The following is a 288,358-nucleotide window of genomic DNA, read 5'->3' as shown; positions in this document are numbered from 1 at the left end:
AAGGGAAATAATACAAGGGGTGTGAGGAAACTTTGGGAGGCAATAAGTATATTCAGTATGTTTTTGTAGTAATGGTGTCATGGGTATGTGTCTATGTCAAAACTTATATACTCTAAATATATATGATATATTATATGTTAATTATTCTGGAATAATTCTGTTAAAATATTTTAACTTTGGATGTACTAAGTTTGTGTTATTTTATAATATTTACACAAATGGAAAGTTTGTTTTTTTTTTTAAAGATTTTATTTATTTATTTGACAGAAAGATCACAAGTAGGCAGAGAGACAGGCACTAGGGGGAGCAGGCTTCTTGCCGAGCAGAGAGCTCGATGCAGGGCTCGATCCCAGGACCCTGAGATCATGACCTAAGCTGAAGGCAGAGGCTTAAACCACTGAGCCACCCAGGTGCCCCACAGATGGAAAGTTTTGGTTGCAGTTCCTAAAGCAGAAATTCTGGTGTTATGTAAAATTCTAAATGAATTCCTCCAACTGACACTGCAAAATAAATATTGGCGTGAAAAAAAACATGGATACAACCTGGGGATTTAATAATGGAAATTATTATTAACAATAAGTAAAATTATTTTAGTATTTACTCTCTCTCAATCCCCTTTTTAAGAACATTTCATATATATTACTAATATACAACAATCTTATTCACATTTTTTCTAGGAGAATCTTGGATAATCACTCTGATGGCCAGATAGACTTTTTTTTTCCATGCCATAATTTTGCTTTTACCTAGAAAGTGTCTGGATCAATAACCTCCCTTTATTTTTTCTAGTCTGGTCCTGGAGAGTCACTTTCTTCCAAGATAAATTTACATATGCTCTGATAGGTAAGTGAGCAAAATAATATATTTTTTGTCTCTGTTCTCTGTCTGGAAAATTCATTCATGCCACTTTTTAATATTTTTACAGATTACCGGAAAAAAAGATTGCTTTTGACTGTCACAGCAGATATGTGTGGTAGTAGATAGGTTCTAATTAGATATCATTACTGTCAATTATCTCAAATATGTATGAGGTTAAGGCAAGGCACATTTAACTCTTTGGAAACAATTCTTGCAAAAATTCAAAAAGCTTAACCATTTACAAATTTCTTCTTTTGTCTATTCAGCCTATGTTGTCTGAATCTCACAACTAGTGTTCCTGGAACCAAAGGTCATTTTTATTTTGAATACTTACTACGTAGGAAAGTAAATAACACATAGTGAGGGGTTAGTGTGTGCTCATTTAACTCAACTGAATGAAAATGAAATAGAAGTCTCAGCTTGCTCTAATAAGTCTTTGTTTTCATCATATCCACTTATCCCTCTGTTTACCCCATTTATTATCCAATATGAGAACTGTATGGTGGGGCACCTGGGTGGCTCAGTGGGTTAAAGCCTCTGCCTTCAGCTCAGGTCATGATCCCGGGTCTTGGGATGGAGCCCTGCATCAGGTTCTCTGCTCAGTGTGGAGTCTGCTTCCTCCTCTCTCTCTCTGCCTGCCTCTGTCTACTTGTGATCTCTGTCAGTCAAATAATAAATAAATAAATAAATAAATAAAATCTTAAAAAAAAAAGAACTGTATGGGATTTTATTATTAATAAAATCACATTAAGAAAGGAATATAGAGGGGTGCCTGGGTGGCTCAGTGGTTAAGCCACTGCCTTCGGCTCAGGTCATGATCTCAGGGTCCTGGGATCGAGCCCCACATCAGGCTCTCTGCTCAGCAGGGAGCCTGCTTCCTCCTCTCTCTCTGCCTGCCTCTCTGCCTGCTTGTGCTCTCTCTGTCAAATAAATAAATAAAAGCTTTAAAAAAAAAAAAAAAACAAAAAAAAAAGAAAGGAATATAGAATAAATTGTATTTCAATGTATACAATTTCAAATTGTCTTTCAATTGTGTTTCTTTTCTTTTTTTCTTTTAAGATTTTATTTATTTATTTGACAGAGAGAGATCCCAAGTAGGCAGAGAAGCAGGCAGGGAGAGAGAGTGAGGAAGCAGGCTCCCAGCTGATCAGAGAGCCCAATACGGGGCTAGATCCCAGGATCCTGAGACCATGACCTGAACCGAAGGCAGAGGCTTTAACCCACTGAGCCACCCAGGCTCCCTGCAGTTGTATTTCATATGCAGTGATTTCCATGACTTTTGTAATTTCTGCTTTAGCATTTTATATTATCTCATATTGCAAACATCATTCATCAAATAAAGAAGCTTTAATTTCCTGATTGAAGAGGTATCTTTTAGATCTTGTTCATACTTTCATATTTAACCAACACATAATTTACCCTAATTTGGGGGGGTAATTTAATCACTTTATATAAAATATTGTAATATCTTTAGTCTTTGATTTATATTTTATTTCTTTCAAATTTGTTATATAAATGAAGCTTAATTACATTTATATTGATTTATATATTAATTCTCTAGTACAGAATGTCAAATATCCAAACAACTCCATAATACTTATTTTGTCTACTCTTCCTCATGCATTCTACATCTTTAATATTCATATTACAGATTATGTGATAATCACATAAGCCCAGAAGTTAGACTTTTTCAAGCTACTTTTCTATTTTATATAAATTTTTTTAGCAGTAGTTAAAATAATTGAATAATTAGCAAAGGAAAATAGTGTAAAAAATGTGTTTTTTAAATGCTCAGAGCTCAACTTTAAAAAAACATAGGCAAATATGCAATATTGAACTTGTCATTTTTTTAAGGCTCAAAGTATTTGTAAATATCATTTATAAAACCCAGACCATCATTTTAAGTCATTTTTATGATGTAACTACTCAACCAATGTCAAAAAAGATGAAAGTCTTTTTATATGTTGTATATGTTGTATACTCGATATTAATTAAATATTACAAAATAGATAAAGAAAAATCAATAATTAATATTGTCCCAGTCTCAACAAAATTGAGAGCTCTGTTTCCTTTTCTCCTATAATATTGCCAAGATACTGGGTTCCACTATAGCGCACATGTATTACATTTTGGCCTGTCTATATTTTGACTTTTTAACATAAATCTTTAGCTGAAATTTACAAAAGTAAATTGGCTGATATTATTTGTGATTGTTTCCTAATAAAATGGAATCCAAATTTTAATACATTATAAAATTACAATGACTAGAGTAAAAACTTTGATTCCAGACCGTTCAGTTTGTTGGAAATTTTTTCATTGAGCTTCAAGGCAGGTAACTCTGACATTTTAGATTTCTGAAAACATTTAGTCCAAAACCAAATCTTAAAATATTTGGTGTCCATTTAATTCTATGTTGAGTTTTAAAATAGTTATTTAAGTGTAAATGCAGAAAATAATATTTTTGTTTCTTTGGTTAAATATCCAGGCAGGCAGGAGGAAACCAATGAAACTAATTCCTTTAAACTTCTTTGCCAAAAATAAATTTATCTGACTAATTCTGAGACAAAATTAAACATTGAGTCTAGGCATCAATTCTCAAGCTTATTATTATAATGAAACTAGTAAAACATCATTTGATACCATTTTCTAGATTAAAAAAAAAAATTGGGGGATCTACAACCAGAAAATAATTGTGTTCTTAAGAAAATCGACAAGGTCTGAGAGTTGTCATGTTTTTCTAAGAGTTGGTGAATATTTTCATTTTTTTTTATTAGACTAAAAACGAAAATTAAGCTAGAAAGAAAAAACAAGGTATGTCTGGGCGACTCAGTTGAGCGTCTGCCTTCAGCTCAGGTCATGATCTCCAGGTTTTGGGATTAAACCTTATGTCAAACTCTGCACTCAGAATGGAATCTGCTTGAGATTCTCCTTCTCCCTCTCCCTCGTCCCTCCTCCTTTCTCAAATAAATAAGTGAGATCTTAAAAAAAAAAAAAAAAAAAAAAGGTGTAAACAACAACAACAATGTCACCATGAAGTAGGTTGCAGGAAGCTAGTAGCGATCTGTGGGTATGCTATAGTGTCTTAAAAATAGACACCTTCTCTTATATTTTTAGGTTATATGATAAGAGGTGACTTTTTATAAATTAAACTTACAGTAAAGATTTTAACTTACTTGGAATTTATACTGACTCCTTTGTCAAAATATTCATTAATAAAAATGTAACTATTATGAATTTGGCAAAAAAAAAAGTTTTGTCAGTATAGCTATGAGAGGTAATATATTAGAATAGCCATGGGAGTTAATACAATTATATCCTTATCAATAATAATAAAATATCTGAATAACTATATTAAAATGAGTCTTGATTGTACATGGATGGATTTTTATTTCTAAATTTAAAAAACATAATTTAAATCTAAGAAGAACTTAAAATCTAAATTCTGTTCCTATCAATGTTAAATTGGATTAATTAAAAGTATTTCAAATGACACAAAATTTGAACTCTGTCCAAGTTTTGTCTTAATATAATATACTAATTATATTATTTATTTTACTGGAAATAAAATTCACATTTTCAGAAGCAAGCTGAGCTCTTTTGGGTAGATCCAGTTCAATAGTACAGAGGCTTCATGCACATCTCTTTCCTAGGTTTCTAACCTTATAAGCATCCATGCAATTGCTAATCTAATAATTTCAATTTTCTCTCAGTGGCGCGCGCACACACGCACACACCTGCACACACAGAGCACCCCTATCCCATTAGTTTTACATTTACTGTGAGTCAGGAAGATGTCCTCCCAGGCTGGAGCATAGTCCTGAAGGTATTGGTTGGTTCAGGAAGAATTCTTCAATTTAACATGAGTATTAATAGAAGGGCCCTGTAATATCAAGTATATAAAATTCTATAGGGGTTATATATGATCAATAAGACTGAATAGAGATTAAGATGCATGTGAAGATTTTTGCCATACATTGGATGAAATTCAGGTACAGGTTTGCTTTAGAAATTACAAAAATAATTAAAAATCTATAATGTCTAAGAATTCTTAAGGGAGAAATGTTTTAGAATTCTAAGAATATAGAATGTAAACTAAAAAAATAAAGAAGAAAAGAGAAGGATTGAAAAAGTTTTGCAGAAATGAAGATTTCTTTTTAAGATCTCAAACAAGAACAATTTCTGCTCCAAACAGAGTTAATGACAAAAAACATCAGCTCAAGTTGAAGTGAGTAAACTAAATGATGTAGAGGCCAAGAAAAACAAGGCTGTACCCACCTCGAGTACAGCCATCTTGACAAAGTAAAAGCTGGCACCTTGTACCCCATCTGTACCCGCTCCCCTCCCCTTGATAGTATGTGTGAACAAATAGTTAACTTGCCGAATTTACAATCCTGCCAGACAGGAGTCTCCCTCGGTTAACAAATGTCCCAGTGCTAAAGCTCACTAACAAGGATGCTTGATAGGAGGAATGTGACATTCCACCAGGAAACTCCCAACTGACTTCATGTTAGTGCCTCATTGGAGGGAAAAATGGCCTTGGCTTGATAATAACTAGGCCTCCAATATCCTGACAGTCTTCTTTACCCTGATAACCCTTCTGAACACCCACTTTGTCCTCACCCACCGCTGAGTCCACCCCTACTCTGCCTTTAAAAACCCTGACTGTAATATGGTTCGGGGTCCAAGTCCCTACTCTGCTGTGTCGGGTATACTTGGGCCCAAACTTAAGCTTGTCAAATAAACCCTCGTGTGAGTACATCAGTGTTGGCTCCTTGTTAGTCTCTCAGATGTGAAAACTCGGGCACAACAAATGAGAAATAAGTAAAAAAATAATTAAGTTGTTTAGAAAGATATATCACAGATGTGAATGATAGTTAAATATATCCCATATATTCAAATTCCCAATATATCCATAATTAGGATCCCTGAGGAAAAGAAACAAATAAAGCAGTTACAGAAATATATAAGAATTCAAGAAATTTTTGCAAAAATAACAGAAGACACAATTCTATAGCATATATGACATACTCTTCCAAGTGAGATAAGCTGTATACCAACCAAAACGGTGCCAGGTTTGTAAAATAAAGAATAAATCTGAGAAAGTAGAAAATAAAAGTAATTTCCTTACAAAAAGAAAAGAAAAAAGACAGAAAGAAAAAAGCTGACTGGCCTCACATATTACCTCTGCAATTTAGAGCTAGAAGAAAATGAACAGTGACTATAAAGGGTTTGGGAAAGAGACAGTGATCAAAGAATCTTAAACTGAGTAAAACCATCATTTACATATAAAAAAGCAGAAGAGGAACATTCTCAAACATGGTAAAACTTTTAGAGAATATTGTTCTCCATCTTGAGAAAACTGCTGGATAACTGGTTTCAGTCAACTGAGAAATAAAACAAGAAGCTTTGGAATGATGCCAGGACGATGGCCATATTGGAATTTCTAGTGCCTGTCCCCTCCCAGAAACATCAATTTGAACAACTTGTCCAGGCACAAAAATACCTTCATAAGAGAGGACTCCAGGCGAGGAGTTACAGCACGAGTGAAGCATAGAAAGAAGAAAGCTGCATTGAGGAATGAAGGAAATATAGATTAGTATATCTATCACTCTTCCCCCAAACCCCAGGCTACTCACCATGGAGAGAAATACCCACCCCACATGAAGCTGCCTACTTCAAGGCAGACTTCAGCACCAGCAAGCTCTAGCACCAGGCAGACCAGGCTCCTAGTGAGCTCCTGTAAACCCAGGATCACAGCCTACACCAGAACTGGCCAGCTCCCAAGCCACTGGGCTTCTGAGTACTCCTGTGAACCCAGGTTCCTGGCCTGGTCTGATACCAGGCTGGTCCCCACAACCTACTCTCCAAAGTAGAGAAATTAAATAATACACTCTTTAAAAATCAGTCAAAGAAGAAATAAAAAGGGGAACAAAACAGATCTTTAAGAAAATGAAAATGAAGTTTCAACATACAAAAATTGTAGAGTACAGAAAAAGCAGTTCTTTTTTTTTTTCTTTAAAGTTTTATTTATTTATTTGATACAGATTGAGAGAGATCACAAGTAGGCAGGCAGAGAGAGAGGAGGAAGCAGGCTCAGAGAGCCTGATGTGGGGCTTAATCCCAGGATCCTGAGATCATGACCTGAGCAGAAGGCAGAGGTTTAACCCACTGAGCCACCCAGGCACCCCAGAAAAAGTAGTTCTGAGAGAGAGAGTTGTAATGACAAATGCTTATAAAGGGGAAAAAAAAAAAAAAAAAAGTCATGGGCACCTGGGTGACTCAGTCAGTAGAGCATAAGCATCTGCCTTGAGCCCAGTCGGGATCAAGCCCCACATCGGGCTCCTTGCTCAGCAGGAAGCCTGCATCTCCCTCTTCCTGCCCCTCCTTCTGCTTTGCTCTTTCTCTCTGACAAGTGAATAAATAAAATCTTTTTAAAAAATTCATGAATAAGCAACCTAAATTTACAACTCAGAGAACTGGAAAAAGAATAAACTAAGCCTGAAGTTAGCAGAAGGAAGGACACAATAAAGATTAAGGTAGAAATAAATGAATGGTAGAACAGAAAAATACAGAAAAGATCAATGAAATTAAGAGCTGTTTTTTTGAAGTGATAAAGAAAGCCTTTAGTTTCCTTTCAGTTAGATTAACTAACAAGACAGATAACACTCAAATAAAATTTAAAAAGAAATTAAAGACACTATAACTGACACTATAGAAATACAAAAGAAAAAGGGAATGCCATGAACAATTATACACCAACAAATTGGGAAGCCTAGAATAAGTGGATAAATTTCTAGAAACATACAGTCATGATGAAATAGAAAAACTGACCACACCAAAAACAAGGAAGGAGATTGAATCAGCTTCCTTACTGATTCAATATCAACACATAAAAGTCCAGGATCAGGTGGCTTCACTGGTGAATTCTACAAAACATTTAAAGTCAAATTAATGCTGATCCTTCTTAAACTCTTCAAAAAACCTGAAGACAGGGAATACTCTCATACCCATTTTATGAGGTAAGCTTATCTTGATACTAAAGCCAGAAAAGGACACTGTAAGAAAAGAAAGCTATAGGCCAATATCCCTGGTGAATACAGATGCAAAAATTCTCAACATAGTAGCAAATTGAATAGTTGCAAATTGAATTTGTTAGCATGTTAAACGGATCATGCACCATGATCAAGTGGAAGTTACTCCTTGGATGAAAGGGTGGTTTGACATACGCAATCAGTGAGATACACCACATTAATAAAATGAAAGATAAAAATCATACAATAGTCTAAGTAAATTCATAATGACAATGCAAATCTTCCAAGGGCTTGGCAAGATGACTAGGAAGGGGCACTAGGGGACACCAAAAATAATCTAAATGTTCTGTGTCCTGATTTTGATGGTGGTTACATGGTTGTATCAATTAGATAAAATTCATTAAAATCATCATGTAAAAGATGTGCATTTTAGTGTGGATAAATTGTAAATTAATATAGTTGATTTTATCATATTAATGTATAAAAATTTTCAGCAAATTCCAATAAAATACAAATTGTGACACAATGGATATTTTTTTCCTGGCTACATTATTAAGACATTGTAAAGCTAGAGTAATTAAAATTTTTTTTTGTTACTATGCACATTTGTAGCTAGGTGGGAAAGTGGAAAAAAAAGAATAAAAAGCTTAGAAATATATCTAATTATATAACGGAAATAGAGCATTAAAGTAGAATTTTAAAACATTAGGGGAATAATTATAAAATAATATTGCTGGAACAAATGGTTGACAACTTATTGAATATATAGAATGATTGTTAATCTTTGCATCATCAAAAATTCTAGTTTCATCAAAGGTTTCCTAATAAAAATAAAATCATCAAATTATTGGAGAAAACATCAACACGTGGATGGCTGTATTTAGCAAAATACAAAACTATAAACTCCAAACAAAAGATTGGTATATACAGATATAAAAAGTAAAATTATTTGCATAGCAATAATATTACTGGAAAAAAGTCAATTTCAAAAACATATACTAGAAAAATTTTGCAACGTATACAATAGGTGACTAACATTCTGATTTTAAAAAGCAGTTATTCCAAATTATTAGAAAAATTCAATTCAATAGAATGATGGACAAAACATATTTCATAAAAAGTAAAATATATATGGCTATTAAAGATAAGGAAATGAGTATTTCCACATATATTTCATGTGTAATGGGAATAAATCATGAGAAATAAGTGAAAATTAAATAAGCTAAAAAGATCTGGATTAATCTATCTATCTATATTGATTTGTTCATGCAAAGAAAGGCACTGATTTGACCAATCCAAAAAAGTTTCAGGGAGACATAAAAAGACTACATAATGATGATGATTAAGTTATTTACTAAAATGGTGTTCTCATTGATACCTATACTGCCTCCTAATAAATAGTGCTATTAAATTAACTCACCTTTTAGGGGCGCCTGGGTGGCTCCATGGGTTAAGCCTCTGCTTTTGGCTGGCTCAGGTCATGATCTCAGGGTCCTGGGATTGAGCCCCACCTCCAGCCCTCTGCTCAGCAGGGAGACTGTTTCCCCCTCTCTCTCTGCCTGCCTCTCTGCCTACTTGTGGTCTCTCTCTCTCTCTCTGTCAAATATATAAATTTTAAAAAATCTAAATTAATTCACCTTTTAAAACATGCTTTTCAAATAAAAATTCTTTATAATTTACTAATTTTATGTGTATTTGTTTTCTTTTTTAAATTTTTTTTAATTTTATTTTTTCAGTGTTCCAAGATTCATTGTTTATGCACTACACCCAGTTCTCCATACACTATGTACCCTCCTTAATACCACCACCAGACTCATCCATCCCCCCACAGCCCTCCCCTCTAAAACCCTCAGTTTGTTTCTCAGAGTCCAGAGTCTCTCATAGTTCATCTCCCCCTCTGATTTTCCCCTCTCCACTTTTCCTTTCCTTCTCCTAATGTCCTCCATGTTATTCCTTATGTTCCACAACTAAGGAAAACCATATGATAATTGACTCTCTGCTTGATTTATTTCACTTAACATAATCCCCTGCAGTCCCATCCATGTTGATACAAAAGTTGGGTAGTCGTACTTTCTGATGGCTGTGTGATATTCCATTATAATTGTTTTCTTTCAATGACAGAATATTAACTACTTAAGGGCAAATATCTTTCTTTTGTTCCTTGATGCATTCCAAGTACCTATGAATGTGCCTCACCTATGATGAACTAAGTAAGTTTTAAAATTTTGTTGAATGAATGAGTGAATGAATATGGGAAGGTAGGAAGAAAAAATTATCACAATAATATATTTTGTATCAGTTGATTTTAATATGTAAGGTAATTATTAAGTCAAAATAAATATTAAGAAAATTTTAGAAAAAAAACTATTTCAAATGATGTATTTATGGACAAAAAGAACAAAAAAAAAATAGAAATAAAGAAATACTTATAGGGCTCCTGGGTGGCTCAGTGGGTTAAGCCACTGCCTTCGGCTCAGGTCATGATCTCAGGGTCCTGGGATCAAGTCCTGCATCGGGCTCTCTGCTCAGCAGGGAGCCTGCTTCCTCCTCCTCTCTCTCTCTGCCTGCCTCTCTGCCTACTTGTGATCTCTCTCTGTCAAATAAATAAATAAAAAATCTTAAAAAAAAATACTTATAGGGGTATTACCAATTACCAAAATTCTTAGTGTATACACATGTATTGCTATAATTCTGTTTTTCACAAATGTATGCGATCAGAGGGCTGCACTGACATTGGACCGACAAATCAAGATGTGGGAAGCTGGTATGAACTAACTGCACTTGGTTGATGAGTATGTTGAACCTGTGAAGTTCACATGAATAGGTCCCATGGCGAAAGTAAGGGTTGATTTAGTGATTTGAAACTAATTCCTGTGCTTGAGCTTGAAACTAAATTTAATTGCCATCTACCAGCTTTGAAAATGTGCAAGACCCATGAGATTTCAACAAATTATAACCATAAAAAATGAACACATAGAATTTGACTTGATAAGGACTTATGATGGGTTTCTGAGTTAGTTCAATTGTGGACCTTGTCATGATTCAGTAGTGAGATATATAAGCTTAGACATAAGGTGCCAACTAAAATTATATTTGAAATGTGAAACAAAAGAAAATATTAATTGGCTAAGAGATCCATTTTATTATACTGACAATTATATGTCATTCTATCCTTTTTTCTTTCTTTTTCACTCCACAAAAATGCATCATGAATACATTTACATGTGATAAAGAAAAGGATAATGTGAATTGCAATAATGTAGCCAGCTGAATTGTGCTCCTATCAAAAGTGAAAAATAACATCTTTAATCCCACAATGAGTCCACTTAATGAGAAAGATGGCAGGTAGACATTTCTTGTTTAAAGCCCTAAAGATTTTACCAGTGTGACATTTTGGAATATCTACTAACTACTCAACTTACAAAATAATTGAGAATGAGGAATCTGTCAAAATGGGGGTTTCTAGAGATTTAAAATAAAAAGAAAGGTATGGGTTTTTAATATGCTATTTCATGTTATCTGCTATGCCAACTAATCGAAGATATTATTATTCTTTCATTTGCATAGACTCCAAGACTGTTAAATATTTCAGAGTCAATTTGATAAGTTGATAATAGTCTGTGGCGTGTTTGGGTTCCATTTGTGTGTATCATATCATAACAGGACACTAGTGAAGTGGTCTTTTTTAGATCCTGACATGTCATTTGGGAGGTGACACTCTTATCCATCTGTCATAATGGCATAATGCCCAATCCTGGGTCAGTTGAAGTATTTCTCTGAAGTTTAAATAATGACTTTTCTTGCTTTCCAATTTTTAAAGTGATTTCAGTGCTCACAAATTTGACAACTACCCAGTCCAAAAATTCAAATATTCTGAAAATAAGTACATGTAGGGAACATTGTGTCAATGAGTACATGTTCTTTAAATATCATAAAATGGTCAGTGGATGTGAGTTCAACAGTGAATATTCTACAGTCTCTTTCTGTTGTTGTTATTGTTGTCACTATTGTTGAGATTACTCAAAACAGCAGCAGTAATGGCAGTGCGAGGGTGGGATTTTACCACCTATGACCTGTCAATGAAATGATACAAACAATTCAGGAGATGTTACTTGGTAGTGTTTTAACATATCACCATAAACAATAAGAAGCAGCTAAACCATGTAAGCAGAGCTGTTCTTATAATGTTCAAAGAAGCCACTTATTTTAAAATTATGAGGAAAAAAGTCACTTTACATATCTGTATTCATTGTTAGGTGGGTAATTTTGGTGAGGAAAATTTTAGTGAGGAGAAACAAAGGCAAAATATTTTGTTAAGTCCCTGAGTATTTAAAAATATGCTAAAATTTTAGTTTTCTATGTGAGTTGGTATGTCCTGTCTGACATTCATAGTCATTTTCCCAATCAATTAACAAATAGTTTTTTTTAATATAAACCGTGTCTTTTTAAAAAGATTTTTTTAGTTATTTGATAGAGAGAAAGAGACAGAGAGAGACAACGAGAGAGGGAATACAAGTAGGGGCAATGGGAGATGGAGAAGCAGTCCTCCTGCCAAGCAGGGAGCCTGACGCTGGGCTCCATCCCAGGAACCTGGGACCATGAAATGAGCCAAAGGCAGATGCTTAATGACTGAGCCACCCAGGGACCCCTAAACTGTGTATTTTTAATACAGCATGAATTATTTCAATATTTTGGATACCATTATTTACTACAAGGCAATGCATTATTATTTTATTGATAGTATTATTAAGGAGTACTGTTACTCCTTAATGAATGGGCTTAGTGTTATTCTACTCAGTGCTGCCCAACAGTGCCAAAGGAACTTGTAATCACACCCCTATGGCCAGTGGCACCAGAGAAGAACAAGAGAAAAGATAGACCCTCTGTGTTGAAATAAATGACCTTGTTCCGCTATTCATCAGGAAGTGGTGGGTGATCATCATTAATTTTAGTTGATATGTTTTTACTTCTACCTTAAGTCTCTTCGTGACACGTCTTGAGATTATATGAATTATTATATCAGCAGGTATGAGGTACTGAAGCATGCAATTTCATGCAGGGAGAAATCAAGCAGTTGAACCATTAAAATTAATGCAAATAGACTGTTTCTGTTTAGGAAAGAAAAGGGGGGTAATGTTGAAGAAGAATTATACATAGTATAGCAGAAATGTCTGTAAGCTACACTTAAAATTATGTAGTGTTTTAATTGAAAGTGGTTATATTATTTTGTAATATTAATTTTCTTTTTATGTATGTTAATTCATTATAAATTAGCTATAAAAAGATCAGTCCAAATGTCTAAATTTGCTTTTATCTCCATTTTCTATAAATACAAGATTTGTTTTCAACCTGTTTTCCAGCAGGCCAATAGGAAATTTTGAAATCTATTTCTTTATACTTACGATTCTGTACTTTAAATAATGTAACCCACACCAACCAGAGAGAAATAGATTAAGTGTTCCTTGAAGCATTACTCACCTCCTCTTGAAGCAGGTCTTGAAGGAGGATGTCTGCTACAATGTGATCTAACGCAGTGATAAAGGGCTTCTCCATACCTAACTTAAATCATTACTAAAGCTTTAGTTTCTGTATTGGGAATGGGGTAGAAGTTCTGTATTTAGCATAAAACATATTCAATCATCTTTTATATCACAGAATCTTCTCACAGAACATAATAATCTTTTGTAGAGTGTCACATAGTCTAACGTTCTTTGACTCTTACACTATATTTCCCAATTTCTTCTTTACTTAACATATAACATGGAAGTGTCCAAATTGTGTATTTGCTGTTTGTGTAAGCTGTTTATACATATTTGTTTTATACATACATGTTTTATGCATACATGTTTTACACAATTTGTGTAAGCTGTTTATACATATAGTTTGGTTAGGTGGATCTCATGCTTTATGTGGGTTCTAGTTTAGCTATGTGTCCCTCCAGTAATCTACTGCCTTTCTCACTCAGTATTTTCATATTAAAAGAAGGTAATAGCCTCTGTCCATTTCTTAAAATATATAAAGTAAACCACTTTATAAATTTCTTAGCACATTTTAAGTTTAGAGAATCATGATAAAGATTCTATAACGTAGACATAAGAATTCCACATTATTCTCATCAACATATGATTGACTTTTATCAACATCTGATTATAGAAACTAAAATCACTAAATCTTTTTCAAATGCTTATTTTTCACATTTGTAATCATTTTTATTGTGGTTTAGAGAATCCTTACTAGATAAATGAATCAGCTAGTATTATAGAGAGTTTCAAAATATATGACATCCAGATTGACTCTGACACTGAAACAACGCAAGGAGAATGGCTTATCATTATGAGTGCAGAGTACACAACCTTTTCCTAGCATGAAAAGTAGCTGATGTTATTGCTTACTGCTGGCTTTCCACTGCAAAATAATTATCTGGAGCAGATAAGATCACAAACTGGTTAATATCACAAGCCTGCCCCTGCTGCTAATATGATCTTATCACTCCCTGACTGATCACTTTCTAGGGATGAGTATCAGCTTGTGCTCCCCCCACCTTTTTCTTTTTTTTTTTTTAACTGATCCTAGGTGAAAAGCAAATACTATAAACACTATAATAGTAAAATGAGCTTTTACATTTTCTTTTTTCTTTGTTAAATATTTTGCTCACAGGGCTTGTGTTTACCTCGTGGGACTATTGCCAAAGGCAGAAGTTCAATTCCATGTGCTGAAATATATCATCATATTTTGGCATAATTGCATTTCTAATGGGCTCTCAGAGAAAGGAATGCATAAGTGCCAATTACAGCATGGTACAAATAAAGCATTATTATGTGCTCTGGAACAATCTGCATAATGGCAATATAGTCATACTATATTATGTTCAGTTACTTCTAGTTCCTCTATTTGAATCTCTCTGTCAACAAATGATTTTTTAAAGAATGCCCCAAATATGATTTCAATGCTATAAAGGCCATTTCTTTGTAAATGGTGTATGTAAAATAATTATATAAAATTATATATATGTATGTGTTTATGTGTATATATAGAGATGAGAGATGATGAGAGATAATTATATAAATATAATATACAGATATAGATATTTTTCTCACACACAGGTGCAGATATAGATATATTGATGATATATTTTGATGATCTAAGCTGCTGTATTACAAATCAGAAGATAACTAAACATAACAAGTTCCAGCCTAGTTGATAGGAGACATATGAAAAAGTGGTAACAACTAAACACCTGGAAAGCAAAACCCTAACATAATAATTGAAAAAGATTTAAGAATTTAACATGAGCACTGAAATGCAGTATAGATTGTTCCTAATGTTTGAAGTAAAATCTAATTTATTGTTGAAATAAATATCATGCTAAAAGTAAAAAAAATATAATACTTTCTTTCTTCAAGTCAAAATGCCTGAAAGGAGCATAATCTATTGAAAGTGATATGGTGAGTCAAGGGGATGCTCATTCTAATGTCAAGCCTTAGACACCTGCAGAACGTTTTCTGATCTTGATCGACATGACAAGTCAGAAAGAGTATTCTTTGCTTCAGATTTTGCCAAGTTGGAACCTATTTGAGAATAAGGTATCACAATTCAGGAAAGGACCTTATTGGCTTGGGCATCCAGTTTAAAGTGAGACAAACCATAACATGTTTGCACCAAATGACCTACATTCTTAGACTGTTGCCCTTGGGCAACAAATTTAAATCTGTCAGTGGGGAATAGATTGTTTTTTGTTTGTTTGTTTTGTTTTGTTTTTTTTTCAGAATAACAGGTTATTGATTTGGGGAGAAGTTTACTTAATAAAACTTTATTTCAAAATTTATACACTTTTACAACCACAGATTTATATTGAAAAGTGTTTAATAATTGTAAACACTGAACATGTAAACAATATTAAATATAAAAAGTAACAAGGAAGAATAAAGACATGTTTCATTAAGAAAGGTCAAATGGTGTATTGTGAGGAAAACATATGTAGTAAATATTGCAAAAAATCCCAGAGAAAATATTTAGAAGGAAATAGGATGGCAGTGTGGAGGAGAGGAAGGGATTGGAAATGAGATAAACCACCTTATACTAGGAGTGTATAGAGAAGACTTCCCTTGAATTAAGAAATTTTGGATTCTCTAATTGAAATTTTCTAGTAGAACAAGAAAAAAATAATTGTTCAGTGGCTTAAAAGGTCAATCATTCTACTGCCGGATTAGCAAACTTTAGAGGTCATCAAAAGCTCCAAATGTTAAACTCAAAATGGACTAAAGACTTGATTTTAAGACCTGAAGCCCTAAGACTTATACAAGAAAACACAGAAGATGAGTTCTCAATTGACATTATTATCTTGGAGATAAAATTTTTGGATTTGACAACAAAAGCAAAAACAACAAAAACAAATAAAAACAACTGGGACTACATCAAACTAAAAAGAACTTCAGCACAAAAAAAGAAACCATCAACAAAATGAAAAGGCAACTACCTAAAGGGAAGAAGATATTTGCAAATCATCTATCTGATAAGGGGTTAATATCCAAAATACATAAAGAACTCACAGAACTCAGTAACAACAATCTGATTTTAAAATGTTTAGAGATATTTTCCAAAGATGTACAAATGGTTAACAGGTGAAGGACAGCTGCTTGATATCACTAATCATCAGGGAAATGCAAATGAAAACCACAAAAAGATACTACTTCAAATCTGTTTGAATGGCTATTATTAAAGAGGGGACAAATAGCACATGTTGGAGAGAATGTGGAGAAAGGGAAATCTTTAAGCACTCTTTTTGGGAATGTACTTTGGGGCAACTGCTAGAGAAAGTACTATGTAAGTTCCTCAAAAAATTAAAAATAGATCTATTTTATGTATGATTCAGCAATTCCACTTCTGAGTATTTATCTGAAGAAAATGAAAACACTAACTCAAAAATATATATGTACTCCTATGTTGATTGCTGCATTAATGACAATAACCAAGATATGGAGCAACCCAAGAGTCCATCCATAGATTAATGGATAAAGAAAAGTGATACACACACACACACACACACACACACACACACTTGAATATTAGTCATGAAAAAGTATGAGATTTTATCATTTGCAATAACATGGATGGACCTAGAAGTTATAATACTTATTGAAATGAACCAAAAAAGACAAATGTCATATGATTTCACCAAAATGAGGTATTTAAGAAACAAAACAAATGAAGAAATGAATGGGGAAAAAAAAAGATGAAAAACCAAACTCTTAAAGAAAGAGAAGAAACTAGTAGTTGCCAGATAGGAGGAAAGTGGAAAGATGGGTGAAAAAGATAAAGGAGATTGAGATCACACTAATTTTAGCATTAATGTATTGAATTGTTGAATCATTGTACACCTAAAACAAACAACACTATAAAAAAAGGAAATATTGAAATTTGTGAGGACATACATGGATCTTGAAGGCATTATTCTAAGTGAAGTAAGTCAGAGAAAGAGTCTCACTTGTGGTATCGAAAAACAATAACTGTACTCATAGACACAGAGAGACCGAGATATAGAACTCTGGTTACTAGAGCGGGAGGGTAAGGGTTGAGGAAAATATGTGAAGGTGGTCAAAGGTACAAACTTCCAGTTATAAAGTAACTGAATCCTAAGGATGTAATGTATGCAGTGTGATGACTGTAGTTAATGGCATTGTATCATATATTTCAAAGTTGCTAAAAGTTCTCATCATAAGAAAAAAATTGCAACTATGTATGGTGATGTATGTTAACTGAATTTATTGTAGTGATCATTTGATGATATGTGCATATATCAAATCATTACATTGTATATCTGAAACCTATATTGTTATGTCAATTACTCCTCAATAAAAATGCTGCAAGTGAAATTTAGTGTTCAAGATCACCGAATACCTTTGCCTAGTCTACTAGATTTTATGTGGTTTCATTGCATTGTACTTAATTAATCAGATTTTATAATTGCATGTATATAAATGCTACTTGTGTACCCATGTAATAATCTCACGTTAGAAATTTCAAGCAAATATATTGTCAGTGGAGAGTCTTCATAATTGTATACATAATTTTATATACATGTAGAAACTATAGGTATAACAACATTTTAATTTAACATCAAATTCAATCAAATATGGTTTTGGTATAAAGTAAAGAATAATTGAAAAAAAAAAAAAAAACAGGGAGGAGTTAAGATGGAGGAGAAGTAGCAGGCTGAGACTACTTCAGCTACCAGGAGATCAGCTAGAAAACTTATCTAAAGATTGCAAACACCTGCAAATCCATCAGCAGATTGAACAGAAGAAGAACAGCAATTCTGGAAACAGAAAAACAACCACTTTCTGAAAGGTAGGACTGGCGGAGAAGTGAATCCAAAGCGACGGGAAGATAGACCCTGGGGGGAGGGGCCGGCTCCCGGCAAGCGGCGGAGCAACGGAGCACAAAATCAGGACTTGTAAAAGTCTGTTCCGCTGAGGGACATGCTCCAGAGGCTAAACTGGGGTGAAGCCCACGCGCGGTCAGCATGGCTTCAGGTCCCGCAGGGTCACAGAAGGATCGGGGGTGTCTGAGTGTCGCAGAGCTTGCGGGTATTGGAACAGTAAAGCCGGCTACAGAGACAGAGCCGACAGTAAGCTCACAGCTCGGGGTTACCTTGAACCGGTCGCAGGCTCCGTGAGCTCGGAGCGTGGCCAGAGGTCAGGCAGACGGAAGTTACTGGGTGCTGTTCACTGAGGGCGCACTGAGGAGTGGGGCCCCGGGCTCTTGACTCCTCCGGGCCGGAGACCAGGAGGCCGCCATTTGTATTCCCGTCCTCTGGAACTCTACGGAAAGCGCTCAGGGAACAAAAGTTCCTGAAAGCAAACCCCAGCGGATCACTCAGCCTGGCGCCTGGTAAGGGCGGTGCAATTCTGCCTGGGACAAAGACACTTGAGAATCAATACACCAGGCCCCTCCCCCAGAAGATCAATAAGAAATCCAGCCAAGACCAAGTTTACCTACCAAGGAGTGCAGTTTCAATACCAAGGAGAGCAGCAGAATTCCAGAGGAGGAGAAAGGAAAGCATGGAACTCATGGCTTTCTCCCTGTGATATTTTTTAGTCTTGCAGTGAATTTAATTTTTTTCTTTTTCATTTTTTTCTCTGCTTCTGCTAAAATTTTTTTCAACTTTTACCCTTTACTTTTTTAACGTTTTTTAACTAGTTTATCTAATATATATATATTTTCTTTTTTATATTTTTCTTTATTTGTTTTCTTTTTTTTTTAATTCTTTTCTTTTCTTATTTTTTTTTCTCTTTTTTTCTTTCTTTCTTTTTGAACCCCTTTTTATCCCCTTTCTCCCCCCTCACGATTTGGGATCTCTTCTGATTTGGTTAAAGCATATTTTCCTGGGGTTGTTGCCAACCTTTTAGTATTTTACTTGCTCCTTCATATACTCTTATCTGGACAAAATGACAAGGCGGAAAAATTCACCACAAAAAAAAAAAAAAGAACAAGAGGCAGTACCGAAGGCTAGGAACCTAATCAATACGGACATTGGTAATATGTCAGATCTAGAGTTCAGAATGACAATTCTCAAGGTTCTAGCGGGCTCGAAAAAGGCATGGAAGATATTAGAGAAACCCTCTCGGGAGATATAAAAGCCCTTTCTGGAGAAATAAAAGAACTAAAATCTAACCAAGTTGAAATCAAAAAAGCTATTAATGAGGTGCAATAAAAAATGGAGGCTCTCACTGCTAGGATAAATGAGGCAGAAGAAAGAACTAGCGATATAGAAGATCAAATGACAGAGAATAAAGAAGCTGAGCAAAAGAGGGACAAACAGCCACTGGACCACGAGGGGAGAATTCGAGAGTTAAGTGACACCATAAGATGAAACAACATTAGAATAATTGGGATTCCAGAAGAAGAAGAAAGAGAAAGGGGAGCCGTAGGTATACTGGAGAGTATTATTCGGGAGAATTTCCCCAATATGGCAAAGGGAACGAGCATCAAATTTCAGGAGGTTCAGAGAACGCCCCTCAAAATCAATAAGAATAGGCCCACACCCCGTCACCTAATAGTAAAATTTACAAGTCTTAGTGACAAAGAGAAAATCCTGAAAGCAGCCCAGGAAAAGAAGTCTGTAACATACAATGGTAAAAATATTAGATTGGCAGCTGACTTATCCTCAGAGACCTGGCAGGCCAGAAAGAGCTGGCATGATATTTTCAGAGCACTAAACAAGAAAAACATGCAGCTAAGAATACTATATCCAGCTAGGTTATCATTGAAAATAGAAGGAGAGATTAAAAGCTTCCAGGACAAACAAAAACTGAAAGAATTTGCAAACACCAAACCAGCTCTACAGGAAATATTGAAAGGGGTCCTCTAAGCAAAAAGAGAGCCTACAAGTGGTAGATCAGTAAGGAACAGAGACAATATACAGTCACAGTCACCTTACAGGCAAAACAATGGCACTAAATTCATATCTCTCAATAGTTACCCTGAATGTTAATGGGCTAAATGCCCCAATCAAAAGACACAGGGTATTAGAATGGATAAAAAAACAAAACCCATCTATATGTTGCCTCCAAGAAACTCATTTTAAGCCCGAAGACACCTCCAGATTTAAAGTGAGGGGGTGGAAAAGAATTTACCATGCTAATGGACATCAGAAGAAAGCAGGAGTGGCAATCCTTATATAAGATCAATTAGATTTTAAGCCAAAGACTGTAGTAAGAGATGAGAAAGGACACTATATCATACTCAAAGGGTCTGTCCAACAAGAAGATCTAACAATTTTAAATATCTATGCCCCCAACGTGGGCACAGCCAACTATATAAACCAATTAATAACAAAATCAAAGAAACACATCAACAATAATACAATAATAGTAGGGGACTTTAATACTCCCCTCACTGAAATGTACAGATCATCCAAGCAAAAGATCAGCAAGGAAATAAAGGCCTTAAATGACACACTGGACCAGATGGACATCACAGATATATTCAGAACATTTCATCCCAAAGCAACAGAATACACATTCTTCTCTAGTGCACATGGAACATTCTCCAGAATAGATCACATCCTCGGTCCTAAATCAGGACTCAGCTGGTATCAAAAGATTGGGATCATTCCCTGCATATTTTCAGACCACAATGCTCTGAAGCTAGAACTCAACCACAAGAGGAAGTTTGGAAAGAACCCAAATACATGGAGACTAAACAGCATCCTTCTAAAGAATGAATGGGTCAACCGGGAAATTAAAGAAAAATTGAATAAAATCATGGAAACAAATGATAATGAAAATACAACAGTTCAAAATCTGTGGGACACAACAAAGGCAGTCCTGAGAGGAAAATATATAGTGGTACAAGCCTTTCTCAAGAAACAAGAAAGGTCTCAGATACACAACCTAACCCTACACCTAAAGGAGCTGGAGAAAGAACAAGAAAGAAACCCTAAGCCCAGCAGGAGAAGAGAAATCATAAAGATCAGAGCAGAAATCAATGAAATAGAAACCAAAAAAAGAATAGAACAAATCAACGAAACTAGGAGCTGGTTCTTTGAAAGAATTAATAAAATTGATAAACCCCTGGCCAGACTTATCAAAAAGAAAAGAGAAAGGACTCAAATAATTAAAATCATGAATGAAAGAGGAGAGATCACAACTAACACCAAAGAAATACAAACTATTATAAGAACATACTATGAGCAACTCTACGCCAACAAATTTGACAATCTGGAAGAAATGCATGCATTCCTAGAAACATATAAACTACCACAACTGAACCAGAAAGAAATAGAAAGCCTGAACAGACCCATAACCAGTAAGGAGATTGAAACAGTCATTAAAAATCTCCAAACAAACAGAAGCCCAGGGCCAGACGGCTTCCCGGGGGAATTCTACCAAACATTTAAAAAAGAACTAATTCCTATTCTCCTGAAACTGTTCCAAAAAATAGAAATGAAAGGAAAACTTCCAAACTCATTTTATGAGGTCATCATCACCTTGATCCCAAAACCAGACAAGGATCCCATCAAAAAAGAGAGCTATAGACCAATATCCTTGATGAACACAGATGCGAAAACTCTCACCATAATACTAGCCAATAGGATTCAACAGTACATTAAAAGGATTATTCACCACGACCAAGTGGGATTTATTCCAGGGCTGCAAGGTTGGTTCAACATCCGCAAATCAGTCAATGTGATACAACACATCAATAAAAGAAAGAACAAGAACCATATGATACTCTCAATAGATGCTGAAAAAGCATTTGACAAAGTACAGCATCCCTTCCTGATCAAAACTCTTCAAAGTGTAGGGATAGAGGGCACATACCTCAATATCATCAAAGCCATCTATGAAAAACCCACTGCAAATATCATTCTCAATGATACAAGTCAGGAAATGACAGATGCTGGCGAGGATGCGGAGAAAGGGGAACCCTCCTACACTGTTGGTGGAATGCAAGCTGGTGCAACCACTCTGGAAAACAGCATAGAGGTTCCTCAAAATGCTGAAAATAGAACTGCCCTATGACCCAGCAATTGCACTACTGGGTATTTACCCTAAAGATACAAACATAGTGATCCAAAGGTGCACGTGGACCCGAATGTTTATAGCAGCAATGTCCACAATAGCCAAACTATGGAAAGAACCTAGATGTCCATCAACAGATGAATGGATCAAGAAGAGGTGGTATATATACACAATGGAATACTATGCAGCCATCAAAAGAAATGAAATCTTGCCATTTGCGACAATGTGGATGGAACTAGAGTGTATCATTCTTAGCGAAATAAGTCAAGCGGAGAAAGACAACTATCATATGATCTCCCTGATATGAGGGAGTGGTGATGCAACATGGGGGCTTAAGTGGGTAGGAGAAGAATAAATGAAACAAGATGGGTTTGGGAGGGAGACAAACCATAAGTGACTCTTAATCTCACAAAACAAACTGAGGGTTGCTGGGGTGGGGGGGTTGGGAGAAGGGGGGTGGGGTTATGGACATTGTGGAGAGTATGTGCTTTGGTGAGTGCTGTGAAGTGTGTAAACCTGTCGATTCACAGACCTGTACCCTTGGGGATAAAAATATATGTGTATAAAAAATATAAAATTTTAAAAAATTAAAAGAAAAAAAACAAGCTACTCCTTTTCCCCACACAGGTGAATGTTTCTTCTAGCTTTAACTATTTCTTATAAACTTAAATGCCTTTAATTTCTGATACTAAGAAGCAGAGAGTATCATACCATTATATGTATTTCTTTTTTTTTTAAGGTTTTATTTATTTATTTGACAGCACAAATAATGACAGTAGGCAGAGAGTCAGGCAGAGAGAGCAGAGGAAGCAGGCTCCCTGCTGAGCAGAGAGCCGGATGTGGGGCTTGATCTCAGGACCCTGCATCATGACCTGAGCCAAAGGCAGAGGCTTTAACACACTGAGCAACCCAGGTGTCACTATGTATTTTTTTATACTAATATATAAACATAATAATGTTTATATATATATTATATATTATATATATAATAATAATATAAAACATAATAATGAATTGTAAAATACCATTAGCATGAAAGTACTATGGGTTTTCTGTGAATGCTATTGTGTCAAAGTGTTATTTGTGCACTTTCCCAAAAACAGACAATCCATTTTGCTAGTTCTTTAACCATATTGTGAAAGCATAACTGTGTTCTGTGCATTCTTGGTTGACATTAAAATGATCTGTTAGTTGTGCCTAGCAGAATGTCATCCTTTCTGCATTATATACTTAGATTAACTCACCCAACAACTTCAGATCAACAGTGTGTTCCTTCCTACCCATCTGTTTAAGAGAGTGAAAACTAAGAGGTGGGTTTACTAATTTGTTAAAAACTTTTCTCCACATGTCTTAAACTATGAATAAAAAAGACAAATTGCACAAATGACTATGTTGCTTTTAAAGGCATATTTGAAACTCTTAGGTCCTAAAAATACAACCAAATTATAGTATCAGAATATGTAATCGGGAATTATGACCATCCACATGTCAAATATATTTGATGACTTGATCTGTTTACTTGTCTCCAGTTTCTCAATACTTAAATTCATATATATAAACATCTAATTTTCAAATAATTTATTTGTCAAAAACTTGCGTGGATTTCTTATTTCATTAGCATCTATTAGCTTGGACCTGGATTTACTCTCAAGACCTCTATAACCCAGGCTTCTTCCTGTTTAAACTGTTCCCTTGAGTTGGCTCCATTCATGCTTTTATACTTTTTACAAGCCATATTCATCCACAACTTTTTATGTGTTTCATTATGGCTGACATTTCTCTTTTATTCCTTCCCTTTGTTCATAATATTTTTATTTCTAAATGCTAAGACTAAATATTCTATTAGTTTTTTTCTGCTTCCTTCACTTAAAGATTATTTCTTCTGTCCCTTAAAGTTGACCAGTTCAAGAGCTAGTCTTTGTCAGTAAATTGATAACATGTCAATAGCAGTACTTTCCGCTTCCTTCCTTTTTCCTTCCTTCCTTAATATTGGAAGGTTATTGCTATTTAAAAAGTCCTATAATTTAAAAAAAGATACCAAAAGAAAAAAAAAAAAAAAGAAACATATGACAACTAGGACAAGCATGTTAAGTATTATGAATTCAAAGAGTTTTTACCAACATGAAAATAATAACATCTAACATGTAAATATTAAAGAATATGCACTAGTAATTTACATAATTAGAATTTTTAAGTAAGTATATTTATACTTTCCATCATGAAATACAAAATAATATTTAAAAATAAATGACAGGGGCACCTGAGTGGCTCAGTGGGTTAAAGCCTCTGCCTTCAGCTCAGGTCATGATCCCAGGGTCCTGGGATCGAGCCCCACATCGGGCTTTCTGCTCTGTGGGGAGCCTGCTTCCTCCTCTCTGCCTGCCTCTCTGCCTACTTGGGATCTCTGTCTGTCAGATAAATAAATAAAATCTTTTAAGAATAAATGACATATTAGCTTTTCAACAAGAAATTCTTATCTGTATCTGGTTATGAGGAGTGGTGAGAATAAATGGATATTGTGATATACTGCTGCTGTAAATAGAAATTGGAAAGCAATCTACCACTGAAGTAAAAGCTTTTAAAAATTCATATGTCTGTGGTGATAGTGCCACACATGTGCCTTTTTCCTAGAGAAATAATGAAAATAATTTGAAAGTTTATACATATGAAAATTCACCATAGCATTATTTACGATAATAAAAATTCAAAGAGTGTACAGCTATAGGTAGATGGTTAAAATGAATTCAGGAATATTTATTTGTAGAGATATTGGGTAGTAAATAAATTTATCCTGAAATGATGATAAATGTAATCAGATAATCCAACTTTACTGAAGCAGTTATCAGCAAATTCTTCTCAATCATTTCATGTAATTACACATATATTTAGCATTTTCTATTATTCTATTATTATTTCTGCTATTTCAGAATACATTTACTGATAATGATTTTTCTATTTCTTTTGATCTAGATTTGGGATCCAAGATGTCCTTTATCACAACTTCCCAGTCTATGAATGGTTTCTGTGTTATGTGTCTTAATTATTAACTGATTCTGAATCTTTCTGTTCACTCCTTCTTTTATTATCCTAGTTCAGATCTACATTATCTTTCCTCTAAGTCCCTTTTTTAACTTCTTATTATTGTATCTATCTCCACACTTGTTCAATTAAAATTCACACTTCAATTTCCTGCCTAGGGGATCTATGCATAATGTAAATCAGATTGTATCAATTTTCTTAAAATTTGGTTTTAGGATAAAATCTAAGTTCCTTGACCTTCCATGTCAAGTCTCACCTTTTATCTCCCCATGTCTCTCTGTTTAAGCTTCCTTAATACACACTGCGCACAGTTCCTCCATACTTTGATGTAGTGTTACCTTTGCTTATATTCTGCCTCCTGTATGGAAAATATTGTTTCCAGTTCCTTCCCAGCTAACTCTCCTGTTCACCCTTGATGATGCAAAATGTGAAGTTAAATACAATGGAAAATAATACTAACTGTAAATATAAAGGATCTTATTAAAATTTTTTTCTCTATTTCCTTCCAAAACACATTTTCTTTTTTCAATCTTATATTTTTAAATTAAACCTCTAAATAACTACTTAGAAATGTCAACCTGACCTCATCTGAATTTATTTTTGCCATAGTTTCTTTGCTAACTTATCAGCAATTATATGTCAAAAAATAATAACTAAGGGTCACTACTCCTTCTAAGTGGTCAATCTTCTGTCAACTGACACACTCTGATTCAAAGTTAAATGTCATATATCTGAGCCTATGATTTTTAAAAAACTTACTGACCCTAAGTTTTCACCTTTGAGATCTTTAAGGAAAAAGGGCACAAAAGATCTATTCATTAAAACATTGAAAGAATGAAATCCATCCAAAATATTATGTAAAATTATAACCTAACAATAAATAGTTAATATAAGACTATTGTCATACATCTTAAAAAATTAAAATCTCAGTCTCGAAAAAATATTTATACCCACCCCCATTTTCATTGCAGCATTATTAAAAATAAGGCATGAAAACAACCCAAGTGATTAAAAGATATGATATGCATATATAATAGACTATTGGTCAGCTCTTAAAAAGAAAAAACTTACTATTTATGGGAATGTGAATGGACATTGAGGCCATTATGCTAGGTGAACTATATCAGACACAGAAAGATAAATACTGTATGGTCTCACTTATATGTGGAATTTAAAAACACTGAACTCATGAAAGTAGGTAACATATTGATGATTGGTAGACTTTAGGGTAGGTGATGAAGAAAATGGGAAAATGTGTTCAAAAGATACAAACTTCTAGCTATAAGAGAATTAAGTTCTGGAGATATAATATACAGAATGGTGACTATAGTTAACAGTGCTGCATCAAATAACTGAAAGCTGATAAGATCTTAAAAGTTTTCTTCACAAGAAAAAATAATTATCTGAGGTCATGAATGTTAACTAAACTTATTGCAGTAATTACTTCACAATATATACATATATTGAAATCATTATGTCATACATCTAAAACTGATGCAGTATATGTCAATTGTATCTCAGTAAACCTGTAAAAGGAAAAAAGAAAGGACCATTGCCTAATATTCTAAAACTATAAATGCAGGGGTATACGTGGGTGGCTCAGTGGGTTAAGCCTCTGCCTTCAGCTCAGGTGATGATCCTGGGGTCCTGTGATGTAACTCTGCATCAGGCTGTCTGCTCAGTGGGGAGCCTTCTTCCCCCTCTCTCTCTGCCCACCTAATTGTGATCTCTCTGTCAAATAAATAAATAAAATCTTAAAAAAAAACTATAAATGCAAATTTTGAGAATTTAGGGCTGAAAAAGATATGTTGGGTATTACTGTCTTCTGACACTTGTATTATGGCAGATCCTAAAATTAAAACAGGGTTAAACTAACTAGCATTTTAAAAAATATAAAAACTAATATTCAAAATTAAAAATTATTTTCAATCTTTTACATTATATATCACCTATATCAGAGTTCAGCAAACTGTGACCCAAAGGTCACCTTTTTTATTTTTTATTTTTTTCTACAAATAAAATTTTCTAAGAGCACAGCCAGACCCATTCTTTTATTTATTGTCTTTAGCCACTTTCTAGCTCCAAGGGCTGTACTGTTGAGTATTTACAACAGAGCTTGGATGACACTCAACGCCTATTTACTGCTTCTTTACAAAATTGAACACTGACCCCTGACCCAACTTACATGTTTTGCTCAATTCTGACTCCACTTCAAAAAAAACATGGAGAGGGGCGCCTGGGTGGCTCAGTGGATTAAAGCCTCTGCCTTTCGGCTCAGGTCATGATCCCAGGGTCCTGGGATTGAGCCCCACATTGGGCTCTCTGCTCAGCCAGAAGCCTGCTTCTTCCTCTCTCTTTCTCTGCCTGCCTCTCTGCCTACTTGTGGTGTCTGTCAAATAAATAAATAATCTTTAAAAAAAAAAAAAATGGAGGAATCATGATTCATTCATTCTCTCTAACTTGCTTAAAGTTTCTATACTTCATGTATTAGTGTCATTTATTGATCCATTATTACCTTACAGATTTTGGGGAGTGAGAAGATGTTGTTTTTACCTGTTTTCTTTGTTTATTCTTAGTCTTTGTTTTATTTCCATAATTCATACACTTTACAAAGAAAAAATAGATTTTTAAATCATTGGTTCTTTGTGTATAGAACTTATTTCAGTTTTTAAATATCTTTAATTAAATTTATTATTTATATGTTTTCTTTTCAAATTTTTATTTAAATCTAATTAGTTAAATACAGTGTAATATTGTCTCAAGAGTAAACTGTTATACCCAAGTTTTCACGTCTGAGAGACCACCAAGGAGCCAACACTGACGCAATCACACAAGGGCCTATTTAACAACCTTAAGCTTGGGCCCAAATATACCTGACACAGGCAGAGTAGGGACTTGGACCCCGAGCTTAGTTAAGGCAGGGGTATTTATGGGTTCCTGTTACTAAAGCAGGGTGGGGAGGGTCTCTGGAACTAAAGCAGGGTGGGGATTCCTGTTACTAAAGCAGGGTGGGTGTTCTTAGAACTAAAGTAAAGTAGGGGAAAGTTCTGCCTTTGGGCACAAGCGTCTGAGATGGCTGTACTTATGCTAAGGCTAAGCCAGAGGTGGAATGGCCTTAATTTTTCTCCGCCTCCACAAGACTTTAATGGTTCATCAGTTACATATAACAGTTTGTCATCACAAGTGCCCTCCTTAAGGCCCATCCCCCATCTAGCCTATCCCCCACCCATGGCCCTCCATGGAGATTAAGCAAGTGAATGTACACATTGTGTACACATATATCGCACTACTAGGCCATCCAAGAGAGCTGATTATTTAGCTTCTGGACTTTAAATTAACCCTCTAATCTGACTAGTAAGAAAGCTTCAATTCTTGGAATATTACATCAAAAACTAACGATGTACTGTATGGTGACTAACTTGACACAATTAAAAAAAAATGAAAGTTTCAATACTTTTGGGAGATAATTACACTAATTTTTCCAAGTTAGATAGCACATTAAAAATGTTTTTATATACTACCTCCAGTTCATTTGACCCTAAGTATCTAACTGATAACATTTAGCATGATATTAAGAGATAAAATCTGTTTATTTTTAAAATGTTTATTATATTTTATATGAAAAAAGAAAAGGAAGGGTCTACCAATCACAAAATCAAAGCCAGAGATAATTCCATAGCAAAAAAAAAGCCTCAGTTATTTTCAGTTCAGTCTTTAATTGGGCCTTTAAAAAAACACATATTGCAGCTTTATAATGCTTCTAACCACAGGGACAAGGCAATCATTTATTTAATATGTCTTCCCAATAGAATGTTCATGATATCAGGGAAAGTGTCTTATTAACCCAGAATCTAAAGCATCACACATCAGGCATTCAGAAAACCATCTGCTAAATGAATGGACTGATTTTATTACACCAGATCACTCCTACAACACTGTGAGGTGCTAATGTTCCCAATTTCCAAAGCAGGTAAGCAAAACTCAGAAATATTACATGACTTACCCTAAGACATACAGCTTTTATAAAGAGACAGAATTAAAAAACAAACAAACAAACAAAAAGCAAAAAACTATGTTCTCTGTACCCCACGTGTGTCTTTTTTGCTTCTAGGATATTTCCTTTCTTTTGAAAAATATGGAAACTGGAATTGAGTGACTTAGGGAAATATTTTTATATGAAGAATTCTGTGAAGGGGAAGAAATAATTGCAACAAATGTTAAAAGTTTTGCTATTGTTTTTCATCTGTAGAGCCCAAGACACAAAAATACAACTGGGCTCAAACTGAAGAGGAGGTAATTCAGGTAGACATAGTAAATTTTTTCTTTATCTTTCATTGTCTTCTTGACTGGGACTCAGCACAGATACTCATCTGCTTACTTTTGCATTTTAATTATCACCACATGTTAACTGCATCAACTACCAGAAAAACAGGATGCAGAACCAAGTGTTGGAATGTAGTTACTCCACCCACAGAGAAGCAATGCAGACTTAGTAAAAGATGGTCCCCAGCTCTCCTTAACAAAGTGCATAAGGGAGAATGCAGAAACTTTTAAAAATCACTACTGTAAACTCTTTTGAGCATGGGTATTATATCTAAGATTCATTGATAATTTTCTTTGTGTCTTTTATGTAACTTCAGTGTTTTTAGCTGGAATATCACCTTAGTCATAACATGGCCCAAAGTGTATTGTACATGGAAGAATTTTTTTTTTTTTTTTTCCCCCAAAGCTACCACAAGCAGCTAGTGCCAAGGACCCAGCGTTGACTGAACGGAGAAACCTGAACTGGGGGTGGGAATGAGAAAGAAAAAGACACTAAGGATGGGATCAGGAGGGTCGCACCCAGTGCTGCTAAGACAACGTTTATTGGCTTACAGCTCTTTTATTTGATTCAAGCACAATACAATCACGGGGGAGTCACCTTGATCATTACATTTACAATTCAATGGAAAAATCAACATAACAAACAAACGGTAAGTAAGTTTTCTCTTTCAGCGCTGTTACACTACACTGGGGAAGATCAACTAGCTTAAAAGGCCAATCCACTTTTGTAGGCTACTTCCTGCTCCGTGGTTTGCCCGCGTCTGTCTGCAAGCTGCGGTTATGGCAGAGCTTTAGGCCTGAACCCTACTGGGTAGGGCTAGTCCCTGACCTGGCCCTAGGACCGCAAGGACCCTGTCAGCTTGCTGTCTGGTCACCACAGCTAAATGTTTGATATTTCAATAAGTAGAGTTAATTAAGATGAAAGGAATGAGAGGCAATATTGAATTTAAAAATTCTCCCTTTTTTTTCCCTTAAATGTTGTATTCATTTTTTTTTTTCAAAATGGATAATGGTGAAATCCTTCAACTTATTTTTTTTAAAAGGAAATGTGAAAATACTATGCTCAGTTTTATTACAAATTTTATGACAAATAATTAGAGGTAAAGAATTATATCTTAAAAAAGTTTTTTTAAAAGATACATAGATACGACCCCTTGCCCACATGGCTGATCTTACTCTTTAGTCCCTACAGAGGCTATGCTTCTACCATAAATCACATTACTAGAAGAGATTACCTAGCATGGCATGAGGTCCCCAAGTAACCAAAAACAGTCCTGTTGGACAGGATATTCCATAGGCTAAGTGGTTCCCTTCCAGGAGTTGGGGGCAAAGGGCCAAACTTTTCCTTGGTCACGGTCAATCTTTACTACATGTAGCCTTCCTCCCCTGGATCAGATTTTTTTCTGTTCTTTGGAATCCTTCCTATCAGCACACTAATAGAACATACAAGATAAATAAATATTAAAAAGCAGTAACAGCCATAATGCAAATTTTCTTTTGAGCCAATGTCTCTCTTTAACTACTAAGTTGTTTCTCTGTTGTGCCTTTTATGTAAAATATACTGAATTCTCCAGGCAAGGTATGCTATACCACTAGCAATCTCCAGGGCACTGGTAAAAAGATTTCGCAATTCAAAATCAATCTCTATACCACACTGTCTATATTGAAGCAGAGTCATTGTCAGACAATAACTCCCATGTTCTTCAGAGACTCTAGAGCTCCTTTGATCCATCCTAGGCATTGTTACTAGAGTCAGCAATATGAGGCAGTTTGTTGAAGTGTTTGCAGCTAAAAAATATGTGGAGGATATTTACAATAGTGATCAATTATTTTTATTTCATATAATTTCTGTTTTCTACTTTATTCAGTTCTTTCATGCAAGTTTATTCCATTTAGAGTTATAACTATTTATCTTATAAATAGCTGGGTATGTAATTTTCCTTTAAATTAGTTTTTAATTTGTAGCTGTTTCTCAGTATTTTTCGATATCAGTGAGGAGATTTTCATACCTTCCCATCACTGTTTTATGAATTTTAGAAAGCTAACAGAGTTGATGATTAGTACAGCTCCGGATTAATTTTGAACAATCAAGTCTCCAAACTAGAAAAAGAATCACAATACAAAAAGTAATAGCATATTATAGTACAGAAACCTAATTTCCTGTTGCTGTTACAGATTCACTCACTAAAAATATTGGGACAATCTTATTTCATAATTTTAACACAATAGTGAAGAGCTGCTGTAATAGAGCAAGTATTTATGATAATTAGGTTTTGCTGAATAATGTGGTTCTTCAAAGATGATAGTTGTGGATATTGATTTTCCAAATGGACTGAGTCATTGATTGAATGCAATTTGAAGAGGAACCGAATTAGTCTCTTGAATTTACCTGGGGCTGCTGCGAGTGGAATACATTATCTGAGGAAGCCCATAGCTTTGTTTAATAGGTCAAGGACTCCCCCTGTCTGTTGGTTCACTTGTGGAATCATTTCTTAATAATGTTTACCTGTAAAACCATAGGTGACTCCAAGGAGTTGTTCAATGATTGATTTTTTTTTCTTTGTTAAGATAAACAAATTCCAGAATTGAATTAAGAATGCTAAGCTTTTTGATTCATACAACAGAATTAGGAAGTAGGATTTTGATTACATTTTACAAGTATAATCTATTATTGGGACATAAGATAGAATTTATTCCTGCAGCGATGGCTGGCATAGCAGTGAAACAATCCTCAGGGAGCAGACCATGGAAAATACCTTTATGTGAAAAGCAGTAGATTGTTTTTTAATTCCTATTAAGCGAAAAAGCCAACATTCATTGGGTCTAGTGCAAATGCAGTCAAGTGAGTAACTATTATATTTCTAAGATTTTGAATATATTTTTTGTGTGTGGTTTAGTCTTTCTGAAATTGGATTATCAAACATTCAGTGTGCATATTAATATGAAATGCTTCAACTCTATTAAAAATTGATGATATACTTTACAATAAATAAGAAAAACAAATTCTGTAGAAATATTGTTCATTTAATTTTTCTATTATGCACTCTTTATAACATACAGCAAAGTTCAGGGATGAGATAGTGTCAACTACTAATACTTTGTTTTAATTGCACCTAAGAAAATCAATGAAAGATAAATTTGCATGTTTCTCTCTGCTATGTCTGTCAGACATATTTCAAGTATTTTTCTCCTCCATCTATTAGGGAAGACCAAAAATCTCCAATTTGACAGGTATCATTCATGTACATGTTTTTATATTATTATTTCATAATTATAAACCTACAGATGCTTGCTATAAACATACAATATACATTTTGAATATTGAATTGATTCAAACATACTTTTATATATTTATTATCCATAAAATTATAGGCAATGGGATCTTAAAACCACAAATTACAACATTTTGTTTTATTGTGGTAAATAATATGATATTTTATCTTCTCTATGTTTGGTATACTTTCTTATTTTATTTCTACTAGTTTTTATTGATGTTTATGAAACCATTCATTCATTTTAAGCAATATGTCTTTTATCTCTAGTAAATACTATATTTTATTTTACTTTATACTTCATATGGTGAAGTTTTCATATTACATGACTATAAAAAGACTCATATTTATTTATACTTCCTAGCACAATAGGCACACACACACACACACACATATAGAAACACACTTTTTTTAACCTAGGGACACATACTTCTTTTCAGTTTTGAAATGGTTCTTAAGTATTAAATAATCAAATACTATTCATGTGCCAAGTCCTTCATTTTAGGATTTTGTAACTGCTGTATGTTTGACCAAGTCATTTTATTACCTCTTTCACTCACTTGTTTACTCATTATTTCTCAGTGTAGCATTTTTTAATTTATTTTCCATTTTGAAAATGCTTTCTTTTACACTATCAACTAAAGGATTTATGCTGTTAACTGAGTCTTATTTTTACTCGAATATGTTTTAATTTATTTCCAGAATTTAGAATGAACATTTTTTCCTATAATTCCATTATGCCAGATCTTTCATTTTCTTTTATAGGTTCTGATTTATAATTACCTACTCATTTTTGTTATTCCTTCTTTTCTTAATAGTATCTTACACGCAGTTTCTATTAGGTGGTTACCCCGTTTATTATAAATGTTTAGACACACTACGGTAGTATAAGTGCTACTTCGCTCCATTCCTAAAAATACTAGAACTTTGGATAGCCTGCTGTATTATTGTTATCATGCATTTTGATTCCAAATATATTACATTATCATCAACATAACATGTAATGTTATGTACAAGCAATATCATGGCCCATGTGGTTATCCTTTCCTTGCTTTTTGTTCCTTCCTGTATTTCTGTATTCCCTTATGGTATCATTATTCTTATGCTTGAAAAATTCACACTGGGTTTCAAATAAAATTTTTAGTGCAGATATTCTTTGTATATTTATTGTATTAAAAATTTATATCACCTTTTTATCTGTTACAGAACTCTACATTGACGGTCATTGTCTTCTAACACTGTGGCAGCCAGCTGTCTTCAGGTTTGCATCATTTTATGAAGTTTGCAGCCAGTGTTATTGGTGTTTTCTAAAGGAAACATGTATTTTCCTCTAGCTGCTTTTAATATTTTCTCCTCCTATTTGATTTGCATCCGTTTAACTACAATAAACCTAGTTGTGCTTCCCTATGTGTCTTTTCCTCTTTGGAATTCATAGAGTTTCTTCAGTCATTGACTGATGACTTACACAGGTTTGGGGAAGTTTTCATTAATTGAGCATGCAGTACTGCTTGCTGCGTCCGTCCCCCCCCCCCCCGGTCAATATTCCTATCTTCTCTCTCTCTCTCTCTCTCTCTCTCTGAGAAACTCCATTTGCAGATGTGTGAAAATTTGTTCTGTGTACTGTGTGAGGATATCTTCATCATGGTTTCCTGGCAACTCTTCATGTCCCACACTAAACACAGAAGGAAGGCTCAAATCCAGTCTGACCCAAGCTCAGGCATAACACAAATTTCTGGAATAAAAGCAGCTTTGTGAGGCGCTACCACAAGGCCATTCCTCAACTATTTGCTGATTTCCAGAAGGTTTCTTAACTTGTAGGAGGCTATCACAGGGCAGTTAAACATCTACTTGCATCATTCCAATGAGGCAATAGATTTTTACATGTCTACCCATCTGGGTATAAGTGGAGACTATAAAGGCACTTACCTGAAGGTTAGAATCTATCCTCTGAGCAACCTGCTACTTGTGCCATCTGTGATATCCTCCCCATCCTCCACCACTTTTGGTCATTTTAAGGAACAAAGGTCAAGAGCTGTGGGCAACATGCTGATCTTGCCTATGCTATCCATTTAAGTAATAAACTATATAACACACATAGGTTCATTGTTTTCTCAGTGGCCAAATCTATGGAATTGTGACAAAACAACCTAGCAGTCAAGTAGTCACTATTGCTTGGAGATTGCTTGACTGCTTGGCATCTCCTTGGTTTCGTTTCTTTTCTCTTTCTTTCTTTCTTTTTTAAAGATTTTATTTATTTATTTGACAGAGAAAGAGATCACAAGTAGGGAGAGAGGTAGGCAGAGGGGGAGGGGAATGCAGGCCCCCCACTGAGCAGAAAGCCTGATGTGGTGCTTTGTGCAGGACCCTGAGTTTATGGCCTGAACTGAAGGCAGAGGCTTAACACACTGAGCCACCGAAGCACCCATCTCCTCAGTTTCTTATTCTCTATTCTACATTTTTAAAAATTATTTCTTCTACTCTGCTTTTAGTTTGTCTTTCTGTTCATCAGGGATCTTGTGCTATATGGAATCTACTGTTAAACATCTATCAAATTTTTATTTTAGTTAACACATTTATTTTAATTTCTAGAATGAACTTGATTCTTTTTCCAATCTATATCCTTCTCAATATCTGTTTTGTCCATCTTTTCTCTATCTTATTGAACATAGTGATTATAGGTATTTTAAGTTACTTATCTTATAACCTTACAATTTGGATCACCCATGCTCAGCTTCTACTGTCAGTTGCATTCCAAGCATATATATATATATATATATATATTTCCTCTTTTTGCAATGTTTAGTAATATTAATTACAATTAATATTGCAATTAAGACATTTGCATAAAAATGTAAATGACCCCTAGCATATTTAGCACTGTAGATAGGAATATTCTTTTCTCTGCTTTGTGTGTATGGGTTAAACTTACATATTTATATGATTTGAAGCTTCATTTTGTTTTATTATTTTCTCATATTTAGTAGTTAGATTGTTAATTTGACTTCATTTACTTGCTTCACACCCAGTCCAGACACACAGGTTATAATGATGTTTTATGATTCCTTCTCCTCAGCTATATTAGATAGCTTATCACTTAATTATGTAGCCATTGGTAGGTATAACCTAGTTCTTATCTACCACACTCCATCCTTGTGCATTTTTCTTCCCACTTTACAAAGTCATAATTCCCAGACATCTAGTTGTTGCGAAGATATTTCTTTGACTTCTTTGTGTGAGAGAGAAGACTTAAACTCACCTTAGTGATTGGATTTCAGGAATGAGCTGCAAGCTCCAGCAACCTCCCCACTATTCCATTATTGCCAAATGAGCGTTCAGTTCCACTCTCTAGTCTGAGTTTTTGTTTTTCAGTGGACATTGAGATTGCATCCAGTTGGGTAATCTCTTGAAATTGAAATACAATAAATATTGTATCTATTTCAAAAATAGAAGACATTTTAAAGTGAAGTTTAATATACCACTTAACCTGATGTCTCTTAATTTTTTATTTAATCTGAAACATATTAAAAATGTATGTGTGAAGATGTATCGATATCTTAAACTAAATACTTAAAACTTATTTTGAATATTTTATAGTGAACAAAAAATAAGTTGCAAAATTCTGTCAATATATAATTAGACATCACTTTCATATAAACTTCTAAATGGCTGAAAAATCATAGAGTGAAAATACTCATAGCAAATAGCCTAGCCAGTCAGCCCTCACAGACTTATAAGTGTGTTTTAAGTACTTACAAAGCTGTTTTTTATGAATGGATAGATATGTCATCCTTTTGCTTAGTTCCAGTGTGGTGTGATGGAGGGTAAATAATTTGGTTATTATCTCTGTAAACATGTATGAGAAGATCATCTTAATGAATTCAGGTGCTTTATTCTTCTACTAACCATATGTGATTTATCAAACATAAATGAAAACTACTGCTTAAACTATTAGAATATAAATCCTAAAACTGTTTGGCATTGATACATTTTACATACTTTCCCTATACCTAAATTTCCTTATTACTACTGTAAAATGGTTACTTTTTATTTATCTTTTTTTCTTTTCTCAAATTCATCTCTATTTTAACTTTCACTTGAAAAGACCAGAAGAGGTTTTTCTTTTTTCTTTTTTTTTAATTTAAATTAAAGTCAGAACATATAGTGTAGTGTTGGTTTAAGGAGAAGAATTTAATGATTCATCATTTACATATAACATCCAGTGCCCATCCTAAGAAGTGCCCTCCTTAATACCCATCACCCATTAACCCATCCCCCCACCAACCTGTCCTCCAACAACCCTGTTTGTTAGTTAGAAGTCTCTTATGGTTTGCCTCTCTCTCTGTTTTTATCTTATTTTATTTTTTCCTTTCCTTCTCCTATGTTCATCTGTTTTATTTCTTGAATTGCACATATGAGTGAAATCATATGTGGTATTTGTATTTCTCTGACTGATTTATTTTGCTTAGGGTAATACAGTCTAGTTCCATCCACATTGTTGCAAATGGCAAGATTTCTTTCTTTTCTTTTCTTTTTTTTTGATGGCTATATAATAGTCCTATACATCCCACCTCTTCTTTATCCATTCTTTTGTCAGTGGACATCTGGGATCCTTCTATAATTTTGCCATTGTTGATAGTGCTGCTATGAATATTGGGGTGCATGTGCCCCTTTGAATCACCATTTTTTAATCCTTTGGATAAATACCTAGGAGTGAAATTGCTGGGTCTTAGATAGTTCAATTTTTAACTCTTTGAGGAACCTCCATAATTTCTAGAGTGGCTATCATTTTGCACTCCTACCAACAGTGCAAAAGAGTTCCCCTTTTTCTGAGTTCTCACTAACATCTGTTGTTTCCTGAGTTTTCATTTTAGATATTCTAACAGCTGTGAGGTTGTATCTCATTGTCGTTTGACTTGTATTTCCCTGAGGATGAGTGATGTTGAGCATTTTTTCATGTGTCTGTTAGCCATTTGTATGTTTTCTTTGGAGAAATGCCTGTTCATGTCTTCTGCCCATTTCTTAACTGGATTACTTATTTTTGGGGTGTTGACTTAGATGAGTTCTTTATAGATTCTTGATATAATCCTTTATCAAACATGACATTTGAAAATATCTTCTCCCATTCCATAAGTTGCCTTTTAGTTGTGTTGATTGTTTCCTTAACTGTGCAGAAATTTTTATCTTGATGAGATCCCAGCACTTCATGTCTGCTTTTTTTTCTCTTGCTTCCAGAGACATGTGCAGTAAGAAGTTGCTGTGGCCAAGGTCAGAGAGGTTGTTGACTATTTTCTTCTCTAGGATTTTGATTATTTCCTGCCTTACATTTAGGTCTTCTATCCATTTAAAATTTATTTTTGTATATGGTGTACAAAAACCAAAAAACAAAAAATAAAAAACAGTTCAGTTTCATTCTTCTGCATATTGTTGCCCAGTTTCCCCAATGCCACTTATGGAAGAGATGGTCTTTTCTTCCATTGGATAGTATTTCCTGCTTGTTGACCATATAGCTGTGGGTACATTTCTGGGTTCTCTATTCTGTTCCATTGGTCCTTGTGTTTGTTTTTGTGCCAGTGCTATCTTGATGATTATAGGTTTGTAATAGAAGTCTGGGATTGTGCTGCCTCCAGCTTTGTTTTTATTTTCTCAACATCGCTTTAACTATTCTGGGTCTTTTTTGGTTCCATATAAACTTTAAGATTGTTTTTATAGCTTTGTGAAAAAAGGCTAGTGGTATTTTGATGGAGATTGCTGTGAATGTGTAGATTGCTTTGGGTAGTATAGACATTTTAGTAGTATTTATTCTTCCAATCTATGAACATAGAATGTTTTTCCACATCTTTAATTTCTTTTGTAAGTGTCCTATAATTTTCAGCATTCAGATCTCTTACCTCTTTGGTTAAGTTTATTCCTAGGTGTCTTCTTGTTTTTGGTGCAATTGTAAATGGGATCAATTCCTTGATTTCTCTCACTGCTGCTTCATTATTTGTGTGTAAAAATGTAAGAGATATCTGTATGTTGATTTTATGTCCTGTGACTTTGTAGAATCATGTGTCAATTCTAGCAATTTTTGGTGAAGTCTTTTAGGTTTTCTTTTTTTAAGATTTTTAAAATGTATTTATTTGTAAAAGAGAAAGAGAAAGCACAAGCAAGCAGAGAGAGGGGCAGAGAAAGAGAAAGAAAGACTCTCAAGCAGGCTTCATGCTAAGTGCAGAGTTTGACATGAAGCTTGATCCAATGATATTGAGATCCCAACCAAGCTGAAATCAAGAGCCAGGCGCTTAATCACCTGAGCCACCCGGGTGCCTTGTCTTTTGAGTTTTTATATAGAGTATCATGTTATCTGAGAAGGTGAAAGTTTGACTTCTTCCTTGCTTATTTGTATGTCTTTTATTTCTTTTTGTTGTCTTATTGCTGAGATAAGAACTTCCAGTGCTATATTGAATAGCAATGTTGAGAGTGGCCATCCCTGTCACGTTCCTGACCTTAGGGGAAAAGCTCTCAGCTTTTCCCCATTGACGATGATATTAGCTGTGGGTCATTCGCATATGGACGTTCCATTTTAAGTTAAATTAAATGGTTTTAGGTTCATTTTTGGTATAAAACTCAGCATTTAAAAAAATAAATAAAACAAGGGATAGTCACAAATATATAAAATTATCATTGATAAGCCAAAAACTGATTTTTTATTCCTCAGAGGAATATTATTTTTCCAATAGTATTAGAAAAAAAAATCATAGAACGTACTTATTACAGCTTATTTTTTAATCTGGATACAATATTTTACAGGAAAATATGGGTGAAGTACATTTCTTTTGTCAATATTTGTGTTTTCCTATATTGACGTACACTTTTCTATAAAAGTGAAATCATCATACTTTTTTTTTCCAAAACATTGGAGAGTAACAACTGAAATTGTGTGCGTTAAATATTTTATTCTTTCAATCATTATTTTCAAAGAGTTCAAAGAGTTTCAAAGAGTTATTTTGTTCACAACAATATAATTATATAAAAATTACAATACAAAATTATAATATAAACATATATGAAGAGGACTATGACATAAAGGATATAAGGATAATTGATAAAGACAAATAATCCCTTATTTCTACTGACAATAATGACATTCCAGGTAATTGATACCAAAATTCTTAAAAAGGATAAATATAAGAGATGAATAAAATGTCTTTAAAAATAAATCTACATGAACAAATACAAGAGATAACAAAATGTGAAGAGTTATATGACAATTTGGAACATTCTTCTTTTAATGTTTAATTTTGGAAAACTTTTCTGAAAGACTCATAAGTTGAGGAGAAAAATTGAAACTCAAATGGAAGCTACTGATAAAAAATTGAGTCTAGATTAGGGCAATAATATGCTACATATTTTTGGGTAAGACTAAATCAGAGGTAGTCCAGCTTTTATTATAACTGACACATTTTAAAATCATCTCCATAAACAAAACTGTATTAACTTTATCTTGGATTGCTTCTACCTAAAAGAACTTATGAAAGGCAAAATTACACTTTATCTGCAGCAAACTACTATCATTCCTTAGGCTCAAATTTTTCATATATAACATACAGAATTTTAAAAAATAGTAAGGTATAGGGGCACCTGGGTGGCTCAGTGGGTTAAAGCCTCTGCCTTTGGCTCAGGTCATGATCTCAGGGTCCTGGAATCCAGCCCCTGCATTGGGCTCTCTGCTCAGCAGGAAGCCTGCTTCTTCCTCTCTCTCTGTCTGCCTCTCTGACTACTTGTGATCTGTCTCTGTCAAGTAAATAAATAAAATCTTAAAAAAAATTGTAAGGTATAAGAGAAAATAAGGACACTTGACTAAAGATCTGGAGATCAACACATCATAAAACAGATTTAAAAAGAGTTAGATGAATGAGTTTTCAGACACATTTAAAATAAATTATTTTATTTGATTCTATATAAAAAAAAGAACCATATGGAAATCCTAGAAGAAAAAAAGTACAGAATCAAAAAAAATAAACATACAAAATTTGAAATTAAAAACATTAAAAATGTATATAAGTTTGTATACATTAGTGTCCCCAAAATTCTTGAAACACTAAAGTACAAATCAAAAAAAAAAATTACAAGATCTATATGAGAAAAGTTACAAAATTGATGAAATAAATAAAATAACTGAAATAAATGAAGAGACCTTCTGTGTTCAGAAATTGTCAAGATGTCAGTTATTCAACTGATTCAATGCAATCTCAGTCAAAACCCCAGGAAGTTATTTTGTGGGTCATCAACAAACTGAATCTAAACTTCATATGGGCAGACTAAAGACCCAGTAGAACCAATACAATATGTAAGGAGAAAAACAAAATCAGAGAACTGGCAGTACCTGACTTCAAAAGTTACTACAAAGCTACACTAATTAAGATAGTGTGATATTGGTGAAAGAATAGACAAATAGATAAATGCAATAGAATAAGGAGACCAGACATAGACCCACATAAATAGAGTCAACCAAACTTTGCCAAAGGAACAAAGGCAATACAATGAGGAAAAGATAGTCTTTTCAATAAATGGTGCTGGAAGAACAGGACATCCACATGTGAAAACAAACAAAACAAAACAAAAAACAAACAAAAACCCTTGCAGCTTCATAAAATTTATCTAAAATGGACCATAGTACTAAATATAAAAAGCAAAAATATGAAACTCCTAGAAGATAACATACAAAACCTCTATGGCATGGCAATGATTTTTAAAATACAATACCAAGAGCACAGTCCTTGAGAGAAATAATTGATAACCTAGACTTCATTAAAATTAAAAACCTCTGCTCTGCAGAAATCAATATGGAAAGAATGAGAAGACTGCCACAGATTGGTAAAAAAAAAAAAATTGCAAGAGACATTACTGATAAACAATTGTTACCCAAAATATATGAAGAATATTTAAAAGTCAGTAAGAAAATAAATAACCCAATTAAAAAGTGGTCAAAAGATCTGAACAAACAATTCACCAAAGAAGATATATAGATGGCAAGTAAGCATATGAGAAAATATTCATCATATGTCATCAAATAAATTCATATTAAAACAACAATGAAGTACCACTACATACTTATTAGAATCCCCAAACTCAATGAAACTTGACAAACCAAAGGCTGGCAAGAATGGGAAGCAACAGGAACTCTCTTTGCTGGTAGTGATGCAAAATGTTACAGCCAGGTTGAGAGACAATTAGAAAGTTCCTTTGAAAATAAACATACTCTTTTTGTATGATCAGACATACTCTTTTTGTATGATCAAGTGCATTACTGGCATTTACCACAAATAACTGAAAATCTACATCCACACAAAATCCTGCACATGGATATGTATAGCAGTTTTATTCATAATTGCCAAATCTTGGAAGTAACCAAGGTATCCTTCAGTAGGTGAATGGTTAAATAAATGATACTACATTCAGACAATTGAATATTATTTAACATTAAAAAGATCCTAGTTATCAAGCCATAAAAAGACCTGGAGGAAACTTAAATGGATATTACTACGTGAAAGAAGCTAATCTGATAAAGCTATATACTGTATGATTCCAACTATAAGACATTTGGAAGAAGGCAAAATTTTGGATGCAATGATATCAGTTGTTAATAGAGTTTAAGGAGGAGGCCTGGAGAAATAGATTGTAAACCTTTGAAAGAAAAATTATACTATGAAAAAAAGGAAAGTAAAGTTAATATAAAATATACAAAATTATATAAAATTACAGGAGAGAATGACTAATATTATATACTGTGCAATGATATGTGAGATTATTTCCATGACTTTTATGTCAGAAACAATATATTGAATAAGAAACAAAAAGGTCCAGTCTAAGGAAATAGTAATAAGTTGATTATTATCTTAAATTTAGCCATCCCATATACCACCAGACATTCATAAATTCATACAATTTGATGACTACCAAATATCAATCACTATCCAAAAACTGTGTGACTAATAGTTCAGAGGTCATTCACAAAAGAATGTCACATCCGTCCTACTGCTAATTTGCACAAAAAACAAGTAACAATCTCCAAGACAGCATTCTAAGTATTTCTACATAGTGATAAGTAGTAGAGGCAGTTTTGGTAGAAAAGAGAGATTATGGCCTGGGTCTTACTGAAAGCATCTACCTTATGTAAGTGGAATAAATAACTCATCATAGAAAGTTATAATAATCTGAGGAAAAATGAATGTATCCTGTTGGTTTTGCTTATGTTGATGTCCTTGTTTTCCATTTGTTGGGCAATGGTTCTCTGGTAAAAATGGAAGTTCCTTTGGAGGCTGTAGGCAGGTAATGGATTCCCATGACAATCCCAAGGAAAATTAAAAACAGTATCATGTATAATTAATGAGAACAGAAAGCATTCAGCAGCAGAATAAGAAGCCTGGAATTTATGATCATAGAAAAGCCATAAAAGACTTATCAGAAGTGAAATCATATGAACAAAAAAATGATTTGGGGGAAAGCATTGGGAAATAAGTTCTATGATTCTCCATTTATTATCTTAATAAGAAATAATAATATCTGCCTCACCCGGTAGTTCTTTTTGGAATTAAATACTGATTTTAATAATTAATGCCTATTGACTCACAAACACAAAAATGTAACAATAACTCCAATAATTTAAATTTGGGCAATAAAGAATAAATATGTTATTAATAGATAAAAGAAAAGAACAAAAAATGAGAAAAATAGGAAGATAGCAAGGGAAAAAGAAAAGGAAAAAGATCTGGAAAAGGAAAAATGACCACAAATAAATAAACAAAATAAGAGATGGTAAAGGAGTGAGAAGGATATAGAGGAAAGATATGTTTCAGGACAGGCCATTTCACATGGAAAAGATCAAATTTAATGTGATTTTGAGATGGTGGCAGGACATCTAACTAAATGTTTAGTAGATAATATTTTTTAAAGACTTAATGTATTTATTTGACATAGAGAGAGAGCACAAGTGGGGGAGTGGCAGGCAGAGGGAGAGGGAAAAGTAGACTCCTCACAGAGCAGGAGAGCAGGATGCTGGGAACCTGATGTGGGGACTCTGTCCCATGACCCTAGGATCATGACCTGAGCCAAAGGCAGATCCTCAACAGACTGAGCCACCCAGGTGTCCCTGTTTAATAGACATTTTAAGACAAGAAAGCAGATAATAAGCCAGCTCTGGACAGAAAATGTGAGTGTTTTCCTCATAGAAGATAAAAACCCCCAAAATAATAGGATTGTAGAGAGAAACCATAGAGTTAAAAGGAAAAGAACAGAGGGAGGGTGAGTGGGAGAACCACAGCTAAGGACTGAGGATTACCTGTAATCTACAAGTGTCTATTTTTAAGGATGTCCAAAACAAAAGAATAAAAATTGAAAATGCAATTGATTTTTTTTTTGCTTTTAAATACTGTGAAGTGAAGGAAAATAAGAGATTTTTGAGATGCATACAATCTACAGCAGTGTAGCTTTATAAGCATAGTGGATTCAGAAGCACAGTATAAGGAATTATAATTAAAATGGGAGAAATAGAGTGTGTGAACATTTTTTAAGGAATTAAGCAATAAAAGCAAAGAATAAGTTTGAATAAAAATATAACTTGAGGAGTATATGAATTTAAAAAATAAGTTCAAGAATAAGAACATGACATTTTGGGGCCAAAATAAATGGAAATGATAGAAACAAAATACAATAGATAAGTAGATAGAAAACAATACAAAGCAATTATGAGGGAGGGCTGGTGGGCAGATAACTGATGAAATTATTGTTTTGAAGGAGACAGGAAGGAATAAAAGAAGAATGGATAGAGAAAAACAATTGAAGTAGGATGAAAGGTGCTTCTAGGCCCAGAGTGGAACTTTAAAAGAAGAAAAATCACATTGTGCTTGCTCTAAGAGGCTCACCCAAGATCAGACAAGGTTAAGAGATGTTTTCTAGCATATAGCATGGTGTTTAAAAAAAAAAAAAGTGTTATTACTGAATTACTAAGGGAAAATACTTTGATTTTCTGTACCAGGTCTAAAGAGAACTACTTTATCAATTTTCCTGTCCAGCAGAAAGTACTCTTAATTCACCTTATAAAAAGGTGAGAAAACAAAAGATTTTAAAAGAATCCTCAATATTGTGACCTCCTATAATGATTTAATGCTTTAACAAAATAAAATAATTCAGAGTTAGATTATAAACTACTTCCTTCCAAAAAGAGGTCAAAGTGTCAAGAAGATTCTATCATACAGAAAACTAAGTCCCTGAGAATCTGTCTTCAAACTCTCTAGGAAGATAAAATCAATATAGCATACTTGCAAATATTCCTGGGGCGAGGGGGGAAGGATATTTTGAAATAAAGTATCTAAATTTCCCATTTACTGTCCAGTGTCACAGAAAATACATCAAGCTAGTTCAACCATAAAGCAAATAAATTTACCTAAACTGCTCATTCTCTTTTCTATTTCATACCATTTTGGAGAAGAAAGATATAAAACCATCTTTTAAAAGAAATAATATTCCTTCTGCAGCAAGCAATTCCCAATGACAATATTATACCATTTACTTGTACTATAAAAATGTTCATATTTTTTCCAAAAGACAATCATAAGATTGTCCTCTTCATGCTAGTCAATCACAGACTGGGCATATACTTGATAGTTACTTCATTGTATTTACCAACTAAAGAAGGGGAAGCATAGTTTAAAATATGCATCATATAAATATTTCAACCAGTATAAATTAGTCACTGAATAGCTGTGTATCCAAGATGAGAACAGATGCTTAACAAGGAAGAAACAAACATTAATAATATAACTCTTTCCCTAGTAAGTTTGAGTCTGAATTATAATCACTTCATAAGTATAAATTATTTGGATAAATTATTCAAATTTATGGTTGGTGTGTTTTTTTATTTTTTTTCAACTGGAAATAGGTAAGTGATAATAAAACAAACTCAGATGCCACAAGGACATGCAAATTGACAAATATAATTAATGACTTCATGGCTAAAATTTAATGGATTTTTTATGGCAAAGTATTTGGATTTGGGGGTGGGGGAAGACTAATATTTTATTAGCCTTTATATCTAATTCTCTAGAATTAGGGTAATCTATTTCAATACATATATTATACTTGGCCACTTGATAAATACAAATGGAAAAACACACTCATACATACATTATAATATTGTATTGTTTTAAACCTTATGCAAATTCTGTTTCCGCTGCCCACCACCGTATAGAGTATTAAAGCTCTTTTTGCTTTGTGCCTATAACTGTACCACTTCTTTCTGCTATACCTTTTTCTCATATAGGTTCCTTTATAAAAGGAGGAATAACCAGAGCTCATATTACCACATAGATATGAAAGAAAATGAAACTAATACAAAAGAATCCTAATAGAGCCAAAGAAGAAAGTTGTGAGAAAGATCCCAATAAACTATGTTCCTTCTAGTTCTGACCAATAAAAACATTATTTCTGAAACACATTCATATCATCTTACCTCCTTCCTACAAGTGGAATGGAGGTGTTAGGGTATATAGCAACAGGAATTGAATAGCTTGACATCCTATTAGAAAGATTGGGGCCTAAAATTGAACATTTAATGACATATCATTGAATGAAAAGATAAAAAATAAAAGCAAATTACACATTCAAAACATATTGTCAAAAATCTAAATCACAGAATCCAAGAAGTTAGCATTAATTCTGTGCTAATTACTTCACTGTGGCAAATTACCTTAAAGAGATTTTAAAACAATCTTATAATAGCAATAACTTTTATTCTAATATTAACTGAATGAATTTTATATTGAGCAATTTCTTGCAAAATTACTAAAAACAATGTTACACATTTTTTAGTAAGTGAACTATTCCCTTATTTTCTTATTCCTGATAACACTGTCTGTATATTTATTAGGATCTTTAGTCAGTGGCTTACTCTCATAATCAACATTATAATTTTGTATTATGTAATTTTACTTTATTTTTTTGTAAGGCAAACTTCCACATGCAGTGCCTCATTTAGATGAGTCTGGGTCTTGGAAACTTGACTACCTTACATTCTCCTACAAGAGGACCTTGAAAGGTTGTTAGGAGGTTCTAGCAGGGAAATGCAGCTACTTCTCTACCCTTGACTGAAGAATGGTCCTCCTCTATCTGGAAAGGTTGTCCTTTCCACCCCGTGCAGCTTCCAAAGGGATGCACAGGGAGTGGTGAAGGAGAAAGGGGACACCCGCCAAGCCAGCCAGATCAGCCTAATCAACCCTGGTGATCAAAGGGGTGATAGATGTTTCAGGCAGATCACCCTCACATCCTTTCTATTGTGCACTTCTAATTAAAATATCTTATTTAAATTAGAATTATGATCTAGTCTTTGATTATCAAATACAGATCAAAATCAGTGGAACAAAAGATTAAATATACAAGAGAAACACACAATATGTCACAGGTTTTCCTGCACAAAAATCTGTTAAAATGCAGATCCAGTTTAATTTTAAAAGACCCTTTTCCTTTCATCCCTATCAGTGTATTATTATATCACTGAAAATATTTAAATTAGCTTCAACATTACAAAATATTTGACAATGGTTCTCAAAATGAAAAAATAAAAACCAACAATTAAGGTAAGTCTAGATATGTATTTTCTTAACTACAGTTTAAGCAAGAAATATTATAAATCATTCCACTCAGTTAATGACTAACAAACATATTTTACAAGAAAATCTTTTATTTTCAAGGACATCTTCCTTAAAGTTGGTATATACTAGCTTTTTCTCTTGTTTGTACTTTTTTACTCTGTAATATCCCTTTACTTAGTTAATTAATTTGAAAATCTTAATTTAACAAACATGGTGAAGATTTTCTGACACAACAACTGTTTAAAATCTATTTTACTCATCTGACTTGTGGCCTCTGATCTTTGAGAATTAGTTAATCCTAATTAACTCAATGGGTGGGATCCCATGTGGATGAACTCAGAGTATAATTTATTTCATGTTCAAAAGGGGACATAAAGCCATTCATTTGTGTGACATGTAAGCTAAACATTTTGCTATTTTCTGCCTCACTAAATCTCAGACTGGCATTTCTCAGACCAACACTTTACACCAAAAAAGAAAAAAAAAAAAAAAATAACAGACTTGAGCTTCTTCACTACTGACCACTACATATTATCTAACATAAAAATATCTCCAAAGATATCTAAATATTACAGATTTTATGGGCACCTGGGTGGCTCAGTTGGTTAAGCAACTGCCTTCGGCTCAGGTCATGGTCCAGAGCCCTGGGATCGAGTCCCACATCGGGTTCCCATCTCCATGGGGAGTCTGCTTCTCCCTCTGACCTCCCCTCTCATGCTCTCTCTCACTCTGTCTCTCTCTCTATCAAAATAAACAAATAAAAAAAATTTAATAAATAAATAAATAAATATTACTGATTTTAGCGTATACTGATCTTTAGTCAGTCTTTATATCTATTTTAGGACAGGCTGTATATTACACTGTGTGACTAAACCCATTATGGTCAAGATGGTAGGGGGACCACAAAGTGCCTAACACTTGGTATTTGGCCAATAATATTTTTTGAATATGTACATAACAATTAGCATGGGGATTATATAGTAAATTCTGGGATTGAATCTCCTTATAGAAAGCTCTGGACATGTAACTGAAAATAGACTGAGGATATGTAGTAAAGAGTTTTAATCACCAATTGATTATTACTCTAAAGATAATAGAAAATAATTAAAAGATTTTACATAAAGAATAACATTTTCAAATTTATCTCTTCAGATACTAGATCCAGGTAAAGCAGTAGGATACTGTTTAAAAATGATAGGATTTAAAAAAAATTATTTATTGAGGGAGAGAGAATACATGCACAAGGGAGAAGGGAAGAGGGAGAAAGAGAGAAAGAGAATCTCAAGCAGTCTCCGTGCTGAACATGGAGCTTGACACAGGGCTCAATCCCATGACCTTGAGATCATAACCTGAGCTGAAGTCTGGAGTGGGACATTCAACCCACTGAGCTACCCAGATGCCCCCCAAATAATGGGATTTTAAATAAATCATAACTATTTACCTCATACGGATTTGTGAAAGATCTATATATATATTTTCAATATTTGGTTAAATATATGTTCATATGGAGTTTAAGGGACCAGTTATAGTTGGGAAAACAAATGTGTGAACTATTTGCATAGTAATACTTGAAATAATGAGTAGAAGACTTTTATAGAGATAACAATTAGGGTAAAGAGAAGAAAAAATGGGAACAAATTGGTAAGTTTTAAAGAGAAAAAGTAGGCAACAGAACCAATGAAAAAGAGATGTATAGAGGTAGAAGAGGAAATCTATCAGGGCCTGTGATGATGAATTTTATGTGCCAACTTGACTGGACTATGGTGATCAGTTGTTTACAGGTTGATGTGTAAATATTTTAGAGATAATATCCAAAAAATAACCAGATACTGTTAAAAGATAAACTGAGGCATAATATAGAATATAGGACTTTTTTTTTTTTTTTTGGAGCAAAAATCAATTTGATTCAGGCAGCACCTATCTAGAAGATAAAAAAGAGCTCCAAAGAACTGTATAAAATGAAATTTTATAGGTAGGAGAAAGTGGAAACAAAGAAGTTATACTGACAAAAAGTGAGGTGATTATTACAAGACTACTTTCCTTTAGAGGTTGACAACAGTTTAGCCAAAAGATTGCCTAACTAAACTAATGCTGATTAGGAGATTCTTCACTGACTGGTTAAGATTCCATTTCTGGGAAAGATGAAACTGTAACTAAGTTATGTTCATTTGGTGATGTAGGGCTTAGCATAAAGTAATCCATTTGGGGCCTGTTGTATTATTGTTTTTGTTTTTAATCAATACATAGAAAGTTTTCATGATGTATTAATAGTTCAATCAAAAACATTTCCTCCATTTTTCTGACTGTATAAAAAATGGACTGGAAAATTAGATTGACAAATGTTCAGAATACTTAGTTGTCATTGGCTTAATTTACTTTTCTTTTTTGTGTTTTCAATTCAAATTTTATAAGATGGCTAGAGTGTTAACAATGTTACTGATAATCAAATATTGGTTGGAATTTAGGTAAGAAATTTAAGATAAAATAATGGCATAAAAAGGTAAAATTATTCTTTAATACTTTGATTAAAATGTATAAAGAATAAAAATAAAGAAGAAATATAAAAAGAAGGATGGATAAGAAAATGTGTAGATGCTGGTGGATTTGCAGATCTGAGGGCATTCCATTTAGATGGTTTTCATTTTTTCCATGTGGTATGAAGTAAGTGAATAGTTAAAGAATATCAAGAAATTGAGGAGCTTAAAGGACTGATTTCAAATTCTCTATTGCTAGTGACTGGTGGGAAAAACAAAATAAAGCAAAACACAGGATGTGAGTTAATACTTAGTTGGCCTACTTGAATATTAGAGAATTATCACATGGTAATGAATCATGAGAAAAATGGGACAAAACTATACAATTTCAGGAAATAAAAGTTTTTGTAAAGAAAGTCCTCATGAACGTGGCATTTGATATATCCTATTCAGTAGGGGAAGATGTAGAAAAAGAAACAAGCTCCTCAAGGCAGAATATCATAAGGGCAAAAATGACATGACCCAAAGTGTGGAAGGTACAAGGACCATTCTGGATGATGAAACAATCAGAGTGGCTATAGTAACTGCACAAAAGTAGGAGATGAGAGTACTTTATAATCAGTTCTAGCTGCCTGTGTTTTTCACTGAAATTTATTTTCCTGTTTTCCATATACCACTGAAAATTACCCAGAAAAACAAAACTGTTTCAAGTAGACAGCATAGTAAGAAGTGAATATGCAAATGAAACAATGGTATTAGGTAATCCCAAAGGCTCTTTCAGTCATGTTCTAACCAGTATTTAACTGTATATAGTCTTCTTAACTAATATTACAAGGCAATAATAATGCTTATTTCATTCACACTACTGTTAGAACACAAACAAAAGAATAAAATACCATTACTGTTAGGCAAGATAAACATATTTAAGAAAGAATTTTAAAAAAATGTCTTCCAATCTCATATTACAACACTACTTTTTAGAATAAAATTTTGACCTAACAAGATTAAATCATTGTGCATAAATTATATAATTTGAAACTGTTTTGTTTAATGTGAGATGGAAGAAATAGTGAAAGGAGAAAGCCATATGTTTCTGTAAAATTTCCTCTTCTCACAATTGTTAAATAATGTTATATCTTAGTGCTACCAAGGATTGCTCTCATAGCGATTTTCCAATTAAATGTGACACTGAAATATATAAAAATGTAAGAGTTACTAGAAATAACTTTGTCCTTCCTTCTTAGAGCTGTTCTTATTCAATATCTAATGCAAAAACTTTTCCAATCTATGCCACTGAAATATCCATAGGAACATCATCAGTGTCAAACTTCCCTTCTCCTCTTTTTTACTCCTGTGTTCATGTGTTTTGGTTCTTAAATTCCACATTAGTGAAACATATGGTATTGTCTTTCTCTGACTTCCTTAGCATCATACTCTCCAGCTCCATCCATAATCATTACAAATACCAAGATTTCATTCTTTTTTTTATGGCTGAATAATATTCCTGTGTGTGTGTGTGTGTACCACCTTTTCTTTAGTATTCACCAGTCGATGGACACATTGGCTGCTTCCGTATCTTGGCTATTGCAAATAAAGTTGCTGTAAACACCAGGGTGCATATATCCTTTTGAATGATTGTGTTTGTATTCTTTAGGTATACTCAGTAGTGGGATTGCCAGATTATAGGGTAGTTCTATTTTTAACTTTTTGAGGAAACTTCTTTTACTTTTGAATTTTAGCTTAAGTAAGAAAGCATTTCTACATAACCAATGCAAATATCGGAGTTAAGAAATGAGGTAGTGTATTTGTAAATATCTTTTGGTAAGATGCACCTTTAAAATATTGTATCCTGATTAATAGAATAAAATTTAAAGTGTGCATGTTTCCAAATGCTTTATTTAAAAATGAAAAATATTATAACAGTATATTTAGCTATATGCTTTAATGTCACAGTAGCAACAACATGAGAATTATATTTAAACAATGATTTTATTTTTCTTTTTCACATAATGTATTTCAATAAATTACTTATCCTTATATAATTCAGACACACATGCACACACAGAGGCACCTTCTTTTTTGAATTAAGTACATATATGAAATATTGACATATAGAATGCATATTTTTCCATCAATTTATATATATTTTTAAATATCTGAGTTAAGTAGTATCTGAAAGTAATGTAACATACCTTTAAATGATTCCATTTTTGTCTTCAGGGACTTTATAACCCTTTAGATACCCATGGAATTCCCTGACAGATTTAAATGTGGTTTGCTTGTATAAAATAAGACTAATTTTTCACCAGTTAAAATGATTTAATAACTAATTAGTTAAATATTGGCAGAACTTACTAATTTGAATTACCAAAATAAGTTGGATTTTATTTGCATGTGTTCAATTAATTTTGTAGAACATATGACAAAAATGACATTTTCAGATTTATCTATAGGTGGAGCATAAGACTAAACTGTAGACAGAAGCAAGGTGGACAACCAGCTGTGCCAAGAGACATGGTTAATAATCAAAGTTCTTAGAGAGGGACTAAAGGGATGCTGGGGTTCATGGAAAAGCAGAGTGTGAGAATCCCAGGTTTTCATTTGTTTTGTTTTTTGATGGTAGAGAAACTGTATTGCTGAAGACAACTATTAAATCCAATGATAAGCTCTTTCTAAAGGTCAGAAAACAAGCTTTTAATATAAAGATATTTAATTTGTAATGAAAGGGTCTTAATGGGACATTAGATGAAATTGGTCTACCATTAAGTTCAAGAAAATGGTGTAGAAACATTACAGAAAAGGGAATTTGTAATATTCTGAGAAGAGTCACTGATTTATAGGTTGTATTATTCCTTGAGGTTGATTAAAACCCTTAATAGAATGATACATCCCAAGGGCTGTTGATACACATATTGGTGCTTGATCCATACCTAAATTACCATGAATGCTAATCTCATGTAACATGAGTGTTAAAAACATTTATAATTCTTAATCAGGGTATGACCTGGGTGAAAGTAAGGTAAAAAAATGAATCAGTGATTTAGCTCACATATCACAACTTCCATGGGGACTTTCCAGATTTCTCCCAGCCAGAAACATACACTCCTCTGTTTTGGCACTCATGTTTGTCATGGTCTAAATGTACCAATATGTATTTATTATTTGATTAATATTTCTATATTTAAAAAGTGATGGTGTTTTACTAATCCTTAACTTTCCCCATGCCAATCCCTAAGCCTTCTTATTATGTGCATGTTATAGTAAAATAAAATAAATTACAGATTTTTCATTGTTCTACATCCAATAAATAACTTTTAAATAACAAAATATTATATATACAAAAATATTATATTTTAAACTCTTGGAGATTTAACAATTGAAAATTAAACACATGCTATTAATAACCTGACATTTGACAAACATAGCCAACACAGATGATTGTACTTCTTCATATTTTTTAAAGATAGTTTCAAAAGTGGTATATGAAACGAAGTTTATATTTGATATTACTATGAAACAAATTCACTCTATGTTTCTAATATGTACCTCTTTTACTTGTTTCAATATTTTATAATTTCATAATCAATCAGAGTTTCATATTCTACTTAAAGGACATTGTCTTTTCAAAAATTGTTAAGTCCTGTGATATAGTCAAACAAGTGAGGCCTTGATCCTGACATTTCTTTCTTTTTTTTTTTTTTTACTTTTTAAAAAAAAATTTATTTCTTTTTTTTTTCAATTTATTTATTTTCAGAAAAACATTATTCATTATTTTTTCACCACACCCAGTGCTCCATGCAAGCCGTGCCCTCTATAATACCCACCACCTGGTACCCCACCCTCCCACCCCCCTGCCACTTCAAACCCCTCAGATTGTTTTTCAGAGTCCATAGTCTCTCATGGTTCACCTCCCCTTCCAATTTACCCAAATTCCCTACTCCTCTCTAATGCCCCTTGTCCTCCTGGGTATTTACCCCAAAGACACAGATGTCGTGAAAAGAAGGGCCATCTGTACCCCAATGTTTATAGCAGCAATGGCCACAGTCGCCAAACTATGGAAAGAACCAAGATGCCCTTCAACGGATGAATGGATAAGGAAGATGTGGTCCATATACACTATGGAGTATTATGCCTCCATCAGAAAGGATGAATACCCAACTTTTGTACAACATGGACGGGACTGGAAGAGATTATGCTGAGTGAAATAAGTCAAGCAGAGAGAGTCAATTATCATATGGTTTCACTTATTTGTGGAGCATTTATTTCTTTTAAAAAGAAAGCATCTGGGGCACCTGGGTGGCTCAGTCATTAAGTGGCTGCCTTTGGTTCAGGTCATGATCCCAGGGTCCCGGGATGGAACCCTGTATCAGGTCTTGCTCAGCAAGAGGCTGCTTCTCCCTTTTGTTCTGCCTACTGCTCTCTCTCTCTCTGTCAAATAAATAAATAAAAAATCTTGAAAGAAAGAGTCCTATGTCTGTGAAAAAAATTAAATAAAACACTAAAAATTATGAATCTTGAGAAGGATACATGAACCACTATCTCTACAGCCCCTAAATTTATCATTTTCAGGAATATTTTGTTAAAGGGAAAATACAAACAATAACCTGACAACAGACACACTGTGCTGATTTTGTCTTCTCCCAGGAAGAAATGAAAGGACAGGATGATTTAAGGGGAAAAGAAAGCATTCAGCTTTTTGTGGAAAGCAGTGAAACTCTATCATAACATATGTAGATTATGATTCAGTTCTAGGGCACAAAACATTGTTTTGAAATTATGATATAATCAAATGTTAATATATATTTTAAGGTTTTTTGGTCAAATTATACAATTGCTTAAAAATGATAAGGTTATCAGTAATCTAAAAAAAAATAAAATTAAGTCAATATTTGCTGTAGAATTCTGCATTCTGACAACTGGCAATTAGGTACTACATTACTCAAAAGAGTTATTCCCAGTCCTTGTGTCTACTTTTAAAAATTGGAAGTGATATTCTTGTAAATTCTGGGCTAACGCTCATGACATGTGATAGTATCAGCGCATCACTTATTGGCAAGACAGAACTCCCAGAAATAAATATTATAAACATATTTTCTTCTGCTCTATTTTATACGCTTCTAAAACTAAGTTATATGAAGTGATGTCCTTCTCCTGAGGAGCATCATTCATGCATCACTAATTGATGCAAGATTTTGTCTTGAATTTCTAAGGCAAGTTTGCCTTGGTGCTTTAGTAACTACAACTTGTTTTCATCTTACTGAAGATACCATTCAGTATGCTTGTTGCATTAGTAATTTTTCCTAGTGTCATTAGTTAAAAATTGCTTATTACAAGTTTCTGAATAGTCAAGAGAAATTAAAATCAGAGGATTTTAAAAGTAACTTGCTTCTCAGTTATAAATACAAAATAATAAATTAATGTGGAATGAGCTTACAAATGTAATTTGTCAATTAAAGCCTACTTTTAAAAATAAGAAAATTTAAAGAAGAAAAAGTGATTATCATTAAAGTATCAGCATTGATCCCTTCATTTTTCTATCCTAATCTTATCTATGTGTCTCTCTGTCTACTTCTCAATCTATTTGTGTCATTCTTCAAGAGCTCTTACTCTGTGAGCTGGCTTTATTTACAGATCTGGCAACCATCTAATTATATTGGGCAAAGTCTCTGTGTTTTAATCACCTAGTGTCCAACATCAAATTAGTATAACTTGAGTATAATTGAGAATCACTTCAGAAACATAATTTACTCAGTAGTGTTCACATTTTAGCAAAAAATTTAAAACAAGAAATTGTAATTAACATCCGCCTAATATACTTAAGTGTATCAGAGATCAAGTATATTGTCACTGATATTTCTAAAATTAAAATGCAGTTTGAGAAAAATGTTTCTGTAAACTTGGGAGTGAAATAATTAGCTTTCATGAGAAACAACTCATGCAGATTCAGTATTATAACTGTAAGTATATATCAGTATTCTAGGATGGAATTGTGAATAGGTCAAGAAAGGAAAGTTCTGCTTTTTTAATTTTAATGCATTATATGCATTTTACAATGGATATAAATTTATAGCAAATTGAACTAAACTTTTTTTAAAGATTTATTGATACAGAAATTTTAAAAATAGAAAGCTGACCAGGATTTGAAAGATATTTTCTCCTCATTTTTTATGGAATTGTTTCTAAATTATCTTAAATGGATATAATATAGTATAATATTAATAAATAATAAGTCAAATGGAAGGAAGAATCATAAATATCCAAAACATTTAAAAGGTAATAATAGTAATGTTTACATCAAATATAAAGCATTTAGGTAAAGAAGAAAAATGTATCAATTCCCAAAATGGGATATCTCTAATAACACACACACAAAAATAATATTTAACATATGTTGTTGATTTTAAAATGTGAAAGGGCATTTTTTGTAATAGGCAAGGATTGGGTTTGAATTAAACAATTATTAATACACAGTGAAAACAGTATATAATAAAATGGTGACAGTTGCAAAACTCTTGTACTATAAAATATGAAATGTCTCAGATAGAAAATAAAATATCAAAGTATTTCAGGATACAGCAAATTAAATGACAAGATACAACACTTTAAGAGGACCTACTTTATCAACACAAATCAGAATTAAGATGTGAATGAATTCACTCATGAAAGGAAGGACTGATGGAGAATTGATGAAAAAAGCAACACTGCAACTTAATCTCTCAGTGTAGAGGAAGTCTTAAGACTAGCAATTGAACAAACTCATCAAACAGGTATTATTGTCAGTCCAAAGCCAATAACAAGCCACATTCATTTATTCATTTACCTTTAAAAAAATCTGTGAAGCTAAAGAGGTTTAATTTGAAACAATATAGAAGTAGAATTGATTTTACCATTTTCTCTAATCTAGTAAAACCCTAGAGAAATATAAGGAACATAAAATTCTAATAGGTAAAGTATTTTTCCAGCATCATGAGCATACATCACAAGCCTCCTCAAAACTGTTTTAAGAAATATTTGAAATTAAGTGAAAATTATTAAATGCAATGTCTAAAGAAACATTGATTTGTTATTATTCTTAAAAAGAATGATATAAATGAATGAGAATTCTAATAAGTAATGTATCAGTGATCAAAGGAAGAAAAAAAGTTAGAACAATAATACAACAGATTAGCGTTGCAAATCTGAAAATTTGAGTTCTGGCATACATTAGATTTAGAGTTCAGGCTGCTATTTTCCTTTCTGTAATTTAAAACAAGAACTGTTTGACCAAATGCATAGATATATTTAATGTACTATTCTATTTTGAATCATGTTATTAAATATCACACATTGTGCTTACATTTTTCATATAATTATATAAGCATAATTCTAACATGGAAGTTTTTTTCTCCATAATATCATCATTTCTCCATGATAAAGGATAAACTAATTTAAAAGAAAAGCAATTAATACCGATGCAGTGAATGTTACCATTTTGTGTCTTGTTAAGTGCTCCTTCACAAAAAGTTACAAAAAGAAGTAGCTAATTTGAGGACTATACAACTTTCAGTGCTGTGACAAGAATGACAAACATCTGACTTCTTTTCCGGCTACTATTTTGATTTTCTGTGATTTATCACAATTTCCCAAGCTTGAGTATCTATTGATTAAATGTAAATTAACACCAGAGAGAAATACCTGCGAAGGGAGACTTTAGGATATACCAAAAGATTTGAGCACTAAATAGAGTCTTGTCTGAATGGCTTATATCATTCCTTCCAGTCTTGGAAGCTGATCACATTTCATTTTGTTATCCTCAACAAGGCATATCAGTGCAGTTCAATAATTAATATATTCTATATTCTAAGTGGAAAGAAAGCAAGTAACTGGTATAATCTGAGGAACACACTAGGACTGACCCTGGCAGGGATGAAATACAGGGATGGAAATTTTTGGAAGGGGTATATAGGAAGACAGCTAGAGAACTGCATGAGGGACACTCCAGGACAGAGATAAGGTAATGGAAAAAGAGAGTGTTATGATAAAGAACGAGTTTTACATTCTCCTCCAGCTTGACATGGGCCATCTCTGAATTTTGTTTCCCATACTGCTGAGTGTGTGAAATTGAGAACTAATAAAATCACTTAAATTTCCTAAGTGGTCGTTAAAAACATGAATTGAGAGCAACTTATACTTAGACAAATATATAGTAGCATTTATCAGTAATATATTTTCTTCTTTTTCTAAATTTTTATTGTGTTATTTTAGTCACCATACAATACATCATTAGTTTTTGATGCAGTGTTCCAAGATTCATTGTTTACACATAATACCCAGTGCTCCGTGCAATACGGGCCCTCCTTCATACCCACCACCAGGATCATCACCCCTCCACCTCCCCTTCAAATCCCTCAGTTTGTTTTTTGGAGTCCACAGTCTCTCCTTGTTTGTCTCCCTCTCCGATCCCCCCCCCCCACTTCACCTTCTTATCTTTATGTGCAAACTTCTAACTACTTCAAAGAAATTACTTCATTCAATACACCAAAATCACTTTGAAGTAAAGAAATTAAACATTTTAGAGAAGGAATTCAAGACACACAAAAAGTTGAGGAGCTTTTCTAGTATAAATCAGCTATCAAAGGGAAGAGGCTGGTATTTTAACCAGACTGTACATTCCAAGACCTTGGATATTTACTCTTATGCTACATAAATAAATTCCAAAACTGGTGGGAGCCTATTTAAAAACTGAACCAAGGATTTAGTCTTTTTAGTACTGAAATTTGCATGACACTGACAATTCCACCACAAACACCATCCCCATAAAAATCATTAAAATTTCTCGTTTATTAGGCAGGGTCTCATTCAATGGAATTTATTATTAGAAAATGAATTTTTAAAAATGTATACATACAAAGGATAAATTTTATTTTTTAATAATGGGAAATTGGAAATGACATGGTTCCTTCTTTAGAGAAATAGCATACCTGGGACTATCAAGTATACATAAGAAATGTGAAGGCTTTTTGGGAACATGGCAAATTGCATACAAACCAACAAAAAGTAAAACATAAAAAAGGTTAGATTCACAATTCTTTGTAAGCTATATTTTAACTGTATATAAAATTTACAGCTGAAGAAAAATGCATTCAGAAATACAAAAGAAACTAGATATTTTAGGATAGTGAAAACATGGATGTTTATTTTATCCTTTCTATGTTTCTTTTTCTAACATGCAATTTTACTTTTAATAGGATATTATTGAATGGAATTTCAGAGCCTTTTTCTCTGGAAGGTTATTAGGCAATATTTCTCTGCTCTTTGACCTTTAATTCCTAGGAATTAATCCTAGGAAATTCAAAGATTTCCAACATCTAGTTTCATAGTGCAATTATTTGCAACAATAAAACATTGGTAACAAAGTAGGTATCTGAAATAGGTATAAATTTTGTCTCAATCTTGCATCATCTATACAATAGAAATAATCAGGTCATGAGTATTTAGTAGAAAAATAGTTTATAACATAGGATCCTGTCAAGAAATAGTGCAATTAGTTTAACTGTCTTATCTCTGTGAGTTGAATTTATAGGTAATTTAACTTTTTAAAGACCTCCACTTGTCAAATTTTCAGTGATTAGCTTACATAGTATTATGCTTATTTTTGCAAGAAGCAAATATGTATGTCTATGTCTCAAGAGTCACTGTGAATGTTCATTCAAAAATTAGAAAAAACAACTTTTAGAAAAAACAAGTTTTTTTTAATGCTTCATCCTCTTTTTCCCTAGAAAATTATATAATATGAAAACCAAAAAATATTTTTATTTGATGGCAAGATCTATATACCGTATGAAATTAAATCATTTCCTTTGCTTTTGGTCAAGATACTCTCATTTTTTGTCAAATTTTTATTTAAATTCCAGTTAATTAACACATATGGAATATTGGTTCCAGGAATAGAATTTGGTAATTCAACACTTACATATAGTACCCAGTGCTCAATATAACAAATGCCCTTGTTAATACTTATTAATGATACCATCACTTATTCAGCCCATTCCCCTCCAGGAACCCTCAATTTCTTCTCTACAGTTAAGAGTCTCTCATGGTTTGCTTCTCTCTCTATTTTTTCCCTTCCCCTATGTTTATCTGTTTTGTTTCTTAAATTCCACATCTGAATGATATCATGTAGTATTTGTCTTTCTCTAACTGATTTATTTTGCTTAGCATGATACACTCTAGTTCCATCCATATCATTGCAAATGGCAAATTTCATTCCTTTTTTAATGGCTGAATAATATTCCACTGTGTAAGTATGTGTGTGTGTGTGTGTACACGCAAGCATGTGTTGTGTGTGCACTTTTATTTTTTTTTAAGGTTTTATTTATTTATTTGACAGAGAGAGATCACAAGTAGATGGAGAGGCAGGCAGAGAGAGAGAGAGGGAAGCAGACTCCCTGCTGAGCAGAAAGCCCGAGGCGGGACTCGATGCCAGGACCCGGAGATCATGACCTGAGCTGAAGGCAATGGCTCAACCCACTGAGCCACCCAGGTGCCCCTGGACATTTGGGTTCTTTCCATAATTTGGCTCTTGTTGATAATGTTACTATAAACATCGGGGTGTATGTGCCTCTTTAAATCAGCATTTTTTATCCTTGGGGTAAACACCTAGTAGTGCAATTGCTGGGTCAAGCTATTCTCATTTTGATTTAAGTTATGCTAAGTAAAACAACAGCCAAATATTCATATATGGAGTAAGATTTATGTTTGTTATATTTACCTCCATTTATTTAGACCCATTCCCTAACTCTTGCTCTACTTTAAAATATGAGTAGTAATTACAGCTTTGTAGGATGACCCTTCCAACAAAAAGCTGACATATATTTGTTCGATAAAAACCCATTATTATCTCTGCAACCTGTACCTTGTCGACTGTGGGCAAACAGAACAATTTAATCTCAAGTACTTTCAATTATTCTTTTAAGTAGTGCCTTAGATGACTTTTTAATAAAAGATTCTTTTAAAATTAGGACCTTCTGAATTATAGTGTGTCAAATTTTCAACACACAGAAAATTGGTACTGAAAAATTCATATAAATATAAAATAAACATGTCTATGTATATTCTAAATTTGTTTGCAGTGGCATCAGCAAGACCTACAGTAGGGATACTCTACCAATTTCAAGTAAATATATTTAGAATATGCTAAAATTAAATTTCTTTGTTTTTTTTTTTTAAAGGTCACTTTTATTTTTTGTATTATAGCTTTATCATAATATTATCTATGAACACTATTCAAAAGGCTATTTTATCTTTAAGAAAGTATTTTTTATTAGTCAAGATAAATGACATTTATATTATTATGTTTATGTAAGTTCTAAGTGATTGGAAGATTTTACTATTCAAAGATCATTTCTAGGGAGCGCCTGGGTGGCTCAGTGGGTTAAAGCCTCGGCCTTCGGCTCAGGTCATGGTCCCAGTGTCCTGGGATCAAGCCCCGCATCGGGCTCTCTGCTTGGCAGGGAGCCTGCTTCCTCCTCTCTCTCTGCCTGCCTCTCTGCCTACTTGTGATCTCTGTCTGTCAAATAAATAAATAAAATCTTAAAAAAAAAATCATTTCTATAAATAGTGTTATGAAGTGATATTACTTTATCACTTGACTAGCACTGTGGCATCATTTTCAAGGAATCTATCCTTGAAATCCAATGCATTTTAAGAAGGTTAATTAAGGTCAAATTTATAACAGGATGGGATAGAATTTAGAATCAAAGTAAAGTAACTTAATATTAGACTGTGAAATGGTTCCCAATAGAATACATTGATGTTTAGGAGAGGAGAAATAGAATGGGTAAATAATTGTACCGCACACATAAAGGAATGTCTGCATATTCAGAGATACTGATGCATCTGTAGCTCAGTGCCTCTAGCTGAAAAATTCTTTAGGTCATTATATTAGCTTCCTTGAGTTGCTGTAACATATACCACAAACCGTGGCTTAAGGCAATAGAAATTTATTGTCTCATAGTTTTGGAAGCTCAAGGACTGAAATAAGGTGTTGGTCAGGCGCCAAGCTTCCTCTGAAATCAATAAAGGGGATCCTCCTTTGCCTCTTCTTAGTATCTGGTGGTAGCAATCAATTCTTGGCATTTCTTGGCTTACAGCTGCATACTCGGCTCTGCCTTTGTCATCACGTAGATTGCTCCCCATATGTCTGTACTTTGGCCATCTATTTTTACAAAAACAGCACTCATAATGAATTAAGGGAGCACTTTATTCCAATACGAGCTCATCCTGACTTAACTGACATACATTAAATGGCCCTATTTCCAAATAAGGTCACTTTCTGAGGTACTTGTGTTTAGAACTCCAACGTATCTTTTGTAAGGGGAAGACTGGGGGACACAATTTTACCAATAACAGTCATGATAACTATTGTATGAGGTTCGTTAAAAAAAAAATAGTGACCTTTCTATATTAACTGTTGGCAGTGCTGTACAAGTCTAGAAATATTTAGAACTCAAAGCATAACAAACCATTCTACCATAACACATCTAGGGGTGTGCAGCATAAAAGAACAGCAGTGCCTCAGGAAGTCCTCTGTCACTGTGATAAGAATGCTACCTCTTCAAATGGAGGAAAGGGGTTTTTCCCACCACAAAAGGAGTTGTATAAGATTTAAGGTTTTCAACACACAGTGATTACTAGTAGTAGAGGTTCTACTGAGTAGGAACCTTCTCCATATGAAGCATTTGTCCTCCTACACTGCTCCTCCTAAATCTTCTGAAGCTTCTTTGTAATATTTAGATTATGTGGTCATACTAATTTATAGAAAAGTTAATAGTATGGATAAAAATATTACACAGAAGCACCTGGGTGTCTCAGTCAGATAAGCGCCTGATTCTTGATTTCTGCTCAGGTCATGATCTTAGGGTGATGAGATCTAGCCATGCTTCAGACTCCACACTGGAGGTGGAACCTGCTTAATATTCTCTCTTTCCCTCTACCTCTGCCCATGCTTGCCCTCTCCCTCTCTCTCCCTAAAACAATAAAATTTTTTAAAAAAAATGCACAGATTTCAATTTTTTCACTGTTTTCTTTCTGTTTTATCAGCTTTCCCATTTGCCAAGTTGTTATTTGCATCATTTTCTGTAGACATTGTACAAGAGTAAAATGTCCATATCTTTCTTTCTATTATAAACATATAATCAAGCAAGAGTTTACTTGGGGAAAATATAATTTAATTCACATTAAAAAAATTTTCCATGGATATAAGATGTTACAGTTCCAATATTTGCTTTCAGAGAGAATCTACAATCATAAGTTAAGATAGGCTACCTTGGAACCACACCAAAATATTAGCAAAAATTATTTTTTCAAAAGATTCTCTTTCAAAAAAATCCCCAACCCCATCATAATATTATAGGTCCAAATATTCATAGTTTTTGTGGTAAACATGGCAAGCTTAGTGCTATATGTCATCCAGTTATACATTTTTAACAAGCTAATTGTGTAGAGTACTTACAATGTGCTATTGTTTGAAGTATTTTATATATGACTCATTTAATGCTCACAATTATCAGCACATGTTTTATATATAGAAATTTATAGAGGGTGTATAAAATAGCTAGGTGATTTCAATTCCTTAAATGACAGTTTAAATACATGGAAAACAGTTAACATTATATTGTGTTGAATATTGGACCCCAAACACTGATGGGCTTATTTACAAGATTGCAATAAATATCAAGAAATGTTATAAATATATATGCAGGCCTAAGTCCATGGCCACATTTTCCTTTGTGTTAACATGTAATTTTAAGCTACCCAACACTGTTGTTAGTCCTAATAGAAAAAAAAAATTATCAATTCACCTCATAGATATCTCATGCATCAACATTGATTGCATGCTTAAATCAGAAAAAAAGTCTTGTTTATTCAATCCTCCAATTCTTCTTTGTACTGCCTGCTACAAATGGTATAGTAAGAATAATAATGTATACATACATTTATTCTCCTATAACTCTGGTTTACTATCATGGGCCAGATAATTAAATCTAACTTTTCTGCTATTGTTTTTAAGATAAAGCAATAGCAATGAGAGTATGCAACAGATTTTGAAAACTTGCAAATGTTTATCAAAAAGTTTATCAAGCTATCCTTCCAGTCCATATATTAAGGCCATTTTCTACTTCATACATATCTGCATATATTATTGAATATGTCCCTTTTAAAAGTATTTTTTTCATAATACCAGAGCATGTATGTTTCCTCAGAACAACTTAATAAAAATAAAACAGTTGCTTAAAATTTTACTATAAAGAGAACAACGCAATTGACCTTTTTTTTTTCTCCCCCCATATACTTTTGGTTACTCTGTTTATATCTATTAGGTTAGCTCAAAGTCAACTTGTAAAAATTGAACACCTTTCTCTACATATACCACTTTCCTCCAGTGGTCTCTGTGTTTGTACGTAATACTACATTTCACTAAAAACCTGGGAATTGAGTGGTGTAAAACATCTCTATTGCCCATTTATCCAATCAGTCTCTAAATGATCTTAATTCAGCTTGTAATCATACCTTTTAGATTCTTTCATCTTCTTTTATTCCAAGACAGTTTTGCTAAATTTCCATATAATATCAGTCCTCCCTGTAGTTAAACTGATCAAGTCATTCTCATTATTAAGGCCCTGTATTAATTTCTCATTGCTCTAAATAAAGTCCATACTCCTTCACACTCCCTAGAATGGTTTTTCCCAGTGTATATTTTGTTTCCCTTATCTTCTATCTAGAAATAGCACTGGTTAATGAAATTTTTGAGACATGAACCATGTCTCATTGAACCATGCTTATTTTTAATTCTTTCCCATTTGAGTGAGTCTCTTACCTATTGCCTTTAAGCTTATTCTTTCTTATATGTTCAGTTTGCTTCTCCCTCATCCTTCCTCCATCAACAGACTAAAATCTCTAGGACCTGTGCTACCTGCACTAATTCAGTGAAACATTTACTGATTCATAGAATAGATTGAATTCCCCTGTTCTAAGCCTATAAACTTTAATATTTCCCTTAGACCAGACCCCCCTTTTACCATAATTCTTGGTATAATATATTTCTCCCAAGAAAACTTGAAAATATTGAGAAGACAGGGGATGACTGATGTCTATCTTCTTTATTCCTATATCCCAGGAGAGTGCACAGTGTTGGTTTCTTCATGGGAAAAAAATGGAACATTTGTAGATCTGATGAATTAATCAAATAGTAATTTGTTCCTCTAATTTTCCACCTTCAACATTTAAGCGATTTATTGCTTTTCATTATTCAAATAGCATTGCATTGAATAAATCTTGCTTTTATATGTCTACATATATCTATAATTATTATATTTAAGTACATTCTATGAGAGCACTCTTTGGCTAAATATATATAATTTCTAACAGTTTTGTACAATATTAATTGTGTTCAAAAAGATTTATAGCCATACATAACTGTATTGTACATTTTTCCTGCTACTAAAGGTGTGTTGACAATTTTACATCTAAGGCAATTTATCTATAGTTGGTTGATCCATACATAACTGTATTGTACATTTTTCCTGCTACTAAAGGTGTGTTGACAATTTTACATCTAAGGCAATTTATCTATAGTTGGTTGATGTATTTAGGTAGCAGTTAATAAATTAAAAAATATATATATAACACAATTACAGATCACTATCCAAATACAACTAATGTGTGTATATATATACACACACATTTTATATATATATATATATATATACACACACACACATTTAAAATTTAGTAGTTAAAAATTGTTTTCCTTAATTATTGAATTTGATTACTTTAAAATATCGAATATTTATTAACGAGCATTTAATATTTACTTTTTATGTTAAAATATGAGAACAAGGAATGAATGTTTTTATTTATAATCTTACTTTCCAGAAAACTAATTTGTGTCTTTGGATCTTGATTATGATGATGATGGTGATCTCTGTCATTATTGCAATTATGAAGGCAGCACTTGCATAACCAAGACAGAATCTACTTTCCAACTTCCTTAATTCTGTGGTTACTAGAATGAGTTAGAGAAAAAAATCAAACATTTTCTGTTTATCTCTGAAAATCTATATCAGACTTCTCAGCAACACTTTTTAGCAAAGGTTTAGATTATATTTTTGTGATTCCAAAGCTTTATTTGGACATGTAATAATTCATAAAATGTCCCATTTCTAAATCTTCTTGTAGCTACCATACAGATATAACATCAAGATCAAGTGGTAAGATCTCCAGCAGCATCACCTAATATGTGAGGTTATATCCTATGCCAAACTTTGATTGTATCATAAAAACATTGAATTACCTCAGTAGTTACATGTCTGAGAAAAAAAAAAAGGCATTTAACTTTGCAGCACTGCAGTGCAAAGTATCAGCTGTCACTGACTTCAAGAACACCATCAACTTCTGCAAATGTTGTCTGAAAGAAATTCAACAAATACATTGCATGCCATCCCAAAATAATAAGAGTTCTCTTATACTTTTACTAAGTGTTATTGACCATAACAAATGACAATATCTATCGCAAAAGTAGATTATTGATTGTATCACTGCACCACACTAACCAATATTGTCAGAAAATTATCTGAATTTTTAAAAATCACATTTGTTTGAACTACAAAGTTATTAACACTATTTGGGTGCCATTGTTGCCCTAAATATAATAGTATTTTTTGTGGTTTTATTTATTATTTCAGCCTACATGTGTTTGTTTCAAAAGACAAAGGTTACTATTTCCACTTTACAGATGCAGAAAATGAGAGTTTCTAACATTAAGCAGTCAGTGGCAGTGTCAGGAGAAACACATACATCTCTATGCTGTAATTATGCTATATATATATAAGCATATATATATATATTTTAATTTATTAACAGCTACCTAAATACATCAACCAACTATAGTTAAATTGCCTTAGATGTAAAATTGTCAACACATCTTTAGTAGCAAGAAAAATCTTACAAACTTAAAATTGTAACATATAATTATCAAAATTTAAAGATCCCAGTTTAATCAATCTGCATTTAGTTTATAATTTATAGCACTACTAGTGATTGGCTAACTAATGTAATTGCTTCTCATGATTCATTTGACTTCTTGACTTACTTAAATCCTCCCTGTCTTATAGACCGCTTTTTAAAAATATCATGGCATTTTTTGTTTTCAGAACATGGAATTTTGGTAGACTTATCTACATCCAAAACAAAATAGCAAATGTATTTTAGAAGGGATTCAATAAATATTTTATTTAATGTTTAATGAATAAATAATAAGTGTGCCTAAGTGTATGTGCCTGTGTGTGTGTGCGTGCATGCGTGTGTGTGTGTATGTGTGTGACAGAGAGAGAGAGACAGAGAGAGAGAGGTACTGGACAGAGAATCTGTTGGCATAGGGAGTTGCATGAGAAAAGAAATAGAGGCAGAACAAGCCTTGTTGCAGTAGAAGACTTCCAAGTGTCATAGATTATGTAAGTTTTAGGTGGCAGTGCAACATGAGGTGGGATACAAAAGGAGAAAAGATATGAAACAGAATATTGCATTCAGTGGTAGGCTGGATTTGGCTTAATGTGCTTCTCTGTAGCATCTCTTCACTAGCCTGAGTTCAGTTATGGCACTGTTGGATGTCTGAAATCAGATATATTGAGAATACTTACATTCTAAAAATCAAGAAATGGTATAAATCAATTTTTTTCCTTTCAGAGTGACAGTAGTTAAACCTTTCCCAATACACTACTTCATGACATGAAAATAAATTTACACCTTATGCATTAAAATAATTTTGAAGTCTTTTTTTTTTCAAGATTTTTATTTATTTGACAGAGAGAGAGACAGATCACAAGCAGGCAGACAGACAGGAAGAGAGAGGGGAGGAAGTAAGCTCCCTCCTGAGCAGAGAGCCCGTCGCAGGGCTTGATCCCAAGACCCTGAGACCATGACCTGAGCCAAAGCAGAGGCTTAACCCACTGAGCCATCCAGGCACCCCAAATCTGAAGTATTTAAAAGAATGAAAAAAAACTTTACTTGACTTTTTAAAAGACAGAATGATTCCAAGGGGTAAAAGTTTTAAGGAAAGCCTCATAGTTAAACAAATATTTCTATATTCTATATAAGAAATTATGGAGGTAGCACTGAATATGAGGTGAGGAACAGAAAACAAAAATATATATGAATGGTGCTTTAATCTTCTAGTGATTATATCTTTTTATGCTCGGCATCCACACACAGTAGAGTATTGTGATGAAGGTCGGTTGTCCAAAAAATCCTTGGCAAATGACACTTTATTTATTTGAAGACAAGCAGAGAGATATTCCAGGTAATGGCAGTGAACCTATGCTCCCATATACCAGAATCAAACATGGAAACTTACATATATAATAAACTGCTGGGAGGCTAAAGACATCAGACACAATCACTAATTAAAAAAAAAACTACGCATAATGAATATCAACTTTCTATGTAGTATAAATGTAAATGATGATTCAAATGCCATTTTATATTTTTAGATAATTGTACCTATAGAAATAAATCTGGTTGTCCTGTATCTATTTATCTAACTTCTGTTCTTTCTCTCAGTTATCTTTCTTGCATACTTAAAACTATCATCAAAGTCACCTCTTCTAAAGAATTTTTATCAGACTGTGTTATTTAACCGTTGAGTCTGTTTCCACGTTTTACAACTGGTGAACCTTGAGACATCATTCACACTAGTGAAGGTTACCAGGACTTTGAATCCTAGATATACATTTATACTGGGAGATTTTCCCAATATGATACAGAGTAGTTGAATCTATACAAAACTGTAGTATTATGGGTTTAAGGAGCCTATCAGGAAGATTGGGTCCCTCTTAAAGTTTAAATTTTTAGGGGAAAAAACTTCCAAACCATTTTCAAAAGATATATTTGAAGTACTTTTTATACAAGATAAAATTATCTACCTTTATTATTTTTTAAAAATGAGAGAAAAAAGTATAAGAATGAATTAATGATTCTATACTATCTATGGACACAGCCTGATGCAATCAGCAGTACATTTGAAAGTAAAGTGCCTTTAAGTATAAGGAGTTTTAAAAACATTTTTTCTTTGCGTGAAAGTATTTTCTATATGTATAACTTCAAAATACATGTTCCAAAGTCTTGCTTATAGAAACTTATACTTAAGAATCTAAATATCTGTTTTAAGGAATTCTTCAAAATCTTTATAAAAATATAATAATAAATTATATCTAATGATTTTTCAGAATATAATTCATTACTTCTGAGTTGTAACTGAGTCTGATTTCATTTTGAATAATTTTTCATCATTTAGTCCCATAATATAGATTATAAAATACATGAAACAATAAAATCTCCATGGCACATAGAGTTTAATATAATTAAACTTAAATTTGTTTTATGTCTATTATATTCCCAAGTACTCTAGTAGTGAACAAGGCAGTGGTTCTATTAGATTTCTTTTGCATATATATATATTTCATTACATCATTTAAAAACTTGACATGTGCGATCACACCGTTATGTCTAGAAACAAACTATGTATTCGAGTAAGATTTTACATCTCTTAACTGTGTACATCCAAAAAGAACGAAATTCATTTTCCATGAATAAAAAATAAGATTACACAATGTTTGGGCAAAAGTATCTTTAAGGACATGTATAGTTACTTTATCCATTACTTTTGAGTACTTCCTTATTATTAATATTGTAAATATAAAAGATCAGCAGAATTTAGGGCATGAATTTATGACATTTTAAATTTGAGATGTTTCATAGTAGCAATAGCATATGTTAAATATGGTAATAGCTACAAATTTGAAATAATCTATATAAATTCAGAATATATTTGGCATGTCTTTTAGAGGTTTTTTTTTTTTTCAGAATATAATTCATTACTTCTGAGTTGTAACTGAAGCAGTTAAATATGGTAAGTCCAGTTAAAAGCATTCACATTGTCTATAAAACATGGAATGATGCTTAGTTATAATGATATAAATTCAAAGGCTTGTGAGTATGAATATAGCATAATTAAAATTACAAAACAGGGTCATTGATGGGGAAGAGGGTCATTTTTAAAACAAAGTTTTCTATTTCTCTCAGTTTATTCACTGGGATTATATTTCCTTTATTTTTACAATATTAATAATAAGGGAGTACTCACAAATAATGGATAAAGTAACTATACATGTTCTTAAAGATACTTTTGCCCAAACATTGTGTAATCTTATTCTTTATTCATGTAAAATGAATTTCTTTCTTTCTGGATGTACACAGTTAAGAGATGTAAAATCTTACTCAAATACATTGTTTTTAGACATAACGGTGTGATTGCACATGTCAAAGTTTTTAAATGATGTAATGAAATATATATATGCAAAAGAAATCTAATAGAACCACTGCCTTGTTCACTACTAGAGCACTTGGGAATATAATAGACATAATAGTTAATAGCTATTGGTTTGAAGTAATTTTTAACTTTTTTAAGATTTCTTTTAATCTTTTCAAATGTTACAGTGGAATGTATAACTTTTATTTTTAAATGCCTTTGTTACGTTTATTTAGATATTTGGGTTGAAGCCATATTATGTCATGTATAAGTAACCTCACATTTATGAGATAATACTTATTTGGTTATGATACTTTTTTTTTAATATACTTAGAATTTTGTGTCTTAACATTTCATTTGTCAGAATGGCATCAGTTTTGCTGGTTTCTCTGAGTCATTGAATGTAATGTATGAAAATTCAGTTGTAAGGCAGCCTGAGAGAATACAAAATTTATCATAGAAAGTGATACATCCTGGGAATTTGAACACCAGAACTGTCAGCTAGACCATATTACTACTCATTATAAGTGTCCATAATAAGGGCCTTTATTTTAAGACTGTTATGATACCACTTTATATCATATTTTGTACCTATAATTTTATTGTTGGATTTTGCTCCTTTTACTTTTTTGCCTACGTTAAGATTTATGTTTCCATTTTTCTAAAGATTTTATTTATTAATTTGAGAGAAAGGCAGACAGACAGTGTACAAGCAGAGGGAGAGGGAGAAACAGACTCTCTGCTAAGCTGGGAACCTGACATAGGGCTTAATCTCAGGATCTGGAGATCATGACCAAAGGCAGAAGCTTAACTTTCTGAGCCACTCAGATGCCCTAAGTTTACATTTTAAAATAAAATAAATGACAATTTATGACAACCATTTACTAACTAAAAGTCAGTTCTATATATGTTATTTTAAGGACTTTGACCATTACTCTATGTCATTTAAAAAGAAAGGATGAAGGACTTTGAGGCCAAGGAGCCACAGAATCACTATGGCTGCAGGCTTGGGAAAATAAAGTGTGGATTCAGGGCGGCCAGTTAGGGTGCTGATGCAGTACTTTGGGGGACAGATATTAACATTTTGGAGAGGTTGGAGTGAGTAGAATTGAGTAGAAATAATGAAAAGTAATTAGTTTCTCTATATATTTTGAAGATAGAATTAATAGGATTTATAGATTTATAGACAGATTATAAGAGTGTTTAAGAAAAAAAAAAGATGAATTTGGCATGTTGCCAAAATTATTCTTCTCAGCATCTGGAAGCATAGACTTTCCTAGGGTGGTCAAGCTGCAGATCAGGGGCACCTGGCTGGCTCAGTGGGTTAAAGCCTCTGCCTTTGGCTCAGGTCATGATCCCAGGATCCTGGGATCAAGCCCCGCATTGGGCTCTCTGCTCAGCAGGGAGCCTGCTTCCTCCTCTCTCTCTCTCTCTCTCTGCCTACTTGCAATCTCTGTCTGTCAAATAAATAAATACAATCTTAAAAAAAAAAAAAAAGACTGCAGATCAGCCGAATTTAGGGCACGAATTTATGACATTTTAAATTTGAGATGTCTCGTACTAGCAATAGCATATGTTAAATATGGTAATAGCTACAAATTTGAAATAATCTATACAAATTCAGAATATAATTGGCATGTCTTTCAGAGTTTTTTTTTTTTAATCAGGAACTGGTGATTTGTATTTTAATGAATGATAAAAAGAGAAGCATAGACTTTTTGCTCTTATTCAGATACAAACTGTTGGACTTGATTTCTCCTAAGTATGGAGTTATACATGTCCTTTGAGGTACAGTGTAGGACTCTGGGCTGAAGGCACAAATGTGGTAGTCATGTGCATATTTATAGATGGCATTTAAAGGCCAGAGCCTGTATAATATCATCAAATGAATGAATATGGATAGAATGAGGAGAAGCTCAAGAAATGAGTGTTAGAGCCTTTCAATGTGGAGAAATGAAAGAGAAGAGGAAAAACCTGGAAAGGATCCCCAGAAGGGATAATCAGTGAGTGGTAGGCAAACTGGTAAGATGTGGTGACCCTGATGCAAGTAATCTATTTCAAGAAAGAATAGTATTTATTTTTGTTAAATTCTCTTATAGGTAGGGTAAACTAAAGACTGGCAAGTTACTTATTCATTTGGCAGCATGTAGGTTGACAAGAATGGTTTTGAATTGAGGAGTTGAAGAGTGAATTCTACTGAAAAGGTTAATGAGAGAATTGGAGACAACATGTAGATAGCATCTTTTTAGGAATTTTTTACAAAAAAGATTAGAGAAAGTGGGTTTTACATGATGGGAAAGGGATGATCATGAGAACACTGTGGCTATTTTTCCACAGAAATCATGAACTTCTCTTCCAGAGCATAAAAACTTGGTGATATAGGAGAGAAAAGAAAAAGAACTCATTCAGGTATCTTTTTTTTTAAATTTTTTGAGTATGTAAGAAATGATGGGATTGGATTTAGATAAGAGCAAGATTAATACATCATGAGTAAAGATCAGAGTCTATAGACACAGGAAGAGTCAAGACTGACAATGACATGGGCCTAGTGTGTATCTTTTTTTTTTTTATCTTTTTTTTAAATTTTTTATTTTTTTATAAACATATAATGTATTTTTATCCCCAGGGGTACAGGTCTGTGAATCGCCAAGTTTACACACTTCACAGCACTCACCATAGCACATACACTACCTGATGTCCATAACCCCACCCCTCTTTCCCGAACCCCCTCCCCCCAGCACCCTCAGTTTGTTTTGTGAGATTAAGAGTCACTTAAGGTTTGTCTTCCTCCCGATCCCATCCTGTTTCATCTATTCTTCTCCTACCCCCCTAACCCCCAACGTTGCATCTCCACTTCCTCATATCAGGAAGATCATATGATAGCTGTCTTTCTCCAACTGACTTATTTTGCTCAGCATAATACCCTCTAGTTCCATCCATGTTGTCACAAATGGCAAGATTTCATTTCTTTTGATGGCTGCATAGTATTCCATTGTGTATATATAGCACATCTTCTTTATCCATTCATCTGTTGATGGACATCTAGATTCTTTCCATAGTTTGGCTATTGTAGACATTGCTGTTATAAACATTCGGGTGCACTTGCCCCTTCAGATCACTACATTTGTATCTTTAGGGTAAATAACCAGTAGTGCAATTGCTAGGTCAGAGGGTAGTTGTATTTTCAACTTTTTGAGGAACTGCCATGCTGTTTTCCAGAGTGGTTGCACCACCTTGCATTCCCACCAAGAGTGTAGGAGGGTTCCCCTTTCTCTGCATCCTTGCCAGCATCTGTCATTTCCTGACTTGTTAATTTTAGCCATTCTGACTGGTGTGAAGTGATATCTCATTGTGGTTTTGATTTGTATTTCGCTGATGCCGAGTGATATGGAGCACTTTTTCATGTGTCTGTTGGCCATCTGGATGTCTTCTTTGCAGAAATGTCTGCTCATGTCTTCTGCCCATTTCTTGATCGGGTTATTTGCTCTTTGGGTGTTGAGTTTGCTAAACTCTTTATAGATTTTGGATACTAGCCCTTTATCTGATATGTCGTTTGCAAATATCTTCTCCCATTCTCTCAGTTGTCTTTTGGTTTTGTTAACTTTACTGTGCAAAAGCTTTTCATCTTGATGAAATCCCAGTAGTTCATTTTTGCCCTTGCTTCCCTGTCCTTTGGCAATGTTTCTAGGAAGATGTTGCTGCGGCTGAGGTTGAAGAGGTTGCTGCCTGTGTTCTCCTCAAAGATTTTGATAGACTCCTTTCTCACATTGAGGTCCTTAATCCACTTTGAGTCTATTTTCATGTGTGGTGAAAGAAAATTGTCTAATTTCATTTTTCTGTATGTGGCTGTCCAATTTTCCCAACACCATTTATTGAAGAGGCTGTCTTTTTTCCACTGGACATTCTTTCCTGCTGTGTCGAATATTAGTTGACCCTAGAGTTGAGGATCTATTTCTGGGCTCTCTATTTGGTTCCATTGATCTATGTGTCTGTTTTTGTGCCAGTACCATACTGTCTTGATGATGACAGCTTTGTAATAGAGCTTGAAGTCCAGAATTGTGATGCCACCAATGGGCTTTCTTTTTCAATATTCCTTTGGCTATTTGAGGTCTTTTCTGGTTCCATATAAATTTTAGGATTATTTGTTCCATTTCTTTGAAAAAAATGGTGGGACTTTGATAGGGATGGCATTAAATGTGTAGATTGTTTTAGGCAGCATAGACATTTTCACAATATTTATTCTTCCAATCCAGGAGCATGGAACATTTTTCCACTTTTTTATGTCTTTCTCAATTTCTTTCATGAGTACTTTATAGTTTTCTGAGTATAGATTCTTAGCCTCTTTGGTTAGGTTTATTCCTAGGTATCTTATAGTTTTGGGTGTAATTATAAATGGGATTGACTCCTTAATTTCTCTTTCTTCTGTCTTGTTGCTGGTGTAGAGAAATGAAACTGATTTGGGTGCATTGATTTTATATCTGACACTTTACTGAATTCCTGTACGAGTTCTAGCAGTTTTGAAGTGTCTTTTGGGTTTTCCACATATAGTATCATATCATCTGTGAAGAGTGATACTTTGACTTCTTCTTTCCCGATTTGGATGCCTTCAATTTCTTTTTCTTGTCTGATTGCTGAGGCTAGGACTTCTAGTACTATGTTGAATAGCAGTGGTGATAATGGACATCCCTGCCGTGTTCCTGACCTTAGCGGAAAAGCTTTCAGTTTTTCCCCATTGAGAATGATATGTGCAGTGGGTTTTTTTATAGATGTCTTTGATAATATTGAGGTATGTGCCCTCTATCCCTACAATTTGAAGAGTTTTGATCATGAAGGGATGCTGTACTTTGTCAAATGCTTTTTTCAGCATCTATTGAGAGTATCATATGGTTCTTGTTCTTTCTTTTATTGATGTGTTGTATCACATTGATTGATTTGTGGATGTTGAACCAACCTTGTAGCCCTGGAATAAATCCCACTTGGTTGTGGTGAATAATCTTTTTAATGTACTGTTGAATCCTATTGGCTAGTATTTTGGTGAGAATTTTTGTATCTGTGTTCATTGAGGATATTGGTCTGTACTTCTCTTTTTTGATGGGATCCTTGTCTGGTTTTGGGATCAAGGTGATTCTTGCCTCATAAAATGAGTTTGGAAGTTTTCCTTTCATTTCTATTTTTTGGAACAGTTTCAGGAGAATGGAATTAGTTCTTTTTTAAATGTTTGGTCGAATTCCCCTGGGAAGCCATCTGGCCCTGGGCTTTAGTTTGTTTGGAGATTTTTGATGACTGTTTCAATCTCCTTACTGGTTATGGGTCTGTTCAGGTTTTCTATTTCTTCCTGGTTCAGTCGTGGTAGTTTATATGTCTCTAGGAATGCATGCATTTCTTCCAGATTGTCAAATTTGTTGGCGTAGAGTTGCTCATAGTATGTTCTTGTAATTTTTGTATTTCTTTGATGCTAGTTGTGTTCTCTCCCCTTTAATTCATGATTTTATTTATTTGGGTCCTTTTTTTTTTTTTTTTTTTGATAAGTCTGGCCAGGGCTTTATGAATTTTATTAATTCTTTCAAAGAACCAGCTCCTAGTTTCGTTGATTTGTTCTATTGTTTTTTTGGTTTCTATTTCATTGATTTCTGCTCTGATCTTTGTGATTTCTCTTCTCCTGCTGGGTTTAGGGTTTCTTTCTTGTTCTTTCTCCAGCTTCTTTAGGTGTAGGGTTAGGTTGTGTATTTGAGACCTTTCTTGTTTCTTGAGAAAGGGTTGTACCGCTATATATTTTCCTCTCAGGACTGCCTTTTCTGTGTCCCACAGATTTTGAACCATTGTGTTTTCATTATCATTTGTTTCCATGAATTTTTTCAATTCTTCTTTAATTTCCTGGTTGACCCATTCATTCTTTAGAAGGATGCTGTTTAGTCTCCATGTATTTGTGTTCTTTCCAAATTTCCTCCTGTGATTGAGTTCTAGCTTCAGAGCATTGTGGTCTGAAAATACACAGGAAATGATCCCAATCTTTTGATACCAGTTGAGACCTGATTTAGGACCTAGGATGTGATTTATTCTGGAGAATGTTTCAAGTGCACTAGAGAAGAATGTGTATTCTGTTGCTTTGGGATAAAATGTTCTGAATATATCTGTGATGTCCATCTGGTCCAGTGTGTCATTTAAGGCCTTTATTTCTTTGTTGATCTTTTGCTTGGATGATCTGTCCATTTCCTTGAGGGGAGTGTTGAAGTCCCCTACTATTATTGTGTTATTGTAGATGTGTTTCTTTGATTTTGTTATTGATTGGTTTATATAGTTGGCTGCTCACACGTTGGGGGCATAGATATTTAAAATTGTTAGATCTTCTTGTTGGATAGACCCTTTGAGCATGATATAGTGTCCTTCCTCATCTCTTATTATAGTCTTTGGCTTAAAATCTAATTGATCTGATAAAAGGATTGCCACCCCTGCTTTCTCCTGATGTCCATTAGCATGGTAAATTGTTTTCCACCCCCTCACTAAGTCTGGCGGTGCCTTTGGGTCTAAAATGAGTTTCTTGTAGGCAACATATAGATGGGTTTTGTTTTTTTATCCGTTCTGATATCCTGTGTCTTTTGATTGGGGTATTTATCCCATTAACATTCAGGGTAGCTATTGAGAGATATGAATTTAGTGCCATTGTATTGCCTGTAAGGTGACTGTTACTGTATATTGTCTCTATTCCTTTCTGATCTACTACTTTTAGGGTTTCTCTTTGCTGTAACGACCCTTTCAATATTTTCTGTAGAGCTGGTTTGGTGTTTGCAAATTCTTTCAGTTTTTGTTTGTCCTGGAAGCTTTTTATCTCTCCTTCTATTTATAATGATAGCCTAGCTGGATATAGTATTCTTAGGTGCACGTTTTTCTTGTGTAGTGCTCTGAATATATCATGCCAGTTCTTTCTGGCTTGCTAGGTCTCTGTGGATAAGTCCACTGCGAAACTAATATTTTTACCATTGTATGTTACAGACTTCTTTTCCCAGGCTGCTTTCAGGATTTTCTCTTTCTCAGTAAGACTTGTAAATTTTACTATCAGGTGACGGGGTGTGGACCTATTCTTTTTGATTTTGAGGGGGGTTTTCTGCACCTCCTAGATTTTGATGCTTGTTCCCTTTGCCATATTGGGGATATTCTCTCCAATAATTATCTCCAATATAACTTCTGTTCCCCTCTTTCTTTCTTCTTCTTCTGGAATCTCAATTATTCTAATGTTGTTTCATCGTATGGTGTCACTTATCTATCGAATTCTCCCCTCATGGTCCAGTAGTAGTTTGTCCCTCTTTTGCTCAGCTTCTTTATTCTCTGTCATTTGGTCTTCTATATCACTGATTCTTTCTTCTGCCTCATTTATCCTAGCAGTGAGAGCCTCCATTTTTTATTGCACCTCATTAATAGCTTTTTAAATTTCAGTTTGGTTAGATTTTAGTTCTTTTTTTTCTCCAGAAAGGGCTTTTATCTTTCCAGAGAGGGTTTCTCTAATATCTCCCATGCCTTTTTTGAGCCCGGCTAGAACCCTGTGAATTGTTGTTCTGAACTCTAGATCTGACATATTACCAATGTCTGTATTGAGTAGGTCCCTAGCCTTCGGTACTGCCTCCTGTTCTTAGTTTTTTGTGGTGATTTTCTGCCTTGTCATTTTATCCAGATAATAGTATATGAAGGAGCAAATAAAATACGGAAAGGGTGGCAAAGAACCCAGGAAAATGTGCTTTAACCAAATCAGAAGAGACCCCAAATCATGAGAGGGAGAAGGGGGATAAAAAGATGTTGAGAAAAAAAAAATTAAAAAAAGAAAACAAATAAGGAAAAATATAAAAAATAAAAAAATAAAAATAATAACATATATATATTAGAAAAACTAGTTTAAAAAACATTAAAAAAGAAAAGGGTAAAATTTAAAAAAAATTTAGCAGAAGAAAAAAAATTTAAAAAAATTAAATTAACTGCAAGCCGAAGAATCATGGGGAGAAAACCCTGAGTTCAGTGCTTTGCTTTCTCCTCCACTGGAATTCTGCTGCTCTCCTTGGTAGGTGAACTTGGTCTTGGCTAGATTTCTTGTTGATCTTCTGGGGGAGGGGCCTGTTGTAGTGATTCTCAAGTGTCTTTGCCCGAGGCGGAATTGCACCACCCTTACCAGGCGCTGGGCTAAGTAATCTGGAGCTTTTCGCTTTGGGGAGCTTTTGTCCCCTGAAAGCTTTCTGTAGATTTCCGAAGGATGGGAATAAAAATGGTGGCCTCCCAGTCTCTGGCCCAGAGGAGCCTAGAGCTAGAGGTCCCACTCATCAGGATGTCCTCAGAGAAAGGAGCCCAATCACTCCTGTCTCCCTGGCCTCTGGCCGCACTCTGAGCTCACTGAATCTGCGACTGGTTCAAGGTAACCCCAAGCTGAGAGCTCACTCCTCAGCTCTGTCTCTGTAGCCGGCTTCACTGGTCCAATACCTGTGAGCTCTGTGACACTCAGACACCCCCGATCCTTCTGTGACCCCCTGGCCCCACGTGGGCTTCACCCCGATTTAGCTTCTGGAGTGATGTCCCTCAGTGGAGCAGACTTTTAAAAGTACTGATTTGTGTTCCATTGCTCCACCGTTTGCAGGGAGCCGGTCCCTCCCCCTGCAGTCTATCTTTCCGTCCCTTTGGATTCACTTCTCTGCCCGTCCTATCTTTCAGAAAGTGGTCAGTTTTCTGTTTCTAGAATTGCTGTTCTTCTTATCTTCAATCTCCTGTTGGATTTGTAGTTGTTTGCAATGGTTAGATAAGCTATCTAGCTGATCTCCTGCTACCTGATGTCGTCTCAGCCTGCTACTTCTCTGCCATCTTGACTCCTCCCCTAGGGTGTATCTTTAACAGTATTTTCTGTTGGAGTTTTGTTCTATTAGGTAGCATTTACATTTAAAAAAAGGGAATTTTGGCTTTGAACTTATACAATGCAGAGTGATATTGGCATTTAGATGTTGTGATGGTGGAGGTCTGTGGAAATTCTTAGATGAATTTATCACCTGGAAGTGGGAGTGGATTATCAGTTGGAGGAGTGTGTGGAATACATGAAATGTTCACCTAGGAGGTTTGGGCATAGGATGTGTAGGATAATTGCAGTGAAACATTAATAACTTACTTGAAGCTAGTGAGCAGGAACTTAAGTAGTATCACCCAGTATTTTAGGGTACAACTTAAGATACATTCAATTGCATAAAGACCATAGGTTGTTTTTAATGGAGAAATGTGTGTCATTGAAAATAAATGATTGTGAAATGATAGCTTTAAAACAACCACTGGTAATTTGGAAATAGCCTATAAATTATTTTCCTTTGAAGAAATATCTATATTCTGAAAAATCATAAAGGACACTCCAGAATTAATGAAACATCTGGATACTATTAATCAGATGTAATTTTTTGGTATAAAAGTTCAGATATATCAACATTTTCCCTCAAGTTTTATACAAAACATATATTTAGGGGTGCCTGGGTGCTCAGTCATTAAGTATCTGCCTTCAGCTCAGGTCATGATTCTGGGGTCCTGGGATCAAGCCCCACATTGGATTCCCTGTTCCATGGGAAGTCTGCTTATCTCTATCCCACTCCCCCTACTTCTATCTCTTCTTTAGCTGTATCTCTCTATGTCAAATAAATAAATAAAACCTTTAAAAACAAACATATTTAGGATATAATATTAAAAATAACAAAGAATACCAGGTTTTGTATTTAAAGAATCAAAAATTTGGGGTGCCTGGGTGGCTCAGAGGGTTGGGCCTCTGTCTCAGCTCCAGTCGTGTTCTCAGGGTCCTGGGATTGGCCCCACATCGGCTTTCTCCTCCACTGCTCTCTGCTCAGCAGGGATCCTGCTTCCCCCCATCTCTCTCTGCCTGCCTATCTGCCTATTTGTGATCTCTGTCAAATAAATAAATTAAATCTTAAAAAAATTAAAAATTTAACTTACTCAACTGTAATTAAAATTGAATTTATTTGTGAAATCATGTCTTTGCCTGTGAAAAGTAATTAGTTTAATGAAATTTAGTATAGCCTTATGAGATTTTTAGTATAAATTTGAATGCAAACATTTTGTTATTTTCCAAGAATAAAAGTGATTAAAAGAAAAACTTAAGGAATTCATTACAGTAAACAGATCATATCAGGTTTTTGTTTGCTTGCTTGTTTTGTTTTCTCAAAATAATACCAAGCAAAACCTTTTGAGAAAGGAAATTTCTATAACACTATCAAAATGTATATTTCCACATCTTTGAATTTCTGTGTTTTACCTAGGAATAGAGCTAAAATGCCATTTCTCATATTGCTTTGACATCCTAAGCAGATACATGATCAGATGAATTCTACAGGCTTCTTACAAAATGGGAAGCTGATCCTATAGTTCTGAATTTAACCCCCTTTTATTTCCACACAGACAAACACATACTCAGACAAGTCAGTCCTATTATGTCTTGAGATATTTCTTTTAAAAAAGTGGTTTTATTCTTCTAATATATTGTTGGTTGACTATCTTTAAAATCTACTAGTAAATTTCTTATTAAATAAAATGTGTATATGATTTTTAAGAAAAATTTCTGCTATTTGATGAATAATTCAAATTGGATATTTTATACAATTTAGCCTTCTGCTCATTTTTTGACATGATTATCTGTTTTTTGAGTGTTGAGTTTAAGGAGTTCTTTATAGAGCATGGATATCAGCCCTTTGTAGGGTCGTTTGCGAATATCTTCTCCCATTCCATGGGTTGCCACTTTGTTTTGTTGACTGTTTCCTTTGGTGTGCAGAAGCTTCTTATCTTGATGAAGTCCCAAAAGTTCATTTTTGATTTTGTCTCCTTTGACTTTTGAGGTACATATTGAAAGAATTTGCTGTGGCTGATGTCGAAGAGGTTACTGCCTATGTTCTCCTCTAGGATTTTGATAGATTCCTGCCTCACGTTGAGGCCTTTTTGCCATTTCGAGTTTATTTTTGTTGTTTTTTTTTTTAAAGATTTTATTTATTTATTTGACAGACAGAGATCACAAGCAGACAGAGAGGCAGGCAGAGAGAGGGAGAGGAGGGAGCAGGCTCCCTGCAGAGCAGAGAGCCCGATGTGGGACTCGATCCCAGGACCCTGAGATCATGACCTGAGCCGAAGGCAGCGGCTTAACCCACTGAGCCACCCAGGCGCCCTCGAGTTTATTTTTGTGTATGGTGTAAGAGAATGGTCAAGTTTCATTCTTCTATACATCGCTGTCCAATTTTCCCAGCATCATTTCTTGAAGAGACTGTCTTTTTTCCACTGGATATTTTTTCCTGCTGTGTAGAAGATTATTTGACCATAGAGTTGAAGATCCATATTTGGACTCTTTACTCTGTTCCACTGGTCTCTGTGTTTGTTTTTATGTCAGTACCATGCTGTCTTGGTCATCACAGCTTTGTAGTAAAGCTTGAAATCAGGCAATATGCCCCAGTTTTGTTTTTCTTTTTCAACATTTCCTTAGCAATTTGGGGTCTCTTCTGGTTCCATACAAATTTTAAGATTGTTTGTTCCATCACTTTGAAAAATGCCATGGAATTTTGATTGGGATGGCATTGAAAATATACATTGCTCTGGGCAGTATAGACATTTTAACATTTTAACGATGACATTTTAACAATGTTTATAGACATTTTAACAACGTTCATTCTACTGATCCATGAGCTTGGAATGCTTTTCCATCTTTTTGCGTCTTCAATTTCTTTCATGACTTTTGTGTAGTTCCCCGAGTACACATCCTTTGCCTCTTTGATTAGGTTTATTCCCAGGTATCTTATGGTTTTTGGTAATATAGTAATTGGAACCGATTCTCTAATTTCCCTTTCTATTTTTCCATTGTTAGTGTATAAGAAAGCAACTGATTTCTCTGCATTGATTTTGTATCCTGCCACATTACTGAATTGCTGTATGAATTCTAGTAATTTGGGGGTGGAGTCTTTTGGGTTTTCCATATAAAGTATCATGCCATCTGTGAAGAGAGAGAGTTTGACTTCTTCTTTGCCAATTTGAATACCTTTCTTTTTGTTTTCTGATTGCTGCTGCTAGGACTTCTAGTACTATGAAGAACAATGGTGGCAAGAGTGGGCATCTTTGTTGTGTTCTTGATCTTAAAGGTAAGGCTGTCAGCTTTTCCCCATTGAGAATGATATTTGCTGTGGGTTTTTCATAGATAGATTTTATGAAATTGAGGAATGTTCCTTCTATCCCTATACTCTGAAGAGTTTTAATCAGGAATGGATGCTGTATTTTGTCAAATGCTTTTTCTGCATCAGTTGAGAGGACCGTGTGGTTCTTCCCTCTTCTCTTATAGATTTGTTCTGTCACATTGATTGATTTCTGAATGTTAAACCACCCTTGAATCCCATGGATAAATTCCACCTGGTCATGTGGATAATCTTTTTAATGTACTGTTGGATCTTATTAACTAGGATCTTTTTGGGTATCTTGGCATTCATATTCATCAGGAGTATATGTCTGAAATTCTTTTTGGTGGTGTCTTAGCCTGGTTTGAAGATCAGGGAAATGGAGGCTTCTTAAAAAGTGTCTGGAAGCTTTCCTTCTGTTTCTAATTTTTGAAACAGCTTCAGGAGAATAGGTGTTATTTCTTCTTTGAATGTTTGACAGAATTCCCCCAGAGAATCCCTCAGGTCCTGGGCTTTTGTTTTTTAGGAGGTTTTTGATCACTGCTTCAATCTCACCAAGATATTGGTGTATTCAGATTGTCAATTTCTTCCTGTTTCAGACTTGGAAGTTTATAGGTTTCCAGGACTGCATCTATTTCTTCTAGGTTGCTTAACTTATTGGCATATAAATGTTGACAATAATTTCCTTAGTTACAGTTTGATTAATAACTAATTAATCAAAATTCACCTCCACAAGTTTGCTATTAATTCTCTGTTCATATTAAATTCTCATGTTTTGCATTTAATAAGAAAATGTATTTTGATACTTTTCATAAGGAGAATAACAATAGCAGTGTTTTGAAGTAGATTTTACATGTCAAAATTAGTATTTTCACTGTGCTTTTTAATGCCTTGCAAACTACTCTGGCTTTTTTATGTGTGTGTGTGTGAAGTTTACTGTGTGCCATTAAATACATGAATAAATAGAAATTGTTTATAAAATAAGTGTCTGTCATCAGTATTTAAAGATGTTACTTAAAATAATTGTTCACTGGAAGTGCAGGCATGACAAAAATCTTTGAACCATGACAAGTTAAATTATTAACAAAGAAATTTATCATAAGATAAACTGTAATGGATATTACAGTAATGGCTAACAAGAAGTATTGGATTATGGGGATTAAATTCATAATTAGTGTGTCCAGTGGAATCTCATTGGAAATACAAAGAGAATGACTATTACATATCTGTTGAATCATTGTACCATTCATTTTACTCAGAGTTTTTAATGTATAAATTAAGGATATGTAAATTAGACCACGTGAACTTAGTTCATATTTAGTTTATTCTGTTAATTTTAAGTTTTTTGTGTCAGAAATATGGGTAACATAATAGACCCTTGTAATTAACAAAACAACAACAACAACAATAAAAAAAAAAAACTTGTCACCTTGATAAGCCCAGTCTTTGCAAGTGCAGTTACCTGTAGCTTTTTTTTAATATAAAAAATTCAAGGGATTTGTATAAAGGAAATATTTTAACAATTGAGGGACCAATGGGATACCCATTTATTGTAAGGAAGGAAAAACAAAATAAAACACCAAGGGTCTTGAAAGTTTAAATGACATAGAAGCTCACATAGTGGCAAAGTAAGTATTAGATCATGGGTGTCTTAACACAAACTCCAATTTCTCTCCAGTCTATGTAGATTTATGTAGAAATGTAAATCATGAATCCACCATACAAGCTTTGTTAATTATATCTATGCTATCCAAGAATAACATCTTCTCTGGGCCTTGGTTTTATCATTTTTAAATTGAAGATTTTTTACTTCATAACCATCAGATTTGGAAAGCATCTGATTCTTCATGCTTTGAACAGTTTAATTCCATATTTCAATTTTATTGATATTGACACAAAATTACTAATATAACTTAAAACTATGAAGGGATTTTTTTCAGTAAACAAGAAGAAAATTAGTAACAATATAGAATATATTTTAGAAAATAATTATAATGAAAATTATTAAATAAATGGCACTAGAACATTCTCAGAGAACTCAAAAGTGACAGGATAGAAACTACATAAAATAAGAAAAAATGTTTTTAGAATAATAATGAAAATTTATTAGCAAATGATATTTAAATGGCTGATATGGAAAGGAAAGTTTCTAAGCTGTAAGAGAGAGAATTTTCAAACTTTTGGTCATAAATTAGAGAAGAAACTGACAAAATGTTATTTCTAGGTACATGTCAGCTTACTAATTTAATTGGCCAAAGGAAACACTTATACATTGTGAGTATAAAAGAAGAATCTGAGGCAAACATTACTTTTATATTTTTAAGGAACATTTTGGTATTTTGATTTAATTTAGAATATTATTACAAATTTCAAAAAAATTATAACAAAATCAGATGAAGAGAAAGCTTGTAAAAACAAAAGAGCATAAATAGATCAGTGTTTCTCAGAAGCTGGAGTAGATGGGTTGTGGGGATTGACTACTAAGGGTATGAAGAAATTTGATAGAACAATGAAATTGCTCTCTATTTTGACTGTGTGCTGATTACATGCTAGACACCTTTATCAAAAAATAGAAATCAGACAAAATGGCTTAGCTAGGAGAGTGTTAGACTGAAGGCTCTTTAAATAGGAAATAGAAATACACAGTAAAAAGAATGAGTTTATAGTATATAAATTATTCCTTAAAAAATCTGAGCTAATATGAAAGCTTACAAAATTTTTTGATTATATATATATGTTTGTACATAAGTATATATGTTTATACACACATATGTAAATATCTTATTCCATTTCCATATAGGTATACCTTATGCAATGGAATTTTGGTATTTCTTAATTTCTAAATTACTGTATAAATTAAGCAAATATAATTTTTAAAGGACTTTTAATTGATTCATGTAATATCAAAATTAAACAATGACTTATGTCTACATGTTTGAATTGATTGTTTATTGAATTCAATTGCAAGGCTATTTTTTTAAAGATTTTATTTATTCATTTGACAGAGCAAGAGACAGTAAAGGAGGGAACACAAATGGGAGGAGTGGGAGAGTGAGAAGCAGACTTCCCGCTGAGCAGGGAGCCCAATGCAGGGCTCTATCCCAAGACCCTGGGATCGTGACCTGAGCTGAATGGTTAATAACTGAGCCACCCAGGCACCCTGAAAGACTATTTTAATTGTAGTTTTCCTTCTATCCTCCTCACTCTAAGAATTACTGTAGTTTTCCTTCTCTCTCTTAAAAAAAAAAATTGATGCATTTGGACTCTGAATTCTACATGCAAATTATATTTTTGTATTTATTTGTTAGGTTCTATTTGTGGATATGACACTATCATGTTTGACATTTGTAATCTTTACTTAGAAAAGTAGAAATTCTACCTTCTGTTAAAATTCTCTTTATATTAATTCTTATATTCCAAATACAAGTGAAAAAAAGTTGCTCAGGAAGTTGCTTAAGAGTCTGAAAACAAGGTAATATGCATGTTTTCATATTAACTGTTACAGATATATAACAATTCCTACTCAAAGACCACCATTAAATTTTAGCTGAGGTAATGTAAGGTTGAAGTACTTGTTTATGATGAAAGAAATTATAGTAAATTAAAGTGCCTAATTCATAAAAAATAGATCATCTTTAATTTTTGGTCCAACAAAACAAAATAAAGTATATAATTTGCAAAATTTACGTAAATTAGATGATGTAAGGATTTCCTGGTTAGTATATTACAATCTATTTCAAATCTATAATATAAATAAGGACTGGAGAAAAAAGAATGCTTGTTGTATCTGTTTGTAAGAAATGAATATACCAATACATATTTTAAAATAATAAAAAATATCAGTAGTTATGCAGCTAATAACTTACCTTCAGCTACCTCCAGGTACTTGGAATTTTATGTAAATACAATTTTTCAAGCTATCATTACTATCACAAGTATTTTGTAAACTAGAAGAGTAAGAAAATATTGAAAGGAACTTGCATATTAAGAAATAATTAAACAATTTGTTACCTTTCTTAATATGCACGTGAAAAACATAAATGTGTTATTTCAGTTAGGTATGGGAGAAAGCAGCAAACTGAACAAAAAATATTTTTTAAAGATTTTTATTTATTTGTTGAGAGACACACACACACACACACACACACAGAGCACAAGCAGAGGGAGCAGCAGGCTGAGGGAGGAGCAAACTCACTGGTGAGCAAGGAGCCCAATGAAGGACTTGATCCGAGTATCCCAGAATCATGATCTGAGCTGAACGTAGACACTTACCTGACAGAGCCACCTAGGCGTCCCTGCACAAAAAAATATTTGATAGGTAGAATTACTTATATTAACCCATAAGCAACCCTCTCATTGACAGAGCTTCCTGGTACTTATTTTCACAATTATCTTTCCTACTAAAGCACTTACCTAAGATAAATTAGCATATCAGATGTTAATGAAATATATATATTTATATGCATAATGTAAATATGACTATTTTATTAATACAATCTTACATTCACAATTCACCTTCACATTAAAAAAAAAAAAGTATGGGACCCATTAGGATATAGGAAACATAAACTAAGTAATTACAGGGAAGAGAAATGTGCTGATAAATTTTCCTGTGTTTATTTTGCATTTATATGTATTTTTTGTGTACTCATTTTTATCACTGAATATGAGAATGCTAAAGTATGTAACTGTTTTTTTAAGTATATATAAATGCTTCAAATTAGTTATTTCTATATTTTTAGTATACAATAAAAATGTATGGTTTTAAAACTAAACAAATAAAATTTTTGCTTGCAAGGAGAAAAAATATCTTTTGTCTTCAATTTTTGCCAACTAGCAGAGTTTCTGTTATTCTGTAAGACTTAATAAATTTTTGTTGATTCATAATTAGTTCAAAGAAAAAAAACAAGGAAAATGTTTAATCAATTCCAGGGAATAATTATATTGACTATTCTAGTGGAATAAACTCCTTGAAGCTAGAAAATGTCATATTCATCATGTATTCTGCAGCATCTAGCTCAGGACTAAACGTAAAACAAATGACAAAAATGGGTTTTAAGAACAATTGAGTCAGTAAACTATTTAAGAAAAATATTTTAATACAGGATACAACTGACACCAGAAAAGATTATGGGAGATATATGGACTCTCTACTCCTAAAAAGTTTAAACACAATCTATCTTAAGTAATGCAACATATAAGAATGAAATCACTTATGAGTTTAAAATGGGTATGTTATCCCTATAATGAATATTCATTGAAAAATATAAACACACAGAGGATCCTATCAACAATAGTTGTCCTTCACATCATAACTAGGTAAAATTCCTCTTTCTGAGGAAAGGTATGAGCTTTTGGGAGAAAGGAAGTTCTGAGAATGTAAACCATTATTTTCTTCTGTAAATGCAACACTTTCCAACAATTTCCAAGAACAGAACTGAATACACAATTCCCAATCTTAAAAATGCAGCAGCGCATTAATCAGAAAGGCTTGGCTGTTTGCACTGATGGCTTTAGCTATATAGGACAGAGCCGCCCAGGAGTTAACAAATACAAGAAACAGCTTCTCCATTTTACGAAAGTTGGCAGAGTATCAGGATAATTATCCGGTAAATGTAAAATCACAGTGGAAATTGACTTTTTCTTTTATTGGTGTGTTCTTTGTTTTGTTTATTGGTGTGTTCTTTGCCTAGACATCATTAAAAATTGAATTCACAAATAATAAAATCAATACAGTGTTTACTCAATAATATGGATTTAAGAAGGAAAAAAATAATTCAATCTATTTTGCCAAAATGTTTCTCTCTTTGTTCTTTTTCTTTTTAGTGTTATTCTATTCTTTATTTAGTTATGTAGTTTATCAGAAATTAGGGTAGCAGATTTAATTTTTTAAAAATAATGTCTCTACTCTTCTTCCTATGAAACTATATATTCTTAACACAGTGGAAAAGTATTTGAATAGTAATTCAAATTCAATAAAGTATTGAATAGTAATAAGAAGTAAAAAAGAAACAGTAAACAACACAGGGAGGATAAATAATTTAATGAATTTGATATCTGATAATATTATAGAAATTGAAACACTAAAAGAAGAATCATATATTGGTTAGTCAGCCTTACACTAATTTTTGGTTAATTATTAATTTTCATTTGTTTGGAATTATAAATGGGATTTAATTGCTACACCATGATTCTTTTAACCCTTTAACTTTGATGGAGATGGTCACCTCTGCTATGGAACTAACCTGAATAAAAGTGCTTTTATATCATTTATTACATAAGAAGGTCTTCATATTTTCTGTTTTGTACAATGGCTTCTTATTTCACTCATTATACACACACTTACACATATATGCATACCAAAAAACTGGTATTGTAAGTTAATTTTACAAATGAACATTGGCAATGTTATCCATTAATTAAAAAAAAAACCTAAAAATAAAAAGAGTGTAAGAATCATCTGAGGAAAAAATAAGTAAGTGCTATACCTGTCTTTTCCCAGAGAGATATTTTAAATTACAGTTGCCTCACAGTAGTTTACTCTATTTATCAGTAGAGAAAATACCTAAATGTCTAATGATTTTGTGGGATGGAATGGAATTGGGAGGATGGGAGAAGACTGTATCTATCTATCTCTAATTAGATTAGGTATAATTTAGTGTGAGCAAACATAGTAAAGCAAAAATCTAAAGAAAGAAATGAGATACAGAGGAGTATGTAGAGCTGTAAAGGAATTTCTTCCATTGTTAAAGAATCTTTTTCATATAACTAAGACTTTTCATGTCTTAAACTTTCTTTTTTATAAACCTTAATTTTAAATGCTAGTCTAATTATTTGACCTTTATGAAATTTGTTGTCACAGTTTTCAAAAGTAGTTCAGTTATAAAGAAGAAAGTATAGATAGTAATAGGAATAAAATATATTTTTTCAAAACTGTGTTGTATTTAATAAGAAAACTATTTATTAAACATAAATGTCACATTACTGTACAGAATATTATAGTTTTTAGATGTTATGTTCATACAGGCATTTCCTTAAATGAGATACAGCAGAAAGTTATCCCCTTGATGTGTTAAGCATTTGAACTTGATTTAGATTTCCTAAAAGTTTTACATCCTTTGATCATGTATGTCAAGATTTAAAATGAAAATCAATTTAATTTGATCAAAATTGAAATAAAAAATATCATATGACATCTGAAGTTTTACGAAAACATTTATATAATACATTTGGTGAAATCACAGCCCATATTTGTTTAATAATCACTTCTTAGTACTGCACTTTTTTTTTATTATTTTGGTTTACTAAGATACTTCTTTTAATTAAATTAATTTTTGTATTATCCACTTTGATTTTGTATGCATAAATTGACTCAAAGAATTTATATAAATAAGAAACTTGGAGGAATGCACAAAAAGCATTTGAAGACCTAAATGAGATCAAACATGATTAAAAAATAGAAGCCTGATCTCAGATTCTGTGAATTTATTTTTTAGCTATTAAATTGTGCCTTTAGTTGATCCTTAAGTCCTGCAGAGTACTAGATACTGCCTTTAGCTACTAACCATAGCACTTTAATCACAGAGGTTCCTGTTTCATTAGAGAGAAACAAAGTCCTGGATGTGGTCCTTTTGTTGTTGTTAATTTGTTTGTAATAATTGCAAGGAGTTTTAGGTTAATACTTATTTTCTTCATGGATTCATGCTCTCTGAATTTCCCCAGTTAATCTGCATATGCTATAAAGAAATAGAGAGATATATACATAACTGTATTTGGGGTTAAGGTGTGGAACTTAAAGCTTTCCTAAGAAATGAAAGTCAAGATATATATATATTCATGGAAAAACATCAGTAATTTTTATAGGTAATGCTTAATATGGCAAAAATACCAACACTTTCAAATTATTTTGAAATATTAATGCAATTTCAATTATATGCTATTGGAAAAGATCTTAATGTAGCCATTTTAAATTTATATACTATAAAAATTTATGTACATATAATATATAAAAAATAAATATATATGCATATATACATATATAAATTTTAAAATTAAAGACCAATATAGAAGTGAACTACTTGAGCAACTGAGAGACTTAAAATTAGCATTTAGCTTATAATAATGACATAGGCAAAACAGCATAATATAGAATAAAAATATGACAATTCAATATAAATATATAGAAAATTATGGGATAAAATTAATTGATTTAAATTAATGAGAAAGGGATAACTTACCAAATAAATAACACTAGTAAGACATATTTAGCACAAATAATGAAGCAAAGTCAGCTCTAAAAGAGCTAAAGAATTTGAAAGAAAAATAAAATTTAAATTTAAAAATCAAGGTAGATGTGTACTTCAATTATATCAATATGAGAAAGGGCTCTGTATAACATAAAGGAAGTAAGCAATTTGGCCAGGTAATATTTTAAGTTGATGCACACAAAATTTAAAGTAAATAGCAAACTGAAACAGAAATTTTAAATTCATAAGGTGCTCTTAAAAAGCCATGTCATAAATATGGAACACTTACAAAACAAACAAACAAACAAAAAATCTCCAGAACACAAAGTGAAACAAGTTTAGGGGTATATGTTAAATCTTACTAAATGGGAGAGGGGGACAAGATGGCGGGGGAGTAGGAAGATGCGCCTTTTCAGCCGGTACCCCAAAGTGAGCTGATTACCTACCAAAGAACTCCGATCACCCATGAAATCAGCCTGAGATCAGAATTATACACATCTGGATCTCTACAGGGGCAGAAGACGCCAGTGGGCAGGTAAAGTGGAGTGGGAAGACGGACTGATATCAGAAGATAAACAAAAGGGAGAGGGAGCCACCAGAGGCGACCGGTTGGAGAGTAATACCCCAATACGAGCGAGAGTGCCCTGCGTCTGGGGACCAGCATTAACTTGGAGACTGGTGGAAAGCACTCCAAAAGAGCAAAGGATCGCGGGGGGAAATTGTGGGAATCAGGGCGGCTAGGGACAGGGGCTTAAGTCCCCGGTAACAGACAGCCTCCCTGGCGCTGAGGCAGAGAGAGTGCGGTGGAGAAACTGCTCTTGGTCCCTAAGCCACCAGCGCGCCCAAGAATGCGTGGGTTCTAGTTCCTGTGAGGGGATGGGAGCCGCGCCGGTCTGCAGAACGCAGGAGCCCTACCACAAAGCTTGAGATACGCGCGCACCGTCCCTCTGCTCCCCTGAGTTACAAAGGCCCGGCCGGCGCTCTTTGACCCGCGGCCATTGTTTCAAAGCCTAAGCCCCGAGCCTGAAACTCTTTCCCTGTCAGAGGTGTGCAAAAGCCCAGCCTGGGGTTTACGGACCAGCGCCCCGTTCTCAGTGCCCGAGCCGCACGCCCGACCCATAGCCGTCTCTGAAAAGAGGTGCGCGCAAGCCGGGCACTCCCAGCCCGGGCCGGCGGCAAAATCTCAGCGTGCGATCGCTGCTTGGAACTTCTCTGGCGGTTGGGAGCTCCCAGACAGCCGCCACTGCCTTGGCTTTGGGGACGAGCAAAAGATCCTGAGCCCCCAGGGTCTGAAACTTGGAACCTGCTCTGCCAGCGGCTAAGGGGGAACTTATTGAGCTTCTGCACCCAGACTGAGGCTTCTCTCTGAGAGGGAGATCAGGGTGCGGTTTGATTTCTTCTAATACTACAAAAACCATCAAAAGCGGTCAAGGTGAGAGGAAAAAAGTGAACAAGCATAAAAACCGCCAGAGAACAAAAGCCTGAAAAAAACCAGTTTCCTCAGAGCCCACCCCCTTGAGGGGGGCAGGAGGACTCAACTCAGGAAACATCATTGACTGACAACCAACGTGGCAGGCCCCTCCCCCAGAAAACAAACCAAGAAAGAAAAAAAAAAGGACTACAAGAGAACAACCACTACTTCATAGGAAAACTTGTATTGTTCACTCGTTCCCACTATTCTGTTTCATATATTTTTTTTTTTACACATAGGTAATTTTTTTAACCTATTTACCATCACAGCGAGCTGTACAGTACATCAAATTCCATAATACCTTTCTAACCTGAACTTTTTGATACATACACCTATGTTTTTCTTTTGCATTTTTATTTTTTGAATTCCTTTTTTAAAATTTTAGTTTAGTTTATTCTAGTTTATTCCTTTTTATTTTTATCCTCTAATATTCATATAGAGTTAAACTTCAAAGTAATCCCCTTTCCCCAATCAATACTACCCCTATAGGTAAACCAATTTTTAATCCCCTTTATCTTAGGAAAGTTGAGTCCTTTAACAAAGATATCAAGATACATCCAGGAAGAATCAAAACAACCTTCCTGGCACACACTGAGAATTTATAAGAACTCTCTCATCTTCTTCCACCAGTGTTTCTGTTTTTTGTGTTTGTCCTGATAGCATATAAATTTTACACTTGTGGTTCTTTTTGACGAGGTTCTTTATTTGCATATATATATATTTTTTTCTCTTGCCATATACTTATATCAGTTTTTTTTATCTCTTTTTGTTTTCTACTTCATAAATCTTACCTTGGGGCCCATCTGGGCTGAACCTTCTTTTTCATCTTCCCTTTCTTTTCTGTCTCTCTCTCTTTTTCTTTTTCTTCTTTTCTTTTTTTCTTTTTTTTTTTTTTTCTTTTCTTTTGTCTCTTGTTTGGGTGGGGGATCCTGAATGCTCAGAAGTGTTCCAGGGTGCACCTTGACTGCACCAGAGTTGATACATCTAGCTACATCTGTTCAGTCATCTCCCACCAAAATGATGATGAGGAGGAATGCCCAACAGAAGAAAAATACATAGGATGGACCTTCTGCAACAGAGCTAACGGCTATCAACATAGACAATATGTCAGAAAGAGAATTCAGGCTAACAATTATCCAGGCAATAGCTGGGTTGGAGAAAGCCATGGATGACCAAACAGAATTGATTAGGGCCGAACTGAAAGCGACCAGACAGAATATTCACAATGTTAGGGCGGAGATTAAAGCTACCAGGGAGGAGGTCCACAATGCTCTCAATGAGTTCCAATCTAATCTAAACTCTCTCAAAGCTAGGGTAACTGAGACAGAAGATAGAATTAATGATCTGGAAGACAAACAGATAGAGAGAAAGGATCAGGAGGAAGCCTGGAACAAACAGCTTAGAAACCACGAAAACAGAATCAGGGAAATAAATGATGCCATGAAGCATTCCAACATCAGAATTATTGGAATCCCTGAAGGGGAGGAGAAAGAAAGAAGTCTAGAAGATGTACTGAAACAAGTCCTTCATGAAAATTTTCCTAATCTCGTGAATGGAACCAGCGTTCATGTACTAGAGGCTAAACGGTCTCCACCCAAGATTATACATTCCAAAAAAACATCACGACACTTGATAGTCAAATTGAGGAATTATAATTGTAGGTATAATCTCTTGAAAGCCGCCAGGGCAAAGAGGCTCCTTCCTTACAGAGGGAAGCCCATCAGAATAACGTCAGACCTGTCCACAGAGACCTGGCAAGCCAGAAGAGGCTGGCAAGATATATTCAGGGCACTAAATGAGAAGAACATGCAGCCAAGAATACTTTATCCAGCAAGACTGACATTCAAAATGGATGGAGAGATAAAGAGTTTTCAAGACTGGCAAGGCTTAAAAGACTATGCAACCACCAAGCTGACACTGCAGGAAATAAAAGGGGGAGGTTCTATAAAAGAGGAAAAATCCCAAGAATAGCATTGAACAGAAATATAGAGACAGTCTACAGAAAGAAAGACTTCAAAGGTAACTCGATGTCAATAAAAACGTATCTATCAATAATCACTCTCAATGTGAATGGCCTAAATGCACCCATAAAATGGCACAGGGTTGCAGATTGGATAAAACGACAGGACCCATCCATATGTTGTCTACAAGAGACCCATTTTGAACCTAAAGATACACGCAGACTGAAAGTGAAGGGATGGAGAAGCATCTTTCATGCCAATGGGCCTCAAATCCTCATATCAGATACATTAGACTTCAAACTAAGGACTGTAGTCAGAGATACAGAAGGACACTACATAATCCTTAAAGGGACTATCCACCAAGATGATCTAACAATTGTAAATATCTATGCTCCCAATATGGGAGCAGCCAATTACTTAAGAAAACTGTTAATCAAGATAAAGGGTCATATTGATATGAATACACTAATCGTAGGAGATCTTAACACGCCTCTTTCAGAATTAGACAGATCATCGAAGCAGAAAATCAATAAAGAAACAAGAGCATTGAATGACACATTGGACCAGATGGACCTGATAGATATATACAGAACATTCCACCCTAAAACAACAGAATACTCATTCTTCTCAAGTGCACACGGAACCTTCTCCAGAATAGACCATATACTGGGTCACAAATCGGGACTCAACCGATACCAAAAGACTGAGATGAATCCCTGCATATTCTCAGATCACAATGCTTTGAAACTGGAGGTCAATCACAAGGAAAAGTTCTGAAGGAACTCAAACACCTGGAAGCTAAAGACCACCTTGCTTAAGAATGCTTGGATCAACCAGGAGATCAAAGAAGAACTGAAACAATTCATGGAAACCAATGAGAATGAAGACACTTCGGTCCAAAACCTATGGGATACAGCAAAGGCTGTTCTAAGGGGAAAATACATAGCCATCCAAGCCTCCCTCAAAAAAACTGAAAAACTTAGAACACACTAGCTGTCTCTGCACCTTAAAGAACTGGAGAATCAACAACAAATCAAACCAACTCCACACATAAGAAGGGAAATCATCAAGATTAGAGCTGAGATCAATGAGGTAGAAACCAGAGATATAGTAGAACGTATCAATGAAACTAGAAGCTGGTTTTTTGAAAGAATCAATAAGATCAATAAGCCACTGGCCACACTAATCCAAAAGAAAAGAGAGAAAGCCCAAATTCATAAAATTATGAATGAAAAGGGAGAGATCACAACGAACACCAAGGAAGTAGAAACAATCAACAGAAGTTATTATCAACAGTTATATGTCAATAAGCTTAGCAACCTAGATGAAATGGATGCATTTCTGGAAAAATATAAACTACCAACATTGAACCTGGAAGAAATCGACAACCTGAATAGACCGATATCTAATAACGAGATTGAATCAGGGATCAAAAACCTCCCCCAAAAAAAGAGCCCAGGACCTGATGGATTCCCTGGGGAATTCTATCAAACCTTCAAAGAAGAAATAACACCTATTCTACTGAAGCTGTTTCAAAAAATTGAAGCAGAAGGAAAACTTCCAGACTCTTTCTATGAAGCCAGCATTACCCTGATCCCCAAACCAGGCAAGGACCCTACCAAAAAGGAGAATTTTAGACCAATATCACTGATGAATATGGATGCTAAGATTCTCAACAAGATCCTAGCCAAAGGATCCAAAAGCACATTAAAAAGATTATCCACCATGATCAGGTGGGATTCATCCCTGGGCTACAAGGATGGTTCAACATTTGCAAATCAATCAATGTGATACAACAAATTAATATGAGAAGAGAGAAGAGCCACATGGTCCTCTCAATCGATGCAGAAAAAGCATTTGACAAAATCCAGCATCCGTTCCTGATTAAAACGCTTCAAAGTATAGGGATAGAGGGAACATTCCTGAACCTCATCAAATCTATCTATGAAAGACCCACAGCAAATATCATCCTCAATGGGAAAAAGCTTGCAGCCTTCCCGTTAAGATCAGGAATAAGACAAGGATGCCCACTTTCAACTCTTGTTCAACATAGTATTAGAAGTCCTAGCAAAAGCAATCAGACAAAAGAGAGAAATAAAAGGTTTCCAAATTGGTAATGAAGAAGTCAAACTCTCTCTCTTCGCAGATGACATGATTCTTCATATGGAAAACCCAAAAGACTCCACCCCCAAACTACTAGAACTCATACAGCAATTCAGCAACGTGGAAGGATACAAAGTCAACTTGCAGAAATCAGTGGCTTTCTTATACACTAACAATGAAAATACAGAAAGGGAAATTAGAGAACCGATTCCATTTACTATAGCACCAAGAACCATAAGATACCTGGGAATAAACCTAACCAAAGAGGTAAAGGATCTGTACTTGAGGAACTACAGAACACTCATGAAAGAAATTGAAGAAGACACAAATAGATGGAAGACCACTCCATGCTCTTGGATCAGAAGAATAAACATTGTTAAAATGTCTATACTGCCTAGAGCAATCTATACTTTTAATCCCATTCCAATCAAAATTCCACCGGCATTCTTCAAAGAGCTGGAGCAAATAATCCAGAGATTTGTATGGAATCAGAAGAGACCCCGAATCGCAAAGGAAATGTTGAAAAACAAAAATAAAACTGGGGGCATCATATTACCTGATTTCAAGCTTTATTACAAAGCTGTGGTCACCAAGACAGCATGGTACTGGCATAAAAACAGACACATAGACCAGTGGAACAGAGTAGAGAGCCCAGATATGGACCCTCAACTCTATGGTCAATTAATCTTCAACAAAACAGGAAAAATATACAGTGGAAAAAAGACAGTCTCTTCAATAAATGGTGCTGGGAAAACTGGACAGCTATATGTAGAAGAATGAAACTCGACCATTCTCTTACACGGTACACAAAGATAAACTCAAAATGGATAAAAGACCTCAACATGAGACAGGAATCCATCAGAATCCTAGAGGAGAACATAGGCAGTAATCTCTTCGATATCAGCCACAGCAACTTCTTTCAAGATATGTCTCCAAAGGCAAAGGAAACAAAAGTGAAAATAAACTTTTGGGACTTCATTAAAATCAAAAGCTTCAGCACAGCAAAGGAAACAGTCAACAAACAAGGAGGCAACCCACGGAATGGGAGAAGATATTTGCAAATGACAGTAGAGACAAAAGATTGATATCCAGGATCTATAAAGAACTCCTCAAACTCAACCCACACGAAACAGACAAACACATCAAAAAATGCGCAGAAGATATGAACAGACACTTCTCCAATCAAGACATACAAATGGCTATCAGACACATGAAAAAATGTTCATCATCATTAGCCCTCAGGGAGATTCAAATTAAAACCACACTGAGATATCATCTTACACCAGTTAGAATGGCCAAAATTAACAAAACAGGAAACAACATGTGTTGGAGAGGATGTGGAGAAAGGGGAACCCTCTTACACTGTTGGTGGGAATGGAAGTTGGTGCAGCCTCTTTGGAGAACAGTGTGGAGATTCCTCAAGAAATTAAAAATAGAGCTTCCCTATGACCCTGCAATTGCAATCCTTTGGGGTATTTACCCCAAAGACACAGATGTCGTGAAAAGAAGGGCCATCTGTACCCCAATGTTTATAGCAGCAATGGCCACAGTCGCCAAACTATGGAAAGAACCAAGATGCCCTTCAACGGATGAATGGATAAGGAAGATGTGGTCCATATACACTATGGAGTATTATGCCTCCATCAGAAAGGATGAATACCCAACTTTTGTAGCAACATGGACGGGACTGGAAGAGATTATGCTGAGTGAAATAAGTCAAGCAGGGAGAGTCGATTATCATATGGTTTCACTTATTGTGGAGCATAACAAATAGCATGGAGGACAAGGGGCGTTAGAGAGGAGAAGGGAATTTGGGTAAATTGGAAGGGGAGGTGAACCATGAGAGACTATGGACTCTGAAAAACAATCTGAGGGGTTTGAAGTGGTGGGGGGGTGGGAGGTTGGGGTACCAGGTGGTGGGTATTATAGAGGGCACGGCTTGCATGGAGCACTGGGTGTGGTGAAAAAATAATGAATACTGTTTTTCTGAAAATAAATAAATTGAATAAAAAAACTTACTAAATGGACAAAGCTATAACTATAATGCATAGAAATTATTTAAATATTTTATTTATTTACTTTTAGAGAGAATGTGAGTGAGAGTGGAGGGAGGGATAGAAGGAAAGAGAGAGTCTCAAGCCGACTACCTACCAAACATGGAACCTGACCTAGGGCTTGGTCTCAGAATCCTAAAATCATGATCTCAGCAAAAACTAAGTCTGTTGCTTAACTGACTGATTCACCCAGATGCTCCTATACCAATTAACTAAAAAAATAATTTATTGTAAAAATAGGGAGAAATAATAGGTTTCAGAAGTGCATATATTGTAAAAGGATGAATACAAGAAAATCGTTTTAATAATTTTAGGGAGATTTATTAATAATCCTAAAATATGTTTTTGATCCAATAAATTCACATCTATAAATATGTCTCTCAAATAATGAGATCTTTGCATGAAGATGAAAGTAAAGCATATTTATTGTATTCTAACTTATAATAGCAACTAACTTGGAAACAAGTTAAATGAAAATAACAGAGTAAGAAGAAGTAGGATCACTTTAGTTCAGAAATGCTGTGTTTTTGTTTCCAGGACAACATGGCTTCTGTTCTTAATGAGGAGGTGGGCTGGTGAACAATGAGAGAAGGGCTCCACCTTGTATTCTGCTATGCCAGCAGTAAAAAAAATATTCCAAAAATAATCAGATTGACAAAAACCGTTTACAGTATAGTATCCTATGAAAAAAGAAAAATAAATCTGGATGTAGAGAAACTTTAATTAAATTAAAACATGTAGAAATGGAAATAAAAATATTGATATATAAACAGGGCTGAAGACTTATAGTTTTCTCAAATTGTAAGATATTTGGTGCTGGTTTTTGTCTCAACTTTAGATGTGGGAGCGTTTGCAGCATGCTAGTGACATTATCGAAGGACACAGTGACCTATTATACTAAGAGCATTATGAAGTTCAGAGAGAAACTAATAGTCTAAGGGCATAGAATGCACCCTGCTTAACAGGAACCAAGATAACTACTGTCAACTTCTGGTCTTTGCCAAGCAGCAAAAGGAAGAGAACTTGGTTCACATTTAGCTTCTCATAGTTTGCAGATGGTACTTCCTCTTCCTGTAGCTTAAAGTTTTGTTCCCATGGATGATTTCCTCCCCTCTCTCTTTCCCTTTCTCCTTCTCCCTCCTTGCTCCAATCCCTTTCTTTTTCTCTTGTCCAGTATTGAGGTAGCTCACCTTGCAATGACACTTTAACACTATGACTTTTTTCCCTTACACTTAAACTAATAAATTAGAAGTGTTTTAAACTATTTGCAACCTTTATTTTCTGATTCTATAGTGAATGAATTATTTGGGCTGCAATCAAAGTAAAATTGTAGCAAAGTGTGGAGAAAGACTTTAATAATTACAGATAGATGGAAAAAAGATATTTATATACATGCATATATGTGATTGAATATATATTATTTATATATATTTTGCATAAAAATATATAATATGTATGCATTATGTATTTTATCATGCGTATATATTGGAAAATCCATAAATGATAGACCCTTCTGGGAGCGGCATGCTGTAGACAAGCTTATGGCAATAAGATTGAATTCCAGTATATGGGGTTTGTCCTAACACAAAGCAATTCTCCTATAGTAGTTGTGTGTCCCACATTCTCACTCAGTTCTGAAACTCCCTATCCATAAATACCTGTATTTATGGATATTTATGGATATCCATAAATATCCATAAATACAGGTTAAGGTCTCAGTCCCACAATGCTGCCTGCTCTTCAGATGCCAGTCATTAGCCCAGGTTGTTATCTGTGCTTCTCAAAAACTGGGTAATTTACTGAAGTGCTCACATGACTGAGGAAGCAGGTTGACTCACTAGATTATTGTTTGTTTGTTGTTTTTTAATGAAAATTTTTAAAAGATTTTATTTATTTCTTTTACAGAGAGAGAGATCATAAGTAGGCAGAGAGGCAGGCAGAGAGAGGGGGGAAGCTAAGCAGAGAGCCAGATGCGGGGCTCAATCCTAGGGCCCTAGGATCATGACCTGAACTGAAGGCAGAGGCTTAACACACTGAGACACCCTGGTGCCCCTAGATGATGATGATGATGATGATGATGATGATGATTTATTTATTTATTTTTACAAAGGACAATGAAGGATACAAATCAATAGTCAGAGGAAAGATACATAGGGCAAAGTCATGAACAATGTAGGACCTGTCCCTGTGGAGTTTTGACCTGCCATAGTGGCATGTGGATACATTCTATTTCACCAACCTGGAAGCTCTCCAAACCCATCCCTTTGGATTTTTATGGAGACTTCATTATCTGGGCATGATTGACTAAATATTTGGCCATTGGTCGTGATTGATCAACTAATTGATCAATAATTGGACAATCTCCTGTCCTTTTCCGTTCTCTGAAAGTAAGGAGTGGAACTGAAAGTTTCAACCCTCTAATTTTAAGGCTGGTTCCACCAGCAACCAGCCAGATCCTTAGATACTTTCTAGAAGTTTTAATTAACACATCAAAAGACACCTAATTGCTCTCTCACCCCTGGAAATTCCAATGATTTTTAGAAGCTCTGTTCCAGGAATGAGAGGAAACCAAATAAGTATTTTTTATTATAAATGATAATATAATATATACCAAAACACCTAATGAACCTGGATATATATTAAAATAATATAGTAAGTAACAGAATGGAAAACCACATAATATTTTTAAAGACATATTTATTTATTTGAGAGAGAGAGAGAGAGAGAGAGCAAGGGGAGGGGCATAGGAAGAGAGAGAATCCTGAAGCAGATACCCCAATGAACATAGAGCTGGACTTGGGGTTCAGTCCCAGGACATGAGATCATGACCTGAGCCAAAATCAAGAGTCAGTTGCTTAACCAACTGAGCCACCCAGAGAGAGAACCTCAGAGAAGCACATAATTGTGACATAAATTAATATTCTTTACTTGGTCCTGGCTTGGTTCTTCTAGGACTAAAATTAAATTCATAATACTGAACCTGAGTGTCTTAGGCATCTAATACACTTAGATTCACTCGAAGTTTTTGGATTTTATTGGATCACTTAGATTCACTCTAAGTGTATTACTGAATCTATTATATTTTAGTTCTATAATTTTGAAATTGAAAAATAGGAAACACTGGGAGCTAAGACCTTCTTTTGCCTGGAACCTTAGCTAATTCCTCTTCTCAACTTATTAACTAGTTTAACAGTAAAACGGTGAAAGCAACTTTAAAGAGTCATACAATTTTTTTTTAATTTAATTTAATTTTTTCAGTGTTCCAAGATTCATTGTTTATGCACCACATCCAGTGTTCCATGCAATTCGTGCCCTCAATACTCACCACCAGGCTCACCCAACGCCCCACCTCCCTCCCCTCCAAAACCCTGTTTGTTTCTTAGAGTCCAGTCTCTCATAGTTCATCTCCCCCTCTTATTTCCCCCAACTCACTTTTCCTTTCCCTCTCCTAATGTCCTCCATGTTATTCCTTATGTTCCACAAGTAAGTGAAACCATATGATAATTAACTAAAGAGTCATACAATCTTTTAAAACTACCAGAATTAGTGTTGTAGCTAACTCTGTAGAAATACGAATGTCACTTGTTTTCTCTGAAAGTTAAAAATTTGTCCTGTAGGGGCGCCTGGGTGGCTCGGTGGGTTGAGCCGCTGCCTTTGGCTTCAGCTCGTGTCATGGTCTCAGGGTCCTGGGATCGAGTCCCGCATCGGGCTCTCTGCTCGGCAGGGAGCCTGCTTCCCTCTCTCTCTCTCTCTGCCTGCCTCTCCATCTACTTGTGATTTCTCTCTGTCAAATGAATAAATAAAATCTTAAAAAAAAATTTGTCCTGTAAAGATGCATTATATTTGCAACCAGTAAAAAAATATCCTCAAAATGAAATCAGTGTCACCAAGTACAATCTGACATTTTATTGGATCATCTTGTACAAATGCAATTTTTTTACAGATTTTATTTATTTGACAGACGGAGATCACAAGTAGGCAGAGAGACCCACAGAGAGAGAGGAAGGGAAGCAGTCTCCTTGCTGAGCAGAGAGCCTCATGCGGGGCTCCATCTCAGGACCCTGAGATCATGACCAGAGCTGAAGGCAGAGGCTTTAACCCACTGAGCCACCCAGGCACCCCATACAAATGCAATTTAAATGAAGAAATTAAATTTCTTTAGATAGGTTGAAGAGCCATGAACATTTAACTTAAGAAACCTATCTAAAAAAAAAAAAAAAAGAAAGAAAGAAAAAAGAAAAAGTAAAAAAGAAAGAAAGAAAGAAAAAGAGAGAAAGAAAATAAAAAAAGAAACCTATCTCTAATAGAATCTAGTAAAAAAAAAAAGCCATTATGGTAGGGGAAGCCATATGAATATCAGTTATTTGGTAGAAAATTTCTTCTCTGTTTATCTTCTAAACACTTCTACTAACTGTTACTTTCCTTAAAAGAAGTGTGACACAAGGGGCACTTGGGTCGCTCAATCATTTAAGTGTCCAACTCTTGGTTTTAGCTCAGGTCCGAGCTCAGGGTCCTGAGATCAAGCTCTCTATAGGGCTTTCAGCTCATCAGAGAGCCCACTTGAGATTCACTCTCCCTCTCCCCCTCCCCACTGCTTGCACTCTCTCTCTCTCACTCTCTCCTAAATACATACATACATACACACATACATACAAATTTAAAGATTAAAAAATCCAACACCAAATAATCCAACTTTCTTGGTATGTCATCTCAAGTTGCTTTTCACTGTAGATCCTAGTACTTGGCAATTACTCCCTAAAACTGTTGGGCAGTAAGTGCTACTGACATACTGAGTGACATGATTTCCAATGAGATTAAGTGAAAAAAAAAACATTATATTTATTCCAATACTTTAAATATTAAATTCAACATCATTAAAATGACATAATTTTTAATATGTCTTAAATGGTAAGTGTTCATTCCTTCTTTTTCATATAATTCAAATTAGCAACCTTTGATTTTGTTTTAGTTAGTTCTAAGTAGGACAAACAGGAATAAAAATAGCTAATTCTATTTACATTATCTCTCTCTCTCTCTCTCCCTATCTTGTGGAAATGGAGGCTTAAGATTATACATTTCCAGAAAGTTTATGTGATATTCATTTCAGTGTAAATTAGCACTGATACCAGGATTTTTCTTTCTTTCTTTTTTTTTAATTTTTAATTTTTAATTTTTTTAAACATATAATATATTTTTATCTCCAGGGGTACAGGTCTGTGAATCACTAGGTTTACACACTTCACAGCGCTCACCAAAGCACATACCCTCCCCAGTGACTATAACCCCACCACCCTTCTCCCAACTCCCCTCCCCCCAGCAATACTCAGTTTGTTTTGTGAGATTAAGAGTCACTTATAGTTTGTCTCCCTCCCAATCCCATCTTCTTTCATTTATTCTTCTCCTATCCCCTTAAGCCCCATGTTGCATCACCACTTCCTCATATCAGGGAGATCGTATGATAGTTGTCTTTCTCCACTTGACTTATTTCGCTAAACATGATACGCTCTAGTTCCATCCATGTTGTCGCAAATGGCAAGATTTCGTTTCTTTTGATGGCTGCATAGTATTCCATTGTGTATATCTACCACATCTTCTTTATCCATTCATGTTGATGGACATCTAGGTTCTTTCCATAGTTTGGCTATTGTGGACATTGCTGCTATAAACATTTGGGTGCACGTGCCCATTCAGATCACTACATTTGTATCTTTAGGGTAAATACCCAGTATTGTAATTGCTGGGTCATAGGGCAGTTCTATTTTCAACATTTTGAGGAACCTCCATGCTGTTTTCCAGAGTGGTTGCACCAGTTTGCATTCCCACGAACAGTGTAGGAGGGTTCCCCTTTCTCCACATCCTCACCAGCATCTGTCGTTTCCTGACCTGTTGATTTTAGCCATTCTGAATGGTGTGAGGTGATGTCTCATTGTGGTTTTGACTTGTATTACCCTGATGCCGAGTGATATGAAACACTTTTTCATGTCTGCTGGCCATCTGGATGTAATCTTTGCAGAAATGTCTGTTCATGTCCTCTGCCCATTTTTTGATTGGATTATTGTTCTTGGGGTGTTGAGTTTGCTAAGTTCTTTATAGATTTTGGACACTAGACCTTTATCTGAAATGTCGTTTGCAAATATCTTCTCCCATTCTGTCAGTTGTCTTTTGGTTTTGTTAACTGTTTCCTTTGCTGTGCAAAAGCTTTTGATCTTGATGAAATTCCAATAGTTCATTTTTGGCCTTGCTTCCCTTACCTTTGGCGATGTTCCTAGGAAGATGTTGCTGCGGCTGAGGTTGAAGAGGTTGCTGCCTGTGTTCTCCTCAAGGATTTTGATGGTTTCCTTTCTCACATTGAGGTCCTTCATCCATTTTGAGTCTATGTGTGGTGTAAGGAAATGGTCCAATTTCATTTTTCTGCACGTGGCTGTCCAATTTTCCCAAGACCATTTATTGAAGAGGCTGTCTTTTTTCCATTGGACATTCTTTCCTGCTTTGTCAAAGATTAGTTGACCATAGAGTTGAGGGTCTATTTCTGGGCTCTCTATTCTGTTCCATTGATCTATGTGGCTGTTTTTGTGCCAGTACCATGCTGTCTTGATGATGACAGCTTTGTAATAGAGCTTGAAGTCCGGAATTGTGATGCCACCAACTTTGGCTTTCTTTTTCAATATTCCTTTGGCTATTCAAGGTCTTTTCTGATTCCATATAAATTTCAGGATTATTTGTTCCATTTCTTTGAAAAAGATGGATGGTACTTTGATAGGAATTGCATTAAATGTGTAGATTGCTTTAGGTAGCATTGACATTTTCACAGTATTTATTCTTCCAATCCAGGAGCATGGAACATTTTTCCATTTCTTTGTGTCTTCCTCACTTTCTTTCATGAGTACTTTATAGTTTTCTGAGTATAGTTTCTGTGCCTCTTTGGTTAGGTTTATTCCTAGGTATCTTGTGGTTTTGGGTGCAATTGTAAATGGGATGGACTCCTTAATTTCTCTTTCTTCTGTCTTGTTGTTGGTGTAGAGAAATGAAACGGATTTCTGTGCATTGATTGTATATCCTGACACTTTACTGAATTCCTATATAAGTTCTAGCAGTTTTGGAGTGGAGTCTTTTGGGTTTTCCACATATAGTATCATATCATCTGTGAAGAGTGAGAGTTTGACTTCTTCTTTGCCAATTTGGATGGCTTTAATTTCCTTTTGTTGTCTGATTGCTGAGGCTAGGACTTCTAGTACTATGTTGAATAGCAGTGGTGATAACGGACATCCCTGCCGTGTTCCTGACCTTAGCGGAAAAGCTTTCAGTTTTTCTCCATTGAGAATGATATGTGTGGTGGGTTTTTCATAAATGGCTCTGATAATATTGAGGTATGTGCCCTCTATCCCTACACTTTGAGGAGTTTTGATCATGAAGGGATGCTGTACTTTGTCAAATGCTTTTTTCAGCATCTATTGAGAGTATCATACGGTTCTTGTTCTTTCTTTTATTGATGTGTTGTATCACATTGATGGATTTGCGGATGTTGAACCAATCTTGTAGCCCTGGAATAAATCCCACTTGGTTATGGTGAATAATCCTTTTAATGTACTGTTGAATCCTATTGGCTAGTATTTTGGTGAGAATTTTTGTATCTGTGTTCATCAAGGATATTGGTCTATAGCTCTCTTTTTTGATGGGATCCTTGTCTGGTTTTGGGATCAAGGTGATGCTTGCCTCATAAAATGAGTTTGGAAGTTTTCCTTTCATTTCTATTTTTTGAAACAGTTTCAGGAGAATAGGAATTAGTTCTTCTTTTAATGTTTGGTAGAATTCCCCCAGGAAGCCGTCTGGCCCTGGGCTTTTGTTTGTTTGGAGATTTTTAATGACTGTTTCAATCTCCTTACTGGTTATGGGTCTGTTCAGGCTTTCTATTTCTTCCTGGTTCAGTTGTGGTAGTTTATATGTTTCTAGGAATGCATCCATTTCTTCCAGATTGTCAAATTTGTTAGCGTAGAGTTGCTCATAGTATGTTCTTATAATAGTTCGTATTTCTTTGGTGTTTGTTGTGATCTCTCCTCTTTCATTCATGATTTTATTTATTTGGGTCCTTTCTCTTTTCTTTTTGATAAGTCTGGCCAGGGGTTTATCAATTTTATTAATTCTTTCAAAGAACCAGCTCCTAGTTTCGTTGATTTGTTCTATTGTTTTTTTTTTTTTTTTGGTTTCTATTTCATTGATTTCTGCTCTGATCTTTGTGATTTCTCTTCTCCTGCTGGGTTTAGGGTTTCTTTCTTGTTCTTTCTCCAGCTTAAGGTGTAGGGTTAGGTTGTGTACCTGAGACCTTTCTTGTTTCTTGAGAAAGGGTTGTACCACTATATATTCTCCTCTCAGGACTGCCTTTTCTGTGTCCCACAGATTTTATCCATTGTGTTTTCATTTTCATTTGTTTCCCTGATTTTATTCAATTCTTTAATTTCCCGGTTGACCCATTCATTCTTTAGAAGGATGCTGTTTAGTCTCCATGTATTTGGGTTCTTTCCAAACTTCTTCTTTTGGTTGAGTTCTAGCTTTAGAGCATCGTGGTCTGAAAATTTGCAGGGAATGATCCCAATCTTTTGATACCGGTTGAGTCCTGATTTAGGACCGAGGATGTGATCTATTCTGGAGAATGTTCCATGTACACTAGAGAAGAATGTGTATTCTGTTGCTTTGGGATGAAAAGTTCTGAATATATCTGTGATGTCCATCTGGTCCAGTTTTGTCGTTTAAGGCCTTTATTTCCTTGTTGATCATTTGCTTGGATGATCTGTCCATTTCAGTGAGGGGAGTATTAAAGTCCCCTACTATTATTGTATTATTGTTGATGTGTTTCTTTGATTTTGTTATTAATTGGTTTATATTGTTGGCTGCTCCCACGTTGGGGGCATAGATATTTAAAATTGTTAGATCTTCTTGTTGGACAGACCCTTTGAGTATGATATAGAGTCCTTCCTCATGTCTTATTATAGTCTTTGGCTTAACATCTAATTGATCTGATATAAGGATTGCCACTCCTGCTTTCTTCTGATGTCCATTAGCATGGTAAATTCTTTTCCACCCCCTCACTTTAAATCTGGAGGTGTCTTCAGGCTTAAAATGAGTTTCTTGGAGGCAACATATGATGGGTTTTGTTTTTTTATCCATTCTAATACCCTGTGTCTTTTGATTGGGGCATTTAGCCCATTCACATTCAGGGTAACTATTGAGAGATATGAATTTAGTGCCATTTTATTGCCTGTAAGGTGACTGTGACTGTATATTGTCTCTGTTCCTTTCTGATCTACCACTTGTAGGCTTTCTCTTTGCTTAGAGGACCCCTTTCAATATTTCCTGTAGAGCTGGTTTGGTGTTTGCAAATTCTTTCAGTTTTTGTTTGTCCTGGAAGCTTTTAACCTCTCCTTCTATTTTTGATGATAGCCTAGCTGGATATAGTATTCTTGGCTGCATGTTTTTCTCGTTGTTGCTCTGAATATATCATGCCAGCTCTTTCTGGCCTGCCAGGTCTCTGTGGATAAGTCCACTGCCAATCTAATATTTTTACCATTGTATGTTACAGACTTCTTTTCCCGGGCTGCTTTCAGGATTTTTCTCTTTGTCAGTAAGACTTGTAAATTTTACTATTAGGTGATGGGGTGTAGGCCTATTCTTATTGATTTTGAGGGGCTTTCTCTCCACCTCCTGAATTTTGATGCTTGTTCCCTTTGCCATATTAGGGATATTCTCTCCAATAATTCTCTCCAGTATACCTTCTGCTCCCCTCTCTTTCTTCTTCTTCTGGAATCCCAATTATTCTAATGTTGTTTCATCTTATGTTGTCACTTATCTCTCGAATTCTCCCCTCATGGTCCAGTAGCTGTTTATCCCTCTTTTGCTCAGCTTCTTTATTCTCTGTCATTTGGTCTTCTATATGGCTAATTCTTTCTTCTGCCTCATTTATCCTAGCAGTGAGAACCTCCATTTTTTATTGTACCTCATTAATAGCTTTTTTTTATTTCAACTTGGTTAAATTTTAGTTCTTTTATTTATCCAGAAAGGGCTTTTATATCTCCCGAGAGGGTTTCTCTAATATCTTCCATGCCTTTTTTGAGCCTGGCTAGATCCTTGAGAATTATCATTCTGAACTCTAGATCTGACATATTACCAATGTCTGTACTGATTAGGACCCTAGCCTTTGGTACTGCCTCTTTTTTTTTTTTTTTGTGGTGAATTTTTCCGCCTTGTCATTTTGTCCAGATAAAAGTATATGAAGGAGCAAGTAAAATACTAAAAGGGTGGCAACAACCCCAGGAAAATATGCTTTAATCAAATCAGAAGAGATCCCAAATCATGAGGGGGGAGAAAGGGGATAAGAAGAGGTTCAGAAAGAAGGAAAGAGAAAAAAAAAAAAAGAAAGAAAATAATTTAAAAAAGAAAACGAATAAAGAAAAGTATAAAAAAGAACTATATATATATATTAGATTAACTAGTTAAAAAACGTTAGAAAAGAAAAGGGTAAAAGTTAAAAAATTTTAGCAGAAGAAGAAAAAAAATGAAAAAGGAAAAAGAATTAAATTAACTGCAAGACTAAAGAATCCTAGGGAGAAAGCCATGAGTTCCGTGTTTTGCTTTCTCCTCCTCTGGAATTCTGGTGCTCTCCTTGGTATTGAAACTGCCCTCCTTGGTAGGTGAACTTGGTCTTGGCTGGATTTCTTGTTGATCTTCTGGGGGAGGGGCCTGGTGTAGTGATTCTCAAGTGTCTTTCCCCTAGGTGGAATTGTACTGCCCTTACCAGGGGCCAGGCTGAGTAATCCGCTTGAGTTTGCTTTCAGGAGCTTTTGTTCACTGAGAGCTCTCCGTAGAGTTCCAGAGGACCGGTATACAAATGGCGGCCTCCTGGTCTCCAGCCTGGAGGAGCCAAGAGCCCAGGGTCCCACTCTTCTGTGAGCCCTCAGAGAACAGTGCCCAGTAACTCCCGTCTGCCTGACCTCCGGCCGCGATCTGAGCTCACCGAGCCTGCGACTGGTTCAAGGTAACCCCAAGCTGTGAGCTTACTGTTGGCTCTGTCCCTGTTGCCGGCTTCTCTGTTCTAATACCTGTAAGCTCTGAGACACTCAGACACCCCTGATCCTTATGTGACCCTGTGGGACCTGACCCCGGTTTAGCCTCTGGAGTGATGTCCCTCAGTGGAACCGACTTTTAAAAGTCCTGATTTTGTGCTCTGTTGCTCCGTCGCTTGCTAGGAGCTGGCCCCTCCCCCTCCCCCCAGGTTCTATCTTCCCGTCGCATTGGATTCACTTCTCTGCGAGTCCTACCTTTCAGAAAGTGGTTGTTTTTTTGTTTCTAGAATTGCTGTTCTTCTCTTCGATCTGCCGATGGACTTGTAGGTGTTTGCAATCTTTAGATATGCTATCTAGCTGATCCCCTGCTAGCTGAAGTAGTCTAAGCCTGCTACTTCTCCGCCATCTTGACTTCTCCCCCCAAGGATTTTTCTTTCTTAACTTAAAGGTACCACAAAAACACTACAAAAAAATAATGTTTTATTTTTACAAAATTATGTTTTAAAAAACAAACTTTGCTAAGCCACTTACACCATTATTTATTAAATAAATGACAATTTTGTAAGCTAGAAAACATGAAATTATCTTTGGTGCTTCCTTTTTTCTTAACTTTTCCAATTTCTTGCCAAGCTCCGCCTAATCCACCTCGTAAATATCCATGCAATTTTAATTTCCTCCATTCAGTAGTATACTAATTTATTTTTTTACATGCTTTTCTGTTCCCTCAATTCTCTGTTGCATTGCATCTAGAGTAATAATTTAAAATTAAAATTTAATGTTGTAAAAACTTCTCTCTTGCAAGGTTACTTGAAAACCTTTGGTGATATCACATAAAAAAATCTGACTAAAAATCCCATGTTGCAATGTTAACCTATCATGTCATCTTGCATTCCAGCAGTTTTTTTCTCTGAATACAATGAACTTTCTCTGTTTTCTCCCACCCTAGGAATTTTCAGTATGGTGGAAAGAATGTTGTACTCTTTTCTTTATACACAATGCCCTACAATACACACACACACACACACACACACACACGGGAGAGGGAAAGAGAGAAAGACAGAGAGAGAGAGAGAGAAAGAGAGAGAGAGACGTCCTCCTTAACTTTTAGAGATCTTTTCAAAGATAAAAGGTTTCATGACTCACACATCCAACATCTACCACTCCACATCCATCCAGATCCTTCTGCTTTTCCTTTCCATGATTGCGTGTACTTTTCTTTTTCACTTGCAATTGCAATCTATTATTGAATATTTGATGTTGCCTCCCACTTAACATTTTGTCCCCTAGAGGAAGATATTTAGTTGAATAAGTATTGTGTTTACTGTAAATATACAGAAATAGTTAAAGTTTGATAAAGATTTATAAATGAAAGCAAAAGGCCATTTACTCTTTATTATACTCCTAAAATATAACGATTTACTACTACTAGCAATTTTAAATTATTTATAACCATATCTCATGACATTAAAAAAATAAATAACTAAAATGAATCACAGACTGAATTATAAACCCAGACACTCTAAACTTTTAGAAGAAAACATAAGGGAGGTTAAACAAATATTTCTTAGCTCTGACAACAAAAGTAAAATAAACTCAATTTCAAAGATGCTATTTATTTATTTATTTATTTATTTATGAGAGAACAGTGGGGGGTGAGGGAAAGGGACAAGCAGATTCTGAGCTAAACTGGGAGCCTGGCATGGGGCTTTATCTCAGGACCCTGAGATTATGACGTAAGCCAAAATCAAGAGTTGGACACTTAACTAATTAAGCCATCAGGTGCCTCAAATCAACTCAACTTAAAAATGATAAATTAGACCTAAGAAAAATTTAAAAAATTAAAAAAAAATTAAAACATTCATTCTCAAAAAGAAACTATGAAGGAATGAGGGGAAAATATTTGTAACTAAGGGAAAATATTTAAACTAAATCTTTTAAAATAGCTAAAATTAAAACTTCCAATATTACCCAGTGTTGGTGAGGATGTGGAGGAGCTGGAACTTTCACACACAGCTAGTGGAAATGTAAAATGATACAATTACTTTGGAAAACACTTTAACCATTTCCTAAAAGTTAGACATACACTTATGGCCCAATAATCCTACGTATTTAGTCACATTGCCCCAAAACCATCAACCCAAACTCAAATTCTTCTTAGTTAATTTATTTAAAATATACTACAATTAGATATATTTTTAGCCATTTAGAATGGAAGTACTTTCCATATCCTGTAAATTCCATCCAATATTTGCTAACCATAGATAAGCCAAACTCTATAGCTACAAAAGACTTCAAATTTCTGCTGCTCTTTGGAGTTATATTACTCAGAGAACTTCACACCTTGCCACTGTGACAAATTAGTTCCTTCTCTGATTTTATTTCTCCCCATAAAAGTTTTTTATTCCTCTTGTAGGAAGGGGCCTCGTGCAACTTCATGGAAGGTATTTTGCTAGGAGGGACGTCCCCTTTCATGCAACCTTGCTTAAGTGTTACCCAGTAAAGGTTGTTGTATATTACTGTCTCTCATGAATCTGCCTCTTCCTTGATTAAACTGAAGTCTTACTGATAGTAAGCTTTGGGCTAAGGGTCCTAGATTGTTGTACAAAAGGAATTAGCATGGGGCCCAACTTAGGTCAATACATAGGGGCTGATTTTGACCCATTTATGTAACAATGATAATCTGAGTGTGTGTCTGGTAAAAAAAAGAGCAACTTTGATGAAAAGTTAGGAATCTTGGCCAGATTTCCAAATATTTACATCTTATTGCTTTTTTTAAATTAATTTCTTTATCTTTTAAAGTAACTTTATCTTTTTTAACAAGTCAAATATAGTTTAAACAATAGAAATATATTTTCTATGTGATTTGATATTTATTAGCATCATATACTTTACCACACTGCCAATCATCACTTGTAAATAGGAGTGGCTATAGAACTAATTTCTAGCTAATGAAAGATGAAGGAGAATTTTTTAAAAATTCACATAAATAAGAAAGGTATCTATTAAACCACTGATATTTTGGTGTTTTTTTTCATTATAGTGGGTAATTTTGCCTTTTAAAAATCAATACTGAAGAGCAAAAAAAAATAATTTTATAATTTATTGGCCAATTCTTATACAACTCTGATGCATTCCATTTTAAAATCCTGTAAAAATTCATTGAACTTGTATACACTGATCTGTTATTTTCCATGTACTGGGTGATGAAATAATAAATTAGATTCAATTTCCAATAAAATTGAGATGTTTAGTAGTGTTATAAAATAGAAGAGGTTTATAGAGACTAGTCCTGAGCATGACTAGAGGACAAAAGTAAATTATTCAAGCATATGATCCACAATCCTATGGCATCTTCTCTTGTTAGACTTCCTCCTAAACCCAAAATTTATAGTACGTTTCCTCCTCCTTGAAAAATAAAAGTTGTCGTTCTGTTCATGGATAGACCTGAATAATATCATGGTATCAGGATACTTTGTACCTTATGAAAACTCACTTTCCAAAAGTCAATATGAGGCAATAAGTTTGGTTGTCAGTTTCTGCTGAAAGGAGAGATGGTCTAATATATGGATCTACATGGACTCATGTAGACAAATGGGCAAAATTTGGAAAGAGTTACATAGAGTAATATTGGCAAATTGCCCCAAGGAAATCTAAAATGTATTGATAGTTCTTAGAAGGATGTGAAAACATCTGTGTACCACAAAAAATGCCAACCAGAAAATTTCTGTATTAGAAGAAGCTTTCAATAATTGCTTGTTGAACAAAATCTCCATGGCAGGAGACGAAACAATATGGTCTTCTTTTCACTGTGATCTGGCTGTGAACATTACTGTTGACACAATCCTGACCCTGTGACATAGTATCAATTCCTGTGTATCCAGTCAGTAATATGGTGTCTTGCTAATTATATTGGATCCCTTTCCTCATGGATGCTCAGCACTTTATCCTCACAGGGCAAGTAAGTATTTCAGGTGTGGATATACCTTAATACCAGTTAGTGTTAACATGATTGGACTTCAGTATTCTTTATCCAGCACTATGATATCCCACACGACATCGACCGTTGTGTGTGCTGCTATTGCCATGCCAAATGAGACATGCCTTTACTGAGACATGCACACACACAGAACAGCTAATAAAATTGGATGCTAATAACTTACAGCTATGTAACTTACAGCTATGCCATTCTCTAAAAAACTGAACTAAGCAGCCAGTGTTAGATTGATATGGAGTAAAATGGAATATTTCCTTGTCTCAAGATGGAACAAACTATGCTTATGTTTTTACTTCAAATCTTCTCAGTGTAATCAACCTGAAGCTATATCTCAGCTGAGACAACTTTACTTGGTTTGTTTTCCCCCTCCTTTTCTGTCCTTTATCCTCTTGAATAATTTACTATACAAATTAACTTTACAAGAATCTACAACACAGGTTAAGTTTCTCAACATTTAAACAGGACCTATTTTATAGGACCTATTTTTGTCTATGAAAACATACATAGGGAACAATTATTTCCCACACTAAGAATTTACTATTTTTGTCACAGATCTCATCATTTGGAAGTAACTGATTTGACTACATGAGAGGACCAGCTAATAGATAAATTATTGTACCTGCTTGGAGAGCATACCTACATGGTTTGGGCATTTTTTTTTTAACAAAATTTGGCATATTATTGAAACCACAGACAAGAAATGGTACTGTCCTCTCTGTATACTAAGTGAAATGTGAATGAAAGATAGGAAGTGGAGCTCGCGCCTTGCATTATTATTATTACCTAAAAACCCATCTGAAGAATTTTTACTTCTTGGGACACTTGGGTGGCTCAGTGGGTTAAAGCCTCTGCCTTCAGCTCAGGTCATGATCCCAGGTTCCTGGAATGGAGCCCCACATCAGGCTCTCTGCTCAGCAGGGAGCCTGCCTCCTCTTCTCTCTCTCTCTGCCTACTTGTGATCTGTCTGTCAAATAATAAATAAATAAAATCTTTAAAAAAAAAAAGAATTTTTACTTCTTCTCTCTGATCCCTTATACTGGGTGGGTTTAGACTTCCTGAGAAAAGAGTTTTCAAACAGGAAAAAGGTCATGGATTTCCTTAATTATACACAGAAATTTTGCACTGACTATTTTGACTTTCTTGTGAAGCTAAACCAACAGGAAGAGAAAGAGGATCATTGTTCTGGTTGGTATGACTTATCTTTATAAATATGGTTGGTTTCGCCTCTCCTAAGATTAAAGAAATAGCAAGGCAATGCACTCTATGGTCTGACTGGATATCTCTGCTAGTGTTTTGCAAGCACAAACCTCAACAAATATTCATGCAGAGGAAGTTACTTTAAAACTGTTGAAATTAAATATGCTTCATTATTTTCTTCTCAATAACAAATAAAATGATCACAACTATATCTGGTAGATTAAAAAAACAAATTGATGTCATGAGTGTTCACATGTCTGTATAGTTTTTGACACTGCACATGATTTTTGTCTATGAAAACATGAACATATAAAATGTCTAAATTTAGTTTATGTATATACATGTACATGCCTGTGGTTCAATGAACATCAGCGAATGTCATTTTGTGATTTGGGGATTTGCACAAAATTCAGTATTTAAAAAAAAATTCCTACTATAAGTTAAATATCTATCAGCTCCATCCTAAAGGGCAATTCACATGTGCAGCTGCCACTAACTGATTTCCAATTCCTGTACTGAGTTTTCTACTACTTTGGTAAAATAATTTATGATTAGAATGAGAGAAATATCTTAAGTATGTTGGAGCCATGCCTACTATATAGAGAAATTAAAAGCATAGGTATCAAACAACATATATAGTGGAAAAGCAGGAGGTTGAGGTTCATAGCAGGTGAGTAAGACTCAGTCAACTCCCACAGATATGACGAGAGGATCATCAAAATTTGAGCAAGTCAATTAACCTATCTGGTATATTAAATTCAGAGATAATAAGCCTTAGAAGTGAGATAGGAGTAAATGGCTTCTTGGGTATTAAAAATGTAGGAACAGTGATTTTATTTCCATGTGTGCTACTAACTAGCAGTATGTCATTTTATTTCTTTATATGAAGAAATATAAGTGGGAGAGATATTTATTAAAATCCTCCTTCACTCTCAATTTTTTGAAATTTTGAATTTTTAACAATGTTTATGAATCACAAATTATATTGGCCTATTCCAAATTAATATGCAATATTTGTTTTTCATTTTGATGGTATTAAAACTTATCTTTAGCTTTATTTGCAATAAATCTATGACTTACTTATGTAAAACTTTGACTTAATATATGTATTTTTCTCACATATAAAATCATACCTGAACATAATAAACACTGAAATTTATATGAACACTAATGTGCTGATAAATTTTAGATGTTCTTTTGCTAAAATAGGTTCACATATAGCATATCTTGCTCAGAAAGTTAACATTATCCCACCATAATGAAACAACATATAATCAAATGCTTTTTGCTTCATTTTGAAAGAAATATATTCTGTAGATTTCTAATATTACTATCAATAGATATTTTCTTATAATGAGTTATGTTTAACTGGTGACAGATTCGAGTAATTTAAACCACTTTCATGAACAGACACTTTCTAAAAAGAAAAATACATCATACTATTTTTATTTCCTCTGTACTCTTCTCATCTTTCTGGCCTCTAATTTCTACAGAAACTAAAAGTAACAGAATTCTTCTGATCACTTTTCAAAGACTCAGTGTTTCTATAACTAAGGCAGAATCCCAGCAGTCATGTGGAAAGAGGGCTTGTTGATGTTGAAGAAATTTCAGAGAGGTGCAAATTAGCTTTGCTTTTCACTAGGCAACTGACAGATGGCAATATTTTAGAGAAGATAAAATAGCAAAGGGATTAGCTGTTTGTACCTCGTACTTTTTTCCATGCTGTATTTCCAGAAGCCAACATCAATGCCCTCTAATCCAGAGTGCTCTGAAAGAAACAAACCCAAATAATGATCACTTTTTCTATATGATCTGAGATCTCAGAATGTCTGGAAAATTCAGGTCACTCTGTTGAGAAGGCTCTGCTCAGGTAAATACTTAGGTAGAAGTCAGGGTAGGTCAATGGGGGAAGTTACCAGATTTGTGTTCTCTGACTTTCTTCATTAAAATAGACAAATAAACAGAAAGCATTTAAGAAAGGCAAGAATTCTCTAATTTGACATAGTCCTCTGGACTCATTGTTTTGTGTCTGACAATGTTGAGAACAGTGCCCAGTATATGGATGGTGGTCAATAAACATTTGTTGAAGAAATGATTGATGCTTCTTCTTTCAAGACATTTTTTTTTTTGTAGCCTATGAATTCTATTTTCCCCAAATTGGGTAGTGCTTTAACTACACAAGACATTTAACAAAGAAGTTCAGAAGTTCAATACATAATTTCAAATGAATGTTGAAGGAGGAAAATCATACCTCATACAATTAGACTTCAGAAAGGCCAATATGTAATTTTTATTTTTCACAGTTCTATTTCTGAAGCCAATCAAAACTGTTCTAAATTGATTTCATAGTTTTCCACAATGTAGTCTCTCTAGTCATCACACTCTAATTTTGGTTACTTTTAAGTATTAATCCAACTTTCTTATTCAGACTGTTAACTGTATTTGACAATGTTCATATCATAATCATCCCATCTTTGAAGTATCCTCATGAAGCGCTGTTCTCTCTCACATGACTCAGTTGATATCCAGTTAACCTTCAAAATATTATCTAATTTTTTTCTCCAAGAACTTTCCAATCAATCCAGCCTACTGACAGTGTATTCAGCAGTTAAACCCTGTACCTCACAATACATTAAATAAATATATTTTGTATTGTGGTGTACTTTTGGAAATTATTTCATTGTTTCAGCATTGTTTCTTTGTTAATGGTTCATTAACCAGAAATTAGGTTGGAAGATTAGACTGGGAAACTTAGCCATGGCCACTTGTAAACTCTTTCTCAGGGGTTTGTACGTTATTATGTGACCAGAGGTAGGCATGCAATTTTATAAATGTTGAATATTAGGGATGAAACAGGAATATCACGATGATGTTGGAAGACAAAATGGATATTCTTTATGTTCAAGAATTCTGTTAGAATTTTTTAGATCCTTGAGCTTTCATTTCCTCTCAGAATACTCAAAAGACACTGAACAGAACTGTAGTGACAGATTGGTGTTTGGAAGTGTTGCTTCTTTATGAAAGTGATTATGAAATCAATTTCTTTCATATAATGAGCTGCATATTTTTACAAAGCATTGAATTGGAAAGGTAAATATATGAATGGGAATATGAAGGATACACTTTGATTGTTAAGAAAAATGTCACTTCGGTTTAGTTAAATATATTTCAAAAAATCTTACTGTCTTATTAATCAATATAGAAACTTCATATTAGCAAATAGAAATAACCTTAATATTCTTTTAGGATTCTATGTAAAATTTTCAACTATTTCTTTGTTTTACTAATTATAGGTTAGGCCATATTTTACTCTTCAAAATTTTATTTTGAAGTTTTTAAATTTTTTTTTATTATTTTCTTAAAGAATTATTTATTTATTTTAGAAAGAATGAGAAAGTAGGGTAGCAAGGGGCAGAAGGAGAGGGAGAGACTCTTCAGCAGACTCTCAGCTCAGCAAGCCCTATGTAGGGCTTGATTCCAGAACCCTGAGATCATGACATGAATCAAAATCAAGAATCAAAATCAAAATCAGAAGCTTAATGGACTGAGCCATCCAGGGCCTCTTGTTTTGAAACTTTTTGGATCATTTTAAAAAATAACCTCTGCAATCAAAAAACATTTTAAGTTTTGGGGCAACTGAGAAGCATTCCTTATGCAGAAAGAAACAAATAAATTCAACTATATTTCCCTTTTGTGCATTATTATATTACAGTTTATTACTAAATTAATATTTTATTCATACCAAAAATTAACTCTAATGGAAATTAGCTTACTATTTATTATTTACTGGTAATAAAGAGATACATCAGAACATTTACTGAGCTTTACTGGTCATTAGATTTCTGTTTCATTACATTTTCTAAATTATCCAAATAGTCCAGACTTTATTTCAGTTACTGGAAGAAAATGACAGCAAACTGAAAATATATTTTTAGAAATGTGACTCATGTCTAGTACTTTTGCAGGAATGTTTAGAAATTAACAGTACAAAAGCTAAAATTGGTTGATATGACCAAGATCTTTGTTATGGCTCAAGACCCATCCCAAGATTTTTTTATATTCTTTTTTTTTTTTAAAGATTTTATTTATTTATTTGACAGAGAGAGATCACAAGTAGGCAGAGAGACAGGCAGAGAGAGAGGAGGAAGCAGGCTCCCTGCTGAGCAGAGAGCCTGATGCGGGACTCGATCCCAGGACCCTGAGATCATGACCTGAGCCGAAGGCAGCGGCTTAACCCACTGAGCCACCCAGGCACCCAAGATTTTTTTATATTCTAAACAAATTTACACATACTCATAATTTAGTCACAGAAAATATCCTATCTATATAACGATTCAGGTATATGTTGTTCTAAAGAAACTTATCGGCTTAAGAATTGAACCAAACTTTCAGTCAGGATGTATATAGCAAACATTTCTAATCCTTTCAAAATTACATAGTAGTATTTTTGAACATTTATAACCATCATTTTGAGCATGTCCTAAGATAAACCATTTTATCTTCACTGTACCTTGATTTTCATAAAATTATTTTTATATTATAATTTATGTAAAGTAATTAATAACCTATTTTTTTATTAAATGTGGGTTGGTTGGTGAGGCAGAGACAACTTGGGAGTTAGAAAGCTAACTGATCTATGTATACATGTTGTTATAGCATGTTTATGTGTGTGAGTAGAATAAATAGGATGAGTGAAATAAATAACCTGTTAGAAAAATTACTCCTCTTTCTTTGGTGCAGTGTTTGTATTCCAATGGTATCAGTGTAAGGACTTGAAAATGAGGATTAAAAAGTATGGGTTAAGATGAGTTCTCAATTTGATTTCCTTCTGTCCCTCTCTCTCTCTTTCCTTTTCTTATTTTTTTTCCTCCGTTCTTTCTTTTTTTTTTTTTTAAAGTTCTTTCGTTTTTTTCTTTTGTTCTTTTCTGAAGTTCTAAATCTCGTCTGACATTTTTAGAAGCCAAAAAAAAAAAAAACCCCAATATTACTACCCTACTAAAACATGAAAATTACTGAGAATACATTTTATAAAGTATTTTTGGTACTTGTTATATATTCAATATGGAGACGTTAAAGCTGTTCTAGCAGGGAAGTTATATGAGTAATACTATGCTGATAGTGCTATAGAAAGTCTGAACAAAATAAGACCTTCAAGGTATCTGTTAGTTTAGAAAGAGGAATAAAATGTAGAATATCACTGCCATTGATTAGGCATGCAATGATGAGGGTCTTGAACTTCAGTGAGAATGTAGAATTATATATAATTCATGGTATATTGTTGAATGAATTTGAAAGACAGTGTACATATATAGAATGGCTTATTAACTATAGTTGATGGGGTGTAATATTATGTCATTTATTTTATAGAGGATGTTAAGTTTTCAAAACTGGCAGAATGAGAAAATGGACATATTCTTAAAAATGTAGGGAGCTTATGAGAACATGATATTTTGCAAGATATAACTTACTCAGCATTTCATATTTAGTGAATATCTGAAAATAACCATTGTGGTGACTGTGTAGAATAGAATTAGCACTGGATCTGGGATGACTAAAGGCTGAATTGCCAAACACACCAATCACTTCATTTTATTTTTTTATTGCCAGGTTTACTAGCATCACCTTTTCCTCCAAATTATATTTGAGACACTCTTACATGAGGCAATAAGTTAACATTGTCATCTAAACTTCTTGTCCTTACTCCTGCTCTGAGAACACTGTTGTAAGTCAAATGAACATGTCTTTTTTTTTTTTTTAAGATTTTATTTATTTATTTGACAGAGAGAGAGATCACAAGCAGATGGAGAGGCAGGCAGAGAGAAGCAGAGAGCCCTATGTGGGGCTCGATCCCAGGACTCTGAGATCATGACCTGAGCCGAAGGCAGAGGCTTAACCCACTGATCCACCCAGGCACCACCAAATGAACATGTCTTAATTTGGGTCTAGGGCCTGGAGACCAGCTTTGATTTTAGAACTTACCAACTCCTCACCCTGGACACACCAACCATGGGGAATCTACTGACTTTGGGTTAATATTCTAAATTATAAAACCAAGCACAGTAATGGAAATCTCAGAATCTGCATTTTATATTTTATCTACTTGACATCTCTCTTTTTTTAAAATATTTATTTAAATTTCAGTTAGTTAACACACAGTGTAATATTAGCTTCAGGGGTACAATATAGTGATTCAACACTTCCATGTAACACTCTGTGTTCATCACAAGCGCACTCCTTAATCCCCATTACACATTTCATGCCCCTCCCCCCACCAAACTCCCCTCTGGTAACCATCAGTGTGCCGTCTATAGTTAAAAGTCTGTTTCTTGGTTTGCCTCCTTCTTTTTCTCTCTCATTTTTTCCCCTTTTCTAAATATGTTTTAATTAACTAACTTTATGTCTTCTTTCTATTGATTAAAAAAATTACTTATATAGATGAGAAATAGAAACTTCCTTGATGTTTGAACTTTGTATTACTTTATTCTGTTGGATATTTTTTTAGACATGCTTCAGATTCATAGATTCACAGATTCACAGCGTCTATAGTTAGCTGATACACCAGGATAAGCTTCCCTAGAAACTGCCCTGAAAATAAAACAAAACAAAACAAAATGTAATTAAGATCCCAAATAATTCCTTTTTCCTCCTCTCTGCCTATATTACCATGATTATACAATTACACATTTCTGTGGTAATTGAAATTATAACAGAGCTTAGGAAAGTGTCTTGAGTTTACCAAATCTCAATTTCCTCTCCCATAATTTAGACATGGTAATTCCTACTTTACAGAATAATATTAAGCATTAACATGAGATAATGTATGCAAACACGATTTAGAAAGTGTGAATTACTATTAGAATGTGAGAAGAAATTTTACAAGTCATAATAACAATTTTTCACAATTTGTACTTAACTAAAAATTCTCAAAAAGAAAACTGTATGTAAAACAAACAAGAAACGTCTTTATGGTTTGGCCACAAAGACTATGCCCAATCAAGTTATATCTTCATAGCATTTTTGTACAAAGCAGCTAATTCTATACTTGGTTACACAATATAATGTTATTTTTATTCTTAACAAAGATTCTTCCCCCAAAGAGTCTAATTCTTTGATTGACTCCAATGGTTTGCTTTTGCAATAAAATCTGACTATTGCTTAATGTAATACTGCTTTTTCCTTAAAGAATTATTTTTAATATAATGATTATAGTATATCTAGTGGTGAGAGGTAACCCACAGATTTTGTTGTTATTGGGTTTGTAGTTCACGTGGAAAGACAGAAAAACAAATAGTTATTTATATGACAAGATTCATTTAAATGTTTTAATAATGACAAACATTAAGTGGAATATGAGCAAAGAAAGATTATTGAATGCCAAGAAGGAAACTAGACCATTCGTCCTGAAGGAGATGAAAACTGAGTTTTTAAGAATGAATAGTGAGTAGAGTTGCGATACTAAAGAAAGTAAAATGATGAAAGATTTGACATTAGGGTTTGGCATTCACTTTTCCAGCAAATATATATTGATTGTCTACCTGCAACAGGTACTAAGTTATGAACTGGAGATGAAAATATAAATAATAAGCACTTCTTATCCAAAAGAAGGCAGAAAAATAGAACAGTAATTACAGTTCAGTGAATTAAGGGCTTTGATGAAGTCCATTACTGGAGTACGCTTGCATGCGCGCACACACACACACAATATCTACATGACAAATAGGGTGCATGGTGATCAAGCAAGAATTGAGGTACATTTCGAAATAAAAGCAAGTTTATAGTTAATTCAAAAAAGAGTGAAAAGATCAAATTAGCAGCATGTAAGCAATTGTACTGCTATAAAATAGATTGACAGTTTAAGTGAAAAACAATAATTTTGTATCGCCAGAGTGATAGAGTATATTAAAGGGTGATATATGACAAATTTGGAATGGCAAGCCTGTTTTTTGTTTGGTAGGTAGGCCAACATGCTTGAAGAATGTTTGTAAATCTGTTCGAAGTATGGAAATATTTTTGGTTTGGAAATTACATTTTTAAATTTCACTTTATTATTTCCTTCAACCGATACTTATGGAATACTTACCTTGTCCTAAATGCCATTCTGACACTGTGGTATATGAAAGAGGCAAGGCCTTGCTGTCGGAGACCTTATATTCCAGGATACTGACACAAATAGATACAGAAGAACAGATGGAAGAAGGACAGGGGCTGGAGATAGAGGGATCAGTTAGAAAAACCTCTACAGTAATATACGGTAAGTTACAAGGTTTGTGCCTACGATGACGAAATAATGAGAAAAGGGAGCTAAATCTGAGAGTCATAAGTGAAATATCAGTTATATGTCTTAGTGAATTATTTAGTGTTGGGGGGTCAGGGGAGGTGAGCAAGGACAAAAAGTAATCTAGTAAGTACCCCAGTTTTCTGTGATGAAAGTTATTTTAATAGTTGCAAGTGATGAAAGTTATTTTAATAGTTAATTTTATGTGTTTGTTGACTGAACCATGAGATGCCCAGATATTTGGCAAAACATTAATTCTCTGTTTCTCTGTGGTGATGTTTGAGATGAGATTAGCATTTGAATTAGTAGACTGTACATAACAGGTTGTGCTCTCCAATGTGGTTGGGTATCTTCTAATCCCTTGAGGGTGTGACTATAACAAAATGCAAGGTAAGGGAAAATTCACTTTGCCTGATGGCTAGAGCTGGGACATCAGTCTATTCTTGCCCTCGGACTCAAACTTATACGGTTGGCTTTCTAGTTCTCAGACCTCTGGACTTGGACAAGAGCTTAAACTGTAAGTTCTCCTAGGTTTTTAGCTCTAGGACTAAGACCAGAACTACATTACTGGCTTTCCTGGGTCTCCAGCTTCTAGATGATAGGTCAGTGAGCAAATTTACATTATGTGTCCCTGATATGTTGCACATTGAAGGGAAAAATAAATCATTTAATATTCCTGCCAAATGGTTTAACCTGCACTTAATCACTAGGAGACACTAGACAAGCTCACATGAGGGGCATTTTACAAAGTAAGAGCCTTGTGTTCTGCCACTGACAAAATTTCAGAGTCATAAAAGATAAGGTTGAGCAACTGAGTAAATGCTCTTGGGTTGGATATTATTCTTGCATATTTTCTATAACTTTGAATTAATAACAAACTAAAAAATAATTAAAGCAAATGAAAAAATTCAGCAGGAGAGAAAAACACTGAAAGGGATAAAAAGAAGCAAAACTCACAAGAAAGAATATATGAGTTATTTGATTGAAGAATGAGGGCTTAATGGGAGATCTGCCTGAATCTCCTTTCTGCACACATTAAAATTAAGAATTCAAATCCCAAAACTCTTTCATGATACAGCTAGTGATCTTTTAAATATATAATGTATGGCGAAAAAAAAAAAAAAAAGAGCTACCATGAGTAATGACAATATGGTACTTTGTGTGCTGGAAAGCTGATTTTGGGAATTGAGCCAGTTTCTCCAAAAGTAAATTGGACATTTTTCCTTTCTTGTCTGTAATCTATTTTTAAAGATTTCAAGATTTCAGCATAGTAACATAGACAGTATGTTAATAAGCATATACTAGTTAGTTTAAGCTTCAATTCTATCTAGGAGCAATCAGAAAAGCCTCCAACAAGCTGTTATTATTTCAGAAAGGTTATTATCCAAAGGTAATACTGAATTGTTCTTACTTTCCATAACTAGATTCATTGTTGAATATTTTCTCATCAGAAAATTTGAAAAATGGGTAAGTGAAAGAATTGTTTTGTTAAAGAACACAATCAATACTAGAAATAGGTCCTCAATTTTAAATTTACTACGCTTGGAAAAGTTGAATTTTTTTGAATACTCCACCATTTCCTTAAGAACAAAGATGAGCCAGAAACTTGATCCCTACACATACTTGTATCCATAAATTAGTTCGGAAAATTTTCTATTTTACTGATGGTAATCTTGAGGATAACAGAAGACTGCCTCTAGAATTCTATTCTCTGCTTTGCTTGGACTTTTCATGTGAAGTTATGAAGTTGGATTTTACCAAACTCCTAGAACAGACTTTATGAGATGTTTTCTATTTACTATCTAATAAATGTTTCTTGGCTGTCTGAATGTGAGACAATGTTTGTTCTGAGGTCTGCTTTTATTTTAACATAGCAGTGAATCTGTGGGGTAGTTAACTCTCATTTACATCAAACATCTTTGGAAACTATCAAAAATACTGTAGGAGATGAGCACTACTAAATGGACTTTGGTCAGTGAACAACATACATCTTGAGAGACGAACCCAAAATTTGTTGTGGTGCTGGGTGCGTGAGAGATCATTCCAGAATAGGATCTGAATCTATGACAAGGTGGCTGGAAAAGAAATGAGAGATATATTGAGAAATGACTTCTAAACTATATTTAAAAACAAACAAAATACAATCCCTTCAGTCCATTCTTAAGTTTCAACTGATCTAAGCAATTAGTTTCAGACAATTTAAAAAGCAGTATAAGATTGGAGAGAAGGCTCAAAAAGAAAACCTATAGATCTGTTTTTTTGTAAGATGTAGCTAACTTTTCCACAAGGCAAGGTAGAAAAGAAAAAACATGTGGCAATCACTGCTAAGGATATCTTGGTCAGATCCACAGAAGTAAATGTTAAATCACTGCAGGGTACAGGAACATTCGAAGCTTTAGGGCATTCTCTACTTATTTCCTTCTACACCACAGCAGAGAATTATCCTCAGAGAGAGTATTCATGAGAAAGATTTCAGAAAAAATGGGCCGAAGTCCATGTGGCCTACTGACCCAGGTCTTTAGTCTGGCCCCACACTCAAACCACACTTCAACAAATAGCCAGCTCAGAATAGTAACCTTACATTTCAAAGGTGAATACTCAAAAAAAAAAAAAAAATCACAAAGGAACAAGTATGGAATTTTAGAAAAGATATTAAAAGAGAAAAAAGGAACATTCAGAGGGAAAGGGGAGAGGGATATAAGATATACACCAGAAAATTACATATCATTAAAGCCATTTCACAGATGTGTGGCTAAACGCTATAAGTTATCAATCAAATTAAATAAAATATTTGTCTAAAATAAACATGCAAAGAAAATACACAAATATAAATATGAAAAAAGATGATAGAAGAGTTCAGAAAATAATGTAAGTGAAAATAAAATAATCATAGAAATGATCTTTACATAGATGCTGTAGAAAAGGAAAATGGGCAGTAATGGAATATAGTCCGAGAAAAACAAGGGAAGAAAAGTTTGAAATCAATAGAGTTACAAATGACTAAATAAAATATGTATTGATGACAGATAACCCAATGTCAATACAACTATAATTTGCAGTCTTCACAAGAAAGAGAAAAAACGATACAGAAACACATTTGAAAGCAAATAATGAAATTAACAATTTCCTGAAATGAGAAAACACTCCTCTGGCTCTTCATGTCCCAAAGCCAAAAAGGTCAAGATAACTTTAACAGGAGGTACAAGATAACTTTAGGTAATCTTTAGGTAATCTCACAGTGGGGGTGGTTCCCAGGACCACACTTGGATTCAGTGGTTCACTGGTAGGACTCAGAGAACTATGGAAAGATTGTTTTATTACAATGAAAGAATACAAGCTAAAATCAACAAAGGAAAGATACTCCTAGACTGGAATCCAGGAGATATCATTTAAAACTTCCAGTTGCAAAAGGAGTTTTTGCCAACAGTATTTTGCAAAAGTAGTTTTGCAAACGGTATTTACTTTTCCCCATAATACTCCATATGTATGGACATATGGTAACACATATGAAGTATGGCCAATCAGCAAAGATTACCTAAGCCTTGGTATCCAGGCCATTTGTTGGGGGGTCATTCACATTCGCATGGCTGGCCTTCAGACTCCTATCCCTCCAGAAGTCAAGCTGATGCCTCACCAGAAATCAAGCTGATGCCTCATCGACCAAGGACCCTATCATAAACCACATTCTTAGTATATTGTATGTATCCTGGGCTAAGGCCCTCACATAAACAGACAACACTCTCATGAGGCAGGACATTCCAAGAACTTAGAGGTTACTTCCCAAAAAAGGGCCAATTTTTCTTTAGGATGTATGGAGTGTGAATAACTCTGACTTTCTAAGTTAATTTTTTACTGTACAGAGAAAATAAGATTGATCTTAGATATCCAGATAGAGTGAGGGGATTGTGAATATATGTCTTAAAAATAGTGAAAAAAGGAAAACGGAGATTAAGAATTTCTATACAAGCCTAAATGTTTATCTTTAGACGTGAAAGAAAACATAAAACCCTTGAGTAAACATAAAACCCTTGAGTCTATCTCTAAACAATTATGGTAATTGTGGTTATAGAATTAAAAAAAAGAAGTTATAGAAATGATATTACAGAAAAGAAAATTAGGATAGTGAAAGGCTGAGTGATCAATTAGGCATGCCGATTTCATATTCTTTTAGAGCTGGTAATCAATGATTAGAATGAGAAAATCGACATTGTGCAACTAGTTAATACTGATAAATCCATTAATAGAGTGTAAGACTGTAACTTAAAAGTGTAGATGTTAACTTTGATCATAATATTTTCAAAAAAATAAAAACACAAAAATTTTAAATATGGGGACCTGGGTGGCTCACTGGGCTAAGCCTCTGCCTTCGACTCAGGTCACGATCTCTCAGAGTCCTGGGATGGAGCCCCACATCGGATTCTCTGCTCAGCAGAGAGCCTGCTTCCCCCTCTCTCTCTGCCTACTTGTGATCTCTCTCTCTCTCTTTCTTTCTGTCAAATAAATAAATAAATAAAATTTAAAAAAAGTTTTAGCTGTTTAGCAGGAAAGACTCACAAATACATGCATGTTCATTCACATACTCATGACAGTAGTGGAAGCTACAGTAAAAGATAAAAAGTAAAGAAGCATTTAAAGCAGAAAGTATAAGATTGAGTTAAATTAAATCTTATTATTAAATTACTTTTTAATTTTATTATAATTTTATTATAATTTTAAATAATTTTATTATAAAATTACTTAAATTTCAAAGTAATATGCAGTCTTAGAAAAAGATACAAAAAATGCAAATAAAAATAGTTTTGAAACCAAAGCAAAAATTTTCAACAAAATGAAAAAGAGAATTTCATAATGAAACAAATTATTTAAAAAAAAATGCAGTCAATAATAGAATCAAAATTTATCAAACACTATAGAAATTATATTGGAGAAATAAACAGAAACCTCATAATGATGTTAGAATTTTAGGTCATTACTAAAAATATATGAAGCAAGTGAATAACAAGAAATAAAGGCACAGTCTGAGAACCTAAATAAGTTGGTGTAAACTAATTAGTTACTATTAAACTCTTGTTCCTGAAATCAGAGACTACATCACATTTTCAAGTGTGTACAAAAAATTTATAAAAATCCAACATATATTAAGCAACAAATTGAATGTCAGTAGATTGCAAAACATTCGAAGTGGTACAGACTAAAATCTGCATGAAAAATGCAAAAAGGTAGTATTCATGATCTTGTTGTTTAGAAATTCTTTCTAAACTAAATGCAAATCCCAAAAGTTATACAGGAAAAGACATTTAATAGTTCCTATATAGTTCCTCTACAGAATTTTTTGGCAGAGAAACTATACCAAAAAAGCAGTAAAAATAAAAGCAACACACAGGAAATACACAATTACAACAAGTATATAGATTACAGTTCTAATAATGTTGATACAATAAGAGAATATAAAAATAAGAACTATGGATCGTTGATAAATACAAGTAAATACATTCAAATTCATTGACTATAAGCTGAAGAAGAAAATAATAAGACTTTTTATCATAGTAGCTCGAGAAATATTAAAAGAACAAAACTACACAACACAAATATCATAAATTGTCCCATAGTTATATATCAATTATCTCTGCAGTTGTAAAAATCTAGAAGTTTTATCTTTGTATTTCATTGCAGATATCTCACAGTTAGATGTTAAGTCAAAGGAACAGAGTGGTTCATGTATTTTATTTTTCACTTGGAATAAGTAATGGAGACAAACAGGTGTGTGTGTGTGTGTGTGTGTGTGTGTATGTAGACAATTTCTGGAAGGCCATACAAAAACTGTAAACAGTGATTATGTTGTCAGTTTGAAAATGCTCTCAGGAGTAGTATTTCTCATTGTAAACTTGTAAATGTTTTAGATTTTGTGCACTTTTTTTTTTAAGAAACAGTACAAAAATGAAAATAAAATATAGCATGATTTGTGATAATCAGATGACTAAAGTCAAAAAACGAAAAATTCGATGGACTTATCTCAAGGTGTTATATGTATCCTTTGAGGTGATGAGGGAAGCTTCTTGAGTGTAGTAGAAAGAGAAGCCAGGTGACTGTGTTATGAGATATGAGTGAGAGGTAAAAAAGCAATGACATCTGGTGTAGAATATTGTCTAAAAATTTACCTGGCTTTTTGCTATACACAATACCTTTTCTGTTTTCATTGTGTTTTTATCTCTGCCTGACTTTTAGTGTTTCCAACATCTAAAGGAGAAATGTTTTTGTTTTCATTTTTGTTTTTCTATAAAAACCTTAATCCCATTTTGTATCTTAATCTCATTGTGCAGGAAATAATTAACTCAGCAGGTCTGGGCAGGCACACTCTGTACATTAAAGGTTCGTCCCTTGCCTGATTTCTAGGAGGGAACATTTAAGTCCTTAGAATACCCTGTCTATTAAGAAAATCCTTGTTTGCCTCAGGGATTCGGGCAACACCGATTGTTCTTGATAATAATGTGACTTATGGTGACAAGCATAGGCCATGCTTCAACAAGTTGATCTCTGAAAGGGCTGGAGAGAAAAGACAAGCCACACAGCCCACTCTACGTCATGGAACCTCTATAAAAACCACATCAGACTCATTGGCTAGCAATACTCCATGCATGTTGTCATACATGGTACTTGGGAGAAGTAAATCCTGACTATCTATACAACCCACCAGGAGAAGACGCCTGGAAGCTTACACCAGGTGTCTCTCTTCAGGACTTTGCCCTGTGAAATTCTTTCTTTTGATATTTTACCTATATCTTGTCACTGTAACACACCATAACCATGATACATTTTTTTTTCCTGAGTTTTATGAGTTTTTTTTTTTTTTTTTTTAAGCAAATTGCCGACCAGAGGTCAGTATAGGTATGCCTAAATCAGACTCGTATGGACAAAAAAGTGTATAGATTACAAACTTCTAATTTAATAATGTGAAGAAGGGCTAAAATTTGAGTAGTATTTTAGTATTTAGTATTTAGTATTTTGTTTGCTGAATCCTTAAGTTATCAAAAACCTGGAAAAAAAAGAGCAAAAACTTAAGTCTTCTAAGAAAAATAAATATTTAGGAGGGATTATTTACAAAATTGAGATCTGCATAAAAATGAGAATAAATTTTGGACTATAAACTTATAAACATTTCGTTATAAACTTATAATGAAAAAGTCTTTAGAAGTTACTTCCAAAAATTCATATGTTGTATTTTGCCTCATTGAGATCTACACTTAGTGAATTGTCAATTTTCTACTTTTGTATATCATCAATAAGTATTCTTGAGTGATGATACTTTGCTGAGTCAAATTATTGAAACAATTTACAAAATAAATTTATTTAATATGTTATATAATTTCCTTAGTTTCTTCTAATTTCTTTTAACTGAGGGTCTTCTCACCATGACACAAAATAATTTGATAGGTTATGATTTTGAAAATCCAAATGGCATTTTCCTCACCACATTTAGGCCCCGTGACTTAGTCTGACCCCATATTCTAGAAGTCTTCCTCATCTTTGTCAAAGGTTTTCTATCAGGGCCCTAGCAGTTTGACTTCTGTTTGCTTTTTCCTTTACTCCATGTTTATTCAACATGACTATGTATAGCCAAAAGCTAATTGGGTGGCTGCGTTTTATTTATTTATTAATTGAATAGTTTGACATAAATTACCTGAGGCTTGGTGTTTCTACTAACTCCACAATGTTCAGCTTCTTAAACTTGTATTTTGCTTAAGGAGTAGTGCTCATTCAATATGATCCAAAAGTAATATGAAAGGTAGCATAATGAGAAGAGAACTGTTCTAGTAGCCAAAGAACAGGATTCATTTCTAATTTTGTTACTTGTCAGCATAATGGAAGGGAAGAAACTATTTTCTTATGTGCAACACACACACAAGGGCATGACACTGGCATCGATCTAAAAACAACATGTCTATACACGAGGAACTACTCCTCTTCTATGAAAAGATAAGTTAATAGGTTTTAACTTTATATTAATTTTTCACATGTTCAGCAAACTCCATATTTTCTTCCTTCTTAATGTCTTTCTTACTTTGAGTGTTGCCTGCTATCTATTATTTTCACTTGTTCATGTCATCCTGATTCTTCAAGACTCAGCTAAGGTGTGTCTCATTCCCTTATAATTAGGAATACCTTCCAATTTTACTCCCTCAAAACAAGAATATGTCTAGCTCATCTTTATAAGTTCCTTGGGAATTTAAAGCATAGATTTTTGCAAATTGTAAGTGTTCCATAAACATCTGTTGACTTGAGGTAAATGAAAGTTAGATTAATAAGATTTTTCCTGAAAATAGTTTTCTATATGGAAATAAATTATTTGCTGTCCATTTTATACTCTTCAGTGAGCAATAAGGGAATCACTTCTCTATGGGAAAAATACTTTTGTTTTGTTTTATTTTTTTATTTTTTTTCCAAAAACTTTAGATGAATGGCTACTCTCTATCTTTAAGAAAAAAGCTGCAGAGATTTAATCACTATATCCCCAAAGATTTCCAAACTTATATACCAAATATTCTTTTTTGACTTAGTCATTTATTGTCAACTCAAGGAGGCTCTAACAGAAGAATACTAAAAACTTAAATCTGTTTCTTTCCATGATATTTTGATAACTTAGTGATTTAATGTATTCTTTTTTCCAGACTACAGTCTCTTAGTGTTCAAAATATTGAAGAAATTAACCTTGGTTAGAATCCTATGATTTGAGGCCTTTAGTGGTTTATTACTTGTATTATTAGAGTTTGGGTGCTATGTTAATAGAAGGATTTATTTTTCTCATTTAATGAAGTCTGTTTTATTTTAAATGATTTCTCAAGGACATAATTTTAACTCATGGGATTGCTAAGCAATTCACTTTTCTATGAGTAATTTCTAAATTGCTTTTTAAAATTTATTATATGCAGGAAGAAATGGTTTGAAAACTTTATAATAAATTTAATATATGCCAAAAGTATACTCTTGTGAGAGTAGATATGTCTGTTTTGTGGCTGTGGTAGCAGTTCATTTTAAATCTTCATAAATTTGTAGGCATTATATCAGCTTCTATTATAACTACATAAAAATAGCTATGAAAAAACTTAAAAACCAGGGTATTAAATATGAAGACAAAATCTAGAAAAATGTGCTCCTCTAAATAAAGTAGGAAAGTAGGATCTCTCATTTTATAATTTTTATTATTGTTATTCATGGCCAGGATAAGAACATTGGAGTTGCTATGCCCCTTCCTATCCAGTTAACAGATTAGACAACTATAGTAGCTTTACTATGACTTGCTTTTTCTATAGTTATGCAGTGAATAAGAATACTATAATAGGGGCACCTTCTTTTATACCAGAGTCTAGTAGATGTACAGTGTGTCCCAGTTGTTAATATAAGGTTTGTGGCTACTTAGGGAGGTGAGTATGCTATGGCTTTCTGTTCAGCCTGGAAGAGGACAGAAAGAGCCTAGGAGCAAGGTAAATCAAGATACTGGGATGTCAGGGTGTTACCTGTAATCCCATTCTCACCTTGATTCTGTCATGTGGAAAATAAGTGACTTCCATTCATACTGAATAATGTCCCTGTTGAGCAACAATTACCTACCTCTGATTGTTACCTATAGAAATAAAATATTTCTGTTCACACAGGCATTTATTGAAACAGACAAGACTAACAATGTTTGAGAAACAGATTGGTTCTACACATGCCAAACATTTGCTGTTACCTCATTAGGCTGATATCTCACTGCTAAAGGCCAAGTAAATATCATCTAAGGCCATGTATTTTGAAAATTTAGTTTTTATGTTTTGTTTCAGAATCACTTAAAGTAACTGGAAATAACAAGACCCCAAAACAGATGCTAATGTCCTTGCTAGAATTCAAATCTTACAGGAAATTTCCTAAAAAGCTTTGAATAGATGTGTGTCAAGTTTGCATTTTTTACTTTCTTATACTTGATAAAACAGCTGTTTTAGCTGACTTGCTCTAACATGCAAATTGTTGGTTTGTACTTAAGTTTATATATTTTTTTATTTAACAATTTTTTTTATGTATTCTGATGCTTTCTCTCTGTTTTTAGGGTCACATATGCATTGCAATAAATGAATGACCCAGCATCTTTAATATTCCTCCAAAAAGAGAAAAAAATCCAAGTGCATTTACTTTGCCTCTTATGTTTTTGTGTATTTTCAGTTTTCTTGAGAACTGTTATTGGAGCAAATGAAAGATTAAAATGAAAAGATAGTCACAGTATGTCAATATATTCAACTTTGAAAATATAAATCTGTATAGGCTATCTAATAAGAATGCAAGAATGATTCATCTTGTAGAAAAAGAAAAGCAACTTGAAATATTTTGAGACTATATTAATGATGTTCCATAACATTGAGCATCTTTAGCCTGTTCATTCATTGGTTTGAAGTAACTCAAATGTTCAAGTACATGGAATATACATATAGGCAAATCGGAGTCTATGTATACTCACTCTGCACAAAAATACCCACAGCATATTAATTTCTATATGTGTATCCTTATTCAAGTTACGTAAACAACAGCAAAAATTCTAATAAATTCATAAATGTACTATAATACATGATACATATATTTCTCATATTTTAATAAAACTGAGAGAATAAGCCTTTAAAGATTGTTTGATCAAAACAGATGTTTTTAGAAAACATCATTCCAGACCAATGAAAAAATAGAACTCAGTTGAACAGACCTAGTTCTCTGTGTGATATCAGTTTTTACCATAGCAGAATGATTTAAAATTGATACCAGTTAGGATGTGTAAGGCCGTACTAAATGTTTGATGTAAGTTACCTCATTATATCCTTATTATGTGGCTGTTACTATGTGGATTTCTCCATGGCAGAAGTGATGCTTGAAGAGGTCACATGATTTGTCCAAAGAAATACTGTTAGAATGGGTCTGTTGACTAGGTTGGTTGTTCTGAAATCATTAGCTCTCTTTGTGTTATACTTATTTATTTCTTTGCATGAATCCCTAATGATATATTGATTTTAAAACAGTGTAAAATTAAGAAAAATATCTACTAACGGGATGTTGGCATTTTGTTACCACAACTAAGCAACAGCCCAAAAAAAACAAAATGTGAAATTCATTTATCTTGAAATATGATAGGTTCTGTTCTGAATCAGAGTAGGAAAGGTAATTTTTTTTTTGCTACTGCTGTATCATATGACCTAACATACTGTAATATAAACATATATTTGTTAATTGTTTAATAGATGATTAAGGATCCACATGAAACAAGAGACAGAGAGACTGAGAAATACTGAGAGAGAGGAGATAGAGGAAACCAGAATAACATGGGAGGTATAAAAAATAACTGGAGGAGTTATTTGCAAGTTGTTGAAAGATAAGCCAATTGAGTTCAAGGAATTAGAATTCACTCATCTATTTAATATATTTTTATTATGCATCTTCAGTTTCAAACACTGTGTTAAATAACAGAAATTCAAAAGTAAGATTTAAAAAAAGCCCTTTTCTCTCAGGGAAAAGAAGTAAAAGAATGAGGAGCAATGACTAACCATTAAGTGTGATGAGTGATGGAAACCAGGAAGTACGAAATTCTAAGAGAAAGCAACCACACTACTCTCTTTGGGAAACAGGTAAGCAGTAAATTTAAGACGTTCATGAGCAGTAAAATTTAAGACTAAACCTAAATATGGAGAAAAGTGAAGTTTTAAGCACTTTTTTGAAAGAAGAAGGGAATTGCTAAAAAAGAAAATCTGATTGTTTCAGGGTCTTCAAATATAAAGGTAAAAAAACAAACAAACAAACAAATAAGTTCCTGGATGGGTCTGTAGTAGTTTCCATTGCTCACATTATTTAATTCAAATGTTCATGCAAGGTTCAAAAAGAGCTGGGGGGCGGGGGAATCAATTATGACTACGCTGCTATATAGTCGATTTCTAGATTCTCTCCCATTTCTTTCTCTGTCTTTCCCACCAAACACACACAATGGTTATAACCTGTTTTGCTATTGATTGAACTCACTCTCTGACCTTGTAGTATAAAGCATGTTGTACTACACAGACAAATTATATTTAGGGAAATTATCTGTCTCCAGCTGTGAAACTGATTAATGTTACAGTATGCAGATAACATCTCTATTTGTAGTGGCATTTATTATTTCAATGCAAGATGAAAAATTGCATGCAAGAAAATTATGAAAAAAGACATATTTGATAATCTCAAAATAAGGAAGTGTGTAGTATTTATTTAAAAAAAATCTGCATATAAGTGAACCCATGCAGTTCAAAACTGTGTTGTTTAAGGGTCAATTGTCTGTTTTCTGGATACTTTTTTGTTATCTTTCATCCCAATAGACAATGATGTTTGAAGACAAATGCTGTCTTAACACAATTCTGTATCTGCTACAGTGTTTAGTCATAATGACCTGTTGTAAGAACTAACAAAATTGTAACAAAATTTTATTCTACTTTTAAAAAATTCTGTTATTTATGCAGATTTTGCAATACTTGAAAATTATAAAACAAGACAAAAAAAGAAACTGATCTTTCCAAAATAGATTTCATCAAAATGCCATTAGAAGTTAAAACTATCTGACCAATGTACCTCAGTGGCTCAGTGGGTTAAGAGTGTGCCTTGAGCTCAGGTCATGATCCTGGAATCTAGGGATCAAGTCCTGTATCAGGATCCCTGCTCATCAGGAAGTCTGCTTTTCCTCTGCTCCTTTCCCCTCTCATGCTCTCTCTCTTTTTCTCTTGCTCACTCTCTCTCAAAATAAATAAATAGAAAATCTTAAAAAAAAAAAAAAAAAAAAGCTGGGGCGCCTGGGTGGCTCAGTGGGTTAAGCTTCTGCCGTCTGCTCAGGTCATGACCTCAGGGTCCTGGGATAGAGCCCCACATCGGGCTCTGCTGAGCAGGGAGCCTGCTTCCCCCTCTTTCTCTGCCTGCCCCTGCCTACTTGTGATTGCTGTCTGTTAAATAAATAAAAAAATATTTTAAAAAAAAGCTGACAAAAGATATGTCGCATATAAAGCCAATACTTATGTAAATATACCCCAAGGAGAGATGAGATAAGTTCATATAACAAGAAACACAATGATCTATTCTACTGTGGTTAATCTCTCATGCCAGTATGGCTTGTTACGGTCTTTCAAAAAGACAAGCCAGAAGCCCATTAAACACAAATTTTGAGAAACTTACCTATAAAATGGCTCAGATATTAATCCTTATGCCCCACCCTTTTTTTTCTTTAAGATTCATTTACCTATTTTGGAGAAAGAGAGTAAGAGAGAGAGTGCAGAGGGGAGGGAGAGGGAGAATCTCAAGCAGACTCCCACTGAGCAAGGAGCCCTAGATGCAGAGCTTGGTCTCAGGAACCTGAGATCATGACATGAACAGAAAAGAAGAGTTGTACACTTAAATGACTGAGCCCCCCTGGCACTCCAAATGTTAGTCCTTATTTATAAAACTTACATCAATTACCTGATAAAACATATGAAAATATGGGGACCTGGATGGCTCAGTCAGTTAAGTGTGTACCTTTGGCTCAGGTTGCATGGGGCTCCCTGCTCAGTGGGGAGCCTGCTTCTCCCTCTCTCTCTGTCTGCTGCTCTTCCTGCTTGTATTCTGTCAAATAAATAAATAATACCTTTTTAAAAAATATGAAAATTGGCAAGTAAATATGAGTTATTCAGGTACAGAAATCAAGTAGCAGAGAATCTTAAATATTTCTATAATTCACTTTTAGGATGATATTAGAGTGTTCAGTGAGCTTCCAGTACTTCCAATGGAATTCTTCTTTGAGATATTTTGAGACAAATTACCACTTACTTCTCTTACACTAGTTTGGTGCTTTCATAATTTTTTTTTTCTGTTTTTGTTTCTTTGTTTGTTTGGTTTTTGTTTATTGTTCTTTGTTTTTTTGGCTGGGGGTTCATTTAAATTACACTGAGGTGGATAGAGACTCCTAGGCCCCAGCCCCTTCCTGTCCACTGCTCTCCATTGCTCCTGCTGAGGTGGAGGAAAAGACTAAATGGCGGTCCTGTTTGGTTAAGAGAAGAAAAACAAGTCCCTCAGGTTGATTTAGCCCTCTCCTGAGAGCTTCCCTGTAGATTATACTTCCACATAAAGGGGGCCAATCGGCTCTGAGAAACTGTGAAAACATCCCATTGTCATCCCCATCACCAGTGACCATAAAAACTCACCACTAATGCTGTTGGGTGCTCAGTCTTTGGGAACAATCCTGCTGAGCCCACTGGCGAAAACAAAGCTGTGTTTTTCCAGATTTCTGCATGCCGCTTGAGTTTCCTTAGTTGCTTCAGATTTTCCACAACATTTGGTTCCCTGACTGGGAAACCCAACCGTGCTAGTCCATTGTGCCACCATTGTGGGACCACAGACGGGCTGCAAATGGCAACGGAGTACCTACCCTAGGGTTTAAGCCCACCCTGCTGATTTCAGCAGACCCAAAGCTGGGTTCTCTTGGACAGCCCTGGCTGGCCTCTGCCAATGCTGGACCAAAAATAGGAGACTGAGGACAACTGGCTGGATCCACCTGTTGGACCAGGTAAGCTCCGGGGCCACTGCCTGAGTCAGACCCATCCATTGAGGATGGAAGGGGAGTCTGATTACCTCCCATTAGTCAGGGATACCTGGGGGGAGTGTCCAACCTGTTTGAATGCAAAGATTGACTGACTGTGTAAATCTGTCTGTATGGCTCCACCACTTTGGCTACAGAGTCTGAGTGGGCTGCACCTTGAGTCTTGCAAAGAGTCATATAACATAACAGTCATCTACTCCTCAGAGTAGCAAGGTCCGAGGCTTATATGGGTAGACCTTAGCTAAGATGCTCCTAAGTTCCCATGAGGGATGGGAGGAAGACAGCACCTGAAAGAATTCCCTCCCTTTGTCTGTGACATCGTTCACAATGGGAGGGAAACCCAGTAAACCCACTGTCTTAGAGCATGCTTAAAAACTTTAAAAAGGGCTTCAGTGGTGACTGTGGGGTTCATATGATCCCAGAAACTCAGGATCTTCTGCAAGCTATAATAGCCTGGTTTTGATGTTGGATGGCCCTCAGAAGGAACCTTAGATTTGCCCACCATCCAACGTGTTTATTGCATGGTCACGGAAAACCCAGGGCATCCAGATCAGTTTCTATATGTTGACTCCTGTTTAGAAATAGCTAGAAGCCTTCCACCATGGGTCTGCATTAATAGTAAGGGATAGTGCAGGATCCTCATCGCTCAACCAACCAGAAATACTCAGAATAAAGCCATACATCAGGGGGACCAAGAGGAAGAGCTTCCAACACCATATGGTCCTTCAGCTCCTCCACTGCTCCTGAAGTGGGATCTGGTAACCCTCCACCTTCAGTCTCTCTGCCACCTTTGGTTCCACCCCTGCCTTCTCCCCATTCCAATGCCAAATGCAGCCTCTATGACATCTCTGATTCTGCCAATGGCTGCAGTCTCCCCACTGCCTCTGGTTACCCAACCATCAGTGGTCTCACTACCAGCCTCCACACTGCCCCCAACTACTCGTGATGGGGACTCCTCTCCAGAACCAAAAGCCTGAAACAACACACACCATCTCTGAACATGGGAGATCCCAGCTTACCAAATGCCCTCTGTGAGACTCGAAGTCCCGATATGATTGCTGCAGATGCACCCCCCCAACTGGGTTGAACCATCATCTATTAACAGCCTTTCACCACTACTGACCTCCTAAACTAGAAACATCATACTCTCACTTATTCAGAGAAACCACAGGCAATGGTTGACCTCATGGAATCCATCTTCTAAACCCACTGATCAATGTGGAAAGATTGTCAACAGCTCCTTCGCACCTCATTCAACACCAAGGAGAATCATTCAGGAGGCACCTAAGTGGCTCGAGGAGGTGGCTCCAGCAGGCATTAAAATACTGAGGGATGGGCTCAGATGTCTGCACCAGACAATCAGCCTAACTGGGACTTCAACATGGAAGAAGGCTGTGATGCTTTCAAGCATTATCAGGAAGCCATCCGGCGGGGTCTCCAACAAGGTATCAAGAAACCTACCAAAATGTCAAAAACAGCTGATGGACTCAGAATGGGGAAAAAACTCCTGGCAGTCACTATGAGCAGCTTTGTGAGGCTTTCCACATATACACTCCATTTGATCCAGAAGCACCCAAGAACCAATGGACGGTAAACGCAGACTTTGTGGAACAGTCAGCTCCTGATATTCGTCACAAGCTCCAAAAACTTGAAGGTTTGCTGGGATGAACTCACCCAGCTACTAGAAATAGCCAATAAGGTCTATCAAAACCGAGAGACTACGGCAAAACATGAGGCTGAAAAGATGAAACAAAAGGTCACCCTGCTGGCCACAGCTCTTCAACAAAACTCTCAGCTCTGAGGACCATAAGAACAGTTAAGAGAACAGCCTCAACAATGCAGAGCCCTCAAAAAGGACCAATGTGCATACTGCAAGGAATTGAGGCAGTGGAAGAACAAATGCCCAAATCAAAGGCCAAAACCACTCAAATCCTCCACCCAACCTAAAACCCAGGCAGACCGGGATCCAGACTTTATTGGACTAGCCAACATAGACTCGGACTGATGGGAACCAGGCTCATTAATGTTATCCCCAGGAGCTCATGGTTGATGTAAATGTGGGGGGCCAAAAGATCACTTTTATGGTGGACACTGGGGCAGAACACTTGGTAGTAACTACATCAATGGCACTCCTTACAGGACAAACAATAACCACCATGGGTACCACAGGGGATCAAGCCACAGCCAACACTTTTGCCAATCCTGAGCTTGTAAGCTAGGTGGACACATTGTGTCCCATGAATTTCTATATGTTCCAGACTATCCAATCCCTTTACTGAGAAGAGATTTGTTTTCAAAATTAGGAACACAAATCTCCTTCGCATCTTCTGGACAGACCACTAGCAGTCTAAACCCTGCCAAACCTCAACTCCTCTTGTCCCTCAGCACACCCCAAAATGAAGAATGGACACTGTTCAAACAAGAACACCCTGAGACAAACCCCGAGGTCTACCAGACTGAAGTCCCCAATGTATGAGTGAAAGATAACCCTCCTGGACTTCCATTCAGCGAGCTCCAGTCATTATAGAACTAAAGAATGCAACAGCTGCAATAGTAAGGGCAGTACCCGATCTCACGGGAAGCCCAAATAGACAAACATGCCTACCTAGAGTGACTAAAAGAAGCAGGCATTCTAGTCAAATGCCAATCTCCCTGGAACACTCCACTGCTCCCAGTCAAAAAGCCTGGTGGTGACTATCGACCCCTCCAGGACTTGTGTGCCATAAACCGGGTTGCTCAGACTCTACACCCAGTGGTGCCAAACTCCTGTACCCTCTTAAGTCAGATTCGGCCAGACACTGCCTGGTTTACCTGCCTCCAACTAAAGGATGCCTTTTTCTTTATTTGCCTGACCCCTGTAAGTCAACCTCTCTTTGCCTTTGAATGGACTGAAGTCAGGTCAGGATGCCAGATGCAACTCACCTGGACCACACTTCTACAGTGGTTTAAAAACTCACTAACACTATTTAGTGAAGCCCTGGCCTCTGACTTGGCTGACTTCTCCAGGGAACAAACTGGCTGTATGGTATTCCAGGATGTTGACGACCTTCTCGTCACCAGCCCCACTAAGGAAAGCTGCCACCAAACAACACTTGACCACCTACACCACTTATCAAAAATAGGATATTGAAATCCTGGAAAAAGGCTCAATTATGTAGATAAGAAGTCAAATACTTAGGATTCATGATAACTCAAGGAAGACGGGCCCTCAGCACCGACTGAAAGCCTGTTATGACTAACCTCCTGCAGCCCACCACCAAATGAGCTTTGTGTGAGTTCCTGGGAGCTGCAGGATTCTGTTGAATCTGGATACCAGTGTTCTCAGTCGTAGCTAGGCCCCTGTATGATTCACTAACAGGACCAGATAATGAGTCTCTACAATGGGAAGACAGGCAAGAGAAGGCTTTCAAGGAACTCAAGAACTTACTTGGAAGGGCCCCAGCCCTACTTGATACCAGGAAACCCTTCTGCCTATATGTTCATGAAAAAAACAAAATTGCATTAGGACTTCTAACCCAACCAAAAGGCCCTTGGGAAAAGCCCACTGCATATCTGTCAAAGAAATTAGACCCTTTCGCCTCTGGAGGGCCCCCTTGCCTATGGGCCTTGGCAGCTGCCACACTTCTCTTCAAGGAGGCTGACAATCTCACTCTAGGACAACAGCTCACAGTAAAAGTTCCCCACTCAGTGATCACTTTTCTGAACAGTCAGTGTCAGAAATGGATATCAAACACCAGGTTAAATCAATATCAAGGGCTACTTCTAGAAATCCTCACATAAACCTACAGACAGTGCAGGCACTCAACCCGGCCACATACTTCTCAATGGCAGCTGGGGAACCAGAACATAACTGTATGGAAATCAGAACTAAAGTCTATGCCACCTGGCCAGACCTCCAGGAATCGCCTCTGACAAATGCTGACATTACCTTTTACACTAATGGTAACAGCTTCCTAAGCAATGGCCTAAGAAAAGTGGGTTATGCTATTACCATGGCTACAGAAGTCCAAAAAGCCAAAGCACTCCCTGCGGGATGGTCAGCTCAGAGAGCTGAACTCTGGGCCCTAATCTGGGCACTATTACTCTCTAAGGACAAAAAGGTCAACATATATCCTGACTCAAGATATGCCTTCTCCACTCTACATATACATGAGGTAATCTACAAAAAAAAGATGACTCTTCACATCCAATGGGAAAACCATCAAGAACAAAAATGAAATCCTCCAGTTGTTAGAAGTAGTATGGGTGCCCTGGAGCTTAGCCATCATCCACTGTTGGGGACACCAAAAAGGAGATGCTGAGCCAGCTACAGGGAACCGCTTAGCTGGCTAGGCAGCCAGGGAAGCTTCCCAAGATGGACAACCTGTCATTTTAGCACCCGTTACCCCCTCCTTAAATCCCACTTATATAGCAGCTGAAGATGATGGGGCCAAAACCGTGGGAACCTTTCACCATCCCCAAGGATGGTGGATCCTCCTGGATGGGTGCTTATTCTTTCCAGCAAACCTTGCCCCTTATGCCATCACTGAACAACATTCAACTTCATATTTGGGAAAAACAGGGCTTGAAAAACTGCTGGAAAAAATTTCTGCATTGAAAGATTTGCAGCCTTATGCAAGTCGATCACAGATCAATGTGCCACTTGTGCTAGACACAATCCAAAAACCGGACCTTCCCAGTCCTCCGGAGTACAGCACACAGGGACCTCTCCCTTCAAAGACCTGGAAGTGAACTTCACAGATATGACTCCTAACCAAGGTATAAAATGTCTGCTAGTTCTGGTCTAGATGCATATCCAACTGGGACCAAGAGGACCAGAGAAGTCATCAGAGTACTCCTCCAGGAGGTCATGCCTTGGTACAGGATCCTGCTTACCATACACAGTAACAATGGCCCGGCTTTTATTTCTGGAGTTCTAGGGGAGTTAATTTCAGCCCTCAATATCTCCTGGAAACTCCACACAGCCTACCAGCCTCAGAGTTCAGGGAAAGTAGAGTGTATGAACCGTACCCTCAAGGAAACCCTATACAAATTATATGCTGAGACCTCCTTAGGGTGGACAGATCTGCTTCTCTCAGCAGTACTCCACTTGCTGTACCCCTCAGAGAACTGGATTGTCCCCATTTAAAATACTGTATGGCAGGCCACCCCCCACTGTTATCTTCTTTTGGGGGCAACCCTAACATCTTAGGAGACACATACCTCCAGGACCAACTGTTATACCTAGGAAAAATCTTTGCAGAATTACATACCCACATATTGGAGAGGGCCCCTATATCCCTAGGAAGCCCTGTCCATTCCTTCTGCCCCAGAGATGAGGTCTGGGTAAAAGATTGGAAACATGAACTCCTTCACCCAGCCTAGACTGGCTACATACAATAATTCTCATAACTCCCACTGCCTCTAGGTTACCAACATCATGACATGGATCCACCATTCACAAGTGAAAAAGACAAACTCGGACCAAACTACCTGGATCCCTCATCCATCACCATCAAACCCTCTGAAGATAACTCTAAAGAAGGGCCCCTAAATTCTAAAATACATCCTCTCCTTTCTCAACCCAGCTAGAGCCTCATGTTATAGTTACTAAGTTTCTTTTGCCTCTTCCTGTGAGGGACCCCCACTAACTCAACAACATACAACTGAAAATTAACACAGACTTTGGGAGACCAGGACAAAGTCCTTCGTAACCAGACCACTGGCGAGTGTCCCACCTTCCAGATATCCCTATGTCAACTCCTGGCTCCATATAAGGAAAAAATGCTTGAAGGGAGACTACGTAAAGAACAGGGACACCAGATATAATTCTGCCCAGACCAGGAGTTAGAGGAGTGCGGGGAAACCTTTTGTGACCAATGGGGATATGAGATCAGGCAACCTTTGGATCTCTCAGGTTTACATGCCCCAGGCCAACCAAACACTCATAATTACCCCACAGAATTGCAGAGGCTCCTACTGGGACCAGTCACGATGCTGGGGACTGTGTTTGTATGTTTCTGGGAGGGAACCCAGAATGACATTTACTCTCTACAGAGACAGACCCCCTCTGTGGCCTAGGTTCTCTTCTACAAACCCCACTCCCTCAGAGCCAACCATTCAAAACTATACTTGTCAGCTCGTAAATACCTTCTACCACTTATGGCTCAACTTTACCCATTCCCCTACTGATTCTGCTGGGTCTGTCTCCCCTTGGCTTGATCAGCTTTCTTAACTGGCTATTGCCCAGTAATACAAGCCTTATGAGTTTTGGCCCCAACTCAGTCTTGCCGCTTCCAGCTAACAATCAAACCTGCTTTCTTCCCCCTGGCTGCATTAAGGCCCCCACCCTGGTTGCCAGAACTTCACAGTTCTTCTGCCTTACTGCACCCCCTGCCCAGGCATCTTCCTCTCCTGTGAAAACAACCTTCTCTTTATGTGCCACAAGAAAAGTAATGTCTCTTCTGGTTGCATACTTGTGTTTTTGTCTCCATCTGCCTCACTATATTCAGACTTCCAGTTCCCGTCCCGGGTCTCTCTTCACTACCTCTCTTCACTAAGTCGATGAGCAGTAATCTTACCATTCCTCCTGGGGGCTGGAATCTTTGCTGGCGTAGCTTCTGGCACATCAGGACTTGGGACTTCCCTTAACTTTTACTTCAGGCTTTCACAGGAGCTCAACAATAACATGGAACATATCGCAGATTTATTAACATCCCTCCAGACACAACTCTCCAGTCTGGTGGCCATAGCCCTCCAGAATTGGTGAGCCCTAGATCTCCTCACTGCTGGAAAGGGAGGAACCTGTCTCTTCTTACAGAAAGAATGCTGCTACTATATCAACCAGTCTGGGATGATCACTTCCAAGGTTCTCGAGCTCCAGGAATGCATCCAGCATCATCAAGAAGAACTCACATCTTAGGGTTTCAACCCACAATCATGGACATCCTGGTTATTACTCCTAGCTGCCCCTTTATTGTCCTTACTCCTCCTATTTACCCTTGGTCTTTGTCTCCCAACAGCTTCATCTGTTTCATCAGAAACATCATCTCTCAACATATGACAGCCTATATCCTCACCCTCCCTGGATACAGTTCCTTAAGACTAAATAATGATGATCTCTAGGGTACCCGGCTGATCATCAAGAGGAAGGACCTGAGGTGGATAGAGACCACTGAGTCCCAGCCCCTTCCTGTCTGTTGCTCTCCATTGTTCTTGCTGAGGCAGAAGAAAAGACCCAATGGCCATCCTGTTTGGTTAAGAAAAGAAAAACAAGTCCCCTAAGATGATTTAGCCCTCTCCTGAGATGCCTCTGTATAGATTATACTTCCACATAAAGGGGGCCAATGGGCCCTGAGAAACCGCAAAAATGTCCCGTTACCATCCCCATCACCCATAACCATAAAAACTCACCCCTACCCCTGTCGGGTGCTCAGTCTTTGGGAACGATCCCGCTGAGCCTACTGGCGAATATAAAGCTGTATTCTCCCAGATTTCCATGTGCCGCTTGAGTTGCCTCAATTGCTTCAGGTTTTCCTCAACAGCACAGCTGCTATCTGACAGTGACAGAAGAACCAGATCACCTCTTATTTGCCTGGGGTTCTATACTCACACATCTTTCAGGACTACTTCTAACATGTCCAGTGCTTTCTGATTAGGGAAATAATTTTCATGACATCATTTTGTTGGGGAGAAAATGAAAAAGGTAAGATAAAAACATGACCATTACTTCTACAACAGTTTCTCCTAACCATAGTTATATACAAATTAATGGACTCCTGTGGGTTTGGCCAAAAGAAATAAAGGGGGATTCCAGAAAATACATTTTGTTATGTATTGGCCTATCACTCCAATTAGACAAGTTTAGTTGAATGTAGTATTATTTTACATGTTAAGATCTCTGTATTTCAAGAATAGATTGCAAAGGACAAAAACAAATGGAATAAACCTTCATACTCTATGTAGAAACTCAAGATGAGCTCTGATGGAGAATAAAAATAATAAAACTAACAAACAAAAAAAGGCCCGTGCAAGAAAAGAAGAGCTTAAAAAGTCTCCTAATAGAATGTATTAATGAGCTGGCAGAGAAGACAAAAGCAAGATACAAATCCTCAAAATAGACATGGATGTATTAGAAAATAAGATCACTGCAGAAAATAGAATAAACTCAAGTTTACATAAAATATTAAGGGACTTTTCAACAAAGTGCTAGTTAAAGTAAATATAAATTTCCAATCCTAGAGAGTCAATGAAAGAGAAATAGATAGGAAGAAGAAAGCAAAGCAATTCTGGCTTTTGAAAGAATCCAAGAGGTGTTGTATAAAAATGTTGAATGACTAAATATTATGCTGTCTGTTAACTAACTGGAATTTAAATAAAAATTTGAAAAAGAAAATCAAATAAAAGAAAAAGAGAAGCTAGGAGAACAGAATATTTTATTTCAGTTATAATTTTAGGAAGAAAAAATACTACAGCTACAAAGAAATGTTATTTTTGAAAGGTATTCTGAATTATGATTAAAAACAATAGCCTTGCTTCAGTTTCTAGGATCTACTCACACTTTGATTTAGACAGAAAGACTTAAGCTTCTATGGCATCGTATTCTCATGTGACACTTAATATAGGTTTATTTTATTGGTCTCACAGCGACAAAGAGTGGAGATGGAACTATGGGGCAATAACCTGTAGAGAGAGGGCTGTGGTTACCATTGCAATCTAGGACCAGGGCACCAGGGACACTAAATGCACCATAGTGAGGAGGTTACAAGTGCACTTAAAGAATTATCCCCATCAAATGCCAATAGTACTTCTGAAAAGAAACTCGGAGCTGAATGATCCTTTAAAACTTGAACAGATCTAGCATTTGAAGATTTGAAAGTTCTGGGGTATTGTTAGAAAGAAAGAAAAAAATGGAGTGTGATGATTTCAGCAGAAATGCTGAGATAAATATAATTGTCAACAACTTAAGAGCATAAACCTGAAAGGAAATCCTGTTCTGAACAAAGGTAAAACTATGAGTTTACTGTGCATGTGATATTTGATGTCAGTTTGCTAGTATGGTGAGAATTGCATAAACTATACTATTGATCAGAGGAAAATAGAATTGTATGGCCATTAGGAGACATCTCATCCTCCTCAGTACAGATAAGATGAGAAATCTGAGGTTCAGAGAGTTTTTGTGACTTACCCCAAAACACCAATGATAATGTCCAATATTAATATCCTTTATTCTTCCTAATATAATGTTCTTTTTATCTTAGCAATAATACTTTACAGATGTGTGTCATTTAAAAATGATAATTAAGTGAAAACTTTGTTCTAGAAACATGCTGGTGAAGTTAAAGTGGCAAATGAGAGAAACCCTTTTATTTTACCAGCTAATAAAGGGATTATGCAGGGATTAAAGAATGGGTACATGATTCAGATCTTAGATATGTGAATGTCTCCTAAGGGGGTTCTGAATGCAGAAAAGCAATTGAAAATTGCTCTTTTAAAAATTTTGTTACAGATATTTCAGCCCAGACTGGTATTTTAAAGAAGGACTTGTTCAGTTCAAATCTCAGTTCTTCCATACAAGCCCCGCATCTCATATGTATGGAAAAGTTGCAGGCATCCCTGAGTTCATGACTCATTTAGGAGATAAGTGATTATGCAGAAGGCTTACACCATCAGAATTCACATTATTACTGATTGCCATAATAGTAATTCTATTCTGCATTCGGGCAAATATTTAGTTTACATTATAGTGAATACATTGTGGAAACTACTCTGTCTTCTTAAAGAAACAACAGCAGGATGTGTTATTGGTATTTGCAGTAATCTAATTAGTGAATTTACATACTGACTACCTCTTGAACAACTTCCTTCTGCAAAGGTTTTCTGCATACAAAGTGGGTATACATCTTGAAGACAGAATAGAACAGAACAAAACAGCCAGATGCCTTTTCATTTTGTGATTTAAAAGTTTAAAGGCAGTTTCAGGGGGTTCTAAGAACTTTACTTCCTGTTTCTACATGCATCGCATCTGAAGTATATTATTTCAGTTAATGAAGTAGAGTACATTATATATAATTATTAAAGGTCATTTACCTTTCACTACCATTTAAACTGTAAATATTTTGTTGACACCTTAAATTCTACCTTCAAATGTTAACATATGTTACTGGACATATTCATTTTTAAACTACACAGTGTTGAATTTTCTTTTTTTTTAAATTTTTTTTCTTTTTTAATTTAAATATAATGCATTATTTGTTTCAGGGGTACAGGTCTGTGATTCATCAGTCTTACACAATCACAGCACTCACATAGCACATACCCTTCCCAATGTCCATCACCCAGTAACCCCATCCCTTCCTCTCCCTTACCCCCAGCAACCCTGTTTGTTTCCTGAGATTAAGAGTTGAATTTTCTTTCCTAATGACAACATTCCTTTGTTTGGTACAAACTCAAATTACCTAAAATTTGGAGCACTCTTAACTTTCAATTGCCTACCATTAAAGAAATACGATTTTAAATGTGCAATGATTAAGTTATTTTATGTGTTCAATACCAATTTTGTATGTTATTGATATTTAAATGAAAAACAGTCTTGAAGATCTTTTTTAATATTCTTTTTTCAGGCTAGGCGTTAGGTCTGGTACCTCAATGAAAGTGTATGCTTTGCAGCTAAAACAATACACAGATGTTATAGTCAGGGACCACTGGCCTCAAATCCTACTCTGTTACTTAGTATCTGAAGGTTGCAGGCAAGTTATGATATGCGTTCGGGTCTCAGGTTCTACTTCTGTAGAAAAGGAATACCAGTCCCATGGCCAAGCATTGATGAACTGGTTATCCTCATTGTTAGCTTATAGCATCACTGTTGCCAGTTTCAAAGACCTCTTCTGCATTATTCCACAGATGTCAACAATTCTATTTGCCCTAATCTTTTTCCATTTACTTCTTGGTTTGCCCATGTCGGCCTCACCTTGGATCTCAGTGGAGAAGAGAAGGTAGGATTCTCTGCAGGGGATGCTGCTAGATGTATCGGTGGACCTGAGATGCAGAGAGGCAACCTCATGGGCTCTTTGAAGGTTCAGCATGAGATCTTCCCTGTTTTGTTTAGTTTTTGTTTGTTTTTTGGTTTTGGTTTGTTCTAAACTTGAGTGAGTATTTCTTTGATGTTTCCTTGACTTATCATTTGACAGTTGTGTAAGCCCCTACATCCTATTATAACCAATTCATTCTTAAGTTACAGAGAATGACTTATGTTTTCCAAGTAAAATATATTAATATGTAAGTAACATCATAAAATGAGACATAAATACCAAATAATATAAATAAACTGGGTAAACTATGAACATAAGTCATATTTTTATCAAGGTAAAAAAAAAGAAAATCTATCACTTATTATTCAAATAATAGTGATAATGATAAACATTTATTGAACACGTACTAAGTCTTAGAATCTCCTGAGTAGTTTAAACTACCTACCAACTTAATACTTAACAAGTAACCTAGGAAGAAGTTATTCCATTTAATGGAGGAGTAAACTGAAGAGAGGTTAAGCAAGTTGCCTCATGACATACAAGCTATGAGCAGAAGAGTGAAAACTTGAACTAAACAAGTTTGGCTGCAGAACTTAGACTTTTCACCACAATGAATAACAGACTATCTCAATGTCTAGATTTATCTTCATGCTCCATATTTTATACTTTGTGCCCATAATGACCAATGAGGTTGTCATATTAAATATTTCTCCATATTTTATACATTGTGTCTATGACAAGCAATGAGGTTATCATATCAAATATTTCCTCAAATACTTAGCATAGTGTGTCCTCCTGAATAGACATTAAACAAGAGGACATCTATTGAGAATATTACTAAAATTGTTATTTTTAATTTTAAGATTTCTTCTAATAATGACCATAGTATTTCCTCTGTGGGCAGAGACTTTGTTTTGTTCATTTCTCTACTGTAGAACACCAAACACCATGCCAGACATAAGCAGAATTGTTCTGGACCTTCCATTATCATTGTCAAAAATGAAATATTGCTGGTGAATTGTCATTTTTTATCAAGTGTAGGTCATAAAATTAAAAGTTATAATGTTTCATAAAATAGTATTATGAAATAATAATTGTACTGAATTAAGAGAAGAATATTAATAAAAAAGACATTTGCATTGTGGGAGACTTTAATTTGCAGAAGTACAGTTGAAATTTTTTTAAAGTCTGGTACAAAAATATCAGGTTTACAAGAAAAAAATTGACATTCTATAATGTCAGACGGTGATATATTTTTTTTTAAGATTTTATTTATTTGATAGAGAGAGACACAGCGAGAGAGGGCACATAAGCAGGATGAGTGGGAGAGGGAGACATAGGCCTCCTGCTCAGCAAGGAGCCCTATTTGGACCTAGAGCCCTGTACCCTGGAATCATGATCTGAGCTGAAGGCAGCTGCTTAACAACCGAGCCACCCAGGTGTCCCTATATAATATATTTCAAAAAGACATTGCTTAGAGGAGAGATTATATTTATAAAACGAAATTATGTTATTCAAATAATACTTTAAGAATCAAAACATTAGCATTATGATATTTTAAAAGTTTTATATAGAAAGATATTTTAGACATACAAACACACATTATGTTTATCACTTCTACTGTGTTATCACTTACACAATGTTGTAGAAAATGATTTATGAACTATACAGTTTAGGCAATATAACCATAGTAAACAACATTCTCTTATACTCATTAAATTTTAGACTTTATTAATGATAAATAAATACAATTTTGGAAGAAAATTAAATCTTACCTAAAATGGTTATATGTATCTAAAGACAATATATGCCTGAAATTATTTAATAAGTTAGGAACATAAAAGAGAGAGTTAGACCTTCAAAAACTTGCCAAGGTTTTCCTCCTTCACATCAAGATTTTGATTCTTTAACAAATGAACTTAAGATCATCCTCTTTGATTATTTCTGACATTTTATAAGACCAGCTATGCAAAGGTCCTTGGGTTGAGAACATTACATAGGTAGTAGTACATCATTTTTATCTGTATAAAAAATAGCTAAAATGGATCTGGGTTCTACAAACAGCTTTGATAGTATTAATCTGTTTTTTAATAAGGATCTTTTGGTAGTTTTTTGTTTGTTTTGTTTGTTTGTTTTTACTTCTTCCCTTTTATTTAATAAGTTTTCTTATTTGTTTTTCAAGGTTGTAAGGGGAAAATGCAGATCAAGGTCAAATATATAGGCTGTATGTTATATAGTTTATTTAGAAAATCTTCAGGCAGCTTCCACGGCAGCTTGAAACTAAGTATGTGATAAAATAAATTATTTAAAGTTTAACTTCTTTTTAAAGATATTAGAGTGCATATCTCTCAGAGACAGGAAAAATTTATGAAAGGCTATTTCAATGTGAATGTAGCTTATTAATAAGTATATTTTATGTATTTTAAAAAACTAGGCATACTTAAACTGAAAAGAAAAAATACTATACTATTTTACATTGGAGATTACAAACTTCAATTATAGGAGCTGTCAAGAAGAATATATATTTCATTTGCACCCAATATATTTTAAGTTCCACACTCCCCTGCATCTCTGAGATACCAGATTACCTGTGGTTGTTATATCTTATAGCTCACACCTGAGCACTTTAGTCACTATGGTAACCACACTGTGTCTTCCAGTAATGCAAAGTTTATCCATGACCATATAATATTGAACAAGGTTCATAAATAATCCATGTAGAAGTGAATCTTGCCATCACATTACTTTCTGGCTAATCTGGTTTGGGCAAGTGTATAATTACATTTATGAAATTAGTAGATTGCTTGTTCTGTCTTCACTACTGATGTAATATGTAGTGACAGAAACAGAGAAGCCTTATCGACCCACCAGAACTGCAAAATGGAAAGAAAAATAGTGCCTTCCGTTTATAACTAGATTTACTATTGAAGAAGCTAGGTAGTTAGATGGAAAGGCAGCTGACCTAATAAATCTATTGTATGACCTCTAGATTCCATATGGCAGACTCAAAGATTTTGGTATTTTTTTATTCTATTTCTCTAATCTTTAAAAATATTTATTTATATGTATATTTATTGCCTGTTTATATATTTATAAAGTATATTTTTATACTATATGCATAGATGTGTGTGTCTAAGTTCTCCCCCTGAAATGCTATTTATTATTTTGTTTACCATGAAACAAATTGTGCCTTTGCTGGTGACTTTTTATAGTCCATTACTATTTGGACACACTATGCATTTTTCCTACTTTTAATTAAAGTATAAATATATCATTAATACTATAAAGTTCAAAATTAGAGATGTAGTTTCCTTGTTTAATTATATTGTCATGTTTATCATTTTCTGTAATCTCTAATACATTTTATTAATTATGTAACTATTTTATCTTAAATATAGTATCATATGAAATAATGTCTATGTTAGCTGCAATGTGTTTCAGACAATTAGTTTAAGTTTGGAATTTTTCAGGAAATAAAATTGCCATAGATTTGTTTAAGTTGCACACAAATTTTCAAAAGTCAGGAAAAGAGAGAGTGAGGGACAGAGACAAATATGTGAAATTAAATTTAAATGGTAGACTAAAATATTTAAAAACAAAAGAAAGCCAAATTAACATCATTTCCAACAAAAAAAATAATCTCAATTTAGTTCCTTTCTTAACAGTCTAAATGTCAAAAAAATTTAATAGTAATTTGTTTCCTTATGTGAAAAAATGCATAGTTTTAAAAAATTTAACACTATTTTCAAAGTGGTGATTTTATTTAGAACCTAGTTAATGTTAGTTCACTTACCTTGATAATGCTGAATGCATTTTAATAGTTATCACATGAAAATTAAATAGGTGTTTCAAGGGATTCAAATAAAGAGACTGTGTTAAAGAGGTTTTAAAAAATTAAAAACCCACTAAGGAAAACACTTGCAACATCTGTTATTTGTACTATACAATATTTTAAAGTCTTTAAGCCCATATGCCAGGATTAAATTAGTAAAATCAAGTCCTAAGATAACCTTATTTAATAATGGAGTAGGGGTAAGTGAAATACATGTGAATGCATCTTTAAAGTGCAATTGTCTATTAATTCAAATGAAGATGTATCACAATGATTAAAGTTGCTTTTAAAAGGCAAAGTCAAATCTTCAATTTTTAGTTTATTTTGTAAATAAAGGTCCAAGAAGAAAAAAAAGGAGTAGTTTTGTAACAAATCTTTGTCATTGTGATATTCTCATTAACAAAAAAAAAAAAAAAATAGAACTCAATTGTCAAGCAGTGTATTATTTTGAGACTAAAGAGAGCACTGTAATAGTTGGATTAATGATGATTTCTTAAAAAGATTTTATTCATTCATTTGACAGAGAGACATAGCAAGAGAGGGAACACAAGCAGGGGGAGTAGGTGAGGGAGAAGCAGGCTTCCTGCTGATCAGGGAGCCAGACGCAGGGCTTGATCCCAGGACCCTGGGATCATGACTTGATCTGAAGGCAGTTAATGACTTAGCCACCCAGGCACCCCAATAGACAGATTAATAAAGAAACTTTATTCTAATGATCTATTTTGTCATCAGAAATTTTACTGATGGGGAAAAATGATTCAGTTATTAACAGGATTTTATAATTATTAAAAAATACTAAAGTAACTAAAACAGTATTAGATACGCTTGAAAATCAGTACTTGAATTTTGCTGATAAAAGGGAAAAGGAAAGGTTAGGAGAAGAAAGTCATTCAAGCCTTTTTTAGCCACAGACAGGAGGGAGAGGTTCTAGTTCAGGATTTAAAGGTGATTTATTCTCCAGGGCCTGCAAAAAATTATTGTGCTTTTACTGTGTATTTACTACATACTCTTGTTTTTGTTTTGTTTTCTTTCTTCTTCTCTCTCTCTCTCTCTCTCTCTCTCTTTTTAAGTGAGAAAACCTGGTAGCAGCCAGCTAGGCTTTGCTCTGTAACTGTGTAGGGGGTATGTAATTATCTTCAGGATTAATGGTTTGCTAGATCTGGCAGGACTCAGAAAAACTGTAATACTCATAAATATGATAAAAGAATACAGATTAAAATCAGCAAAAGCATGTAGCATCTATTTGAATGACCTCATCTACCTAGACTCCAGATCCACAAGAGCACAACTGGATGTTCACTCTAATTACAATGTTAGCATAAACTATGTGATCAGCTGGTACCATGAGGTCCACTGCCTCAGACTTCACACAAATACTCTTATCAGGTAGAACAACCCAAAGGCTCAGAGTTCACATCTTAGGGGCTGGGCAAGGGCCAGTCCGAAAGACAGGGCTTCTTTGGCAATGTGACAGGTTTAAGCAATCCAGGACTGCTGAATTAACTCTTTCTTGTGTAGTAACTAATTAACATACTCCAAAATTTAGTAGCTTGAAAGAACAACAGTTTTCCCAGAAGACACTGAGGAAAATAATACAGTGCAAATGAATATTCCAGAGCTGCTTCCTGAGTCTGAGGGACTGGGAGTCTGAGGAAATGAGAGAGAAGGAAGAACAGCAGTAAAGGGTGCTAGAAGATATTATTGTGAGCAAATGGAGCTCAAGGCTGCTGGAGAATTCCAGAAACAACTTAAAACGCAGATCCAAGACTCCTGAAAATGAGAAGCAGAATAGGGATTTTCTACCAACTCCCAACTTCTGTCTGTCCTTAGTTGAAGGTGGTTCTCGAAGGGCATTCATTCCCCAGCACTTCAGCCTGCACTTGTCTTTCAGTGTGTATAGGCAGAGTGTGCTTGGGAGGACATAAAAGTAAAGAACATGAAGTTTTGAGGCCCGCAGTTGGAATTTGGGGAAGTCATCATGGAAATGCTAAGTGTTAACAGGAAATGGTAGAATACTAATGACATCTACTGTTAAGGGTGAAGAAATTTAGGGATACCTGTGTTAGCTTACATTAATTTGTTGAAGTCAGGAGAAGTATGTGTGGAATGTAAATGTAATGATAAAAACAATAATACTAATAACTTTGAAGTACTCCACTTGATGAAAGACCTTGTTACCAGATCAAGAATTTTGAATGTGATGGCTGGAAAAAAAGGTATAAAATTGCAAATTATGATCCTTGTGTCTCCATTGCTTCATGTAAGATGGTCCTCTATTTTCATGTTATCTAAAGTGTGGTCTACAAAGTATGTTAATGGGTCACCATAATAAATGGAGCTGGAGTTCTATTTTAAACCAATAAGACTAATAACTCTTCTTAGGTCAGCTGAGATTTCAATTTACGTTCTGGCACAAGTTTCTTATCTTATGTAAGGTGGAACAAAGAATTTGTGGACCAGCTATTTTGAGAAGTATCAATTCACGAATCTATTTTGGTCCACTGTATAACTGCATGCATTTAAAAACATGCAAAATTCTTTTGCTCTGCTTACATGTTCCACAAGTGGCCCTTGAATTATAATTCAGTTTTCGATGTAAACTGATTAATAGAGAAAAATTGGATGAGCCAATTAAATTAAATTTTATGGTTAATTTATTGGTTATATTTTTGCTCTAGATTACTAAATCGCCCCTCTGATTTGTACACTTACACTGTTTGAATATTATTATTAGGTCAGACTCCCAAAATCCTTGTCATCTGCAGGTGTGTTGATTAAATTGAACTTCTGGATATTCAAAGCTTATTACCAGATCCTGAAATATAGTTGCCAGCTTGTGCAACAATGTCTGGGAAGTCAGTGTGCCTCCATCTGTGATAACTCTTACTCATCCTCTGTAACAGTAATAGACCTTAAGTGACAGTGTAGTATTTATTTCTTTTCATACTTCTAGACTCTAGCTTATAACAGGGATTCATAGAAGTTTATTGATTATGGATATACATGGTCAAATGCTTTTGAAAAGTTGTCCAAGTGTGCTAATTATCAAGTAAGGTAATTGAGACCCATAAAACTGACTTTAGCTCACCAAGACAATTTGGTTAATTTTAGAAGATAGAGCCAATATTTCTTCCCATTCCAATATTTTATCACCTTTATCAAACTAAATTCTCCAGGAAAAAAATAGTATATATATATTTTTCTGGAGAATATATATATATACACATATAAATTATATATAACATATTTATCTATTATAAAACTATACTAATATATTATAAATAAAATATAAATATTTATAAATATGAATATAATGTATAAAAATACATATATAAATAAATATAAATGTATATATATGACTTTGTTAATACTATTCAAATATAGATGCATGGATAAATATAAAAATTATATTATCAAATCTTTAGAACCTTTAGTTTTATGTTAAATGAAACCAAATACTTATATCTCTCTGATAGCTAATTCACCATCTATGTGTCAGATGCTAGGGATGTTATTATCATAACTGGTACCATGACTAGAAGATTAGCTAAAAAACAAAACAAAACAAAAAAACTAACTTAAATATACATAGGAATTTAGGTTCTTATTTCTCTACCCAGTAATGGGCTCAAAGACTTGAACAATTTATTATGTCCATCTTAATGAATAAACATTCAGTGAGCTTTCAGATAAAACTCAAAAATAGCACCTATTTCATCAGGAGTAATCTGTTTAAGAAGATGTTTTATTTAATAATAAGCTTTCACAAGTATTGAAATTAGCCTTTTATTCTTTTGTATATGTAAGACAGAAATAAATCTAGTGCTCATCATGCATTCCTTATTTGTAGCTTTCCTAAACATACTTGGAAATTCAGGTTTTGAACTCCAAGACCAAATCAGCCAGCTGATAGACTCTTTTGGAGAGCATGGGCATATGCTGTGAAATATGGAAAGCTAATTTAGAGTCCTAGAAAAATTAAGGTCTCTATTTCCTAATTTGGAAAATAAAGAGCTGAGCAAAATGATACTATCTTCCTGGATCTAAAGCTGTAATTCAGACTGAGTCTTCATTGATGTTGACATGACTACCAAGAGAGAGAATGTGTGTAGTGAAAAAATAACCTCGAAGAGTTCTGTGGTAAGTTCTATGATGCAAAGCTAATGGGATACGTGCTAATGGCTGAATACGAAGTAATGTAAAAAATGTCAAAATGGTGAAACTAAGTGAGTGTAACAGCTGTCCTCAATAATGGGAATCATTGAGTAGAACCATGCTCAACAAGACATATAGTGTACCAGTGTGTGGTTATTTCATTTGAAGAACATTTCCAAATGAAAGCTTTGGCTAAGTGAGAATGGGAAAAAGAATGATTGTTATCACAAGGAATTATCTGATCTCATTGGGTAAGGAAAAAAAAAATCAGTTTTTCTGTGTTGTTACTTAGCACATATTTGCCACTCCTTGCTATCACTTATTTGCTGTCTTATTTGATATATGTGTTGATTCCAACTTTTAATTTATTTTAAAGCTTTTATTTATTTATTTGACAGTGAAAGACAGAGAGAGAGAACACAAGCAGGTAAGTGGGAGAGGGAGATACAAGCTCCGCACCAAGCAGGGAGCCTGATGTGGGGCTTGATCCCAGGACGCTGGCATCATGACCTGAGCTGAAAGCAGACACTTAACGACTGAGCCACCCAGGATCCCCCTAACTTTTAATTTTTTAACTAGATTAGAAAGCTTCTGAGAAAGGTGGAATTGTTTTACTTATCTTCATTACAATACCACATACTGCAGTATTTCTCAAAGGGCTGTTGCTCAAAATATTTATGTAAATTAAATATTATGAGCCTCCTAAAGCCACTTTTAGCTCATGATTATTATCAATTATGGGTTAAAAAAACTTCGGAAAGAAACACACAAAACCATGTGAAGCAGAGATTGTGTTTTCTCATAATATAAGGCTTTGTTATTGAATCAAGTTATGGACATGGTATAGAAGTGACACTGAACTTTCCAGAAATATGACAACTAATGTTTACTTTACTCCAAGTTCTTGGATCTATAGCAGATTGAACAAATGAGGTGACCTTGAGAATAGAGGCCAAGAAAAGTGAACAAAAACCAAAATAAATCAAAACAAAAAATTCAAGGAAAATACCCAGGTCCATTAAGAATTTTATGAAAAAAAATTGTCTACATCTGATCTTTAATAAACAAAAAATGTTATTTTCTTTTTGTAAGCCACTAGCTAGTTGCTGACAGCTTATTCCTGAGTGAAGCACCAAGTACATAAAGTATTTATAATAAAGATAAACTTGCCTGAATTGTTAACTATGACAGTGGTCGAGCTTTAGTATTGCACATTTTCTGATTTATGAGTATTCTGAATGAAACTTTTGTATATTGTTGAAAACATATAGCTTATGCTGGTTTACTATCTTTGGATTTTGATGTCAGGCCATTAGATATAAACCTTGGTTATATGACTAACTCCTGTGTGACATGGATCAAGTTTTTAACACCTTACTATCTCAGTTTACTAATTTGTAAGTGAACAAACAAATACATTCTCTAATTAGAAGAATAAAGGATATATAAGCTTTACATAGTTACTTAATGTATATTGAGCAAGTCAATATGCAGCAACCGGTGTTATTTACTTTTCTTGGTTCATATGAACATGTTATATGCACATGTGATGTATACACAGGATGTGCACTCATTAAATTTCTTTAATGAAATGAAAGAATTTTTAAAAATTATAATACAGCAACCACTATAAAATTTTAAGCATATTGGATTATGGCTAGTTTTTATGACACCACAATCTCTTTCTCTGAAATGTGCTTTTCTTCTTCACATGGAACATGTGTCCACAGAATTTATCTAGGTATTATATATTAGGTTAAAATAACTTGATATGAAATGGTGGATTTAGATAACTAGCATCATCAACCACAAAATTTTAGGAAGTTTTCTAACTTCCTATACTGGCTATTGTCTTCACTAAATATAATTGCCAAAATCAAGTAAGTTGTCAATGTAATAGAGAAAAACTCTTCAGAGAATAGAAACAAAATACTTTCATTTCACACTATTTATTACAACCAACTTTTAACTTTCATTTTTGTAACATAAATAATGTGATATTAGCATATTGGACTTCATTTCCACAATATTGAAGATTTAGGGATCCTGATTATTAAAAGGAAAAAAAATACTAAAAAAAAAATGCCCTGAGTGTACTAGAAATAGTACATAATACAAGAGAAAGCAATATCTGGGTTTTCCAAGGCACAAAATCTGATGGATTAAACAATAAAGAAGCCACACAGTATAGAAAAGTGGACCAGGACTTCAAGAAGAAAAAGACATAAAGAGTCTCAATAACTACAAGAAGGGAAAAAAAAAAGGTATCACTTGAGAGAATCATAATAAAGTCAAGATATTAAAAATAAGGATGAAGACAGGCAAGCTAAGAAGAAAAATAGCAAAAGTATCGGGGAAGGTGATCTTAAATAATGAGAAGTAAAAAACAAGTCCAAACAATATTAATAAAGGAGGCATCTTTAGAAAGAAAAACATTTTACAGGCTGCAACTTAATATTTAAATAGACTCTCTGGATGCATTTTAAAGCATGTATCAAATTTACATGTAACATGCATTTTGTGAACTGATCTATATAATTAGCTAAGAATTCCTGTTTTTTTCTTAACAATCATAACTTAAGATAACACATGCAGCATATTATTAAATTCTTTAGGAAAAAATCAAAAGAGCATCAGATAGAATATGGCTAGTGAAATAATGTATTATAATTCTCCCATGCAAACAGGATGAGCCCCTCACCCCAAATTTGGCTTGAACGTTGAGACTGGTGATGCCACACAGGTACCAAGAGGGGGAAAGAAAAGGTTTCTTCCTCACACATTGGTACTTTTTGGGGAAAGCAGAGCAAGGTCCTAAGCAGACTGGAAAGTGATTTGAGAGAGCAAAGTAGTGACTGGTTTTGGAGTTTGAGATTTGGGGATGTGGTTGAGGTTTGCAATGTGTACCATTTGAACTCTCCAACAGGACAAAGCAGGGAGGCCCTGGGTTCTCTCACTGGCTTGCCTGGGTATGGAGAGAGAGGCAAAGGGTGAGGAATGAAACTTGAAACCTGTCAACAAACATCAAAATGGAGCCTGCCTCTGTATCACAGGATATTACATTAATAACATACTATGCCAAAGAAATTTAAAAACTCGAGTTCTCTGGGAACTTTTGATATAATTTGAAATGCATTATCACTCTTTAAATATGCATTTTTAATTGGAATATAAGCTATATAGATATATGTAATAAATTAATACATTTTTCTCCCTTAGTATAATCTTGGGGATAAAATATACTCTTAGCAGTAACAATACCTTACTCTACTGATACTTTGACAAAAGGGATGGTGACCTCCCCAAAATGGGAAAACATCAGAGTCTCTTTGGATGTGGTGAGATATATATATAAATATATATAATTTCTTTAAGATGCCCTCAAAATGATTATAATTTATTTCCAAAGACGAATGGTATCTCTCCTCTTCCCCTTAGGGTTTGAGAAAGCTACTGTTCATAAATATGATCATCTGGACAAAACCCTAGACTGGTTCTGTGGATTAAGATCATAACTTCAGCAACCTGTTTGCTTTCTCTGTGGGAGATGTATGTGTATATACGTTACACCCTCACCAAAAAGAGCACCACATAGAATTTCTAGGTTTTTGTTTTGTTTTTATCTGTGTTTTTGTTTTCTTCTCCAAGAGGATAGATAAGGAACATGCATGTTTCACACTCCCAGGTAGCTAGTTTTCTCCCCTCTCTACTTTCCATGATCTAAGGGCAATTTTTATTTGTTGGCAACTCTCAAAGGCAATTTGTGTGACTATAAGGGGACTTTATGTTGAAAGCTAGAACAACACAATAAAATTTAGTGCTCGTTTTCCTTTGATTGCATAAGGCTTTGCTAGAGCTAGACATAACTGTGTACAAGAATTGATTGACTTGAAAAGCTATCACTTGGTAGTGTGTTCAGTGTCTGATTGCTTTATTAACCTTATCTTGCTTATATGGCTTTGTTTTTGACACTTGAAAACTATGCACAATAACTTTTTATTCTTTCTAAAACTTTGCTTGCAATGGAAAATCCTCATGAGATGAAAACTCCCTGCATTGTCCACTGCCTCACCTATCCCTGGTCTGACCTATTCACCCATGTCCAACCTTGTCCTGCCTCAAAAACTCTTAGTTAAGGTGAAGCATGAGAGACTATGGACTCTGAAAAACAATCTGAGGGGTTTGAAGTGGCGGGGGGGTGGGAGGTTGGGGTACCAGGTGGTGGGTATTATAGAGGGCACGGCTTGCATGGAGCACTGGGTGTGGTGAAAAAATAATGAATACTGTTTTTCTGAAAATAAATACATTGGAAAAAAAATAAAATAAAACATGTTAGGAGTATAAAAAACAAAAACAAAAACAAAAACAAAAAAACCCTCTTAGTTAATCTGTCCAAGGCACACAGATTACTTTTTCTTTTCTCTGCTCTTTGCTGCCCTCACCTGACAGAGACTGTCCTGCTAGAGATTTTTCTTGTGAAAAGAGAATGGTTGGATGCAGAGGTATAATGATTTGAAAAATATAAGATGTGTTTTTTGTAAAGGCGTAAAGCAATAGAGAAACACACACAGACCATAAATAAATAAATAAACAAATAAACAAAGGAAAAAAGTAAGTCCTATAGTTGTAAAATCACTGCTAAGAGTTGTTGGTCAGATTCTAAGAGAATAGCTCAGCCCTATTTTGTGTAGATCCTATGAGACCTCATTGTTGACAGACAATGTTACATACTTCTCTCAGTGCTGTAATTACCAAAACTGTGTAATGGGATTTATCATTTTCAAGTATACTTTGGTGCATATTTGTTGTGTTTTCTTTCCTGGAATTATAGAAGAACAAATGACTATTTTAAGTAGTCCATATTGTGAAAAGAAAAAAAAATTGCTAACAATCCCATTAGACAGAGAAAATATTTGTTTGCATCTTTTTCACTGTCTTCTCTAAATTTAATCTTAAACATGCATGCACAATGGATTGTATTATTGCATATTTTTGAAAATGAGAAGGTGCAGAAATTTTGTTTCCATGCATTTTTGCCTAAGTTCAGGCCATTTTTATTTTACTTAGATTTAGATTGAAGCCATCCATTATTCAAATTTAGATATAAATGCATTACATAGTTTGGATATCTAGAGTTCCACAATCCTGTCTTATCTGCAGTGAATGTTAAGAACATCTGAGTTGGGGAACTACTAAAATCTGAATATCAAAAACCTTTCTCAATTAAAAAGTTTGCTATTTCATGAGGAAAAGCAGGGACAATAATGGTCCTAGTAGGGCGCCATAGAAGAGTGTTAATTAGTCCTTTGACAAAGTCACTGATGCTTCCAAGACTAACATTAGTGTTCAAAGGCAGATAAAAATAATTCTAACGTGGCTCACTTTTTGAATTTTATAAATTTACATTGGTATACTAGATATTATTTAATAATATAAAAATGGTGAATGTTTTGTAATACTCTTTTATTGTACTCAAAAAAAGTTTTCTCTATCATCCCAGGATTTGCACTAACGCCTCATTATGTGTGAATTAGAATGTGAAAAATGACCATTTTTAAACTAAACTGTCTATGGGAAAATAACGAAGACTATAGTTTTCAGTATTTCTCAGTCTTACGAAGAGACTCTGGACCATAATTTGTCCCTCTTATCTCAACAGATCATGGTTTTGTGCCACTTATTTCAAAACATGTTTGGAGTTCACAGTATTGGCAGATGCCCTCACTCAGGTGGTTGTGTTACCCGAGTGTAAAATCGTCAGTCTGTGCAAAATTAGAAAACACATTATGACATCTCTTACTGCCCAGGATTAGCATGAAGGTGCCAATGTATTATTAGCAAAGAACAGTGCATGCCAACACCTACAAAAGTCCAATTGTCAAGGCAAGCACCTGCATCTGTTCACTTGAAGCAATGATTCCTACCTCTCCAATTATTCACAGAAACTTGACGAAGTTCCATTTTACATACTGATATTCATACCTGGCTCATCTCTCCTCTCAAGCCAACAGTTCCTGGTATGGCATCGGTACTGCAGATCTTACCCAAATTACACTAAATGTGTGCTTTACCTGTCATATGCAATGTAAAGAATATGGCAAGCTATGATGAGGAGGAAGCAACATCAGAAAATGTCATTATCTTTTTGCAGAATTCTCCAGGCTGCATCTGATTTATAATGGGTTCCTAATTATACATAGCACAAATCTTAAAATGAAACAACAACAACAACAACAACAAAACTAGAGTATACAACCATGACTACAGTTAGTGGCTTGTTCACCTCTTACTCACATGTCTACAACTACAAGGACTATGAACTCCTTTAGGACTCAGTATGCGCCCTTGGCCAGAGAGTATGTACTCTTGACTGCATTTCCTACTAAGGCATTTGTGTTCACAGCCTTAGCCACCCACATTTCACTGTTTTTAAGGAGAGGGATACTTATAATAACTTCCTGTTTAAATAGAAGCTATGTGAGGAAAACTCTCATGCCCTCAATTTATTTTTAAAAGCTTTCTAACAAACCTTCAGTTAACGTGATCACCAAGAAACTGAGTTTATTCACCTTCATTCAAAGATTAGGAAAGTATTATCCAGAGATAAAGTGATCTTGTTAATGGTTCATAATTTGTGAATAGTCAAGCCGGCTCTGAAACCCAACTTCCTTCACATGGAAACCACTGTTTTTTTTTTTTTTTTAAATTAACATATAATGTATTATTTGTTTTAAGGGTACAGGTCTGTGATTCATCAGTCTTACACAATACATAGCACTCACCATAGTACCTACTTTCTTTTTACTACAACATGCTTCTTAATGAGTCAGAGAATATCTGCTTCATATATGTAAACGATCTTTAAATATATCTTATTTATATGCATTTTAAATTAAGGTCATCTTTTTTATCTAACATAAAGTACATACACCTTGGTGAAGGTCTCATTTAACAAACTGAAGGTTTTGGAGGGCAGACCGGTGGGGGGTTGGGTAAGCTTGGTGGTGAGTATTAAGAAGGGCACATATTGCATAGAGTACTGGGTGTTGTGCATAAACAATGAGTTTTGGAACACCGAAAAAAATACATTAAATTTAAAAAAATAAAGAGATTTTTCAGTCTTATGTTTTTATTCACTATTTTAGAACTATAGATTTAAGCTTATTGTCCAATGGAAGTATACAATGTATAATAAAATTTTGCATTAAAAATGAATGCAAGATAATATATCCTAATATATAAAAAAGCTATTTTTTAAATGTGAAAATTAAATAAATAGTATTAAATGCTCCAGGAAAAGCTAACTGATATTTTCTAGGCAGTTTCAAAGAAATGTCATAATACCTCCCCCAAACTCCTTCTTTCAGCATCTGAAGTGATGTTTTAGAGGAGGTTCACCCAGCTCTCTATAATACCTGTCAATTAGCATGGAAATTAAAGAACAAAGAGGAGTGCTGTCTGGGGCTGATCATAACAGTCACCAATTGATTCTCTTTCAAACTGAGGAAAAATATGCTTGCAGGAAAATCACTTTTACTGTGTTTAAGAACCTTGTTAAGTTTTCTTTTAAATGTTGATCAAATTGTTTGCTTTAGAGGAGATACAGACCCTTTGAGAAAAGGATTTCTCAAAGAGGCTCAGAATTTTGTATCTGAAACCTTTTCTTCTGAAATTGACAGAGAAAATTCTTATTGATTAATGGAACAATTAAATTCAAAATTCAGTTCTCAATAGACCCAACTGCTGAGATCAAAAAGAAGGAGAAACACTTGGGTTAAGTTACTATAGTAGCTGTGCAACTTTTTCAGATTGGTAGAAAGAAAACACAACAAAACAGAACAAAACAAAACAAAACACATGAAATTTCACATACTCAGCTACTCCATAATTCCTCTCCATTTTTTCCCAATGATTGCAATTTTTTTTAAAAAAGACGTAATTTAGGAAAACAAAAATTCAAAAGATATATCCTTTTATTGGAGGGTTTTTTTTAAAAGTCTCATACAGAAAAAAACTCTTATAACTGGAAAATCTGTCTTGTCTACTGCTGCATAAAAACATACACATAGGATCATCTGATTATCTCAGTCAATTAAGCAACCAGCTTTTCAGATCAGGTCATGATCTGAGTCCTGAGATCCAGCATAGTGGAATCCATGCTCAGGGGACAATGGACCTGAACAGACACCTTACCAAGAAGACATATCAGTGGCAAATAAGCATGTAAAAATATGTTCCACATTATATGTTATTAGGGAACTGAACATTAAAATAATAATGAGATATTATCACATTTCTGTAGAGTGCCCAACATCCAAAATACTGACAACACCAAATACTGGTGAGGATGTGAAGGAACAGGAATTGCCATACCATACTATATAGCAGTCATGTTCTTTGGCATTTACAACAAATGAGTAGAAAACTTAGGTCTATAAAAAAAAACTGCTCATAGGTATTTACAACAGCTTTATTCATAATTGCCAAAACTTCGAAGCAGCCAAGATGTCCTTCAGTAGGTGAATGGATAAATAACTTAGTGGGGAGTTTGCTTGGGATTCTCCCTCTCCTTCTGCCCCTACCCCTGCTCAAACACTTGTGAGCTCTCTCTCTCTCTCTCTTTCTCTCGACAATAAATAAATAAATATTTAGAATGCACATGCATCCAAAACTGAATGGCTTATGACAGTAAAACCTATTACTTCTTCTGGTATTGCCTAAGTTCATTGATGTGGTTGCATTCAGCCAGTATGCGCACTGATCCCTGGCTTGTTTGTGGAAGCTGAGAAAGCTTTCACCCTTCTTTTTTGTTTGTATTTTCATTTTGCTTAGGTCCCAGAAATTAGGTAGCCAGTCTTAGCAAGAGACAAAGAAACAAGGAAGCTGATGTGGGAATGAGATGATGGTGAGTCAGAAAAAGTAGAACAAAGTAATTTGGATTTTGAATATATTTGACTATAGAGTCAAGAGGAACTTCTGATGAAGTATATGTTATATATGAGAGAAGGAGAAGGGCTTCAATGCCAAGTTTTAACGCTATCCATATTTACTTCTGTCTTCAAGATAAATGTTCTACATGTCGGAATTCAAAGAAGTAAGTAGTCAATGTCATAGCTAAAGTTCATTCCAACTGTTGATCACGAATACAAATGTACTAGTGTTGTGACTAGTAGTAAGTTAATTAGTCTCCCCCATAATTTGATTGCTTCACCTATGAATTCATAATGAAGTGTTTTGTTGTAATATTTAATGAAATTATGTACTTGTACAATATTAAAAACAAAATAAAATTATTGTTATTCTCTTGATCCAGCAATGTTATTACAAGAGTTATTTACCTTACTACCAAAAAATGAGCAACAGTAAAGTTGTTTTCTACTTAAAAGAATTACTTCTTTTGTGGGCTGTATATCAAAGATAGGAACTGGGTCTTTTTTTTCCCCCCCAAATTGCTTCTATGTTAATGTTTGTCTTTACCACCCCATTTAGCCTTGTATTATTCTAATAAGAAAGAAAATTAACTACTATTCATTATATATTGAATAAATAATATATATTTTACTGGCCTACTTACCACGGAGATACAAAATCAATCTCTGAGTTTCCCAGTATAATAAGTTCTAGTTATTTGGTTTCCAAATTCAGTTCCCTGAAAAGGACAGGCTGCTATGTCAAATACACTTATTTTCCTCCTTCTAACTCATGTTTCTTTTATTAGATACCTTGCTCCACCTTCACTGGATTTTGAATCTCCTATCTTTGAAGTGTCTTCTGACTGACATTCTAATCCCTGATGGCCTGTATAACTGGATTGTGATTTCTCCCTTCTCTTAAACCCTCAGATATAGAGGACGGAGCTTTGGAAGTAACCAATTCCTACAATTTTACAGAATTACCATCTTTCCCCAAATATTCAGAGTATGTTTTGTATTGTTAAATGTCATGTTATAGTTTAAAAGGAAATTTGTGCTCAGTTCTTAATCAACAAGTAGAATTACTGAATAGTTAATATATCAGTTCTTCTATAATTATTATCCATGAGATTATTCCAAACAGGGTCAAATGATATCACTTTTGAAACATTGATTTTAATTTTTTATTAAAAAATTATAACCCTGTTTTGATCTTTCCCTTTCTCTTAAAATCAGTTAGAGGACTCTTGGGGTTGAGAATAAAGAGAAAATTTCAAGTATCTTGAAAGTATGTTCTGGAATCCTGATATAATCAGTTAGAGATTCTGACCAAGAATGCCTTAAGTTTTCCCTCAGCTTGATTACACTTTAGAACAACTTCTTCCTGACTAGATCCTGATCTTCCTTTTCTTAGAGCATTCATTTAAGAAAATTTGCAATTTAAAATTCTTTCTTTCCCATTTTGAGCTATAAATCGGCTCTCAGCCTTTGGCCAACTTTACAAACCAAGAATGGCTTTCTCAAGAATCTGGAAGCCATCCCTTTGAAATGCAATCAAGAAAAAAGATAGTGCTTCTATCTCCCAGTCTCCATGGAAGGCTAGGACCTAACTTGGATTGAGCACCATTAACAAACACAATGGCCAAATTTCACTGATCAACCTCCTTGTTAATGTTTTCTAGTACTTTTCCAGTAACTCAGTCCAGGCTTCAAGATCGCCCTCCTTCTGTTCCAGTGGAACCAGGTTGTCTTGACCCACATTCCATTGTCCTGAATAGTCTTTCTTACCTATATGACTTGCCCAGTGCAATTTTCTTTAGCACATCTCATGGACTTTCTGAGTTTAGAAACAGAATGAAAAAAGAAAGTGTCAGGCACCCACTGACTTAGATGGTTGGGGGGAAAAATATATATGTGTGTATATATATATATATATATATATATGATAGTGAAAATAAATTATATTTATGACTACATAATTTATATTTAAATGTTTGCCATATGAAACTTAAACAATGTAAAAAAGATATTCCTTTATTAGCCTGTTTCCCAAAAATTAAAAAAGAGTTTGAGTGTATTATCTATAAAGAATTTTAAAAGTGATTTTCCTCAGATTTACAAATATCACAAAGACATTAGAATATAAGCTCATTAGGACAGGGCCATTTAAATATTAATCATCATTCCCTAGGCATAGTCCTGGTACTGATATATAGAAAATATTCAAAAACTATTTTTTGAAATGTATCAATGAAGACCAATTAAAAAAAAAAAGAGGTCTATGGCAGGAGTGAGGATGGCTCATCAAGACAAATTTAAGAAGGTAATATGAGGATGACCTAGATGAATTTGAAGGAAAAACATATCTTTAATCTTCTTTTATCAGATTCTGAAATTATTAGTGCGAAATAAATCTCACATGTCAAAAAAGTTCAGAAAACATGAATAAATGGTGAATAAATGATCAAGAGTAGATACCTGTAGTCACTACCAAAATGTAATTATATATATATTTTCACAGTTGTCCATAATATTGAATATATTCTCACTCACTTTCAGGAAAATGGGTGATTCTTAAGCACATATTAAACTTTAAGTTTATATCAAATGATATATTTTTGGTACAGCAGAAGATAAAATAGAGCAATAGATTGACATTGTAAAAGATCTAAGTCAGTTTAAATGAATACATTTGTGTCAATTAATCTCTGGCATTTTTCACTGAAAAAACTTTTGGAGTGGATTCCTTTTAAGGAATTAAACTTCATTAGTTAACATTTTGGCAAAGATTAGTTATCTGAAATACTGCACTTTAACGTTGTGCATAAATAAAAATTTCCAATAAATAGCCATTTATTTGGAAATTTCTTAGTTTTGGATAGTTCAAGAAAAGTTAATTATATGCAAGTAACAGGAAACTTGTAAATACTATCTAAAGACTGGTTCATGTTGAACATACTCACATTATGGAAGGTATATTGTGCTCTGATGACATTTATTGATATAACACTTACTGATCTACTTATATGAAAAAGAGGAGAGAAAGTTAAATACCTAATTTATTAAAAATATTTGAAATAGCCAAAATAATTTATTTAAAGACATTTGCACTAAAGATCATGTACATAGTACAGCTTAAAGATATCAAGAAATACTGCTAATGCTCTTTATGATACTGGCATTTATCTGCAGTTGTCAAAAAAAAAAAAATTGGTAATTTGTACCTAGCAAATAAAGGAAACTCTTTGCATTTGTACCTAGCAAATAAAGGAAACTCTTTGCTGCTATCACAATAAATCAGTAAGTTGGAGCAGATTTCTATGCTTTCCTGAAAGAGTCCTAGTAATGTTTATGGTATATTTAAAACCCTTGAGATTCCCTTCTGCTGACTCCCCATTGATATAACTGAATAAAAGTCTCTCTGGTAGCTGTTAAAAGGTTGTGCTGATCAAAGGTCATTTTTTCCAGCATGTACATGTGTGTGTGTGTGTGTGTGTGTGTGTGTGTTATTTTTGGTCCATACCTCTAAATAAGGCATATTTTTCAAATGATTAAAGAAGAATTTGTCCTATAACTCCCAAAGCAAGAATAGTAATGACATTTACATACCATTTCCTATGAATCAGATGGAAACTATAACGCATATACCAAGAGATTGCAAATGCAGTGAGGATGCACCTTGTGTGGAGAGACTCCCTAATAAACCCAGGTGTGGGAACTCCCCTTCTTAGGGGCCTAGTGAGGTGGAAAGTCACCTTAGCAACTTGATGCAGGCATTCTGTGTAAGGATTCCCTGTGACTCCTGGGGCTTCTGTGGAAACCACTCACTAGGGAAGACCAGAAGGCCATCAGCAGCATATATCAAAGATGGGAACAACTGAAAATATTTTCTAGCAGTCATTCTCAAAAAAAAAAAAAAAATGCTCCCTTGTTTCCTGTGCTTTCTCTGCCCACATTTAAGACCTCTGAATCACTGCTAATAGCTCATAATAATTCTCAAATTCAGCAATCATACTGAATGCTTCCTGACTAGGTTGATGTATTGGTGAAGTCAGCTTGAGAGTTTCTACAAATATTAATATAACCGAGGGAACCTCCAAAAGCATATGAAATTATTGTTTATATATTACATAAAGGATCACCTGCACACTGTGCATAGTTTAAGGAAACATACTGTATGAGAGGCACAGTGTTATGTCCCATATATTTCATTTCTGACTGTGCGAAAAGTGTCTCTTGCTGGAAAATCCGTTACAGTATAATGCGTAACTATGAAGGCAAGGGAGCACGGAGATACATTTATTCCTATACCGTTCAAGTGGAACCATCATAAGAAAGCTAGGGGTCCTAACCTTACATGCAGTATAAATGATAAATATACCGTAAAGCTTCCTTCTTGTGTTTTCAGTGTCCCATTGCTTTGATATATATATTGGGATATAGGACCTGTATCTTAAGATCGCTGAAAAGATGTTTCAGATGGTACTTTCAATTTTTATGACTTATTGAACTATGATTTTAAATTTGTTCAGCACATCAACATGTTAAGTAAAGAGGCCAGAATTATATTTTGTTACATTTCACTGAGCTGTGTATCATTTCAGAATGGCTTCATGTACACAGGCATGAAAAGAGTTCTGGCTTTAAATCTGTACTCATCAGACCTGAAAACAAAACAATTAAAATTAAATTATTCCCCTAGTGCCTTAAAACTAAAGAGATGATTAAAAATAGCTGTTTGTGAGGCAAGTGAATGTGGGGAAATCTGTTTACTGCACCAAGAGAACCTCCAAGGAATTCTTGCTGCTGTGTGCCTGAAGTGAGTGATGCATTTGAGGGACCCATTTTCAATCTCTTTAGTTTAGATTAGCAAACAGAAACTGTAATAAAAAGAGGTTAAAGAAATATAGGGACTCAAGTGTATTTAGGGTTAGAACAGAGCTCAAAATATTTAGTTGATTTTTCCCTGTTCATCCTGAGTGTTTTTGTGGCTTACTCAAGATACTGTCCATAAAAACACTGTGACTGCTAATGATGCTACCAGAACAACCTTCACATATTCTACTATTTGACCCCTACTTATAATTATAGTGATCTTTCTGTGTAGGGAGGTAATCTGAAAAACTCCTCTTGCACTATAGTTTCAATATTCAAAGTGTGCTATCTGTCTCTTTGGGGATACCATTCACTGGGAAGAAAATACCAGAACTTTCAGTGGTATCATTAGTTTTACTTGACAAAATATACAGATAGGCTGTGAGATCTTTTAGTGCACATATTATTAAAATTATAATATTTAATGTTAACTGAATTAGGCACTATAAAGGAATTATTAAGTTTCTGGAAAGTAAACACATCAAATACAACAAAATAATGCAAACATGCAACGTGCACCATGGGGGAAAAATAGCAGAACCGAATGTAATTCTGCTCCTATGGTCCTGGTTTAAAATTTTGTTACATAAGCCATATTAAGTAGAAATCTTGATGAGTGAGTCAGATCTGATAACTCAGGTAAAACATCTACAAATATTATTATTCAAAATGTGAAAATACATCTGTTTTGACTAACAACGAAACATTCTAAGAGTATTTTGTTGTTTTCTATTCACACAAGGTTTTCCAAGTTTGCAAGTTTCCAAGTTTGACTTCTATGATAACAAGTGGTTATCATTAATATTCTTTCTAACGGATATTTAAAAGAAAAATAGGGAGAGAAAAAGGGAAGAAGAAAAGAAGGAAGGAAGGGAGGAGGAAAGGAAGGAAGGAAGGAAAAGAGAGAAAGAGAGACATGGAGGGAGGGAGGGACAGGGAGAAAGGAAGGAATGAATGAAGGGAAAAAGGGAGAAAGAGAAAAAGAGAGAGAGAGAGGGAGGGAGGAAGGAAGATGAATGTGATCTTACTTGAAAATAAGACCTTTGAAGATAACCAAGTTAAGATGAGGTCATTAGTGTGGGCCATGCTCCAATATGAATAGTATCCTTAGGAAAAGGGGAAATTTGCACACAGACACAGACAGAGGAAAGAGGGTGTGAAGACACAGAGAATACCATCTACACCTCAAGTAATGCCGCCTGGGGTTACCAGAAACTAAGAGAGTGATATGAAACAGATTCTTTCTCACAGACCTCAGAAGGAAACAACACTGCTGACACTTTGATCTTAGACTTCCAGCCTCCAGAGTTGTGTGACAATAAATTTCTGTTGTATAAGCCACTCAGTTTGTGGTACTTAGTTACACAGCCCTAGGAAGCTAATTTACATATGAAAACCATAGATGTATATGTTACAAAAAAAAAAAAAAACTAGGAGGCACAGCTTTCTAAGCTATTTAATTCCCTTGAAATAGAGTTTTGATAGATTTTGAATCATTTGTTAAACATGTGAAAACATAACACTTTTAGACTATTTTGCAAGAATATTTTACAATGTCAGAAAAATGGAAATTGAGTAGCTGATTTACAGTTAAGTATCTTGTGTGGAATAGAAATAGGAGACTCTTATTCCTGTAAGTGTAGACAGTAATGCACTTTTTCTCTTCAGACTTGCATATCACTGTGAGATACTTTTTCAATGAAAACAAATATGACCAAAAATTGAAAAGATTTCAAATTAACATCTTTGATTCTCTGACTCATGAAGGGTTAAATTAAAAATTAAATACTTAATGTTAACATAATTCTAAAGAACTTTTAAAATTATCTCATTTAGTGATTTAAACAATTCCATGAGGTTGATAATACCATTAATGCTCCCTTATAAACAAGGAAATGAAGATACAGAGAGTACAGGTGTGCCTGAGTGGCTCAGTGGGTTAAACATCTGACTTCTGCTCAGGTCATGATCTCAGGGTCAAGGGATCAAGCCCCAAGTTCTCTGGCTCTTCACTCAAGTGGAGAGTCTGCTTCTCCCTCTCCCTCTGCCCCTCCCTTGGCTTCTGCATTCTCTTTCTCTCTCATTTTTCTTCTCTCAAATTAATAATAATAATAAAAAAGGCACAGAGCATAGAGTAAGATAGGAAGACTACTTAGGTAGTACATGGTAGACTGGGATTCCTGCCGAGGCAGTCTTGCCCTGGGGCTCTGCTCTCAATCATGACACTATTCTATCAGCAGAGTAAGTTTTTAGTTATTTGGAGCTGAAAAAATTGTGTATATATTATATATACACATCCACACAAACATATGTATACACACATATATAGTTATATAGTTTTATATATATATATATACACACACACATATATATATATTACTAAATAAAATATTTTAAATTATTTTAATTTCATCTGTAGCTCATACTTTCAGTTTTTGTTTTGTCTTTTCATAATGTACATGTGTAACAGGGCAAAGACATATGTAAGCAACTTACATTTGGGAAACTAGATACTAAACCATCTGTGACTGCTAAAGGCAAACCTGTCATAGCACTTTAGTTCATAACACCTTCTTTTCCCCTTTTGTTTTCCTTTCCCATTCTTTTATATTTCTCCTAATTATCTAAAGGAAAATATGCATTTCAATATTTTTACCATGATAACATAAATTAAAATATCTGTGAAAATGCATAAAATGTAAATATGCATTATGATGTATTATATAAAAACAATTTAATATATACCTAAAGAAGACCAAATGCTCAGAGGGTTAGTAATATGCAATATTTTCACAGTAACATATAAAGAGAATGTTTGTTAAGAACCTTTCCTCACTCTTCTATCCCAAAACCAGAGGCAAAGTCGTATCTACTTTCTCATATTCTTTCAAACAATTTTCCTACTATACGGCCTGCGGTTTTATTTTATTCCTGGCTTTATTTATGTGAACACTTTACTATACAAAATATTGTATCTTTATTCTAAAACATTTTATGTTATGTAGCATTCACATAGGTAGGGATCTATTGCAGAAAAAAACAGTTTACATCTAATATGTAAACAAAAGAGGATGTCCTTAAAACCTACATTATTATTTTTGTTATTTTGATGTAGAGAAGTAAGGTCGAAAAAGAGATCCACAGTATTTAGCCAGCAAATACCTACTATTCAAGACAATGATACTGTTGTTATTGTTGTTCTTTCTTTCTTTTTAATAAATAAATGTTAAAATTTCATTACTCTCTTTTGTGAGATCTGCAATTACTGCCCGTTATATGACTTAGCGATCCTATTAGAACATAGGTACACATTATTTATGTAGGAAAGCAATAGAAATTGTGAAGAATTTTATGAACAGTATTTTTCTTTCCACTTCTTGTACCACAGTCTGTCTTTCTTCTTGTAACATTATGCTCCCCAGTCCTCAATCACATTTAAAAAACAAAGTCAATACTTGAATTCAAGACACATAAGAAACCATATCCTTTCTTGGCTTAGAAAGCAAGGAGGAGAGTAGACAAACTTCCCTGAGAATTTTTAGCTATGATAACAGTTTCTACTACTGATGTTTGATCGGTTTCATAGCAGTCAACAGTGAAATGGGAATATTAATTAGAAGGGAGATGGCAACAAGTCCCACAGCATCTTTGTACCTGTATTCCCTGGGCCTTTAATTTAGCTACTAGAAATGTCATTGCCAGTGAGCAAGCCACAGATACTATTGTAACTGCATTATTTACTGGTAACTGATACCTTTTATATTATTCAGACTATTTACTATTGTGTTCAAATTCTAGATGCTTTGATACTGGATGTTCTAAAGATTTTAGTAAAAAAAAAATGGATTAAAATCCATTAGTCAAGTAGAGAATCAGACTGAAAGAAATGGAGTTAATTCGAAGTATCAGATATAGAGTCAAAATTGATCTGTTTGTAATTCTTTTAATGCTTTGAGAAAAAGTTTAGTAAGGAACAGTATTTCTGTATTTTTCACAACTAATTGTATAATCCTCACATGATGTCTACTCTTAGCACTCAATAATCTATCTCTCCTAGTATCTTCTTATTCTTTGTTTCCTTTTTAATAATAGGCATCACCGGGGCACTTGGGTGGCTCAGTGGGTTAAAGCCTCTGCCTTCGGCTCAGGTCATGATCCCAGGGTTCTGGGATCAAGACCCGTGTTGGGCTCTCTGCTCCGCAGGGAACCTGCTTTCTCTCCTCTCTCTCTCTGCCTGCCTCTCTGCCTACTTGAGATTTCTCTCTGTCAAATAAATAAAATCTTAAAAAAAAAATAGGCATCACCTTCAAAAAAATCTAGATTAGATTATGTAACAATTTATCATGTACATAGTTTTGTGTGTGTCTTTCTCAGCTTGACTGTAAGCTGAGAAGATACGGATCTTTGTTTTGTCACTGATTCTAGCCAAGATCTAAAAGAGAACATAGCACTTACTATGAAGCACTCAGGGAATAGTTGCTGAATGCATCCCAGCTTACTTTTAACTTAGATTTTACAGTTTTTCTAAATAAGAGCTTACTGTATGTACATCAGTCACTATGCTACAACTTTCAAAGTACCAACTTATGTATCTAAAATTTCAAAAACATTGGAGGTAATTGTGTATTATTCACATTTTACAAATACAGAAACCAAGATAGAGAGAGAATTATCTGTTGATAAATGTTTAATGATTAGGGACATCTGGGTGGTGGCTCATTCTGTTAAGCCTCTGTCTTTGGCTCACGTCATAATCCTAGGGTCCTGGAATTGAGCTCTTCATTGGGTTCCTCCCTCCTTTGTTGGAAGCCTATCTCTCCCTCCACCTTTCTCTCTGTCTCTCTCTCATGAATAAATAAATAAAATATTTTTTAAAAAGTTCATTAATATATTGAAAAACAAATAGAAAAGATCTTGATTTGTCATCTTTGCCAATTTCTGTGGTACAAACATTCCTACCACAGCTGAATTCAAGTCACAAAAGTAACAATGGGCTCTCAAAATTCCAAATATCTTACCATCAGCTTTTGCATTCTGATACTAGCCCAGGAAGCACTTGACTAAAAAGTTTCATGTGAATTATCTAGGATTTCCTAGTTACAAGCGGTATATCTAGGCTATGGAGTCAGACAAATTATCTGTGTACAATTGGTTCAAAATCTGATTAAGATTTTGAGTAATCTTCTCAAATTTTATCAATTAACAAAATAATCTTTAATTATTTTTATGGATAGTTTTCTCCAAAATATTCACTTCCCCATTTTAGCTAGTTGTCATCTCTGATTATTGTAGTTATTAAAGATTCCTAGGGATGCCTGGGTAACTCAGTTGGTTAAGCAGCCAACTTTTGGTTTTGGCTCAGGTTATGATCTCAGTGTTCTAAGATGGGTCCCTATTTTGGGCTCTGCATGCTTAAGATTCTCTTTCTTCCTCTCTATCTGCCATTCCCTCCTTCCTGCCCTCTCTCCTACCCCCACTGCCCATTCTCTCTCTCTTAAAAAAAAAAGTAAAATTCCTACTTTAATTATTAATCTTCTATCAGTTTGCATTCACCTATAAATCACAACAATGTTTGATTAGCAAAGTCATTCAGTTACACAGATTATATTACTTTGAAAAATATTGCTCTACTTAGCACTAATATTTTGAGAGTCAGGGGAGCTATCTTTCTTGAAGGATGTATTGGATTTATCCATTTAAAATCCCTTAGTACATATTGTAGCAGAATAAAGTAGACATTTGAAAATTTGAATCAAAATATAAATAGCTGATAGTCATACTGAATCTCATGGGTGAGAAGATGGAGGACATTTGAATCATATTACCAGATGTTCAGTCTCTACTGTGAATTCAAAAACAAACAAAAAAATTGTTAATTAGAAATATTGAGGTCATCCTACATTTTAAAATACAATTCAGAACTTCATCTCATAAGAAAATGCAACTCAGAAATTAAAAATGTATGAAACCTAAAACACCAAAAGAAAAAAATAATAGAAATATCTTGATTTTCCTAACTTACAAAATAATTGTACCTGTATGGAATTAACTTTTTACTGTCTTTGATTTTACATAATAGATCTCCATCATTTCAAGTATAGGCACAATAACCAATTCAGGTATCAAAAATCCAATCATCTAATTTTGGTATGCTGTGGTCTCTACAATCCAGTGCATTAATGGTTATACAGAGAGAGGGTTCAACATTAAATCCTTCCTTTTGAATCAGTTTCAAGTGGTTCTATTTCCAAAACTGCTCAAGCGAAGGCATTAATTATACATTTCCATTATGACAAAGCCAATATCAGCAGTCACTAAGGCATAATTTCTTTAGGAGACAATGCAACCTGTTCTCCGATCAGGTTTTGTTTCCCACAAGGAGTTATCAGTCTTAAATTACACAGCAAGCAGGCAAGAGAAAGGAAGCAAACAATAACCACTTCCCGTGGGAAAAAAGAATGAGGCTGTGACTCAGGGTATCCTATTAAATTAATATTCTATACTTCTGTCAGTTATTTCCATTCATATGCACTTACATGCATACAAATACACAAATAAGATAATTCAGGATAATTATGAATTTGATTGTATTTCTATTTGTAATTTTACTTTAGATAGGAAATTTTTATTTGCTGTCTCAGTATCATGTTAAGGTTTCTTTTTATCTCTTCTGAAAAACAAAAAGTGTGGGAAGATGATTATTACACGATAAGGATAGTTTTCTCATCAAACAAAAACTCGTTTAATGAAAAGCAAGTGAAACAGTAGGTTGAGGTTTGTCTTACCCCCCAAAATTGTGTATCTTATTTCACTAATTAATAACATTACAGAAAATAAAGTAGCTCTGCTAATTCATCAAATTAAGGAAGAGGAAATAAAACTACAGGGAAAAATCCTAGAATAATATAGGAAAACATCTAGATGATCTTGAGTATGATGTTGACTTCTTAGATACAACAAAATCATGATCTATAAAAAAAGTAATTAATACGTTGCACTTCACTAAAATTTTTAAAACTTCTGCTCTGTGAAAGACACTGTCAAGAAAATGAGAAAACAGGCTACAGACCAGGAGAAAACATTTGCAAAAGACATAATAGATAAACAACTCTTCTCCAAAATATATATAATAAAATATATATACAAAACACTCAATAATAAAAAAATGAACCATTTAATCAAAAAAATGGACAATAGACCTGAATAGACACCTCACCAAGAAAACATATCAATGGCAAATAAGCATGTAAAAAGATGTTCCACATTTTATGTTATTAGGGAACTGAAAATTAAAATAACAATGAGATACTATCATATTTCTACAGAGTGGCCAAAAACCACCAAGTATTGGTGAGGATGTGAAGCAACAGGAATTGTCATAACCATACTATCTAGCAATCATGTTCTTTGGCATTTACAACAAATGAATGTAAAACTTGGGTCCATCAAAAACAAACAAACAAACAAACAAAAAACCAAAACTGCACATACATATTTACAAAAGCTTTATTCATATTTGCCAAAACATGGAAGCAACCGAGACGTCCTTCAGTAGGTGAATGGATAAATAACTTTGGTATATCCAGATAATTCAATGCTGGAAAAAAAAATTATGAGCTTCAAGTCATGAAAAGACACGGAAGAAAGTTAAATCTATATTTAAGTGAAAGGAAAGGCTCCATATTTTATGATCTAATTATATTGTGTGCTGGAAAATGCAAAATTATAGGTACAGTAAAAAGGTCAATGGTACCAGGGGTTTGGAAGAGGGAAGGATGAATAGGCAAAGCACAGGTGCTTTTTAGGATAGTGAAATTGCTCTATATAATACTAGAAGGGTAGATCTATGTCATTATACATATGCCCAAACTCATAGAACACAGAACACTAATAGTAAGCTGTAATTGTGAACTAGAGACATTTTGGGATGATGTATCTATGTAGGTACATCAATTATAACAAATGATGTTGATACAGGGTGCATATGGGTGTGTGCATGCACAGTATGTACTGGTGATAGAGGGCAGCTTTACATATCTTATGCTCAATTTTACTGTGAACCTAAAACTATTCTAAAAAATAAACCCTGTTTAAAATAGTACAGCACAGGGGCACCTGGGTGGCTCAGTGCCTTAAACCCTCTGCCTTCAGCTCGGGTCATGGTCTCAGGGTCCTGGGATCGAGCCCCGCATCGGGCTCTCTGCTTGGCGGGGAGCCTGCTTCCTCCTCTCTCTCTCTCCGCCTGCCTCTCTGCTTGCTTGTGATCTCTCTCTCTGTGTCAAATAAATGAAAATAAAATAAAATAAAATAAAATAAAATAAAATAAAATAGTACAGCACATGGTAGAACTTGCTCTAATTAACCAAGACAACACCACATCATGGCCATAACCACCAAGAAAGAAACTACCTGGAAACACTATCTGACACATCAGCAAAATAAAACCAGAAAAAGTATCTTAACTTTAACATATTTTTCACAAATACAACTTAACTGATGTGGGCATGCACTCTATTTACTCTGATATTAAGGAAAGCAGTTGAAGATGTGGATTTCTGGCCTCTAAGACCAAATTAGACTCCAAAGCATTGCAAACAGTTCCTAAAACAGGCAAAGAGAGTCTTAATTCATGAGGGATGGAATTCTAGATGTTCACTTTCGGTGGGATGTATCATTGTGCTGCCTTTGCAAATACGGCACTTTCAGTAGTAAAGCCTTCCTCAGTGTGACTGCAGGTCAGGTCAGCTGGATAAGTTATTCCCCAGGAGCCTCTGTCTCTCTTTCCACTCATCAATAAATCGTCAGAGAAGATATAAAACCATAAGATATGAACATAAGGATTCAAGTGGCAGATCATCTTAGGAGAGCCTTTCAGGCTGATTTTTGTGTTAGACTGTGAGTCTCACTATAAACTTATTTCCACTTGGTATTGTCCAAACCTACAGACCACAGCAAATAGCAAATCACCATTGCCAGGATGAAATTACAAAACACTTGAGGCGCCTGCATGGCTCAATCGGTTGAGCGTCTAACTCTTAATTTCAGCTCAGGTTATGATCTCGGGGTTTTGAGATCGAGCCCTGCGTGGGGCTCCATACTCAGTGCGGCATCTGCCTCAGATTCCCTCTCTCCATCTCCCTCTGCTCCTCCCTCCACTCACATGCTCTCTTTCTCTCTCTAAGTAAATAAATTTTAAAAATAAATAGATAAAATACTGAGGAAAATAAATACTCCCCACCCATTAGAACCTCTAGCACTATACCATTAGGACTTGGTAGGTAATACTACAGTGCAAAACAAACAAATAATAATGTCTAAAATTCCAGTGACTTCAAATAAAAAAGATGACTTTTCACCCGTGTTTTACCCATGTGCAAAGCTATTTATTTGCAAGAGGGATTTTGCTAACCCTAGTCACATGTAGTCAGACTGAAGGAGCATCTATTATGGTACATACTCTAGTATGGTACATACTGCCCAGGGAAAAGGGGAAGGTGGTACAGGTCTGACCTCTTGGTCTTCCTGCCCAATGGTGAGCCCAATCTCTTGTGCTCACATTGCATTAACTGAAACAAATCACAAGGGCATGAATAACATCAAAGTGGGTGGGCACCTGCAAATCTGCCAAGTAGGAGAAAGCAAGGGAATGAAAGTACTTGATAAATAGCACTAATGACTGCCACAGAGACCATCAGTGAAGTGACCTTCAAAACACACACAGCCTAAACTCAAAGGGCAACACCCACATTCAGGTCACCTTCATGGTTTCCCATGCTTTCTCTGCCCTGAGCTTATATTATCTCTTACCCTAGCTCTCACACTCCTCCAAAACCTCTCCAACATTTTGATTACACGATTAATCCTCTACAACCTCAGCATATCACCACTGTCGTTAGAAGTTTCCTTTCCTGCTTTCTTTCTCCCCTTCATTGGCCCCTATCTGAAACCTTGCCCTCCTGTGCAGACACAACCTTCTTTGAAGGCAACATTGAGGCAACTAAGAGTTAGTTAGTACGATTACAGTAGTGGTTTTTGCAGGGGAATAAACATGGCTATGAGGGGTTTGCCACTTCCCACATGAAGAGGGATAGTTGAATTTCCCTTCCTTTGCATATGGGCTATCTTTCATAGTTGCTTTGACCACGGTAATGCACAGAAATGACATTCTGGAGCTCCAAGCCCCCATGTTAAGAAAACTGTCAGTTTCTACTTCCACTCTGGAGAAGGCAGCCATCATACGACAAAGTTCAGCTAAGGCTCCCAAATGATGAGGCACTATATGGAGATAGTGAGGCCATCTGGAAAGCTCCATAAGCCCATCTATGTTGATGAAACCTTTCTGGGCCTTTCTTCATGTCTATTCTGCCTCCGGAATTCATCCAACTGGGGCACCTCAGCCCATATCATGTGGAACAGAATAGCCCAGAAGAACTTACTCAACTTCACAAAGAATTGGTGAAAAGTAATAAATCTTCGTCATTTTAAGTCACTGAATTTGGAGATTTTTTTGTATTTATGTAGCTGTATATAAGTGAAATAGTCCACTCTGGCTAAACATTTGAATCAACTGAATGACAATAGAACTTTTGGATGATTTGAGCCCATACCAGAAAAATGACCAGACATTTTGGGATGATGTATCTATTTCTAGGAGTAGGGCCCCAGCACCACTATTTTTAAAAGGCCCCAGGGTCATTCTGACACCCAGTCAATGTTGAGAACTAGGTATTAATTTTGCTTGCTCTCTGGTTTTGCTTGTAACTCATTTCTCCTGTAATTGTGAGAAAGTCTTCCTATAGTTTTGCCTCATGCTATCTAGCTCTACTGCTCTCTGTTCTTGTCTGAAAATCTCATTCTTCAGGAACACTTGGTTCCCAAGCATTCTGAAAATGACATTTCTGTTCAATGTGGGGTGTAGTTAATGGATCATTGATTCAGTGAATTGCTTTTTGTCTGTTTGTTTATTTTCTTTAACAATCTCTTTTGTGTATCTGGATACATCTCAGTAAGAAAGGCCTCAAAATAAGAACACTTAACTTCTCTATAACATATGAGTCACTGACCATATTTTTGAATCCTCAGGGATCATCTTGCCCTACCTTTTGGAGAGCTTTAGGATCTTATGTTGCTAATGTGAGAAGTTGTCATTAAACGATCTGGTTTTCCTGCGAGCAGCTACTTTCAGTAATGAAGATTTCTTTATGTGACTGGGAGATTCAAAAATCTTTTACATATTTTAAGTAAAGGTGTAAAGTTATATTCAATTGGCAGATGCATGAAACAGCCTATAAATCTAATAGATCTATAGTAAATATCTACTGAACATTAAATTTGCTGATTCTTCAACTTTTTAATCAAAATATACCTTGTTCAAAATTTTAGCATGTTTTCATTGAAGACTAGTGATACTGAGTTCCTGAAAGTATTGAGAATGAAAACACATCTTGCCAGGTCTAGCTCTGAATTGATTACTAAAGTGCTTACATTCAAGTACATTGGAAATGGACAAAGAATCATTGGAATCCAAGTTGTACCAAACTGCTTGTGTGAACTTAATGAATCTACTTAGACTCTCTAAGCTCAGTTCCTCATTTATACCAATAAAAGTATTTACATCTCAAAGCTATTTTGAAGCTTAAAATAAGATAATGTTTCAATTACAGTTCTCAGAAGAAAGTAGGCACTAAGTAAATATTATCAATTTTAATTATGTCTCAGTATCATAATAATGAGCTTGCTAAAATCAACTAAGGAACACCTCCTACACATCATCCCTCTCATCCTCCACTGTGCAGGGAACTAAAAGAAGTAGGAGATGTTTGAGAAGGGATTCAAGGATGGCATTCCAGATTAACAGCTTAACCTTTAAAATAAACAACAAAATATGTAAAAATACAAAAAGGGAGTGAACATTTACTGAATGGCTACTAATCATCATTCTTTGCTCGGGGCCAACCAAAAAGTTAATGATACCACTCAGGAAGAGAGACCGCTGCCAAATCTTACAGATTACACGTGGGATTGGCTCAGAATGTTTTTGGGGTGACCAAAAACTCCTGCTGAATGCTTTTGAGTAGCAGAGTCATTTTAACTGTAATCACCCCATTTACCCTAGCTTAGTGTATGAGAACTTAGCTTTGTTTCTAACTAAGGATAGAACCATGCAAAGAATCCAAGACTCCTGAGTCCCAGAGAGGTGCACTTTCCATTACATCTTGCAGCTGTAGGAATAAAAGAGACCGGTAAATGCTACTTGGGTTTCATGATTTCAAATATCCAGTAAAGATGAATTCACTTGCTGCACCTGCTTGTTGTTTTATCATTCCATTTCCCATTTCTCTTGTGAATTGGCCTACAGACACAACACCTATTTAGAATGATTGGATCTTGAAAAATGTAAATTGATATTTCATACCCCATAGGTTCTTCTGCAGTGGTAATATCTGTGGTATATGCACACTGCAAATTAAATCATTTTTTAAGCTAGCATAGGGTCTGTCTAATAAGAACCCTTATGAAATCCCACTGTGTCTGCTCAGTAGCAGCTTTTCACATTGAAACATTTAAGCTTTTAAAAAGCAACTGAACAAATGTGATTGATTATCAGTTCACTTGCCAGATTCTACACTGAAATTAAAGAAAGTAAAAGCTCTTTTATGAAAGTGATATAACCACCTGCAATATTAAGCCAATAAAATATGTGTGTGGCTGTTTGTGAACGGTCTTGACCCAGCTGTATAAAGTAGCCTTCTGGAATGTAGAAGCCTTATATAGTAACTGATCAATCTTTCCTAACTGTGGCAAAGCAGTAAAAAGCATTCCAAATTGACTAAAAGGTCAAAACACTCTGAAAGGATTCTGTGATTGAAGCAAATATGAAGTTAGCCACACTAATGATAGGCAGAACAAATGAAAAAATGCAACCTATTAGTATGTACTTGGGAGACATTCTAAGAATTATTAACTCATTAACACAAGTTCCCACTGCCTGACACATAACAAAATGAGATTTGGTTGAGCATTAATTTGTTTTTCTGCTTATCTAAGTGCTAACCAATGCCTGATAAGTTTGAATGAGCTGATGCACTTCTCTGCAAATAGCTGTGTAACCTATAAATATCCCACTTTTACCTAAAGTCTCCATAGAACCCATTTATATAGCTACAGATAATATTTGTGTATACTCCTTTGTTTAAGAAATGTAAACACAACCAAATAAATGCAGGATTCTCTATTAATAGTTACCTTGGGATTCAATTTACAGAGAAGCAAGCCTGAATTTGGATGGACCTGTTCAGTATATCTGTTCTCTTTGGCAGGAAAGATTTCAGCAGCAGCAAATACAAGGTAGTCCAGAGTAGCCTGCTATCAACATCAGTCTTCTATCTTCAGGTTACCAGGAATTTTCTGGGATGTTTTTTAAGTATTAAAAACAGCATGTAGCTGTGGGTTACTAGAACCTATATGAATGGGTAGCAGTTGAAAGGCATGACTTCACTGGTAGAAGGATCATGTTTTAAAAAGACAGGACAGAGGGATGGGATAGGGTTGGGACAAACTGAAATGTGGGAAGGAGTCAATAACTGGTTATGAAAAGTCAGGTGTAACTCAGAGAGTTGGTTACAAGGAACAAATATATTTCTTATTGTATGGGAAGCAGGGAACAAGTTTAAATCAGTAGCAAGAACAGCAGACAAATAAATCAATTGATTTACTTGGTCCCTGGGGCTGGGTAAGGTTTGGACCTTTGTTGTACTTTATGTAGCCTCGCTCATGTAGTATATAGACATTGTTGCAGGCATCAAGGTAAGCCTCTGCTGCGTGGAAAAAGTGAATTTATTCCATGTATGGTAGGATTCTTCATCTTTGTGTGCATGTGCAAATTTTCCCTCAGTATTATTTTACATAACTACTAGTCACTGATTGTTTGAAATGCCTAAATTAGGGCAAGAGTTTATGTCATGTAAATACATTTCATTTTCTAAGCAAACAACTTCCACCAACAACATGAATAATACAGCCAAATAACTTTCATTGTGAGCGAATATAAAACAAAACAAACAAACAAACAAACAAAAAAGAGATGGAATGACAGAGGTAAGTAAAAATAGGTAAGCCTAATATTCTGGGAGTATTCCTAAATTATTGCTTAGGGAAGTTCCAAAGCAAAAGTTTGAAAATGCTTTAATCAATGATTACATAATCATAAAATGGATAAAGTCACGAAGGTGGCAAATTTGACAACAAATTGTGGTGACAATGATAGAATAATTTTATGCCATATAATTGTACCATCGATATCCAGACTTTTATTCCAGATTTGTAGGAAACAAGCTTCAATTTTTGTCCTCTACCTCAAAACTTGGTATTATAGAAGGGTAAACACTCCATAAACACAAATATGGTGAAAATGAATTTAATAAATTAAAATCAAAGTTATCTTTCTTTAAGAATTATTTATTCACATATGAAATAAATATGCTAGAGTAAGTGCAAAATACTGTTTCCTATGGTTGCCATATTATCAGTCATAGGTTCTGCATTTTTCTTTAAGTGTGTATGTATTGACAGAATTGTTACTCCTGGTGTGTCCTTTCCCCAGTCAGATAGATGATGTTTGTGGAAGAAGCAGTGTTGCCCTATACAAGAGCACCCCCTGCTGACACATTCTGGAGACCCATTCCAATTATTTGAAGAACCATTGAATTGAAATACCCCCACTACATCTTAGAACGGTGCTTGTACGTGTGATGTGTACTGACACAGTATACATATACAGCCAGCAACATCATCCCAAGAACTCAGCTCAAGGCACTGTTGGTATTTTTCTCATCTTTCAAGACAGCAAGCAAAATGACAAAAACTCAATCTTTTCCTGTGTTTAACATTTTAAGTAATTTGTAACTGCGTTTTTTATTGCTCCTGCAATAAATTACTACAAATTAAGTAGAATTAAAAGATCACAAATTTATGACCTTAGAGTTCTGTAAGTCAGAAGTCGAACATGGTCCTTGCTATGCTAACATCAAGATGTGGACAAGGCTGCACTTTCTAGTGTCTCTAGGGGGGAGTCTGTTGCGTTGCTATTTCCTCTTCTAGAAGATGCCCACATTCCTTGGCTCATAGCCCCCTTCTTCCCTCTTCAAAACCAGCAAAGTTGCCTCTCTCTGTACCTTTCTCCCATAGTCACATCTCCTTCTGACTCTCGCCTCCAGTTTCCCTTACCATTTTTAAGGACTTTTGTGACTATATCTACCCAAATAATCTAGACAGTCTCCCTGTTTTAAGGTCAGCTAACTAGCAGTCTTTGCCATGTACCACACTATACTTACAAATGTTGGGGATTAGAATGCGGACAGCTTTATGGGAGGGTTGGAGACAGTCACAGCAACCAATAATTTCTTCCTTTTTTTTAAAATTTTCTTTCAATAATTTCTTCTTACATGAGAAAATAGCATCTGCTTAGAAATTTATAAAACTACATATCTTCATATTAATGTCTGATAAAAGGTTGCCAAGATTTTAGTATTTATTCAAATAACAGTAGCCAAATTTCTTAATATATGTATTCTCTTCTCTTTAGAATATGCAGTAGTAATGAAACTCTGATGGAAGATAGTTAGCAAAGCTGTAAAAGAAAGAAAAGTAAGACTGGAAACCCTATTTTATTACTGCTAAAATGTTCAGGACTTCTAGGATAAAAACATGCTTTGGGAAGTTCGCTTCACATGTAACACAAACCAAACACACCTGAAATAATTAGATAAGAGGGGCACCTGTGTGGCTCAGTTGGTTAAGCCTCTGCCTTCAGGTGGGGTCATGATCTTGGGGTCCTGGAATCAAGCCCCGCATCAGGCTCTCTACTCAGCAGGGAGCCTGCTTCCCCCACCCTCTCTGCCTGCTGCTCTGCCTACTTGTGATCTCTCTCTCTCTCTCTGTGTCAAATAAATAAAGAAAATCTTTTTAAAAATATAAAAAATAATTACATAAGAGTAAAACAATAATTTTTATCACTTTTCAAAATTTTGTAATTGGGATAATATGGAAGCCTGGAAGGCAATCTCTTAACCTCTCTTGGTGCTCAGATATTACATCTGTAAATAGTGAAAATGTCTATTTCAAAGGATTGGTGTGAAAATTAAATAAAAGAATCCATCAAAAGTAAATGCACTTCTGTGTAGCACTTAGGAAAAATTTGTGATCAAAAAGGTTATCATCTTCAACCCTAAATAATCTCTAGATATGAGAAAACAAAACCAATTTTCATTTTTAACAATGCATTAATATGAAGTTTGAAACATAAATGACATAAATATTTTCAAATCTGTTTGAAAGAAAGAACATGCAGTTTTACATTTTTAACATACTGATTGTGTTGGTAGACATCTACCAAGCAATTTCATTAAGTTTTCGAGATTGTTAGCCTTTCTTCTTTCCTAAAACATTAAAGTGAAAAATACATATATAAATATTTTTTGGATCAAAGCCAATTAATTTTATCCTGCTATGCACAGTTAAGGACAGAGTTGTTTTAGCTGAGTGGTCACACTCAGAAAATTTAATGTGAATTCTTTCTATTCCCAAAGAGCCATATCTTAAATGCAAATCCTTTCAGGAAACAGGAACACTACTATAAGATAGTGGTTGACTTATTTTCCTAAACTGCTGTTCTCCCATTTTTATTTATTTGATTGAAGGACCACATGAGGTAACATATTCTGACATTTTTAAGATTTAATTGAGTTCCTCTAAAAGACATTGTAAAAGATAAGAAATAAGCAAACAACAGATAATAACAAGGAATACAGTGATTCATGTCTAAAGCATCATTCTAAAGGAGTGAGAATACATTTAAATAAATAAATAAAATTACAAGGAAATAAAACGGCCTATGGCAAGTTTACTGAGAAAACATGGATAGAAGAATCTCTTAGAAAATAAGGATCAGGAGGCTTTTCCAGGGGACAAAACGTAGCTGCATGTCTCTAGGAATGAGTGAATATAATAAGTCAGATAACAACTATAGAAGAGGGACAGAAACTGTGAATACAGGGGAGAGTGGAAAACCATGTTGTGCTCAAGTGAAGAAGAGTAAGAACTCTGATGTGGATTGAACATATATGGTGAGTGGCATTGGAATGAGGCAAGATTTCAAGGAAATTGATGTCATTGAAGACTTTTGGTTTTAAGTTCAATGGATGAGAAGCTGAGAAATTGTCACTCCTCCTAATAACAAGTGAAAAGCTGAAGATACTGAAAAATCAACTCTTTTTAGGTCTGCCAGAGAAGTAAGTTCCCAGAGAAAACTGCCACAAAGTTTGAAGAAACAGATAGACAAATACAGAGAACCCACCTCCACTGGAACCAGTACCATGGTTAGGAAAACCTGAGCTGTGTGGTTCATGAATTGCAGGAGGCTCAATTTGGACACATCTCAGAGATAAATACTCCAGGGGACTCAGTCACAAAGAGGTCTCCACACTTTTATGACTTTTACTTTCAGGAGTTCTATCAATTTCTCATAGTGACCATTAGAAAAGAATCTCTTTGATCCTCTAGCAAAGGGAGAGAAAAATAACCATTTTGAAATTCACCAGAGCAATATCTTCTTAACAAGTCTGCTATCAAGAGAAACTATTTTAACCCCCATAGGTTAAGTTAAAGTCTCACTGACCTGGGGGAAGGGAAATACCCAATTCCAGCCCACTCTAACTTTCCTCAGAGAGGTAGAGAAATACCCAACTCCATCCTTGTCTTGCCATCCTGTACTACATAAGTGGATGAAAAAAAGAAAACTGCTGAGAAGCACTTGTGTTCACAGCCCAGGGGCAGAGACTCTCTAAAAGACTGAGACCTAATTATAGGACTAGAGAACTCTTCCTTTCCGCTGACACCTCACACCACATTACTAAAGGCCTATTGACAATAGTTCCTTTTCCTGGGCACAGCATGTCTACCTTTCAAGAGAAAATTATAAGGCACACTGAAAAGTGAAAAACATGTTTTGAACAGACAGAGCAAGCATTAGAACAAGATCCAGATCCAGCAGGGATGTCGAAATTATCAGACCATGAAGTTAAAACAACTATGATCAATATGGAAAGAGCTTGTGTTAAGGTTTTCCAGAGAAACAAAACTAATTCTCTATCTCTATTTCTGGCTATATCTAGAAAGAGACAGAGACAAAGTGATTCATGATATGAAGTAACTCACAAATTATGAATCCCCAAAAAGTCCCAAGACTTGCCATCAGCAAGCTGGAGCTGGAGAAACAAACCAAACCAAACCAAAAAGAAAACAGTGGTGTAATTCAGTTAAAGTCTAAAGGCCTGTGAACCATGGGAGTCGATGGTGTAAGTCCCAGTTTATCTCTAAAGGCCTGAGAATTAGGAGGCCAATGGTATAAGTTTTGGTCTGAATCCAAAGGCCTAAGAACCAAAACAGAAATATCCAAGGGCAAGAGATGATCTCAGCTCAAGCATACAGCAAATTCTTCTCTTCTCCTCCTTTTTTTTCTATTTAAGCTCTCTACTGATTGGATAATACCAAGCAACATTGGTGAAGTTGATCTTCTTTTCAATTTACCAATTCAAAAGCTTATCTCTTTTCAAAACAGCCTTTTAGACACACCCAGAAACAATGTTTTACCAAGTAACTGGATATTTCTAGTTCAGTCAATCTGAAAATTGAAACTTACGAAGCTCTAATGGAAGAAGTAGACACCATGAAAGAATTTTTCGAACAGCAGAGAGATAGAAGTTTGAAGAAGTAATCAAAAAGAAATACTTTTGATAAAAATATGACAGATACAAAGAATGCTTTTGATGGTTTCATGAAGATTAGATATGACTGAAGAAAGAATCTCTAGGCTTGGGAATATGTCATTTTAAATGTCCAAACCTGAAAAACAAACAGTAAAAGTAAAACAAACAAACAAACAAATGAACAAACAAACAAAAACAAAACAAAACAAGCCCAGAATATCCAAGGACTGTGGGACAACTTCAAAAGGCGTCATGTATGCATAATAATAATACCAGAATAAGACAAAAGAGAAAAAGGAACACAGGAATATTTGAAAATATAATGACAGTTTCCCCAAATTGATGTCAGACATCAAACCACAAATACAGGAAGCTCAGAGATCAGTGAGCAGGATATATGCAAACAATGACAACATCAACCAAATGATCTTGAAAGAAGCCCGGGTTGGGGTGGGGGGGATGCCTTACCTATAGAGGATAAATATAAGAATTCTATCTGACTTCTCAGAAAGTATTAAAACAAGAAGAAAGCAGAATGAAATATTTAAAACACTAAGAGAAAAAAACAAAAACAAAACCTTAGAAATCTGTATCCAGAAAAATTATTTTTTTCAAAAGTGTAGAAGAAATAAAAACATCCTCAGAGAAACAAAAATTGTTAGCATTTTTTTGCTAATATACATCTTGCAAGAAATGTTAAAAAAGATACTCAGAGAGAAGGAAAATGATGTAGTCAAACGCTCAGATCTACATAAAGAAAGGGAGAACATTACAGAAGGAATAAGTGAAAGTAAAACAAAAACTTGCATTGTTCTTACTCATTAATCAGATAACTGTTCAAAAAACTTTCATTGTTCTTATCCATAAACCAGGTAACTGTTCAGAATAACAATAGCAATAAATACACTCAAAGAAGCTATACAGATGGCAAATAAGCATATGAAAACATGGTCAACATCCTGTGTCATTAAGGAATTGCAAATTAAAACAACAATGAAATATCATTACACTCCCAATATAATGGTCAAAATGACACAGTCACTTGGGAAGATAGTTGGGAGTCTCTTAAAAAAACTAGTCATGGGGCACCTGGGTGGCTCAGTGGGTTAAAGTCTCTGCCTTTGGCTCAGGTCATGATCTCAGGGTCCTGGGATCGAGCCCCACATTGGGCTCTCTGCTCAGCGGGGAGCCTGCTTCCTCCTCTCTCTCTCTGCCTGCCTCTCTGCTTACTGGTGATCTCTATCAAATAAATAAATAAAATCTTAAAAAAAATATATAGCCCTTGCCTAGGTAAGAATGTTTACTTATCATGTCCCTTTAAAAACAAAACAAAATAAATAAAACAAAAAAAATCTAGTCATATTCCTACCAAACAATCCAGGCAACCACATTCCTTGGTATTTACACAAAGGAGTGAAATAGTAATGCTCACACACAAGTCTGCATGTGTATGTTTATGGCAGCTTTATTCATAATTGCCAAAACTTGGAAGCAACCAAGATGTCCTTCAGTAGATGAAGGGATAAAATGTGGACCATCCCAGTGATAGAATGGGATTCAGTACTATAAAGAAATGAGCTATTAAATCATGCAAAAACATAAAGGAATATTAAATGCATGAAACTAAGTGAAGAAAGTCAACCTGAACAGGCTACATGTTATATGATTTCAACTATATGACATTCTGGAAAAGTTATAACAACAGAACCAGTAAAATGTTCAGTGGTTTTAGGGAATAGGGGAGAAAGGGTAGAGGAGAGAGAGAGATAAAAGGGAGAACAGAGATTTTCAGGGTAGTGAAACTCTTCTGTATGAATATAATTGTGGATACATGTCATTGTATATTTGTCAAAGCCCATGGAATGTAAAAACATCAAGAGCGAATCCTAATGTAGACTATGGACTTTGGGTGAAAACATGTTAATATATGTCCATTGATTGTAACAATTGTATCACTCTGGAAGAGGATTTTGTTAGTGGAGGAGGTTGTACAAGCTTGGAAACAGGTAGTACGGGTAACTCTGTACTCACTAAGTTTTTTGTGAACCTAAATCTGCTCTAAAAAACAAAGTCTATTAAAAAAAATAATGTATATCAAAGTATTTGTTCAATGTTTATATAGTGCTTTCAGAAATCATTATTATCTATTTGTGTACAAAAAGCATCTATTCCTCTAAATCTATTGTAAAGAAAAAGCATGTAGTTTTCAAATTTTAACACACCAATTGGTTGGTCATAAGTCTTCCTGATTGTTTGCCTTTGTAACATTATAATATTGTGGTATTATGATGCAAACATTCTTTCAATAGGAAGAAAAGATCATGCCTTATTATACACATTATTTACTAATTTTTTTTAAAGATCCATTAATCTTGGTGCTATTTCTTGGCCAGATAACAATGTAATCTAAGTCCACTATTTAGATTAGTAGACTAGTTGACAAGAGAGTATTGTCAAAATAACTGAGGCCTTTTAGTATATAATGGAGAAACAGAGAAAATATATTTATATTTTATATTTTATATACTTTCATTGCTAAAAGTAGCACTTTCTCCTTGTAACTCTTGCTAGTTTCTACTCTTTGACTAAAAGAAAGATTTGACTAAATAGTAATCTTATAATTTTTCAACAATATTAAATCTTAGCTTTCAATGGAAAGAATAGTCTAACATTAATTATATCAATTCTCTTCTCTTCCAAACCTCCAAATAGAAAATATGTTCATTCATTTAATCCTGAAACATTTTAAGCACCAAGTATAAGTACGGCACATTTTAACTCCCACAGAAACTCCAAGACAAATATGGCATATTCAGGTATGCTTATTATATCAGGGGTACTGAGTAATTAGAGCAAATACTCAACCAATCAGAGCAAATCTGGTTGGTATGCTGCCTAGTTTTTCCCATAAGGAGTTTACAGTGCAATAGAGAAAGAAACGTAAATGGCTACAATACAAAGAAAAACCTTGGAATGTCCAAATCATGGCATATGTGAAAATAAGCAGGCAGCAGAGAAAGCAGTTAGGAAGTTTTTAGAGAAAAAGCAGCATTTGAGCTGAAAATTAGAAAGGGGGGGGAAGGAAAGAAAACATAACACAAATATTAAACATTTGTGGTGTTTAAATATTAAGGACAGGAAAAAAAATTCTGTTCATAGCTTGAAAATTGCTGATCATCACAGTACCTTAAAAGAAAAAAAAAGTGAAGAAAATATACCAGCCCGTTGGAAATGTGCCTTAAGAATGAAGGTAACTGCTTTTCATCATTTCAGGTTTAACATTTGAAAATCATTTTTTTAAATCTATAGTTTCAAGAAAAGATTGTTTATAAACACATACAGAGTGGATTCCCATAATACATATATTGGTCAGGATTAGCTCATGCTGCCATATTGAACACAATGAAATTTTCCATTTTACTAACTCAAAAATCTCCTGTGATCCTGAAGGATCCTCAGGGTAGCTCCATCCCAGGACCCAACCAAAGTCATTTGCTCAACTGACTGAGCTACACAGGCACCGCCAAAACAAAGTTTTTAATGTGCCTGATCCTGAGGAGACACACTCCACTAACACTCAGAATCCTTTGGTCAGCGTAGTAACAATTAGTCACATGATTGACCTTGATTTCCATGACCTGGTTGGGTAGGCAGGAAGGAGAGGGGAACCAGATAGTAGTGGTTACTAGTAATGTTTACCACAGAAACACATTCATCACCTCTGTTTCAGCAAGTAAACATGGAAAGTAAACCTATCTGTAACCGAATATACAGAAAATTTGAAAGCTCATGACTTAATCCATGGTCAGAAATGTGCATTCTCCCCTAAAGTTATCTATATTTGATTATAAAAGTGCCAGTTACACAAAAATTCTTCAGTTGTTTCGTTGGCCATGCAAGGGTATGAACCCTATGTGTCACTTGAAATTTAGGACTCTCTGGAATAAAAATCAAGACAAATAGAGGATATATTTATCGTATTATAAGTGAGGAGCTTTGTGATATTTTTTTCAGCTGTGCCACAAAGTCTTACAATTCTTGGGGAAAAAAAATTGGTTAACTTTTCTAGATCAGTTTTTTTAGTCTTATGAAACTTCAATGAAAGAATCACCAAAGTTTAATAATCTCAAACATAACAAAGTTTGGATGACATGATGTATTTTATATTTCCTTTTTTAATTTCTACTTAAGACAACATGCCAAAAAAGTGGTGATTAAAAGAATAAGTTGAACTTGACAAATACTAAAAATTATCCTTCAAGCTTCCCTTCTGATCTTTTTTACGTGACTTTTTTTAATGAAAGCACTTATTAAAGGAGATACTTCTTATACTGTGAAAATTAAGACAAGCTAGAGTTGGATCCTAGATGGAGTTACTTTATTCAAAATCAAGTTGTTTTGTTAAAAAAAATAATAATAACAACTAGTTGTTTCAGTAGTTATTCTTGAATATTTATATACATGGAGAAGTCATTGGTAATCTTTGGAAACCCTTTATTTCAAATAACAAGCATGTTATATTATTTCAGAGTATTGTAAGTTCTTTGAAAATTTAAAAGTCTTCATAAGAAATCTTTTTTTTACAAGTGCTAAATAATATGTTTATATGAATACATCATCTACAGATATATTTCAATACAGCATTTCAGAATCAGGTAGTTCATTTAACATAGCACACTTTTTTTTCAGACTAAGAATCGAAAGGAAGAAGTGCTAAGAGATACAAGCTTTCCTTATGTTATGGGGAGAAATAAGCCTGTGAAGCTAAAATGGTACCTAAGAAAGGATATTATTTATAGAAGCTAGAATATGAAAGGAAATGGCAGGAGATGTCAAAATTGATTGAAACACTCAACCTTGACAGCTCTGAAATTTGCAGGTTGAATACCTGCCACAATTTGTGAATGATCCTCTATATTCTTAAACTGCTTGGTTTAGTAGCATTGTGATAGAAATGGATGAGAGAAGTCAGGAAACTATAAGCCATATACAAGTTCTATTTCATTCCCAAGACTTATCACAATATATGTTATTCTATAATAATAAAAAAAAAAGACCTAAGTATATATTGATGTTGATCAGAAATTTCACTTTTGGAAGCTATTCGTTTTGTTACACATAAAGAATTTCAAAATGTAAACACTTCCAAAGAATTTTTTTTTTACACTGAGGTGTTCTCTTACAATGCAAGTCATATGTACATGAATATATATTTTTTTATTAAATGTATTTGTTTACCTGCTATTAGGGTAGTTGGATATTGTGTATATGTGTATGTCTGTGCATGTCTGTGTGTAACAGTTAAACTTTTTGCTCAACGTATGGTAATGAAGAATTTTTGGCTGCTTTATTAAATAAAATTGGCTAAATTGCAGAATGCTCTAAATAACCAAGCAAGAAAGTATAAACAAATATTGCCAAATGAAAATGCACAGACAATGGTTAGACTCTCTTGGCTAGTTGGGGGTAACATAGGCTAAATAAAGCCAGCCTGTTTTCAAGAGTCTGAATACAAATAGATCAGAAATAAAATTTCTTGATTTCAATGAAGTTAAAACAAGATAAATAGTAAACTAGCAAGAATCTTCCACTGATGTAAAAACATTCTTTTCAGTCTAGTAAAATCCAAATCCCACAATTCTCACCCAACGTTTGTATTTTTTAAACACACACAACCATGCACAGTATCTCAAGTACAGAAAAATCTAACTATAGTTATTTTAGTTAACACACTATTGTAAATATACATTTATATTGATAGTAGAGTTATTTAAATTTAGTTAGTATTTTCTCCTACGATAATGCCAAAAATTATGCATTTCAAGACACTGAACATCTGAACATGTTCTCTTTTTGTAAATATTAAGACCACAATGGTGACTTTGTAAAAAACATACATTTTGTTGAAATAGGTTGAGAAATTACTAGTCCCTAAACAATATTCCCAAAAGAAACTAACTCTAGGGATTCTGCATGGCTCAGTCAGTTAAGTGTCCAACTCTCGGTTTTCAGTTCAAATCATGATCTCACAGCTGTGGGATCAAGCCCCATGTCAGGCTCCATGTTCACTGGGGAATCGGCTTTACATTCTCTCTCCCTCTCTTTCTCATTCACTCTCTCTCTCAAATAAATAAATAAAATCTTTAAAAAATATAAAATAACTCTAAAGGAAATATACAAAATATTTACCATTAATATGAAAGAAAACAAACAATAATATTCTCCTTTTTTTTCTTTCCAGGTATTTTCCAGAATGGGAACAAAGAGGAATGTTGACTTAAAAAAAAAAAAAAAAATCTTGGGACGCCTGGGTGGCTCAGTTGGCTAAGCAGCTGCCTTTGGCTCAGGTCATGATCCCAGCGTCCTGGGATCGAGTCCCACATCGGGCTCCTTGCTCGGCAGGGAGCCTGCTTCTTCCTCTGCCTCTGCCAGCCATTGTGTCTGCCTATGCTCACTCTCTCTCTCTCTCTCTCTGACAAATAAATAAAGTCTTTAAAAAAAAAATCTTGAAAATATGGTGACTGTCTTATGACATTGAGAGACAGGAAAAAAAATGGGTTCCAATGTATATGTTTAATTGATAAAGAGTAAGTGTTAGTGAATAGCCCAATCTCATCTAAACACCAAGTTTAATTATTCTGAGAAATAAGTTTGATTCTCTCACCACCATCAGTACCACTACCATCAAAAACATGCCCTGATCTAATCACTACCCAAGAATAGAACTCATTGTTCCACTTAAATAGGAAACAGAGGAGGAAACCCTGGTAAGTTAAGAGAAATACTTCAGTACTTTCTTATAGGGAAAACATATACATTTTTTTTTTTATTCACATGGGATATGCATCCTTGTTTTGGTATCTGTTTATCAATCTTAATGTATTATAGTGTGCCACCCCAAACACTCCCAAATCACATACCCCAATACCTTGATTGTGCTTTGTCATTCTATTCTCTCTCTTATTATATTTCAACATCACCACTCCCTTTTCACAGAGAAACACAGGGCCTATATAACACAATAATTGTAACTGTATTTATATAGTTATATAAATATATAAGTTTATATTTATATATATATTTATATAGAGCCAAGTACAGTACTTGACAAATATCAAACTCTCCAAGGTCTTTTGAATAATTGGAAAAAAGAATGTATGAATGTGATAGCTCCAGATTATGTAGTGTTTGCTAAAAGTAATTTCTGACTGAAATAAACTCTCTATATACAAATTATATTGAAATATTGCAATGTGATCTAAGAGATATCCAAATTACTGGTATAAACTGTCAGAGTAGTGAAAGAAAAAATCATGAAAGTTATGTAAGACTAAATACACAGAATATATCAGAAATATCTTTGTGATCAGTACCAGTTTTTTGTTTTACATAAAAGTTAAACTGCAGTTCATTTTGTTTATTTATTTATTTATTTTTAAAATTTGTTTATCTTGAGAGAGAGAGTGTGAGTAAGTGGGTTGGGGGAGGTTCAGAGGGAGAGGGAGAGAGAGAAATTCAAGCAGACTCCCCTTTGAGAGTGGAGCCTAACAAAGTGCTTGATATCAAGACCCTGTGATAATGACCTGAGCCAAAACAATAATTGGAAGTTTAACTGACTGAGCCACCCAGGTGCCCCTGCATTTTTTTTTAAACCTAATGACCTAAATATGGAAGAATAATGGTATAGTAGAGAAAGGATATTATTTGCAACCAGGTGACCTGATTTTAAATTTCATATTTGCTGTTTTGTTGCTTTGTGACCATGGGGAAGTTAGATACACTCTCGAGCTCGATTACCTTGTAGTGAAAACTGGTATCTAATATTGCTATTTTAATGAAAAAATGTTTGAACACAGTGCTCACATTTGGAAGACACTGTCAATAGATGGTCTCTCTATTAAGTTGTTATACTCTACTTTCCTTCAGAGGACAATTAATTGATTTATTTAATTTCTTAATTCAAATGTGATATAATCAAAACCTGACAGAGGACTAAGTGTGCACTATTGAGAAAATATTTTAAAATTCAAAACTCTGTTTCATATAAACTAAGGACAAAGGGATTCAAATCTACCTATTTAATGAAGATAACATGAGGATCAAATTAAGGCAGATAAGTGAGTGACTTTGAATGTTATATTAGTATTAAATACAAATTAAGACTGAAACTGTGATTCAATATCAAACTAAATAAAGGTGCAAGGAAACTGGAAGAAGACAGTTTCACTGGGTGATCTTTCTGTTAAATTTGTTATATTACTCATTTATCAGATTAATTTACATTTGAAATAACAAATTCCTGTTTAAACCTATAAAATAAAATAAATATTTATTTAGATATTAATAAATGAACATTCAAATCATTCAGTAGTTTAAGGAGTGGAGATATAAATATTATAAGAATACAAGGCATAATGGATTATAAGAATTCTATATTAACAAAGGACAAATTATGAGCATGTCAATATAAATACAAAGAGTTAAGATAACAGGTAGAGGAATAAGTTGGAGTGAAGTACAGAAACTAGAAACTTTCAAAATGCTGCTAGTTCCAGACCCATAACATGTAGTTGACTTGTAAGTCTGTGGGAGAAGGTTTGTCTTAGACACAAGAAGTGTTCTCAAAATCAGTGACATTGCGGGGGACAGGATGTGAGGGAATAATGCTGTAGGTGGAACATACCATTAGTCATGGTCAGTAACTCTTGTGTGTGTAAAGAGTGAATTGGTGACCAATGTCTTCCTGTAGAGCAATGTTTTCATTAATGGAAAGAAATATGAGAAGCATAACCTAGCTTTGAAGAAGAAAGGATGGCAGGAAGCATCATCTTATAAATGAACTACAGAGAAACTGAAGAACAATATGTATCTATAGCTATATTTTCATATCAAATGGGTGCTGGATTTTAGATGCCTGGAGATTTTCATGTAAAAAAGAAAAATAATCATCAAGCATGTAAAAAGTGCATTTCTTATTACAAACAAAGTATGGAATGATCATGATACCCTTGTTAATAATTTCAATCATGAATTACAGCAATTCTAACAAGTTTGCATAGAGATTGTTCATCTTGCCATCATCTTGTTTTGCTGTGATTGTTCTTTTTTTATGGTGAAATTGTACTACAGCAAATTATTGGAAGATAGTAACTTTATTACATATGCATTAAAGAAATAAGCCATATACCTGAAATGAAGTTTGCCATGGAGATAGAAGCTCTCTTAATCTCTAAACATATAAAATCTCTCATTTATATAATTCTTTCACCAATTACTAAGTTATTACTTATTGATTCACTTTATTAAAGACACTGAAACTTTAAAATTACTCAAGATTCTGAAGACCATTAAAATCCCCATTTATTAGCAATGATAGGAGGAAGGAGGAAAGAGTTTGTCACTTTCTCCAAAAAATATTAATTTATGGCATCATTCTTCTTTCCCCCAAATAAGCATCCAGTTTCTAGAAGAATTCTAAACAATAAAGTTTTATTTTAACTTTTTTCTTTTTTTCTTTTATTTTTTAAAAAGATTTTATTTATTTATTTGACAGAGAAAGAGAAGGATCACAAGTAGGCAGAGAGGCAGGCAGAGAGAAAGGAGGAAGCAGGCTCCCTGCTGAGCAGACAGTCCAATGTGGGGCTTGATCCCAGGACCCTGATACCATGACCTGAGCTGAAGGCAGAGGCTTAAACCACTGAGCCACCCAGGTGCCCCTTTTTTTTTCCTTTTTTTTTTTTTTTTTAAGACATTTATTTTTCAGAGTGAGAGAGCAAGAGCACAAGCAGGACAGCAGCAGGCAGAAGAAGAAGCAGGCTCTCTGCCAAGCAAGCAGTCCAACATAGGACTCGATCGCACAGCCCCAAGATCATGACCTGAGCCGAAGGCAGATGCTTAACTGACTGAGCCACCCAGATGTCCCTGGACTCACTTTTTTTTCAAAAAAGAGACGGACTTTCCCTTTACATTCCCTATCCCAGTGTCCCTGCTTGGGAAAATGAGGAGGCAGTGATCTAAATCTTATCAACATTCCTTCTCCTGATTGGAAGCTTGCCCTAAAGATAATTTAGTCTGATTTTCCATCTTGCTAGAGACGAGGGAATGAAGCCCTCAAAATCTCAAGGAATTCTAAGTGTTTAATGAAGAAATGAGGGCAGAACATCAGTTTCCCTGCTAATCCAGCTTATTTTTATTGTATTTTCCTGCTTTTCTTTTCTTTTATTTTAATTTTTCAGTGTTCCAAAATTCATTGTGTATGCACCATACCCCAGCATGCAATACATGCCATCCATAATACCTAACACCAGGATCACCCATCCTCCCAAGCCCCTCCCTTCCAAAACCCTCAGTTTGTTTCTCAGAGTCCACAGCCTCTCATTGTTCTCGTCCCTCTCCAATTTCCCTCAATTCACTTTTCCTTTCCTTCTCCTAATGTCCTCCATGTTATTCCTTATGCTCCAAAAGTAAGTGAAACCATATGATAATTGACTTTCTCAGTTTGACTTATTTCACTCAGCATAATCTCCTCCAGTCCCATCCATGTTGATACAAAAGTTGGGTATTCATCCTTTCTTATGACTGAATAATATTTCATTGTATATATGACCACATCTTCTTTATTCATATGTCTGTTTAAGGGTATCTCATCTCTTTCCACAGTTTGGCAATTGTGGACCCTGCTGCTGTGAACATATGGCCCTTCTTTTCACTACATCTGTATCTTTGGTGTAAATACCCAGTAGTGCAATTGCAGGGTCATAGGGTAGCTCTATTTTTAATTTCTTAAGGAATCTTCACACTGTTTTCCAAAGTGGCTGTGCCAACTTGCATCCCCACCTACAGTGTAAGAGGGTTGCCCTTTCTCCACAACCTTTCCAACATTTGTTGTTTCATGTTTTCCAAAGTGGCTGCACCAACTTGCATTCCCACCAACAGTGCAAAAGTGTTCCTCTTTCTCCACATCCTCTCCATCATATGTTGTTTACTGTCTTGTTAATTTTGGCCATTCTAACTGGTGTAAGGTGGTATCTCTCTCTGTGTGGTTTTGATTTGAATCTCCCTGATGGCTAATGTTGATGAACATTTGTTCATGTGTCTGTTAGCCATTTGTATGTCTTCTTTGGAGAAGTGTTTGTTCATGTCTTCAACCCATTTTTTGATGTGATTATTTGTTTTGTGTGTGCTGTTTGAGGAGTTCTATTTAGATCTTGGAAATCAGCCCTTTGTCTGTAGTGTCAATTGCAAATATCTTCTCCCATTCCGAGGGTTGCCTCTTTGTTTTGTTGACTGCTTCTTTTGCTGTGCAGAAACTTTTGATCTTAATGAAGTCCCAAAAGTTCATTTTCACTTTTGATTCCTTTCCATTTGGAGACATGTCTTGAAAGAAGATGCTGTGGATGAAGTCGAAGAGGTTACTGCCTATTTTCTCCTCTAGGATTTTGATAGATTCCTGCCTCACAGTGAGGTCTTTTATCCATTTCAAATTTATTTTTGTGTATGGTGTAAGAAAATGGTAGAGTTTCATTCTTCTCTACATAGCTGTCCAATTTTCCCAGCACCATTTATTGAAGAGACTGTCTTTTCTCTGCTGGATATGTTTTTCCTGCTTTGTTGAAGATTATTTGACCATCAAGTTGAGGGTCCATATCTAGGCTCTCTACTCTGTTCCACTGGTCTATGTGTCTATTTTTGTCCCAGTACCATGCTGATTTAGTGATCACAGCTTTGTAGTAAAGCTTGAAATCAGGAAACATGATGCCCCCAGTTTTGTTTTACTTTCTCAGCAGTTCCTTAGCAATTCAGGGTCTCTTCTGGTTCCATCAAATTTTAGGATTGTTTGTTCCAGCTCTTTGAAAAATGACAGTGGAATTTTGATCTGGATGGCATTGAAAGTATACATTGCTCTGGGCAGTATAGACATTTTAACAATGTTTATTCTTCTAATCCATGAGCATGGAATGCTCTTCCATCTTTTTGTGTCTTCTTCAATTTCTTTCATGACTGTGTAGTTCTTCGAGTACAGATCCTTTACCTCTTTGGTTAGGTTTATTCCCAGTCATCTTATGGTTCTTGGTGCTATAGTAAATGGAATCAATTCTCTCATTTCCCTTTCTATATTTTCACTGTTAGTGTATAAGAAAGAAACTGATTTCTATACACTGATTTTCAATCCTGCCACATTACTGAATTGTTTGAGTTCTAGTAGTTTGGAAGTGGATTTTTTTTTTTTTTTTTTTTTTTTGGTTTTCCATATAAAGTATCATGCCATCTGCAAAGAGAGAGAGTTTGACTTCTTCTTTGCCAGTTTGAATGCATTTTATTTCTTTTTGTTTCCTGAATCCTATTGCTAGGACTTCTAGTACTATGTTGAACAACAGTGGTGAGAGTGGGCATCCTTGTTGTGTTCTGGATGTCAAAGGGAAGGCTGTCAGCTTTTCTCCATTGAGAATGATATTCACCTTGGGATTTTCATAGATAGAGTTTATTAAATTGAGGAATATTCCCTCTATCTCTATACTTCGAAGTGTTTTATTCAGGAACAGATGCTGTATTTTGTCAAATGCTTTTTCTGCATCAATTGAGAGGACCATGTTGTTCTTCTCTCTTCTCCTATTGATTTGTTCTTTCACATTGATTTATTTGCAAATGTTGAACCACCCTTGCATCCCGGGGATAAACCCCACCTGGTCATGGTGGATAATCTTTTTAATGAGCTGTTGGATCCTGTTTGCTAGGATCTTGTTGAGAATCTTGGCATCCATATTCATCAGGGATATTGGTTTGAAATTCTCCTTTTTGATGGGGCTTTTGCCTGGTTTGGGGATCAGGGTAATGTTGGCTTCATAGAAAGAGTCTGAAAGTTTTCCTTCTGTTTCTATTTATTTTTTTTTAAAACAACTTCAGAAGAATAAGTATTATTGCTTTTTTGAATGTTTGGTTGAATTCCCCAGGAAATCGCTCAGGTCCTGGGCTCTTGTTTTTTGGGGAGGTTTTTGATCACTGCTTCAGTCTCATTACTAGATGTTTGTCTACTCAGGTTGTCATTTTCTTCCTCTTTCAGTCATGGAAGTTCACAGGTTTCCAGGAATGCATCCATTTCTTCTAGGTTGCTTAACTTACTGGCATATAACTGTTGATAATAATTTCTGATGATTGTTTCTATTTTCTTGGTGTTAGTCATGATCTCTCTCCTCTCATTTATAATTTTATTAATTTAGGTCCTCTCTCTTTTCTTTTGGATTAGTTTGGCCAGTGGTTTATCGATCTTATTGATTCTTTCAAAGTACCAGCTTTTAGTTTTACTGATGTGTTCTACTGTATCTCTAATTTCTATCTCATTGATCTCTGCTTTAATTTTGATTATTTCCATTCTTGTGTGTGGGGTTGGCTTAATTTGTTGTTTGTTCTCTAGTTCTTTAAAGTGTAAAGAAAGCTGGTGTATTCTGGATTTTTCAATTTTTTTTTGAGGGAGGCTTCAATGGCTATGTATTCCCCCTTAGGACCGCCTTTGCTGTATCCCATAGGCTTTGGACCGATGTGTCTTCATTCACATTTGTTTCCATGAATTGTTTAAGTTCTTTGATTTCCTGGTTGATCCAAACATTCTTGAGCAGGATGGTCTTTAGCTTCCAAGTGTTTGAATTCCTTCCAAACTTTTTCTTGTGGTTGAATTCCAGTTTCAAAATATCGTGGTCTGAGGATATACAGGGAATAATCTCAATCTTTTGGTATTGGTTGAGCCCTGATTTGTGACCCAGTATGCAGTCTATTCTGGAGAATGTTCCATGTGCTCTCTAGAAGAATGAGTACTCTGTTGTTGTAGTGTGGAATGTTCTGTATATATCTATGAGATCCATCTGATCCAATGTGTCATTCAAAGCTCTTGTTTCTTTATTGATTTTCTGCTTGGATGATCTGTCTATTACTGAAAGTGGTGTATTAAGATCCCTAACATGTATTCATATAAATATGACTCTTTTTGATTAACATTTGGCTTATGTAGTTGGCTGCTCCTATATTGGGTGCATAAATATTTACAATTGTTAGGTCTTATTGTGGATAGACCCTCTAAGAATGATATAGTGTCCTTCTGTATCTCTGACTATAGTCTTTAGCTTAAAATATAATTTATTTGACATGAGAATAGCTACTCCAGCTTCCTTTGAGGCCCATTGGCATGAAAGATGGTTCTCCCTCCCTACACTTTCAGTCTAGATGTATCTTTAGGCCCAAATGTGTTTCTTGAAGACAGCATATGCACGGGTCCTGTTGTTTTATCAATTCTGTAACCCTGTGCCATTTTATGGGAGCATTTAGGCCATTCACATAGAGAGTGATTTTTTAAGATAAGTTTTTATTGGCCTCATATTGCCTGTTAAGTCCTTGTTTCTATAGACTGTCTCTGTACATTTCTGTTTTATGTCACTCTTGGGTTCTTTCTTCTTTTATAGAACCCCCCCTTAATATTTTCTGTAGTGCCGGCTTGGTGATCATGTACCCTTTAAAACCTTCCCAGTCTTGGAAGCTCTTTGTATCTCTATCCATTTTGAATGTTAGCCTTGCTGGACAAAGTATTGGCTGCATGTTCTTCTCATTTAGTGCCCTGAACGTGTCTTGCCAGCACTTTCTGGCTTGCCAGATTTCTGTGGATAGGTCTGACATTATTCTGATGGTCCTTCCTTTGTACATAAGGAATATCTTCCCCCTACCTGCCCTTAAGACCTCTTGCCTAGAATTATGATTTGTGAATTTCACAATTAAGTGTCTGGATGTCTTCCTGTACTCGTTGATCTTGGGATGGATCCTTTCTGCCTCTAGGACACAAACACTTGTTCCATTCTTTAGCGACATTTTCATCCAGAATTTGTTCAACTATATCTTCTAGTCTTCTCCTTTTCTCCACCCTGTCAGGGATCCCAATAATTCTGATGTTGAAATGGTTCATGGTATCATTTACTCCCTAATTCTGTTTTCATGGTTTCTAAACACTTTGTTCCAGGTCTCCTCCTGGTCCTTCTTTTCTATCAGTTTGTCTTCTAGATCACTAATTCTACCTTCTCCCTCAGTTACCCTAGCTGTTAGAGTATTTAGATTAGATCATATCTCATTTACAGCATTTTTAACTTCTGCCAGATCAGCTCTCACTTCTGTCCTTAGAGATTCTATGCTGTCACTAATGGTCTTCTCCAATCTAGCCATTGCCTGAATAATTGTTACCTTGAATTCCATTTCCAGCATACTGTTTATGTCCATATCCAATAGTTCTGTGGCAGAGGGCACAATCTCTGAATTTTTCCTCAGAAAATTGTTGGTTGTTCCTCTTCCTAGTCATTTTGGTGAGAGGTGGTTGAGGGAATGTATAGCTGAGTATATCAACCACAATCCAGGCAAGGTGCACTGAGGAAAGTTTCAGAGCAATCAGAAGTCACCACCAAGAAGAAAGAAAAAAGAAAAAAAAATAAGTGAGAGAGGAAAGGAAAAAAAAAGAGAGAGAGAGAGAGAATGTGAGAGAGAGAGAGAGAGAGAGAATGAAAACCCAGCCAAGATGAGCCCCCAAAGTAAGATTTATAGGGTACATAAATAAGAATTAACAAACAAAAAGACCGAAAAAAGTAAAAGATGAACAAAAGAGAAAAACCCAGCCAAAATGAACCCCAAGTATAAGATTTATATAGTACTAGAACAAAAACAAGTACACAGAAACATTAATAGAAGAATACGGTGGGAGGGTGGTTGTAAATCCTCAATGTGGGCAAGGAAGGTTATTTTGGTTCTTTCTGGGTGTATCTTGTTATATTTGTTAAAGGACTCAACTTTCCAGAGAAACAGGGAAATTAAAACTGGATTAATATTGAATAGGGAAAAAGGATCACCTTGAAGCTTTTATATATATGTATATTAAAAAAAAGAAAAAGAAAAAGAAACAGAGGTATATGTATGAAAAAAGTTCAAGTTAAAAAATTATTATGGAATATGTTGTATTAAACCTCTCATTGTAATGATAAGTAGGTTTAAAAATTTAAAAGAACAAGAATCATGAGAAAGGAAGAAAGAAAGAAAGGTAGGAAGGAAAAAAAAAGAAAGAAAGAATCAAAGAAAGAATCTATGAAATATACAGGTTTGGGGGCAATACTGGAAGCCTAATATATTGTTTTCCCCTGATGTTGGGGTTTTACAGTTTTATGGGGACCCTGTCTTGGTTGTCCTCTTGTTATTTTGGCTTGTGTTCTGGGAGAGGGGGCTGCCACATTGTTTTTTAGTTAATGTTGCTTGGGTTGAGTTGTTCTGCCACCTATCAAGGGGCTGAGCTCTGTGGAAACTGGTTTTTCAGGCTTTTGTTCTCTTGAGGTTTTGTTCTCTGCTGGCTTTTTGTGGTTTTTCAGAGTTTTAGTGGAAAGTAAACTGTCCATACCCAGACCTCTACCTCATAGAGAAGCCTCAGACTGCTCCTCTCTGGGTGGTCCAGAACACACAGACTCCCCCTCTGCAAACTCCGCTGAATACTGCAACCTCCCACAGGTGGTGCACACCCCCACACACCTCTCAGAGGTCTCCTTAGGTCCCCACTTGTCTCTGCACCCCCATGTCACTAAAACCACAAGTGATATTGGTCCAGGTGAGCCTGAACCCTGGTGACTGCTGTGGCCAGGACTCCTGTCTGGGGCTCATGCCCACGCTGGGTACACTGACACCTGGCAGAGGCACAAGCCATGGAAAGCTGAGGGCTGAAAGACTCTGACTGGATATTGTGCTGGCCTCTCTTAGGCGGGGTCGGTAGTGTACTCAGTCCAAGTGGTGGTGCAAGCAGGGGAAAACTGCAGGCTCAGGGGCCACAGACTGGAAGCCCCACTGGACTCTGTCTGTCATGGGTAGTCACCAGCAGTGACCATCCTAGGACTATGGGCTTAGGTCCATGCCCATGACCACCCAGTTCTGCCAGTGGTCCCTTAAGATCTTTTGCTCCTTTTGAGTGCTTTTAACCAGACTCCAAGTTAATGCTGGTCCCCTAACACAGGGCACTTTTGTATAGGAGTATTACTTTCTAGTGGGTCGCTTCTGGTTGCTCCCTCCTCCTTCTGTTTATCCTCCAATATCAGTCCCAGCATTCCCATTCCACTTTGCTTTTCCACTGATGTCTTTTGCCCCCATAGAGATCCATAAGTGTATAATCTTACATCTTAGGCTGATTTCATGGGTGTTCAGAGTGTTCTGGTAGATATTTAGCTCACATTAGGACGGGTTGAAACAGGATCTCCTACTTCTCTGCCATCTTGCCCCTCTTCTGTCATTTAACTTTTTAATGCAGATATTTTTATACAATGTTACAAAAACAATATATAAATTACTTATATTCACACAAACATCTGAATACCTACAAAGTTATTTTTTGTGAAGGTGATCATTTTAAAAATGAAGCACAGATGCTTACATAAATTGGTACCCATCTAAGAAAATCATTAGCCTTTTTAACCAGAATGAAAACAAAAATTGGTAGTCTGGTTTAAGGAAAAGATTTTTATCACTGTTGTCTCAGTAGAGAAAAATCAGAAAGATAAATAGGCAACAAAAATAACTTCTCTGTACATAAAGTAATAATTGATTCTAATTATTTTCATTGTTATTTAAAAAATGCCAAATTTCTTAATAGACAAGTAAAGCTATACTACAAATTATAGTTATGGTGAATATATTATTTATTATATTATTTAAGGTATGCAATCCTTGAAAGATACATTTTATTGAGTTATTTTAAATCACATTAACCCAGGGCACCTGGGTGGCTCAGTGGGTTAAGCCGCTGCCTTTGGTTCAGGTCATGATCTCAGAGTCCTGGGATCAAGTCCCGCATCGGGCTCTCTGCTCAGCAGGGAGCCTGCTTCCCCACTCTCTCTCTCTGCCTGCCTCTCTGCCTGCTTGTGATTTCTCTCTCTGTCTAATAAATAAATAAAATCTTTTAAAAAAAATCACATTAACCCAAAAGACTAAAAATGAATAATCTACTGCATTATAAGTTAGCCTCAAAAATCAAACTTAGAAACAAACCTTGTTGTTGTGGAAAGATGCAGGACAAGTGACTTTCATCTTAATGCCTTCTGTATTTGGTGGAAAGTAGAAAATTCAGCTTTCTAGTCTACACTCCTAAGATTTTACAATCATTCATTGTTTGAGGAATCTGATTCCATATTCTGAGATCTGACTGCTGACAGCTTTAGGTCTCACTCTCCCTCTTCCTCTCGTGTCCTAGAACTGATCAAGCTCATAAGAAGACCTGGGTGGTCCCTCCTTTGGTGCAAGTTAGGGATTCAAATCATGCAAGTTCCTTCATACTGTATACCCATGCTGACACCACTCTCTAAACCATAATAAAAATCCAGGCCTTCTTCTTTCCTTGCTTTCTCAAACCATTTTTGAAACTGCTTGGGAGACTTGTCTCTTCTTCCAGAGATCTCAATTACATTTATCACATTAATTTGTTTCTAGGACATAATTGTGATAGAAACTGAGGATTGAAAATGTGGTTTAGAATGGTCTTAATTCTTAAGGGTTCACAGTCTGTGAGATCAATGGTAGGTAAACATATAATTCAAATAGAGATACAAAAATCATGGTAGGGAGAAGCCCAAAGTAAGGTCTCAAATGTGAGAAAAAAATCTAGAAATAATTAAAATGAAACTTTGAGTTTGGAGAAGACTTCTTGGATGAATGACTTAAGTTTTAAAGGATAAATAAGAGTTGGCCACATAAAGAATTACTGCAGCATTACTTCAGGAAAATGGAATATTATACAAGAAAAATATGTTGGCTTTGTTTGAAGAAGCAAAATCTAGTAATTTATCATGGAAAAATAGAAAGTCTATTTTAAAGGAAATAATAGTAGTAAATAAAGTCACTTAATTAGTACCAAAATGAGTATCTTGTAAATTCATCTTTTAAGTTTAGATTTTATGACTATTGTTGTTATCATGGAAAAATAGAAAATCTATTTTAAAGGAAATAATAGTAGTAAATAAAGTCACTTAATTAGTACCAAAATGAGTATCTTGTAAATTCACCTTTTAAGTTTAGATTTTATGACTATTGTTGTTTTCAGTATTATCCCATAAACTACATAATTAGGACTCTGTTTACTCCACAGCTTGTCTTCTAGTACCCAAAACATTCTTAATAATTATGTTGCCTATAGTTCAGAAAAAAAAATACAACTAGCCCATTTTTACTCTATGTTGTGACTAAAAAAGCAATAATTATTGATCAGCCAAATTGACCAATTCAGATATACCTTAGCTTGTACATATTAAAATACCTTTAATTCTTATTTATAAGTACTGTCTTAATCTATAAAATAGATTCAGGATTATCTTTCCCATTCCCTAGTCAAAATAGTCGAAACTGTTGAGGTATAATTGAAGTATAAACTTGATTTGCCTCTCCCTATTGGGTCCTCTTCTACTAGTTATATACCTTTTTGCAGCTAATCATAGACATATCACTTGCTCTGTTCAGTGATATGTAAGCAGAAGTGATATGTGCCTTTTTAAATATGAGGCTTTTTTGATAAGCAGACCTAAAATGTGATAGACCTAAAAGGGAAAGTTAATGGATGGCTTAGACTCCCTCATTCTAGGTGCTAAATTGTTGCAATACAGATAATTGACCAGGAGATCCAGAAGGCTTACAGTGAGTGAGAAATATGTCTCACTCATTAAGCCATTTAGATTTCAATGTGAAGTCACTGGTATTTTAGAGTTTGTTATATTAGTACAATCTGTAGCTATCAGTGAATATAATTTGTAAAAATATCAAAATAATCACATATTAAATTTAATAACTAACAATAAGAAAACAATAATGATAAAGATATGATAACAATGCTGATATTAACTGGTGATAATATCTTCTTAAATGCATGCATATAAACACTCTTTATTCATACTTTCAAGAAACATTTAGTTTATTTCTAGCATAAGCATGATATTCAGTATATATTACCTATTGAAGTTTCTGTAGCAAATAATAAAGAAAAACCTTGTCTCTAGGTTGTTATGGTCTAGGTGATGAAGAAACCATAAGGGAGATTTTTTTTTTAAAGATGCAGGATTTAAAAGAATAGGAAACATTTGTATGTAATACTATTATGTAAAAGCTCATCAATAAAATGGCATTTGGTCTATGTCAGGTTTTTAATATTATGTTCATGTACCAAACTTCTGAACCCACTCTTTGAGAAATGACTGACCATATAAAATAGATCTAACTATTGAATACCTCTCTCTGGTCATCCTCTTACTCATCTTATTTGGACATAAACTCTTAGAGGCAAATTTTATTAAAATTAGATAGCAATAAATGGAAGCTTGTTATTCATTTTCCTTCAATATCTACATACATAGATCCTTCACTTTAAGTATCATCTCAAACGTCACCCCTTCATAAAAGACTAATTTCAGCACCTTTATTTTTCTTTTTCAAATTAATAACTGACATGATATCATATTATTTTTAAATATGTTTATTATTATTTATTTCTTCAATTTGAATGCAAACTCTATGAAGGTAGGTAGTTTGTTTTATATGATATCATACCTCTAGCTTTAGTTCAATCCTTGGCATGTAATATTTATTGAGTGAATTAATAAGTGAAAGAATAAGAAATATCTGTAAAGAATATTTTCTGAGTCTTTTTCTTGGAGGTTAAAATTATATCATTCCCTACCTTCAGTGACTAATACTGTAAATCTACAGGGTACATTTTACTTCTTTTTCAAACAGGAATAAACTAGAAGTGAAATATATGAAGATGTTTTTGGCTAACATATCTCAATAGGTATCACAATGTTTCTTTTCAATATCCTTCTATATTTCATATGAATGGCAAGATAGAAACGGACAAATCCGGCTTTCCTCCTCGCCCCCCCATCACGGACTCTGCAACCCTGAATCAAATAAAAGCAGTATTTTCTGGGTAGTTTGAAAACACAGCTGGAACTGTTTACTCTCCAGACGAGTTTTGATTACAAATACTAAAATTTGTTTCTCTTTTCCAATCTTCTTAAATAAAGCAGATGAGTGACATCAATGAAATGAGTCAGGGAAGTAAGTAGGAATAGAGCAGAAATAATAGCCCTGGAGTTACGCTCATTGTTTTACTTATTTTGGGACTAAATATAATATAAACTAAGAGGACAAATTTGAACAAGATAAACATTGAATAATAACCTTTTTTTCTTCACTTTTCTATTAGTTGTATGCATCATGTGACTTATGGGGGAAGATGAATTCTCTATCATTTAAGCCCCTTGGTTTGAACTCCAGAGGGACATATTTAGGTTATCTATGAGCTAACAAGTTCAGTTTATAGATACTTGAGGAACTAATGAAAAAATATAACTCTCTCAGCAGTTTTCATAGAGAATTGGGAAATCTAGACACCAACAAATTCTAGTAAGTCAATACTAGTTGTAACATACCATTTGGAATAGGCAATAATTTTCTCATCAAATATTCATTTTGCCTAGAATTTCCTACGCTAATGAATCATGATCTCTATTTGTCTTGATATCTATTATTTTCCTATTCCATTAATCACTAATTATATATTTTTTCTTCTACCTTCCTTCCACCTTTTTACTTTTCATAGCTTCTACATTTATGGATCCTTGACTTCTTACTTTCTGTATTTCAAACCATAGCCTCTCAGTATAAAGACAATAATTAGTTTGGCTGGCCAGCTACTAACCAGGTGTACTTCATGTATTGGTGAGGGACTCTATGTCCCACTGATGGCCGTCTAACATACATGTGACTATTTTTTTCTTTAACAGAATGCTGATCCCTGATATTCCCTCTGATGATGTAACCATCATCATCATAATAATAACCATACTAACCATAATCAGAAGTTGATTAAATAATACAAAGAAGACTAACTTACACAGAAGTAGCCCTACTGAAGAGAACTCAGTGGTTTCACAACTGTTTTCATGTCAGGATGTCAAATTGGTCACCAATAACTTTAAAACTAATCAAATCAGAAAACCAATTTCAGATTTCAGCCTTAAGACATCTTCCCTCACCCCATTCCTTAAACTACTTCTAGTATTATTATTGGTGTCTCAGTTTAATCAAGAAAATATAATCATTATAAGCAATTTAGGAATCATAGTCACATGGGAAGTACAACCTAAAGGAATTATGTAAAGGCCTAAGAAAATGTCTGGGAAGTTTAGTCACATATTTGGAGAAAATTTACTAAGGACTTCATACGGAAAAAACAAGAGTGATGAACCCAGAGATCATGAAGCCATCAGAAAAACCACCATATCTGGCTGCTAGGACCACAGGTCTAGAGATCATGGGGAAATCTGAAAAACTATCAGATCTGATCACTGCCACAACCTTCTTAGAATGACATTTGTTTCATTTCTGCTTTGCAAATTTTATACCCGTGTCCTCATTAGCAAACTCTAATCTAGAGCTTCACAGGAAAAACCATTCTAGAAATCTTAGGAAGGAATCAGTGGCAGTGCTAAGTTAACCACAGACTATCCAGCACAGATGACTTTGTTCTTCTGTGGATCTGCAGTATTTCTCTTGGGGTTAAGGGAAAATTAGGAATTAGTTTTCTAAAATAAACCAAAGTGAAGAGAAAGAGTATTAATTTCAGATGAGCAAGAAATCTAAAATATGCCTCTTAAAAATAATTATTTTTGTAATCTATCACTTTAACAGACTAAAAAAGAAAAATCACATGATCGTATTAATAGATGCTGAAAAAGCAATTGAAAAAGTCTAACACTAATTCATGATTAAAAAAAAAAAAATTCTTGGGGCACCTGGGTGGCTCACTATCTAAGCAATTGCTTTCAGCTCAAGTCATGATCCCAGGATCCTGGGATTGAGCCCCACATAAGGCTCCCTGATTGATGGGTAACTTTCTTCTCCCTTTCCTCCCTGCTCATTCTCTGTCTTTTGCTATCTCTCTCTCTAAAATAAAAATGAATTAAATATTTAAAAAAATTCTCAGTAAACTAGAAATAAAAAGAAATTTCCTTAACTTAATAAAAATATCTGCAATGAAACTACAGCTAACATTATACCTAATGGTAATAAACTCAAAACATTCCCACTAAGATCAGGTATAAGACAGGAACATTCCTTTTCACCATACCTTTTAACATTGTACTGGAAGTCCTTGCTAATGTAATAAGGCAAGAAAAGGAAATAACAGATATAAAGATTACAAAGAAGAAATAAATCTGTGTTTACAGATGGCATGATCATCTGCATAGAAAAATTTGAAAGAATCAAGAAAAATCTTCTGGACCTAATTAGCAATCATATCAAGTTTTCAGGAGACAAGGTTAAGATACAAAAATGCAACTGCTTTTCTATATACAAATAATGAACAAGTAGAATTTGAAGTATAAAAAAAACCACAAAGTCATTTTACATTTGCACCAAAAATATATAATATTTAGTCATAAATCTATCAAAATATATATAATATCTATATGAAGAAAATGACAAATTATGATTAATGAAATCAAAAAAGAACTAAATAAATGGTGAAATGGTCCATGTTCACTGATAAGAAGACACAATATTTTCAAACATCAGTTCTTCTATGGAGTCAATGCAATCCCAATCAAAATCCCAGCAAGTTATTTTGTGTATATTGACAAACCAACTCTAAAGTTTCAATGGAGATGCAAAAGACCCAGAATAGCCAACACAATACTGAAGAAGAACAACATCAGAGAAATGACACTACCCAAATTCAAGTCTTACTATAAACCTAAAGTGATCAAGAGTGCGGTATTGGTGAATAGACAAATAGATCAATTGAATAAAAAAAAGAGCTCACTAATAGGCCCACAGAAATATACTCAATTGTTCTTTGACAAAGAAATAAAGATGATCCAGTAAAACAAAGACAGTGTCTTCAATAAAATGTACTATAAAAACTGGATATCCAAATGAAACAAGGGTGAAAGGAGGGAAGGAAGACAGGGAGGGATGGAAGAAAAGAGGGAGGGAGTGAGGAAGAAAGGGGAAGAGAAGAGAAGAAAAGAAGAAGAACGGTCAATTACTTACCTTATACCTTTCACAGAAATTAACTCAAAATAGATCATAGATGCAATGTAAACTTCAAAACTATAAAACTATAATATAACATAGAAGAAAAACTAAATAACTTAGTATGGTAATGACATTTTAGTTATAACATCAAAGGCATGATCAATAATTAATAAATTAGACTTCTTTGAAATTAAAACTTCTACTCTACAAAGACAATGAGGGAATAAGAAGACAAGCCACAGAATGAAAAACAAATTTTTTTTTCTCTGTAACTTCCTCTCAGCTTTGTTGTGAATCTAAAACTGCTCAAAAAAGTCAAGTCTTAAAAAACAAAAAAACCTAAATCATATAGAACAATGTAAATTAAATATTTCTATGAATATTTAAGTAGCCAGAAAGCAAACATGGATAAATACATTCTCAACTTAACAAAATTACAATATAATTTATTAAATTTATTTTTACGGGTAACATTTTCATAACTAAATCAAATCTCAATAGGCATTTACTTTGAGCTAGCTAGAATTTTGGAGGCTACATATTGTTGTATTGAAATAAATATGCATATTGTAAGTTGAGTGAAGAATTTATGCATAATGAAAAATGATGCACTGAGAAAAATTTGAACTTCAAGTACCTTGAGTTTGTTTGTTTGTTTAATTTAAGAAAAATTTTTATAGAAGTGGCTGACATCATTAGAACAAAAATCCAAGAATATTATAAGGTTTTATTATTTTACATTAGATGCCATTTTTTAAATTCTTTCTTCTTTGTCCTACACATCATATATTTTACTTTATCACTTTCTTTCAATGGGACAAGGCATAAAACTTATCCCTACTTGAGAGTTTTCACCTAAAAAATGAGCAGCTAATGATTACAAAGCTTTAATGATTACAAATATGGTACATATTTGGATCTTAATTAGTGTTATTTATTATTAATATCATTATATAGCTATTATTATGACCTTTGTTTTTGGATTATGATAACACTAGATTTCATGTTTAAGAAATAACTAATTCACACAAATAAAATATACAAAATCCAAAAAAATAGTGAAGGGAAATAAGAAAATTTCCAAAAAGCTTCTCTGCAAGAAATATCTTTGAGAAGAGTTATTTGAGAAGAGTTAATAAACTACTCACAAAGGATCGGGCACTGTGTAGAAAACCATAGTAATAGGTTTCCATATCTAGACCTAAGAAGTGGAACAGTGAAAAAGAGTTGCAAAACTCGGGCAGAGAGAGAGAGCTGCATGGAGCTGTTGCTTGATAAGACCTGTAATTTTCTCACACAAAAGATTAAATGAAGTCCTCAGTGAATCCAAAAAGTGGAGGATGGGGGAATAAATAATGAGACTCATGCATATCCCTCCCTCTGATTTCTGATAGTATTCCTTAGTGATTGAATCCAAAATTGACCCAAAAGATAAGGGAATTTTTTTTTTAAGATTTTATTTATTTATTTGACAGAAAGAGATCACAAGTAGGCAGAGAGGCAGGCAGAGAGAAAGGGGAAGAAGACTCCCCGCTGATCAGAGAGCCAGACTTGGGGCTCAATCCCAGGACCCTGAGATCATGACTGGAGCAGAAGGCAGAGGCTCAATCCACTGAGCCACCCAGGTGCCACAAGATAAGGGAACTCTTAATTCAATAAGTATAGTTTCATTTTCTGGAACCTACAATGGGAGAAGGAAAGTATTGAGTTGATCTTGAGGGACAAATAAATATTATGCATACATGTTTTTTTTTAAAGTAATTATCTGATTAACACAGGTCTGAGATGGCATTTTTTAATTATGTAAAAATGTTAGCCAAATACTAATGGCTAAAATTGAGCACATTTAATAAATTAGACAAAACTAGGTAAATGTATTATATGTTGCTTCTCAATTTCAGTAGATGACTTTAAATAGAATTTTCACAGAGAATATAGAAGTTAATAAGTCCAAAGATCTTCAATGTGTATTTTCTCTCCATTCACTATTTAAAAATTAATGTTTTGAACCAAGAAAAACTCCAGATCTTTAGAAATTAGCTTCTTCAGTACATTTCAATCAATATTATAGACTATTCAAAAGTCACACCTATCACAAATCATGTATATAAAACAACAAATATCTTTTTAAGTGTTTTCAAAGAAATAAAGAAAATCCCCTGAGCCCCAAGCAGAGAAGGATACGCTACACAAGCTCACTGGTAGTCGAATTATTCTTTACAGAATGTTTTCAGCCTAAAAAGATGCAGAGGCTTTAATTCTAATGAGCAAGTTGTAGACAGAAGACAAAACCTTTAGTCCAAATAAATTAGGTAAGTAGAAATGAGATCCACATGTGAAGACAGGGTATCAGATGGCTACATGTTCAAACAATGAGATGGTTAGAAGAAATTTTTCTAACAATAACAACACTAACATTGCCTGCCTTTGGACTTTTGGACAAAAACAAAAACAAACAAACAGACAAAAAAACACAAAGCTTCCCATTAACTTAAATGTTGATATATTTTCTGTCCTCTGCTACTTTAAATTTTCAAATAAATATTTTTATGTGGTCCAGATCACTCAAAGTTGAGAAATAAGTTTAATTGGCCCTAGGTTGATAAAGAAGTAGGACATTAGAGAGAAGCAAAATGTGACACCTTTAGAGGAGCATATTCTCAAACTTACCCTTCCCAGAATAAGCATCAGATAGATCTCAGGTGAGCACGAGCATGCTCTCTAAAACATCATCACATGAGACCCCAGGAGCAAGAGTCACTGGAAATAATGTATAGCAGAATTAAAAACTCTAAGGACTCGACATATTAGAATTGTCATATTGGATGTTAAAACTTTTATAAAATTAAAAAAATAAGACAGAGCAAAGAACAAGCTACTATTTTAAAAAAATGACATAGTGGATTTAAAAGCAAAGCTAGAAATAAAATATTTTTAAAATATTTATTTACTTATTTTGCGGAGGAGGGCATTGGGAGAGGGGAAGAAGACATGCTGCTGAGCATGGGGCTCGACTCTGGGCTTGCTCTCCTGACCTGGACATCATGACATGAGCTGAAGCCAAGAGTCAGATGCTTAACTGACTGAACCTCTGACTCAGAACACACCCAGAAATAAATCCCAGAAATAAATTATTTTAATTGAAATTAAACCTAAGTAGATTGATTAACAATAGATTAAGTGTAAACTAGAAGATAGATGGAAGTATTAAAAAGGACAAAACTTAAAAGGCGAAAAGATGAAAATATTTATCTTTCTTTGCATTGATAAAGAGGAATAGGAATACAAGATCTGTCCTAAGGATGAGTACTGAGTAATGATGTGTGGAAGTATTGAATCACTATATTGTACACCTGAACTACTATAACACTATATGTTAACTATGCTGAAATTCAAATAAAAAAACTTAATTAAAAACAAACAAACAAACAAATAAAAAACAATTCTGTAAGAAGAGACCAGAATCATGAAAGAAGAGTTCATGATGACATAGTGGATGAAGATTTTCCAGAATATATCCGATGTATTAATCTCAGATTCAATAAAGTGTAAGGAAACCCAGTAAATTTTGATTGAATAAAAAACAACAGTAACTCATGTAGACACATTGTAGTGAAACTGTTGATCATCAATTCCAATAAACAAATCTGAGTTGAATGACTCTAAGAAGCAAAACAAAAATTGAAAAAAAAATACACAAATAAATGGTTTCAACATTCTGATAGACAATATATACTAACTTAGAATACTATACTATGGTTAAACATTGTTTAAGAAGCGGCACCTGGGTGCCTCAGTGAGTTAAATCCTCTGCCTTCCGCTCAGGTCATGATCCCAGGGTGCGGGGATCGAGCCCCGCAGCAGGCTTTCCATTCAGCAGGGAGCCTGCTTCCCTTCCTCTCTCTGCCTGCCTCTCTGCCTACCTGTGATCTCTGTCTGTCAAATAAATAAATAAAATCTTTTAAAAAAATTGTTTAAAAAGAAGTTCAAAGTCATGGCACCTGGGTGGTTCAGTCAGTTGGTTCAGTGTACAACTTTGATTTCAGCTCAGGTCATGATCTCAGGGTTGTGCGACTAAGCTCTGTGTTGAGCCTGGCAAAGGGCTCTGCACTGTGTGTGAAGCCTGCCAAAGATTATCTCTCTTTCTCTCCTTCTGCATCCTCCCCATCTCTCCTAAAAAACAAAACAAAACAAAACAAAACAAAGAGTCCAAAGACATTCTTAGATTAAAAAATGATATAGATTTCTACTAAAATAAATTCACTTCCGAATAATTTATTTCCAGAAGAAAAATAAGATGCTACAAGAGACTTCTGAAAATAGAAGTTAATTAATGGTAAACATTAGTGAAAATTAACTATATATTAACAATTATAAAAATGACAACTTTGGGAAATTAAATAAATTTGGATATAAATAGAGAAAAATATATAAGAAAACAGTGATGATTAAAATTAAAATTGTAAATTCACATAGTTAAGAAGGACAATATATTCCTTATCTCCTTGCATAGATCCATTAATGCTAGGGAGTGAATTGTGTCCCCCTCCAGATTCATATGGGGAAGCCCTAACCACCACCTTTTTAGAATTTGCAGATAGGTCCTTGAAAGGCGTAATTAAAGTTAATTGAAGTCATAAAGGTGCAGTCCTAGTCCCAAATGACTGGTGTCCATATAAGGCGAGGAAGACACCAGAAATGCATTCACACAGAGGAAAGGCCAGGAGAGGATACAGCAACAATCTAGACATTTGCATGTCAAGTCTAATTCTCCCAGAATAAACCAACACTGCCAACACCTTGATCATTTAAATTTATTGTTCATTTTTTAAACTATTTTCAATATACCATTTCACAGAGTTGAGCTAATTATTGACGGTTAATTCCACTAAATATAATTTACTTAATTTTGTGTTATTCAATTTATGTGATTATCATAAATTTTTTCATCAGTCTCCATGAGAAGACAGGAAATGCAATCTTTAATTACACATATATGTAGAAATATTTTAAGGGTTTTTATGAGACATTATAAAGTGATACACGTTTTTTACTTATTTAAAAATGTTGAATTAAGTGTCATGCACTTATTTTAAATGATTGCAACCTGCACAAATAACAAAATACTGACGTAAGCCAAATTTGATACTTGACTGAAGAGTATCCCATGAGAGCAGTCCACTGAATGTAGCATTCAAGACTGGGAAGACAAAGAAGAAAATAGTAACAAGTACTAAAACTGAATAATGTTAAAGAGTACTTATAGTTATATAGCACATTTTTAGCTATTATAATCAATGAAACAATGTATTGGTCATCACTGAACATGAAAATGGATTTCAATTTTTTCAGTCATTGGATTTTAAATAACACTCATTACCTCTTAAATAAATTTATAATAGTAAAACCAATACTTGTGGTGATGAGTGTAGAACAGTAGAAAGAACATTAAAAAAAGAATCAAACAAATATTCCTGTCACTTACTAGCCATGGGTAATAATGGTAAATAACTTTCTTAATCGTATTGAGTCTATTTATCTATAAAATTTATCTATAAAATTTGTGTAATGAACTTTAGTCTGCTTCTCAAAATTATGTCTGTTTAAAGTTGTAATGTATTCATTAGACTATTTTTAACTTGTATGTAAGTAGTATTTTAACACTTCATGAAAACTCCACAGGTGATTTATTATGGTGGTTTTCTAACCATATGAAGTATGGTTTGAAAGTATGCTTTCAAACACACACAAAAATAACATTGACAACTAAACCTAGCTTCAGAGATGGGAAGAAATTTCATTCCTTTCTTGCTTATTATAAGGGGGTAAAAGTTAGCTGTAAAATGGATTATAAAAACAACGATATTGTCATTCATATTAATTCATTAATTGATTTACTATTTCTTTCTAAAAAGTGTTACTGAGGGCCTATTGTGTACTGGTATTATTCTATTTGATGGCCATAAAACTCAGAAAACATAATCTTTCCTCCATGAAGTTTATATTCACTAGAGTGAGATTGGCAATAAGCACTTCAACAAGGAGATACGTATGTCATATAATGATAGGGCTAGGAAGAAAATTCAACAAGGAAATAAAGGATAGGGTTTGCCTTAGTCCAGCTGGACTGCTGTTATCAAATACCAGAGGCTGGGTAGCTTACAAAAACAGAAATTTATTTCTCACAGTTCTGGAGGCTGGAAGCCTGAGAGATGGTCAGGTGAATGCCTTTTTCCAGGGTTGCGGATCCTTTAATCTCATGTAGTGGAAATCTGGAACCTCTTTGATAAGGCACTAATCCCATCCATGAAGGTTCCATTCCCATAAATGAAGCATTTCCCAAAGGCCCCACCTCTTAATATCAACATCTTTGGAGGTTAGATTTCAATATGTGAATTGGGGGTTGGGGGCACTTCAGATCATGGCAAGGTTTGATGGTATGGATGAAGATCCAAAGTTGCAAATCTCACTGCTGAGACAACATCAAGTGAAAGTATTGAAGGAAGTGAAGGGGAAGTTATTTGACAATCTATATAATGAATGTTTAAAGATTTTATTTATTTATTTGACAGACAGAGATCACAAGTAGGCAGAGAGGCAGGCAGAGAGAGAGGGGGAAGCAGGCTCCCTGCTGAGCAGAGAGCCCGATGCAGGGCTCAATCCCAGGACCCTGGGATCATGATCTGAGCTAAAGGCAGAGGCTTTAACCCACTGAGCCACCCAGACACTCCTATATAATGAATGTTTAAAAACAGGAAACAACAGAGAAAAAAACCCTGAGGAGAGACCCTGTTCAAGGAAAATCAAAGTGGCCAGTGTGACTAAAGATCAAGAAGAAAGAGGGGGATTATCATGATGGGGGATTCATATCATGAAAGATCATAATCCTTTGTTGCCAATAAAAATGTTGTTAGTGCCCCCATTATATGCAAGTAACCTTAGTAATCACAGATTATTAGAAATGTGAATGAAATTCCTTTTTAAGAGTTCACAATCTACCAGTCAAAGGAATATCACAATCCATGTCATGAAATAAAACTAAGGCCCTTTTATCCACTATGGAGAGTAACTGAAGGAACAAGACATTCTGAGATGACTGATGAGTAGCTTCAGAAACAAGCTAATGTTTGATGTAGATTGTGGTTACAGCATAGGATATGATCAGCTAATGAAATGGAAAGAAAATATTTTTAACAGAAGAAATAGTGTGCATATGCAAATGATCAAGAAAATTATGGCAAGCAGGTTAAGAACAGTGAACTTCTTAGCACATTTGGAATGCAGAATGTATTTCAGACTAGTGAGAGATAGATAAGAAAGTAGACTAACTTCAGATTGTAAAGTGCTTTTTATTCCACAATGAAAAGTTGAGATTTTCCTATACTTTAATAAGCCAGTTCAGATTTTTAGAGAGAAAAATGACAAAATCATTATCACTTAGTTATAGCAATATATGTGTATAATGGCATTATAGTTTAAAAAGATAGGCTGGCAAGAGAGACCCTAAGGCTGTTTTGGTAATTCAAGCAAGCACTGAGGGAAAGTGAATTAAGGAAGTAACAGTGAGGACTAGAAAGTCACAGTGAATTTGAGAAACACTTTGGAGATGATAGAGGTACATTTGTTTGTATGTCCAAGGCCATGGAGGGTATTAGACAATTCAGACATTTTATACAAAGCTGTTTCTGATGTCAGTCATTTTGAGTTGGTGATAAAAATCACAGGCTGTATATAACTACAAGAAATGAATAGAAACATCAACATCACAGGTCTGTAGAGAAAGGATTATGCAAAGATTGTTTCATTTCTACTTTGACTAAATTAGATGATAAAGGGTTAAAGAATTATAAATTATTTTAATTTCAAAGAGAATGGTATTATTGTCTCACGAAATAACCATTAAATTATAAATTAAAATTGGCTCACGTATGAATGTTATTACCCAGGATATAATTGTAGTAAAGGAACATGAATCAAACATAACTGAATATATTTAGTTCTGGGGCAATGATTTAAGTTCTGGGTAAACATCAATGAAAAAGAAGTAAATGACTTGTTTTTACTAGAATATCCCAAATTAATGACAATATTATTTTTTAGAAGGTAATAAAAATAATGAATAGTGAACTGCCTGGGCAGCACAGATGGTTGTCTGTTAAAAACCAAGTGTCTGCTCTGGTTTCAGGTCAGATCTGATCTCAGGGTTGTGAGATTGAGCCCCAGTTGGGCTCTGTGTTGAGCACCAAGTCTGTTTGATTTTCTCTCTCTCTCTTCTTCTGCCCCTCCCCCCTGCACACTCTCTCTCACTGAAATAAATAAATCCTTAAAAAAAAAAGTGAAAAGAATAATGCATCACCTAGAATGTTGATGATAAAAATATATTCAATTTGTTTAAACATCAAAACTTGCAAATGAATATATTAAATGTGTACTATGTAACATTTTTCTGGTGTCAGACATATTTGCTATCTATTAATCCTAAAACCCCTTTCTAAAAAATTTTCCACTTTTTATAAATTATTCAAAGAAGAATGACATAGAAATTTGTGGAAAACTTTTCATACCTAAATATGTTTATAAATTTAAAAATTAAAACTTTTTAAATATAAAAAAAACATTAACTTAGAGGTAATTGTGACTAAAAGCAAAATTCCTGGAATATCAGATCTCCAAGTGCTTGAAGATCCCTGGTGACTGACAGAGAACAAAATGCACTGAAAAAGGGCAAAGCAAAGTTACAAGATGCAGGAAACATCTATATTCATTTTTTTTTCTTTATGTGGTATCTCAAAACATGAAACCTGATGAATGATTCCAAATATTTTGATATTTTTGTGACCAATCCCAGAAGGTTCTAAGGTGAGAATAGAAAAGGATTAGAAGAAAAAATATTGTGAAAATGTCTATGCTACCTAGAGCAATCTACACATTTAATGCAATCCCTATCAAATGACCATCAACTTTTTTCAAAGAAATGGAACAAATAATCCTAAAATTTATATGGAGCAATAAAAGACTCCAAATAGCCAGAGGAATCTTGAAAAGAAAACCAAAGCTGGTGGCATCATAATTCCAGACTTTAAGCTCCATTACAAAGCTGTAATCATTAAGACAGTACGGTACTGACACAAAAACAGACACATAGATCATTGGAACATAACACAGAGCCCAGAAATGGACTCTCAACTCTATGGTCAACTAATCTTTGACAAAAAAGGAAAGAATGTCCAATGGAAGAAAGAGAGTCTCTACAACAAATGGTGTGGGGAAAACTGGATAGCCAAATACAAAAGAATGAAACTGGACCATTTCCTTACATCACACACAAAATTAGACTCAAAATGGATGAAAGACCTCAATGTGAGACAGGAATCCATTAAAATACTTGAGGAGAATACAGGCAGCAACCTCTTTGACCTCAGCTGCAGCAACTTCTTCCTAGAAACATTGCCAAAGGCAAGGGAAGCAAAGACAAAAATGAACTATTGGGGCTTCACAAAGATAAAAAGTGTTTACACAGAAAAGGAAACAGTAAAAAAAAACAAAAACAAAAACAAAAAACAACCAACAGAATGGGAGACGATATTTGCAAATGATGTATCAGATAAAGGGCTAGTATCCAAAATCTATAAAGAACTTACAAATTCAACATCTAAAGAACAAATAATCCAATCAAAAAATGGGCAGAAGACATGAACAGACATTCCTGCAAAGACATCCAAATGGCCAACAGGCACAGGAAAAAGTGCCCAATATCACTTGGCATCAGGGAAATACAAATCAAACCCATAGTGAGATATTACCTCACACCAGTCAGAATGGCTAATGTTAATAACAGGTCAGGAAACCACAGGTGTTGGTGAGGTTGTGGAGAAAGGGAACTCTCCTACACTGTAGGTGGGAATGGAAGCTGGTGCAGCCACTCTGGAAAACAGTAAGGAAGTTCCTAAAAAGTTGAAAATAAAGCTGCTCTATGACCCAGCAATTGCACTATTGGGTATTTATCCTAAAGATACCAATGTAGTGATCTGAAGGGGGATGTGCACCACAATGCTGATAGCAGCAATGTCCACAATAGCCAAACTATGGAAAGAGCCTAGATGTCCATCAACAGATGAATGGATAAAGAAATGTGGTGTGTATACACACACACACACACACACACACACACACACACACTGGAATATTAAGCAACCATCAAAAAAACCAAAATCTTGCCATTTGCAACAATGTGGTTGAAACTAGAGGATGTTATGCTAAGCAAAATAAGTCGATCAAAGAAAGACAATTATCATATGATCTCAGTGATATGGCAATTTGAGAAACAAGACAGAGGATCATAAGGGAAGGGAGGGAAAAATGAAACAAGACAAAACCAGAGAGGGAGACAACCAAGAGACTCTTAATCTCAGGAAACAAGCAGAGGGTTGCTGGAGGGGAGGGGGTGTGAGAGATGGAGTGGCTGGGTGATGGACATTGGGGAGGGTATGTGCTATGGTGAGTGCTGTGAATTGTGTAAGACTGATGAATCACAGACCTGTACCCCTGAAACAAATAATACATTATATGTTAATTTAAAAAAATGAAGGGGAAAATATTTTTGGATTTGATGGTTTCCATTCGTACACCAAATAATACAATAAGATTTTGAACCCAATTTAAAACTCCACATCTTATCTTCAAGGTCTTGAAAAAGTTAAGTCCTTATTACCTTAGCAACTATATGATTACATTTACCCTCTGTCATCACATCTACTGACTCACAGTGTTATGTACTCCAAGATTGTTTTTAAAGAAACTATCTAAAGGAAATTTATTCATTGCAGTTAAAGGACAAAGCCTAAATGATAGACTTTTCTTCATTTCTAAATATTCCTTTGAAATTCACTTACATCTGTATCTATTTTTGTTTGTTTGTTTATTTGTTTTGTTTCCTGAGAAAAAGCAGGCTCATGTTCCTAGGCATTTGGTTAAAATGTTTAATGATTCAGATTTCCTTTGTTTAGTATTCTTCTGAACCTCATCTAGATTTTTTCAATGGAGAAGTTAAAGGATGAGAGACTCATCTATCAATGACTCATCCATCAGTGGATAACGATGATGGAATTAGAGCAGTCTGAAAGTCATCATTTGTTCACAATTTCAACATTTTAAAAAAGTCTTCTATAAGGATGCAAGAAATAGAGATTGACAATAAAGAGATCAAGAAGAATCATGTCCTGCCTCCAGTGGTAGAAATATATTAGCACTAGTAACATGAGTAATAATGGGATCACTGTTTGCCAATATGTTATTTTGTGTATAGATGTCACCATACAATATTATATATTTTATTTTGATATGGTAATTTGAAGCAATAACTAGAAGGTTCAAAGTCTAAAAACAAAGCAGCATTTTTTTTTTTTTTAATTTTATTTGCAGAATTCCCTGCTGAGCAGGGACACCGATGAGGGATTCAATACCAGGACCCTGGGATCATGACATGAGCCAAAGGCAGATGCTTAACCGACCATGCCACCTTTGTGCCCCAAAGCAACACTTTGTTTAATTAACTGTAGCCAAATCTTGTGTTAATCTGGCTCCTGTGAGATGCAGATACCAAATATATTAAACAATGTAGATTATTTTTATATTTTTTTGTTCTTTTGTTTTTTTGTTTTTTTGTTTGTTTGTTTTTGTTTTTGTTTTTGTTTTTTAAAGATTTAACCATGAGAGATTATGGACTCCCAGAAACAAACTGAGGGGTTGGGGGTGGGGGTTAGCCCAGTGATGGGCATTAAGGAGGGCATGCATTGCATGGAGCACTGGGTGTTCTACACAGACAATGAATGTCAGAACACTACATCAAAAACTAATGATGTACTGTATGGTGACTAGCATGCCATAATAAAAAAATAAATAAAAGATTTATTTATTTGTATGAGAGAGAGAGAGAGAGAGCAAATGTGGGAGGGGCAGAGGGAGAGAGAAACTAGTAGACTCCTCACTGAGTTCAGAGCCCAAGCAGGGGCTCAACTCAGGACCCTGAAATCAGTACCTGAGCCCAATCCAAGAGTTGTATGCTTAACTAACTGTGCCACCCAGGTGCCCCTTATAATTTTTATGTGTCACTAATAATGCACTTTTATTAAATATATACAGAAAGACACAAAAAAGAAACAATGAAACATCAGGAAGTTATAAAGTGTGTATAATATACATTAGAGTAAAGCCACAGGTTAACTTACCAAAATAGCCTAAAAGCACTGAATTTGATACTAATATACATGTTATATAAACAGGCCCTGAAAATGGTGAAGAGCAGATCGCACTGTAAAATGCAGTTACAATATATTCATGAGATGAAGCGACTGAAATAAAGTAACAAGAAAAATTGCAAATTACTTCCAACTCACACTTATCATGGCTTATTTCTAGTTCTCTTTACAAAGGCCACCAAATTGTTCCATTAACTGACATTCCAAGAGTTGGTGGAATTACACAGAATTACTGGAGATTTATATAGATAGAGTCAGAAAAAATATGGACTACTCTGTGTGACAAATATTTTTATGAATGTTCAGAGGTATACGATGTATGGTAACCATTAGAATCTATCTCATCAATCTCTGATCACAGGGAACATACATGAGCAAAGATAGAGCCATATAGGTATGAAATTTTCTATGAAATCCACCCTTCTAACTAGCTGTTCCCAGTCAGGGACTAAGCATAGCACGACTATTTAGGTTTGCCCATTCCTAGAAGATACAGTAATCACCTGATGCTTGTTGATGCTGCCTCAAATTTCCCCCCTCCTCCCCCCCCCACCCCCGCCAAAGACCATCCTGAAGTCTTAGGACCACACTACAATATTGTTAACTAAATTTAACACTCTGTATGTTCCTATACTTGAAAGTTGCTGAATATAGATCTTAAAAATTCTCAACGCACCCACACACACAGAAGGTAACTATGTGAAGGGATGGATGTGTTAACTGAGCTTACTGCAGTAAAAAATCATTTCATAAAATATATCAAATCATCACAATATCCACAATTTTCACATTATATATCAATTATATCTCAGGAAAGCTGTGGAGGGAAGTAGAACTGGGTTGCAGTGTAAGATGCTTCTACTTAAACTTTCTTTCCTCTTCCTTTTAAGTCAAATCAAAACTCCATCAAGGTCTGATGGTTCTCTTGTCTCCTCGGATTCCTTCATTATTGTATATGGTCTTTGTCCTTAATAAATCACTTGAAGGGTTATTTGTGCTTTGGATTCTGCTTTTCCCATGCCAACTCAGGATGTGACTGAACCTAATCAAAATAGAATTTTTTTTTTTCAGATTTCCAGCCTTCAAATCATTGCTTTGAATTATCATTTCAGAAGAGCAACATATGAAGAGGGAGCTACTACTTAAGGAATGAGTCAGTTTTGTGACATTATTACAAAGAAATTGTTAGCTTTGTATCAGTGTTGCTATTTTTATACTTCCTTATAGTTCTTTGTGTCCTTGTCTTTGGGTGCAGCACAGAAAATGAAAGCTAAGAAAATGGGTTATTACTTAGTCTGTAAGTGCTGAGAAAGATAAGACAAAATAAGAAAATAGAGTCACATAAAATACCTTTGGAAGGAGAACAAAACAGGATGAAACCCAGCAGAAGGAAGAAAGGAAAGTGCAGTGATTCCGCAGGGTCCTGAAGGAGTCTTGGACTCACATGTAAGAGGCCCACAAAGATTCTGCCAGCACTGCCAGGAAAACAGAATAGCACATATACATCTTGCCCAAACACAATGTAGTGATTATCAAATATATATTTACCCTAATGTTTTATTAAAACATTAATCTCAAAGTCAGCAGGGAACCAAAGAACTTTAATAGTAACATTTTCACGTTTTCTCTTACAAACTATTACACAGTAACATAAATTTAAGCCTTGTTACAGATAGAAATTGCCATATATAATCTTCAAAGTTTCTTTAGAATGTTTTTAATATAGTAATAATATTTATTATTTCATTTATTTATCAAGAAGCAAAGTATTATTAATAAAGTTTTGGTTTTAAGCAACTAATTAACACAGAAAATATATTAATTATTGGGACACCTGGATGGCTCAGTTGGTTGAGCGTCTGACTCTTGGTTTCACCTGGGGTCATGATCTCTGTGTTGTGTGAATGAACCCCCTCACTGGACTCTGCTCAGCACGAAGTCTGCTTGAGATTTTCTCTCTCACCTTCTCCCGACCCTTTTGCCCCTCTCTCTGCTTATACTCGCTCGTTCTCCCTGCCTAAAATAAATGGATGTTAAAATCTTAAAATATATATATTAACTACTGAAGATAAACTAAAAGCATAGTTGCTTATCTTTTATGTCATTAAAATGTAATAGATGAAAAGTGGAAAATTCAATCATGTACAGTAAAAAACTGAAACAGACAAATAAGAAACAGTACAATAACTTTATATATTGTTGTTTCTAAAGAAAAACAGTTAACATTGAATTGTTGACATAAAATAAATAATTTGAAAAGGAAAACTTTTATTTACACTGTGTTGTTTGTCCCCCATTGGAGATGTACCTAACATGTTAGAAAAGCCTTCTGTACAAGCTCCTTACAGAACATACACGTGCACATCTGACCTTGGTAGACTTGTTTTTTAACTCTTGCTCCCAAATATATTTGCTCAATGAACTTTTTAAAAAACGTGACACTCATTAATATATTATAAAATAGAATCCCACTTTTCTATCCTATTCATATATACCCTTTTATCAATCATAATGATAAACTGCTCTATATTTAATAACAAAGTTTTTTTAATAACAAGTATTTAATGCTAATGAAACTTAAACCTATTGTTTAGTATTATTTTAGAATATTTTGTATCAAGTTGGTAAACTTAAAAATCCTACAATAAGAGATTATGCAATTAACATGTCCTATGTCTGTTAAATATACACAAAGGAAAGAAGGGCAGGGAAAATTTCACTGCTCAATGTGAATATACATGAAGATATGAAGAAAAAGAGATTTGTAGAGAAAACAGGGAGAAAAGTAAATAATTCTCATTAGAAGCCTGGCTGTCTACATAGGGAAGGACGTGATGAGGAGAAGGATGGGAAATTGGTGCTTTTGAACATGTGGCGGTCAGTTGCTTCTTAGGGAGGCTATGTGCCCACCTCAAGCCTCATTAGGCTTGACTGCAAAGTCCCCAGACTGAACACGTACATTTGGACCTCCCTTGGAACAAGAAGGCATTTGAGAGCTGCATTTACTTATACTATTCTTATTCTCTATCCTTTGAATTACCCATTTCCTGTCTTGATAGAAAAAAAAAATAAAAACAACCTTAAACCAGTCACAGTCATCATTCTCATCCATCTTTCAACTGAAACTTGTGTGTGGTATGAGCTGGCTTATATGGTAGGTTAGCAAGGTTGCTGAGAATGGGTGTGTGGGCAAGGAGGGTCAGGTATTTCTGGGGTTGACTGATGTGGTACCATGCTCTTCTGTGCATTGAGGTTTTGTGTCCTAGTGAAAGAGGGAGGGCTTACTCACCTACGGGAGAGGGGTAGCTCTGCATCAGACTTGGGTTGGGTATCTGAGGTCCAAAAAGAATTTGTACTGACAACTGAGCTTCTCATTCTAATAGTCTCACCAAAGTCCATGTCTTGAGAAGGGTGCCAGTTTTATTCCTTCTGTTGCAGGTTTGTGAGCAGATAATTGGCCTGATCCTGAAAGCCAGTGTTGATTGAAATTTAATGTGGCCTCCATATTTATGTGGCCATCTTGGCTTCAAGAGTCAGTAAAAAGTAGCATTAGGCACAAGGAGGTTGCTATATGTAATACAACAACAGCATAAACACCTGCAGTATTACATCACTCTGTTGTGGTAGGCAGAATAATGTCCCCCCAAAGATGTTTGCATCCTAATCCCTGAAATCTGTGAATATGTTAGGTTACATGGCAAAAAGTACTAAGCTTGCAGACAGGAATTAAGGATCCTAATAAGCTGACTTTAAGAGAAAGAGAGTCAGCGGGGTTATCCAAGCGACTCCAATTTAATCACAGCTTCTCTAAATGTGGAAGAAGGAGGGAGAAGTGGGAGAGTCAGAGTGAGCAAGATGCTGGGAGGATCCAAGAGCCAGAAAATGTGGCTGCCTTAAGGTAGAAAAGGGAAGAAAATGGATTTTCCCCCAGAGCCACTAACGTCTTGATCATAACCCAGTGAGGCTCATTGAAATTTTACTACAAAAATGTAAGTCAATAATTTTGTGTTGTATTTAAGCTACTGGATTTGTAGTGATTTGTTATAGCAACAGTAAAAAACTCATATATGACTATAGTGCAGGCCTCGGTGATGCCAAACAGATTATCTACTTCTTATGTATTTAATGGAAGCCTTTTATAATTAATAGCAACCTCAACTCCATCAAAATTGAGCCTAGATCCCAAACTATACAGTCTCTAAATGCTCATCCATTCACTCATTCATTCTTTGTAAAGGACAATGGTAGAGGTTCTACTGGGTTGGTCTTTGCTGCCCTGGCTGTAAGAATGATTGGCTGTGAGCATACTACAAGCACCTCTTTTTTTTTTTTTTTTTTAAGATTTTATTTATTTATTTGACAGACAGAGATCACAAGTAGGCAGAGAGGCAGGCAGAGAGAAAGAGGAGGAAGCAGGCTCCCCGCTGAGTAGAGAGCCCGATGTGGGCTCGATCCCAGGACCCTGTGATCATGACCTGAGCCAAAGACAGAGGCTTTATTTAACCCACTGAGCCACCCGGGTGCCCCTACAAGCACCTCTTAAATTCAAATCACCTTATTCTTTTTTTGGATGGCTCAGATAAATCTTCCATTTTCTAATCTTGCTAGTAGAGGGAAGCGGCTATGGGGAAAATAATGTAATTGCAATATGGGAAAGGGTATGCAGGGCCTCTTTGGGTTCTTCCAAGAAAAAATGTGGTAACTTTGAATGTCCAGGAGACAGTGTATCAAGAGGAAAGCCAATTGATTCAAAGAGTTGCATAAATTAAATGACCTCCCTACAAAGTATCACTCACCAAAGTCTTAAATATAGCACATACTGAAAAGCACTAGGAACCACATTTTCCAAACAAGAAAGAACACTGAATGAGCATTTCATGCTCACGGACCTCCCTGGATTATAACCTTTCTAAGCCTACTGACTATAGCTTCTCTTTTTCTATATGAGTGTATACCTAAGTCGCTGCACATTGAAAATGTTCTATAATGATTTAATGATTTGCTAAATGCCTACCATCCAGGAAGGCCTCTTAAAAGATGTGCTCTGAAGTCTTAAAGTTTACTTACATTTATACTATGGAAGGGCCTAACACTGCTTCCTGTAATGTTTTTCATATCCTCATGCTCAGTTTGTGGATGAGAACTGTTCATGTAAGGAAAGACTTTCTTGAAGTATATATGGCAGTATGATAGACAGGACTGAGATCTGCTGGGATTCTAAACCTTGCAGAGAATAATAATAGATGACAGATTAGGAATAATTGACAACGTCGTTGTGAAAGTGTTTATATTAACAGAAGAAGGGGCTTTGACTGTAGCTGGGGGCGAAGGCAAGGGATGTCAGAGAGAAATAAATGAATTCAAGGCATTCGGCTTCAAATCTAGCTTCATAAGCTTCCAGGTCTTGTGGTAAGTGGAAAATAGTCTCTGGTATTCATACTAGACTTTTTCTCTTTTCTCACATCATGAGCCATATGATATGCTTTAATAAGATTCAAGAGAGTGGGCAGTTTGTACTCAGGTTATGACTAAAAGAGATCAAGAATCTAATTATAATTTGTATAGTTATCGCAAAGGTGTAAGTTATGCAGTTATTAGTGACATGTATATGTTACATTTAGGCATAGGTTGAGCTAGAGTCAAATACATTTACAAACACCTGCCTACACTCAAATTATTTTAGCCATTATTATGGAACACTTTTTTTTTTTTTAACAAATGGCATTATTCTAATTAGGATCTCTTAGAATGATTTTGGGGAAGTATTTTTTTTAAGAGATTTTATTTATTTGAGAGAGAGAGAGAGAGAGCATGAGCAGCAGAGGAGAGGGAGAAGCAGACTCCTCAGTGAGCAGGGAGCCTCACCTGGGGCTTGATCCCAGGACACTGAGGTCATGACCTGAGCTGAAGGGAGATGCTTAAAGACTGAGCCACACAGGCATCCCTGATTTTGGGGAAGTATTATTTAGCTTAAGTTTATTTTCTTTTAAACAGAAAACATTAGTGCATAAATGCACATTAATATATATTTGGAATTTGGGACTTGAACTATAAAAAATTATAGTTTAGATCAAGGATAGGCAAGGCCATGAAGAAGAATCAAGTTATTTCACAAGAATCTGATTGGATTAGGTTACATAAATATCTACTATAGAAAGAAAATATTGTGCATTAGAATGATATTTAGTTCCATCTCTAATCTACTAAATTTCTAACTCTATATCTGCTTCAATCTTATTTTAGAGACCAAAGGAAGCCATATCTATGAAATATTATGTACAGAATGAAACACTGTATAATTGTGCTGAGGACTGTCAGCCATTCACAAACATTTACAGTGTCACTTCCATAGTATGGAATCTTTTGTTCGTGGCCAGGCAGTGCGTCTCTTTCTTCCTTGCAAAATGAGGGGGCCTGATTATCAACGAAGGTGTCTGAGTGAGGTGTATAACATTTCCAAGTCTAGGAATGTCTGAAACAAGAGTGACTTTTCTATGATTTCTCTCTTTCTGCTTACTTAATCCAGGGAACATGGAAGATCTGAAGGAATCTAGGCCCCTGAGTTATCACATGGAAAGACATATTCTTTCCATTAATATGTTCACTGGACTATCATGTGACCGAGAAAAAACTTGGAATTTTGTTTGTTATAGAATCTAGCATTGTTACAGGATTGATGAACTCACATTCATGTGAGTATTTTGAACTATCCTTCATGTAGCAATGTATTAATACATTCATTTCTATGAAGCATATATATTTTTCAAAATCCTTTTTTTGGTAAAGAGATGCCAAGATTGCTGTATATCACGCAGAGGATCATTTTGAAAGATTTCTTACCTATTTTAATTTTCAAATCTGTGAAATAAAGGTGTTTGTAAGTATAAAGCAATGCATTTCAAATGACAGGCTTTAGGTAACCCCAAGTATAAATATGGTCACATTAATATGAACTCCTAATTGTAGCTCTTACTCCCTATTAGCCCTTGATATTAGACATTTACGAAGTTTTCATTTCCATGTAGTACTAGGGCTACCAAGGAGTAATCTGGTGCATTTGTTTAGCTGAAGTCTCCATTCCCACTTCTGCTGTCCTTTATTTTCCACTGCCATGCATCAGGCATGAATCTGTAGACATCCCTGGTAGTTTGAATGAGAATCTCCAAAAGCAGCTTTCAGAGTACAACAGGTATCATCCCACCGCAGACTGAGTTGCATCTAGGCTACACCCACAAGGGGAACTTCTGTATCCTTTGCCTTATTTAACAACATTACAAAGTAAGGGAAATGAGTTCCTTCCTTTTTGTATTGTAGTAAATGAAATGAAAAGTTGTCATCTTCCTGTCTAAGCGGGCATAGAAGTTTTGCTTAGAAACTGCAACACTACAAAAGTTAAAAAAAAATGCTGCAAACCAACACTTTTTTTTTTCTTTTAATTTCTCTTCCTTCCTTCTTTTTCTTCCTTCCTTCCTTCCTTTTTTTCTTTCCTTCCTTCCTTCCTTCCTTTCTTTTTATTTTATTTTATTTTAATTTTATTTTAATTATTTAACCTTTTTCCTGTATCCACATGCATTCCAGCCTGACCAGGTCTCCAAAGATACAAAGCAGAGCAACTTAGCAAACCCATACAGCGTGCTCCTTTTGAGCTCTATTGTCTGAATGCCGTATTTGAAGTGGAATTCATGTGTCTTCCCGCCTTTCATTCAACAAGGAGGGTTTATACAAAACTATCTTCACAGTTAGTCAGGGAAGGAATGCTCTATGTCTTCGCTTGACAGATAAATTCAGTCTTTGTTTCTGGCCCAACCTGTATGTGTTACACAAACGAACATTACTATCTGAATGGTTTGACTGTTCATTTGAAAATATTTAAGATTGTATTGATTTTTTTAAAAGATTAATTTTAAGCAAATATTATGAAAATAGTTCACCCATCCTTAATAGTAGCTCTTATTTCATGCAGGGTGAGGATGAAATATGCACATCTTATGTGGAAATAATCTTTTTCAGGAATGAAACCAAATCAAAAGGAAAAAAAAAAAAGCAACTACTCATGAGGGATAACACTTTAATACGTTACTTTAATACGTTAACTGGCTGACAATCACTTGTGAAACACATTTTCCAAGGTCTTTTTTTTTTTAAAGAGTATTTCCTGGGACGCCTGGGTGGCGCAGTTGGTTGGACGACTGCCTTCGGCTCAGGGCGTGATCCTGGAGTCCCCGAATCGAGTCCCACATCAGGCTCCCAGCTCCATGGGGAGTCTGCTTCGCTCTCTGACCTTCTCCTCGCTCATGCTCTCTCTCACTGTCTCTCTCAAATAAATAAATAAAATCTTTAAAAAAAAAAAGAAAAAAAAAAGTATTTCCTTATTTCTATATTCTTCTTTCATCTTCATCCCAAATTTCAATCTGTAGATGCTGATTTTAAAATTTACAAAGTCGCACCTGAAGTCCACAAGTAGAAGTTCCACATTTGAAATGTCATTTTTCCAATTATTAATGAACTGTGGTTGTTCTAAATACATGGGTGTAGAAGAAAATGGCAAAGAAGCAGAAAAGTAAGATGTATGCAGTTTTTAGTAGTATAATACTTTTAAGCACTTTGACATGCACAAAAAAATTCTCAGACTGTTTCAGGGAAAATGTAGCAGGTCATCCGAAGGCCAGTTTAAGTTATTCAGTCTTGCATTTCCAAAAACTCTTGACATTTATTTATTACCATAGTGGCAGCACAGTGAATATCTCCAAAGAGAGATAGCAGGTCTTGTGATGCAATCAGTGTTATAAAGGACAGTCATTTTGCAATTTTCAGATTAAGTCAATAAGTATATTACCACGTAAGTGGTTTTTATGGCAGAGACTTAATAATCACTTTTTTAGCCTGGATTATATACTGTGGGATTGTGCAAACCTTATTACCTATCTAGTAAGATGAGAAAGTTAGGATACGTATCTAGTAATCTTGTTTTTTATGAAAAATAATTCAAGCAGGAAATAATCCATATTTTATGCAATATATACATGTATATATGAGAATATACGAGAAAAAATAACTTGCAACCTTTTTATGAGAAATAATTCGGGTAAAATTTATTCTCCTTACTCATACACAGAAATAGTTGCTATAGTTTGCAAATTAGAAGGGGTAGTAGATATTCGGGAAACCGATAATTTTGTAAATAGCAAGCTGCAAGGAAATACTCAAGGAAGAAGCAGAATTTTGTCCTATTACCCATAATTTGACTCTCCAGGAAATAAACCTTCTATACAAGGTGTCCTTATCTTTTAGAAATATATATTGGTTATTAAGTACACATCTTTATACTACCTCATTTTTTTCTCAGAGAAACCCAGTGAGAACAGCACCTGGTTCTTTACAGGGGAGACTGCCAGATAAGGTGGTTGGGAAGTTGAATACTCTTGCCCAGGTCTGTTTTCCTCCAAAGGCAATAGAGGTTTCTTCTGATAGACTATTTTGCAGGAGTGAATACATACCCTAAATGTGGTCTGACAGGTGCATTAAAAGAAAATAAGAGTTTCTATCTTGTATTAGATCAAATGAAAATGTTCTGTGATTGCCAATAAACATATCAAAAGGCAGTTTTTCAGTAATGATAAATGAATCATTTCAATCTATACCAATTATCCTCTAGGGACAACAGAGATGTTATTACTGGAACATTATTATTTATTAAGAAAGAATATCTTCTCAGAAAATAATTATATGTTGGGAAATATTAAACATTTAATATTCAATATTTTTTCAAAGAAATATGAGACTATTTTGATAAAAACAAATACTTGAGATGTTGCAGAAAAAATTTGAAACTGGGTATTAGGATCAATAACTGGTTTATTTCTACATTTTATTCTGGTTGATTAGGACCAAGAAAATACTGTTTCAAGCACACAGAACTAAAAAATAATAGAAATTATTTTTAATAACTCATTTGTAAGATCTATAAAATGCTAAGTACTAATCAAAATATCTGAAAGAAGAATATTAGAATATGTTTGCTTCTAAATGAGTCATTTATAATATTTACTTTTATTTATCACAAAATCATTAAAGCGAGTCAACAAACTACTCAAATTATACGCAACTCTGAAATTGTATGTAATGTGATGTTGCTATTATAGGACATGCCGCTTGATGAACAATTGACACTCTGTGATGATATCAAGGAGAAAGAGTTATGTATAAACTCTATTTATTTGATTGAAGTATATAACCGTTGCACTAGGTGATTCAGTTGTCTAAACTTGGTTCTAAAACAAATTATAACTATTGAGGTTTAGATCAGTGATATTTATTTAAGAATTGGAAACATACAAAGAAAGGAGAAGACATATTATATTCTAAGAAATACAGAAAGAGACTATGGACTCTGAAAAACAATCTGAGGGGTTTGAAGTGGCGGGGGGTTGGGAGGTTGGGGTACCAGGTGGTGGGTATTATACAGGGCACGGCTTGCATGGAACACTGGGTGTGGTGAAAAAATAATGAATACTGGTTTTCTGAAAATAAATAAATTGGAAATAAAAAGAAATACAGAAAGAATGTTAATCTGATAACATTATCTGATAATCCATATATAATCTGATAATCTAATGCATTACGTATACAATTAATGTAGGTCACGTTGGGGTGCTATTGGTGCTAACAGCGTTAAGTAAATTATATTTAGATATTGAAATATGAATCAAATAACCTGTAACAAAAAATGAGAAAAAAACATATTTTAACACCTGAGAAAAATTTAATAATGTCCTAGAAATAAAGGAAAAAGCATACAGCAAAATGCATTCATTCATCCAGGTCACTACTAACAAAAATTAGTTTGAAAAAATTAGACACATTCCTAATCACATAATTTTTGACTGAAGAATGACTTAAATATGGGTGGAATAATGTCCATCATTAATTTTTTATTTCCTTCAAGCAAAGTGTGGATATTTAAATGATGTAAGTGCTAGTGATATAATTTTGGTGTCTTCTATACTGTAATAAAATTATAAAAATCAATATCTTTAAGATTGAGAGACCTCCATCTTAAAATTTTAGTGCCCATTAACCACTAATGTTTGCTTGTCAGTACACTTTAACATCTTGCCCTTGATCTCCTCTTTCATTTCTACCTATTTCCTTTCCTGTACACTCTGCTGCACACAAATTCACCTCTCGTGTGACCTCAATGCTTTTTCCTGCTTTTGTTCACAGCATTATTGTCCTCCATGACTTTGCTCACTTGAGAACATTTCTTCAACCGCCATAGCACTCTCTTTTGGGGTTAATGTGTTTTACTAGTGATAAATAATGGGTGAATGAGTTTCAACTATTTTAACAGACAGAGAAAGCATGATAAACAATAAGCCCTGAAACAAAATTTATAAACATCATTATAGTTTATCATTTGTCACCAAAATTAGTATTTATAGCTATACACTACCACTTTGTGACGACATCAAATATTATCCTCCTATCAGTTACTGTAGTTATTGATTTTTGAGTTATTTATTGCATGTAGGATATTGACCATTTAATAAATAAAACACTGAAAATCCCCTGCATGGAAAAAAAAATAGATTATAGAATTTGTATAAATCCAAAGTTTACTTTAGAAAAATGTTAACTTTTTCTAACTTTTTAGCGTTTTTTAATTTTTTTAAAGATTTTATTTGTTTATGTGACACAGAGAGAGAGATCACAAGTAGGCAGAGAGGTAGGCAGAGAGAGAGGAGGAAATAGGCTCCTTGCTGAGCAGAGAGCCCAACACATGGGGCTCTATCCCAGGACCCTGAGATCATAACCTGAGCAGAAGGCAAAAGCTTAACCCACCAAGCCACCCAGGTGCCCCAATTTTTTAGCTTTTAGACGTGTTTTGAAAACAGATATAATTTAGTTATTAACCATGTGTTCTTTGTTACAAAATTATATGCTTTATTCCTAGTGATACTGATCACTCAACACAACAGAACCACTATTTCTTAGGTTAACAACACTCACTATGCTATTTAGCACACACAGAGAATAACCCTACAGGCATTTTGAAGGGCTTTCCTTTCTTTTCAGATATTTTTTGTACTAGAAATTGGTTTCTATTTTTCACTCTCAGTGACCTATATCCTTAAAGAATGCATTTTTCTAAACCTTTTCTTTTCCTCCTTTTTCTACATACTCAGCCATAATTACTCAAAGTGAATAACGATTTTAAAATGTACATTTTGGAGGGAGAGTAGACTAAGTTCTAATGATTATAATCAATTATTTTTTATTTACTGTGAAATCAATGTCTAACCAGAAAGTATTACAGTGAAAACAGTAATCCCGGTTATTGTGCTGTTAATGATTGCAAATGCCTGAAGATCAAAGTTCTTTTCCATCACCAACATTCAGATATTCAATTTTGAGAATTATTAGATATTCTACATTCCTATTAAAATTTCAATCAGCTTCACTCTTGCTGTCTGCTTGTTTTTATTCTACAAAATCTCTCTTCTATTTTAAGAGGATATTTTAAAATCAGGGGGCTTGAATTCTTTATATTTCAAATTATTGGTGTTGCATGCACAGATTCCTAAGCCTTATCATTGGAAATGTCTCATGTTGTCACCAAAGCTCTCTTAAATTGTCTAAGACATACATAAAGAAAACCTACACTGACAAGATAAAGAAGCACATCATGTTCGTAGTTGGAGCTGCTCTGCAGAGCTGCAATCTATTATGCACCTGAGAGTCAGGAAAGTGCTGAGACAACTTTATCCTGCCATGCCCAGTAATTATGTAATAAAAAAGCCATGTTATTTCAGCCCATAAAACAGTTTAAAGTGATTAATTTTCTGAAAGCTTAAATTGAAAGTGCATGAGCATCATTAAGGCCATGCCTGATATGGGTTTCTGAAAATATATTATCATACTTCTCTGAAATGTCTCTTAAGATCTAGCTTTTTGTGTGTATACTCTTTTAAATTATTAAGAACCATACGTATATCTGTAATTTCATTATAAATATATTATCAAACTCATCACATGAAAGACCCTCTTTTGTATAAAATTTACTGGTACAATTTCATCTCTCTCTCTCTAAAATCTACTTAGACTTTTCTAAATATTTCCTTATTAGAAAATAGGAAGTAAGTTCTTCAAATGATATAATATTAAATCATCATTATTTACTTAAAATTACTGATGCCTCTAGAAACTCTCTCAGACATTGTAGGACTATACCTTCTATGTTTTTCATTCCTAGGATTTTTATATATTTAGGTGAAAGCATTTGCTAACCCTAAAATATAGGTGCTTCTCTCGATTCCTCAATAGTTAGTAGAGTAAATCACCACCCTCAGCATTGACAGTGGGTCTCTATTCACAATTTTGCTGAACATTAATAGAAACTTCTGGCTGCTTTCTCAATTCCTTCATTGTCCAAGCATCACTAAAAAGTATTTCTGACTGTGGTAGATTATTACCGCATTATGAGTGTAAAAGAAGTTAAGTATAACATATGTAAAAAAACAAGTTCACACAGAAATCTCTATGTCATTGGTTGCAAAGTCCCAATGGAAGCCATAATCGGAGAATGGAAGGAGGCTAAGGTGTCCTTCAGGAAGCCTACCTTCACTCACCCCAACCACACAACCTGCCTGACCCAACTTCACCTCAGTCTTCCTCCCATATTCTCTCCCAGGATACCTACTCCATTTTAAGGAATCACCTGTCAAACACAAAATCCCTTTTACATCATTTTTTAAGAGGAATTTAATTCTTATTTATCTAAATATCTCCCATGGAGAGAGTAACAAAGGTGCCTTGCTTGCCTTCATCACCAAGGAGGCCAATCGAGGTATGTTTTCTCCACCCAAAAAGATTAATTTTCTGTTAATTATTATGTTGCCTCTCAGAGCATGTCATTTCAACTGCAAGCAACTTTGAAAACTAACATTCTTTTCCTTCCTTTTTCAGCCACTTAATTGGCACAGAGCATTAGTCAAAACCTGATATATTCATTAACATTGCACTGTCATGATCATGTATCCCCTTTTCATAGAGTGAATTAATAATTTTGTATTAAAATGGCTGATTATGTTTTTCTCAATGGGAAATTAAAATGCTCTTTTTTTGGTATTTTTATAGAGAAAACAGTCAAACTAAATGAAATTTTTTCAACATTCAACTCCTAATACATTTAGTGATGTCATCACTTATGTTTGTATGTTTGTTTGTTACTTGACATATAACTAGATCTATCAGTGAACTACAACTGACTCTATGGGTACTTGGTTAATAATATGAAGTTACATTAAAATGAGAATATAAAGTCACACCTCTAACAGTACCTTAATAAATTAATATACAAAGTTAATTTTTCAAAAACCCAGATGCCTTTGTCTGCCTCCATATTTATTATGCAAATTTATATGTGGATTTTTTTTCTTGTTGACTTGGTCACAAATGACAAGCACTGTCTCCTTTTTTTATTTTTCTCCAGATGACCTATTAAAATGTTTGCCAAAATAGGAGGGTACTGTTAATGAGAATTCTGACAGCTCAACATAACATTAATCTTTCATCTGCAGTTGTTGATTTTTGACAATTTTTATAGTTTTGTTTTTTGATTTTTTTTTTTTTTTTGTCTAACACTCAACATAAACTTTACTGATTGACATCATCATATGCCAGGCATGTCTGAATTAAGATAAAAAAGAATTACCTATAACAAATATCACAGGGATCATTAATTAATCCTGTTTTTAGTAAACAACAAGGCAGACAAGCAAATTCATGGAAGACTGCATTAGTGGAGAGGTGTTAATTGAAAGATCACTCAAGTGATGGCAAGTTTTCAACATCAAAACTGAAAGAAGCAAGACGTGATAGAATTCCTGAAGAGAGTCATTATGGTTGAAGAGAAAAAGTATTAATACATCAGACCCAAGTCAAATAAATAGAAAAACAAAGAAATAGAAATGAGTCATATAAATAGACTATAAAACATGTCTTTATTCAGTTGCTACATGAAACTTTTCATACAGTAAAAATGTTTACTTGGAAGGACTCCAGTAAACTCACAACTTCATTCAATGTTCGAACTTTATATTGACACAATTCTATACCTACTATCATAGTTTGGTTTTAAAATAACTAATATTCAAAATAAGTAACTTATGTTATATTTTCCTGATTTCCCAGAAAATTAAAATAAACTGAAGAGTCCTGCTAATGCATTAAGATACAATGCACCTTCCGTTGGTCCAAGACAACTGTCATTGTCCAAGAATGGCATCTAAACTTTTACCTTTAATTAAAAAAAAAAAAAAAAAGATAACGGGTGATATCAGTGAAGGCTCCATGCTTCATTTAATTCTGTAAAGGATATTAGGCCTTCTAATTATCAAACACCCTGTCTCTCTGCTAAAGGTCTCTGTCAGTTGAGGAATCAACTTAAAACAATTAATATTCTGTTGGTGTTAGAACAAAGTGTGTAAAACAAAGTTGTTAACTAGAGATACATCAGCATGATTGGGACTCCTCAAAAGTAAGTGTACCCAGTATGGTCTGTTCAAATAATAATAACAGTTTTGTAGTTCAGTAATCCTGAAGTTCAAGTAATATTTCAGGTTAAATATAGTCTCAGGTTGCAAAATACCATTCTTCACTTTCTCTGTAAATGGCTACATTTTGTCACTCGACACTTTTTTAAAACTGTGATTAAGTTCTCAATCTCTTTCTTTTCTTTCTTTTTTTTTTTTAAACTTCATAATCTTTAGAGTAACCTGTAATTAGAGAATAGTTATGACCATTTCCTCTACTCAGGAAAGAAAAAGAAGTTTATTGAGTGCCAATTTTGGGTGAAATGATGTTTTGTGCCTTCATACATTATTCCTTTAACCTTGACAACAAATTCATGAGGTAGATAATGTTTTTATTTTAAATTTCATACTCTGTATATAAATATATCTTTCTTTGGTTAGTGATCTTGGCTGACATCTGTTTCATAATTCAGCGATCTTGAAACTAGACCACAATATATTATCCTTCGTTACCTGATGATTTTTCGTGAACATGACACATAAAATCCTGTTGAAAAAATGGAAGTTGTGGGGTGCCTGGGTGGCTCAGTGGTTTAAAGCCTCTGCCTTCAGCTCAGGTCATGATCTCAGAGTCCTGGGATAGAGCCCTACATCGGGCTCTCTGCTCAGCAGGGAGCCTGCTTCCTCCTCTCTCTCTGCCTGCCTCTCTGCCTACTTGTGATCTCTGTCTGTCAAATAAATAAATAAAATCTTTAAAAAAAAAAAATGGAAGTTGTGCCTTTCAAGGTCTGTTCTGCTTGCTCAGTATTACCATCAAGAATCCCACAGGACCAAATCAGATATAAATAATTCAGGATTCATTAACTCAACAAGTATTTGTCCAATTCCTATGTTTTAGGCACTATTATTAACTCTTGGGCTACATTAATAACCAAAAAGAAAACAAAAAATGTGGCCTTCATGGTTACTGGAAGTGTCCTCATTCATGCGTTTCCTCAGTTACCATATGCATTCCGTTGTACTACCAGCCAGACATTACTGGGAGTGGTAATGATCAAATGACAAGCACAGCAGGCAAGGTTTTTCTCTCAAATTCTAATCTAGTAAGATGAGACCGAACATAGACAAAAAATAATCAAATACTGAGGAACTATTTTCTGTTATTATGTATTTAGTGCCTAGGTTTTGTCGACATTGTTATTAGAGAACAAAGGAGTGATCTGCTGCAAACCGCAAAACAGAAAAAAAAAAGTCTTCCACCAAATGCATCCATCACTCTTGCTCTCCAAGAACTTTTATTTCATGTCCCTAAATTAGCATACCCATATCTTGAAAGGTAAACTTTTGACTATTACCTATTGTTACTCAGGTTGGACACATTAAGAGGAGAGGTAACAGGAATTTTAATTGTAGGACAAATACTTAGCAATTGTATTCACAATGAAACTTTCAGATTACTATTGAATTGGAAGAGGTGGTATTTTGGCTGAGGAAAAATCCTGTTGATGACGTAGAATGTAAAAGAGAAAAACTAAAATCATTGCAATTGGCACCAAAATCTCTTGATTCATAACACAACCTATTATAATCTCACATCAGTGTTTTAAAAATATTTGGCTTCAGGACCCATTCAGGGTCTTAAAAACAGTTAACCTCAATTTTTTTGTTTATTTGGTTATACCTATTGACATTTACAAAATTAAAAATTAAAATTAAGAAACTTTTAAAGAGGAACACACAGACATGTATTCCACTAACCTTCTGGTCAATTACATTCTTTCATGTCTTGCAGAATCTAAACTCACCACTATATGCTTGTAAGATAGCAGCTTTAATTACTAAAATTAATCTCGAAATCTGATATTTTTTCTGCATTGCACATCAAGACTTCCTTGGCTATTCTTGGTCTATTGCATTTCCATACATATTATCAAAACATCATACAAATTTCCACAAAGGAAAAAATCCTACTGAATTTAAAATTTAGTGTGTTTAATGTATAAATTGATCATTTAATAACAGAGTCTTCCAAGCCATAAACATGGTCTATCTATTTATTTAGGTTTTCTTTGGTTTCTCCTATTTATGCATTTTTGGTGTGGGATATTTGTACATATTTTATTAGATTATTTCTAGTTTTTTTACTGCTATAGTAAATAGCAACTTGCTAATATAATTTTTATTTTGTTACCTGTAATTGCTTTTATAAACTGATCTTATTTCCAGGAACTTTGCTAAATTCACTTATTAATTCTAATAGTCCATATAATTCTGTTTTTCATATAGTTATACAGTTATGTTGTTTTCTGGTAATAATATTTTTTTCTTCCCTTTTAGTCCTTTTTAATTTTATTTCTTTTTATTTCTTTAGTGCCCTGGCTCTATCACATTGTTTGCTCTTCTTTTTCTAACATCTTCAAGCTCAAATCATCAATTTTCACCTTTCAAAAGGTGTACATCCCTAAGAATATAGATTTCTCTCTCAGCACATGTGAGGTACATGTCAAAATGTTAATATGTTCTATTTTCAATTACTGCCCAGTGCTGTTTCAATCTTCTTCCTTTGAATCTAGTCTGCTTGTATATTTAACAGCACCTAACTTAAGTAGAATTTCCTTTGTAAAAGATTGGAAGAAGATTAAATCTTAATCTTAATTTAAGTGTAAAATAAAGAATATTTATGCTATTTCAATGTAATGTATTTGCATTATTTTCATCATCTTTTTGAGTACTATTTACTATACTCACATTTTATCCCTTTTCAGTCTTCATTCCTTTCTTGGAATTTGTTGAATTTTTAGTTTCCCTTTAGCTAGTTAGCTATCATCTATCTATCATCTATCTATTAAAGATATATATATTTATTTATTTATTTGAGAGAGAGAGAGAGAGCGAGACCATACAATGTAGAGGAACAGAAGGAGAGGGAAACTCAAGCAGACTCCATGCTGAATGCACTGCCTATGCAGGGCTCGATCTCACCAACCATGAGATCACAATCTGAGCCAAAATCATGAGTGAGATGCTTAACTGACTGAGCCACCTAGGCACCCCTTAATTTCCCTTTAAAAGTGGTATCTTTTCAATACATAAAGAGAATGTTTCAGAACTGCCTATTCTCTTTAACAAAAATCTAACATAAATACATACATCTATATTCTCTTCCTCTGGAAATACCACCTCAAAATGTTCAACTTACCAAACACTCCCTCATTTTACTTCTTTGTAATCTAGTATTTTAGTTTCTTTGTTATTTTAAGCCCCATAATATATAATTTCTATAATTATTGTTTCATATGTTTATTTAGGTAAGCATTATTTATGTTGTCTTTTATTATCCTATCTTCCTATTTCTTTCATATCTTCCTGAAATACATTTCTTAAAAGGTCTTTCAATAAGAGTCTGTTCTTAGTAAAATCTCTTAGCTTTTACATTTGAAATGTGATGGCATTCTTCCTCATCCTTAAATCTTAGCCCAGTGGACATAAATTGATAAAATCTATCACTTAGCCATTATTCCATTACATTTGGCTTAAGTTGTTGCTGTTGGTAAGTCAAAATAATTTTCATTTCTCTGAAGGTAGTAAACTGTCTATTCTCATTATGTTTGATAGTTGGAAGACTCACTATGGTGTTTCTAGATGTTGATTGATTTATCCATAGCCTATGTGGGACTAAGGGTACTTCCTGAACCTGAAGAAGGTTAGTTATCCATAAGTTCTCCAATGTCCTCAGGAAGCATCTTTTGAATATTGTTTCTCTCATTCTCTCCATTCCTTCACTTTAGAAACTTTATTAGGTGCATTTAGAGTTTCTTATTTTGGTTGCCTTGTATCTTAACATCTTTCTTTCATGATTCTTTTTTTTACTTCTCTTCCTATGCTCCATTATAAGTAATCTTTTACTTATAGCCCCTAAATTGTTATTTGTTCAGCTGTGTACAATCAGATGCTCAAAACTTCCACCAAGATTTAATTTAGATGCAAGATATTTTTACATATAGAAGTTCTACTTACTTTTGTATATTTAGCTTGTTACATATAAATAGTATTTCATATTTAAGTATTTATATTGTTTTAAATGTTTGTTAATGAAAAGTCTCAAATTTCTACTGATAATATTTAATTTTCTTTCTTAGTTCATCTTGTTGGTTTGTATTTTGAATTTATTGTAGAATAGAACTGAGTTAACCATGTTTCCAATCTAGAAGGCTTTGTTTTTGTCCCTGGTATGTTTAGAGCTCAGGTATGTCTCTGCTTTATCAAAGTAGCACCATTTTAAAGGCTCTTTTTATAAACCGAATTTACCTATGCTACAAAGTCAATACATGTTAGAAACCTAAGCCTCTGGGATACTAACCTGTGGATATAAATCTTTTGATAAAGTTTGCCTGTATAGACCCTAGGTTGGGATCAATTTTAGAAACTGGGCAACTATCTTAATTACTTGAGTGTGTGGCCCTTTCTTTGTCCTGCTTCTATTTGGATTTAACTCTAACTCCCTGCCTTGTGAGGTTGCAGACCTTATTTTTCTGAGCTTAGATGGCCTATATGCCAAAGTTCTCTGTTCCAGACAACTGAAGCATCAAGATGATAGGGAGATATTCAGTCTTTCTTCATTGAATATAATATTGGCTGTAGGAGTTCATTTATTTTGCATATGTTCTTTATCAAATTCAGGAAATTTACCTTTTTTATACTTTGCTGAAAGTTTTTATCACGCGTGAGTATTGGATTTTTTCCAACTTTTTTTTTTTTTTTTTTTTTTTTGGTGCATCCATTGATATGACCACTTAATTTCTTTTTCTTTAGCTTGCTGCTGTGATTATATTGATTGATTTTTTTAATGGAACTTTGTTTTTTATTTATTTATTTACTTTTATTTCCCTTGGATAAACAAATACCTAGAAGTAGAATTTCTGGATTTATTTTGTAAGAAACACCCAGATAGGTTTTTAAAGTGTTTGTAGCATTATGTATTCCTAACAGTAATGTATGAGTGTTTCAGTTATTTCTCTCTAGCACTGGTATTGTCAGTTTTTAAAACTTTAGCTATTCTATGGGTGTGAAATGGAATCATTCTGGTTTTATTTTGTATTTCTCTGATGACTAATAATGTTGAACATCTTCTTGTGTGCTTATGAACCTTTTGTAATCTTTTGTGAAGTGCCTATTCAAGTCTAGTTATTTATTTGATTTTTTTTCTTTGTTTTTGTCTTTTTTTATTGACTTATTTTTGAGTATTGAAGAGGCCTTGCATATCTGGACAAGGTCTTACTTGGTCATGTATATACTTCACAGTGATATAAAATTACACATGGTACATAATTCTTTATATATATATATATGCATATATTAAAGAGTTAGTGTACATGAGATGGAAAATCAACTTCCAGGTTTGCTAAGGTTCCATTCATGCTCTGGGTGTTTTTTCTTTGGTTTTTGGCTGAAGTAGGGAGGATATTGCTACCCAGGTTTTCCATTTTTAGGACATCCCTTTCCCAGGACTTTGCCTAGGAGAACAGAGTTCCCATGGATCTTTTTGTCACTGTATCTAGCTGCAGTTCCAGCTGGAGGCTTCTGCATCACATTGTTTAGGATACATGGGAGGCCATAGGAAAACTCAGGAAATTAACCTCTGTATTGTTCCTCTTGTCTCCAGGCTCCTTGGGAGCTTTTCTTCTTTTCACCTTTCAGAGGCCTTGTAATGTCATTTCCATGCATCTGCAATTAAATGCATCTTGCACTGAAATCTGATTTTTTCAAGGTAATCTACTACTAGTCTCATGTTACTCATGTCAGTAACTTTTTTCTTAATTACATTGTACACTTTATTTTTTAAATTATATTTTATTTTGGTAAGAACACAGTGTGAAATCTATTGTGCATTTCTGCTACAAGTCTGATTACCATCTTGACTCCTCCCTTTTCTCCCACACAACTTAAAATCAATAATTAACATACTTATATTTTGTCTCCTCTTTAACCACCCACTAGTGTCAATATCTCTCACCCGGATAATAGTAGTTTCCTGCTTGGGGTCTCCATTAACATTCTTAATTTCCTCCTCCCAATCTGTTTTCATTATTATTAATAAGATGACACTACCATCATGCTCAGAATCTCCACAATATCATTCACTTATTCCCAGAATATAGCATTTGAACGTATTCTATATGATATGAGACCTCGAATGATAAGGCCTTACCTACCTACCTCTTGGGTCTTTTGTGACTTCTCTTGGTTCTTAGAATGTGTCAAGCTTCTTCTTACTCAGAATTTCCACAGATTCTTTCTTTCACCTGAATTATTATTTTCTCATTTCTTTGCCTAGTAAATTCCTACTTTCATTGTTATTTATCTAAATGTCACTATGACCAAGTATTCTTCCTTGCTAGACTCTAGTTAACTATTCCTTTCCCCCATAATATACATTTAATACATCTTGTAACTTTATCTTTTATCACAATCACTGTTAAATAATTGATTTGTATATAATTTAAATATATACATATAATATATATGTATATACATATGTATATATTATATAATATAAAATTTTTGAAGATTTTATTTATTCATTTAACAGACAGAGATCACAAGCAGTCAGAGAGGCAGATGGGTTGAAGGGGAAGCAGGCTCCCCACTGAGCAGAGAGCCCGATGCCGGCTGAATCCCAGGACCCTGGGATCATGACCTAAGCCAAAGGCAGAGGCTCTCACCCACTGAGCCACCCAGGTGCCCCTGATTTGTATATGTTTAATGTTTATCTGTCCTGCAAGATTATAAAGCTTCATAAAGAAAGGAATAGATTTTGTGTAGTTCACAGCTGAAATCTCAGGTCTCAACTCAATGATTTTCTTTTTTTTTAATTAATAAACATACCTTTAATTGGATTTGGATTTAAAAATTTATATTTATCAAGTATATATTGAAGACTTGAGTCTCAGAAATTCATGTATCAAATATTTTAGTTTGAAATAGAAGACTAAATGTGGTGTATTTCATGAGCAAGTTAATCCATTGAAATAACAGCCTTCACTAGAATTATTTAACAAACAGATTTTAGCAACTTATTGTCACTTTTAGTATATCTACAAATTGGCTCTTTCAGTATGTTCACATAAATAAACACTAATTTTAACAATTTTCATTCCTTAGGGCTAAGCTTGAATTGGCTCCTTATTTGACAACCTTCACATTTTGGATTTTGTAGGGAGTTTTGATGGGAGAAAGACTCTTCTTTACTAGTAATTTTTGTTTTGTTTTGTTTTTCCTTGTTTCAATGACCAAAAACTAAAGGGAGACAATCACTAACCTCAAATGGAAGAAATCAAGTCTAATTCTAAAGTGCTGGTGTATGGTAGTTCTATGATTTTATTACTTATAATGAAATTATTTGGAATGTGTCCAGTGGGTAAGAGGTTTATGTACAGGAAATACACTAGGAGGAAAAATAAAAATGCTCAAAGCAGTTATATTTAAGTGCCTTTTTCTCAAGAATGACATGAAAATATCTTCAATTAAATGAATTTCCTTTATCCTGTTTCTCACTGGCAGTGCCAAATACAATATGTTGGGTATATCTATGTCTAGATAATTTCATAATACTGGCAATAAGTTTTAGTCTACTTATTAGCTGTTTTATTTTTAACTGTTAATTTGAGGTATGACTTTTAAAATAAAATTTAAAAATCAGAAAATTTCTAGTGTAAGAAAGTAGAAAATTTTGGATTTCCTCAATAATATATTAACTCCAACATTTTCAAGAGATATGCTAATGGCATAAGTACTCATCTTAATGAAAAGCAAAAGAAAAAAATAGCAAAATAACAGCTAATGGATAATGGGATAGAAAATACTCATACACTGAGACACATATACACATTTGAAAATAAAACAAGTCAGAAAGAAAATTTTGACCTATGACATAAGTTTGATAATATATATATTTTAGAATAATAAGCAAAAAGGTTGATAAGATAGAGAAGTTAAGATAGAGAAGAATTTTATTGGTACAAGCTATATGACTTAAAAAACAATCATACTTTACTGAGAAAAGTAGTGCCAACTGAAGATATGGCTGGGATTATAGTCTCTAAGATACAACATCGAAAAACTAAAATCGTTCATAATTTGCACTTTATTTATTAAGATGACTCTAAAATGACTTTAAGGAATAAATTATTCCTTTCTTGGTGTCTATGCTGTAGCAGGGGGGCAAAATCCCTTTTGCCACTACCTATTGTAAAAACCACAGACTACACATCTCCCAGTTAAAAATGATATGTGTTAAGGAATTTTGAGCTATAGCTGTATAAACATTTTATAAGGAAATTAAGGATGATCTGATTCAATTACCCACAAAAAAATATAAAAGATATAGGCAAAGTGAGTTTTTTTCTTGCTTAACTAGTTTAATGACTATTTGCAAATGCTTCTTTAAATATCTAAATAATTTTCCATATGCTTTCATAAAGTTCACTGTATTTGTATATATGTATCCATATATCTTTTAACCATTTAATCATCCTAAGATTAATTAAAATTTTAGAAAACAGAGCTTATAAAGTATTTTATAAAATATAGTCTCAGACTATCTCTTCTGTTAAAATTGAATCATAAGGATTTTTGAGAATTTCCAGCACATATTGAAAATACTATGTAAGGGATGCCTGGGTGGCTCAGTGGGTTAAGCCTCTGCCTTCAGCTCAGGTCATGATCTTGGGGTCCTGGAATCAAGTCCCACATCAGGCTCCCTGCTCAGTGGGGAGTCTCCTTCCCCCTGCCCCACCTGCCTCTCTGCCTACTTGTGATCTCTGTCTGTCAAATAAATAAATAAAATCTTTAAAAAAAAAAGAAAAGAAAAAAATACTATTTAAACCTTTTGTAGAAGTGTGAAAGGAAAATGAGATAAATTTAGGAATGAAGAGTCATACAAATGTATCTATTTCTAAGTAATAATAGTAATTACAATTATACCAGCATTTCCTACTATCTGCTGAAGCAGTATTATATATTCATTTATAAATAGTAAGATGATTATTCATATGAGTAGCTAAAAAATTATAGCAATTTGCAAAAGTATTTAGATCTCCCTGATATGAGGAAGTGGTGATGCCACATGGGGGCTTAAGTGGGTAGGAGAAGAATCCATGAAACAAGATGGGATAGGGAGGGAGACAAACCATAAGTGACTCTTAATCTCACGAAACAAACTGTGGGTTGCTGGGGGGAGGGGGGTTGGGAGAAGGGGGGTAGGGTTATGGACATTGGGGAGGGTATGTGCTTTTGGGTAAATTGGAAGGGGAGATGAACCATGGGAGACTATGGACTCTGAAAAACAATCTGAGGGGTTTGAAGTGGCGGGGTGGTGGGAGGTTGGGGTACCAGGTGGTGGGTATTATAGAGGGCACAGCTTGCATGGAGCACTGGGTGTGGTGAAAAAATAATGAATACTGTTTTTCTGAAAATAAATAAATTGGGAAAAAAAAATAGATGTGGATGTTAGTATTGAGGGTTCTGAAATGGTATCAGACGGTAACACTAAGTAGTAAACTCATGCACTGAAATACATTCCTTTATTTTTTTAATTTAATTTTAGTTTTTCAGAGTTCCCAGATTTCTTATTTATGTACCACACCCAGTACTCCATGCAATACATGCCCTCCTTAATACCAAAGACCAGGCTCACCCATACCCCCACCTTCTCTCCTCCAAAGCCCTCAGTTTGTTTCTTAGAGTCCACAATCTCTCTTGGTTCATTTTCCCTCAGATTTACCCTAATTCACTTTTTCTTTCCTTCTCCTAATATCCTCCATGATATTCTTTATGCTCCACAAGTAAATGAAATCATATGATAATTGACTTTCTCTGCTTGACTTACTTCACTCAGCATAATCTCCTCCAGTCCTGTCCATGTCGATACAAAAGTTCAGTGTTCTTCCTTTCTGATGGCTGAGTAATATTCCATTGTGTTTATGAGTCATATCTTCTTTATCCATTCATCTGTTGAAGGGCATCTTGGCTCTTTCCACAATTTGGTGATTATGGTCATTGCTGCTATGACCATTGGGGTACATATGGCCCTTCTTTTCACTCTATCTTTTTCCTTGGGGTAAATACCCAGTAGTGCAACTGCAAGATCATAGGGTAGCTCTATTTTTAATTTTTTGAGGAATCTCCACACTGTTTTCCAAAGTGGCTGCATCAACTTATATTCTCACCAACAATATAAGAGGGTTCCCCTTTCTCCATATCCTCTCCAAAACTTCTTGTTCCCTGTTCTGTTAATTTTGGCCATTCTAGCTGGTGTAAAATGGTATCTCAATGTGGTTTTGGTTTCCCAATTTTCCTGATGGCTAATGATGATGAACATTTTTTCATATGTCTGTTAGCCATTTGTATGTCTTCTTCGGAGAAGTGTCTGTTCATATCTTCTGCCCATTTTTTTGACCACATGATTATCTTTTTTTTGGGTGTTGAGTTTGATCTTTGATATCAGCCCTTTGTCTCTAGTGTCATTTGCAAATACATTCCTTGAGCAAATAAAAGATTATTTCACCATCCCTCATGTCCTGGTTTCTCAACAGGTTCATCCCCTCCAGTTCATTGACAAGACCAAGAAGCTTGAAAAGTCCCAATAAGCTTTCAGTTATAGCCACCTGGTTACTCTCCAATTGGCCACAACATCTTCTAGACTTCTGATCTCCTTGAAGGGGGAAAAAAAAAAAAAAAAATATATATATATATATATATATATATAGAGAGAGAGAGAGAGAGAGAGAGAGAGAGAACGCATACACTAGTAGTTAATAAAATGAAATAAAATAAAAATTCCCCAAATATTCTCATCACTTTGTCTTGGCTTCAAAAACTCCCAAAACAAGTCATCTTTAAAAATGTTTGTTAAACTACTAGAAACCATCTACACCTTATATTCTGCTTCATAAGGTCTGACAAATTTTATAAATTATTTTGCCTAATAATCTCTTACTACTACTATCTAAGGAGTGGGACTTTCCATGAAAATTTGATATGCCCATGTATATACCATAGAATAAATGCATACAAAAATATCAAAGAAAAGTACTTTAGTAAACTTCAGTTTTCTAGTTAATTTATTTTCTTTTAATCTTTGTTCATTTTAGTCATATTTTACTTCACTTTAACTAATATTTACATATGCTATTATACCTGCTATGTATTTTATGATCTATTAAAGGTACTAAGCAGTTTTTAAGCACCTATTTATAGAATCCAGTGCTCTTCAACCTCATAGAATGTTCTCTTAGGACACAGAAAGTTATCTTACTCAGAATGTGCTTGCTGGTTTACACACTGAGTAGAATATGCTGAAACTCTATGAATAACATATGAAGAAAGAAAAATGAAATAAATCCAAAATTGTGACCTAAATTGGATATTTCAATTTATTGTGCATGTTTTAAATTTTAGCTATAGCCCTACTCTTTAGATTTTCAAAAGAGGATAAAGATTTTTTTGGAATAAAGAATTTTATTTTTCAGATGTCATGAAGAAAATTCTAGATATATAGTTAATTAATTATTCCAAAATGTCTTAAAAATCAGGTATATGGAATACATAAGGAGCAGACCAAGTTTGGATGAAATTCTGTAACTTTCAAAACATTTTCATAATATGTTCTGTAAATAATATAATTAAGAGACTAAAATAATCTGTTGCAATAAAAAGAAAAATAGACAGCACTTCAGCCAGCACTTTAATAAATGAAAGTAAAATTTGAGTCTCAATTGGGAAATATTCTGGTACATTTAAAATAATAATCTTGAAAAAAAGCAATTAAAATAGCAAATTTCCATACCTGAAACAACAATTTTCTTTTAAAATCTCTACCTGGCATAACAGATATTAATAGTCTTCTGTTCATTCAGTACTAATTTCAACCTAATTGTGTAATTCCCATTATGTTTCAGATAATACTCTGGAGTCTGGGGGTAAAGCAGTGATCAAAATAATCTTCTTAAATTCTGGAGATTGTGTTCTAGACTGTTCACATCTTTAGAACATTTATTTATCTACCCATGTTTGCAAAAGCAAGTATACGTAGTTTTATTTTAATAAGAAGAATTTGGGTAAAATTTATTTATTTTCTATTGCAGAAAATTAAGGTTACACTTAAAGAATACTAGATAAATACACTTTAAAAATTACTCAGCTCAGACCTACAGTGTGGTATTTCAAAGCCCATACTGGAAGCTTGCAACTTTATCAACTCGATATTCAGGTTAAAAATGCTCTCTTTATCTAAATTGTGTCTTTATTTTCCTTTTCTTTTTCTTTTTCTTTTCTTTTTTCTTTCTTTTTTTTTTTTTTTAAGATTTTATTTTTTTATTTGACTGAGAGAGAGAAACCACACAAGCTGGGGGAATGGCAGAGAGAGAGGGAAAAGCAGACATCTCACCAAGCAGGAGACTGATGCAGGTCTCGATCCCAGAACCTGAGATCATGACCTGAGCTGAAGACAGACCCTCAAACCACTGAGCAACCCAGGCACACCTACCTATAATTCTGTTCTTCATAAATATGAGCTGGAGAGATAAAATAGAGCTCATTAGGTAAGTAGATAATTAGTAGATAGATAGATGATAAATACATAGACAATTGTATAGATTAAGTATATTGAAATATCATGCCACTGTAACTTTTGGTAGCTTTTGTGGATGTGCTTAACAAAAATATATAATTTATTTTCAATCTATGTTGACCTTACTATACATATTTCAAATCACTTACAGATACAACCTTTGTTATAAACCAATCCAATAATTACTTCAGTCATGCTTTAATCTTATTCACTTTAAAACGAATCACATTGTTTTTATTTCTGCAGTATCTAATCACTCCCCCACCCACTCCATCAAGTAAACCCTTTCTAAACCCTTTCTGGGTCTTTAGCTTTATCATATTCTTGCTTTTAAATATATATACATATATATATATATATATATATATATATATATATTTGTCCATATATTTTAAAATACGTGTGTTGCTAAATTTTTTTAACTTGTACTGAAAGAATCTGTATGTTTCCTAGGCTTCTTATTTTTTTAAATTTTTAAATTATTTTTATTATTTTTTAAAGGTTTTATTTATTTGTCAGAGAGAGAGGGATATAGAGCACAAGCAGGGGGATCAGCAGGCAGAAAGAGAAGCAGACACCCTACTGAGCTGAGGGCCCAGTGTGGAACTCCATCCCAGGACTCTGAGATCATGACCTGAGCTGAAGGCAAGTGCTCAACCAACTGAGCCACATAGGCGCCCCATTTTCTAGACTTTTTAAATTCAATATTATATTGGCAATGTTCATCTATATCTTGCAATTAGTTATAGTTCATTTGTAATAATATTCTATTGTGTGACTTTGGCACAATTTATTTTCATCCTCCATGTGCAGAAATAAAGTTGGTGGAGCGCCTGGGTGGTTCAGTGGGTTAAGCCTCTCCCTTTGGCTCAGGTCATGATCTCAAGGTCCTGGGATCAAGCCCCACATAGGGCTTTCTGCTCAGCAGGGAGCCTGCTTCCTCCTCTCTCTCTGCCTGCTTCTCTGCCTACTTGTGATCTCTCTCTGTCAAATAAACAAATTTAAAAAAAATAATAAAGTTGGCATCTTCTGGCATTTGAGTTAGCATTAGGTTTCCAGTATTAAGAATAGTGCTGCTATAAACTTTCTCAAACATATCTCTTGGTGAAGAGTTTCTTTTAGGTTTATATAAACATAAAAATCTGATGAGTCATATGGAATGGTAATGATTGACTCTATACAATATAAAGAACCAGCAAATTATTAATCAAAGAGAATGCAGAAGAAGAAAAGATCAATTCACCAGAGTGCCCAGATGTGAATTGAACACATAATAAATCTGTTTCAAGGGGTGCCTGGGTGGCTCAGTGGGTTAAGCCTCTGCCTTCGGCTCAGGTTATGATCTCAGGGTCCTGGGATCGAGTCCCGCATCCGGCTCTCTGCTCAGCAGGGAGCCTGCTTCCCTCTCTCTCTCTCTGCCTGCCTCTCTGTCTACTGTGATCTCTGTCTGTCAAATAAATAAATAAAATCTTTAAAAATATATATATCTGTTTCAAGCAAATACCTCCTGTAACTATCTAACAAAATATTTATTCCTTAAATCCTTTTGTCTTTCTCAGTATTGACAATTAGATTTTCCCCCATCATCTCACCATTGTGGTAAAGATCTAGAGGAGATGTCATTAGCTTCACTACATATTGAAAAACATATACATATAAGTGTGATTATATATGTACTTAAATATGTATTTAAATGAGTTAATTCATGATGAACAGTACTAGTCTCATCTTAGTAAAATAAACATCTAAACTGTGGTTTAAAAATAATTTAAACTTTGAAGTTGTCAGTTCTATTCTTCAAAAACAAAAATAATAAAATAATAGCTTGATGATAATGAAAAACTTAAAGATAATGAAAAAGATACTTTCTTTTTTAGAAAATTCTGAGATTACAAACTAATATTACCTATAAATTTAAACAAATTTATTAAGTGCCATTTCTATTAACTAAGATGGCATTTTAATTTGAAATTGAAAGAATCAGATTTTGTCAAACAAAAATGTGCTACAGAATTGAGAGAGATAACTGTGCTGTGTTCAAACAGAGTAGTTCCTTAATATCCATATATAAGATACTATTTTTTGAATCTGCTATAGGACTTTTTAATATATTTTATTATTATGAGTTATTATGAGGTGGAAATAAGGTAATATATGCAATCATAATTGATAGTATGGTTTTTAAATAGATATTTGTAGCTCTCATAAAATTTTATTAATAGTATTAAAGCAGTAACAAATTTTAATAAATCATTACAATTTCTTATAAAATTTTTATTATATCATTTCTGTTGCTCAAATTTGGACTACAATAGCCTCTTAATTGATGTGACAATAAAACTTTGGAAATGAAGCACATGGCAGGTTATATTTTACGAAACATTTCCAAGAATTATTTTCCTTTATGAAACTTAAGTAAATCCCAAGGAACACAAACAAACAAACAAACAAAAGTACATAAAGTATATTAAAAAATTCAACTAAAAATTTCAAGAATAATTTCTGACCTGCACATCAAAAATGCTAATATTAATTACAAAAATACTAATTATAAGAGTTGATACTGACATTGTGCAGAAAAAAACAAAACAAAACAAAATAAAACACCATATATCTATATCAGATTTCTAGTCCAAATCTATTTTAGAAATAATCATTGTTATGATTTATTTCTATTTTAAATATGAATGCTTTGAAATGTTGAATTTAAGTTATAGTTACTCTATCAGCCAGGGAGCAGACTACATGATAAATATTTAAACAGAAGGTATTTCATTTGAGAATGAGTTATGCAGCTGTTATAGACCTGAGACGAGAGCAAAAACATGGAGGTACTCTAGAGATAATTGCATGGAGTAGCTAATAATTCCAAGTCTGGAGGATATAAGGGGAAAAAGTTGAGCTGAACAGATTTTAGAAGGAAGAAGAAAAACCACTCTTCAGCTGGAGCTCAGGCTGCTGCTGGCCCTCTGAGGGAGCACAGTAAAGTTGGTTCTAGGAATGTTAAAAGAAGCCAGAGGCTAGGACCAACAGTAGCTGAGGAGATTTGTTGCGGGACAAGCAGCAAACAAATAAGAAAAAACCCTCCTCTGTTCTCCTTCCACCTTTCAATCACTAAATCCCCTGTGTTAACACATTCTAACCGGAAGTCAGTTGTCAAAGTAGACCTGTCATTTGCAGAATCTCAGCCTCCGCACTCACAGAGCAGAGGACGGAATTGTGATTTAGAAGCAATAGTTCCCTGAGCTCTCATTTCACGTAGGTTTCCATATACTTACAGTTTGTTTCCACCCAAATAAAGAAATGTTTATTTCTTCTTAAGATTTGACCCTGGTAGGTACTTGAATTTTTGACTCCTCCTGTCCTTATCTCTTGCCAACATTTCTTTTTCCTCTCCCCAACCCAGTCCCTTGACTATTTCCCAGGCATGGTAAGTTCCACAACTCATCATTCTATTTCTCACATTGGAACATTTGCACATTCTGGGTGCTCTGGGTGACATTCTCTTCCCTCCTCTTCAGCTGGGAAACTTTCACATGTCCTTCAGGAGTCAGCTAAGATATCATTGTCTTTGGCTTTGAGTGACAGGTGCCCTTCTTACTGACTAAGGTGGTACTATTTGCTTACCTCTGGAGGAATGAAAAACACAGTACACTAATGGTCTCACTTCTGGCAGTACCAATAAACCATAAACCACTTGAGTGGAGTGACTATTTTCCATTCATCCTCATTTTAGAAAATGAGAGGTATTCAACACATATTTGCTGGATTTTGATTCAGAAACCTATAGGCACACCATAAGGGCTGACATATTTGCTGTGTTTGAGCACTAACTTTGTTCATAGGCTTTGTAGAAGTGAAGGAGGGGAGGGGAAAGCAGCAAGATAAATTGAAGCAACACTTTTACCTTAATGAGAAAGGTGAAAAGAATGCCAGTTAATAAAGAGCCTTAAAAATGTGTTATATACCAATGAGCTAACTGATCTCTATGCAAAAGAGTATAGGAGTAAAAACTGGATCATAATTAAAATATATTATCCATGGTTGTTGTTGTTGTTGTTTCCTGTCTCATGGAACATAACTATCAGTTGAAACCAATAAAAACAAGAAAACATAAAAGGGGAATCAACCAAAGGAGTTTATGGAGAAAATAACCCCCTAATATTAAAGTATACTTCTAAGCTAATGGCAGTTAGTTTGTACTTGGTTAAAAGGATAAATACTAGAGGAAAGAATAAATAGTAGAATAAAGTAACCCACATTAGAAAGAAAAACATGAGAAAGCTTAAAAGAATAAAGAACATATGAAAAAAGGAATAAAATATCAAAAGAGAAAAAGAAGATGACTTGGCATGTTCTCTGATGGGCCATAGCTTGTAAGAATGCCAACTGGTGGTACCAAAGCCCATTTGTAGGAGACCCTGAGAAATTCTGGAGCATCTGAACAGATATGTTGTATCTGCTTTTATATAAATTCAACTTTATCTAGATCACCTTTATGGGCAATAGTATCTGTTAGAGTAATACTATTTCTTAAACAATTTCACTTATTTTTTTGCAAATGTCATATAGAGTTTAAACAGCTAATATTCTTTATTTTTTAAAGATTTTATTTATTTATTTGATAGAGGGAGAAAGAATGAGCCCAAGCAGGGACAGAGGCGGGGGAGAGGGAGAAACAGGCTCCCCACAGAGCATGGGAAGCCCGATATGGGACTGGATCCCTGGACTCCAGGATTATGACTGGAGCTGAAGGCAGTGGCTTAACCAACTGAGCCACCCAGGCACCCCTAAACAGCTAATATTCTTTTATCTCGATTTACAACATTCATTCCTGAAGTGAAAAGATTGGCTTTATAATTGAGGAAATATGTTATGCCTAAAGTTTATTGACATAAGTCAGGTCATAAAATAGTTCATTTTTTACTTCTTAAAAAAGACAAAGAAAAGTAAAATTTTGCATCTGGTGGAAACTAGGATGATAGGCAGGTCTTATTCCTTAGAGACTAAATCAGGATTGTTAGAGATAAGAACATTCTCAGGAACCTTGACCCTCTTTTTCTTTCTCTCACCTCTAATCCCAAACTGGCTATTTTACTTTCAAATATCCAGAGGCTAATTATTTCTGATTGATCTTCTTAAATGAGTTTTTCACTGCCTCATCTAAAGGATGTGTGCTCCTCCCTAAATCTTTTGTCAAACTTGCCTATGTAAAGATTATCCCCCAGAGGTGATTTTGTTTTTTTGTTAAATAGGTCAGCCTGAAACAAAATGGAGACAGAAAACTAAAATCTTTAATAAAATTAAAACCCAGTGAGCATTTATCTGTTATGATGATGCATATTTCTGAGAATGTGAATGAATATGGATTTAGATTCATATAACAGCAATGTCAGATTACCTTAGGAATCAGTCTTGACCACAATCTGGTTGTTCACAAATATCTAGTTTGAAAGTGAGCATATTTGCATTGGGATTTCTATAGTAGTCACTAAATTAATGCAATAAACTTCAGTGGTATAATGTACATTTGTCTCATGAATTTAAGCTTTGAAATTCTATCATTCATACTTAAAGCCTGGGTTTAAAGAAAAGTTTATAAAATTCTACTTTATACTGAATTCCATTATAGTTTTTCATAGTTTTAATTCTATACTCTGTTAAATACGGAAACTTTATTTATAAAAAAAGTGCTCCACCATATGTAGAACATCAAGCCAGCGTACATAGTTTTCTAGGCAAATACTATCCGAGTTACATTATGGAGATTCATTCCTCCTAAAAGTTAAGTAAAGTGAAGTATTTGCCCTGAGCCCATACACGTAGGGATCAGGGCTGTCTTCTTGAGCTTGTGTGAACAGCACAGATGCACGGGGCCCCTCAGTCAAAAGAGCCATGCTCATGATTAAATGCTTTCTGTTTGCTGTCTTGAAATTAATAATTTTGCCTCTGGATTTAAGTGACGCTCGGTGGGTTAATGAAACATACTGTAGAGTCTTAGAAATTGGGCTCACATTTTCCAATACTACACATTGCCTTCCCAGGATGTATTCATCATAGTTTTAATTTTTTTCCCACCCCCTGGTGTCCCAGGGTTTTCCTAATCTACCCTTCTCTTTTTCTGTCCCATCACTTCTGCTACCCTTCACCCCTGACTTATTTATGTAAGCAGAAGGGAAAAAAGAAGAACACCTGCATTATCTGTTTAAAAAAATGTTTTTAACCCCTCTGTTTTTCTTTTTTTAATTGAAGTGTAATTGACATACAAATCTTTTTAGTGTCAGGTGCACATCAGTGATTCAATATTTTTAGATATAACAAAATGTTACTGCCTTCTATTCCTTGCGGGGATCTGAGTACAAGTGTGAGGAGGGCACTGGGCCTGCACACACTGTGGCATCTCAAGGAGGAGGTGATGGGCATTCCCATCCTCACTGGCAGTGCCATAGTAGGTTTGGTGAACAACTTCGAACCTCTTGTCTACCTTTGATCTAGTTGTTAAGTATGAAGGTTGCAATCCCTCAGAGGTCACCCTTCCACTATGTATTGAGGTGGTGATTTGTTGGAAGTTGGGTCAAATGCATGCATGTGCACATGATCAGACCCTGTCTGCACTTGTCCCATGAGTACCCTGTGACTGAAGAAGTATAGCATTAATGGCAAATAAAAAACACTGACGAATGCTAAAAATAGGTGCTGAATGCCCTTGCTAATGACTAAACGCAGTAGAATTTAGAAGCCTATGTAAAAGACATATAAGATATAAATAGGTATTATTGATGTCAGATACATATCGTGGGGAAATTTGATAGTAGGTGTCCATAACTGTAAGAATTTGACTAGGAAAGTAGAATCAGTATGAGTCCTATGTAAGTTTTCACAATATGAAAATTATACATATTTCATATTTGAATTACTGTAAAGATTAGACTTGAACTAGTTGTGGGAGCTGGTAAAAAATTCTGTGACAGGCTTTTGCCTTTGTGCATGTTGGTGAGCCTGAAGTCACTGTCAGCAGGGCAGACAGTTGGGAAGAAAAGTTGAACATGAAATACTGGAAAATAAGAACCCACAGGACAATCGAAAACCTACAAAGACAAACTGAAACACTCAACTCTTTCTAACTGTATACAATATCAATGGCATGGTTTGACCTGCAGAAGAAGCTGGGGTCCTTTATACAGTGTTACACAAGTACCTGACCTAGAACTTGAATTACCTAAAAGAAAAGGGCAATTGTCTGTGGACCCAGCTATTATCTCCTACCAACAGAGTGAGCTGAACAATTATAGCAATGTGTTAGAGTCCAGTGACCCCTGGCATTATAACCTTTTCATATATAATGGCTGCTCCTTTGCTTTTAAATTAAAAATTTCCCACGAATTTCTCTTGTGACCACCCTGCATATGGAACCACAAAGTGAAAAGAAATTGTAATTATAGTATGACTTAGTAGACATAGTACAAAGCCATTATAGATCCCAATGTTATTCTGTATCAAGCATATCAATGTTTTGAAATATTGGTGATTGAGTGGATTTGATTTGAAAAATTTCTTTCAAAAATAATTGTGCTATAAATTTCACTTTCCTACCTTTTAAGAGGGAGATATAAGGAGTACTAACCTTTAAAACAATGTTTACTGAGAAAGACTTCAAAGGGACCACTCACTGACTATGATATATAATGGGGTGTGTGTGTGTGTGTGCTTGTGTGTGTGTGTGTATCTGGGTTAATCCAGGGGATAGTTGCATAGTTCACATTTTAGAAAGAAACGTGATTTGCATCGAAGAGTAAAAGCTGGTATCAGGGAAATAACTAAATTGCCTTAAGATAACAGGTCAAAGATGCATGAATCCTGGAGACCAGATGAGCAATCATAGTAGAAATAAAAAGAAATCCTGCCTAAGATGATGTCTTAGTTTTATATTACTGAGAAGAAAAATCTAAGGTGAAGATTCTTGTTCAAGTGATTTATCAGTGGAGTGCTTTCAATAAAGAAGGAGTTGTATTAGTGTCCTATGCTATGTAACAGGTTATTACAAAGTTAGAAGATTAAAACTACACCCATTTATTATCTCAGGTCTGTTAAGTCAGGAGTCTGGACATAGTTTAGTTAGGTTCTCTGCTCAAGGTTTCAGAGGACTGAAAACACATCCTGAATGATAGAAAGCGTTGCATTTTGACAAAGTGCTGTCTCTAGGCTGATGCCTTGCTGGATCTTCAAGACACCACTCTTTTGCACCCATATATGTATCTAGTAGCTTCTGGGTGGTGTAATGTGTGGTAGCACCAGTTAATCCCCTGTTTTATAACCTCTGCTGCCTTTCCATTGGTTTATTTTTTTCTTTCATATTTGGAGCTATTATGCAAGATCCCATAATATAAGTTTCTCCTTACACACACAGATAGTGGTGCTGGCTGAAGTACAATGGGAAGGAAGGATAAACCCATATTTTACCCTAGGCAGGAGGAAAATTTACCAGTAGTGGGAGTGAAGGTGACTGATGTTAGGCACTTTTATCAAAAAGCTGGGTGGTCTCCTCAAAATTCTGTTTTACAGGCTCACAGATAGCTTTCAGCTCTTCCACAATAGCACGTTCAGTCTAGAGAACAAAAGAAAGCCTAGGATTTAGGCTATAGAGTATGGTAAGGGAAGCAGAAGGTTAGATGGAATTGGAATTTGCAAAACAAAACAAAATAAACAAAAAACAAACCAAAACAAAAAACCAAAACAAAAACCAAAACAAAGAACAAAACAAAAAACTGTTTTGTCTAGAACCTTATCCTGGAGAGGTCCAACAAAAAAGCCTATGAAGAAACTATATGCATTATCAGGATATAAACTATAATCTTTAAATAAGTCTTTGCTGAGAAGGCGACATTTTGCATAAACCTAGTTAGAGTATTCTCTTTTGTCTCTATGCATCAATGTCAGAAATATCAAGAAATATGGTTAGTAAGTGAAAAAAAGAAAGTATTAATTTAAATTCAGTAAATTCAGGCTATGAGTTTTGATTATCAGTTCTGAGAAACTTTACTTTCTAAATTGAGAGTATATTTGCAATTTAAATTGACTGTAGGTCTCTGAATTGCTTAGGAATGACCAGAAAAGACATGAGCATATGGGAGATTTTATTCATTGTCAGGGGAAGAACTACCAATTATGTCCCATGAGTCTTATTTAGTTCAAAGTATTGACTACCTAGTTGTCCCAGAGATTAGAGGTTGAAAACATTTCTGAATATAAAAAGATGAAACACAAGATGTTTTGTTAGGTAAGTCTAGGCTGGCACAGACTAAACACTATAGAAGTTTAGATAGTTGACCAGGATCTCACAAAACTGGCTATGACCTCATGTTTCACCTATTATTTCTAGGTGATACTTTAACCTACTATTACTCAAATAGTATTACTAAGAGAAGGTAAGAAAGTTGGCATAGAGAATGCTAAAATTAGATTTTGTTGAAAAACCTTGATTCTTGGTCATATTTTAGGAAAAGGATCGTTCACAGGTCTCATTTTTCTTATAAGCTCTTTTTTTTATCCTAATGTCTAATAGGTATGAAAAAGGGAAAGATGTTTGAAACATAGCATATAAGATTTGTAGATATTTCATTATGACTTTTGCCATTCACTATGCACACTTTTTACAATCCATGACTTACCATTTTTTAAATACAAAATATTAAATTTGTTTTCATTTCTGTGAAATAAGAGTACTTAAAACATTCTGGATCCCAAGCACTTTGAAAAAAGAGACTGTTTCCTAATAGTAACTTCAGTAAGAAACTATTAAAGAGTAAGAAACTCTTTCCTTCAGTGTTTGTCTAATTTTTTTCATATATTTTGCTTTGTGGTTTTTAAATGTTTTCCAATACTGGTTACCTCTTTCAAAATGCATTTTATGATTTAAAAATAAAACATTGTTGGGGAACCTGAGTGGCTCAGTGGGTTAAAGCCTCTGCTTTCGGCTCAGGTCATGATCCCAGGGTCCTAGGATCGATCCTCGCATCGGGCTCTCTGCTCGGCAGGAAGTCTGCTTCCCTTCCTCTCTCTCTGCCTTCCTCTGCCTACTTGTGATCTCTCTCTGTCAAATAAATAAAATCTTAAAAAAAAGTAAAAATAAAAATAAAACATTGTTATTTTTTTCAATTAATCTCATAGATTTCTCAAAGAGTTTCATTTTCATAGGATGAGTTGTATAAATAATCAAAGTATGGGTAATCAGTTGAGAGAAACATAGTTTAATCATACACAAAGAACCAGACTGATCTAAAATTTCTGAGGTCCAACTTTGTAATATTAGACATAAACTGATAATAATGTCACAAGTCATTAACCAAGAAAATAAATTATTTGAATAAGACCCTTATTCCCTCAAGAACTACAGCTCATACTATTTAGTAAACCAACTTTAGTACAAGAAATTATTCATGGAGATAAAGCTGATTTTTTTCATGTTTAAAAGGTGAATATGATTAATATCCCTGACTGTACTTTGGTCATGTAGTTAAATTAGAACATGTTTCTAGCAATTAATTCATAGTGTCATAAATATAACTTTTACATCACCAATTTATACCCTAAAGAGCAATACAACACATGCAAATTCTTCTGAAGACTATTAATAATAAAAAGGCAAAAAAAAGGAAAGTAAATATTTAATTACATCTGTTGCCATGGCATAAAAATTTTGTGCATTAATCTATCTTGTCTATTACCACCCACTTCATATTATAAACTCCTACCCAAATGCATGTCTATGTTTTCTTTTGCAGTACAAAGAAATAATACAAAATGATTTCAGCATTGTAAATAGTGACTTTGTATAATGGTAATTGTATGGAGAAACAGTAATATCTGATACCTTACATGTTTTTCTATTTAACATTCAGGTAAATATTTTATTGAAATTTTATTTGCCAGAACTGATTGTCAAAAATTTTTAAACTTTTTTTCACTTCTCTACTCAATTACCTTTGTTACACTCAAAACAATTGATTTCTAATACTAGTGTATTTGTGAGTTCAGTTAACAAATATTTTTCTTTTACTCTTTTACATTTACATCTCCTGACCTCTTTTATGTTTAGTCTTTGCCAACAACAACAACAAAAAAATCAAGAATATAAGGATAAATAGCTCATAGATATAAAACTTGATGATCTTTAATTCAAGTATAGGAGATAAAAACTATAATATAAGGAAAGTATCCAAATCACCATGAAAATTATATCATATTCTGTAGGATTTCAAACAGTAATAAAATTTTCCATGTGTATTTATCAGTGAATTTTTGAATTTAAAGATGCCCTTTGAGTAAGACCTGCAACAATGAAATAGATTCTACTAATTGGCTGTTGGACCTTTCCCGTAGTACAGAAGATCAAGAGTTCTAACTTGTTTGACCTTTATAATACATTTCAGGAAGTAAGGATATAAGGCTCACAAGATAGCTGGACCAGGTTTCTGGAAGTTTGAATTCATCAGGAATGAGATTTATATACACTTATTTGTATATGTTGTAACTAATTATATATAATATATATTTTTATCTAAGAGTATACAAAATGGATTTGGGGAGAAACAAGAGATGGAGGAAGTGTCGAGACTAATCGGCAATTTGCAGACTACAGTGATATTTTTGTATGTGTCACCTATAGGGTATAAAGAGGGGGAAATTCCACTAAAAAAGGAAATATCTTCTTTGTGAAAAAAAAGAAAGAAAAAAAATGATAGAGATACTTTATGATGAGAGGGCAGATTTCTCTGAGATTGTCTGAAATGTGAATAAAGATGGCCAATTTGATTATCAGATATGGTCTTTGTAGATATGTATGTGTATACATATGTAGTTTATGGGTCTTGCATTTGTGTATTTGTGGTTATCTGTGATGTAGCTGAAGGAAAGTTGTTTTTTTTAATATTTTTTTATTTATTTGTTTGACAGATAGAAATCATAGGTAGGCAGAGAGAGAGAGAGAGAGAGAGAGAGAGAGAGAGAGGAGGAAGCAGGTTCCCTGCCGAGCAGAGACCCGACGTGGGGCTCGATCCCAGGACCCTGGGACCATGACCTGAGCTGAAGGCCGAGGCCTTAACCCACTGAGCCACCCAGGTGCCCCAGCTGACGGTAAGTTTTAAAGAGTGTTCCTTTAAAGTCTGTTGAACACAGACAATTGGTCAAAGTGATAGGATTTAGTGAAAGTTTTGAGAATAATTACTCCTATGAAGATACACAAAATGTTAGTTGCTAAATATTGCTCTTTTGGTTACTCTTCACATAATGTGATCTTTTCATAAATTGGTTGTTTCTTCTAAGTTCATAATATTAAAAATGAATATCAGCATACTACATTCTCTCTACTTCTTCTGTGTAAGTTTTCATGAGTTCCCCCAAACAATCTCTGCCAACAGGGAAGTACAGGGAATGGGTAGAAAGGAAGAAGTTCTGTATTCTCCTGCCCTCCCTTACTATCAACTTGAGAGAAGTCTGACCTTATTTATTTATATAATGAGATTCTCTAAGTTTTCCTTTGGACACAACGCTGTGTGACTTAAAAATAAATAAGCAATTATAAACGTTGAAAACTACTGCTGATAGCTTTTTTATAGTAAAAATTTGAAGCCCTCGAAAATATTAAGTAATAATTACCTAATGGTGTTGGGTAAATATCATCCAATGAAAGAGGAATGTTCAGTAACGCACAGTAGTTTGAACCAAAAGAGCAGCAGAATAACTGAAAATTACTGTTATTGTAAAAAATGCCTAGCAGAATTATGTCAGAGCATTCTTTCATCCTAACGCAGAAGTTCCAGGGTGACCTTCTGCAAAAGGTTAGTGCAAGGCTGAGGACAGTTCAGATGCTCCCTGCCCACCAAGATAATTGGTAGAATAGCCAACACAGGTTGCTATCTTTGTGTGACTCAGATGGCCTATTCCCAGTGAAGCTATTATATTGTTCCCAGAACAGGTCATACAACCAAGCTGCTTTGTGTGTGCATCACTTCAAAAAAGCACTTGCTCATAATTTCTCTAGGGCACATAGGTTATGTCATATTACAGAGTTGAATCAAAGTAGTTTTGTAAAGTCATTTCTAAACCTGCTTCTACTGAGGCCTAATTAAACATCAATGACTATACTAAGGAAATGCCATAATAAAAACATAGACAAGTGCCACCCATGAAAGTACTAAACAACCATTTCAGCCACATATGCAAACTACAAGGCTAAGGTTTTCTTATTAAGTTCCCTTTGGTATCTATTCTTTTCAAGACATATAAAGAATTCATCCTTCTTTATATAATTTCCTCAATCAAAATTTTGTTTGGCATTAAAATTTTCCCTACAACTCTACTCAACTGTATTGTTTTTTTTCTTTTACAACCTACCAGTGATGACTTCTAAATATTTTATCTTTTCTATATCATTTTTTGGAATATTTAAATCAAGAATGCCAATTTCATGGAAAACTGTAAGCATCAACAAAGGGAGAGAGAAAATATTACACTGGATAATCTTTTTTTTTTTTTTTTTTTTTTAAGATTTTATTTTATTTATTTGAGAGAGAGAGAGAGAGAGACAGTGAGAGAGAGCACGAGCGAGGAGAAGGTCAGAGAACGAAGCAGACTCCCCATGGAGCTGGGAGCCTGATGTGGGACTCGATCCTGGGACTCCAGGATCACGCCCTGAGCCGGAGGCAGTCGTTTAACCAACTGCGCCAGCCAGGCGTCCCTACACTGGATAATCTTAAGGGATAAAGGATATCAGTGGCATTTTATTAGCAATGGCTAAAAATTATAGATGCGTGATTTAAGATTGTGTTGACCATGAGACATCAAATTGGACCTTTTGAACTAAGCAATATTTGGGTCACAGTGATAAACACATGTAAATATTAAGGATTATATTCTGGGGATTGATGCTTTGATTTTTTTTACAAGCATTACTTTTTTTTTTTTTTTAAAAAGCATTACTTACAAGCAATGTATGCATATATACCATTTTTAAATTTCAAGTTCTTAAATTAAATTTATCAGTTGCTTTCATAATTTCATGAATTTCATAATTCATGTTAACACTAAGTTTTATTATGCCATTCTAGTTTTTTTTGGAAAATACCTCTCCTTGGGTGCCTGGGTGGCTCAGTGGGTTAAGCCGCTGCCTTCAGCTCAGGTCATGATCTCAGGGTCCTGGGATCGAGTCCCGCATCGGGCTCTCTGCTCATCAGGGAGCCTGCTTCCCTTCCTCTCTCTCTGCCTGCCTCTCTGCCTACTTGTGATCTCTCTCTGTCAAATAAATAAATAAAATCTTAAAAAAAAAAAGAAAATAACTCTCCTTTCAAAATATGTACTACTAGATGTTCTCTTATAAACATCTGTACTACCATCTACTGGAAAGGTAAGTACATATCAGATATCATTATTTTCAGCCATTCAAAAAAGAATACAATGAATTCGAAAAAATATAAAAAACTCTTATTTTTTAGATATTCAGTATCTATCAGTTAACATTAATTATTGTTTATATATCATATTAAAAGACATACACATATATGTATACTGAATATCAACTACATGTGTGTACTGATCATAAAATTTTAAATTAAATTGTGTAATTACTTAGCATTTATTCCCTAAATGTTTCATTTTTACTTCACAATTTTACTGTTTTTTGGTTTTTTTTTTAAAGATTTTATTTATTTATTTGACAGAGAGAGATCACAAGTAGGCAGAGAGGCAGGCAGAGAGAGAGGAAGGGAAGCAGGCTCCCTGATGAGCAGAGAGCCCGATGCGGGACTCGATCCCAGGACTCTGAGATCATGACCTGAGCTGAAGGCAGCGGCTTAACCCACTGAGCCACCCAGGCGCCCAATTTTACTGTTTTTAAATACTTTCTGAATGTAGAAGTTAAATGAAATTTAGATATAGTGGATTAACTTTGACTTGTCAAATGTTTATATACTTTCATTTCTTTAGTAGCATATTTTTCAGTAAAGTAATAGTGCCAAAAAAGCATCTAGATGAAATTCAGAAACAAAAACCAGAGAACAATATATTTTTTTCAGCTCACTATATTTAAAGAAAGATAGATAAAAGGCTAATTTTCATGGACCTCTAAGCTACATAAACTCATGTTTGTGTTCTATGATGGAGAATGAGAAATTGTGCAAAAGAATAGCACATGCACAAATGTTCACAAATATTACATTGTGTGAAGTCTGGAAGCATGTCCTGACCCCTCCACCTGAAAACTGTTAAAACTTGAACAATTTAAGGGGTGCAAGGGTGGCAAAGTTGTTTAAGCATCCAACTTGGCTTAGGCTGAGTCATGATCTTTGGGTCATAAGATCAAGCCCTGCATTGGGCTCTCTGCTCAGCATAGAGTCTGCTTGTTTCTCTTTCTCTCTCCCACTCATTCTCTCTGTCTCTCTCTCTAAAATAAATTAATTAACAAAACAAAGAAACAAAAAAACCCCAAAACAAACCTTGAACAATTTAAGTTATATCTCTGATAACCAGAGTTATATATATTAGGACTTTTGGAAACCTCCAGAGATAACTGATAAAAGTTCCCATTTCTCATAGTAGAGGATAATTATCAAAATTCTGGATGATAACAGTTTATACATATTTTACAAATACCTTTGGATTTTTTTGGCATTCATTATAATACTTCTCTATCAGTCAGCACCCCTCAGTCAAGCAGCACACTCTAATAATTATGACTAAATTCATGTAAGTACTTAAGCCAGCAATGAATTGGTTCATTTGTTTGAAATATTTAAAAAAAAAGTTGATTTTTGTTCTCAATTTATCCATTCAATGAGACAATGTATGTTCTTTATTCATACTTCTTTTAGTTCTGATGATAGATAGTTTGAATAATGCAGTAAAATATAGAAGCTACAAACAAAAAATAGAATGGATTTTGTATAGATGGTAATTAGTTTCAATAAATAAAGATTATATCCAATTAAATGGTGGGGCAGGCAAGTCATAAATTTTATTATTGTTGTTAGTATTGGTTCTTACTGTTTATTGTCAAATAAGATTTAGTAAATAAGATCAATATACATTTGGATTTAAAATTGATTTGCAAAACATTGTTTCTTCTGGGTGAGTAGAAATGGATATTTATTAGAACTGTAGAAATGGTAAAAATCAGCTGCTTAAAGTCAGGCATATTTAAGGAGCTCATCATTTCTACTCAAGTACCCATTAACTATACTTGGAAATCAACATTTAATGATTTTGGTTAAACATCGGAGTTAAAAGGTATACTGTCAAATTATAAAATCTGTTTTTTCCTTTAGTAGGAGTTAAATAAGGGTAATAGAAAAGAAGAATTACTTGTTATAAAGTTATAGCTATTAAGATTAACAAGTAATGAAATATGCTGATTTAGAATTACTTACTAGAATGATAGCATCCATGTATCTACAGTTGCTATAATTTTATGAGCTTTTCTGACTGCTATTGAATGCTTTAAATGTGCTTTAATAAATTAAACAATCACATTTATGTGTTATTCACAAAGTTATTTTATTCCACTTTGTACTGCATAAATCTTGAAAATGCAAGTTTTTAAAGGCAGTTTGTATGATATTTAAAGAATCAATCAAAATTTAATTCATATAAAAAAGTGTGAAATACATCAGAAAAGATAGTATTAAAAAGAAAAATAAATATAAAATCATTAAATTAATTGTATATTTTTATACCCTTGAAATCCTTCTAAAAAGATTATTTATGTAAATTAAAATAAATTTTATTTTAAGCAAATGCATACATTATCTCCTGGGTTGACACTATTATAATTAGTGACAAATGTGATAAATATACTTTTGTGAACTTTGCTCATACAATATTGATAATATCACCTACTTAAGAAATACTATTTTATGAACTTATATGCCTTACAAATATACCTTTATGAAGTTTTTATACTCATATGTGTTGTGGTTCTTACCTAGATGCTCAAACTTTTTTTTCCTATCATCCTTTTATCTAATTTCCAATTACTCTTAATTTCTATAATATATTTAAAGAAAAAAATACATGATCAAGTGTGAACAGCCTGTTCACACAATATACCAATGACATTTCAATAATTATTTAAGCTTCACATTCCAAAGTGATAATTTGTAGATTACATATACTTCTAAGAAGTTTTACAATTAAACAAGACATCATATGTAAATAACTTATCAGAGTTGCTATCTAATAATAGTTATGCTATGCATGTTAGTTCTATGCTTTTTTATAACAATATTTTGTTAAATAATTCAATCAGTGTTCTCTCCTCATTTATTGCTATCCACGGTATATAAAAAATAATGATAAATGGCCCCAGCATTTGGGCATCTCTGTCTCAGAAAATCAGTGAAAAAAATACTACAAGCAGTAGGTCCATAGTTAAACAGACAGAATATATACTCTCAATGTTAAAATTATTGTTTTAGTTATAAAATCTCTTCGTTTGTTGGATCTAAATAATATTGGTTTAAGTTAAATTAAGCTTACCCATGGGTTATTATATGCATCTGCAATGTAAACTCCAAATTCAGATAGATTACAGATTTGTGTTCCTGTCTATAAATTCACAGATTTTTGTTTTTTAACTTGAGTATTCCAAGAAATAGTCCTCTCTACATATAACTCTATTTGATGAATTCTTCTAATATTAAAGTAAAAGAAAATCAAAAAACACTAAATTTGAGACTTCACGATGTATTTTTTTCTGATCATGTATTAGTGTAGGTATGTATGTTTTCTTTTTATATTTCAATGTTATCTTTGGTTTTCACAAGTGTACAAATGGTAATTTTGTGGTCCTGCACCCTTAATATAAAGAAGTAAGAAAAAACTGCCACAATCATTATCCAATCCTACTGTGAACAAATTATTTTTTAACATCTTCTTCCAGAACACTGGGGTTCCATTTCTGTTACCTCTTCTGGTACAGCAAATGACACTTTGGTGCCTGATAAGTTTTATTTGTCTCTTAGGTATACCATACTCACTGAAGCATTACACAATAATATTAACTTGGATTGTAAATTCAATGAACCAGTGCACATCATCCCCAGTTCTGTGCTATGCATAACACCTAATTCACTATAGAAAATTGTTTTTGGTTTGAATATTATCCAAGAAAAAAATAATTTTATAAGAACAAATGTAGAAAATTATGAGCAATAAATTCAAAATTAAGATATATGTTAGTCTTTTTTAATCAATCACATATTCGCTATTCTTAATTTTTCACTTTTCTAAAACCTAGTTCTAAAAAGCTAGTTTATATCTTTCTCTAAGTATTTGTTGCCCTCCTTACTTTTTTAAACTTGGTAGTTGTTTTTGTTCTTTTTTTTTTTTTTATACTAATGATCTCATATTCCCTATAGCTGATTTTGCTTCCAAGCATCCTTCACTTTTCTTTTTAGTCACAGATCAGGAAAGCAGCACAAGTAAAAATTAAAAAAAAAAAAATTAACATTATAAAAATTTGTTTTTATCTCATAATCTTAATGTACCCTTTTCTTACTTAAATTAGAAAAGAAATTATAGTACTAGGATTTATTTATGTTCTCCAATGAAAACAATCTACTTTCAGAACATTTATGTCACATTTCAACCTTTGTCCCTGTATCTGTATAAAATATGTTAAAATAAAGAAAAAAAAACCTAAAGAAGAATATAAAAAGCAGTAAGCTACTAAGTCTAGTTTTTCTATTTATTGGAAAAACAATATATCTGTAAATAGCTTCAATAAAGCTAATACAATGTTTATAATATAATTATGAGTGTTTGTGTTGAAGGTGATACCAGTAGAGAACATTTTTTTTAAAATCTTTACAGCTCATGCTTGAAGAGGCGGAAGAAGATTACACTCACCATCTCTTTAACCGCACCTAGTTAGCTATTTCAGGACCAGCTTGAGGCTCAAAAAAAGCAAGATCCCAGAGATCATGACAGACTTTGTTGGTCTCCCAAAAGAACTGCCTTCATCCATGTACCAGAAGGACTCAATACCTCAGCTATTAGAGGACTTTGGGGATGGAGGTGCTGTTCCAGAAATCCATGTAGCCCAGTGCCCACTGGATATAGGATGAAAGAAAAAAAATGTCAAATGCACTGGCCATTCAGGTAGATGCTGAAGGAAAAATTAAAAATGATGCAATTGTTAGTCAAGTCAAAAGACAGGTTCATTTATAGCAAGTACACTGACCTGGTTCCAAAGGAAGTCTTGAATGCAGATAACCCAGACCTGCAAAGACCTGATGAAGAAACCATTCAAGAGATAACAGAAATGACAATGGTAACCCTAGAAAAATCTATATCACAGAAGGTTGCTGTAGCCATGCCAGTTTGAGCATCTAATAAACTGGTTCCTGCTGAGTATATTTGACACACACCATATCATCGAGAAGTGGCTTTCAACTTTGGAGCTGAACAGAGTTACCTGGATAGTGGAAATGCAGAAAGATCCAGTTGTACCTCCAAGTTTAAAAGACTAATAAGAAAATTTCCTGAGAACCACCTTCTCCTCCTGTCATGAATTCTCCCGGTCAAAAGAGGATCATGAAGGAACAAGAGTGGAAGATTCCTCCTTGTATTTCAAACTGGAAAAATGGGAAGTGCTATACAATTCCACTAGACAAACATCTGCTGCTAATAGAAGAGGACAGCAAACAGTGCACATCAATTGAGAACTTTGCTAAGCAGGCTGAAGCCCTCTATGTTGCTTATTGGAAGGCTTGTGAAGGTGTAGAAATATGGGCTCAAGTAGAGAGAAATATGGCTCAACAAGAAAATGAGAAACATGAACAGAAAATTAGAAAAATGGCCCAGAAAGCCTGGTAGAGAAGAGTTGGGATCAAAACCCATGTGGAAAAAGAGAATGGAGAGGCACTTAAGAGGGATGAAATCTGGCATGACAGATGAAAGGACAGACAGTACAATGGGGGAATCTTTCCAGGCAGCTCCTGAAAAGAGGTTAAAACTACAGGGAAATGAAAATCAAGATATCAGTGAAGTCATTGCTCCCGGTATGCCCAATCCTCAGAAGTGCTGTGAAGTCCAGTATGACCAAAGGGTCTTCAACCAATCCAGGGGTGTGGAGAGTATTTTGCAGGTAGAGAAGATGAAATTTACAATGTTTATGATTAAGCCTGGAGAGTTGGTAAAGATATTGCCCAGAATATTTTCATGCTTGGGAAAAATTTGGACAAGGACATGCATGGTGATGACCAAGGAGCCAGAATAAAGACCAACACTTTTGTTCCTGATAAGGAGTTTTCTGGTTCAGATCGCAGGCAAAAAGGCTGAGAAGGACCAGTTCAGTTTGAGGAAGATCATTTGGGTTTGGACAAGTTTTTGAAAGTAGCCAAACAGCACAGTGGCTCCAAAAGACTCTTAGATAACAGCTGCCACAGTGAACATGAGGGCAAGAAGAAGAGGAAGGACTAGATATGTCTCTCTTCAAAGTGAATGAACTTCTATCCATAACCCTAATGATGCAAGTCAGATGGGGAAACAATTTGTACATCACCAGGATAAAAACCAAACATGGGTGACAGACTACAGCACTAACTTTTATTATAAGAGTAAAGAGGGATGGAAATTCTTTCACTGTTAGTTTTTTTGTTTGGTTGGTTTTTTGTTTGTTTGTTTGTTTAAGAATAGGTTGCATATGTGCTTCTATCTTTTGGCATTTAAAGAACATACTGGCCCACACATGAAATTAAGACCACTTCCTTTTGTGTGACACTAGTACTTTGGAGGGTTAGTATTTTGCATAACAATGACTGCTGATGAATAAAGTTGCCCCAACCATAGAGGGAAGAAGTTATATTCACATATTGTGACTGGCCTGTCAAATGACCTTTGCCCCTATTCTGCTCTGTTTTAATTTGGAGTGGGTAAAGTAAGTTCTTGCTTGGTGGAATGATTTGTTTCAAATAAAAACATTTAGACAAAAAATAAAAATTAAAAAAATCATTACACAATTACTCAAGTTACTCTTGCGAAACTGTTAGAGACTATTATATATTTTTTGGTTTAGCAAAAGTCACAATGCTAAAATCCTTTTCATGTCCTTCTAAAATTATTGTGCAATATTCACATAGCTCATTCCTTCATAAGATCACCCAGAATATGGACAAGTTAGGTGGTACACATGCAGAAGCACAGCAAGACCATTTGGAAATGGATCTGAAAGTAATAAATATATTACTTATAAATTTATAAAAATAATTTCTTGGAAGCTGAATGGAGGGCCATCAATGGAGAGTAAGAATCATATGGAAATGAAAAAGAAGAAATGAGAATGGGTATTTAGACATAAAGAGAAGAGGGAAGGAAAAGAGCAGAGAGGGAAAGAGAAGGAAAAAAATGATTTAGTACACAGTTGTCACTGATTCCTTTTTTTTTTTTAAAGATTTTTATTTATTTATTTGACAGACCACAAGTAGTCAGAGAGGCAGGCAGAGAGAGGACGAAGCAGGCTCCCCACTGAGCAGAGAGCCCGATGTGGGGCTCGATCCTAGGACCCTGGGATCATGACCGGAGCGGAAGGCAGAGGTTTTCACCCACTAAGTCACCCAGGTGCCCCCACTGATTCCTTTTGAAGTACAATTCTCACCACGTCAACACAGTTGACTTCCACATTTTCAACAGTAATAGCTCATTTTATCTTAGAAGGCCTTCCTTACATTTATTGAAATGTGAGGACTCTTCTCCTGGAGCCTTGGTTTCTATAACACCTTGTACCTCATGTAGAGTCTTTAGACCATTAGTGGCAGCATCACCAGAAAGCTTTTTGGAAATGCAGATACTCAAGCCCTACCTAGACTTACTGAATCAGAATATGCAATGTGACAAGACCCCAAGTAATCTGTAATACACATAAATACTTAAGAAGCACCACATATTATATATTTTCAAACTTTAAAAATAAGGCCACATTAAACAAGCCAGTATGATTGAGTATAGAAGAGATTTTTCAGTGTTTGGATGAATTTTACACTGGGAATTTAGGATTACAGCAGGACATACAGGGCAGAGAGATTGGAGGACTTAGTGAGCATAGGGGATAGAGGAGAGTATTGGAGTCTGACTGCAGTTTTTTGGCAAAGCAAGAATAGCAGTATAACACATGGTTCCATCTGAAACCTTTGAAACAAAAGTTAATCAACATTTTACTGGAGATGTAGAGAGTCCATCATTACCCTGAATCTGTGTGTGTCATGTAAGAAAGAGTATATTGGACCCATAGAAATATTTCGGATTATAGTAAGGTGTCTTTACTAAGTCCTAATTGACATTTTAGGATAACAGAGAGACTAATTAATCCCATATCCATTGGCTTGCAAAATCTTGATATTTCTATGTCTTTTGCTTGTGGATTATGTGGGATTTTGTAGGGTGATAGGGGAAGGAGGTGAACAATGAGGGTGTATGTCACTTTCTGAACTTTCACTATCATCAAGGTGCTGTTCTGAGCTCCTAAGGACAGAAGAACTGAGGTGATTTCCTTTCCTTTCCTTTTTCTTTTTTTTTTGTTCCCCTCATTTTCTTCTACTCTTTTTGTTGTTGTTGTTGTTGTTGTTGTTGTTGTTAATTCACAAAACCATTATGAAATTTAGCACCATTGAATACTGGCTCTCAAAAATATCACAACTTAGTAACAGAAGGCTAAATATATTGCTTATGTGTAAACTAGTAAATGTATATTTATATTTTGTTTTATTGTGATAGTACATACAAGGTTTCTGGATCAAAGGCAAAATTTATTTAATATTTTAGTAACCATTTGTCCATGTTGCATTTTCCTCCAGGAGGCAAGGTGGTGAGAATCAGATAGACCTGCATGTGGAGGGGAGAAGGAGGAGACCTATGCTATACGAGAGGAATCGAAATGATAAAATTGGAAGGTTAATATACAGGTTTTGGCATACTGACTCCACTCCCCACTCCAAAGCCTTTATTTATTGATTGATTTTTTTTACCTTTGGAATGTAAACAAATCCTGGTCTTTGGGAAAGAAGGGGAAAGTTGCCTAGGTTCTCCAATTTTGGAATGTAATGAATGACTCTGGATTTTATTCCCATTTGAATGTAATCACATGGCTCCAAAACTATCACCTTAGAATATGAGGAGTAAATGGCTTTAGGAAAAAAAGAGACATTCTTTATCATTATAGAGTGCTATTTATCTCTGTCAGAAAATCCTGTTTGTGCAGAAAAATAAAAATATTCACATTCACATTTGACAGGAGAACACCACTTTGCTGGGGTCTTAGCATCTCTGAGAGAGAATGGCAAGGCCAGGATATTTATTTAGATCTTGAAGTTTTGCTTACAGAGGATCTTTCAGGGGAGGGGCTCAAGTAGGATAAGAGTCATGATATAATAATTTAGAATTGCCAAGAACAGCCAGGCAAAGATTTGGAAGAGTTGAAAGGTGTTAACTGTTGTTTGATGTTTCCTACTAAAGACCTGATGTACCTTTCAGAAATTTTCTGAAATGAAAATATTTTGAACTTTACCTTCCTGAGCAAGAGCTTTCTAATACTGTAAACATATTGATGAACAGTAAATTAATTAATGGGACAGTAAATTTTTGTTAATATAAATTGTAAACTGTGTAATTCAGCTGTTTAATGACTCTCAGTACATTCCATGTATCTTTGGTATAGGTTACACAATTATATCTCTGGCCCCACACCCCCTTCACATCCAGGCATGACCCACCTGTTAACTGATGTCTCTTAATTGCAGTTCTGCCTCTGGTAGAGCAGCAAATCCCTGGGGTGGACAATGCATCTGGATAAGGAGACTAGAACAGAAAAATAAGAGCCTGAGTATTTATGAGATACAAACCTCATGGGGAAATTAAATCCTTTGCCTTAGGCTCAGGTCATGATCCCAGGGTCTTGGGATTGAGCCTAGCATCAGGCTCTCTGCTCCCCAGGGAGGCCACTTCCTCCTCTCTCTCTCTGCCTACTTGTGATCTCTGTCAAATAAATAAATAAAATCTTTAAAAAAAAATTCTGCTAACGAAACCTCACTGTAATTTTGTGGAAAGGTTGTTTTTTCTTATTTTATATGTTTCCCAAAATACTGGTAAATAAAAATACATCAGCAAGCAACATGCTATGAAATTACACAAAGAGAATCAGGAAAATGTGTGCATGGAAATGCTATAGAAGAGAACAAAGAAAAAGAAGAGTCACATGTTAAGCATTTTTAAGTCTAAACAAAGAACCATGCATATGTACAACATAATTACTTTAGAATCCAAAGCCTGATTAATTTGTTTTTTTGTAAAACCTATTTGGATTTGTAAATAAATTAGAATCAAATTGTGAATCAGATTAGGAAACTAAAAACAAATCAGTTATATAGATGTTTTAGTAAAATTTTAAGCTTTTAAGAAAGTAGCAAAGATTATTTGAAGATAGCTCAACTTCTGCATTAGTATGAGATAGTGGGTTTTGCAAATTGCTAATCCTATAACATGCTCCATGAAAACGGGATATGGGAAAAAGAAACATTAGGAAGGCATTAGCTATGGAAAATCCTGCAATAAAGAAAAAGCTCTAACCTTGTTTAACTCACTATTTGCCAAACTTAATTAGCCATTGAATCTTTTACTTCACACAACTTTTGAATACAGAAAAGCTAAGACAAATGTTTTACACAGTACGTCAAATTAATCTTTACCGTGATACAGCTTTATCACGAGTTTCAATAGCTGTGACTTGCTATGCAAAATTTGCACAAGCAGGATTAGAATCAGCTAGGACATTGTTAGAAATACAAAGTTTATCATCTTGAAAAACTGAGTAAGACATTGAATTTTATAAGATCCCTAAGTGGTTCATAAGCATATTAAAGTGAGAGAAGCAGTAGTATAGAGCCTGTTTTTCAACCATGGCTGAAAATTACAATAATGTGGAAATCTTCTGATACCAGTGTCCTGGGGTCACACCAAAAAACCTCTGCTGTAAGTGCCTGGGAGAAATTCAGGCAAATTGTAAAAAGCTGACTCACTAGCAGATTCTAATTTGCAGCCAGATTTGAGAACTGTAAGTAAAGAACACCACAACCTCTTAAGAAGCATCATGAATGGGGCACCTGGATGACTCAGTCACTTAAACGCTTCCTTTGGCTCAGGTTGTGATTCCAGGACCCTGGGATTCAGCCCCCCATCAGACTCCCTGCTCCCATCAGGCTCCCTGCTCCATAGGTAGCCTGCATCTCCCTCCCCTAGTCCCCTGGTTGTGTTCCCTCTCTCGCTGTGTTTCTCTTTGTCAAATGAATAAACAAAATCTTAAAAAAAAAAAGCAGCAGCAGGAAGGCATCTTATCTTCCTCAATCAGCAACAATTTCATATTATAATAGTTTGAGCAAAAATCTTGAAGTCTTTCTTGACTTTTCACATTTTTTCACATGCTACATTTACTCTATCAAAAATCTACAGGCAGGAGACTTCCATTTTCAGCCAGGAGGATACGTATATTGGAATCAGTATGTCAGGTTTACCCTCATGTACTTGGTTTACAAAACCAAGCAATTACACACACACACACACACACATACATAGGGACCAAAAAATGTGAAATAGCAGTTTTCCAGATCCTAGACATCAAGAAAGTAAGGACAGTAATCCCTGAGAAATGGAAAACAAGTGAGGTGAAACATATATATATATATTTTGGACGAATTTCCAGGCGTCTGCTCATGGAGCCAAACTTTCTTTTAATGACTTAAAATTGACAAATAGTATATATTAAGTATACAACAGAATAATTCCATGCATGTAGGTATTGCTAAATAAGTCCAATTAATATCCATTATCACACCTAATGGCAAATTTTTTCCTTGTAATAAGAATTTTTAATTTCTACTCTTAGCAGATAGATAATACAGTATTACTAACTATAGTCAGCATGCCGTACATTATATCCCTATGACTTATTTATTTTAAAACTAGAAGTCAGCAACTCTTTACTACTTTTACCCTTTTCACTTACTCCTACTTCCTGCCTCAGGCAACTGCCAATCTGTTTTCTGTATCTCTGAGTTTGGTTTTGTCTTTAGATTCCACATATAAGTGAGATCATACAGTGTTTGTCTTTCTTTGACTCATTCAAAATCTTCTATTGAGTTTTCTAAAATTCAATCTCCATCTTCTCAATTCTTTTTAACCCATCAACCCTTGGCAAAACGCTCTGGTTGTATGACTTCAATAAATCACAACTTACTTCAAAGTGATTAAACCTATTGGGAATTTTTCCTTTTTGTATTTAACTCCAGAAGCTTCCCACACTTTTGAGTTTCTCTTTCTCTAAACTTTCTTCCTTTGGCTCTATTCATATCAAACACTCCTAGTTTGTCTTCATCTTTATGAATTTGTTTCCTGGTTTCCTCTTTAGTGTAATTAAAACCTGTATTCCTTCACCATTCACACTAGTTAGTGGTCCTAGCTTATCAAAACTTCAATTCCTCTTAAACAGAGATGAGCATCTAATGTTTATTTCCAGCCTAGTGTTCTTTTTGTCTTGTATTTCCTTTTGCTATTTTAAACTTAATCTTAAAACATGTTCATAATTGAAAATAAGACTATCATTTCCAAAGTGGTTTTATAACATTTCCATCCTTCTCATGAATGTGTACCAACATGCATCTGCTTAAGAAAAAAAGAACATAGAAGTTATGCTTGATGCCTCCCTCTTCGTCAAACACTAAATCAAACATCTGTTGATTTTACCTCTTAATTTTACAAATCAATCCCAATTTTCCTGTCTCTAGCATCACATTACTTCTAGCCATTAAGGGTTTTGTTTTGTTTTGTTTTGTTTTAACTGTTGAACACTGCAGTAGACCCTCAGTTGGTCTCCCTTGCTCAAATTCATTTTCTATATGGTAAGCAGGGTTTTTGTTGTTGTCATTCTAAACAATAATCTGATTATGCCACTCCCTGATTAAAATTTTAGAGTCACTCTCATTGCTCTAAGGATATAGCAACAAAACAAAACAAAACAAAAAATTTTGTTGTAATTAAGAAAGCCCTCATTCTTGTTTCTACTAGTCCCTCCAAAGTTATTTGCATTGTGTCTCTTCATTATATTTGCTCGAGTTATAAGCCTACAATGCTGGTCCCTCTATTCTTGGCCCAGGAAACTCATATATATCCTCTTTATTTGATTCAAACGTCTCTTAGTCCATGAAACTGTCTGTCATCTCTCTGCCTAGGTAGCATCTGCCCATTATGTGTCCCAGAATTCAGTATATGTCTTTCTCATGGTATATCACATTTATATGTTTGTCATTGTTCGTACACTACTATTTAAGCTTCTTCTTTTTTTTAAATTGATATTTGTGTCTTATACTAGACTTTAGGTTCTATGAGGGAAGGTCAGCATATGTTTATGCTCATCCTCTATACCTCCTATTGTGCTTGACATATAAGCAGTCAATTATTATTTGACAAACAAAAAACATATTGATTGCATTTTTTCAGGATCATGTTATCTCCACTGCTTATTTTGAGGGACTGAAAATATTCTTCTGTGGGGGTACTACTTTGTTGGAGTACTCATAGATATTCACTCTCCTACACCTTCAATCTATCTTTATTTTTTTAAAAAAAGATTTTACTTATTTATTTGAGAGAAGAGAGAGAGCGAGCAGGAGTGAAAGAGGGGCAGAGGGAGAGTGAGAAGCAGACTGCCCGCTGAGCAGGAAGCCCCAGTGCAGGTCAATCCCAGGAACCTGAGATCATGACTTGAACTGCAGGCAGAGGCTTAACTGATGGAGCCACCCAGGTGTCCCTCAATCGATCTTTCTTGAGTCAAATATATGTTGGAAGCTCTGAGTATCTGAGGATAGTTGAAGGCTTATGCTTTCTGAAAGTTCTGGAAAAGAAAACTTGTACAAGCTCTTTTCTTTGAATGAAACATGTTCTTATTAGGTCAGCATCATAGAGTCCTAGAACCATAAAGCCATGGATTCTGAATTCATGGAGAGAAATTGTATATCAGTGCATGTTCCCAGTTTCCCTTTCTCCCATGAAGTAAAAAAAGGAGTTAAGGGTGTGGGATGAGGTATCCCTGCAATTAGATGCTGCGGGAGTTAAGCGTAGTGAAGGTGACAATGAAGTTTCCTCCAGAATTATCAGCAGGGAACTTGTAGCTGGTTTCTTAGATTCACTGGCTTGTGGTGGACATCTGACTTCACATTCAACACCTCATAGCCTGCTGACACTTATGGCCCTCAAACAAAGAGATAACCAAAAACTGGAATGATGGTAACAGATCGTAACTCAAAATGGACAAAAGAGATGATCAGAGAATTGAGTTTTTAGAATAGACAATACAAGAGAAAAGTAATAAAAGCAGTAAGGGAGTAAAGTGAATTATAACATCAAAAAATGGGTTTGTAGTTTGCAGCAGAACAAAAATAAAATAAAACACCAAAACACCTTTATTTTATACTCCAACAATTCAATAAATAAACTGAAGTCATAAACACTGAGGAGACCCAAATTAATACCTGGTAGATCAATTAAAAAAAAATAGTTCCTCTTTGTTGGTTAAGTTACTGACTCTCAATTTGGACTCAGGTCTTGATCTCAGGATTCTGAGATGGAGGTCCATGTCAGGCTCCGTGGGGCATGGAGCCTGCTTAAGTTTTGCTCTCTCCATCTTCTTCTGCTTCTCCCCCGCTACTCATTCTTGTGTGATCTCTCTCTAAGAATAAGTAAAAAATAATTAATTAATTTGAAACCACAAAACAAAAATTGAACAAATAGATCATGAAATGTCCTTATGAAGGAAAATATAAGTGACGTGGTAGGTAGATTCAGAAAATATGAAGACTTCACATGTGAATTATTGCATTTCTAGGACAGAAATAAATGCATGGAGAAGAACTAATAAACAAATAAGAATGGTAGAATAGCATGTACCTCTGCCAACTTGAATGTGCAAATTGAAAGATTTCAAGTAGTTCTACATAAGTTAGTCTAGTAATAAAAGACACTCATCTGAGCAGGTTAGTATTCAAAATGAATAACAACTGGTTGATTCTAGGATTCAACAATGAAGAATGAAAAGAATGGATGCAAGCCAAAACAATCCAATGGCTTTATTGGTACACATAAGCAGCAGTATTCAGCCTGGAATTAAAATCATTTTGTTCAGATATCTCATCTCTTTCAAGAATCCATACACAAAGAGTTACTTACGTTGGCTATCCCATTTACAGTAAATGTAGAAGCAGCAATTCTGGAAAAGTGAGAGAAAAGGGCCACGAATATTACAATGTTAACCCAGCAAAGGTACCATTCATTCATCTGTCAGGGAACAAGTGTTTTATAGTTTGTTTTTTTTAAATTGCAGATAAGATATTCTGAGATTCTTAACATTCTAATTTGAAAAATAAAAATGCAGGAAGTATATTTGATGTATAACATGTTATAAGATTATTGGCTATAGAAGACATTTTGAATAATTCTTTTTGGGTTAGTCTCCTGGAAAACTATATTTAGGGAAGTGCTAAATTAAATTTTACAAATTAACAAATTTTTGTTAAAAGAGTATTAGAATGTTGTCAGAATTCCTGGTACATAATAATAATTTCTGAGGAAAAGCTCCTGCTTTTATCTTGGTTTACAGTAGATAGGCCAGGACATCTTAAAATCCCTTTTAAATTATAAACTAATTTTGGAAGCTTCAGTTTCTTGCACTTAAACTGTAATAGAAAAAAGTTTCCAAAATTTATTTTATATTAAAATTAAAAATTTATTGTATATTAAACAATAAATAGAATTTTTTAGCATTTTAATTTTAAGGCATTATTACATAAACTGCATTTTTTTTAATCTGATAGTGAATATATTAGGCAGTACTTTCTTAGTAAGTCTGTTAATCAATGAAAAAATAAGTAAAGGTAGTATTTGAAATCAATAACCAAAATCTAAATTATAAATTTTTATAAATATGTTAATTTTTCCAAACTATTTCTGCTTTAATGACTCCAAAATTCTCTTAAGTGTTTATAGGGATATGAAAACCTGAGAACCAAATGAAGGTTGTAGTCCACATTTTTCTTATTAGTAACTATGTATTTTCCTTTGATTTAAATTTCAAGGTTTGGCAATATTCTAAGATTATGAGTTTCACTTCTTTTTTTTTTTAACTTAGACTCACACAGTTGACTTAAACCTTGTAATCATGTATACTCATTTGAAACTCCAATGTAGAAGTGAGGTGTGTAAATGAAGTTGTCATATTGCTTTCCCAGATAGTGGCAGAGACATCTTGCTTTTAGAGTAAATTGAAATTGAATTGAAAAATTTAGTCCTTAAATAATAATGTCCAAAATGATGGCAGAAGAGCCATTGTAGTCAAATCAAGTTGTTGGGTTTTATTGTTTGGGACTATGATCATGGTGGAAACAACATGGTTTTCGATTTGACCTTGGAACAGGTCATTGTTCCTGGAAACTTAGTCTTTGTTTTTCCAGGGCTCTGTTTACCACTCTTTCTTTCTTTCTTTCTTTAAGGTTTTATTTGTTTATTTGACAGAGATCACAAGTGGCCGAGAGGCAGGCAGAGAGAGAGGGGAAGCAGGCTCCCTGCTGAGCAGAGAGAGCTTGATGTGGGGCTCAATCCCAGGATCCTGGAATCATGACCTGAGCTGAACGTAGAGGCTTTAACCCACTGAGCAATCAGGCACCCCCCTACTTATTATTTCTTAATGTAAGGGTTTGTTTTTTACTTAAACTAGCAAGAGTAGATTCTGTTATTTGTAACTAAACAAAATTCTAAACAGGCTGCAGATCTTTAGTCCTCACCCAGGCATCTATGTGTCCCTTTTGGCATCTCCTAGATTTTCAGGCTTGCCCATCCAATGGTTTGGGTGGAATCTCTTGACACTAAACATGGGGCATTTTCTTTCTTTGACAATTATTTGTGGATGAATATCCAGTTTCACCATTGAATGAGTGCACTTGACCAAAGTCTTTATTTTTTCTGTACTTGCTTTTTACCATGTGACCTTAAAGAAAGGCCAAAATATATACTTGTAACTTAAAGTGGGCAGGGGCTCTGAAAATAAGCAATTTCCTAAAATAAAAAATAAGTTAAAAATTTGGTAAATTTCTCTTCAGCGAAAGCAGACTGGTGGTTGTTGAGGAAGATAATTGCACTGACAAAACAACATTCATGGTAGTTTACAAATATATAAAAGAATTGGTTAGAAAAGTATTTTATGAAAATATAAAAAAATCATAGGCAAAAATCAATGATCTACAAATATGTGAAGCTCAATGTTTTTGCTGAGAATTTAAAATAAATACAAAACCATTTTAGACCCACCTACTTGACAAAAATGTGAAAGTCAGGTACTAGGGAACGATGGTGAGCATGTGGGGAGACGATCTTCCTAATACTCAAGTAGTAAGTTAGTGAAATTATGCATAGCCATACATGATGATCCAGCACTCTACCTGGGTATTCATTCTAGAAAAACTTGGAGCTAGGTCCCTAAAGGGACATAGTACAAGGGTTTTTACAATAGCAATTTTTGTGTGTGTGTGTGCTAGAGAATGAACACAATCTAAAATCTATTAGATAATCTATCAGCAAGATGGCAAATAATATCATGTATGCTACTAAGGGATATAACCCAAGACTAGTCAAAAGAGAAACTTCAAAGTACATGCAGTAACATAATAAAACTTAAAAAAAAGTAGTACTGAGTAAAAGTGAAGAGAATAATTTCTAGAAAAATATATTTTTAAAGATTTTATTTATTTATTTGAAAGAGTTACAGCAAGAGAGGGAACACAAGCAGAGGGAGTGGGAGAGGGAGAAGTGGGCTTCCCACTGAGCAGGGAGCCCAATGCAGGGCTCAATCCCAGGACCCTGGGATAATGACTTGAGTCAAAGGCAGAGTCTTAAAGACTGAGCCACCCAGACTCCCCAGAATAATATTATTTACTTAATGTAATATGCATAATTTATGTATTTTTCAAATACGCCTAAACATTCAAGGACATTTATTGGTATATGAGAGAGTCTATGAGGAAGAGAGGAAAAGTAGAACTGGTGATTATAGAAGAGGAGAAAACAAAATTAGAGTAAGATAAAGGGAAGGAGAAGATAAGAAGAAAGGAAAGGAAATGGAAAGAGAAAGAAAAAAGCGCTTACATGTACTTCAGAAATAAACTCATTCTTCAGCTGATGGTTAAACAAATAAGTTAGTTGCTATATCTAATCACTCTGATACCCTAGGAGCCTAGAATTTAAGTCAGATGCTACTTACTCTCTCTTTTTTTAAGCTGTTATGTTTTTCTTAGAATGGACTAGGCTACCTAGATCTAGATAAAAATATATATTTATGGAAGAATAATTTCTAATAATATTTTCATAAAAGTTCTCAGTGCTTTTTAGCAAGATTAGTGCAGGTAATTATCAGGCTCACTGTCACTAAAAAGACTAATATAATCAATTTTAAAACATACTTATCAAACTTGTTTCTGGAAATTGTTGATTTCCAGTAATAACTAGACATACCCTACTGTTTTTAAGAAATATTCAATTTCAGTAATTTTTCTAAAATTTTGTTCACTTCTAATTGACCAGATTTTCTCATATTAACGACATTACATTAAAACAAAGAGAAGTATTAGAATTTTAAAGTATTATATTTCTAAACTTACATAGGTGAGCATAGACTCAATTAGATTTAGGATACACTGCTGATTTTCTGGAGGGAAAATGCCACTTGACAATAATTGTCAAATCCTGATTCATTTGCTAATACCAATCTCAGTCTGCAATAAATATGTAAACATTAATAACTACAGCTTAAATCAGTTTCTTCTCGTATATGACATTTGTGTTAATATCTTAAAGTACTAGTAAAACTAACTAGTTGCAGTAATTCTTGTGATGTTGATAATAAAAGAAAAACTTGAAGACTACTAGATTCCTGGCTTTTACTTTTATCTGGTTATAGGTCCTCTTCCCCGGTCACTGGTCCACCTGCTAATATTGCTGCCAGAGCTAACTACATTTCATGATCCTCAGGAGTGTGCTTTACTTTTGATTATTCTTTTACCCTGAAAAACTGACTTTAAAGAATTTGAATGACAATGTGACCTATTCAGCCCGTGGATATATCCCATGGTGATAACAAGGAGAAAATTGTTTTTCTTACAACAGTCTCTTTCTCAAAGGAAAACTTGAGCTTTGATCTTTCTAGGTCCTGTTGCTGTTCATATTCAGGGACACAATGCCATAGATCTGCAATCTTATAACTCAGAAATTTCTCTGTGACAGGACTAAAAATCCATAACTAGCCAATTATATTGTATTTTTTATGAAATATGGAAGACATAAAACCTTCCTTTTTTGGGTATCCTCAATTTATATCATATACAATGTACTCTTGCAGTATGGAACATGGACAGACTATATTTAATTTGACTTAAGAGAATTGCATTGCATACTCATTAAGTCATCCCACAGGTCTTTGAAGAAGTACTAAACTTTGAGTGCCATAACTAGTGAGCCAATTTTCATTTTAACCAAGCATGACATGAAATAAACATGGAAATGGCAAACAGAGAGCTGTTAATTTGTGTGAGAAGTTAAAATTAAGAAAACAAGAGGATAAAAGCAGTTAGTTTGCGCTACTACAGTGTAGAATCCACAATTTACATCCTGGGGGAGTGACAAACCAGTCATTTAATGCTATGTCAACACATGTATCTTGTCTTTCATTAGTAAACTCTCCTGCTGGTTCATACACTGTCAGAAGTAGACCTCCTACTGACATTCATAGAGGTGTGGAAACTAGGATGGTTTAATAATTCTGTTTTGTTTAACTTTCTTCTTGATCCTATTTGAAGCCAATTTTTTCCCTTTACTTTTAGAACAAGTACATATTAGCTTCATTTATGAAGTAAATGTTCAAAATGTTTATGATTCAAATGACCTACTTTCCTCTTAATTCCTTAGAGCACTTTGAATATCCTAGCCAATTGAGGGTTACATCTGCCTGTAAATTACCCATGCTTTCTCTCTGCACACAGTCTGCCCACATCATCTGTGAATAAATAACCATAAAAAATAAATGGAGAGGAAAGACGACTGCATTCATCTCCCTTTCCCACTGAAAAGTGTTCTATCGAGATGTTGGTTAATGACCTAAGCAGTATTATAGATCCAAAGTATTTTTTACCCCCTCCATCCCACTCCTGCCCTACAAACCGGTTTAGCTTTTATCTGTTTTTAGATAATGTTGCTTCTAGGCAGTGATTAAGCAAATAAATATTTAAACGACTACATATGAAATCCATGCAAAATAACATAAACAAATATAGGAAATGCATAGATCACTTAATATAGAATTTTTATCTATAATTTCTGCAAACATAGTCCTAAATTCAGTCAAGAGTCAGAGAAAAGCTGTCCCAATTTCACATTTTCCTATTTATTTTAGGAAATGTTATCTGTAAAATTTTAGTTCCTGGGATTATTTTGCAATAATATAAATCATCTTGACTTTATTTTACACTAACCTGCAGAATACTTAAAACAGAAATGTTATTGTAGGGCTGTTTCAAATTGTAAATAATAGTGCACATGAATTAAACATTTAAATGACTCTTCAATCAAATATTA

General features: G+C 34.5%; 1 pseudogene; it reads left to right on the top strand.

Moving 5' to 3' along the window:
- Positions 1-138,953: 138,953 nt before the first annotated feature.
- On the top strand, positions 138,954-274,126 carry LOC122890253 (annotated as a pseudogene).
- The last annotated feature ends 14,232 nt before the right edge of the window (positions 274,127-288,358 follow it).

This window comes from Neovison vison, chromosome 11 (genome assembly GCF_020171115.1).
Source record: "Neovison vison isolate M4711 chromosome 11, ASM_NN_V1, whole genome shotgun sequence".
NCBI classification, from domain to species: Eukaryota; Metazoa; Chordata; class Mammalia; order Carnivora; family Mustelidae; genus Neogale; species Neogale vison.
This window is presented reverse-complemented; position numbering and strand designations above follow the sequence as displayed.